The 288,358-nt window shown below is 38.1% G+C and overlaps 1 protein-coding gene and 1 non-coding gene across 2 annotated transcripts; both read right to left on the reverse strand.

Moving 5' to 3' along the window:
• Positions 1-37,207: 37,207 nt before the first annotated feature.
• Positions 37,208-201,496, reverse strand: PLCXD3 (phosphatidylinositol specific phospholipase C X domain containing 3). The gene is made up of 3 exons (XM_036848071.1): positions 201,343-201,496; positions 89,692-90,400; positions 37,208-38,174 (listed from the first exon to the last, which is right to left on the reverse strand). Exons 1-3 carry the CDS (start codon positions 201,443-201,445, stop codon positions 38,021-38,023), a joined length of 966 nt encoding a protein of 321 aa, XP_036703966.1. The 5' UTR covers positions 201,446-201,496; the 3' UTR covers positions 37,208-38,020.
• Positions 201,497-210,159: 8,663 nt separating this feature from the next.
• Positions 210,160-210,248, reverse strand: TRNAY-GUA. Its single transcript is given in 2 exon segments — positions 210,160-210,195; positions 210,212-210,248. It is a non-coding gene; the product is annotated as a tRNA-Tyr (tRNA).
• Between the last annotated feature and the right edge of the window lie 78,110 nt (positions 210,249-288,358).

Consider the following 288,358-nt stretch of genomic DNA (forward strand, 5'->3'; position numbering starts at 1 on the left):
CTGACATTTGAGAGCTGATATTATTGTCTGCAATTTAAAATTCAGAATTTATAAAGTGCCATCGTATAATACAGCCCAGCAAACAAAGGGTCTTGCTGAAATGTCTGTACTTATCTGGGAAAGCAACATAATCACAAAAAGTTGATGGTTTTGAATTTGAATATTTATTCCTCCCCACCTCACTCCCCAATTTTAGAAAATAACAAACTTCTACCTTCTGCAAACAACAAACTTCTATGTACAAGAGACTAATTTTATATAGGGAAATTTAAACATCTACTACATGGTCTCTGTTATTATGGCTAAGAAACTTTTCTTGAATATGCATCATGTGACGTTTGTTGATCATCATTTGCTTTATCTCTGCTCAAACTATGAAGCACATGAAAATATGTTCAAAGCTACTCTGGGAATTCTGCTTAGAATACCAATGGTAGTTGTGCTGCTGCTGTGTGATTATCAGTAAGATTTCCTAGTCCAGAGATTACTATCCGGTAACATCAGAAGGTATTTTCAGTAATGTCTGCATCAGAATACATCCAGTTGGATATATTCAGATCAGCTTTGGAAACCATAGTCTCAAAGTCACAAAAGGTGCCCCTCAGAGTTCTGGGGCCCAGATAATCTTCTTGGCCTTGAACCTGATCATCTAGTTTCCTTTTCATCAAGGGAAACAGCATTAGGATTGAGAGAAGGACATGAACCATTTTATGCTCACTCCTTTCCTTGTCTGGCATTGACAGTCTTGCTGCTCTCTCTCCTTAAGACTGGTTTGCTCTGTGTACTGTGCTCGGCTTTCCTGCAGTTACGCTTACATCAACAGAGCAAAATATTCCCCTTCTTCTTTCCTTACAAATACTTCAAGAAAAAGCACCCGGTGATTTGTGCAATTGACAACTGCAACCACTGCTTCAGGGCAGATTGAGAAAAAGTCATATTCTCTCTAACATAACCCAGAAGTGCCTGTTCATCTACCTTATGGCGGAGGCACGTGTTTCCTTGCTGCTCTGTGATCTAATTCAGAGGAGAGATAGCTGCTGCATTTTCAGTTAATATATAAAAATAGCTGGTTGCACTAGACACCATTTGACGTCAGTGGAATCATTAAAAAGCAGTGACCAGTCTGAAGAACCCCTCCACGGAAGCCACTGCAGCTCGATGTGCAGATACTTAAGCCATATCATTTTTTCTTTTGACAGACAGTCATCCTCTGTTGTAAGGTAATTTTCATCAATCACTTAGCTAAATATGTGGTCAAAGCTCAAGTTCTTTCCACTACACCATGGTGCATAATCCTGTGTTAGAGTTCAGCTACATTTGAGAAGAGTTCATATCCTGTGGAGATGGAGAGAATGGATAGTGAGAACCTCAGGAAATATCTTTTTAGACTCCTAAATAAACTTGAGCCCACAGCCAAGCTCTTTTTGTATTGGTTTCCAGCTGTAGGCTGTTGTACTAAAACTTAAAGGTGACTGATGCAGGAGGCCACTGGTCAATAACCAGTATGGTGCTGAGGCCCACTTACAAATTCTTTCCTAGAGATGGAGCTCATATCAGGAACCAGATATGAATATCAAAATGCCGGCTGGGGTCAGGCTTGAGTCTGCCAAATCTGCTCTTCTGGAAAAAGTTCTGCTGCCCTTCCCTCCTGTATGGAGTCCCTTCTCCATTCTTCACTGTCAAGCTAAAGTCTACCCATCCTGCAAATGACCTTGAACTTTGAGCAACCACCCTGGCATCACATTATCTTTCCCTTTCCTGATCAAACTACTCCTGCTCATGGACATTGCCCAAGCTCAGACCTTCATCACACTCTCTTTCACTGTCACGAAAGAATGCTTTGCTGACCCCCGTTTACTATATCTCCACTCTGTCTTTCACCATGCCCCAGTGCCATCCTTCTAAAATACCTTCTGATTATGCTAGGCCCTTGCTCAACAGCCATCAGTGTCTCCCTGTGTGAGAGCTCCATCATCGGGATTCCTTTTAACCAAGGCACCTCATCCATGTCCTAGCCAGAAACCAATTAAACAAATGGTTGGTTCTCCAGGCCTTGGGACCCTTGATTTTACCGTACCCCTGCTTTTTGTTATTCACCTGTTCCTGCAACCACTTGACTTATGATACTCTTGACTTCATTTAGAGTACTTACCCCTCACACTTGACAGATTTGCCTTTGTTAATGTTGAGCAGTTGTGTTCTCTTTTGAACATAATTTGTTATACTCCTATGACTACTCAGGTAACATTCTGTTCAACCAGTATCCAGACCTAGGTCTCCTGATGGAATATGGCTCATCTCCCTCTTGGTAATAGGTTATATCCTCCCTCATTACCTGCAAGATAAACCCCATGGCACAGTACACAAAACTCCAATGCATCATTCCAGACTCTTCTACCAGTTTCCACCATACACCTGTATATCAGTCACTGAACCCACCACAGTCTTTCCTTCTTCTATTCTTCCATTCTTTTGTCACGCTATGTCTTACATTTGTCAAACCTCTCCACCATTTTCCATTTGGCATATTTACCTTTTAATATTAACCTCAATCGATATCCCTTCCCCTACTAATTTGATTCTATCTACATGTTCCCATGGAAATGTGTATTTATTATGCTTGTAATTATTTGCTATTCATCTGTTTTCCTCCCCAAACTTGACTTTCCATAATGAAACTAATATTTTATTCATCTTTGTATCCTCAGATATAGATACAATACAGAGTCTGTCAAATGGTTCCTCAGCAAGTGTTAATTGAACAAATAAAATACACCGTATGTTTGAGCATAGCCTGATTTTTAAATCTATACCATTTAATACTTAAATATCCTTCATCTATGTATAATTACCTTTGATTAATAATAAACATGATGTATAGCAAGCATTTTAAAAATACCCTATATACTTCTAGGTCAGTGTTGAGAATTTATACTTGAGGAACTATGTTCTCTTTCTTGATATTAGCCTCTGGTTTCTGTTTAATCTATATTGTGAAATTTTCATCTATGAATATATTCTTTTATACTTGAAATTTTAGCCTTTACCATTTCTTAGGGGAATAAAGTTCTTGACAATGTTCCTTTCACTTCTTCACTCCCATTTGTTGATGGCTCAAATCCTATCCCAATAGAACTGAAACACAAGGAAGCCACTTACATGAGGGTGGATTAAAGTTGGCTAGGAAAGTTAACTTGAGGTCCCACATAGGAGGAGAATACTTGTCGCAAAGGATATCCATTAATGGTATCTCCTTTGCTCATGTCTGTGTCCTGCTGTCATCATCCTATATAGCCTTAATAATTGAGAGGGGATCTTGTTTCAATCCAGGTTCTCTTCCTAAATACATCTAGAGAAGGTCACTTTGTTCTTCAATTTTTGTCTTCAGCCAGTTCACCCAGCTGCCTACTCAAGAGCTACCCACCCCATCACAGAGTATCTAAAATTCATTATGTAAATAGTGCTGCAATGAACATTGTGGTACATGTCTCTTTTTGAATTATGGTTTTCTCAGGGTACAGTAGCCAGGACATGGAAGAAACTGAAGTGTCCATCGACAGATGAATGGATAAAGAAGATGTGACACATATATACAATGGAATATTACTCAGCCATAAAAAGAAACGAAATTGAGTTATTTGTAGTGAGATGGATGGACCTAGAGTGTGCCATACAGAGTGAAGTAAGTCAGAAAGAGAAAAACAAATACCGTGTGCTAACACATATATATAGAATCTTAAAAAAAAAAAAGGTTCTGATTAACCTAGGGGCATGACAGGAATAAAGATGCCAACGTAGAGTATGGACTTGAGGACATGGGGGAGGGGAAGGGGAAGCTGGGACGAAGTGAGAGAGTAGCATTGACATATATACACTACCAAATGTAAAATAGATATCTAGTGGGAAGCAGCTGCATAGCACAGGGAGATCAGCTCCGTGTTTTGTGACCACCTAGAGGGGTGAGATAGGGAGGGTGGGAGGGAGGCGCAAGAGGGAGGAAAAATGGGGATATATGTATATGTATAGCTGATTCACTTTGTTATAAAGCAGAAAATAACACAACACTGTAAAGCAATTATACTCCAATAAAGATGTAAAAAAAATAAAATTCATTATGCCCAAAGTTTGAACCAATGATCCATCTTTCCAAACGTGTGCATCTTGGAATCTCTTCCATTTTCATAGTTAGCACAACAATTTCTTGATTTTCTCAGGTTACAAACAAACATGTGAGTAATCTTAGACTCCTTTCTTCCTGACCCTCCTATTGAGTCAAAGACTAAATTCTGTGTTTTAAACCCACCTACTTATCTCCACCTCCACTGCCTTTATTCTAGTCCAAACCATCATCATCTCTTTCCTGAATTCTTGCAAAGTATTTTATTTGGATCTTCCAATATATTCTCCATATGGCATCCAGGGAAATCTTTTAACAAAAAATTATGATTACTTGCCTCTGGTGCTTAAAATCCTTTAATGGCATGAGATTGCCTTTAAAATACAGTCTGGAATGCTTCTCACAGTCCACAAGACCTTGTATAACCTCTTCAGCTCCATCTCAACCGCCTCCCTCCTCAGTCTTCATGAGCCTCACTGGAATTCTTTCTGATACCCAAGCATTCCATGATTCCACTTAATGCCGCTCCCCAAGCTCTCCCTGAACCTTCCTCCCTCTTTACCTAGCCACCACCTACTTATCCTTTAGAACTCAATTAAAGCATCACATCTTCTAGGAGCCTGCTATGATGCCCAGATTAAGTCAGGTAATTCTTTTGTATGTACATTCACTTAAAATCATGACCTTCACTTCGTATATCATATCACATTTGTGAGTATGTAACTATTTGTGTAATAATTAGTTTTAGTTTTCCTTGCTATAATGTAAGTTTTTTTCTGGGAGGACAAGCATGGTTATATCTGGTTCACCTCTATATCTATAGGATATAGGGGAGTACCTGGAAAAGAGGGGTGTTCAATTAAAAGATTAATTCCATGAATGCATGACTGTTTCTTCTCTTTGAGAGTTCAGCTATTTCTTGAGATTCTGAATTTTTAATTTAGGCTTGGGTGTATGATTGACATCTCTATGGCTAAACTGATGAAAACAGGTGAAACATTGAACTACACATTTTTCTTTGCATTGGACTACACATTATTCTTTTTGGCAAAACTACCTTCCTTTTAACTACCTTGGTAAGAAGTTCTCCACACTTAAAAACAGCACATACAGGAAGACAGCAGTCTCTACTGGGCTTTTCTCAAGACAAGAAGACATCTTGTGATTCTGAACTTGTGTTCGTTAGTTGTCTAGGTTGGCACATCACTGGCAAGTCAGACCTTGTCCTTTTGTTTGAGTGCTTCAATAAATATGTGTTTATAACTTGTTGGGCAGACACGGGTTGTAGCTAATCACAGAGACACCACTAGGCAGCTGCCAATGGAAACTGCAGGACAATCAAATCAATTCAATAAGGATGGCTAAGAGTAATTGCATGAAGAGGTGCCATAGTTAGACTTCATATTGTCTGGTCTGTTTCAGGGCACATGGAATGTGTTTTTAACTTAAATATATTTATTGTAACCATGTTGTTATTAGTAAGTATTTCAGAACTCTTCGGAATAGAATACACTTTCTACTTTCTCTCTTACGCCTTCTATTTTACTGTAAAGAACACGAACTTTGGTGTCAGGCAGCCCTGGGTTGAAATCCAATTTACGAATTTTGCAACGCTTTCAACATTATTATCCTTTGAGAGGTCCTGATTCTTCAACTTCACAGCTGCCAAGGTTAAAAATAACATGTATAAAAAGGCTGGCAGATAATAGAAGTTGGATAAATGTTAATTTTCTCTTCCCACACTCCATCCCTTATTTCTCTTTCTTTTTCTTTACTTCAATTCCCTTGTCTTGGTCTTCCTGGTCTGTGAGGCCCTGGGCGACTGTCTTTAATTCCTAGGATGTTGGCTGGCTAGTATATTGACTTGCAGATTCTCCAGAATTCTATACCTTAGGAAAATTTAAGCCTTCCTTAAGCACATTAGTAATTAGTGAAAAATTCTTCTTCTCTGTTTTTAACCGATGAAGGGTCTGTTTCCATTGACTGAAGAGTTTAAGATCTTTCTTCTGTGTGCTATATGTCTGCAGTTAATCAGTTTAAAATTTCCTGGGGCATAGCCATTCTAACTCATACTTCTCTGGTAGATGCCCTGGAGGGAAGGAAGAAAACTTAGGATTAATCCTGCATCATCAAAATATCCAGTATCCCCTGAATGTCTACCAGAGAAAAATTGCTTCATCTTTTTCTCAGGCAGGCATTCCAAGCAAGGAATAAAGGTCTGCCCGACCCCTAACCCACAGAATTGATCTGATATCTATTGGTCCACTGGAATTGGACATGAAGATGGATGAGTTGTTGCTAAAAACATTTTAAGTGATAGAAACAGAACCCACTTTTAGCCCCATCCCAGTGGGCCATAGAAAATAGAGGAATTGATTGGGCAGAGTTGTTTACCTCACCAGGTTCTGCTCTCTATGATACCCCTCCCTGAATACTTCTCTGGTTTATTCTGGTTACCATTCAGCATTGGTGATTGGGGTAGGTGAGATGGGAAACGATGTCTTAGAATAAAAGAAATCTAGAATTTTAAACAGAAAGGATGATTGATGACTATTTCATGCCCTCTCCTTTCTCTCTTTACCTTCAACACCTCCCCACCTATCCTTACTCTCAGCTGATGAATTTGCTTTCAGACTCAGTGAGTATACTATGGCAATCATAGAAGGTCCACAAGTTCCAACACTACATCTACCCACTGACTAGCACCTGCACCCTTATTATATTCTGTCTTCCCTCTTGCTATTATAGACGTAGCGTCTGTGCTCCTAGTAAGAACAACATCTTCAATTATCCATCAGATTCCATTCTCCTCACATTCTCAGGGATACTGCCCCAGGAATACTCCTCTCCTACATCATCAATTTCCCTTCCCATCAGATTATTCCCATTATCTACTTATACGCTATTATTTTGCAATCTTAAATAAACTTTCTTTACCTCACTTTTCTCTCTAGTAATCAGTCCATTTTTTTGCTCTCCTCTACAGCAAAACCCCCCAAAAGTGTGGTCTCTACTCACTACCTCTAGTTTCTCTTCTCCCATTCTCTCTTAAACCCACTCAAGCCATGCTTTTGTCTCTATTATTCCAATAAAAGTATTGTTTTCAGCAGTAAGCTCCAGTTCCTAAATCCAAAGGTCAATTCTCAGTACTCATCCTATTTGTCCTTTCAGCATTATATGGCACAATAAATCATGTTTATTTCTTTCATTTTATCCTCTTTTCTTCTTCTTTTTTTTTTATTCATTTATTTTATTTGTTTATTTTTGGCTGCATTGGGTCTTCGTTGCTGCACGCGGGCTTTCTCTAGTTGTGGCGAGCGGGGGCTACTCTTCATTGCGGTGCGCAGGCTTCTCATTGCGGTGGCTTCTCTTGTTGCGGGGCACGGGCTCTAGGCCCGTGGGCTCAGTAGTTGTGGCTCCCGGGCTCTAGAGCTCAGGCTCAGTAGTTGTGGTGCACGGGCTTAGCTGCTCCGTGGCATGTGGGATCCTCCCGGACCAGGTCTCGAACCCGTGTCGCCTGCATTGGCAGGCGGACTCTTAACCACTGTGCCACCAGGGAAGCCTCTCTTTTCTTCTTGACGTGCTGTCTTCACTGGATTTCTGGGACACCACTCTCTCCTGGTTGTCATCATCCTCACCTACTACACCTCAGGCTTTGTTGCTGATTCCTCTCTATCTCCCTCACTTTGATGGCAAAGTGTCCTGAGACTCAGTACTGTACCTCTTCTTTTCTCTAGTTACACTTACTTCTTTGGTAATTTCATTCAGTCTCGTGGTTTTAAATCCTAACAACACTTTGATAAGTGCCATCCTGGAACTTTCCCTAGAAATCCAGGCATAGATATGCCACTGCTTCCTTGATATCTCCACTGGGAGTTTATGGTTTATTGACTAAGTCCAAAACTGAATCCTTGAGCTTCCCCCCATACCTAATCTTTCCTCATTTTCCTCCTTTCGACTCATGTCAAATCAAATATACCTTGGAGTCATCCTTGCTTCTTCTTTCCTTCTTACTCCATAAAGTCCTGATCTATATATATCATCAAAATAGAACCAGAAACCCACACATCTCCTTCAACTCTGCTGCTACTCGCAAAAACCACCATCATCTCTTAACAGAATTGTGTCAGAAAACTCCTAACTGGGTTTTCACTTTCACCTTCACTCCTCTTCAGTCTCTCGTTAACAGTGTGCCCACAGGAATCCTGTTAAATCATAAGTCAGCATGTCAATAACTTTCTACCTCAATCGGAACCAAAGCCTAAGTTCATCAACATCTATAAAGCCTTACATGGTGGAACCTTCATTACCTCTCTGACTTAATTTCCTTTTATTCTTCCCATTTCCCCATCTAGTCTTACCTCAATGGCCTTCTTGCTGTTCTTTAGCTTGCCAATTGGATTTCTATCTCAGGATTTTGTCCTTCTTTTCCCATTTGTGTCTTAGCTTCAGCCACCCAGAAACAGAGGCGTAGAGCTTATGTGATAATCAGGGAATCCAGTTCCAGAGACAAGAAGAGACATGTGGGAAAGGAAGGAGAACCAAGGCAAGGACACACTGAACTGGTTTCCATTTAGTGCTATTAGTTGTTCAGTTCTCTGGTCTGCACTTTGAGCAGCTGTATTCCTGGGGAACCTAAAGAGCGAAGAATTTATCCACAGAATTCTCTTTTGCACTAGTTTAAGTTTATCCCCTTGGGTAACAATCCCCCAGTACTTCCAACTGGCACATGTGTGGGTTTAGGGCCCCAGGTTCTGCAGTAGTAAAAACAGGAAGCCCTGGGGCAGCAGGAAAGAAATTAAATGAGTTAGAGTCCCCACAGTAGTGGAACAAGACACAAATGAGGCCAAGAGCATCTCAGGGATGCATAAGAGATGTCTGATAAACTCTGCCTAGAGTGTTCTCTTCTCCAGATGTTGGTATGACTTGCTTTACCTTTAGGCAAAAGTGGGTTTTGTTCAAACACTACCTTCTCAGTGACACTTTTCCCAATTTCCCCTTTAAAATTATAGTCACCTACATGTTCCAAATCCTCCTTCCCAGATTTATTTTTGTATTTTTTTATTTTCACTAATATACTATAAAATTACTTATTAATTTTGTTTATTGTCAGTCTCCTTACAAGACTTTAAGCTCTAGGACAGCTGTGTTGTTTGTCTGTTTTTTTCACTATTGTATCTCCCGCCTAAAACATAGTATATATTCAATAAATATTTGGTGAATGAATTATTTATAAAAATTCTTGAAACTGGAATTGTGAGCTTTCACAATACACTTGAATAAAATATATACAACATTCTAATCAAAGCATAGGTCATGTGTTTATTTTGTCAAATAATCAAATATTCTAAACATTAAAAGATAGGATGGGGTGTTTCCTAGGTGGGTCCTAAAGCAAATTACTGAATTACTGAGAAGACTCATTAATGTCCACTGATCAACAGGATATTTATTTGCACAGCTTCTTTATTCTTCCAGTTGCCTTTTAATACTTTCCCTTATTGATCTGTTCCATTAAATCTCTATGGAAATAGCTCCTTGGGTTCAAGATGGCAGAGTAGAAGGACATGCGCTCACTCCCTCTTGTGAAGCATCAGAATCACAACTAACTGCTGAACAATTATCAACAGGAAGACAATGGAACTCAACAAGAAAGATACCCCACATCCAAAGACAAAGGAAAAGCCACAATGAGACGGTAAGAGGGACGCAATCACAATAAAATCAAATCCCATAACTGCTGGGTGGGTGACTCACAAACTGGAGAACACTTATACCACAGAAGTCCACCCACTGGAGTGAAGGTTCTGAGCCCAACGTCAGACTTCCCAATCTGGGGGTCTGGCAATGGGAGGAGGAGTTCCTAGAGAATCAGACTTTGAAGACTAGTGGGATTTGACTGGAGGATTTTGACAGGACTGGGGGAAACAGAGACTCCACTCTTGGAGGGCACACACAAAGTAATGAGCACATCGGGACCCAGGAGAAGGAACAGTGACCCCATAGGAAACTGAACCAGACCTACCTGCTAGTGTTGGAGGGTCTCCTGTGGTGGGGGTGGGGGTGGTGGCTGTGGCTGACCGTGAGGACAAGGACACTGGCAGCAAAAGTTCTGGGAAGTACTCTTCAGTGTGAGCCCTGCCAGAGTCCACCATTATCCCCACCAAAGAGCAGGGTAGGCTCCAGTGTTGGGTGGCCTCAGGCCAAACAACCAACAGGGAGGGAACCCAGCCACACCCATCAGCAGACAAGCAGATAAAAGTTTTACTGAGCTCTGCCTACCAGAGCAACATCCAGCTCTACCCACCACCAGTCCCGCCCATCAGGAAACTTGCAAAGCCTCTTAGATAGCCTCATCTGCCAGGGGGCAGACAGAAGAAGCAAGAACTACAATCCTGCAGCCTGTGGAACAAAAAACGTTCACAGGAAGATAGACAAGATGAAAAGGCAGAGGGCTATGTACCAGATGAAGGAACAAGATAAAACCCGAGAAAAACAACTAAATGAAGTGGAGATAGGAAACCTTCCAGAAAAAGAATTCAGAATAATGATAGTGAATATCATTCATGGAGCAGATGCAAGAAATGTTTAACAAACACCTAGAAGAATTAAAGAGCAAACACCTAGAAGAATTAAAGAACAAACAAACAGAGATGAACAATACAATAACTGAATTGAAAAATACACTAGAAGGAATCAATAGCAGAATAACTGAGGCAGAAGAACGGATAAGTGACCTGGAAGACAGAATGGTGGAATTCATTGCCATGGAACAGAATAAAGAAAAAAGAATGAAAAGAAATGAAGACTGCCTAAGAGACCTCTGGGACAACATTAAATGCACCAACATTTGCATTATAGGGGTCCCAGAAGGAGAAGAGAGAGAGAAAGGACCTGAGAAAATGTTTGAAGTGATTATGGTAAAAAACTTCCCTAACACAGGTAAGGAAATAGCCACCCAAGTCCAGGAAGTGCAGAGAGTCCAAGACAGGGTAAACACAAGGAGAAACACACCAAGACACATAGTAATCAAACTGACAAAAATTAAAGACAAAGAAAAGTTATTGAAAGCAACAAGGGTTAAATGACAAATAACATACAAGGGAACTCCCATAAGGTTAACAGCTGATTTCTCAGCAGAAACTCTACAATCCAGAAGGGAGTGACATGATATATTTGAAGTGATGAAAAGGAAGAAACTACAACCAAGATTACCCTACCCAGCAAGGATCTCATTCAGATTCAACAGAGAAATCAAAAGCTTTACAGACAAGCAAAAGCTAAGAGAATTCAGCACCACCAAACTAGCTATACAACAAATGGTAAAGGAACTTCTCTAAGTGAGAAACACAAGAGAAGAAAAGGACCTACAAAAACAAACCCATAACAATTAAGAAAATGGTAATAGGAACATACATATCGATAATTACCTTAAATGTGAATAGATTAAATACTCCAACCAAAAGACACAAGCTTGCTGAATGGATACAAAAACAAGACCCATATATATGCTGTCTACAAGAGACCCACTTCAGACCCAGAGACATACAGACTGAAAGTGAGGGGATGGAAAAAGATATTCCATGCAAATGTAAATCAAAAGAAAGCTGAGTAACAATACTCATATCAGATAAAATAGACTTTAAAATAAAGAATGTTACAAGAGACAAGGAAGGACACTACATAATGATCAAGGGATCAATCAAAGAAAAAGATATAACAATTATAAATATATATACACCCAACATAGGAGCACTTCAGCTATAAAGGGAACAGCTAACAGCTATAAAAGAGGAAATTGACAGTAACACAATAATAGTGGGGGACTTTAACATCTCACTTACACCAATGGATGGATCATCCAGACTGAAAATTCATAAGGAAACACAAGCTTTAAATGACACAATAGACCAGATGAATTTAATTGATATTTATAGGACATTCCACCAAAAACAGCAGACTATACTTTCTTCTCAAGTGCACACAGAACATTCTCCAGGATAGATCACATCTTGGGTCACAAATCAAGCTTCAGTAAATTTAAGAATATTGAAATCATATCAAGCACCTTTTCTGACCACAACGCTATGAGATTAGATCAATTACAGGGAAAAAAAACGTAAAAAACACAAACACATGGAGGCTAAACAATACGTTACTAAATAACCAAGGGATCACTGAAGAAATCAAAGAGGAAATCAAAAAATACCTAGAGACAAATTACAACGAAAACACGGCCATCCAAAACCTATGGGATGCAGCAAAAGCAGTTCTAAGAGGGAAGTTTATAGCAATACAAGCCTACCTCAAGAAACAAGAAAAATCTCAAAAAAACAATCTAACCTTACACCCAAAGGAACTAGAGAAAGAAGAACAAACAAAACCCAAAGTTAGCAGAGGGAAAGAAATCATAAAGATCAGAGCAGAAATAAATGAAATAGAAACAAAGAAACAATAGCAAAGATCAATAAAACTAAAAGTTGGTTCTTTGAGAAGATAAACAAAATTGAGACACAATTAGCCAGGCTCATCAAGAAAAAGAGGGAGGGGACTCAAATCAATAAAATTAGAAATGGAATAGGAGAAGTTACCACAGACACCGCAGAAATAGAAAGCATCCTAATTGACTACTACAAGCAACTCTATGCCAATAAAATGGACCACCTGGAAGAAATGGACAAATTCTTAGAAAGGTATAACCTTCCAAGACTGAACTGGAAGAAATAGAAAATATGAACAGACCAATCACAAGTAATGAAATTCAAACTGTGATTAAAAGTCTTCCAACAAACAAAAGTCCAGGACCAGATGGCTTCACAGTTGAATTCTACCAAACATTTAGAGAAGAGCTAACATCCATCCTTCTCAAACTCTTCCAAAAAATTGCAGAGGAAGGAACACTCCCAAACTCATTCTCTGAGGCCACAACGACCCTGATACCAAAACCAGACAAAGATACTACAAAAAAGACAATTACAGATCAATATCACTGATGAATGCAGATGCAAAAATCCTCAACAAAATACTAGCAAACAGAATCCAACAACACATTAAAAGGATCATACACCATGATCAAGTGGGATTTATCCCAGGGATGCAAGAATTTTTCAATATAGGCAAATCAATCAATGTGATACACCATATTAACAAATTAAAGAATAAAAACCATATGATCATCTCAATAGATGCAGAAAAAGCTTCTGACAAAATTCAACACCTGTTTATGATAAAAACTCTCCAGAAAGTGGGCATAGAGGGAAACTTCCTCAACATACTAAAGGCCATATATGACAAACCTACAGCAAACATCATTCTCAATGGTGAAAAACTGAAAGCATGTCCTCTAAGATCAGGAACAAGACAAGGATGTCCACTCTTGCCCCTATTATTCAACATAGTTTTGGAAGTCCTAGCCACAGCAATCAGAGAAGAAAAAGAAATAAAAGAATACAAACTGGAAAAGAAGAAGTAAAACTGTCACTGTTTGCATGATATAACATGATATTATACTAGAGAATTGCAAAGATGCCACCAGAAAACTACTAGAACTAATCAATGAATTTGGTAGAGTAGCAGGATACAAATTTAATGCACAGAAATTTCTTGCATTCCTATACACTAGTGTTGAAAAATCGGAAAGAGAAATTAAGGAAACACTCCCATTTCCCATTGCAACAAAAAGAATAAAATACCTAGGAATAAACCTACCTAGGGAGACAAAAGACCTGTATGCAGAAAACTATAAGACACTGATGAAAGAAATTAAAGATGATACAAACAGATGGAGAGGTATACCATGTTCTTGGATTGGAAGAATCAATATAGTGAACATGAATATACTACCCAAAGCAATCTACAGATTCAATGCAATCCTTATCAAATTACCAATGGCAATTTTTACAAAACTAGAACAAAAAATCTTAAAATTTTTATGGAGACACAGAAGACCCCAAATAGCCAAAGCAGTCTTGAGGGAAAAAAACGGAGCTGGAGGAATCCAACTCCCAGACTTCAGACTATACTACAAAGCTACAGTAATCAAGGCAATATGGTACTGACACAAAAACAGAAATATAGATCAGCGGAACAGTGCAGAAAGCCCAGAGATAAACCCACAAACCTATGGTCAACTAATGTATGACAAAGGAAATAAGGATATACAGTGGAGAAAAGACAGTCTCTTCAATAAGTGGTGCTGGGAAAACTGGACAGCTACATGTAAAAGAATGAAATTAGAACACTCCCTAACACCATACATAAAAATAAACTTAAAATGGATTAGAGGCCTAAATGTAAAATTGGACACTATAAAACTCTTAGAGGAAAACATAGGAAGAACACTCTTTGACATAAATCACTGCAAGATCTTTTTTGATCCATCTCCTTGAGTAATAGAAATAAAAACAAAAATAATCAAATGGAACCTAATGAAACTTAAAAGCTTTGACAAAGCAAAGGAAACTACAAACAAGACGAAAAGACACCCCTCAGAATGGGAGAAAATATTTGCAAACGAATCAACGGACAAAGGATTAATCTCCAAAATACATAAACAGCTCATGCAGCTCAATATTAAAAAAACAAACAACCCAATCTAAAAATGGGCAGAAGATCTAAATAGACATTTCTCCAAAGAAGACATACAGATGACCAAGAAGCACATGAAAAGCTGCTCAACATCACTAATTATTAGAGAAATGAAAATCAAAACTACAATGAGGTATCACCTCACACCAGTTAGAATGGGCATCATCGTTAAACCTACAAACAGCAAATGCTGGAGCAGGTGTGGAGAAAAGAGAACTCTCTTGCACTGTTGGTGGGAATGTAAATTGGTACAGCCACTATCAAGAACAGTATGGATGTTCCTTAAAAAACTAAAAATAGAATTACCATATGACCCAGCAATCCCACTACTGGGCATATACCCAGAGAAAACCATAATTCCTAAAGACACGTGCACCCCAATGTTCATTGCAGCACTATTTACAATAGCCAGGTCATGGAAGCAACCTAAATGCCCATCGACAGACGAATGGATAAGGAAGATGTGGTACATACATACAATGGAATATTACTCAGACATAAAAAGGAACGAAGTTGGGTCATTTGTAGAGACGTGGATTTATCTAGAGACTGTCATACAGAGTGAAGTAAGTCAGAAAGAGAAAAACAAATGTCGTATATTAATGCATATATGTGGAGCCTAGAAAAATGGTACAGATGAACTGGTTTGCAGGGCAGAAATAGAGACACAGATGTAGAGAACAAACATATGGACACCAAGGGGGGAAAGTGGCCGGGGCGGGTGGTGGTGTGATAAATTGGGAGATTGGGATTGACATATATACACTAATATTTATAAAATGGATAACCTATAAGAACCTGCTGTATAAAAAAAAAATCTCTATGAAAATAATTTCAAGGATTAGTGGCAAGCTTATTAATTGTTCTGCCCTCTCCCGCAGGTTAACAGGGATCCCTGTGAGTCAAACAGTGATAACAGAAGAAGACTTACGAACATCAGATTCTGAACAAAATCGAGTGTGGAAACACGAAGGTGAAGGGGAAAAAAATAATTCCAGTTAGTTCCTATAAGCATACATTATTAACATCATAAGTTATTATGTATGCTATTAAACTATAACCATTATTGATCTTCTTTCTCTAGTCTAACTCTCCAAGAAGCATTAATGTTCTCTGCCATTATTGTTGCAGGGAAGGGGAGGTAAATAATCAGTAGCAATGACACAATGATTTTATATATTTTTTATCATTAGTATTATTTTCTCAGGGGGCTTTACCAGGACCTGATGAGTCATTGATCCAGAAATGCCTGCATTACATTCTGGTTCAGCCATCTTTTAGTTTGTGCAAACCTGGGCAAGTTATTAAAGTCTTGGTTTCTTTAAATAAAGAAAATAGAGATGATCGTATTTAAATTCCAAGTTAGATATTTGACAATTAAACAAGATGATATAAAGAAAATAATAGTAAATAAAAAAATTTTAATACAGGCTAGATCCTCCTAGTGTTAATATTTATGAAGAAACAACAATGTAGTCATAAAGATCAAAAGAAACATGAGGTGAGAAAAAAATAAAGTAGATATAATACCAATTAGACTTCTAAATTAAAATAATAAATTTACATAATGATTTCAATTTTATTCATATTCAAGATAAAAAGTATTATAATAGCCTAAGCATTTCAGGTCACTATGTTGAAGTGTTACACAAATAGCACACATCAGACATGAACGTTTTTGGCCTCCAGGGTTATAGTGTTCCCTTAGCACTTGTATAGTTTAGGGAACCTCTCTCTTTTCTCTAAAAGTTAGTTAGCAGCTAGAATATATCATTAAAGAATGAGAATCTGCTAAACGTTGTTAGTCTAGAACATTTCGTTAAGCAATAGAGAGATTCAGTTTGCAAGCTAGGAAATTGATGTCCAGATATGCCAGTTATCAATTTACTGTTCCAAATCCATACTTCATTGCCTGTCTTGTGAATATATATCTGGGCTCTTTAAATATATTTTCTTTGTCAGCTGGCAACATGTCAAGCTTTAGGAGTAAAGAACATGGCGGGGATGGGACTGGAGCAAGAAAGTGTTATTTGTTTCCTAGGTCCTATTTGTTCTTCTTGCCAGGCTTCTGCAGCATGGTTCCTCTAGTGCTGGGTCCCTGCCGTACACCTCTTCTCCAGTGAGTGGTATCCCAAAGCACCCATGGAGTAGCAGCTTCCCCCAGGAACCCCCGGGATTGCTATACAGCAAACAGTTTCTGGAGGGCCACATCCCTGCCCATGGTTTCCCCCACATCCACTTGTGCATCATGCAATGAGTTCTGAGACTTGACACCTCCCTCTGGCTGGCTTTCTTCAGAGGGCAGATTGCCATCAAGTTCCAGTGACACTGTACCTCAGCAACTCCCCAGGGAGCTATGAATCTCACCCTGGGAAGACCTCTTTTGTTGATGCTCTATTCCAGCCTTAGGGGTAGAGACTGCTCTTTATTTCTGCTCTTTCTCTATTCTTTAGAGTTCTAGTTCTCCTTACTTCATTCTAGCCAATACTCCATTACTTCAATCCCCTGTGTTAGTTAATTATTTCCCTGTTCAAATTATTGTGTGGTTTCTGTCCCCTTGTTTGATCCTGATGGATGCACCAGGGTTTATTATTATCTATATGGGACCACAATACAATAAACCTGTTCTATTTGGATATCATTCTATAAGCCTGTTAATGCAGGGCTCAGTCTATTATATCTCTTGAAGTGAAACATTTCAAAAAATGGTAGATAAAAAAGGAAAACAGGATTATTGATCATGTAATCATTCTACTTGAGAAGAAGCCTACAGAGACCTGTAATAGGAGAGTTATAGGAAAAAGACACACTGGTTGAGCAGAGCATGCTAAAACATTTTTCTAGTTACATAACAATGTAAAATGGTTGTTTTTTGGTGTCCAGGTCATGTAGTTCTTTGTTATATTGTCAGTATATGAGAAAAAAGGTGTTCCAAATGGGTTTTTACATACTAGTAGTTTGAATTTTATTTTATACTGTTTTGATATAAATTATATTTACTGAACAACTAGCCTACTGAATTATAGAGGAATCTTTCAAAAGAAAGATGGATGATATGCTAATATTATTTCTTAACACACAGTGGCTAATCCAGCATTTCTTTAAGATATGTACTGATTGGTAGCGGGTTGAATAGTGTCTGCTAGAATCTCAGAATGTGATCTAGTTTGGAAATAGGGTCTTTGCAATTGTAATTATTTAAGATGAAGTCATACTGGATTAAGGTGGGACCTATATCTAATGATTGGTGTCCTTACAAGAAGAGGATGACACAGACATAAATATAGAGAAGGCAAGGTGAGCTAGGAAGCAGAGATTGGAATGATTCACCCATTAGCCAAGGAATGCCAGAGAATTTCCTACAACTACCATGATCTAAGAGAGAAGCATGAAACGTTTTTTCCTTGGAGCCTCCAGGAATTAACCAGCCCTGCCGACACCTTCATTTCAGACTTACAGCCTCTGGAAGAACTGTGAGAGGATAAACTTCTGTTGTTTTAAGCCATTGTGTTTGTAACGGCAGGTGTTGGTAATTCACTGGTAATAAGACAAAAATCACTTTTGTCCCCACGGGCTGCTAATTATTTTTGATATTTTCAGGGTTAGCTTAAAAACTTATTTTTACATGGTATTTTCAACTTGGAAGGGCTTTTTCTTCTTACAGCGTCATAAGAAATTGCACCTGCTAAAATGGCAGCTAAAGTTTGGAAATATGGCCTTGTGGAGGATCTTATTACAGGTGGATATCTAATAAGTTTTCAACTCAATTATTAATAAAAGTTTTTAAGATGATATTCTGCAGAAAATCCAATGGAGCACCTAAATATTAACACACACACACACCACTTTATCCAATTCCTTAATTCAGAAATGCTTTATCTCAGGAATCAGGTAGATTAGGTTTAGCTAATGGGTTTAACTGTTACCCCAGGAATGAGCTGATGACTTCCAGATCTCCTGTGATTAGCATTGATTAGGGAGAAATGATTTGGTGCTACCAAGGCTATAAATTTCTCTCAATATTGAATTAATTTGACTATGTTGCCCCCTTGTTCTGAAAATAGTCTCTTTCAGAAGAATTGCCTGTCACTTCCCCCACAGTAAAAACTCCACATCTTATCCAGACAAAACAGCATACTTAACATCCTGCAATATATTATACATTTTAGGGATGTACAATTTATACATTTTCACATTTTCCTTCCTCTTCTTTTTATATGAGCCATTGGCTTTATTTTTATATTCCGTGTGGTGCTTTGGAATATCGTGCATTTTGAATGAAGACCTACTTTATTATATGAATGTTTTCAAGGATACAGCTTTTTTAAAAAAATCTTTATTGGAGTATAATTGCTTTACAATGTTGTGTTAGTTTCTGCTGTATAAAAAAGTGAATCAGCTATACGTATACATATATCCCATATCTCCTCCCTCTTACATCTCCCTCCCACCCTCCCTATCCCACCCCTCTAGGTGGTCACAAAGCGTTGAGCTGATCTCCCTGTGCTATGCAGCTGCTTCCCACTAGCTAGCTATTTTACATTTGGTAGTGTATATATGTCTATGCCACTCTCTTACTTCATCCCAGCTTACCCTTCCCCTTTCCTGAGTCCTCAAGTCCATTCTCTACATCTGCATCTTTATTCCTGTCCTGTCCCTAGGTTCGTCAGAACCATTTTTCTTTTTTTTTAGATTCCATATATATGTGTTAGCATACAGTATTTGTTTTTCTCTTTCTGACTTACTTCACTCTGTATGACAGACTCTAGGTCTTCACTACAAATAACTCAATTCCATTTCTTTCTATGGCTGAGTAATATTCCATTGTATATACATGCCACGTCTTTTTTATCCATTCTTCTGTCGATGGATGCTTAGGTTGCTTCCATGTCCTGGCTATTCTAAATAATGCTGCAATGAACATTGTGGTACATGACTCTTTTTGAATTATGGTTTTCTCTGGGTATATGCCCAGTAATGGGATTGCTGGGTCGTATGGTAGTTCTATTTTTAGTTTTTTAAGGAACCTCCAATACTGTTCTCCATAGTGGTTGTATCAATTTATATTCCCACCAACAGTGCAAGAGGGTTCCCTTTTCTCCACACCTTCTCCAGCATTTGTTGTTTGTAGATTTTTTAATGATGGCTATTCTGAGCAGTGAGAAGTGATACGTCTTTGTAGTTTTGATTTGCATTTCTCTAATGATTAACAACGTTGAGCATCCTTTCATGTGTTTGTTGGCAATCTGTATATCTTCTTTGAAGAAATGTCTGTTTAGGTCTTCTGCCCATTTTTGGATTGGGTTGTTTGTTTTTTTGATATTGAGCTACATGAGCTGCTTCTATATTTTGGAGATGAATCCTTTCTCAGTTTGCTTCCTTTGCAAATATTTTCTACCATTCTTTTTTTCTTTTTTTTGAATTTTATTTTATTTATTTATTTTTATACAGCAGGTACTTATTAGTCATCCATTTTATACATACTAGTGTATATATGTCAATCCCAATCTCCCAATTCATCACACCACCCCCTTCCCACCACTTTCCCCCCTTGGTGTCCATACGTTTGTTCTTTACATCTGTGTCTCTATTTCTGCCCTGCAAACCAGTTCATCTGTACCATTTTTCTAGGTTCCACATATGTTTGTCAATATATGATATTTTTTTTCTCTTTCTGACTTACTTCACTCTGTATGACAGTCTCTAGATTCATCCATGTCTCTAAAAATGACCCAATTTCATTCCTTTTTATGGCTGAGTAATATTCCATTGTATATATGTACCACATCTTTATCCATTCATCTGTCGATGGGCATTTAGGTTGCTTCCATGACCTGGCTCTTGTAAATAGTGCTGCAATGAACATTGGGGTGCATGTGTCTTTTTGTATTATGGTTTTCTCTGGGTATATGCCCAGTAGTGGGATTGCTGGGTCATATGGTAATTCTTTTTTCAGTTTTTTAAGGAACATCCATATTGTTCTCCATAGTGGTTGTATCAATTTACATTCCCACTAACAGTGCAAGATGGTTCCCTTTTCTCCAAACCCTCTCCAGCATTTGCTGTTTGTAGATTTAACGATGATGCCCATTCTAACTGGTGTGAGGTGATACCTCATTGTAGTTTTGATTTGCATTTCTCTAATAATTAGAGATGTTGAGCAGCTTTTCATGTGCTTCTTGGCCATCAGTATGTCTTCTTTGGAGAAATGTCTGTTTAGGTCTTCTGCCCATTTTTCGATTGGCTTGTTTGTTTCTTTGAGGTTGGGCTGCATGAGCTGCTTGTTTATTTTGGAGATTAATCCCTTGTCAGTTGCTTCACTTGCAAATAGTTTCTCCCATTCTGAGGGTTGTCTTTTCGTCTTGTTTATGGTTTCCTTTGCTGTGCAAAAGCTTTGAAGTTTCATTAGGTCTCATTTGTTTATTTTTGTTTTTATTACCATTTCTCTAGGAGGTGGGTCAAAAAGAATCTTGCTGTGATTTATGTCATAGAGTGTTCTGCCTATGTTTTCCTCTAAGAGTTTCATGATGTCTGGCCTTACATTTAGGTCTCTAATCCATTTTGAGTTTATTTTTGTGTATGGTGTTAGGGAGTGTTCTAATTTCATTCTTTTACATGTAGCTGTCCAGTTTTCCCAACACCACTTATTGAAGAGACTGTCTTTTCTCCATTGTATATTCTTGCCTCCTTTGTCATAGATTAGTTGACCATAGATGTGTGGGTTTATCTCTGCACTTTCTAATCTGTTCCATTGATTGATATTTCTGTTTTTGTGCCAGTACCATATTGTCTTGATTACTGTAGCTTTATTGTATAGTCTGAAGTCAGGAAGTCTGATTCCTCCAGTTCCATTTTTTCCCTCAAGACTGCTTTGGCTATTTGGGGTCTTCTGTGTCTCCATAAAAATTTTAAGATTTTTTGTTCTAGTTTTGTAAAAATTGCCATTGGTAATTTGATAAGGATTGCATTGAATCTGTAGATTGCTTTGGGTAGTATATTCATGTTCACTATATTGATTCTTCCATTCCAAGAACATGGTATACCTCTCCATCTGTTTGTATCATCTTTAATTTCTTTCATCAGTGTCTTATAGTTTTCTGCATACAGGTCTTTTGTCTCCCTAGGTAGGTTTATTCCTAGGTATTTTATTCTTTTTGTTGCAGTGGGAAATGGGAGTGTTTCCATAATTTCTCTTTCTGATTTTTCAACACTAGTGTATAGGAATGCAAGAAATTTCTGTGCATTAATTTTGTATCCTGCAACTTTACCAATTTCATTGATTAGCTCTAGTAGTTTTCTGTTGGCATCTTTAGGATTCTCTATGTATAGTATCATGTCATCTGCAAACAGTGACAGCTTTACTTCTTCTTCTCCAATTTGTATTCCTTTTATTTCTTTTTCTTCTCTGATTGCCGTGGCTAGGACTTCCAAAACTATGTTGAATAATAGGGGCAAGAGTGGACATCCTTGTCTTGTTCCTGATCTTAGAGGAAATGCTTTCAGTTTTTCACCATTGAGAATTATGTGTGCTATAGGTTTGTCATATATGGCCTTTATTATGTTGAGAAAGTTTCCCTCTATGCCAGTTTTTATCATTAATGGGTGTTGAACATTGTGAAAAGCTTTTTCTGCATCTATTGAGATGATCATATGGTTTTTATCCTTCAATTTGTTAATATAGTTTATCACAGTGATTGATTTGCGTATATTGAAGAATCCTTGCATTCCTGGGATAAATCCCACTGGATCACGGTGTATGATCCTTTTAATGTGCTGTTGGATTCTGTTTGCTAGTATTTTGTTGAGGATTGTTGCATCTATGTCCATCAGTGATATTGGTCTGTATTTTTTTTGTGTGTGACATGTTTGTCTGGTTTTGGTATCAGGGTGATGGTGGCCTTGTAGAATGAGTTTGAGAGTTTTCCTCCCTCTGCTATATTTTGGAAGAGTTTGAGAAGCATAGGTGTTAGCTCTTCTCTAAATATTTGATAGAATTAGCCTGTGAAGCCATCTCATCCTGGGCTTTTGTTTGTTGGAAGATTTTTAATCACAGTTTCAATTTCAGTGCTTGTGATTGGTCTGTTTAAAATTTCTATTTCTTCCTGGTTCAGTCTCGGAAGGTTGTACTTTTCAAAGAATTTGTCCATTTCTTCCATGTTGTCCATTTTATGGGCATAGAGTTTCTTGTTGTAATCTCTCATGATCCTTTGTATTTCTGCAGTATCAGTTGTTACTTCTCCTTTTTCATGTCTAATTCTGTTGATTTGAGTCTTTTCCCTTTTTTTCTTGATGGGTCTGTCTATTGGTTTATCACTTTTGTTTATCTTCTCGAAGAACCTGCTTTTGGTTTTATTGATCTTTGCTATTGTTTCCTTCATTTCTTTTTCATTTATTTCTGATCTGATTTTTATGATTTCTTTCTTTCTGCTAATTTTGGGGGTTTTTTTGTTCTTCTTTCTGTGGTTGCTTTAGGTGTAATGTTAGGTTGTTTATTTGAGATTTTTCTTGTTTCTTGAGGTAGGATTGTATTGCTATAAAGTTCCCTCTTAGAACTGCTTTTTCTGCATCCCATAGGTTTTGGGTCATTGTGTTTTCATTGTCATTTGTTTCTAGGTATTTTTTGATCTCCTCTTTGATTTCTTCAGTGATCTCTTGGTTATTTAGTAGTGTATTGTTTGGCCTCCATGTGTTTGTATTTTTTACAGTTTTTTTCCTGTAATTGATATCTAGTCTCATAGCGTTGTGGTCAGAAAAGATGCTTGATATGAGTTGAATTTCCTTAAACTTACCAAGCTTTGATTTGTGACCCAAGATATGATCTATCCTGGAAAATGTTCCATGAGCACTTGAGAAGAAATTGTATTCTGTTTTTTTTTTGAATGGAATGTCTTATAAATATCAATTAAGTCCATCTTGTTTAATGTGTCATTTAAAGCTTTGTATCCATTCAGCCAGTCTATGTATTTGGTTGGAACATTTAATCCATTTACATTTGAGGTAATCATCAATATGTATGTTCCTATTACCATTTTCTTAATTGTTTTGGGTTTGTTACTTCTCTTGTGTTTCCTGCTTCAGAAGTTCCTTTAGCATTTGTTGTAAAGCTGGTTTGGTGGTGCTGAATTCCCTTGTCTGTAAAGGTTTTAATTTCTCCATCCTATCTGAATGAGATCCTTGCTGGGTAGAGTAATCTTGGTTGTAGTGTTCTCCCTTTTATCACTTTAAACATGTCCTGCCACTCCCTTCTGGCTTGCAGAGTTTCTGCTGAAAGGTCAGCTGTTAACCTTATGGGGATTCCCTTGTATGTTGCTTTTCCCTTGATGCTTTAATATTTTTTCTTTGTACTTAATTTTTGATAGATTGATTAATATGTGTCTTGGCTGGTTTCTCCTTGGATTTATCATCTATGGGACTCTCTTTACTTCGTGGACTTCATTGACTATTCCTTTCCCATATTAGGGAAGGCTTCATCTATAATCTCTTCAAATATTTTCTCAGTCCATTTCTTTTTCTCTTCTTCTTCTGGGACCCCTATAATTCAAATGTGGGTGCATTTAATGTTGCCCCAGAGGTCTCTAAGACTGTCCTCAATTCTTTTCATTCTTTTTTCTTTATTTTGCTCTGTGGTAGTTATTTCCACTATTTTATCTTCCAGGTCACTTATCCGTTCTTCTGCCGCAGTTATTTTGCTATTGATTCCTTCTAGAGAATTTTTAATTTATTTATTGTGTTTCTCATCATTTTTTGTTTTCTCTTTAGTTCTTCTGGTCCTTGTTAAACGTTTCTTGTATCTTCTCCATTCCATTTCCAAGATTTTGGATCATCTCTACTATCATTACTCTGAATTCTTTTTCAGGTAGACTGCCTATTTTTTTCTTCTTCTGTTTGGTGTGGTGGATTTTTACTTTGCTCCTTCATCTGCTGCATATTTCTCTGTGTTCTCATTTTGCTTAACTTACTGTGTTTGGGGTCTCCTTTTAGCAGGCTCCAGTTCTGTAGTTCCTGTTGTTTTTGGTGTCTGCCCCCAGTGGCTAAGGTTGGTTCAGTGGCTTGTGTAGGCATCGTGGTGGAGGGGACTGGTGCCTGTGTTTTAGTGGATGAGGCTGGGTCTTTTCAGTGGGGTGTCCAGCACTGGAGCTTGCTGGTTCTTGCATGGAGCTGGGTCTTAGCGTTGAGCTGGAGATCTCTGGGAGAGCTCTTGCCCTTTGATATTACATGGGGCCAGGAGGTTCTGGTGGTGCAGTGTCCTGAACTCAGCTGTCCAACCTCAGAGGCTCAGGCCTGACAGTCGGCTGGAGCACCAAGTCCTTGTCAGCCACATGGCTCAGAAGAAATGGGAGAATAAAAAGAAAGAAAAAATAAAATAAAACAAATTAAAAAGCTATTAAAGTAAAAAATTAAGAAAATATTATTAAAACAAAAAAATAAAGTGATAAAAATAAAAGAAGTGAGCAACCAAACCAATAAATAAATCCACAAATAATAACAAGTGCTGAAAACTATACTAAGATACACATAAAAATCAGAAACTAGTCAGTCACATACAGCAAACCCCAAGTCTACAGTTGCTCCCAAAGTCCACCGCCTCAATTTTGAGTTGATTTGTTGTCTATTCAGGTATTTCACAGATGCAGGTACATCAAGTTGACTGTGGAGATTTAATCCACTGCTCCTGAGGCTCTGGGAGAGATTTCCCTTTCTCTTCTTTGTTCGCACAGCTCTCAGGGTTCAGCTTTAGTTTTGGCCCCACCTCTTCATGTAGGTCACCCTCTTGCGTCTGTTCTTCCCCCCAACAGGACAGGGTTAAAGGAGTCACTGATTAGGGGGCTCTGGTTCACCCAGTCTGGGGGGCGGGAGGGTATGGATTGTGGGGTGAGCCTGTGGAGGCAGAGGCTGGCGTGATGTTGCAACAGCCTGAGGTGCGCCATGTGTTTTCCCAGGGAAGTTGTCCCTCAATCATGGGACGCTGGCAGTGGCGGGCTGCATAGGTTCCAGGAGGGGAGGTGTGGATAGTGACCTGTGCTTGCACACAGGCTTCTTGGCGGCTGCAACAGCAGCCTTAGCATTTCATGCCCGTCTCTGGTGTTCGCACTGGTAGCCGTGGCTTGCGCCCATATCTGAAGCTCATTTAGGCTGTGTTCTGAATCCCCTCTCCTTGTGTACCCCAAAACAATGGTCTCTTGCCTCTCACACAGGTCCAGACTTTTTCCTGGACTCCCTCCTGGCTAGCTGTGGTGCACTAGCCCCCTTCAGACTGTGTTCACGCAGCCAACCCCAGTCCTCTCCCTGGGATCTGACCTCTGAAGCCCGAGCCTCAGCTCCCAGCCCCCGCCCACCCTGGCGGGTGAGCAGACAAGCCTCTTGGGCTGGTGAGTGCTGGTTGGCACCGACCCTCTGTGTGGGAATCTCTCCACTTTACCCTCCGCACCCTTGTTGTTGTGCTCTCCTCCGTGGCTCCAAAGCTTCCTCTCCACCTAATCCCCCTTTCCACCAGTGAAGGGGCTTCCTAGTGTGTGGAAACTTTTCCTCCTTCACAGCTCCCTCTCAGAGGTGCAGGTCCCATCCCTATTCTTTTGCCTCTGTTTTTTCTTTTTTCTTTTGCCCTACCCAGGTATGTGGGGAGTTTCTTGCCTTTTAGGAGGTCTGAGGTATTCTGCCAGTGTTCAGTAGGTGTTCTGTAGGAGTTGTTGCACATGTAGGTGTATTTTTGATATATTTGTGGGGAGAAAGGTGATCTCCACGTCTTACTTCTCCTCCATCTTGAAGGTCCTCCCAAGGATATAGATTTTTAAAGTTTTCAGTTATGACATCTTCATTGCTTCTGGAATGTGAATAATACTTTAAAACACACTATTTTTAGAACATTGAAAAAATATTAATCGACAAATGACTCCAAGGAAAGTATATGTGGAAGTTTTCTCCATTATTTTGGCAATTTTTCTGTAAGTTTGAAATTATTTACCATAAAAAAGATTTTTAAAAAGACCCCAAAACATAAAAGTTAAAAATCTACTTAGCATTAATTTTTACTCTCTCATCTCTGGAATTCAGACTGAATTCAAAGCAATAAAGGCCAACATTTTGAATAAAGGAAAGCAGTGCCCCCTACAGGACATGATTTCAGGGTATTGGGAAAGTCTGTAAAGGACATCTGTATTTGTACTTGGCTAGAGCAACTTCTCACATCTTCTAGTCCAGAACTTCAATTTTCCTTGTAAGCCACCGTTTCCCCATTCTCCATCCATTCTCATGATTGGGAACTTGATGTGAAGCCCAGCTCAGACCAATGAGACTCAAAATTTTCTTTCAGTTCAAATTATTGAGAAAAAGAAATTCTTTTTGATCATCTTGCTTTAGTGTGAAAAAACCCTACTTAAATATAGTCAATGCAGAGGCAAGTAAAACTGAGAGATGGAGAAAAATCAAGCCCTAATGATATTGTGTGAGAGCACAGATACAGTTATCCCCAAAGCTACTTCTTTTTCAGGTTCAATTAGCCTGAAAAGTACCCTCTTTTTTTTTTCCTTTGGCTTAAATTAATTTGGGTTGTATTTCTATCACTTACGAACTGAGAAAATAAAAAAAATAGCTTGGACTAAGAAAGTAAAATCTGCCTGGCCATTCATTAGGCTGGAATAACAGGCATAGATAAAGTCAGCTCTGCAAAGTTAGCAGGAAATACTTCTCTCAAGGAAACACTGCATCTCTAAAGTGTCATAATAACTCCCTTCTTGAGTAATGAAGGCTATTGGAAATTCTATCAGTAAGAATGAAACATCCCACTCATGCATGCAGGATCTAAGTCACTTTGATACAGGAAATCAGCTTCAATTCACAACCTGGGAGCAGAAATTCAGATCCAGGGTTTCTGCACACAGCCTTCCTCAGCTATCTTAACTTTGAAGGGCCAAGACATTAGGCTCGTTTTGCAGCCCAGACCCTTTACACAGCCTTACTTTGCTTTGAGCCTATCATAATAGACTTAAATGTCATCTAAAGTCCACCCCTGCACAGAACTCTGTAACAACTCTGTTTTTCTTAGTTTGGTGAGATAATCCATGTTTCATCTTCCGCGTGGTCTCTCTTACTGCGATGGGTAAATAAACCTGACTTCATCAGACCACAAGTAGTTACTGGTGGCTTTAGGTTGACGAGGCTTGGTTTTCTTCTTTCCTGTAATAATTCCTCCACTCAAACTGTTTGTTTTATAGTTAAAGATTTGGTCATTTATCCTCCCCCCCCCCCCCCAAGTAAATCTCATGGAAAAGTCAAGACTTAGCACTTGTTCTAAAGTTAGGCTCCATAGCCTGGCTACTCAAAGTGGGATGCCTGCCATAGCAAGATCAGCATCATTTGGGAGCTTGTTTGAAAGTCAGAATCTGGGGCTCCATCCTAGTTTTCCTGAATCAGAATCTGCATTTTATTAAGATTCTGGTAATTGTAGACATAATAAAGTTTGAGAAGTGCAGCTCAAGGGAGCCCTAGGAATTTCTGTAGGAATACCCAGGAGAACTCATAGAAGGGGGACACAGAACCATTGGCCTTTCCCTTATGAAAGCCATCTGTAATATGTTGTTTTGTGAGTTTAACCTTTCTGTAAATGTGTCTTTAATGTAAAAAATGTTTGAAAACCACTATTTTAAGCCCCGTTAATATCAATACTTCATTGTGAATAAGTTCATCAGATTGTTTGTGAGGGAATAAGTTTTCTTTGTGGTGGACAGGGGAAGGAGGAATCCCAGTAAGGAGAAGCTAGGTACCTGTACACAAAGTCCCTTACCCAATTTGCTCATTTGCCCATCTTGTGGAGATGGCTATGGGCAGGAGCTGCTGGTCCTTTTAGGCCACATGCATCTGGGGTCCTAGAATGAAACTAAATAACAGAATTGGGAGGGTGGGTCTATCAGAGGCCTACTGTATAAGAACTAAGGAAATCCCTAGGATAATTTCTTGAGAGAAGGAAAAACCAGGAAGATAAATTTGACCAGCAAAAAAGCCTTGGTCCTCAGAGGGGAGCAGTGATTTTCAGAATGGCATGGTGGCAGTCCCTGGAATTGATTTCTGTCCCAAGCCCATAGTGGGGAGAGAGAGAGAGAGGGAAGGAGTTGAATAAACTCTTTGCCTCTGATCTTGGTTAATTAATTATTTTGGGACACAAGAGTATAACATAAAGAGAGAAGTATTTCCTCACCTCTATTCACTTAGCAGTAGACCACTCATCCCTTTGGCACCCGAGGACTTTACCTCTGGGGTGATGCTCAGCTGGGGGTAAGCAGTGCCAACTGGGCAGGTTGCTGGTTCTGGTGGAGAAAGGGCAATGACTGGAGACTGCAGGGGGCATTGAGATGAGAGTGCAGCAGCAGCCAGTAGCCAGAGGCCATGGAGTTTTACTCGGCACAGAAAACATCTTCTGGGGATGCAGGAAAGTGTGGTGAAGGGGACAGTCTTCCCAAAGGGTGTGTGAGCAGAGCTCTTGTGTGGAAACAGGAGCCTGTGGAATTTTAGTTAATGTATTCACGCAACCCCACTTGTATCTGCAAGAGGATGAGGGATGGGAAAATTTAACAAGAGATTTGTTGAAGCTCAAAATGGAATCCCCTCTCGTACCCTTTCTCAGATCCTTTTAAATCGATGCATCTTAACTCAAGTTCCCCTGGGTGCATCTTCTTCATAAAGATTTAGAGTTGACTCTACAGCTAAGAGAAGAGGTCTTAGTGTTTGAAGAGAACACCACGCAGTGTATTTTCCCCTAAATTCTCCCAATATTGTCAATATTTCTCCAAGGAATGCGAGAGGTGGAGGACACTGCTGGTACTTTTCTGCACACTCATCACCATCCGACTGTGCTCCGTACGTGCACAGCCCTGATCAGGCACTTGTCTACCACTCGACTGGGTCATAACCCGTCACAATTTCATTTCATTGTTTCCAAACTGTTTTAATAACTGCTATGCCCTGGGAATACAAAAACAGCGAAGATGTGCCTCTAACTTTAAAGCTTAAATCAAAGATCCATAACCTTTTAGTCCAATGAGAAAAGAATTATTGGTTTGAAATTAATATTTTCTGCCTTTTCCCCATGCCAAAATAGAAACCAGTCTGCAGGCACATTTTTCTTTTTCCATAATGAAAGAGTACAATTTAATAATAGCTGAGCAGTCGTGTTGAGGCAAGAGATTTTTTTCTTCATTATTTCTCAGTAAAACCCCAAGGGGTCGAGCTTACATGTTCCTCTGAGGGAAAAAGTGTGAGTAGAGGATAAGCGTTCTGCCAAGGGAAGCTTGGAGCTGCCAGCACTAGAGTTCTCTGCCACCCTTCTCTGCTTCTCACTCAGGGCACTAAATCCACTTTCTAGAATTTAATGTGGTTCACCGTTGCCTAAAGCTCCAGATGCTCCCAGGAATATTTCTATCCACAGGACTGAAAGATGAATATGGTAGAAGATGCCCAGTTACATTTAGGTTCATGTCTTGCCACTTAACTCAGGGCAGTCATTATGACGGACAAATATTAAACCACCTGTTGACATCCAATGTTGAAATGCTCCATTGTACCACAATATTACTTTCCACTAAGAAAGAAATATTTCTTCAAAAGCCAGCTGATATGTGGACTCCTTTGATCTAGGAGGTATCACCATCTTTACCCCATGGGAGGGAGACACTTCTTTATGGGGTCTGCTTTACTTTAGGAGGTCAGCCTCTGCTGGCGAGAAAAAGCAGCTTCATCTGAAGCTCTGGAAGTGAGGGGAGCAAAGAAAAGGGATGGAGCCTCTGTTTTTGCTGTTTTGGAGCTATGGATAGAATATGGCACCCAAGCTCATATACAGCATCCTATGCATGGTGACAGGGATCGTGGCAGTGGAGAGGGGGGATCCACTCTTCATGATATGACCAACCTATTTCCCATTATACTTACTGTAGAAATTGTCCCTTTCTTCTCAGGCTTTCAGGAACAAATGTGTTCAAACAGTTTTACTATCAGTTTTACTTTGAAAAGGTCATGGAGAATGAATTTATATTTGTTTGTTTAGATGACAAAATGATGCCACCTGCTATTTCTAATGATAAACTACCTAAGATGTACTTATCCATTGTCCTAAAGAACATCTTAGAAATGCTTTGTAGTGCTTAGCAGGGGACCTGCTGTATAGTAGGCATTTGGCAAATAATTGCTGAATTACTGAATAAATAAATAATGGCTGTGATTAAACTATAGCAGTGTTATGTTAAGGTCAAAGATATACTTACATAGAGTATTATTTGCAGATATATATTATTTCATAAATGTAGAAATCATTACAGCTTTATAAATAGAAATCCTCTAATGTCATGAACCTACTAGTGTATATAACAAGCAGAGCCTTTTGGGGGATTTATGTCCAAATTCAACCTCAAAAATAATCTTGGACCACAATTTTTTGCTGGATTTTTATAATACTATTACAATGCTTAAGTTTTAAGACTGATTTGAACCCAACAAGTAGGGTTTATTTCATGAAATACAATTTCACTTCTGACATAATGTTTCACGCATTGGACATAGTGGAGGTTCAGCAAAAGTAGATTTCACATTAAGCTTTTAACCTCAAGACGCTGTTTTATAATATTAATATACTATATTAACATAGTATTGCTATACTGATATTGGCCTTTGTGGCAATATCAGAAGCTAAAAGCATCAGACTTCGGAGATACCTAACTTTGATGTAATGGAAGCACTCATGGCATTGCCTTTATTGGTGGAGAATACTATATTCTTTCACAGAGGAAATCCTAATATGGTGATTTATATTTTTAAAAAAGAATGATATTTCCTGCTGCTCTGAGTCGTGTCCTATTTAAGAGATCCACTTTGGGGTTATCATGAAGCGCTGATGAATATGAAATAAAAAAATTAAGACAACTGGTATCAGGACTTTATTAAGCTTTTCACTGGATACAAAGAAACTTTTTTAAACATTAAGAACACGATCTTATCAAAAAAATTTCACATTTGCTAAACAGAACTGTAGGCATGTATTTTCTTTACACCACATTTATTAAAGTATCAATGACCAGATCCTAAAAAGAGAAGGCACAGATCTGTCTCCTTCTGGTGAATTTCTAGTGTCTAACGAAGGAAATGTCACCAGCTCTGCAAATTCCCATCCTATAGACATGAAGCAAATCAACACAAATGTGTGACAGCAGGGGCTATGAGATGGAAATGTTACATTAAGGGATATAGATTTTCTTATCACTTACACAAATTTCAAGAGAGGAGATAGCTATCCAAATGTTCTGAAACTCCATCCACATTCGGGCTCTGCCAAGGATTCACCATTGGATACAACAGTATTTGAGAACTCTATTTTAGGAATGCCAACATGGTTCTACTCTCTGAAAAGTGTTCTAGAAACTGGCCTTAGCTCCCACTGTTCTTACTCTGGGATGTGTTGGGTTTCCTCAGAAAAAGTGCTGGTTGTTATAATCTGTTTTGGTGAGCGTCTCTGTCAGGTGCTGGCTTCCTTGTCAGGCACTACATTCTATCTCCCACCTGCTGCCTGAGTAGGCACCGACAGAGCTGTGTTCATACCTCAGACTCTTCTCTCTTCCTCAGGCAGTCAAGAGAGTTCGTTTCTATGTCAAATTTTCTACAGTTCCATAGAAGACCAGTTCTAATCTGATAAAAATAATTTGTGGTAAGATGTTAATGAGAAAAGTAATGGATTAGTTTGTTACTTCTCTGAAAGAAAAAGATAATAAATTTTAAAAGAGGTCCTGGTATGGGTTGGATGGTGCTACTATACTCCAGGGTCATTTTAAATGTCTGGGTGTGTTACTGGTTGTCCCAATTATTGGGGAATGTTACTTAAGGGATTAAGGGGGCAGGCGGAGCAAGACTTGGATCTCACAACAGGCCAGTGAATGTGGCATTAATCTTATAAAAGTTCTTATCTGATTATTCCTCCTATATTTGAGTTAGTCCTTCATAATGCATTTGTAGGACTTGGCATGGGCCAATATTTTCCTTCATGAAGGGTATTAGGACTATTGATTTTCATGAAGTATCTTAACACAGGAGTGTAGAAAGAGGTAGGATTTTACCCCCTATAGGTAGCCCTGATGAAAAAAGTAGAAAGTCAGGATGGATAGGGATGCCAGATTAGAAAAAAATACAGACACAACCAGTTAAATGTGAATTTCAGATAAACAATGAATAATTTTTTTGTATAAGTACATCTCATGAAATATTGGGAAAATACTTATACTAAAAATATTCATATGTATCTGAAATTTGAATTTCACTGGGTGTCCTGTATTCTATCTAGCAACCTTAAATATGGGACAAAAATAATTGAAGATGGAGAAAGAGAGGAAAGAAGATTGATTAATATTCCATACCAAGATCCCAGGCCCAAAGATTACCGAGTTTTGCTTTGAACATGACCACCTGTGTAGATCCTCAAATTAGTACTTAGTTTTTTATTGCTAGACTGCACATAGGCAGATAGCAAAAATTTAAGAGTGTTGCATCCTGTTTTTTTGCAAAGGGTACCACCTAATGTTGATGGGTCTTTAGTGACTCTCACAGGGCCAAGGCAGTTAATCTCACTTGAGAAGATCCGATTTTTTAAAAAGTAATGGTTTGGAGAAACAATTTTTTATGGAAAACTTATCCTTATAAGCAAAATGGGTTTCATATTTGGAAGAACAGCTTTAGGAATGCACTGGTTCTGTTGTTGATGGAAATGAATCTGAATTTAGTTTCTTTGCATGTTAATGAAGTTAATAAATTAATTGATGTTTGAAACTTAAAGAGCATTGGGTGTTCCACAAGTTGGACTATTTGCTTGTGGGAACTCAAATAAGTGCTAAAGCACATTTCTCATGTGATTAAAAAAAAAAGGTCATTTTTAACAAAAATATAATTTCTTTTTAAATTTTAATCCCAAATTGCAACAATAACAAAAATGTCAATGAATTAAGGCTGGTCATAATGTGCCCTTTTTCTTTAGGATAAGTTTGATTTTGTATAAGATACAGTATACTTACACACACATACCACATACAAGCACACACTTCTGACTCATACAAATACACATTTAGAACTAATACCTACAAAGGAGTATCACAAATGAAATAAAAATTGCACAATTTTCAACTGACTTAATCAACACGTTTTACAAATTCTACAGAACATTTTATCTCTGTCATTGGGAAAACGAATAATTTAGAGCATTATTTAAAACTGTATGTAACACAGGAGCCACCAATAAGTTATGGCAAATACAGCATTTACACCATTGTGTCACTGAAATCTAGTTGAAGAGACTAAAGTGCTATAAAATAAAATACTTTTAAAAACCTTGTTTAGCATATCCTGAGGGACACTGTGCATTATTTTCTATTAGCAATTCAAAAAGCGAGCACTCTATCTGTGGAGCTCTCATTTGGACTAGCAACCAAAGGTCAGAAGATTGTGTCATTGGATCATTAAAATTGTAGAACTGAAAAACTCACGAAAACATACATTTCCTGAGACTTCCAAACTTCCATTTGGAATCCTAACAGGGGAGATCCTGAATGGGTAACCTTGGCTAAAACATGTTAGAACTCAAAGAACTTAAAGCAACATTAAGCGAAGATGCATGTCTGTCTGTTTGTGATTTATATTTAAGTCCATCTTTGATTCTCCAGCTTGAAGTGTAATTGACAGTGCAGTTAGACTATTACTGCTAGGCATTTCTTATTTATGACGGTCTCATTTTTCATTGGTTTTCTAGTGATTTTTCTCCTCTTAAATATTTAAATATTTGAATTATGTTTGTTCCTACTTATGTAGGAGATATTAATTTTAAGAGTTAAAATGACAATAGAATCAGGTTGAGTGATTAGAGTGCAGTTTCAGCTTGCATAATATGTGAGATGTGCATGCTGTGTGTGTGTGTGTGTGTGTGTACGTGTGTACACACACAGGTGCATACATACCAAATATTTTATGCTCTAATACATTCATTGTTAGGTGGCACTCCATGAAAAGTGAGTTTTCCCAGTGTGGCTGAAAGTGAATATTAAGGTCATCATATAGAATATTCTAAGGCTTTTAAAAGATGCCTCCTCATTCTCTGCATTCATATGATTGTGTAGTAATAAGGGAGACATAAAGAATAATGGCAGGAGTATCTACAATATTGGTCCTTCGAAATTACAGACAGGAAAGCAAACCAAAAAATGATACTCTTTGTATATTTTCCCTCATCTCAGCCACTCACTCCTTTGATTTCCTGCTGTTGATTGGGTAAAAGTTGGATTTTGATTCTGTTTTCTTTGCCTTGCAGGAATTGTGATGGAAAAGTCTTAAGAAATAAGCAAAACAAAAAATGCACCAAGATGTATCTCCTACCATTTGGGGGTCTATTTGTAGCCCTTGTGCTCTAACTCTCTGGAAACTCAATGCCCAGCTAAGACAAAGGAGCTTAGGCTGATGGTAAACTCTGATTGCATACCACTAGTCCTCACCCCCTACCTCTTTATTTAAGGCCCACAGCCTGCTCCCTAAGTGTGTCCCAGAGCAGGGCCAATGGGCAGAAGACAGCCAAAGGCATTTTCTCTCCATTCCCCTTGCAAAGGAATCCCTCCTAGTGAACTCTTCCTCTAGTGGAGGATGCATGGTTCACTTCTACCTGTTCCCTCCTTTAGAAATTAAGGCAAGTCCATTTACTCCCAGTGCCTGTTACATAGATACTGTATATCCACATGGACGCCAAACGTTGGCTTGGAAGTATCTTTTGTCAAACAAGGTCTCTATGTGCATATCATTAATAGCAATTAAAAGCTTTCTCCAACTGAGAAACTGCACAATTAATCTAATGCTTCAGCATGTTTGTTTTTTTCCAGCACCCAAATGACAGATATGACAAAGCTAATTCTAAGCAAACATAAGAAAGCATCTAAGTTCAAGAAAATACAACATAGTTACCTCTATATTTTATTCATTTTTCATTAGTATTGAATATGTTGAAAGATCTATTTTCTCATACATTTATAAGTTAAATCCTTGTGTCATTGCAAGTGTGCTTGGCTAAAGATCCTCCTGAGGGATGAATAATGAATAGTCAGAGAAAACCTCCTCCAAAAACAACTTCACAGAACATAAATTTCAATAAGCTATAGTCCTTTAGAAAGGATTCATATTCAATTGCATATAAAGAGCAGGTGAGAGAGATAGAAAGACAATAAAACTGCAAGGGGAGGGAAAGCAGAAAGAAAATTATATTTGAAGATAATTAATATCTATTTTTACAAAAATATTTGAATATGATCAGCTACTCTACTTTCAAAAATCTCATCAACTCTTTTTCATACATTGTTAAGGGTTTTGGTCCTAAAATTAAATTATTTAATATTACCTAAATTTTCACTTGAAAAGAAGAATTGTCACTGTGTCTGTCCATGACTGTGTGTGTTTGTGTGTATTTGTATCTGTCTGCCTGCACAAGAGTGGGTATATATTGATATATTTTGTCTGTTGAGACATACACACAATTGGAATGGAGATCATATCTGTTATGTGTATATACATGCTACTTGGTCAACCACACACACATGCACACTTTTCATAAACGTTCTCTTCAGTATAAACAGTTTCTCTTCCTTCCCCACAGTTGCTAATAAGCACTATTTTCTGATAGTGAGTATTTATAATCTTTTAATCAACTCTTGATTATTTATAATTTTGATGTACGTAACCTTGGAATCAAATCCCTTACCTAGGACTCAGAGATTAAACCGCATGTCATACATCTAAATTAATTGAAAGCTGAGAGCATGCTTTTATTTCTCTATGGCCCCACTTTACATGGACTGTGTTTTCCCAGGAAACTATTGAGGTAAGATTATTTCTAAACATGAAGATAAAATAATTCAGAATTGTATGAATTCAGCAAATTTTATAGATTCTTATAAATGCCTCACAATATTCCTGTGAGGCATATTGGTAAGGGTTATCATGCTCTTTTAAGATTGTTTAGAGCTGTCAAATATCACAAAGACACCAAGGAGGAAGCAATGCTCAAAGTTGCATTACCATTTTTCTTCCTCATACACCTGGACTATCAAATGGTGGATGGCAGAAACTTTCTGTGAAACTTTGGCCTCTGCCTCAAACTTGACCCTGGGGTGGGACACAGAAGTGATTTTTCAATAAGTCTGCCCAAATCACATGTATTTAAGAATCTCCTAAAAATGTTTCACGGATCCTTGAGAGTTCACGGTCATAGTTTCAAAAACATTGCTCTAATTCACTCTGACACCCTTCCATTTTCCTCAACTTCAAGTAAAAAAACTCAGATTGAAGCTTCTCAGAATATATTCCTCAAAATCTGGGATTTAGAATGACATATTTGGAAATCTCAATTTGTTAGGAAAGCTTGCTCAATCTTTCATTTCTTTCTTTTCTTCTTTTTATTTTTTCAGTCAAGATAATTGTTAGAAGAACTTTTGTAAGAGTTCTTTTCAGAGTTTTCTGATTTTAACAACACTTGTCATAATTTTTCATTTACTAAGCATTTGTAGGACAATATTATTTAAGAGATTTCTGAATTAAAATGACACCCATCTCTTCCCCCACCCCCATTTTTCACTATGGAGTTGGCACTAATAGTTCTTCCACAAAAGTTTTTACTCTATATTTATAGCTGCCTTAAATAGAAATACTGTGAAACACTATTGTTTTTATATAACACAAAAATTACTGATTATGGCCACCAATATTACTTTTGCAGGGAAACTGATTTGATGCATACTGTTTATGACCCAAAGTTAGTGAGATTGCAGACTGCAGAATATTATACCAGGTCCCACAAAACAAGTACGTTTCAGTACAACAATGTATTGATAATCACGTTATTTTGGGCATTTAGTTATTTTTAAGTCCCATATAGCATCTGATTAAAAAGAGCGAGCGAGAGAGGGAGTAGAAAGGTTCATTTAGAGGATACACAGTGTAGGAGCCCTAGGTTGAAATCAGAAACACAATCAAGTAAACACTCATAAGTTACAAAAACTAATTCTGAGAAACGAAATTTACTAGTCTTTTTTTATTCCTAACACTAGAAGTAGGTTTTGCTCATCAAATGGGAAATGAAATATTTATAGTAATGAAGAGTATGATAATAATCACTGAAGAAATGGTTTCCCCCTTTTCCCACCCACTTTCAGCCCTTATTCCCTCAGAGACTCAGTGGAATAGGAAGATCAGAGTGTTTATACATAATATGCCTAATACAGTGAGTTTTCTCTATCTTATTCACTGGCACTCTAAATGGTACTATCAAGTGTTGGCTTCCCCTTCATCAAAGACATAGTTGAGCTTTATGACAGTGCTGATGAAATCACCAAGCTCTACGAAATCGGCAGTGACAATATTGATGCCACTCTCTCCTGGCTTCTGCGTGCGGACCCACTGCATCATGGCAGGAAGGGCTCTGAGAAAGGAAAAAAAAAAAGAGAAGTCACAGAAGGAAAGATATTATTTTTCGAGCTCACAATTCCCAGGACTTCTTTTAGTTTTCTAACTTATTAAAATAAATGCCCCGATTACAGATACAGAATGGAGAAAAAAGCCAAATGGACAATGGTAAATTCTTAACCTCTGAAGTGACTCTGCAGGAGAAGTACAGCCATCCCTGGAATCCACGAGGGATTGGTTCCAGGAATCCCCACAGATACCAAAGTCTGCGGATGCTCAAGTGTCTTATATAAAATTAAGTAGTAAAGTCATCCCTTCTCATCCGTGGTTTCTGCATCCGTGAATTCAACCAACCCGGGATCAATTTTATGGATACGGAACCCTAGAATATGGAAGGATGACTGTAGTCACTACCTTGGTCCACATTGGACTCCATCTTTGGAGATCTCAGATGCCTTGAAAATTTATGGAGAAGCTTCTCCACTAAGAAAACAACATTCTTGCACTCATATTCTAGTTTGGTATGGTGTGATTGCAAACCCTGCAAAGCTATGGGGTAGTGAGGTCAGAGATGCATACATGCACTTAGCAAACGTTTATTATGAGCCCACTATTTTCAGCAAATATGCTGGATATTGTAAATAGATGTAAGGGCAAAACTCCCTGCATTTGACAAGTGCATGGTTTGGTGGTGGGCAGGTGGACAAGGAAGAAAATTTTAATATTGTATAGCACAATCAATGCTCATCCTCTAAACATATTTACTGATCACCTCTTCTATTCCAGACACCCTTGAAGGCACTTGGAAAACTTGAGTGAACAAAGCAGATAAAAATATCCACCTGTGTGGAGCTTACAGTCTAATAAGGAAAGACAAACGATGACTAATAATCATAAATTAATTATATCATTTGATAGGAAGGAATAAGTGCTATTAAAACGCAGCCAAAAAAGGAGGATTTGGAGTGCATAGATAGAGAGGTGTGGAGCAAATTGCAACTTACAATAGGTGCTTACACAGGTCCATTGACAAGCGGACATTTGTGCGAGGGTTTGAAGGAGACAAGGGAGTTGTCATGTAGAAAGCTAGGGAAAGCGTTTCAGTTCCTGCCATGGCCCTGAAGGGGTAGCATGCCTAAATGTGGCAAAAGAAAGAAGAAAGTATTAAATGGTGAAGTTAGAGAAATAATAAGGAAAGGGAGGCAGATGCTGTAGAGCACTGTAGGCTATTATAAGGGTTTTGAGGTTTACTCTGAGTGAAATGGGGAGTCTTTGGAAGATCTTTAGCAGAAGAGTGTTATGATCTGACTTAATTATAAAAGATGATTCATTACCATGACAGCATAGTGGAGAGTCACCTAGCCTAGCTTACAAAGTCAGGAAAAACTTTTCAGAAGAGTGCTCCCTGAATGTTGAGGGATTAGGAAGATTTAGCTGGGGAAAGGTGGGAACAGGGTGATGCAGTGCATTTTCAGGCAGAAGAAATAGCATTCCTTCATTCACTGACAGGAATAGGGTGTGCTTAGGAGTAGGGCATGCAGACAGATCCAGGAGATGTTAGTAAAGATGCAATATCCTACGACAGCACCTTGAAGAGAAACCACTACGACCTAAGGGAGCAGGAAGGGAGGTTGACATGAAAAAGGGATAAATGAACTGAGGTCTGAGGGATGATAGTGCAATAACAATGAAAGAGTGAGGAAATACATGTGGACATTAATTTCCTGGATGAGATGGAGGAAGAGAGAGAAGTGAGTGGGTAGAGAGACAATGATGAAATTAAGAATCTCAGAGAAGTTACAAAATTTAAGGAAGTCTTAAAAATGTTGGAGAAATAAGAAGGAACCAGATGATAGAGGGCTTTCAGAAATGTAGACCAGCTGAAAGCTGTTAACCAGGGAAATAATATGCTTAGACTTGTGATTCAGAGAGAATGGTCTGCCTTCATTGTGAACAAATGAATGGAAGAAAGCAAGACTGGGACCAGGGCTAACAATTAGGGAGCTGTGGAAGGAAGCCAGACCAGAGGTAATGGTAGCTTACATCTCAGTGGCCACAATAGATATATTTGAAAGGAACTGAGGAGATAAAATGACAACATTTGACTGGTGTGGGATTGGATGTAGATGGAGAGGGAGAAAGAAGCCATGAATGATGCCTAGATTTCTAGCGGTATTCTGGCAGGTGAGCATCATTCGCTAATCTTGGAAAGATAGCACTGAAGGCTTTCCAGTGGATGTGCTAAGTTCAGTCTGAGACATGTTGACTTCGAGGTGACTTTGGGACACATGAGTTGAGATCTTAATTCACAGTTAAGTACAGTTCTGATATTCAGGACATAGAGCTGGTCAAGAGTCATCACATAGAAAGAATAGTTAGAGCTATGAGAGTGGATAAAATTACCTGGGAGGATAGTATAAAGAAGGACGAGAAGAGAAAATTTGAAAATCAACAACATGGGCAGAAAAGTTGATTCAATTAAAAAAAAGAGAGAAGTAGGCATAGAAGTAAGATGAAAATTAGGAGCATGTAGTGTCATGAAAATAAAGGAGAAAAGAAAGCCATGCTTCTTTTGGTTTGTGAGGTTGAAGCATAGAATGTAATATGTGTGTCTTTCTCCAGACCTCAGAAAGTGTATCTAGTCAAACCTGACCCATCCAGGCAAAACTGAACCAACTGCCTTGGACTACATTCATCCTGTGGGTAATACCTTAAAAATTCTGATCCACATTTTTCAGCATACAGATAGAGGAGGATCCAAGTGCTTCTAAAAGAGCATAACATCGATTTAAAAGGTCCATTGCCTTCAGAAAATAGACTGGCAGTGGAGAAATTTGGTCTTCACAACAACAGCTTCAGAAGAGAATTCTATCTTGAAATGAAAAATCTGGATCCCTAGAGCACAGACACAAGTGTATTCAAGTTCATTAGAAAGACAGATGCCGTGGCAATGTGTGTGCAGCCACTTGGGTTTGAATTCCATTACTTTCTCTTCTGGACTTGCTAGGGCAGATGGTTATATCTCTGTTGTGAATATAGTATCACCTTGGCATTTTAGAAAAAGCAGACACTTTGGAAAAAGTATCAGAACGAGTGCATTTCCTGGGAAGAATAGTTCTCTAGCAGATATACTCACCTTGAGAGGTGAGAGGTGGGGTAGAGAAGAGTGATGCTGAGGCCAGTGCTGACTCTGTATTAAGTTTAACCAAGTAGCTGGCCTACCAGATCCCTAGGGGACTAGGTTTTGGGAGGCTCCTGAGCAACAGAACCCCCATTTTAGAGCCATGACCATCACAGAAAGAGATACTCCAATGCCCACTACTGCTCTAAGACTGAAATTCCTGGGCCTGAATTTAGAACAACTAATTGTTATCCCCATGGAGAGATGTTAGGAGAATATAAGAGTGCTCTTCTCTGTTTCTCTATAAAGCAGATTGCTTTGAGGATTGATGAAATATCATTTTGGAATAGCTTTTAGGCCTCAGGTGAAATAGGAGTTTTACATTTAAATGCCGTTTCTCTGAGTCATGGGAATATTTCTCTTTTTCTGTTCAGATATAGTTTTGTAAAGTCAGTATGATACCAAAGACAAAAGAAGCAATAACACCAAGTTGAATATGAAATACTCAGACAGACTTAAGTAGAATTATGTTAAACAAAAAGACTCAGTGTAGTGGATTAAAATTAGCAAATGCTACTGAAGTTATGATGATTATTTAGAGTGGCATTTCTTAAACTTTTAAAATTATTTCCCCCTTATGGAGCCTTTTAAAATACTTTTTCCCTCCTCACCCTCCTTCTCAATAAAATTTTTATACCACAGATAGACTCTAAATATGTTTATAAGTTGTTTGTATATACCTGTGCTTTTTATGTAAAAAGAGTACATTTTTTATTTGCCCTCCTGAGAATCAATTTTTATATTAGGTAATTAGAGTACATTGAAAAGCCTACTCTGGTGGTAATAAAGTATTGTCTCAGTGTAATAATTTTCATGGTATAAGACAAACTGGTTAACAAAGACCTACTGTATAGCACAGGGAGCTCTACTCAATATTCTGTAATGACCGATATGGGAAAAGAATGTAAAAATGAGTGGATATATGTACACATATAACTGAATCACTTTTCTGTACACCTGAAACTAGCACAACATTGTTAATCAACCATACTCCAGTATAAAATTTTTTTTTAGTTTTTAAAAAATTAAAAAGAAAAACTGGTTTAACTTTAATTTTTAAAAATCACCCATTCACTCATTCAACAAAGATATCCTGTATCTGTGGAAGACAGCATTCTAGGTGTAGCTCCTTAAAGCCATTTTGGGGTTCAGACCTTCCCCACCTCTCTCCAAGAAACATTGCCACAGCCCTGCCACCAAACCGTTTTTTTGTGCCTTTTCTACTCTACAGTCACAACACTCTTTCTCTCAACCGAATGCATTATTCTTCTACATGAACACTGCAAAGTCTTCTCTCACCTACAAGATACATAGGCTCTTGATCAGTATATATGAGTCTCTCCATCCTCCCTCACGCATCTACCACACACACCTCTCTTCAGGTGCATTTGTTCCTATTTCCTACATGCTAATATTTTCTCTAGTAATACTGAAATGCTTACGTTTTCTCCCAAACATACCCTGTGGTTTCATGCCTCATTTTTTTTTTTTTTTCAGGACTTCTCTCTATATGAAATACCATTCATTCTTTCAGTACCCGTCTTGGTCTAGTTTCTGCTTGCCCTTCAAGACTTGGCTCAGGCAGCATCTCCATCCCTCAAGTCCAAATCTGGGTGAAGAACTCTGTTTTTGATGCTTTAGCTCCTTAAGCACAGTTCTGTAACTACACACTGCACATGGCATTCAGATTTTCCACTTCCATGCCTATTTCTATCAGCACCTGAACACTTTTCAGAAAACAAAAATCATATCATAGTCATCAAAATATCCCCTGTACTTACCACAATCCCTGGGACCCAAAAGGAAAATAACACATTTATTGAACTCAAATGTTACCTAGAAATCCTGGTCTCAGCTGTCTCAAAGTCTAACAAGTAAAATGGATGTGAACCAACCATGACAATACAATATGGCACAACAGGCATGGGCATAGGATTCTATGGGAGCATGTAGGTAAAATAATTTATTTCACTTGGGAGAAATTATGGAGAAATTTAAGGAGCATGTCACAAAATAGGTGACATATGAGCTTGGTCAAGACTTTTTAGATAAAAAAGAAGAAAGCATTTCAAGAAAAGGGAACAGCACATCCAATAGAATATGGGCTGCATAGTAGATCTCCAGAACTTATTTATCTCGCATAACAGAAACTTTGTACACGTTAATCATCACCTCCCCATTTCTCCCTCTCTCCAGCCCCTGTGAACACCATTCTATTCTCTGCTTCTATGAGTTTGACTGTTTTTGATTCCACATATAACTGAGATCACATAGTATTTGTCTTTCTCTGTCTGGCTTATTTCACTTAGCATAATGCCCTCCTAACAAAACTGTACTGTATACTAAGATTTGCTAAGAGGGTAGATCCTATGTTAAGTGCTCTTACCACACACACACATAAAAAAATAATAAAGGGGGCAGGAGGAAACTTTGGGAGGTGATGGATATATTTATAGCCATGATGGTGATGGTTTCATGGGTATATATACCTATCTCCAAACTCATCGAGTTGTATACATTAAAAATGTACAGCATTTTATATGTCAGACCTCAATAAAGCGTTTTTTTAAAAATGCATATGGTCATGAAAGAGAGGACATGATTAGGAAAGACAAGGTGACCAGAGAGTAGGCGCCATGGAGGTGTGGGGACACTAGGGGGACTGACTGGAGTAGGGGAGGAACAGCAATGTGTTTGGGCCAGATTGTTAATGCCTCCTTTGACAACCTGTGAAGTCAGAGCTTCCCTTTATATGCACTTAGGTTTGCTGTTGATTTCGTCCAAAGAAGAGTTCTTCGATTTTCTCATGTAATGAAGAATCTAATATTAATTCCATACAAAGTCTATCATCTAATGACACTGAAACTTGTATTCTCTTCACTTATAAGTAAAGAGCTTAGGAAGTTCCCTTTGGAAGTTCTCAGATTGCTACGAGATCCTAAAAAGGCCTCATTTTTTCATTCACTCATTCATTTTTTCATATTAGTTCCACCTTTATAACCAAAAAGTTGTTAGCAGAAATTTGAAGAGCATTCACTAATATTATGAAGGAAAATATTTCTTAGTGAAATTATGTAGTCTGAAGAGATTACTAAATTCTCTTTGAATTTGTATATTAATATTTTAGTATCTATTTATGGAATGGTCTCCTTTGGTCTCCTATAGTCACGTAGAAAGATGTGACTAAATAGATACTGCAATGTTGTCTTTTAAATGCCCCTCTTTTTCTTAATCTCTCATTTTCATTAGATGCTGGATTTACAGTGTGGATTTAGACTGTTTATTCACAAGACCTCACTGACTACCAGGAGAATCATTTCAAGATAAAGAAAAATTTAAATAAAATCCTAGCACTAGTGTCAAATCTGGAGCCAGACTGTTTCTGCTCAAGTCTCAGCACCAGCATTAATTATGAGCAAGTTAGTTAACACTCTAAGCCTCAGTTTTACCATCTATCACATTAGCATATTAATGAGGATTAAAGTGCTTAGATGAGTGCCTGGCTCTCTGTGAGTGGTAATGTACTGAATATCCGCTGAGTGACAGCCCAGGCAATGCCCTGCTCCAGAGACTCAAAGAAGGAAGGCAGCAGGGAATTCTGAGGGGAACACCCAGCCATAATACAGTTGTGATGTAAAAATGAGCCTGCGGGATTTCTTTCCAACCTTCACAATTTCCAATCAATGATAGAAAGTGGGTGGGGGAGGTGTCCTTGTGTATAAGGGCAAGACTGGCAATGAAGCTTTAGGGAAATATCCTTGGAAGGGTTTTCTTTGGGGGCACATAATTGGGGCAAACGTCCAAATATGCTTTTCCCATCATAGATTCTAACTTAAGTTAGCAAAAGAGCAGGTCCAGAACCAAAATTTGGTACATGAAACCTCAAAGCCCTTCTCCGGAATATGGAGCTCTCCTGAGGAAAGGCATCTTCAAACAGTTTGCAGGCTTCTTAGAGGAGAAACAGGCAAATCTACAGGAATCAGAAAACCTTCCTCCAAGGAAGCAACAGGAGGGCAGCGATGTGGAAGCCAGAGGTCTTCTGATGTTCTAGTTTTGAGAAACAATTTTGAAAAGATTTAAAGGAAAAGATTTAGGAATTGGAAGTGCTGAGTTCAGTAACCCTCAGTGTGCTGACCCTGACTTATTAATTCATGTCAGTCTCCTACTTAGGATGCTTCAATCACCCCTCACTGCTTTTAGCATAAAGATTAAAATTCTTAACTGGTCTATAGGCTCTGAACAGCAGCCACTAGCTGCTCCTCCAGTTTCATCTCTGGTCACTCTCTCCCTCACTGAATTCTAGCCACAGCCACAGTCTTGCTCATCTGGACCAGCCTAATTTTCCTCAGGGAACCATTGTAAGGGCCGTTGTTTGTTTGCTGGTTTTTGTTTTTTTTTTCATCAAGAATACCTCATCTTCCCTGCCCCTTCACTTGACGAACTCACTCACTTTTCTTTCAGGTGATAGTTTAAATGTCACTTCTTCAAAACACTAGTCAGAATTGTAATTATATTTTTACATGTTTGATCAGCACCTGCCCCCTATCTAGACAGCAGTGGCTTTGAGGACAAAGACTGTCTGTTTTCTCATTGTTGGAGCCCAAAGGCTCAGCATAGCACTTGGCATAGACTGAGTACTCAATAAATTTGTATTGAATAACTAGATTTTATTTTTAGAAACAAAAGGTTGATTTTTAGAATAAAAGTGCATGCAATAACATAATTCATGGAAAGACTGCTCAGTTTTCCTCACTGTGGCTATTGCCACAGATTTTAGTTTGTGAATTCACTGCTATTTTGCTGAACAAAAGTCTTTTAAAAATTAACTTGAAGGATTTTAACTTTTCTGTACTTGGCAGGTCTTACTGGCAAATTTCCAAATTGAACAGTCAATTTGCAAAATGACTTTTCCTTCATTATACGTAAAGTGTCCTGAGAGTCTGTGTTAATAACGACAATAGTAGTCATCATCTTTCTAAGAATAAAGTTTATTAGCATTAAACTTAATTAAACAGATTTCTTTATTTACTATCAATTTATTATTAATTATAATTACCTATCATTTAATTAGAATTAAATTTATTAGGAACCCATGTCAAATTCATATTCAAGTGTGTGTGTGTATACATAATACTTTTACAACAAATGCATTTTATATATGCTACTTCTCTAAATTCTCTAAACTGTTGTATTTTGTGGTTATGAATGAACAATGTGGATAATAAAACACTTGAATCTTTCAGTGAATTTTATTTGAATATATTTAATTTTCAATGAAATGTTTCTTTTGTTGAACGAAATAGAATCTTTAAATTAAATTAATTTTTACAGAACTCTCTGATGCCCTTGGAAATAAAGATTACAATGAAAATGTCAGAGCCTTGTTACTGCCTTTCTCAAACCCAGCCTCTCCTGAGAAACGGAGTCTTCACTGGTCTGTAAAATTTAAAATAATGATCACAGGTCTTTCTTCCCTTGGGCAACTGAGTCACTCAGGACCAACTAATTCAACTCAAGTCTGACATATTTAAAATGTGATTTCCTGTCAATCTGGTCATTTCTGAAGGCTTAGAAATTTCACTTGAAAATGTAAAGGAGAGAAAGATGAAACAAAAAGAAACTTTCCCAAAAGGTTGGCATTTCATGCACTGAATCATATAGTGATAAAAGGCAGGCCTTTGCATCTGTAGGTTTAAACCCCAGAAAGGGCTTCAAAATAACTTCAGGCAGACAGATGGATGTATCTCAGAGATTGTAACTTGCATGAAGACAAGGCTTACCATTTTTTGCTAAACCTGTTTCTGCTTAGAAAGGAGCATATCTGATTTATGCCTGATAAAAATAACTCATTTTTCGAAAAAAAACCTTTTCCCCCTAAAATTGCACTCAGAGAAAGAATGAAGTCATGTGAATGATCTGCAAAACAAATGGCCTAAAATCAACTCTAGAGATTTTAAAGGACTTGGGTTTTCTTGAATAAGAGACTAAAGTCCTCCCAAGTCTTCCTATGACAAGCGCTATGTACTTTCAGAACTAAATCACCACAACTATTTAGATGTAAAACAGATAATAATGAAAGTTACAACTAAACATATAGCTGATTTGAATTTTTCCCTCTGTGGCCATGAAAGGAAGAAATCCCTCTCTCCTTAACCTTCCCAGATTCTCTGCTCAAATCAAGTTCAAACTCCATCTGCAGCTTGATAAAGACATCTGTTCAATGCATATTTATAAAGCACCTCTTATGTGCTACATATTATTCTGTGTGCTGAGGACACCAGGGTGCTCAGAAAGAGACCCAGCCCTTGCCCTCTTGGTCCATACCCTCTAGTTGGGGAGAGAGAGATTTATTAAAAACAAACAACAAGCACCACTTATTGACGAGGCTGTCTTTTCTCCACTGTATATTCTTGCCCCCTTTATCAAAGATAAGGTGACCATACGTGCATGGGTTTATTTCTGGGCTTTCTATCCTGTTCCATTGATCTATATTTCTGTTTTTGTACTGGTACCATACTGTCTTGATTACTGTAGCTTTGTAGTATAGTCTGAAGTCAGGGAGTCTGATTCCTCCAGCTCCGTTTTTCTTTCTCAAGATTGCTTTGGCTACTTGGGGTCTTTTGTGTTTCCATACAAATACCCTGAGAAAACCATAATTCAAAAAGAGTCCTGTACCACAATGTTTATTGCAGTACTATTTACAATAGCCAGAACATGGAAGCACCCTAAGTGTCCATTGACAGAGGAATGGATAAAGAAGATGTGGCACAATATACAATGGAATATTACTCAGCCATAAAAAGAAACAAAATTGAGTTATTTGTAGTGAGGTGGATGGACTTAGAGTCTGTCATACAGAGTGAAGTAAGTCAGAAAGAGAAAAACAAATATGGTATGCTAACACATATATATGGGATCTAAAAAAGAAAAAATGGTTCTGAAGAACCTAGGGCCAGGACAGGAATAAAGATGCAGACATAGAGAATGGACTTGAGGACACAGGGAGGGGGAAGGGTAAGCTGGGACAAAGTGAGAGAGTGGCATTGACATATATACACTACCAAATGTAAAATAGATAGCTAGTGGGAAGCAGCCACATAGCACAGGGAGATCAGCTCAGTGCTTTGTGACCACCTAGCAGGGTGGGATAGGGAGGGTTGGGGGGAGACGCAAGAGGGAGAGGATATGGGGATATATGTATACATATAGCTGATTCACTTTGTTATACAGCAGAAACTAGCACAACATTGTAAAGCAATTATACTCAAATAAAGATGTTAAAAAAAAAAAGACTATGTAAAGTAAAAACAAAAAGAAACAACAAATAAACAAAAACTACCAAGTCAAATGGATTGGTGTTGAGAGAAATTTCAGTTCTGGTCCTGACTATAGTAATGCCTTTTATTGTGTTTTATAATCTTGCATAAATTATATTAACCCTGTGAGTCCCAATTTTTCCTAGTTGGAAAATTAGGTGTGACAACACTTGGGGTAGACACCCCCGCACAAGGTGATGATCTCTATGTGGGTACTATTCAGATATGTAAGGTCGGGGTTGTTCATAACAACTCGGCCACAGCCATGAGGGCTGACATGCTCCAGGGGCCGCAAGATAAGGACACAAGAGCCAGTGTCACACCAGGAATATCGGGGGACTGACTGACCCTCGCCTTCACCCTAACTATCCTAGCCACCTTCAGTTTTCAAAGGGACAGATTCCAAGTTCTCAAGAAGACATGGGAACGATCCCACCTCCCTCTCATGCCTGGAAGTTTGTTAGTTTAGTTTAGCTTTGTGTTTGTTTAACAAAAAGTAATGCAGTCAAATCAAAGCAAAAGACACCATCTGTTTCCTTTGATGATGGCAAAAGTAGCCCTTTTCATTGTGGCATGGAAGAAGACCATCAAAAATCCATTTTCAATTAAAATAAGATCATATAAACTGCAAGAAGAATGGTGTTTAGAGTTCATAAAATGTGCTGTGTCCTCAGGCCCATCATTCCCTTCAGCCCCTGTTTCAGAATAAGCCATAAACCCTGCCACGAGACAGAATATGAGCAGTCAGCCCTCGATGGGGCCTCCGGCTGTGCAGGGACTATTCTGTCTGCTGATTTTCTAAGGGAGAGAAGGAAGAAAGAAAGCTTCGTACATTCTAAACAAAGAGACCCTTCAGTGTATTAATAAGATTTAGACTGCCAAAGAGGCAGACAGTGGGTTTTCTTTCAAGGGTAGAGTCTCAAAATAATGAACACTTCTGTATGGGATCAAGTGTTCTCGCCTCACAGTCTCTTCCTCAGTACCAAGTAGCCCCTCACTCAGGACAAATGCTCTGGGAATCTGGGGACTCAAAGCTCAGAAGCAATTTACTTTACTCAAAGCGTACAGTTTCTATCTGCTGACACCTGCCTGTCCTTTCTCCTCTTTGGAAAGATTTCCATTTGCAGAGAAAGAGCTGCTGCTCACCTGTGCAGAAAGGAAGTTTTAACATTTCTGGTTTTGCCTGGAACAAACATGTCAAGGACTATCTAGGTTTATCCCTTCACTCTCAATTGTTCCTGACTTGGGGATCCTGGATCTTGGGATAGCAGAGGTAATAATGTTGAAAGTCACAAAAGAAATCAGTCACCCATGAACTGTGGTCACACAATGTAACTGAAATGCTGCTCTTCTTTACCATGGGCAGAATCATTTTATCACTTCAGGTTTAGTATTGACCATCTGTTGCTTATTGGAAGTTCTAGTGGAAATCTGCATGCTTTTAATTTTAACAATGGAGAGATAAATTATTACCTATAAAATATACATGTATTAAGAGAAGATGGTCTCTGTGAGGAAAAATGGTGTAAGAGATTCTTTGTTTAAACTGAATTATAGTTTCTGTACAATATTATATAAGTTACAGGTGTACAATAAAGTGATTCACAGTTTTTAAAGGTTATACTCTACTTATAGTTATTATAAAATATTGGCTACATTCCCTGTGTTGTACTATATATCCTTGTACTTATTTTATACACAGTAGTTTGTACCTCTTACTCCCCTAACCCTATATTTCCCTTCTCCCCTTACCTCTCCCCACTGGTAACCACTAGTTTGTTCTCTACATCTGTGAATCTGCTTCTTTTTTGTTTTATTCACTAGTTTGTTGTATTTTTTATGTTCCACATGTAAGTGAAATCATACAGTATTTGTCACTCTCTGTCTGACTTATCTCACTTAGCACAATACCCTCCAAGACCATCCATGTTGTTGCAAATGGCAAAAATTTCATTCTTTTTTATGGCTTAGTAGTATTCCATTGTATATATACCACATCTTCTTTATCCATCCATCTGTAGAGATTCTTGATGGTGAAATCCTGGGAACTATTGGTCCCCATCATGTTCATATATTCTCTCTCACTTTCAATAGATTTTATTGAGTACTTATCATGTAGCAATTGTTGGGGTGGGTACAGGGATGAGTCAGACATGGTCCTTGCCTTAATTATAGGACTAATTCTGGAAATACCTGAATTGGTACAAATAGAAATTGTTTAATTGCTCTGAATAGAGTTGCATGAAAACATTGGACAATGATGTCCATGAAGCGTCTTTTGGCCTCATGAACTAGCTGCTGGCCTCCTTCTTGGCACACATTCCAATTCCAAATGGAAATATTCCATGGAATCTTATATATTTATGAGGCTAAATAAAGACTACTCTCTAAGTACTCATAAGTTAAGTGAGTATTTATTGAGTTTTAATGGACTGCCTATAATTGATACAGGGGCAGTAGAAAGAATAAGAGCTTTAGAATTAGACAGAGCCCTATTTGAGTTACTAATAATGTGTGACTTTGGGGAAGGTTGTTTTTCACTGTAAAATGGGGATAATAATGATATGTAAATCCTAGGGTTTTTGCAAGACTAAAACAAAATAATATAAGATGGGTAGGTGGTGTAACATAGAGGTTAAGAAAGAGGACTTTGCAGCAGACTGAGTTCAAATCCTGGCACTCTCACTAATACTCGTGTAACTTTAGGCAAGTCACTTAAACTTTTCTAGCTTCAGTTTCCTCACTTGTGAAAGAGAATAAAAAGAGTGAATTAATGTGGAGATTAAATGAAATAGCATGCATAAAATTTTAACATAACACTTGTGTGGTGATAACTCAGTAAATGATAGCTGCTACTCCATTCTTAGTGTCCATGCTTGAAGTGCCTAGTACATAGTAGACAGTAAATAAATGTTAGCTACCTTCATTTTTCCTACCTTTAGATTACTTGAAGGCAAGTAACTCTATGAAAAAGTTTCTCTCTATATTGATGTGTAGTGCCTGCTGTGAAGAGCTGCCCAGATTTTCCCTTCCAGATTGAGAGCACTCATCTCAATGAGTGCTAGGAATGTTGTTGGCTGTCAGCTCTCAGCTGAGTTTCTATCTATCTGAGAATTGCCCTCAGCTAAAAAGTTAGTCATGCCACTCAAGGTCACACACCCTCTCTGGGGACAACCTGCATCCAATGACTGATCTTTGGGAAGGAGTGTATGCAGGCACTTGTCTCAAGGTGGGACAACTTGGAAGGTTCATCCCAGCTCTAGAGCTTCCTGTAGGCTTGGCTAAGACCTTTGTTGTGACTGCATCACAGCCGATTCCTCCCTCTACTCAATCCTGTTCCTGTCACTCGCCCATAGCATGGATCCCAAGGGAACTCTGGAATAAAACTGCACACAAATCTCAGAGCCTTAGAGTCTATTTCTTGGGAAACCCAACCTACAGGTCTTCAATTTAGATGGCAAGAAATTCTGTGATCAGTGGACTTTCACCCACGTAGGAATCAAGGGTAGCCTTTGGTAACCTTAATGAGATGGAGAAATTAAAACTACATTTCCATTTCTTAAATGCAAACAGGGTAGGTCCTACGGTGGTTTGAGGGTTTTTTTTTAAAGAGGGAGAGTGGGAGAAGATCACCTGAGAAAAACTTCCTTTATGCTTAGTGCCGTGCACTATGCAGAATCATGTGGGTACCTCCACTTACTCTGGCAAAGTAGAAAGGCCACCAAGTCTAGACTACTTAGAAATAGTGACCACATAGTCTTACATTGGTCATCTGTTAGGATTCCCCTCTGGATACCATTATGCTATGAATAATGTATCAGAAGCTCAGAACATCTAAACCTACTTCTAAAGGAAACAATTGTCATGGTCACTCTAATGGGAGACATTTCCAGTCCAAATTGCCCAGCAGAAGCTGGGGGTGGCGTGGTGGCAGCGAGGTGGTATTTATTCCATCATCACAGCTTTTTCTGTATAGTACTTTGTGCAACTCCATGTCCCTGACATGCTCTTTCAAAGCTAAATGTTGTTATAGCATCCATTTCAGATGTTCAATTTTTTTAAAAAAGTCAAATTCAGAGATTCCCCATTCCTTAGAGAAAATGTTAACATGCAGAATGAATACAAACAGAATTTAATTTGATCATAATTTCCCAGGTGCTAATGTGTCTGTGCGCCTCTGGGCCCCTGCAATCATGCATAATTATTAGGGGGTGATTTCTTTGGCCTTTTCCCCTTTAATCAGTGACAACTGCAGGTGCAAAGGGCAGAGGAACATGTCATTTGTTCTGCAAGAGAATAAGATTCATTATGCTGTTAATTCTATAATTTCCTCCTGACAGCCGTCTTACAAAGTCAGAGTCTTTTAATAGTACCAAAAGAGTGCAAAATTTTAAGTCAGTTAGTATGAGAAGAGTGCTTTCCATTGTGTTGTCTGTTGGTTATATTTTTGGGAAATCGTGTTACCTGACACTTTAAAAATATTCCACTTTAGCATTCTTTGACAACATGGAAAATTCCTAGGAACTTGATAACATACAGTAAATATTGCCAAACCATATTGGTGCCATATATGTGTCTTATTTGCTAATGCATCCTCCCTCTTCCTTGTATATTTCCTCCTTGCCACATTTAGAAAAGCATCAGAGGATATCAGGTTTGAAAATGTCTCTAAGATATTTATAATCTGTGACCACATTCTCTAAAAAATGTTACCTAAACAGAGTTCCATGTTACAATGTTTCATGAGCTATTGAAAGATATTCCTAAAACAAATAAATATTCCTTTGGTTGAATAAATTTAGGTAATAGTGAAGCCTCTTTGATGTTCACAATACACATAATAGCATATTAAGCACATTGTCATATTAAGGACATTGAGATAAGTCAAGAACTTATTCCCCTGTCCTCAAACTGGTGTTTTCCAAACTTATTTGACTCAAGAATAGTCCCAAAACTATTAACACATGGGCATGCACACACAATTACACCTTTTAAATTTCTTCCTACAAACAACCAACAGACATCTAGTGGACCTAATGTTCTACAGAACACTGTTCTGGAATTATTGTTGGAAAGCATCCTTTTCAAAGACTCAACTCTGCCATGTGTTTCAAGGACTGAAAATTCTCACAGCCTCCTGAGTCAGGCCCTCCCATCTTAAGACTGCTTCTACTATTAGAAGGTTCTTAGGTTCCCCCAGAACAAGTTTGCTCCTCTTCAACAAGATATCCCTTTAAATATTTGAAAATGATTGGGATTCTCCTACCCCGCCATCTGTACCTGCCCTTCTCCATCTTAAACATCCCATTTTCTTTCCTTAGATGATTCCATTTGGAACATTTTTATTGTCCTTGTCACTCCCTTCTGAACACTCCACTTTGTGTATATTCCCTACAAAAGAGGTACCTTTGGAAAATCATGCAATTTTCTAACTTGGGTATACAGTATAACAGAGTATCTCCACCCTCATTCTGGGTACTATGCTTCTCTTATTATGGTCAAAGATTCTTTTGACTATTTCTCTATTCATGTTTCCCAGCCATTCCATTGTCATCTTTTCCCTGGAATTTTTTAACATCTTCTTCTGAAGGAAGGAGGAAGGTATTAGGTGGTACCAATGGAGGGGAAGCAGCTCTCCTTCTAGAAGAGTCAACACTAGCTTGTTACCTTACACATTCTTCTTCCTCTTGAGTTCAGGGAATCTCCTCTCTGTCACCAAAAAAGGTACCAAGCATGCAGGAGGCGAGGTCCCACCAGAAATTTAAGAAGAGCCTTCAAGAGTGATCTGAGGCTGGATAGTTGCTGGAGACTAAGGAGCAGCGCAGATGAGAAATATGGAAGTTTGGATCCTCTAGGAAGTAGCCCCAGCTGGCAGCAGCAACGGTATTGTCAGGGGATGTTAAACATCCAGGTGAGTCTCCACTGGGTTGTTTTAGAGTAAAGATAGCAATGAATACAGAGAAATCTAATTTTTTTCAAAACTTGGAATCATATATGCATGTGAATAGTTGGCCATGTAAATTATCTGCCTGCCTGATTGAGTCTGCACTTAGTGACTACAGAAGCAGGGTTTGGCAAAGTGACATGATGACAGTAATGCTGCCCTTCCTCAGGGCTGGTGCTCACTGTAGTTTTAACTAAGTCATTAATTAACTAGCTATTGATTCTAAGAGTCATTGAGCATAGAATGTGCCCTATGAAGGAGGAGCATTATTTGCGACTGTGTCTGGTTATGTTTTAGGGCAGTGTTTGAAAATGTGGTCCTAAAAAGACACTTGCTACCCTTTTTTTTCTTGATTAAAATCTCCCTCACATTCATCTAGAATGCAATAAAAATGACTCTTAGAAAGGTGAAATAAAATGCTCCCTCATGGCAGACCCTATCCAGTCCTGGATTATCTCAGGGGAGGTTTGCAGGGATAGGTCTTTAAAAGTTGTTATAGGATTGATTCTGGCTGGAATAGAAGAAAAATCACTGGCCATAAAGAAGGTCAGAGGAGTCTTCAGGTGGGCACATGAAGACCTGTTGAAAATTCAGAAAAGAGGCTCTGGGGTGTGTGTGTGTGTGTGTGTGTGTGTGTGTTTTCTGGGATCTCAATTAACTTCCAAAATTCTACAGAGTCACACCTACAGTTGCATTAACTGCATGTTTTTATATAGATGCTGCTCTCTTGACATCTGTTAGCAGTACCTCTGTAGATACTAAGAAGCAGTCTCATTCAGGAACGCAATGGCCAGCAGGCACCACAGTCAGCCTTATATCAGGGTATTTGCCTACAACTGAATTTTGAAATTGGCTGCACACAGTGTCCTGAAAACAGATAACATGATCTTATAAAACAATTTAATTAAATAACTAATATACTAAAATATCAAAATTACCCTAGAGGCAACAAAACATATGGTATATAATTGATATTTAATATCAATTACCTGAAAGTCATAAAATAATGTGAATGCCAAGAGTTCTCAGTTTCTCTGTTCTAGACTGGAAGTACAATGATAAAAGAAATGCCATGTATTCTTTTTCACTCTAGACTGGAAACTTTTCTTTCAAACAACTCGAGTCCAAATTTGAAAAGGAACCCACAAAGGGAAGTCGGTGGAGAACTAGATGGCAGCCCCTGTGATGGGCACTGTTTCTGACGGCTGTATGGGCCAGCTTCTCAACAGCTTTACGAGGGAGAGGCAAGGACACAGTAGAATCTTCTCCCAAGGTGTAAAATTCTCTCTGGTAGGGAACTGTTTCAGAGGGTCAGCGCTATTTTCAAGAGAAAAAAATTAATGAATACTTTTCAACTAAAAGCTGAAATCAGCAGGAAAGAACCTAAAGAACGTTGCTTCTAATTTTATTAGGAACTCATGTCCCACTGGAAGTCATTAAGTAGAAATCAGTTGAAAATATCTTCAAATGTGTGGCTTTTGTAGCTACTAATAATAGAATATATTTTATAACAGGTTTTATTCCTGGTATTCAGTTCTATTTTAGGGGATGAAAAGGGTCTGATATTTAAAAAACAAATGGAAACCTTTGATAATATCCTACCGAAGTACGGCATTTCACATAAATGTAAAAGATGCTGCTCCTAAAATACTTTCTATTTTTGAATGACACTCATTACTATTTCCATAATGGTCCATAATGATGATTTACTTTTCTCAGCTACATTATGTTATTATATCTAGTAGAACTGAGTGGAAAAGAAAATCAGTAAGATTGACTTGAGAATTGTGAATCTTTGATTCTAAACCTGGGTCTGCTACTACGGGCTACCCATGGAAGACAACAGCATCAATTTCACATCTCTAGACTGCTACATCAGTGTCCATATGGACATCATTCTTCCTGACTACGAAAAAGTCATTCTTGAAACCAAGACTGCAACCCTACTTAAACCATGTGTGCAAGTCACTGACCCTCTCTGTGCAATATACAGAATGGAAATATATCACTCCGACTCAGGGTTATTGGGAAGCTCAGATATAATTATGACTGTGAACACCCTTGAAAATTGCAACGTGCCTTACAAATTTAATTTGTTCCAATTAAACGAATTATATGGAATTATGTAAACTGGAAATCCTCCTGCCCTCAGCTGAATTTTTCACTTGTAAAAGGGTTGGATTGCCATTGGGTTTTCCATGTTTATTCATCCAACCTGCCTTGGCTATACATCATTCTTTTTACGTTATTAGAGGTCATAAAGAGTGGTGGAAAATAGTCAAGGTCATGGCAGAAAGTGAGTTTCTATCACTCTGTATTTTTACATTTCTTGGAGTCTTCCCCATGTTGCTATTCTCAAATGACTTGAATCTAAAACAAAGTTGGAGTCATCTAGTACTAGTACCTATAGGTTATAAACTGATATTCCAGCTTGCTGCTTTGGGACCAAACAACTCAACTGGGTGGCAAAGGAGTACATTTTTAGTCATGTTTTCTTGCTCAAGATAGTCCACAGCTCCTCTCAATTGGAGTTTCTACCATCCACAAGAAGGCTTTCTTCCAATTGTAATAAATGAGACGATTATGGGGCTGAGGTCTCCTGTCTTCTCATCTATCTACTCAAGAATAAATCTAGGTAGTCTGGAAGGGATCTGTCCATTTTGTAAATGAGCACAGCAGCAAGCAGATGTGATTTTGAGGGCACCATCCCTTACAGGGTAATCCATATATCCTCCAGTTGATCAAGCCATGGTAACATCAGCTTGAGCAGAGTATTTCACTTTGGGATCATTCTGGCTAATGATGCCATAGTTTTCTATTTGCTCCTGTGAAACCAAATACTACTGCCCTTCAGGCACTGTGCTAGGCAATGGAGGCACTGCTCCAGGTGTTGAAGAGTGAGCTCAGAAGAGTATGTGAAGATGAGACCTTAAAGTTTCTAGTTTAAACCAAACACTAGAACATAAACTCAGGAAATGGCCCTAGTTTCACCATCTGTGCAGTAGTTAGGTGTTATTAACTCTGTCCACCAAACTCCTTAATGGTGGCACAAAAAGTTTGGTAAAAGATTTGGTAAAACTCAAAGAGTTTGAGCCAAAAGGCAGCTTGATGATTTAAGACAAAGGTTCACAAACTATATTTTATTGAACATACAAAATAAAATGTCCAGAATGCTTTGTAAATTTAATGTCAATATTCTATTATCAACTTCAGCATCTCATTCTTGTCTCTGTTTAATATATCAATAGTCACCAGCAACTGTGATAGGAAAAATTTCAAAACAGAAGCAAAACACCCTAGTGCAGGAAAAATGTAAAACAACAGGAAAGAAGGAGCTGATTCAGTCCAAAATTCACATATATAAGATTTTGTAATCTACTTAGTTATTTCAATAAGCTGATATCCTTGCTTCAAATACAGAAAAATATGAGCAATGGTGTTCCCCACTTCTGGCGTTTTTTGCATTTCACCTAAGAAGGATAACATCTGGACAAAGCTAAGGATAGTGGTGGATGACTGGGTGGGTCCTAGAAGTCGTCATGTCCTTAGAACTGAACATATGACAGCTTCAAAGACCTATACTTACCTGAATGTGAGTATAGAGTGAAAATGGATATTCTTTTCATTAGAAGCATGTAAAAGTTTAATGGTAACTCATTACCATCAACACGCTTGTGCTATCAAAGTTGCTTCAACTTCACACAAGCTGTAGGCTCCTTAGAGTTAAACCAGGTAGCTCTATCTTTTTCTGCCCTGGGTCCTTCACATACTGAGCTTCTAAGGGTATGGTACGTGGAGACTACTCAATACACCACAATGATACAGGGAAATTGGACTAAAGATATTAAAAACATGTTTTTTCCTTCAAACAGAGGGACTATCTTTTATTATGCAATCTGAAGACTTTAAGTTTATTTGAAAACTATTGCTTTGCTTCAAAAATCTTTTATATAAACAGAAAAAACATCCAAAGCCAAAACAAAATATCTCCAAGTATCCAAATGAATATTTTGAAAATGAATTACCATTAGGCAAAGGAAAATTAACTTTGTTTATATACAAAGTGCCTTCCTTTTGGCTAAAATAAATGGTCAATTCAGTTCCAAAGTCAAAATATCTAACCCCAGTAGGTGGTTCTATGTTGGACTACCACAAACATCACTAAACTCAGTGTGTAGCTACAGCCTGATCATTGGATTGACATAATTTAAAACCATAACACATGTCTAGACTGAATATATTTTTATTCACAATGAAAATCCAATATGCTTAAACCTGGAGAAAATAATGACTTCAGCTAATAGTGTATTCTGACATTTTTCTTAATGAAAATCTTAATGAAAATGATCTTAATGAAAATGTTCTTAATGAAAATGATCTTAATGAAAACGTTTTTCAAGGTCAAGTCACAGTCATATTAAAGCATTTTTCCCTAAAGCCCAAGCTTATATATGTTATACACAAGGCAAACATTTTAATTGTGTTATTTACTTGCTCGAGCTGAACTGGATGATTCTTCTGTTTGAAAAATTCTTTTTTACACCTCAGGCATCTATTTCAATTTCAGATGAGTAACAAAAAACTGTATTGCTTTTTTACTATCTTGTATTTGTTCTAAGTTTTAAATGGCGTCTATGGTTCTCCATGTGCCATAGAACATTATCTTGGAGTGAAGAAATAATCTTTCTAAATTGATATTTTGAATTAATGGGCATGTTGAAAAGGAATGATTTCAGACGGACTTCTAAAACATGAATAATAAATTGGTCATAAAGGGTAAGAATTAAGCTGGCATTTAGAATCATCTCCATGAACACAGGATAGAAGAAGGCAAAAGGTAGTCTGTCCAATAGCTTACTGACATATTTGACTGAAAGAAAGAATAAGTGCCAAGTCAACCATCCAGAAGTGCAACTTATTTTTAGAAAGGGTAGAATTAAATCTGAAATTAAGATTTCAGATTTCTTCAGCTCTTATTCAAGAAAAAGTAGGACTTTTTATATTTGTCAGTTTCTTTTTCTACAGCAAAATGAAAATATAAACTCCAAATGACCAAATCATCCATTGAAGAAATATTTGAATCTAAAATGAAAAATCTATTTCCATTTTGTCACTTAAAATATTTTTGTTTTAAGTTTTATACTCAGCATACCTCTCATTAATTTTCTCTTATGACTTAATTTTAACTCATCAGTTTGCCTAGAAATTATTTTAGATGAAAAATATATAAATGTAACTGATGCCCATGACTCACATCAATTAACAGTAAATCATTAATGTAAAAGAAATTACTATCGATTCCTAAAAATTAAAATTCTTAAGTTCCTGTTGGAAAATTTTCAGCTTAAAATTGCAACCTATGTTACATACCATTTAGGAAAAGCTTCCTAATTCATTCAGAGTAAGGCATGTGTTAAAAATCATAATTTTATTTTACTTCACATAATTGAAAATTATATTTGTATTGCATTAAACTAATATATTTATCCATTCATTCATTTACTTACATATGTATTGCCTACCTACTCTGGGCTCCAGGGACTGGGGAATTAATGGTGAAAAAAAAAATTCATTCTCTACTCTCACATAACTCACAATTTAGTGGTGGGTGTGTGTGTGTGCAGGCATTAACAAGGTAATCATAAAAATAAGGATGTAATTACAAACTGTGGTAAGAGATATGTAAGGAGGTTAAATGGCTCTATAAGTGCATATAACAGGGTGACTTTGACCCAGTCAGGGTAGTCAGGATACTGACTTGGATATTTTTTTTTTTTTCAAAGTCCAAATAGTAATTGATGAAGTAAGTCAACATTTGATTTGCCTCAAAATGAAATTATCTCTGCAGACATGGCTTTTCTTTGAGATTCTCCAAATTATGTCTTGGCTAAATTTAACCAGACAAGACAAAAGAACCTGAGAGCAAAATATGTAGTTCAGAGAGCATGTAGTCCAACCCTCTTATTGGATACATGTGGAAATTATGCATGAGGAAGAGTGAGTAGCTTGCTTTGCATTGTTTCCACTCAGTGGTAGAGATGAAATTAGAAACCCATTATGCTAAAATCCTGTCCAGAGTGAATCCCTCTCATCCGTACCACTCTATGTCTGGTTTATCTAATGTTATCTAATGCACTAAGGCAATAACTGAAATAGCAATGTGGTAAGAAAGCCAAGAAAATGAGAATATTCATGAAGGAACAATTGCTTTCTGAACACAACCTATCACTCAGCTCAAGTTTACTTTAGAATTCATTCTTTGTGCTGTCAGTTCTATAAGTTTTGACAAATGAAAAATGTCCTGAATCCACCATTACTGTGTCATACAGTTTCACTGCCCTAAAAATCCTCTGTGCTCCACCTATTCAACCTATCCTCCCTTCCCCTAAACCCTTGGCAACCACTGATCTTTTACTGTCCATATAGTTTTGTGTATGTGTGCATAACATAAAATTTACAATTTTAACCATTTTTAAGTGTACAGTTCAGTGAGCACTAAATACATTCACATTGTGCAACCATCACCACTATCCAACTGTCTCTATAGTTTTTCCTTTCCCAAAATGTCATGTTGTTGGAATTGGACAACATGTAGCCTTTTCAGACTGGCTTCTTTCACTTATCAAAATCATTTAAGTTTCCTCCATGCCTTTTTGTGGCTCATTTCTTTTCATATTGATATTATTCTGTTGTATGGATGTATCACAGTTTGTTTATCCATTCACCTATTGTAGGACATCTTGGTTGCTACCAAGTTGTGGCAATTATGAATAAAGCTGCCGTAAACATCCATGTGCAGGTTTTTGTGTAGACATATTTTCAACTCATTTTGATAGATACCTAGGTATGAGATTTCTGGATCATATGGTAAAACTAGGTTTAGCTTTTTAAGAAACTGCCAAACTGTCTTTCAAATAGCTGCTCCATTTTGTATTCCCACCAGGAAAGAATGAGAGTTCCTGTTGCTCCACATTTGGTGGAGCATTTGGTATTGTCAGCATTTTGGATCTTAGCCATTCTAATAGATGTATAGTGATATCTCATTGTTTTAATAAATGGACATTTTAGAACTTTCCAAATTACAATGTTGAAGAGAGTCCTCAGCACAGTAAAAGAAAATGCTTCACCTATTTAAATGACCTCTGGTCCATTATTGGCAAAGCTTGCCACTCTGTAGAGTTGGTCCGCTCTGGATATTTACTAGATCAGTTTCTAGGTCTTTAGCAACCTTTCACTCCAAGATGAAATGATTGATCTTTTTTCTGAGCTCTCATAGCACTTTGTTCATACTTATATTACTTGCTTATCACACTGCACCGTAACCGTCTACTGCAATGCCAGACTTTCTCACTGAACTCTGAGTTTCTAAAGGCAGAAAGTTTCACGTATGTGAGACTGTGGCCCTGTGCTGAGCACAATGTCTATATGTGATGGTCATCATCGTAGAGTTGTTCCTGATTATGACAGATATTAGTAGAGGACATGTGAGCCCGGCTCAAATTCATCCTGGCCTCAGTCTCACCATCTTCTCTCTAACACTTTTGCCCTAAGTTGCAGTTTTGGTCTTTCCCTCTTCTAAAACTAGATCAAGTAGAGGCACTGTTACTCAGAAAATCAACAAGTAGGGACAAGAAAGAAAAGACTGAGAGAGAAAAAACAAAATAGTCCCCAAGGGGTAACTAGTCCATTAACAATGAAAGTTGATGGCTTTATCAGTCTTTCCCTTTGCTTCCCCACCTCTCCAGGTACAATGTCAATATCTACTACTCTAGCTTAACTAGTTAATTAACAAGACAAAGTGTCTTTTGCAAATATAATAACAAAACGTCTTCCAACTCTGAAACAGATTTTTTTTCCAGAAATGTCATAACCATCATATAAAACGATGACTTGCAAATAGAGCAAATTACCAGGGGGTTTTGCTTTGATTTGGTTAGATCCCAACGCCATTGGGCCAGAGATGATGTTGAATACAGTAGGTGATTGGCAGTGTCTACAACGCAGGCTCACTAACTAGAAAGGCATTGGGATCGAGACCTGCAGTTTCTCCATGAGTAATAGGTAAGGAAAATGAGAGACTTTTTTTTTTAGTGTTCTTGTGGAAATCTTTACTCAAAATTACACTTGTAAAATGACAAATTACAAGATTCTTTTGTAATTTTGTATAATTCTTTTGTGATTATAAATTATGTAACAAATTATTAATTTGCTGTTTGACCACGTGATTCCCAAGCACTTTTGGACTCTTTTTTCCAAGAATCTGATTGGTTCTTTTTTTTTTTTTTTAACTTTTATTGGAGCATAATTGATTTACAATGTTGTGTTAGTTGCAGGTGTACAGCAAAGTGAATCAGGTATACATATACATATATTCACTCTTTTTTAAGATTCTTTTCTCATATAGGTCATTACAGAGTATTGAGTAGAGTTCCCTGTGCTATACAGTAGGTCCTTACTAGTTATTTATTTTATATATAGTAGTGTGTCTATGTCGATCCCAATCTCCCACTTTATCCCTCCCTCTCTTTCCCCCCGGTAACCATAAGATTGTTTCTTACATCTCTAACTCTACTTCTGTTTTGTAAATAAGTTCATTTGTACCATTTTTTAGGGTTACAAAAATGGTACAGAAGAGAGGCTTTAAACTGCCTGAGAATGAGAACAAGCCTTCACTTTCAGAGAAAACATAGAAACACTGAGCTTTGAAAAGTCTGCCAAGGGGAGTGAAAAGTGGTAGGGTTTAACAAGGTCAAATAGTAATCACACGTCCAAGTACTTGCTCCAATTATCCGGTAACTGGATCTAAAACATATAACTCAAAATCCTTAGATGACTGTAATGTGATTTCCTAATCTTTCCCATGATTTATTGACAATATGCATCAACAGATAGTGACTATCAATGCAAAAGTATTAGAAAGAGTCTCGATACTTATATTTGACCAGTTCTGCATCTGCAAGAAGACTCCTAATTTTATCCAGTAGTTGTTTAATTGGCCAGTGTTTCCAAAACAAGATTTATTTTTTAAAAGGATAGCGGGGCTCCTTCGAGGCTGCTAGAACACTTAACATGACTTTAGGAAAAAAAGAGCAATCAGAAGTTCAAAGTGTTATGTCTGGATGAAAGAATGTCATTTTGAGAATCAAACAGCTCCTAAGGAGGACTGTCATTCTCAGGGAAATAACTTTTCGCACATTCAGAAATGTCAAGTCCCCTTGTTAGGAAAAGTGTATGGAATTCTTTAACATTGTGTTGTACTAAATTCTGCCACACAGTGTGATAAAAGGACATTGTCCTGGAGAAATCAATACTCCCTTAAGCGGCAGCAAGCAGGGCATATCCCACTCCATGGTGGGTGTGGAGTTGGAGGTGAGGGGTTGTCAAAAACATCTCATACTTTTCCCACATGAAATGGTCCAAGGGTTTAAAGCAGTGGTTCTTGTCCTTTGGAGATTTAAATGACACTTTAAAATGCTAGAATTTTTTTGCTGCACACTTGAGAAGATTAAAAGACAAAAAAGCAATAAGCAGGTGAGTAATTATTACAACACAATCACATGTAACACAGTGCCTATAAATCACCTAGGGTTATGCAGCACTAGTCCCTTGGTGGTCCTTTAGTACTGTGCTTATTCTTTTTACAGCCCTGACTGTACCCGTGAACTCCCAAAGCAAAGTTGGAACGTCCTCGTAAACACACAGGTTTTATTTTTTTCTTACTGCTCTGCACCATCTTGTTGCAGAGAACTGTATCCAGCTCTACCCTGTGCTGCCTAAGCTGTGCAGTTGAGCTAATATCTGTTTTCAGATGACTCCACGATGGCTTGAGGTTGATGAAGACCCCACTCACTTCCCATGCCAGAAGTTTCCACTGTCCCTTGTGTCACAAGATACCATAATCCTCACACATCTCCCGTTTGCTCAAGTTTTTAAGTAGTTCTGCATAGAACATTTTTAACTTCAAGGTACCGAGGAGCTTGGAAAGCCAAATCATTCTCCTCTGTGCTGAGTATCTGCTAAGTCTCTTCTTCATGTACTAAACATCAGGAGCAGTTTGCAGTCTGCTTTATTTTCACAACAAAGTCTAAATAAATTCTACACGTTGATCAAAATTTGACAGCTCAGCATGCAGTTTTGCAACATGCTGCTTGAGTACCCTTGCTTTAAAATATTCAAGGTCATTTCCACAGTGAGAATCCTAGAAATGACTGAGCTTGAAACACCTTACTCCTGGCTTCGTCTCTTCTCCACTTCCCTCTGTTTAGGAGCCTAATTCTCTTATTCTTTAGTTTCTCCTCTCTGTTTACTCATTGAAGATGCATGAGGCATATTTGATTTTAGGCAATTCTACAGCAGACCCCATAAGGGAGGTCCTGGGAGAGCTCTTTTTGCTACAGTTCTCACCACCTGACCCCATGTCTGCTGCACACCCCAGCTCTTTTTAAAACTCTCTCCACTTGCTCTTTTTCTCCATTTTTTCCTTTCTCTCCACCTGAAGCTCAAGTGTGGGAATTAATCTTAGGATATTAGGTCCTATCTCCATTATGCAGAGGATACTATGAATTTTCATGGGATTCTATCTTTCTTCTTAGGGTTTAGATACATTCCATTAGAAAAACTATTAAGGCAATGGAGAACTGGGTAACTAAATAGAAATTTCATCTTTCCTGAACCACACTTAAAGGAATACAGTAAGAGTTACCTGAGCACATAACATTGTATCAGAAAAATCAGGTGCAATCCTGTCCAAAGAGGAGGTCAATAAAATTTTTCTGGGTAGCCATTCTAGAAGACTCAATATGGAAAAGTCCCAGAAATCCATGAAGTAGGGCAATTATAAACAATAGAATTTTTCCCAGAAAACTACCTCTTAAAGTATGATGAAAAACAAAAAAATTTGCATAAACTAATAAAAATCTCATGAGTTGAATTTCTTTTTAGATCTTGTCTTTTTTTAAATTGTGGAATATGGGACTAGTATCTAGTTTTGGCAACTTTATTTATGCCTTTACCACCATCTTGAAATGAAAAGCTCTGCAAAGAACTGATTCCTACTCTTACAGTGGGCAAAATTCACCAAACCGTACTTTATGATATTGTTTGTGGCAAGGATTGGAAAAACTTTAAATTAGGTGATGATATGTTTCATAAACTATCAAAGAAATCCCAAGAAATCAGAGCAGATACTTTTTTTGAAGCAAACTTGCTCTAATCTTCAGATGGCTTGGACTTCTAAGAAAACAACAACAACAACAAAATTGGGTAAATAATCTGACTTACTAGGTCCCTCTGACAAGTGTTTTCATTGGGCCATACATCTTTCCATGTAGCACCCCTTGCAGCTTGCCATTTCACTTCAATGAGACTTCATTAGTACCATGCTAATATCTATTCCTGTTGAAGGCTAGTAGGGATGCTGTTTCCTTTTTCCATCATTGTATCCCCAGAACCTGGCAGGAGGTCTGAGCACACAGTAGGCTTCAATGAATACAAGGGAAATGAGGATCTCCCCCCAACTTCCTATTTGGGCTTCTTGCAGAACAGAGGCAGTTCAAACATTATCTCAGTGATGAGAGGAGACATATGGTGGAAAGAAGCCCCTGGAACAGGAGTCCAAAGGCCTGAATTTTAGGACCAACTCTGCTAAATTTCTCTTTGATTTGTGATCATCAGTTTTCATATATTTAAAATGAAGTTGCAATAAGGTGAACAGTTAAGATGCCTTCTGGTTTTCAAATTCCAGGGTTCTTTCTGCTGCCAGTGTAGTAAATTGTTTCTTCATTCATTCAGTGAATAAGCAATGTTAATGATATTACTACTGCCCATTACACTTTAAGGACCAAGCAGATCTTGGTTTCAAGATGTTGAGTCTATATTATTATTCAATTAAATCGTATCACTTAACTTCCATGCATCACTTTGCTGCTTTGAAACATGTCAGAAATATGTCATTTATTTTTTTTTTGAGGAGACATTTGGGAAAAAAAAGCAAAATAATTGCAGTGTTCTGGCATGGTGAATATTAAATTTCATGGTGACTATTAGATTTCAGAACTAAGGCATTTTTACCTAATTTATCTACTGCAACATTAAGTTATGTGGGCTTAATGAGGCCAGAAATGGCCTCTTCCCAAAATGTCCAGATCTTGAGAATTTTAATCAATGAACTTGACTGATGATAAAACTGGTCACAGTATGGACTGTAGGCACAGATACATTCTCCCTATGCATATATGTATTTAAAATTATAAAATACAGAACCGCGTCTTCTTGTCAATTAAAAGGCTCGGCACACAAGGGAAACACCCCATTGTCTGACCTCTTTTAAACTTCTTGTTACTTCATCTGGTCCCTCCCCCATGAACTTGGGTTCAAGACCCATTAAACACCTGTGTGTCTTGAATATGAACATTCTTGCCTATTTCACACCTCCTACAATTTATATATAGTAGTCCTTCTGCCTCAAAAATTCTTTTTCCTCAGATTCATCTGGGAAACTCTCAGATCAAAAATCACTTTCTCTGTGAAGTTTTCCTGAAAACCTCTGGGTTCATGAAGGCAGAGACAGTGTCTTATTTAACTTTAAATGGACAACATCTAGCAAATTCTGGAAAAGCAGGTGCTTGAGATATGAATGAATGATAATTAGCCCAGTATTAAATATCTGCCTATTTTTCTTAATTTTCTTAATGTACTTGATTAGAATAAAGGTGTAATCCATTATACAAGCCACCTTTTCTATTCAGAATTCTGTACTAGTAAGTCTGAAATGTTTAAGACCCAGCTAGCTGTCTTTGATTTATTCAAGCAAATAACAAACATACCTCTGAACAATTCTTGACAGCTGAAAAATGCTTTGTTTAGAGAGCTTAAAATGAGACAAATGTTTTTTAACAAGTCATTCTTTTGGAGTTGTGGATTTTTTTTTTAAGTTTCAGGTAATTTTCTAGGAGAGTTCTACACGAGTGGAATTAACTTGAAAAAAAACCCATAGTGTCATCACTGGCTACGGAATACTTCCCAGAGTTGAACCTATCTGAAGGAGAATCCTCTTAGTGAACATTTTAAAGAGCAAGATAATATGAAGATTTTCTCATATGATTTAAAGACGGTGCCCATCATGCTAAGAAGTTTTACTAGAGGCACTGAATAATCCTCATGACACAGTGAACTCTTGCTTAACTAAAGTCAGCACACCAGAAACTTCAGTCAAAACCAATATTTTGAGCATTCAGATTTCAAGAGAAGAAGCCAAACACAAGAAAATGAATTCATATTAGTAGTTTTATACAAGCAGGCTTTCCTAGATATGGTTTGAGGTTAGTACACAACCAGTCCAGATGTATGATTGACATTTTATTCATACAACAAATGTTTTTTGAGCATCTGCTATATGCCAGGCACCATGCTAGGCACTGGGGACCCAAATGTGATCAAAAGAGACAAAAATCTATGCCTTTGTGGAGTTTCAATTTTATCAAGGGGAGACAGATAGTAAACAAACTATCAGGTAAAATACAGAGTTATGCTGTGCTATGAAACCACTCCTTAAGTAAGCAATTGCTCAGGATTCTTCTACTTCTGAGTTTTAGTTGGAAACTTAGGCGTAGAGGGACTGGTAGAAGCACTTTTCCTCTGGGCTCCAGCAATACTTCATTTCTCTACTGTGAGTGTTGGTGGCTCTGTATTATCCACTTATCTCCCATCTCATCAGACTTTGAACTTCTCCATGGATGAACAATGTTTCTTTTATCTTTATATCTTCAGTGTATAAAATATGGGCCCCTTCTTGAAGTCTTCTCCTTTGGCTTCTAGGAAGCCATACTCCTTGAGGTACTTTCTTCCAACCTTTGGCCCCTTCTCAGTTTTTCTGCAACCACGTTTCTTCTGCCCCAAACTAAAATGTTGGTGATTGTCAGAGTTCAGTCTACTTCTTTGGGATTTTCATTCCCTCTCTCAACGATCTCATGATTCCCATAGTTTAATTCCCATCTGTGTGATGTAACCCCTCCAAATACTTTTGCAGCCCAGACCTCTCTCCAGAACTCTAGACCTTTCTATCCAGGTTGCCTTATGCTCCTCAGGATATGGATGTCCTACATACCACTCAAAATCCACATAGCTGAAACAAAGTATCATCTTCCCTCCCTCAACCTGCTCTACATCCAATGTTTCCAACCTCAGCGAATGGCATCATGAGTGATCCAAGCCAGAAAACTCTGTTTTTATTTTGATTCCACCAAATCCTCCCCTCTCCCTGTAACAAGTCAGTTGTTCAACTCCTATAGATTCTACCTCATAACATCTTTAGAATCTCTGTCTGCCTCTCCTCTTTCAATCCCTACTGCCATCGCATTAGCTTAGGCCATCATCATATGATATCTAAATTACTATCACAGCCTCACTCAACAACAAACATTTATTGACTATCTGTTAGGTACCTAGATCCTGAGGAGCAAAAATAGACAAAGTCCCTGCTTCATTGGGGATTTTGGTCTGGTAATTCCTCTCTGGTCTCCAGGGCTGTAGTATTATCCCACTCAAATTCATTCCCTCCACTAAATCTAAATCTGATACTATTACTTCCCTGAATAAAACACTTCAATTAGTTCTCAAGAAAATCCTCAAATTTCTTAGCATGAAATAAAAGGAAAGCCCTTCATAATGTGCACTGTTTTTTCCTCTAGACTTATCTCTTGCTTTAATCTCAAGTGCTATATTACAGTACACAGAACCCCTCGTTATTTCCCTAATGCACTGTGTGCTTTCTCTTACCTCCAGATACATTGCAGGTCTATATATCTAAAGAAAAAACTCCCAGCAGAGTACAGACAGATACACACCAAGCTTCTGATACCCCAATTGTGTCCATGCTTACTCCAAGACAGACCTGACTGTACCCCCATCTCTTCCTTCCCCTAACACTGGCCTGATTCCAGGTATCAGTCTACTAAGAGTACAGAAGTAGGCAGTCTCTTAGACCTATGACAGACAGAAAATACCCTTAGAGTTCTAGATATCACAACTCCTAACCCAACATTTGATTGTGTGATGTAAATGATTCTTCTGTCTTTGGAGACTGTATTTTAAAATACACAGAGCTACAAAGAGCCACACAGCACCTGGGGAAACACCTTTCCAGCCAGAACAGGGATGATGTGCTCTAGAACACTTTTCAGCTTGCAAAAGTATCTTTCTAGGCAATAACGCACTTATCTGAAATAATAACATCACAATCCACATCTACTGCAACCTCCATGCTCCTGCTTCAGCCTGAAGCTCCAGCTTTTTTTGAACTCTTAACAGAGTCATGCCATGGACTGGCAATGTTCATTGACACTCTGTCCAAACTCTCCCTGCGTGCGATGCCTGGAGAGGATGTCAATGTCAGCTAGGGGAGCTGGAAGACTGCCTAGGGATTTTTCTTGAATCCCTTTGACACATTGAAAGGCAATGAGTATCTTTGCATCGTTTTTATTCACCAAATGATGTCTTCCTTCCCATCCACACTGCCCTACTCACAAGAGTGGGCTGCATATAAGACATGGAGAGTCAGCCTGGGGGAGTGTTGGTCAGGCTTGAGCTTGGATTGGGACAGGTGATGATGTCAGGAGAAGAAAATAACTTCTGCTCACCCTACCTCAGGGCTTTTTTATTTTCCAACTACTGTATCTTTTTTCTTTGGACATAAAATGGTTTCCTTTGGCTTCAATTTTTAACTTATATGAAATGATTGTTTGCAAAACTGGTCGTTTATCGTTATTACCCAATCACTTCTCCAAAAAACTGAGCATCTTGATGTCCTTGACAGATTTACTACAATAATGGGCATTATTACCAAAAGATGGTCTTGTGGTAGTGGGGAGAAAACTAGGCATGATTATAGAAGACGTTGATCTAGGCAAAAATTAGTAAATGTCTTTGGGTAAGTCTTTTCATGTGTGTGGATCTAAAAGCATAGGCATCAGCAATTATTGAGATACTATTGCTATTGACTGACTTTGGGGTCACTCTTTTTAACTGTCCCTTCATTAACATAAGTGTTAAGTTTCTTATTATTGGGCATGTCAATAATTGCCAAATTATGTGGATCCCTGTTTTTAAGAATGAAAATGGCATCTCACTTTAACCCAGTTTACATATAACCTAGTTTACAGAGTATCATATCTGGACAAAGCTTTCTGCTATTAATGTATTTTGAAACACATGCTATGAAACTTTATCAAAACCTCTTGGGGACACGCCTCCAGTGACAGGAGGAATCATCCCCCCTTCTCATCTTTCTGCTGATGGGGTCAAAATGGGAAAGGCTCAGTAGGCCATGCCATCTGGAGGGTCATATGGTGTTACTGTAAGCTACATGGCAAACAGGGAGAGCTGCATGGGAGCGTGGAAAATTCATACATCCCAAGCCTCCACATGAGCTCCCAGAATTAGCTGCACAATTACCCCAGTCACACCAAGTTGTCACCAAGGGCAACAGAGATCCTAGAATCAACTTAATGAACCATTTTCAGTTTTACTATCACAACACTGTGTATGCAGACATGCTTGACCTCACCCCGAGATGGACATAGGCTTACTTGCAACAGAATCTGCTGGGTTGGTTTATGTATTTAAATAATGGCAATGTGATTAATGACAACAACATGTCTTTCTCAGAACAGTGCTTTGTCAACATTATCCAGCCAGCCCAACCTGTCAACAGATCACAGAAGAACAGGTATTTAAACTATTCATTCATTGTGGCTAGTCTTTGCTCCTTGGTATAAATTGATATAGCAATAGATGTCAGAAAAATACTAGAGACTGAATTTTAGAAAACAATGTTGTCAATTAAAAAATTATTATTGTCATAATTTAAGGTAGCATTGGCCAATTATGAATTTGTCAGATATTAATTCATTTCTTAAAACATGAAAATTTTGATTTTGTTTGGAATACGTAACTCAGGTTCTCTTTTATTATCTTCTATGGTATCTGACTTCCAAAACTACTCACAAAATACATTATATATATATATATTTTTGTTTTTAATTTTTATTAATTAATTAATTTATTTTTGGCTGTGTTGGGTCTTCGTTTCTGTGCGAGGGCTTTCTCTAGTTGTGGTAAGTGGGGGCCACTCTTCATCGTGGTGTGCGGGCCTCTCACTATCGCAGCCTCTCTTGTGGTGGAGCACAGGCTCCAGACGCGCAGGCTCAGTAGTTGCGGCTCACGGGCCTAGTTGCTCCGCGGCATGTGGGATCTTCCCAGACCAGGGCTCCAACCCGTGTCCCCTGCATTGGCAGGCAGATTCTCAACCACTGCACCACCAGGGAAGCCCCATAATATATATTTTAAGCCATTTTAGGGGTACAAAACTGAAGAGGTGGTGGTCCATTTCTTCAAGGACACGTGTAGATTGTAAAGTCCCATTGGTAATTCTGATGCACAAAATCACTGTAACACACTTCAGCTTATTTCTCAAAATGATTATAGCAAAATAAAAATAATGATAAATATAATAGAAATCTATAATATTAGTATTAGAAACAAAACCCCAAGATATCTGTCTCAAGACGGCCACAAAACATCTGACAATTAGTGTATGGAATTGTTATGTGTGCCCACATGTATTGAAAAATCCAAATCATCATGATAAACTGTACTACAATACAGTTCTATTTAAAGTAAACTTAATTAGTCTCAATAACGAAATCTCTTCCTAGGAAATCAGGTTCTCAAAGAGGAGTATTTACTCTTTTAATTTAGCAGAGCACCATTGAGTGTCCTTACAAAACACTAATTGTTAATAATAATAATGAAAGTCAACATTTATTGATCACTCACGGTGTGCCAGGCACTGAGGTAAACACCTTGGGTGATTGTCTCCTGTATGCTTCACAATAGCCCTATGAGACGGGTGTATTTTTTTTCCATTTTCTGGAGAAGGAACTGGGCTCAGAGAGTTTAAGGAACTTGCCATAGGTCACACAATGGCCAAGTGGCAGAGTCAGGACAAGCCCAGCACTGTGTCCAGAGTGAACGCTCTGAGCTACTTCATCTCTACTGGAAACATGAATGAGATGCCCTAATGGAATGAACGCGAGACTCTGCCTCACTCATTCCCAGGAGGGAGAACAAATAAAGGAATGAAGAAATGAATGGACAGATGTTTGCTCTTTACTGGCAGCCATATCTCAAGGCTGTCAGTTAATTTCTTGCCTTATAATTCTCTACAATTTTACATACTACAATATGACCCAGATGTAATATGGTTAAAATGGATATTTCACTTAATTGACTATTTTAATCTTGAATTATCACAATTTTAATATATATAGGTCTCTCACAGACAGAAGCTAAAAGCTAGAGCTAGACGTGGCTGCTCTTTGGGCAAGCCACCAAACAGAACAGCACACTTGTTTTCATGTTAGCGTGTCTGGTGGTACACCGACCGAAGGGGTAACCTGCAGATTGGATTGCCTTTTCCCCTCTCCCTGAAGCATTGGGATTTTAAAATATTCTGGATAAGAACTAATGACACTCCTTGGAAGTCATTTTCACATGTTGGGGAAAGCTACTCTCCTCACAGGACTTTTAAGTTGTTGGTCATTTGAAATCCGTGAATTTGGAAGTAGATATAAACATTTTCTTCTCTTTTATTTTGCAGTTGTTAGTAAATATGGGATACTTTCACACTATCACTTTGGGTTACTTGTGAAAAGAATTATATAATTTCAGAACTTAATCAGAGACAACTCCAAAGGTGGAGGGATGTATGGGGGTAAAAATAAGAAACACAGACCCTGAAATCAGACAGACATAGGTTTGACTCCCAGCTCTGCCACAGACACTGTATAAGGCTAGGTGAGTTGGTTTACTTTGCTGAGCCTCATTTTTTCCCCTGCATATAAAATAGAAGCCAAAATATCTGCATCATTCATTTGTTAGGAGGTCTAAAATGAGAACATATATTATGTGTCTAGAGTAGTCACTTAGAATATATTATTTCTCATTCCAAGCTGTTCATTTTACAGTTGAGAATGGAGAATTCTGTTGAGGTCAGAAACCGATGGCCTGAAAGTCATACAAACTTGAACCTAGGTTGATGGATGTAACTTACATTTTTTTTCCAATAATACATTAATTTAACAAAGAATTTGTGAATTATTTTAAATATAGACATTTTATTGTTTATATACTTCACTTCCCACTGCTTGCCATTTTCCTCAGATACAGCAATTTCTGGTCCACCAAGGCTACATATAGCTCATTATAACCCTGCCTAGTCCAGGAAGAAGAAAGTCAGGATAATTCATTTGGTTTATGATCATTCTTTAATAATGAACTATCAGTAACAGGTCACATCTCTCAACAGTTGCTCAAGAACATCTAATGGGGCATTTCGTCCTGTTTTGGTAATGATTCAAATGGAACTAATGGTTAATATTTAGATACTATATGATTAGATTTCCCTTACAAAACACTGTAATACATATGCACTTGGGAATTGTCACTGTTGCCATAGGCTCAGAATATTGATGCTAGAAGAGAGGACAAAGGTTAGCAATGCCTTCTCTGTACAAGATCAGGAAACTGAAGGCAAGTAAAATTAACTGACTTCCTCCAGTTTACTCAGTCACTTAGTAAGAGGCAGTGCTGGGTTGAGAAACCAGGTAAACACCTGCTTCTGATTTATCTTAGCACTTACTACACTGTTGGAATAAACTGTTCATGAATATGTCTCCCTACTAGAAAGTAACCTCCTTGAGAACCAGGGTCTGCGTCATAGTCAATCTGAAGTGCAGGAACTTAGCACAGACTCAGTAAAAGTTCTGTAAATATCTATCATTTTATCTAAGTAACACAAATAATAATAAATATATTTAAGGAAAGATTTTTTTTTTCAAAAACCAAGAACATTGTCTCTTAATCTTATTCTATGAAGTATGACTCCAATGTAGTGAGATTTTCTTTTTATAACAAACACCCCCAAACTCACAAGCTGAAAGTGAGCTATTATTCAGAATTGTTGCCTGTGGAGATGATTGTTCACTCAACCCATCAATGGTAGGAGACTCAAAATCTTTTTATGACTCCTCTATTGAACTTGCCTTCAGAATATATTCACAAGGCACATAAGAAAAATCAACCTCATTATTGTTCCACTTGGATTTGTCTTAAAACAGCATTCATCAGCTTTGCTCACCCACCTTATTTACTTGGCTCTGAATGAGTTTAGGCTGTTTCAAAAACCAATTCACCTTGAAAGGATCAAGATTTGCCCCTCGCTAAAATTATTCTTAAATTTCTTCAGTATCACTTGGATGGATGAATAAATTCCCAGGGTGACTAATCTGAAGGCAGCAGACGCTGAAAACGGATACATTTTGGCATATTCATTTACACAAAAAACAAGCTATATAACTAAATATTTTATGTTTCCTTAATCCCTGGGCAGTTGGTACCATCTATCTAACAAGTAAAGAAACTGAGCTTCAGGAAAAGTGATTATCACAAGACCTTTTGTATGGGTGGGTGGCTGCCCGAGGCCAGTGGTTTTCAACCAGGGGAAGGGGGGGATTTTTTTTTTCTCACATACACCCCTGAAGGGTGAATATTTGGCAATGTCTGGAGACGTTTTTGACTGTCATGACTGGGGGGAGGGGAGGAAGTGCTACTGGCATCCAGCAGATGAGGCCAGTGATGGTGCCGAGCATTCTACAGTGTACAGAACAGCCCCCCACCACAAAGACTTACCCTCTCCAAAATGTCAGTTCTGCTGAGGCTGAGAAAAACCCTGCTCTAGGCTGAGAATTCTGACTCTCAGCCTCTTTGGTAGCCTTCACTAGTATCAGTGTTAATATCCCCACGTCCCCGTGTTTCCATAAGTGAAAGGATGCACATGAATTCTTCTTCGGTGATGAAAGAGTAAATTTGTTCCATGCTGTTTTGCCACTTGAACATTTCCCTCTGCCTTAGGCTCCTTTACCAAAGAGTACTAAATTGTCACAGAGGTTGCCTGGAGATGTATTTGGCATCCTAAAACTCTAATTGGCAGGAAAATTAAAGCAACTTAGAATGTGTGTGCTCTTTAGAGAGATGTGCTATTCCCACCCTATATTATTAGCTCTCAGAGACAGCTGGAGCAAGAACAGCTGGGACTTCCTGCTCTGCTGTTTCGTCGAGTTGCTATAAAATTGTCCCCTCTCACTGCAAAACTGAGAAGAGAGGAAAAAAACATGGCAAAGGCCAACCACACGTGTCAAAAGTTTGCTTCTCAACTGTCTTTCAGGTGTCCCAAAGGTGGCTCCCCTGTTGTTAATTCAATAAGTGAAGGAATGTACTTGGTTTGGTATGTAACTTTGAAAATAAAGCATATATCTTGGCATATACATTGTATAGGACAGAATGTCAAGCCTAAAAGCATTTTTTTCCACCTCAGGTTTGTAAATTAAAACATGTAACATGTAGTTACCAAACTTTCTCAGAGGATTTGCTGAATTTTGTGGTCAAAAGAGAACACTTTCACATCATGCTTTTGCTTTCCCCCTCTCTCTCATAAACAGTTGTCACTAACACCAGTGAGGACACAAAGTGTTGAATGTCTGTGGCTGGGTCTTTCAAACTCCATGAAACTCTCACTCGGCCTAATCTGAACCTTATTGTCTGGAAATAGTCCCCAAACCAAGCATAATTTTCCACCTTAGAAAGGATGCTTTTTACTATTTTCAATGGTCAATGATTGGACAACCACAAAAGTAGATCACATTTAAGGAGAGAAAATAGACGTGCTCTTGATATTTGAGCAAAACATTACAATCGTTCAAGGAAAGGTAAAGGGCAGGAAAGGTCAGGGTATTATTGTCCTGAGATATTAGAGAAGTCACTTTTGTCATCTTTCCTTTCCTTGAGCCCCTCCGGCATATGAAATCTACAGGTCAAAATGTTAGTATGCAGCTGCACTCTGTCTTATACCATTCTGGAATTGTGTCTCATGTAAATCTCACATGCCAAGGAGATTGCCCTGCAAACCAAGGGCAAAGATCATGAGGCAAAATTTTATGACTCTACACCATGCCTCTCTTGTCCCCATGCCCAGCGCACTGCAGGGTCTTATTATGTTGTTGTCGAGGAACTGGCTGACTCAATAAATGGATGGATTCTTATGCTGGGACCCTGGGAAAAAAAGCTTTGGTTCATTTTGAAAAAGAGAAATTAAAATTCTTTAAAGACATAGAATAAATAACATTCTAGTCACCAACTGGTGATATTACTTTCTTTCCCCTCTCCACCTCACCATATCTAAGTTCTGTCTGAATTTTTAACAAGGATTAGAGAAGGAAAAGCCCCCCAAATATCACAGAGATAAGTCATGCACTGTTGGGGAAGAAAAAAAGTTTTCCCAAGTACAACCACCAAAGAAATCCCTCAAGAAAAACACTAAAGAAGAAATGAGGTCTAGAGCAAGCTTAAAGAATGTAAATGCTCGTTCCAGGACAATCATGAAACTAGGTGAGAAAGTTCCATGTTGGGTATTTGAGCATTTTTTCCTCTACCCTCAATTGGAAGATAAGGAAACACTGGATGTAAAACTCTTCCTTCCTGAGATGTCATACATATATACAATGGAATACTACTCAGCCATAAAAAAGAACGAAATAATGCCATTTGCAGCAACATGGATAGAACTAGAGATTATCATACTAAGTGAAGTAAGTCACAAAGAAAAAGACAAATACCATATCACTTATATGTGGAATCTAAAATATGACACAAATGAACATATCTATAAAACAGAAACAGACTCACAGACATAGAGAACAGACTTGTGGTTGCCAAGGGGGAGAGGGCTGGAGGAGGTGTGGATAGGGAGTTTGGGATTAGCAGGTGCAAGCTATTATATATAGAATGGATAAACAACAAGGTCCTACTGAATAGCACAGGGAACTTTATTCAATATCCTCTGATAAACCATAATGGAAAAGAATATTTAAAAAAAGAATGTATGTATACGTATAACTGAATCACTTTTCTGTACAGCAGAAATTAACACAACATTGTAAATCAACTATACTTCAATAAAAATAAAAACTCTTCCTTCCTGCATGAGCAGGAGTAAAGCAATGTACTCTCACAGGTGTTGAGAGAAGACTAGATTTCTACTTATTTTAATTACTTCTCTCACGCTTTTCAACACACACACACACACACACACATTTTAAGCCTAAAACTGCCTACCTCATGCTAGTTGGAGCAGAAAATGGTGGCTCACTGAAACAGCCTTTGTATGTGCAGCCCATGGCATGGAAACATCAAAATGTCCCTGCCCATGGTTCACAGCTTTAAGGAGCCTTTCTTTATGATACAAGAGTCATTGGACATATCCGGTTTGGAGGCTGCCTGGACACATGGGAGAAGTGCAAACACACAGTGGCAATGAGTTGTGTGTGCCTGAAAGGTGTGAAATTCTCCTCTGTCTCGTAGAAGCATGTAGGTATGCACATGGCAGCTTGCTCTGCTTGTGAATGGCAGTAAGAGTCAAGTTCATTAGATAACCCCCTTAACTGCTAACCAATACATTGAAAACTGAGGTGGGAATGCAACTAATTTTCCTGGCTATTTTCTAGCAACAGATCCATCATGACTTCCCTGAATCCACATATGGTCTCTGTTAACAGATTTAACTTAGACTGAACCTTGCACTCAACCAAGTTTCCCTACAATCTATTCATGACAAGCTACTTATTACAAGTATTTTTTTGGAGAAACAGGCAATATAAATTAACCCTTTCAAAATGAATCTAAAAAAATCTGAAAGATGTACTTTCATGAATAACTGTTTATAACATTATGGTGTTATTTATTTTCATGACTGGTTCATTTTTTTTTTTTAAACCTCTTTATTGAAGTATAATTGCTTTACAATGGTGTGTTAGTTTCTGCTTTATAACAAAGTGAATCAGTTATACATATGTTCCCATATCTCTTCCCTCTTGCATCTCCCTCCCTCCCACCCTCCCCATCCCACCCCTCTAGGTGGTCACAAAGCACTGAGCTGATCTCCCTGTGCTATGCGGCTGCTTCCCACTAGCTATCTATTTTACATTTGGTAGTGTATATATGTCCATGACACTCTCTCACCCTGTAACATCTCACCCCTCCCCCTCCCCATATCCTCAAGTCCATTCTCTGGTAGGTCTGTGTCTTTAGTCCCGTCTTGCCACTAGGTTCTTCATGGCCTTTTTTTTTTTTTCCTTAGATTCCATATATATGTGTTAGCATACTGTATTTTTCTCTTTCTGACTTACTTCACTCTGTATGACAGACTCTAACTCCATCCACCTCATTCAAATCAAAACTACAATGAGATATCATCTCACACCGGTCAGAATGGCCATCATCAAAAAATCTAGAAACAATAAATGCTGGAGAGGGTGTGGAGGAAAGGGAACACTCTTGCACTGTTGGTGGGAATGTAAATTGATACAGCCACTATGGAGAACAGTATGGAGGTTCCTTAAAAAACTACAAATAGAACTACCATACGACCCAGCAATCCCACTACTGGGCATATACCCTGAGAAAACCATAGTTCAAAAAGAGTCATGTACCAAAATGTTCATTGCAGCTCTATTTACAATAGCCAGGACATGGAAGCAACCTAAGTGTCCATAACTGGTGCATTTTTGAACCTGAGCTAAATCATATAGGCAACAGCTTTTCTGTTTAGTATTCTAGATAAGCAGCAGCTACATGGTGAATTCGCTCAGTTTTACATCGGCCAAATCTCACATACATTTCCAAAGGGCAGCCTGTGCTTTTAGCATTCACTAATGAAATCACACGTTACAATCTCACTGCCACATACCGCTCCTTCAAGACAGGATGTCACAGCTCCAGAAACAACTTGTAAGCTTCTTCTCTTTTAATAGCTGAGGCCACAGGGAAATAAGTGATCAGGGGGTAGGAGGAAGGAATATTTTAAAGCCAAAATTCAAACTGTACTTGTGATTTCTGAAAAAAAAAGTCAATTATGACAAGCAAGTATCTAACTATTCTTGTCAAATTACTTTTAGTACTTTGAAATAAGTTAATTCGCAATAGGCTACAATCCCAGACATACAGAGCAAGAGCCAGAAGATTTGTGCTTCATATAATAAAGCCAAATATTAGTGTCTTCAGTTGATACATGCAGTATTTTCTTCTGAAGTCCTCCAAGGCCAGATATTCTGAGAAAATTTCATATACCCAGCTTTTTTTAAATTGTTGTTATTGCATTGAAAAGATTATGAAAGAAAACATTTTATCAACTGAACGTGATACGTTAGAAGTTGAAATGTCATTGCGTAGAGTGGTGTTAGAAAGTTATTTGAGATTTATGCAACAATTTTGTTAGGTGGGGCACACTTTTGACAGAGAAATGTTGGCTTATATCACCTCACTTAAATAAGCACTTATACTTATTGGAATCACCCTTGGTAATTAATAGATCAGTCACCCAAAGCTGTGTTTTGCAAGTACACCCAGCACAAACAAGTTTTCAGGGACACTCATTCAAACAAGACCAAGAAAAATATGTCTCCTGCTGCCAAAAAGGGCAAGAAAAAAAAATTGGTTGAAAATATGATAGCTGGCCATCTCACCTTTTGCTCCTTTCTGCCTGGAATGAATTGTAAAACCTTGGGAAGGAAGTTGGAATGTTCACCAATATTAAAGAGTCAGCAATTCCCTTTACAAAATGCTTTGTTTTCACGTTTTTTTCCCTGTCTCAACTCCTTTGGTCTCCACCACCCAGGATTCCTGATACTTGTCAATCAATTCCAACCTTGCCCAATGAGATGGGCAGAAACTTAAGACCACAGAGAAAGCTGATTGTCTATATGACTCAATCTGAAGAGTTTGCATTTTAGTAGATAAGCCCTGGGCTAGGTTTTCACCAACTCTTTGATTTGCCTCATTGTCAACATGATCTGGGCTTCTGCATAGATACAGCCTCAATTGTTTTAATGAGAAAAAGAACAACAAAGAAAAAGAACATGTAAAGCCTAATTCACATCAGAAATTTTCAAACCAAATGGAAATAAGTGCACTAAAAAGGGGTGAATGAAAAGAAATTTAAAAGGAAGTCCTGACGTCTGGAAGCTGGCCGAACTCTCACAACTAAACCAAGTTCTTCTCTTGTTGGACATGATCTCCCAGAATACCAGCCTCAGACAAGATTACTTGAGATCATGAGAAAGTGAGATAAAAAAGGATATTTTGTAATTTTGTCTGAGCACAGAAACCATATCACCTACAAAATACAAAACACTGACCTCTCTAGACTAAACTGAACAACTTTGATTTCTTTGCCAATTAGTTTATCATCGCTCTAGTCCTATAGATAAGACATATTGAGATACCCAATTATAGACTTGCCCTGACAGCATCCAATCTAAAGAGGACCTCTGCTTCCTTTAAACCTTCCCCCAAGTCACCAGCCTAAACCTTGATTCTATAAGAAGTCCTTTCTACCCTCTCTCACTGGGATATCTCGTGGTTCCCATTGTGTGTGTCCTCCTGAAGGCCTCCTCTCACAGCCTCAGGATGTGGTCTGGGCTGTCCAGATCTAGTCCATTTTACTTCTTGAATCAGAAAACTCTTACTTGTTCATCTACTTGACAGTTCATGTCACAGTTCTTTTCAAGCCAAACAAACCCCTCATTCCCTAAGTTGCTGGCTGAAGTCCCCACACTATTGTGTCATGACCTGGTTGACTAAATATCCCTGCTGCCTAGACACTTCATCTTTATTCCCTCTACCCCCATCGCCAGCTACATACTAGGTTAGTTCCTCTTCAGATATTAAACTCCAGCAATTCCATATAAGAAAACTGAGATCCAGAGAGATTTACTAAAGTGAGTAAACCTCTATCCTAAACCATGCTTCCATGCTTTTTAGAAAAGTATATGTATTCTCTCTCTCTCTCTCACACACACACACACACACACACACACACTCACCAGGCACTGAATGGGAATCTGACCTCTCAATAGCTTGGCAATTCTCTCTAGTCTTTGACTTTCTTGCTACAGATAATTAAAGGTACCTATCTGCATCTGCCTGTACTTTAATCTTACAACATCAGCAGAATGAAGGAGAGCAAGAGCTTTTATGTGCATGTCTGCTTCAAAAATTCTTAGGTCTACAGTTGTTAAGAGAGAGTTACAAGACAACCCTCCCTCCTTCCATACCCCAGCATGACCCAGGCTAAAATCACTCTTCTGTCACACAGCCTCAGGGTTGGAAGCTGTTACAGAATCTTTTTTTTTTACTGCTTAAAATCAGGGCTGGGGAGGCCATTGGGTTGCAAAGAGCTGTGATGTTAATTGGTGCTGAAATGTTTATTGGTTTTGGTGGAAGACACTGAGTCTGGAAGTTACTAAGCCTTCTTCCATGGGGTGTGCTTTAGAGCCCAGGGAAACAAAGAATCCCTCCCAGGAGCCTTTCCCTGTGCTTCTGAAGCACAGTAATCCAAGGATCAAGCTATGTGACATGGGAGAGAAGATACATGGGAGAGAATAGCAGAGGACCATTATTTGGAAATCGATGATGCGCAGCTCTACCTTAGTGATAGGACAAGCAAATTTGAACTTAAATCTGGCAGGGCCTGTGGGTAGAGGAGTCATGGTTTAGATTTAAGGAAGAACTATCTGAACCTGGGGTGGGGAGGGGACTGATAAATGTTGGGGTTGACTCTCTTTCCAGATTTTTTAAAACCAACTTCATCTGTTGGTGGGGGCGATTCAGGTACAGCTTGTTGGCAGACAAGAGCAGGGCTACTCAAAGTGAGGCTCACCTGGGGTGCGTTAGAAATGAAACTCTTTGAGCATCGATTCATGAATCATAACCTCTGAGGGTGGCATAAGCACTTCCCAGTTCGCCAAGCCCTGAGCTAGGGAAAAGAATGCTTTCTGGAGCTTCCTTCTGATTTACAAGTGAGACTCCTTGTTCTAGTGGTTCAAAAGACCTAGATTCTTTTTTCTTAATTGAAGTATAGTTGATTTACAATATTGTGTTAGCTTCAGGTGTACAGGAAAGGGATTCAGTTATATATATACACTGTTTTCAGATTATTTTCCATTATAGGTTATTATAAGATATTGAATATAGTTCCCTGTGCTATACAGTAAATCCTTGTTGCTTATCTGTTTTATATATAGTAGTTTGTATCTATTAATCCCATACTCCCAATTTATCCCTCTTTCCCTCCATTTCTCCTTTGGTAACCATAAGTTTGTTTTCCATGTCTGTGAGTCTGTTTTGTATATAGATTCATTTGTATTACTTTTTAGATTCCACATGTAAGTAATGTCATACAATATTTGTCTTTCTCTGTCGGACTTTCCTCAGTTAGTATGATAATCTCTAGGTCCATCCATGTTGCTGCAAATGGCAATATCAATATTTCATTCTTTTTTATGGTTGAGTAATATTCCAGTGTGTGTGTGTGTGTGTGTGTGTGTGTGTGTGTGTGTATCATAGTGTATCATATCTTCCTAAATCAATCGTCTGTTGATGAGCACTTGGGTGTTTCCATGTCTTGGCTATTGTAAATAGTGCTACTATGAACATGTATGTATCTTTTCCAATTAGAGTTTTCGCAAAAGATCTAGATTCTGATTTGATACCAGCACTGGCTCACACCACCACCTGAACAAATTATTTAGCCTTTTTGACCTTTGATTTTCTAAATTGCAAATTGGGAATAACATCTGTTGAACAAATGAAGCCTCTAATAAATATATGTTGAAAAAAATGGATCTTACAATGAAAGCATCTTGTAAACGATGATTATTCTAATGCTGGTTTTCCATAATGTCCTTGATATTCTTTCTCCTTAGGCATATGTAGCCCAAGGAAGCAGCTTTCCCTTTTACTGAATAGAATGATAGCAGACCAGCTCTACTAATGCGCTGACCTATTTGGGGGCGTAGTCTAGGGGGCGGAGCCAGAAAGCTGTCCATCATGAAGATTGATGTCACCTGTAGCTGTCTTTGAACCATTCTGAGTCTCAGTCCCTCAGTGTGGTGTTTCTTGGCTCCCCAAAGCTGCTAGGATGACTGGTGCTGCAGGGGAACAACTTCCCAGAGCCCAGCCCCACCCCAGCTGGGTCAGTGCACTGACAGGGTAAATCGGCAGCACAAGTGTTGTTTGGAGAGTTGCTGTGAGCTGGGATGTGTCCCCACTGAAAGGAAGAAATAGTCTATTGTGCTTGTGAAGCAGAAAGAGATAGGACCCAGGGAAGTCTGCCCTGAACAAAATCTGTGGTCCATCCCCAGGCCCAACTTCTGACCACTCTAGTCAAGGTTCCAGGGCACCATGTTATGCGGTGCACAGCGCAGTCTGACAGCTGGTTCGCCCTCCCACATGGTTCCCTGCAGCCTGATGCTCCCTGGCCCCCCTGATCTTCCTGCCCATTTTCTGTCCTTACCCCTCCCTGAAGTTCGGAGGGCAGAATTCTGCCTGCAAGCCGGGAGACCTGATTATGATTCCACCTTTGCTGCCAGTTAGCTCTGTGACCTTGGGCGACATTTTAGCAGTCCTCTGGCCTCAGTTTCCTTACTAAATGGAAAACAGTGACATGGGCAATAGGCACAAGGCAAGGAGGATTGAGTCAGGTCACCTCTAAGTTCCCTTCCTTTTTATTATTCAACAGCAGTGCTTCCCTAGGGGAACCCTGCCAGCGTGCTATCTTGAGGCAAAGCCATACACTTCAGATCTGCTCTTTCATAGCCTTCTGCACCCCACCTCCAGTATACTTTACCTTCCCAATGCCTAGACCTGACTTTGCCCTCCAAGATGACAAATAATGCATTATATGCACCCACTGCTAAGAAAGGTGAATTTCACTTAATTTGCAGGAGTAAGCACGGGACTTGGAGTCAGACCCAAATAACAATCCTGCCTTTGCTAAACTGATCTGGGACTTTTGAGCAAGGTACTAGACATTTCTCAGGCTCCATTTTCCATCTCTAATGGATGTAATCCCTACTTTGCAAGGCTGCAGGGAGGATTAAATGGATACAATTCATGTCAAGCACTTAGCACAGGGCCTGGCACAGAAAGTGGGCTCAACAAATGTAGTTGCCTCCCTTTCCCCAGTTGGATAAAAGTGATGCTTATTAAAAACCAACCACATCCTTCTTCCTTACCCTCAAGGCAATGACTGTGATCATGAGAATAAATGGGCAGGGCAGTTAGCATAGTATTAAACAGATAGAGAGCACTTAATAAATCATCATTACTATTACCATTATCATCATCATCATGATATAAATTGTTGACTTGTATAAACATTTTCTAAATTAATTCGGCATCAATTTACTTACAAAGATGCACTGCTCCTTAAATATTCTGACAGGTGGTCTAGCTGAATTTTTTTTAACTAAAAAAAACCCTATAATTTAATAAACTTCCGCAAATTAGGGAAGGACTTGACTCAAGTTACACACCTTCTTTTTAAGAACGTGTGAATTCCGTGGGGGTGAAGTGCAAAAGCTGGTGTTTGAAAAATAAATTAAAAATAGGTCTTTAAGAAATTAAAATCTGTGTCTTTTGGCATTGCTAAAATGTAGAGAACTCATCTGCAGTATTTGGAACCTGTGGCCAGATTGAAAGTCACGGTACCTAAATCCAGGCTGGATTTAGTTCCCTGAAAGCCACCCACATCTTCAAACACTGTTTTCTAAATTCATGTGCTCAGAGTTTTGTTAACCCAAATATAGACATAATGAAAAATTATAGAGAAACTAGTCAAATCCAGATTGTAGGATTTTAGAACTGGAAAGGATCTTGGAGATAATTGAATTCAAACTCCAAATTTTGCAAATGAAAATATACTAAAGGCCCAGAGAAGTCTTAACATTGCCTAGTGACTTCTCCTTTGGTGGCAAAGGACTTTCTCAGTGAGCAGCTTTGGTACAACAGCAAAAGGAATGTGACAGTAAAAGTCTTTTTTGTGGGCTTTATCACTTGGTGAGAAGAGAAAAGAAATATATTTTGGGGGAGTCAAGTGTTTTTTCACTACCTGTATCAGGAGTAGTAAGTTACCTTTGCAAGGCATTATCCAAGGATTGACAATGACCTTTCCCTATAGGCCTCACCCAGAAAGCTGAAATATGTTCAAACCAAACCAAACCAAACCTCTGGATTTCACATTAACACCATACACAGCATACATGTTTTGTAATTGGTTTAAAAAGAGGCTTTCTAGTACTGAGACAAACTCCATTGAGAATGCTTACAGCACAAATATCATGGCCAGGTTCAGATATATTTGCAAGTCATTTGCATAATCCTAGAGAGAAAATAGTTGACTCTACCTATAGGGTCTTCATTTCTACTTTTTAAATTCTTTTCCCACTCTCTCTTTTCACTGGTAAAACTCTACTATTCCAGATATATAAGCCAGAGGCAAGTGAAAGGTTCTGAATTAGAGTAGATGGCTGAGGACATTTTGTCAAAATTAATTCCATGGGCTGTTAATAAGTGTTATCTGAAAAAAAAAAATCAAGTGCTTGGAAAACATTGTATTAGTTAAAATTAAATAGGATTCTTCACTTAAATACTTGTTAGTGCCTTTTATATGCTAATGTGCATTGTGAATCTTTTGGGAGAGTTGTGTAGATAGATATTATCATTTTCAACACTCTCCTAACTTACCTGATCTTTATTCTACAAATCCTACTTTGGTAATGCTGTACTAAAGCATAAGTAAACAAAAAGCAGTTCAACGTATAACTTGCAAAGTCCTATTGCATGAAATTCCATAAGAGAGAAAAATGAAAGTCATTTATTCCTTGAGTAGATTTTCCTTCTTGACTTCCCAAAGGCTATTCCCTACACAGGTATGGAGTCAGGATATGGTTCTTGGCCAAATACAAAGTAGGCAAATTGTACAGAAAAGTGTTTTCCTAAGCATAGAACTATACAACAGAAGGTAAAGCTGAAAGGGAAGACTCCTTTCATGCCCAATATGTAAATGTTAGAAGTAAAGCTTTTTAAATGAAAGGTGTAGCAAGAATGAACAGAATTAGAGTCAACCATTCCCCAGGCCCCTCCTGTCCCCTCCCCACCTCTACTGGGGTTTCCTCAAAATCTGGAGGCTCTATGGGGTAGGTCAGAAAACAACACATTCTCATGTGTATATAACTCCCTCATTTTTTAAGTATGTAAGGTAAGTTGTTATTTATGAGAACAATTAATTTTTATAGAAAGTGGTTCTATTAAAGAAAAAGTCTTCTTGTTCTGATGAATACGTTGATGGGACTAACTGAATGTAGGCTTAGGGCCAGGGAGAGAGGTGAATAGTTTGGTGCAATAATCTAGAGGAGAGTGTAGCGTCTCCACCGCAATATGGGGTTGGGGGAAGAAAACAGATGAGAAAAGGACAGGAAGGGAGTAGAGGAGAGGATTCAGTCAGAGGACTAGAGTCTAGGGTGAAAAGTGGTACAGATGTCATCAGAAGATATTCCAGGTCAGGAGATTTGTAATTCCAGATGAGTCTAAAATTCAACTTTAAGTCATCTACATTATTATGATTATAAAACCTCCCTTTTATGCTCAGATCTTCAGTAAAGTCTAAATAAACCACTATATAGAAATTGAGCAAGAAGCAAGTTTCATGTCTCAGGTTATAGAGGGTGGGACATGGATAGGCCACATGGAACAATCAGTCCATAAAATTATGTAATCCGGAAGCAACAAGGCCTCGTTCCATAAGAATGTAAGAAATCTAGACATCAGCAGAAATCTTAGGGAAGGCTTTACACTTGCATAGAGTGTACAGTGAGGATCCCCAGTAAGGGTTGGGTATCTTACTTGAATGGAAAGAACAGGGAGATCCCAGCAAATACCTGAATAACAGAAGGAGGTTATAATTTTGCATGGAGGAATACTTCCTCTTCAAGGACCTGTGGCTTTCATTGCCAAAAAATGCAGTATCCCCCAAACGAGTTAACCTATATTCCTAATGATCAACTGGATCTAATTGGATGCCTTTCTAGCACTTTAAATTTAGCATAATCCTGATTGTATCTTCCCCCTGTCCTCCCCAAGTCCCTGTATCTTTGTTTCTTGCTTCTGTGAATGCATCCATCACTCATTCTACTTCTCAAGAAGAAACTTTATTCTCCCCTCTTTTCTTTCATTCACACCACATAGCTAAATAGTCATCCAACTTTTGCTGTCGCATACTGTCCCCTTCTACATTTTCTCACTTCCTCAGTTTAGCTTGCATATCCTTGCTAAAACAGTTCCAAGCACCTCTTAACTGCTTACTTTCTCCACTCCATCTACCCTCCATGCTTCACCAATTATCTACCCAAAATGCAGATCTGGTCAAGTCACTCCACCACTAAATATCATTTTCTAGCTCCCCATTGCTCATAGGATGGTGTTCCCTGTAGCCTGGCTTTTAGCTACCCTCAGTGCCAGTTCCTAAGCTCTGGCCAGTGCCGGCTACAACCCCAGACCCCTCCTCCACCTCACCTGTGATGGCGACATTTTTTTCTCTTTTATATGTTATGATTTATTATATTTAATATGGTAAAATTTAGATTCATTATAATTTAATCTCTCATCACTTTAAGTTGTACAATTCATTAACTATATCCTCTAGACTGTGCAAGAAGGCTTTTAGCCTTCTTGCAAATGTGTTCCTGCCCCACTACAAATTTCATCTGCCATTCTCCACCATATAGCATTTCCACCTCTAAAGGCCACCCACAGCATTTTCACCTCTGAATCTTTTCTCCTCATTTTCTTGTCTTTCCCTACAAGACCTTGTTCAAAACATTCATTCTCTGCCTCTTTACCATAATTCAAAATTATCAATTAAAGTTAAAAATAAAAGGTGTGATAGGAATTGTGTTTGTTCTTCAGTGTTTGCCTTGTTTAATACTTTAACTCAAAAGAATAAATAATATGTACAATGCTACATGTTGTATCAGGGGAATGAGTTACAAAGGTCTTTGGTGATTGCTAATTACACCTCACAGGTGACCACTACCCTACATGGATGTCTGGGCTTGACCAACGGAATGCCTACTCTCTGGAGATTGATTCTTGCTAACAATGTAGTGTAAAGGCATAGAATACAGCTTGAGAAAAATGGTGCTTGAGTCTTTGTTTCATCATTCATTGTCCAAGTGGCTTTAGGCAAAACATTTCACTTCTCTGAACTTTAATTTTTATCTGTTATACAGTATCTACTTCCCAGGATTGTTATGCAGATCAAATGGAATCAAGTATGTGAAAATACTCTGAAAACAGTAGAGAAAGGGCTTTGTAATCCATAAAATGCTATGCAAATGTGAAAAGGAGTGCTATGAAAAGATAACTGGACATGGGGTCAAAATGCATGGTGCAGGAATTCCCTGGCAGTCCAGTGGTTAGGACTTCATCTGTGCTTCCACTGCAGGGGGCCCAGGTTCGACCCCTGGTTGGGGAACTAAGATCCCGCAAGTTGCATGGTGTGGTAAAAACAAAACAAAAACAAAAACAAACAAATAAACAAAAACCATGGTGCTGTGGGTTGACCTGTGTCCTACAAAATGACATATTGAAGTCCTAATCCCCAGTACCTGTAAGTGTGACCTTATTTGGAAACAGGGCATTTGCAGATGTAATTAAATTAAGATGAGATCACTAGGGTGGGCCCTAATCCAATATGACTAGTGTCCTTATAAGACGAGAAAACAGAGAAACAGGGAAGAATGCCATGTAAAGGTGGGTGCAGAGACTGGAGTGATGCATCTGTAAGCTAAGAACCACAATGGATGCCAACCATCATCAGAAATTAATGCAGAGGCATGGAAAAGATTCTCCCTCAAAGCCCTCAGAAGGAGCCAGTCCTGCTGACACCTTGATTTCGGACTCCTAGCCTCTGGAACTGAGGGATGGTTCATTTCTTTTGTTTTAAGCTACCCAGCATGTGATACTTTGTTGTGGCAGCCCTAGGAAACTAACTCACATGGGTGTGAATTAGCTCCATCACTTATTAACTATTTGAATTTGGGTTTAATTACTTAAAAATTTCCCCTGATAACTTAAGGACACTTACCTTTCTGTGATCGTTTCTCTGAGACCACTGGCCACTCCTTTGACCACGGTGCTAGCTTTGGGGGTCAGCACCACCTGAGATATAAAAAATGATCCCTTCTTCCTTCTCTCAGTGATGGATGCCTGAAGAAACTGGATCAGTTTTTCCGGGTCTGTGGTGTTGGCCCAGGGTGCTGGCATCATCTGCCCAGGCCAGAGAAAGGGTACTTCCAGAGCCACTGGACTGTGGTAGAAGACCAGCACTTGGTAGTCCTTCTCCCACAGGTACTTTAGACTCACTTCCTGGGCAAAAATCGCTGGGCACATTTTATTTCCATAGATGTCTTTCAGCATTTGGACGAGTTTTTCATGGTGATACTTCTGCATCCCATAAAAGTGGTTGAAGTCCAAGAATACTACCTCCTTATGGTGATCTGTGAGGAATGCATTGATCTCCTCAAGGCCTTCATTGACTTTGGCACTGAACAAACCATGAGCAAAGTAGAGTTCATTGTCGGGGTCTCTGGGCTTGGTGGAAATTCGAAGATCAAAATAACGGATCCCAGCTCCTAGCTGACCAGTAAAGTTCATAGTTTGAGTGGCTAGCCATTTCCGCATCAGCTTTTTGGCCACAGTTCCAAACACAGAGACAAAATTCTGGACAGTTTCTGGCTGTTCAGGCCCCACTGGAGAGGCTTCGTCAATGTAGAAGCTGAAGGAATCATGAGATCCTAGAAGAATAACAAGGCACAATGTGGTTACATTTCAGTCCTTTGTCCTTCCCACCTTCTTTCCCTCTTGCCATGTCCATATCTCTCCCTCAAATGAGCCAAAGGAAATATGAAGGAATATTTACCTAGTACATTCAAATGTCTTAGAAGGGTCTTTTCTTATAACCTAGTATAGTACACGGAGGACTTCAACTGACCAAATGGTTTGTAAAATGATAAGAAAAAAATCCCAACTAATCAATTTTTTAAAATTCAAAAGATCATCTTCTACTTCTGTAAACCAAGAATTTAATATATTCATTAGGATTGGTTTTCCATATAGGTGGCATAAGTGACCATTCATAAAGTAGAATTTATAGGAACTCACAAGTTCCCAAATACTTTGTCTACAATCTTGCCCTTTCCCTCTATTTTGGGTTGACTGTAAGCCTAGAGGGCTTGTTTCAATGAATAAAGAAGACCTTTTCACAGGTAGATGATCAGTGTTACTTCCTGCACATTGGAAAGCACAAGAGGTCATGGGAATAAAGGAGGGGAGAAATAAGGCAAGAGGACGGTACAATTGCTGATATTTTATCATCATTCTTGACCCTGCATTTGGGCAATTGTGAATGTAGATGAAGTCAGGTACTTTTTACATATTGAATAAACAATTATTTTTTTCTTGCAAGTTAACACAACTGACAGTATTTAAAAATTAACTAGTAGACTATTTTCTTCACAGATATTTCCTCTCTACAGTGAATGCTCTCTTTGGAGTTGCTTCCAAATTTAGAAGAATTTCTTCCTAGGGAAAACCTATTTAATTATTTATTTTTGGCAGTTACAAATATCAAACCTCCAGAAATGTAGCAATGAACATGTGTATGATTTGCCTGTAAGTACAGAGTGCCATTTAAAATATGATTGGACCCAATAAAGGAAAATTATTTCATTTTAATTTTAGAGACACAGATGTAGAGAACAAACGTATGGACACCAAGGGGGGAAAGTGGCGGGGGGTGGTGGTTGTGTGATGAATTGGGAGATTGGGATTGACATATATACACTAATATGTATAAAATGGATAACTAATAAGAACGTGCTGTATAAAAAAATAAATAAAATAAAATTCAAAATTTAAAAGAAATATTCAGAAACATTACAGAGAATCTTCACCTAAAAGTTCTTTTAAATAATTTTTAAAGGTAAATGTAAGATTACCAGATCAAAATAAAGTTCTTCTGACTTTGAAAAAAAAAAAAAGCCTCCTTTATGTCTTGGTAAAATTAAATTAATATATTCTGGATTTTTCACACATTAGAAAAGGCAGATGTCATTATTCCCCATCAGTTACTCAGGCTTCCTTACACCTTGTTGCTCACTCCTGATTTACATCCATTGAGGTACAGCTTTTTCTAGATTTTTCACTCTTCCAACCCAAGATGTGTACTTGCGCACATGCGCTCACACACACACACACACACACACACACACACACACACCTGTAAGTTTATTATCATCACCTCAGGGCCTTTAACTGTTAAGCTATTTGAAGCAAATTTTTTTAGTGATGCAATATTTATCTTTGTCTATATTCCATATCTATGTCAATCTATATCTCTGTGCCTGTATGTATATCTATTTATCTATGTCTAGCAGTAAACAGCCTACAGTAATCACAAGAGTATGGATTTTAGACACCATGGTGGGTTGTTAGAAAAAATAGTTTGAAAAATACTTTGATACCTTGCAAATCATAACCTTTTAAGACTTGGAACAGATAATTCCTCAGAATTATTGGAATTTTTCAAACAATGAAAGGTAACCCCAAAATATAGAAATGCCACATATAATTTCATCCAGAACTTTCTGATCTATTTATCTTTAGTAGATGGTATGGGAAGAAAATGTCAGCACTTTCTGGATAAGGAAAACTGTCAGTTTGGATCTGGCATTGGCAAATTTTAATAGGGATTTAAATTGCTGCATGTTGATTTATTAGTTGCTGTTCAGTGAATGGCTAATATAAATGAAGAAACTAAACTGTACTATGGTTTAATATACAGTAAGATTATGTTTTAAGAAAGAAATAAAAAAGTGAGCTTAAGAAGAGTTATAATGAAATGATCTAGGATTGGATTAAAATAAGTATAAATAAATAAATAAACCCTCAAAATAAGGGTTAATTTATAAAATTTTAAATTAATTTACAGGCACGTGAAGAAAAGGTGGATGAAAGTAATTAGTTACTTCTGTAATCTAATAGAAGACATAATTGGAAGCACGCAGAAAGGGAATTAAATATGACTAGATTTCTTCTTTCAGAAATGAGTTGCTCCTGGTTTTTGACATGTTACTAGAAATATTAATTTGCTATTAAGGCCAAAATAAGGTAATATTAAAAATAAAAATTAAAAACAGATAACAGGCAGAAGGAGAAACCACTGATACCCCCACCAGTATTTGTTCTAAGCTAGATGACTCTGATGTGCAGAATTATTCACCAGATACAAATATTATTTGAAGAGGAGAATTAAATTATCAATCAACATAAAACACTATCTATGCATTTTGGGAGAAAATACATAATCTAACATCGGCCAAGAAAGAATATTTTCAAGACTTTTAATTTCATTTGGAATAGTAGTTCCTCCCCAATTTCAAAATTTCCTCTAAACCATGAAGCTTTCTATTTGTTTGAACTTAAAACAAAAATACAGCAGTACTACTTTATGACTTTCAATAACAGAGAAAGCCTCTGGCCCAGCCCTGTGTCTTTAAAATCAGGGAGCCTGCCCATGAGCAAAACAGTGCTAAACACTATTTCTTTGTTCTAAGTCCACAACCTGTGTGCCTTCTCTGGTCTAATATTTTGCTTCTACACTGGTTCAGTATTCCTGTCCTCTTATCTGCTTGTCCTCTTATTCTTTTTTTATCTACCGCCCAAACTCATACCTTGGACATGATACTTAAAGTTGCTCCTTTGATTCTGAACTTAGCCTTTCAATTTTGGGTTTGATTTGTCCTCTTTACTCAGACAAGAGCTGGCCACTCCCATTATGAACCCAGGCCAGTCAAGTTCCTTTGCTCTGGCTCTGAATAAGTGAATGGAATGGAAGAGGTTATTTTCTTTCATTTCTTAGAAACAGCCACTTTTATTAGTTTCTCCTCAGTCGGCTACATCATTCCCTCATTCAGACAGTAGGCATACTTCTAAGACAGACCCTAACATTCCCTGCCATCCTGACATTTACATCTCTCTGTTGATTGTGGGCCCAATCTAGTGACTTTTTCCTAATAAATTAAATAGCACAACCATGATGGGATACCACTTTTGAGATTATGCTGCAAAAGACTGTGACCTCCATCATGCTACTCTCTCTCTTGCTGGTTTTGCTGAAGCAAACTGCTGTGTTGCAGAGGTCCATGTGACAAAGACCTGGGAATGGCCTCCAGCCAGCAGCAAGTTAGGAACAAAGCCCCTCAGTCCAACAGCCCTCAAAGATCTGAATCCTTCAATAGCCACTGAGTAACCTTGGAAGTACATCCTGCCCCAGTGGGATCTCGACTGTAGCCTTGTGAGAGATCTTGAAGCAGAGGATTCAGTTAATATTTGCCTAGACTCCTGACCCACAGAAACTGTGTGTTGTTTTAAGTGACTAAGTTTGGGGATAATTTGTTACATAGCAATAGTTAACTAATGAAAGCTATAACAACCCTTTGGGGTTAATGAGGGCATTTGAGGTCTACAAACCCAACTGCCTAATATAAGAACTTGAAATGTTAATGAAGAGAAATTAAATTTAAAATGTTCATATGCATCTCTCTATGCTTGTACACTACGTATCAGCTAAGAGAAAGAGTGAAAGAAATCAAGTTGGTTTGAAAAGTTTTCCTGAATGGAGGAGTTACTCCATTCTGCATTCTGGTATGGATGATCTTAGATGTCATCTAGTCTAATCAGCTAGAATGCAGCATCCATTTTATTAACTCAACAGTGTAAGGGATCTGTGTGATCATCTCATTTTTATGGTCTCTTGTAGTACTGAACTTAACATCTCATCTTATCATTTGCTGTGGTAGGATCGCCCCCCCAAACTTCCATCCCCTGTTATAGATGTCCTGTATAATCCCCTCCACTTGAACATGGTAAATATGAGGGATATCATTCTCATGATTATGTTCCAGTATATGGAAGAGTTTTTTTTTTTTTCAGATGTAATTAAGGTCCCTAATCAGTTGGCTTTGAGTTAACCAAAGAGAGATAATCTTGAGTGGACCTAACCTAAGCAGGTTAAGCCCATCAAACAGAGACAACAAACAGCAGCAGATGTTCTGTTGTCCTTAAGAAACAAAATGCAATGTGGTAGAGAGGACCATGTGGCAGTTGAAGCGATTAATAGCCCACCAAAGTGATATGAAAATTACTTTGAGCTGAATATATCTGAACAATCAGCAGCCACAGAAAGAAACATTATCTAAATTTAAATAGAGCCTCTGAAAATATAGTTAGCATTGACTTCCCTCCCAGGGAGTTACTTTATTGGGGAAAAACAAAAACAAACAAACAAAAAAAAACAAAAAACGACACTTAGCACCAGAAGTGTGAGTTTAGCTGCTTGTTAGAATTAAAAAAAAAAGAAAAAGAACATTCCATACTCTCCCATTGAAGCCCTATCTACCTCTCTTTTGTTAAGTTTAGTATATAAGCCTTTTCTTTCTGGTTATTCCAGTGAGTTACTAGTCTCTGAGTGCTTCTGCATGTACACCGTGCATGCATAAATAAACATTGTCTTTTCTCCTGTTAATCTATCTACTGTTGATTAATTTGCAGACCACCAATCACTGGACCCAAGTTGGAAGAGGAAAAGATTTCCTTCTTATAAATTGAAGAGCTGGCAGCTTCTAGGAGCTGAGGCCCACAGTCCTACAACTCAAAGAACTAGATTCTGCCAACAATCAGCAAGCTTGCAAGAAGATCCTTAGCCTCAAATGCAATTACAGCCTTGGCCAATACTTTGATTTCAGACTGATGCAGCCTAGTCTTCATATGAAATTAGGCAATGCAGTACTTTGAAAACAGCATTGAATGTGTTGGAAGACTAGGCTCGAATTCAAGCTCAGTTACTAACTCAAAGTTTAACACTGGAGGGTCATCAGATTGTTAACTCTTCTGGTTTTGGATTTTCCAATTTGTTCCATTAAGATACTCTCCACACCTACTTCATATGATTCTTACCAGGAAGAAACGAACCCATGTTCATGAAGGTTCCATAAAAGAACTATAAAACTTAAATTACAATTATTTTCATATGGTGATATACCTAGTCACAAAACATCTATTCACTTGTGGCTAGGAAAAACATTACCTAGACAAACACACATTGGGACATCTGTGCAAGCAGGAATGGAAATGATTTAAGTTGCAGGATTTAGATTTATGTAAATGTTTTTTGAAAATAAGATTCTTATCCATCACTTGTCTAAGATTTAGAAAATGTAGGACAATCAACATTACCACATTTCTTGTTGCTTTGAACAGCAGCTAAATATTTACATTCTGCCATGTTAAGAAAATTGATCTGTTATGTATATTAAGTACTACCTCTCTTCCATTCAGTATCTTTCCAGTATTATTTATAAAAGCTCTTTGAGATGGAGTTCTGGTTGGTCTCTCAGTTTGGCCACAGTTCCATTTCAAATTCTGCAAAATTATGGGTTTAATAAACATCAAAGAAAATGCATCAAGTTCATTTCATCTGTGAACCTTCAGAACAAGAAGGCCCAGGAGGCTAAGGTTTGACATGTTCATGAGTGTGCAATTCTGGTATCTATATCCTGATCTTAGAATTCAGGCTCTGACTCCATCAGTATAAGAACTGCTCCTCTCCTGGTCTCTGCAGGGCACTAAGCTTGCTTGCAAAAGTTTATGCATAGGACTCTATATTTCCCTTTCCTTGCCTGTTTTATTTAGCACAGCGCCACGGTTTTTAAGATTCCTGCTTTCTGGGAACAGGTTTCCTGTGTATTTGATATCTTGGTACCTTTTGGGATTATAAGGCCACCACCACAGGAGTAGGGAAGCATACGTACCTGCAATCTGTGAACCGAAAGAAGACTGCTGGATGAAGGGGTGAAAGAGTGTATTTAGCTTTTGACGCCCTTTTCTAAGGTAGAAGATAAGCAGGTGGTAGTATCTCCACTTTCCATGGGAAGAGACAGAGTTCTGGAGTGAAGTTTACCCATTGATCTTCCCTTCATGAAAGTCTCAGTCCTAGTCTTCTTTTGCAACTTACATGTATTCCCTTCTCTGTGGCAAAGCCTTTGTTCACTCATGGTGGTCTTCCTTTCCCCTGAATTCACAGTTCGTCCAGTCTGCAGCTCCTTCTCATCAACCAGTAACAGTTATTAGATGTTGTAACTAATGCTCATTATGCTCATTGAATTTTTATTCAGTCTTTATATCTTGCTCTCCACCTGCAATCCCCCAACGTACATATTGATTTTAATCTAGATTGTAAGCTTCCCCAAAAGAAAAAACTATGCCTTATAATCTCCTGTGCCCACTACTCTATCCAGCTTTATAAATATAAAAACATTTGGTTCAAGTCAATGGGTCAAAAATTGTTCACATGGGATATGCTATAAAAGTAAAATCACTACTTCTACTAATAACCATTTTTACAGATCAGGCCATTATTGACCCCCTTTTTCTTTACTATTTCCTTTTAGATTTCTCAGAAAATTAGTCTACACAGCCTGGCTCTCTCTCCCTAACTTTGGTTCCATCTTTAACTGCTGTAATCAGACTATCATGATTGTAACTCATATAAAACCTCTGTGAAATATCCTCAGTGACTACTAAAGAAACTCACCAGCCTTCTGTGATCTCATTCCTAAATCCTAGCTCAGAGCTTAGCAGGCATTTAAGTTAACATTGTTGAATAAAGGAATGAGTGAATCCTGCTCAGCCTTGCTGGAACATTTGATACTGCTGTACTTCCTTCTTGAAATATTTTCCTCCTTTGGCTTTTTAGCCATGACTCTTCCCTAGTTTTTCTACTTTCTTGTAACTGTCCTTTCTCAGTCTCCTTTGCTGCCTCTTGCTGCTCTTCCAACTCCTAAATGAGAGTGTTACCCAAAGTTCTATTCAAGACTTCAACTTGCTCCATGCTTCTTCCTAGGGTGATCTCATTCAATTCTTTGGCCTCATGCCTTGTAATAGATGCATAATAAATTGATACCATCCAGTCTGACCTACATTACAGATTCCCTGTCTGCCTATCAGGTAACTAAATTTCATTGCTCCATGGGAAACTTAAACTTAAAATGTTTTAGATGAAACATAGTATCTTCCCCTTCAAACCTGCTCCTTTATATGTGTCTCTATCATACTTATCTCATATTCCTTCCATCTCATCCTTGGATTCATCTTGAATTCTTACCTGCCCCTCAAACCTCACATTCAGTCAGCCTTAAAGTCCCATTGCACTGACCTCCAAATCCTCTCTCAGATATGGCCTCTTCTTTTCCATTCCATTGCCAATGGCCTGGTTTCTGGTTGGGACCACTGACATAGCTTTTAGGTAATGTTCCCTTTATCCTAGCTACTACCATTTAACCTTCCTCTTCAGGCATTATCCTGCCTCAGCCTCTAGAATGGATTTAATCTTAGAAAAAAAGCTATAGAATTGATTCCAGACAATAGAGTGGCATGTCTCATCAAATTCCTCTTGCTTTCTGTCTCACTTTCATTAACAGGAATCTTGTCTTGGTAACTTATCCAGTATTCAAGTCTTCTAAGGAAATTATTTTCTCTTATGACCCCCTCCCACCCTTAGGATACTGAAATTTCACCACTAAATGTTAGGCTGGTAAGTAGAACTTAGTTATGTGTTGAGTCTCTCTGCCTGTTGGTGTTCCTTCAATATCATTGACTCCAGAGTACTAATTAGTCAGCTCCATTCCCTGTTACCTTGTACTAAAATCCCTAAACACAACTCTGTGTGGACTCTGGCCTTGAGAGGGTACAAACCTGATTGATGGCATATAAGACTCTGACCTCAGCACATGATCATCTCTGCAGGTAGATCTGTACTGCCCCATTCCCGGTAGTACTTAAACAAAACCTAGTATTGGTTTCTGACTGTAATAGAGTAGGGAAAATACACAGATTATGAAAAAGTATTAATTCTCAAATCACTTTTACTTGATTTGGAAGTCAGTCAATTCTCTCCAATTGTAACTACACAATGCTCAATCTGACAGAAAAAAATGTCAAAATTAATTATTTGGTTATTATTTGACAACCTACAATTAATCTCATTAATTTTTTTTCCCCATTGATTAAAGTGATCGGTTATTTGGATTTTTTAGAGACAAAGTCCAAACCTTGAGGAATAAGGATCACTCCTTATTCCTGTCATGTAATCTTGCTTCAGTCCTCCAGCACACGATCAGGGCTTTGTGGACAATACAAGCGATTTTGTGTCATCAGAGATAATGCACAATATGTAACACAAACCAAAACACTTCTAAAACTGAACAGATAATTAAAAACTACATGCTTGTAATTTAATATTTGTACTTCACTTGACATAAGTGTATAGGAAATATAATTTTTAATATTAAATTAAACCCGACACATCTTGTAGAACACTGAGATTAATCCTTTTGTAAGGAAAAATCAAAATGATCATGCTGTGTTTTCTCCTTGGATAAATCTGTATCTTTCATATTGTGTAAAGCCTCACTCAGCACGACTCAGAGACAGTAAGCTGAAGTAAAGGAGGTTGGTTTCTTTACTTTTAAGTCTTTTGATCCAGGATCCCAGATGCTAAATTTGAGAAGCCTTATTACATTAATGCCTCCCAGTAGAGAAGCTCAATATTCATCACAATTTCTTTAAACTTGCTGGGTTGTTTCTTTAAACCAATAGATGAGCTGACAGTGAATAGTTTAGAGCAGCAGAGTTTCAGTCAAGGGGCAGAAAAGAAAGCCTGCTCCAACTGCCACCCTTGGTGAAACTTATTAAACCTCTTTTTCATATAGATTTCCTTTTAAGGACTATCAATAGGGCTGTCTGAAAAATAATTAAAAGACACCCCAAGGAATAAAGAATCCCTAAATTACTGCTAACTTCCCGTAAACCAGCTCAGCTATACATTCTCCCCCTCCACTACAGCATCTGCCTGCACCATTCTCAGCCGAGAGTCAAATGGAATCATTCCCTGAGGTTCTGCTGTGTACAGGAGCTGCTAAACCAGGGATAACAGTATCCCAAACTTCTAAATCTGCCAACACAGCATTGGTGAGGGCAGCTTCCTAAATGGGAAGGTCCTGAGACCAGGAAGAATCTATACATGAAATACAAAGATTTAAGAGGAAAATCAATAGAGCAGCAATACTGTTAGGTAATCAGAAAGACCAATAGACCCATCTGTTTCCCTAGATAAGTGGTACTTAACCAGGGTTGATTTTGATCCAGGAAATATTTGACAACACCTGGAGATGTTCTGTGTTGTTATAAGTGAAGGGGGCAGTGCTACTGGCATTGAGTGGGTAGACGGCCAGAGATGCAGCTGACCATCCTGCAATGCACTGGACAGCTTCCACAACAAAGAATCAACCAGCCCAAAATGTCTGTACAGTAGTCCCCCTCATCTGCAGGGAATATGTTCCAAGACACCCAGTGGATGCCTGAAACCATGAATAGTACCAAATCCTATATATACTATGTTTTTTCCTATACGGACATACATATGATAAAGTTTAACTTAAAAATTAGGCACAGTAAGAGACTATCTGAATTGCCAGCATCACTACTCTTGTACTTTCCGGCCATTATTAAGTAAAATAAGTGTTACTTGAACACAAGCACTGAGATACCATGGCAGTCTATCTGATAACCAAGATGGCTAAGTGACCCATGGGCGGGATATGCCGCTCAAAGGGATGATTCACTGCCAAGGTGGGACAGAGCAGTCAGCATGAGATTTCATCACACTACTTAAACACTGAGCAACTTAAAACTTATGAATTGTTCATTTCTGGAATTTTCCATGTAATATTTTTGGGCCACAGATGACCTGGATAACTGAAACCTCAAAAAGCAGAACATCGAATAAGGGGGGACTACTGTACTAACAAGGTTGAGAAAGCTTGCTCTAGTTGAAACTGTACAGGCAGATAAACTAATTTCCAGAAGTAGAAACCAAACATGGAATTGTCTCCCTCTACCCACACACACATTTTCCCACAGTAAAACTCATCTCTCACATGCTTCTCATTGTGCCATTTTACTTTGAAGATATTCTGAATACTTACAGCAACTAAAACTATCACACATGAAGCACTGCTTTTTTTTTTAACATCTTTATTGGAGTATAATTACAATCTTGTGTTAGTTTCTGCTGTATGATAAAGTGAATCAGCTATATGCATACATATATCCCTATATACCCTCCCTCTTGTGTCTCCCTATCCACCCCTCTAGGTGGTCACAAAGCACAGAGCTGATCTCCCTGTGTTATGCAGCTACTTCCCACTAGCTATCTATTTTACATTTGGTAGTGTATATATGTACATGCCACTCTCTCACTTCTTCCCAGCTTGCCCTTCCCCCTCCCTGTGCCCTCAAGTTCATTCTCTACATTTGTGTCTTTATTCTTATCCTGTCACAAGGTTCTTCAGAACCAGTTTTTTTTTTTAGATTCCATATATATGTGTTAGCATATGGTATTTGTTTTTCTCTTTCTGACTTACTTTACTCTGTATGACAGACTCTAGGTCCATCCACCTCACTACGAATAACTCAATTTCATTTCTTTTTATGGCTGAGTAATATTCCATTGTATATATGTGCCACATCTTCTTTATCTATTCATCTGTCGATGGACACTTAGGTTGCTTCCATGTCCTGGCTATTATAAATAGAGCTGCAATGAACATTGTGGTATATGACACTTTTTGAATTATGGTTTTCTCAGGCTATATGCACAGTAGTGGGATTGCTGGGTCATATGGTAGTTCTATTTTTAGTTTTTTAAGGAACTTTCATACTGTTCTCCATAGTGGCTGTATCAATTTACATTCCCACCAAGAGTGCAAGAGGGTTCCACCCTCTCCAGCATTTATTGTTTGTGGATTCTTTGATGATGGCCATTCTGACTGGTGTGAGGTGATACCTCATTGTAGTTTTGATTTGCATATCTCTAATGATTAGTGATGTTGAGCATCCTTTCATGTGTTTGTTGGCAATCTGTATATCTTCTTTGGAGAAATGTCTCCTTAGGTTTTCTACCCATTTTGGGATTGGGTTTTTTGCTTTTTTGATATTGAGCTGCATGAACTGCTTGTATATTTTGGAGATTAATCCTTTGTCAGTTGCTTCATTTGCAAATATTTTCTCCCATTCTGATGGTTGTCTTTTCATCTTGTTTATGGTTTCCTTTGCTGTGCAAAAGCTTTGAAGTTTCATTAAGTCCCATTTGTTTATTTTTGTTTTTATTTCCATTTCTCTAGGAGGTGGGTCAAAAAGGATCTTGCTGTGATTTATGTCATACAGTGTTCTGCCTAGGTTTTCCTCTAAGAATTTGATGGTGTCTGGCCTTACATTTAGGTCTTTAGTCCATTTTGAGTTTATTTTTGTGTATGGTGTTAGGGAGGGTTCTAATTTCATTCTTTTACATGTAGCTATCCAGTTTTCCCAGCACCACTTATTGAAGAGGCTGTCTTTTATCCATTATATATTCTTGCCTCCTTTATCAAAGATAAGGTGACCATATGTGCGTGGGTCTATCTCTGGGCTTTCTATCCTGTTCCACTGACCGATATTTCTGTTTTTGTGCCAGTACCATACTGTCTTGATTACTGTAGCTTTGTAGTATAGTCTGAAGTCAGGGAGCCTGATTCCTCCACCTCCGTTTTTCTTCTCAAGATTGCTTTGGCTATTCGGGGTCTTTTGGGTTTCCATACACATTGTGAAGTTTTTTGTTCTAGTTCTGTGAAAAATGCCATTGGTAGTTTGATAGGGAGTGCATTGAACCTGTAGATTGCTTTGGGTAGTAGAGTCATTTTCACAATGTTGATTCTTCCAATCCAAGAACATATATCTCTCCATCTGTTTGTATAATCTTTCATTTCTTTCATCAGTGTCTTATAGTTTTCTGCATACAGGTCTTTTATCTCCTTAGGTAGGTTTATTCCTAGGTACTTTATTCTTTTTGTTGCAATGGTAATTGGGAGTGTTTCCTTAATTTCTCTCTCAGATTTTTCATCATTAGTCTATAGGAATGCAAGACATTGCTGTGCATTAATTTTGTATCCTGCTACTTTACGAAATTCATTGATTACCTCTAGTAGATTTCTGGTAGCATCTTTAGGATTCTCTATGTATAGTATCATGTCATCTGCAAACAGTGACAGTTTTATTTCTTCCTTTCCGATTTGGATTCTTTTTACTTCTTTTTCTTCTCTGTTTGCTGTGGCTAAAACTTCCAAAACTATGTTGAATAATAGTGGTGAGAGTGGGCAACCTTGTCTTGTTCCTGATATTAGTGGAAATGGTTTCAGTTTTTCACCATTGAGAATGATGTTGGCTGTGAGTTTGTCATATATGGCCTTTATTTTGTTGATGTAGGTTCCCTCAATGCCTACTTTCTGGAGGGTTTTTATCATAAGTGGGTGTTGAATTTTGTCAAAAGCTTTTTCTGTGTCAATTGAGATGATCATATGGTTTTTCTCCTTCAATTTGTTAATATGGTGTATCACGTTGATTGATTTGCATATACTGAAGAATCCTTGCATTCCTGGAATAAACCCCACTTGATCATGGTGTATGATCCTTTTAATGTGCTGTTGGATTCTGTTTGCTAGTATTTTGTTGAGGATTTTTGCATCTATGTTCATCACTGATATTGGCCTGTAGTTTTCTTTCCTTGTGACATCTTTGTCTGGTTTTGATATCAGGGTGATGGTGGCCTCGTAGAATGAATTTGGGAGTGTTCCTCCCTCTGCTATATTTTGGAAGAGTTTGAGAAGGATAGATGTTAGCTCTTCTCCAAATGTTTGATAGAATTCACCTGTGAAGCCATCTTGTCCTGGGCTTTTGTTTCTTGGAAGATTTTTAATCACAGTCTCAATTTCAGTGCTTGTGATTGGTCTGTTTATATTTTCTATTTCTTCCTGGTTCAGTCTCGGAAGGTTGTGCTTTACTAAGAATTTGTCCATTTCTTCCAGGTTGTCCGTTTTATTGGCATAGTGTTGCTTGTAGTAATCTCTCATGATCCTTTGTATTTCTGCAGTATCAGTTGTTACTTCTCCTTTTTCATTTCTAATTCTGTTGATTTGAGTCTTTTCCCTTTTTTTCTTGATGAGTCTGGCTAATGGTTTATCAATTTTTTAAATCTTCTTGAAGAACCTGCTTTTGGTTTTATTGATCTTTGCTATTGTTTCCTTCATTTCTTTTTCATTTATTTCCAATCTGATTTTTATTATTTCCTTTCTTCTGGTAACTTTGGGCTTTTTATGTTCTTCTTTCTGTAATTGCTTTAGCTGTAAGGTTAGGTTGTTTATTTGAGATGTTTATTGTTTCTTGAGGTAGGATTGTATTGCTATAAACTTCCCTCTTAGAACTGCTTTTGCTGCATCCCATAGGGTTTGGGTCATTGTGTTTTCATTTTCATTTGTTTCTAGGTATTTTTTTATTTCCTTTTTGATTTCTTCATTGATCTCTTGGTTATTTAGTGGTGTATAGTTTAGCCTCCATGTTTTTGTATATTTTACATTTTTTCCCCTGTAATTGATATATAGTAATTGATATCTAGTCTCATAGTGTTGTAGTTGGAAAAGATACTTGATATGATTTCAATTTTCTTAAATTTACCAAGGCTTGATTTGTGACCCACGATAAGATCTATCCTGGAGAATGTTCCATGAGTACTTGAGAAGAAAGTGTGTTCTGTTGTTTGATGGAATGTCCTATAAATATCAATTAAGTCCATCTTGTTTAATGTGTCATTTAAAGCTTGTATTTCCTTATTAATTTTCATTTTGGATGATCTGTCCATTGGTGAAATTGGGGTGTTAAAGTCCCCTATTCTTATTGTGTTACTCTCGGTTTCTCCCTTTATGGCTGTTAGCATTTGCCTTATGTATTGAGGTGCATAAATATTACAATTGTTATATCTTTTTCTTGGATTGATCCCTTGATCATTATGTAGTGTCCTTCTTTGTCTCTTGTAATAGTCTTTGTTTTAAAGTCTATTTTTTCTGATATGAGAATTGCTACTCCAGCTTTCTTTTGATTTCCATTTGCATGGAATATCTTTTTCCATCTCCTCACTTTCAGTCTGTATGTGTCCTTAGGTCTGAAGTGGGTCTCTTGTAGACAGCATATATGTGTGTCTTGTTTTGTATCCATTCAGCCAGTCTATGTCTTTTGGTTGGAACATTTAATCCATTTACATTTAAGGTAATTATCGATATGTATGTTCCTATTCCCATTTTCTTAATTGTTTTGGGTTTGTAATTGTAGGTCTTTTCCTTCTCTTGTGTTTCCTGCCTAGAGAAATTCCTTTAGCATTTGTTGTAAAGCTGCTTTGGTGGTGTGGCATTCTCTTCGATTTTGCTTGCCTGTAAAGTTTTTAATTACCCCATCGAATCTGACTGCGATCCTTGCTGGGTAGAGTAATGTTGGTTGTAGGTTTTTCCCTTTCATCACTTTAAATACATCCTGCTACTTCCTTCTGGCTTGCAGTGTTTCTGCTGAAAGGTCAACTGTTAACCTTATGGGGATTCCCTTGTATGTTGCTTTTCCCTTGCTGCTTTAATATTTTTTCGTTGTATTTAATTTTTGATAGTTTGATTAATATGTGTCTTGGCTGGTTTCTGCTTGGATTTATCCTCTATGGGACTCTCTGTGCTTCCTGGACTTGATTCACTATTGATTGACTTGTGATTGGCTTGATTGACTGTGTTTGTGTTCTCCTTTTTGCAGGCTCCAGGTTCGTAGTTCCTGTTGTTTTTGGTGTCTGCCCTCAGTGAGTAAAGCTGGTTCAGTGGCTTGTGTAGGCTTCCTGGTGGAGAGGACTGGTGCCTGTGTTCTAGTGTCTGAGGCTGGATCTTGTCCTTCTGGTGGCCAGGACCACGTCTGGTGGTGTGTTTTGGGGTGTCTATGAACTTATTAAGATTTTAGGCAGCCTCTCTGCTAATGGGTGGTGTTGTGTTCCTGTCTTGCTAGTTGTTTGGCGTGGGTGTCCAGCACTGGACCTTGCTCGTCATTGAGTGGAGTTGGGTCTTAACGTTGAGATGGAGATCTCTGGGAGAGCTCTTGCTGAGTGATATTACGTGGGGCCAGGAGGTCTGTGGTGGTCCAATGTCCTGAACTTGGCTCTCCCACCTCAGAGGCACAGGCCTGACACCTGGCCGGAGTACCAAGACCCTGTCAGCCACACAGCTCAGAAAAGAAGGGAGAAAAGAAAGAAAAAAATAATAAAATAAAATAAAATGTTATTAAAATAAAAAATGTTTAAAAATTATTAAAATAAAAAAGTTCTTAATAAAAAATAAGGAAGAAGCAGCCAAACCAGTAAATAAATCCACCAGTGATAACAAGCGCTAAAAGCTATACTAATATACACATACAAATCAGTAACTAGTCTGTCACATACAGCAAACTGCAAGTCTACAGTTGCTCCCAAAGTCCACTGCCTCAATTTTGGGGTGATACGTTGTCTATTCAGGTATTCCACAAATGCAGGGTATATCAAGTTGATTGTGGAGATTTAATCCGCTGCTCCTGAAGCTGCATAGAGAAATTTCCCTTTGTCTTCTTTGTTTGCACAGCTTCTGGGGTTCAGCTTTGGATTTGGCCCTGTCTCTGCATGTAGGTCACCCTCTGGCATCTGTTCTTCACCCAGACAGGAGGCGATTAAAGGAACGGCTGATTAAGGGGCTCTGGCTCACTCAGGCCGGGGGGAGGGAGGCGTATGGATGTGGGGCGAGCCTGTGGCGGCAGAGGCTGGCATGACATTGCAACAGCCTGTGGTGCACCGTGTGTTCTCCCGAGTAAGTTGTCCCTGGATCCCGGGACCCTGGCAGTGGCAGGCTGCACAGGCTCCCAGGAGGGGCGGTGTGGAAAGTGACCTGTGCTTGCACACAGGCTTCTTGGTGGCGGCAGCAGCCTTAGTGTTTCATGCCCGTCTCTGGGGTCCGCGCTGATAGCCGAGGTTCGCGCCCGTCTCTGGAGCTCGTTTAGGCGGTGCTCTGCCTTCTGTGGGCAGACGGGGAAGGAACCCCCTCTCCTTGTGCACCTCGAAACAATGGTGTCTTGCCTCTTAGGCAGGTCCAGACTATTTCCCGGACTCCCTCCCGGCTAGCTGTGGCGCACTAGCCCCTTCAGGCTGTGTTCACGCAGCCAGCCCCAGTCCTCTCCCTGCGATCCGACCTCCGAAGCCCGAGCCTCAGCTCCCAGCCCCGCCTGCCCCGGCGGGTGAGCAGACAAGCCTCTCGGGCTGGTGAGTGCTGCTCGGCGCCGAGCCTCTGTGCGGGAGTCTCTCCGCTTTGCCCTCCGCACCCCTGTGGCTGCGCTCTCCTCCGTGGCCCCGAAGCTTCCCGCCTCCGCCACCCGCAGTCTCTGCCCGCGAAGGGGCTCCTAGTGTGTGGAAACCTTTCCTCCTTCACAGCTCCCTCCCACTGGTGCAGGTCCCGTCCTTATTCTTTTGTCTCTGTTTTTTCTTTTTTCTTTTGCCCTACCCAGGTACGTGGGGAGTTTCTTGCCTTTTGGGAGGTCTGAAGTCTTCTGCCAGCGATCAGTAGGTGTTCTGTAGGAGTTGTTCCACTTGTAGATGTATTTTTGATTTATCTGTGGGGAGGAAGGTGATCTCCGTGTCTTACTCCTCCGCCATCTTGAAGGTCCAGCCAAAGCATTGTTTTTGAGTTTGTTTGAAACCCAGCAGAATATGTGGCTTAGGCACTTATTTCTACCAATCTCTTGATTTTTACCTCAAAATTTCTTTCAATTGTTCTGACAATTCTCAAGATAATCAGTAAAGTTTTCAGGCTAAAATTAAACCATGCAGATAAGTACCTTTTGTTCATTGATCTCCATCTCCACTCCAGGAACTTCTGTGTGGCAGGAGTTTTGCAGAGACTAGATTTGTCTAGTTCTTATTTAACTTACTTAATAAATTAAGTGCCTGTTTTGTGCAAGACACTGTGATAGGAGTTGTGTGTGGCTGAGAAGAGGTGGGCAGTTGGGAGATGAAAAGAACGGCACTTATCAAGTAAAGGAAGGGAAGGTGGTTCCTTCTATTAAGTATTCCTTATGCCTCATGTCCTGCTCTGGACTATCGAGCATTTGGTAGACATTTATTGAGTATCTACTACATGCCATGCATTGGGTCAGGGATATGGAAATCAAAGAGTACACAGTTGATCCTTGAACAATGCACACGGGCTAGGGGTGCCCACCCTCTGTGCAGCCAAAAATCTGCGTATAATTTATAGCTGGCTCCCTGTACACTTGGTTCCTCTATATTCGTGGTTCTGCATCTGCCTACTCAATCAACCATGAATCACGCTATGCTGTAGTATTTACTATTGAAAAAATTTACATATAAGTGGACCCAAGTAGTTCAAACCCATGTTGTTCATCCTTGTGGAATTCATATCATAGTGGGGTGAATTAGGCAAGAAAAAATCACCATTATTACAAAGTATGATAAATGCTGTAATAAACTATATGTGATACTTTTTGATAAAATAGTTGTTCAGTCCTGAGCTGGACATGATCTCCTAGAGATCCTTGATAACCAAAGATAAAGGGTGAGAATAATACCCAAGCATACGCAATCATTAAAGTTATACTTTTTCAATGTTAATGTGCATATGGATCACTTGAGGATCTTGTTAAAATTTGGGATGGGGCATGAGATTCTGCATTTCCAATAAGCTCCCAGGTATTATCAATGCTGTTGTTTGAAGGACCACACTTTGAATAGCGAGGAATTAAGGTAATATTGGCATCTCTTGCTCATCAACTACATACCCATTACACCATCTTCTCTCCTCAGTTTCCTATGCTTCTCCACTCCCAGTTCCCATCTTTTCACACACACACACACACGCACGCATAGACACACACATGAATACATACATACACATTGATGCACACACTTCTGCTTGTGTGATTTCCAAGTTTGGAGAGATGTCATAAACACTGTGTTGTGGGTTATGAAAGAAATGTGGCAAAGATCAGGGAGAAAATGGCATACTTTGTTGATAATGTTGGCCTTGGCTATTTTAGCAGAGCCTAGAGAAGAACTCCAAAGGGATCTTTGTTGGTAAATAATGTGGGAAAGAACCAGAAGAAAACCACACTTTCTCTGGTATTCTGCTCTGCTTCAACTCCCAAAGGTCCTGGACAGCCCAAGAAAGACAAGACAGTCTGTACCTAAGAGAGAGATGTACTTTACCTAAGAGGAAACAAGAAAATCTGTTTTGCACAGCACTGTCGGGTTCTTCCTCCATTCACTGCCCCCAAAGATGCTCCATGAAGTCGAAAGAAATCAGACTCCCAGGAGCCTTTAGTAACATGTAGCTCAGGGTCCTAAGGCCCCTCAAGATGGGACTCCCTTTGCTTGCTGCACCCCAGCTACACCAGCCTTCTTTCTGCTAACCAAATGCCTAAGCTCATTCCAATTTAGCCCCTGTGCGCACTCTTCCTTCAGCTCTGCCCCTAGTTGTTCGCATGGCTGACACCTTTTCATTCAAGTCTTACTTAAATGTCATCTTCTTCAGTAGACCTTCCTGTATCTAAAGTATCTAACTCAACCCATCCTCCCTGTTAGTCTTCAGCACATGATCAAGTTTTATTTTCTTCATAGTATTATGTTTATCACCAACTTCAAGTCTCATATTATTTAATTGCTTATTTGTTTATTGTCTACCTCCCCCCCACTAGAATCTAAATTCCATGAGAGTAAGTATCTAATCTGTCTTGCTCACTATTGTATCTCTAGCAAAAGGCACAGCAATTGGCACATAAAAGATACTCAAATATTTGTTGTATAAAATAATATCTTTCCATCTCTGTAAACCTCAATATCTTAATCTATAAATGGACAGATGATGGCATCTACATACAAAAGTATAAAGTAAAATAAATGATAAGCACTAGACATGGATCACATAAAATACTTCACAAATATTAGCCTTTATCTTCACTATTAATTATTATTTCTGCATTATTAACTCTGAACACTAAGTGCCTGGCACATAGTAGGTTCTCACCAAATACTGGCTGAGCAAACAAATGAATGAGAACTGCACCAAAAAGTTAGAAATACTGTGGCTGCCAAAAATTCTTAGTACTACTCAATGGAAATATTGTCACAGCATCCAGGAGTGCCTAAGATAGATAAATGTGTTTTAAAGTCCTCTCCCTTATTGAGTCCCTGGACCAGGAGTTCCCTTTCCTGTACCAGATGCAGCAATGCCAAGAGCCACCATCTCTGGAAGCCTCTGTTCCTAACCGACATGCCATTCCAGATTCTTACCACAAGTATAGGTTCTCCTGAAATCCAGAGCCAGAACCCACGTGTAGGGGGCTCAACTGTAGGGTAACTTACTCCATGACCATCTCTTCTCCCCGTAGTTTTATCCTTGGGACAGGTACCTAAATCTAACTGTGCACGGCAGGCATTGAAAGAGATGCAAAGAAGATTCAGTCATATTCAGGGAATATGCATCATAAGGGAAAGGAGAAAAGTTGGGAAGGCAGATGTGGTTGCCACACAGTCAGCCCTGTCTTCCCACTGCTCTTTAGGAGCTGATTGTTTAAGACACTGATGTCTTTTAATGCCACTTCCTTCCCTGTATTCTACCGCCTTCCTGGGATTCTCCACTAAAACCTCCCTGTAGTGTCAGACTCCAGAATTTGGGGCAGCTTTGAATATCTGTAAGCACAGGAGCAGCTCTGGTTACCTGGACAGACAGAAGAAATGTACTGGGGAAAGGGAGGGGCCAGAGTAGATAAAACCAAATCCCCATCACTAAAAGCAACTATTCTGAATGAAGAATCTCTACTGTGTTTTTCCCTCTAAGAAAGCAAATATGAAACATGGCAAATAAACAGTCCAATTATTATATTCTCTTAGATTTGAGAGCCAGAAGGCCTCTGAAGCCTATTTAGCTTTGTTCTTGCACGTCTGACACTATTGGTTTTCCTTTTATGAATAACGAAAATCGGAAATAACACAACATTACCCTTAATCATGTTTGTGCCACAGAAATAACATCTCCTTGAAATACAAGCCTTTGATTCTACGATGCCCTCACAAAACACCACTTGCCAACAGCTGGATCTTTTTTTCTTTTATCAAAGAAGTGTTTGAGGCATTGGGATTATTTATTCCTCCTGTCTTCCTTCCAATCTCCCTTCCTCTCCCTCCAGACTTGAGATCTGAGATCTGTATGTGTAGAGAAAAGCATACCTCATTTTACTTTCCAAACTCATGGCAAAACTAAAATAATAAGCAATGTCTGTAGATCTGGTGCACACATACACACTGGTTTATAAAAACTAGAACAGAGGTACCATTATTAGACCTAAGAAGATTCTGAATAGCATCACCTTAATGTTACATGATATTTTGTTCCATAAATCCAAGAACACACATATGTATTACATGCTATATAAACATTCCCAAACCACTTACCCCAAAGTACATATTTGTTATAAAGCATTATTTCTTGCAATAGTATTGGTTATATAGAGTATTGATCAGGGATATACAGTATTGTCTTACTTTCAAATGAAAAACCCATGACTCTACATTGTATCTAAAATGGGTAATGGATGTTACTATTTGTGAAATGAAAATATTGCAATGACACTCAAAATGTATTAACTGAAAACTAACTTAGTATTTCACAAGCACCTAGTATGTGTCCTGTACCAGGCTAGCAGTCAACAGAAAAATAGACAGCCATTCTCTGCCATCAAGATCTTTCTTAATCTCTCATGGTAAAAAATAAGACAACAATGGAAACTTGGGAACAATGACACCAACAGTCTCATCTAGGGCCTGGTGATCCTGTTGTCCACCAGCTTCACCCTCCTGCCTCTTCCACATCCCAACATACATATGTTGATTTTATTAGCTGCAAAGCAAATGTGGTAACATTAAGGGATAGATTAAAAAATAAAGAAGATATGCAATTTTCCTACCTTAAGAAAGCTACCCTAGAGAAAACTATCCATTCACCCATATATCCTTTTAGTCTGTGTTCATATGCATTCATATTTTACATAGTTTGATTGGTGTGTACCAAGCACATTGGATTATATCATCAATGTTTTTCGATAGTATTACATAGTCTTCAAATATTGTTTAAATGATTGCATCATATTGCACATGCTAATACATACTTTAACAATTCCTCTATTAGTATGCATTTTTGAGTTTCCTCTCATATAAATTATATAAAGAAAAGTTCTTCCTTTTTTTCTTTTTTACAATAAATTGTCAGAAATTCAGTAGACACATTTTTGGGATGATTTAACAATCTTTCTTCCTCTACTTTATCACTTCTTCCTGCATCCTCTCAGAGTTGTGTAACTACCTTAAGAGAAGTAAAGGACACTAAAAGCTGGCTGTGGAAGTCATGGCAGTTATGAGTGGGGAAAATTACAGTGGTAATGAACTCCTTTTCCACTCGCTTCTGACAATGACCCTCTTCTAATCCCATACCTTTCTCAGTCAGCTCCCCCCTAGGACACAGGCATTTCTTGTTTCAGTTTTGATGCCTCACACCTCTATTTCCTCATGTATATTCTTTTTTGCCAGTCCTTAAAGTGTCTACCACTCAAGACCATACCTCAAAGGCTTCCCCATGCCCAAAAGCCGTGATATTATCTGCACCTGTAGGCACACTATTTAGAGCACACACAGAAACAAACACATCCCAAACAGCTGTTTTACTTCTTAAGGAAATTCTTTTATTTGAAAAATCTTTTTTATTGTGCCAGACTATTTGTATTGTCTTCTGATAGGAACTGTTCGGATTGGATTTAAATTGTGGTCAAGTATGTACTCCATGTTCTTATTCACTTTTGGTGAATGAAAGTTGGAATGATCTCCCATGGTAACCAGTCATTTTCTAGTGATCCCAGGTTGATATAAAAACAAAACAAAACAAAAAGTAACAATAATAAACCCTGTTATTTACTGTATTACACTTGTTAGAGTTTAAATTTACTTAGGGAGTTAACACTCGATCACACAAGATTGCAAATAATTAAAAAAACAACTCCCTAATTAAAAGTTATTTATTTTATACAAGCCGAGCAAATACTTTGTAAGTGAATAAGCCCAAGATTAGATCATGAAAGTCACAAATTCTGTGCAAACATAAGAAAGGGATCGCTGTGAGCTGGCTCTATTTCTGTGTCGGAACAGGCAGAACAAGAGCAACAATTACGGCCACTTTTTTTTGCATTGGACTTGGAAGAGTCAATTCAAATCAGCAAATATATTTTGAACACCTGCAATGTAAAAGGAAACAAGCTAAACACCATGAAGGATATGAAAATAAATAAGACAAGTTCTAGCTCCAATAAACTCAAATGAATGTCTTTAAAAGAATAGTCCTTACCTTTAAGGAATTTTAAATTAAAAATTCTATAGAATGCTGCCAAGAAGGCTATTATTTTACTTTCCACTATTCATTTCTCACTGCCAATGTACTTGAATTGCAGCATATTTGAATTCGCTGAATTAGCTTCTTGATCATAAAAATTTTTCTCAATACATTTGAGGTTACTAGTCCTATGAAGTGACTTGCCCCAAATCACACAGTGTATCTGTCAGAGTATCAACAGAAAACATATGGAAAAATCCAATTAGGATAATTCAAGGAGAGTTTATTTATAAAGGGATCATGTGGACGGGGTAATGTATAGTCTCAGGGCTAGTAACAGCTGAAGAACTGTTGCCACTTCTAGGTTGCAAAGAATAGGAATAAGGAGTGTTACCAGAAACTGGTAGAAGAGGGCTGTAATGAAGGCTGCCTTGACAGGGACAAGGAACTTCAGTGAAGGGACTCACCAGTCTCAAAGCAAGCTCAGAGAGGGATGCAGAGCAATAAATGCCCCAACATCACTTTCTTATAGCCACTTGAGGTACCTCCACTGGTTAAACCAAATTGTAAACCTGAGAACACAGAAACCCATTAATTAATTCCATAGTAGTAAGCCTTCTGAAACCAAAGGCAAGGTGAAGAACAGTGGAGAGATCTGGAGGGAAAAAGAAACACGATCTGGGCATATAGCTTTGGTTGTAGTAGAGTTCTCCTAACTCTAAGTCCACTGTCAACTAGAACATAATTCTTCTCATATTACTCAAGATGCTTAATGAATTGAGTTGAGTTACTGAATTGAACGATAACTTCCCAACAAGAAGGAAGCACTGGGCATGTAATGTTGAGTCAGGGCCCAATGAGGGTGGGTCTCAGACCATCTCCTACTTTTAGAATTGGAATCAGATCAAAGAGCTGTACTCAGAAGCAGATGGGAAGGCAGTGTAGTGCCCAGGGCCAAGTGAGTAGAATGTTCCAAATGACCAGATCCATTCAGCATCCTCTTTTGCTAAACAGTGACACAACCCAGCATATGACAGGCCAGACACTTTGTGAAGTGTGGGACCATAGCCAAAGACAGATCTGGTTTGGCTTAAAAGAGACATGGTAGTTTTCAGAATTTGAGAGTTAACTCTGTGAAGTGTCTTTCCACGTGAAAAGAGATCTGGCAGGGTGAAAAAGTTTAAGAACCATTGGTCCTTTGCACACACCTAAGACCCCCGCTCTAGTCAGAGGTGGAACTGAACTCCAGAAGACAGGAGTAGATGCACATCTCTTTGTGGGTTTAAAGGCAGCTCTCTTAGAAAAAAGAACCCTCCTACACTGTTGGTGGGAATGTAAATTGGTGCAGCCACTGTGGAAAACAGTATGGAGGTTCTTCAGAAAAACTAAAAATAGAATTATCATATGACCCAGCAATTCCACTCCTAGGAATATATCCAGACAAAACTATAATTCAAAAAGATGCATGCACTTCTATGTTCATAGCAGCACTATTCACAATAGCCAAGACACAGAAACAACTTAATGTCCATTGACAGGTAAATGGATAAAGAAGATGTGGTACATATATACAATGGAATACTACTCAACCATAAAAAAAGAATGAAATAATGGCATTTGCAGCAACATGGATGCAATTAGAGATTATAATACTAAGTTAAGTAAGTCAGAAAGAGAAAAACAAATACCATATGATATCACTTATATGTGGAATCTAAACTGTGACACAAATGAACCTATCTATGAAACAGAAACAGAGTCAGGGACATAGAGAATAGACTGCTGGTTGCCAAGGGGGAAGGATGTGGAAGAGGGTTGGATTGGGAGTTTGGAATTAGCGGATGCAAACTGGTATATATAGAATAGATAAAGAACAAAGTCTTACTGTACAGCACAGGGAACTATATTCAACATCCTGTGATAAACCATAATGAAAGAGAATATACCAAAGTGACTGAGTCACTTTGCTGTACAGCAGTAATTAACACAACATTGTAATTCAACTATACTTCAATAAAAAATAAATAAAATAATAAAGGCAGCTCTCCTAAACCTCCACTACAGCAGAATTCCAGAAATAACAATTAATCTTATATGAATAAAAGACACTTCCCAGGACCAGTCATCAGACTGGGAACACTGACATGTGTGGGCATGACAAGAACAATGTTGGGGCCATTTTAGGATGATATACTAGATATCTTACTAGACCTCTCTCTTTCCTTCTTGAATCTGTATTTAATAATAATGGTGCCCGTTATTCCTTTGTACACATATCTCATTGGGGTATTATGATAATCAAGGGAAAGAGTGAAATAGCACTTTGTAAATTATAGAGCTTTATACATATAACCATTGTTATTATTACCCATTGTGGGCTGTCTAAGCATCCCAGGAAGGAATACCTATTTCTACAACTTACGATGGCTATTATCCTGAAAGATGGTTCCATTGCTGATACCTGCATTACAAAGAGAGTTTTCCCATTGTAGTTGGATGGATAAGGTGATGAAATCTGCCTTCTCAGGGGCCCCAGCTGAATTCCTGGGTCAGCTTCCTCCTTCCCACCGCAGGAACTAGTAGCTAGAAGCAGATGATAAGTCTTAGCTCAATACCAAGAGGGGGCTCAGGGTGCTGTTTGATGAGACCATGAGAAAGTATTCCCTTGCTTCTTGTTCTAACTAGCAAGGCAAAAAGACAGCTGGTGACTGAAGACTCAACAGAGCAGGGGCAATCAGGCCTCTGAGAAATCCTTGGAGAAATCCCAAGGGAAGAAAAAAAAATCCTGGAACAGAATAATACAGTCATATTAACTACTCCCTGATTAGTAGTTAATTGTTGCAAATGAGTTTACCAACCTTTTCCCTGACTATTAGGAAAGTGTGACCACCACAAAGCTGTCAAGCTATGGCACAGATCTGTATTGTACAAACCTGTGATGACTGGACTTCTGTGAGGAGGCCACAGATATTTGGGCAAGGTGACTCTGGTTACTAGGGGAGGGTGGCCAGGGAAATTTGCCTACAGTGGAGGCTGATCTGGTGCACATCAGACCGGCTGAACAGACTGGGAAGGTGTTTGGAGATTAGGATATATGGGATAGAGAAAAGAAAATAGCCTTATATGTTGTTTCATCTCACTATTTACTAATAGTTTGGAATTATCTATGTATTGTTTTTCAGAATTCAAATGGCACATTAAGGTGTCCAAACTTAAGCTCTATCAAACAATCAAACAACAAATGTAATTGCCTCTTCATTATTAGGGGGAAAATTTTGTCCAGGATGGCTTGGGATAGTCTTTTCAAACTGTAATATAGGCACATAGCAGCATAGTGTTCTAGAAGCCAATGCATAAGCATGGTATCTATTTCTAAGCCATCATTTTTACCTGATATTTGAAGAAGGAATAGATTATTTTCATCAAACACATACACCCATACATACGCATGAAGGAGAAGAGGACTTTCTTCTTTGTGGCAAGCTATTCTGAATAACACACAGCCCCATACACCCCTGTCTGGGGGCTGCTGTTCATATACAGCCATTAGAAGTATTTGGATGGAAAAATTCCAAGGAATTCTACTGACGTAAAGCCCTACATGGTAGCAGAGGGACAGGCAGTAGAAAAAGCCCTTAAAGTCTTTTATAAACCTAGAAGTTGAAGACAAAAAATGAGTTATATTAAATTTTTGGTAAACAATATTTAACATGTGCCTGGTGATATCCTAGGCAATATACTGAAGTCCTCCAGGTTATGACTTAAACTAGATCAAGGGCTCCTAAAGTGGACGTAATATCTTCTTGTTCCCTCTCTTCTTCCTGCCACACCCCCTCCCCACATCTTCCGCCCCAGTTCCCAGCTGAAAACACATTCACTCATAAACTATCTGAACCATTTGTTATTCCAACAGTGACACTGAATCATTCACCATTTTTTGGAAGACTATGACCCTCAAATATTTTGTTATTTCCTATGATTCACAATGAAATGATAAATGATTACACCCCAAAAGGTTACATTGTTCATTATAAAAATCACCTTGTGAGTGGAAAGCAGTAGAGTCAGAGAGGGGCCAAGACTGAGCTGCAGGCAACAGAGTTCTGGGTTCTGCCATCTTGAAGGACTGACTGAGGCCACAGCCCTTGACTGATGGAAGTGGGTCTGGCTTTACGTCAATATTAGTTCCCTCTTCTCCTTCTGTGTAATTGGAAACATGAAAGTTGGAAGTTTGGAAGGATAGGCGTTGGGGAGTAAGCATTTTGAAAGAAAATTCCCTCTAATGGGGTTTCCAGTGAGAAGGAAATTGGAAAATGCAACCAGTAGCAAGAGTCCCTCCCTTCCCAGTTCAATCCTGTGGCTCAAGATTTTACAGTCACAAGTCTCCCCCAAATCACATAATACTCTCTACCCTCAGGTTTCATGATAATAAAGATGACCTCACAAAAAAAAGAGGGCCTATGTCCTACACAATGCATTCATTATCTAGAATAATTTCCCAGAATATTAGAATCAGAGCTAGGGGAAGATTTAAGAGATTTCCTAGGATATGATATTTTCTTTCCAATAGACAACAACATATACGGCAAGTCAGACAAATCTCCATGATGCTAAGACATAGTTGGAGTTTTGGGAAAATAGTAGGTAGCATTTTGCTCTACGTTCACTGTGAAGTAATTTTAAAAAATCAGATGGAACCCCCAAAGGTCTAGGACAAAATCTTATTATTTCTTTGAATAGTATAATCTTATTGTCCAGTAAATCATTCTACATCAATGGACATACTGGAGAGAATGACATGGATTCTATAATTAGATTGCCCAGTTCCACTTCTTCTTAGCTACCTGGCTACAGGTTAGATGAGGTTATCTCATTGTGCTTCAGTTTCCTTAGCTGTGAAATGGGGAAAATACCACAGACTAACCTCACTCAGTGGGCTGTTATGAGAATTAAGTGAGGTAATGCATGTAAAGCACTTAGCATAGTGCTTAAATGGCAAAGAATTAACTGTTATAATTATGATTACTGTCAGAAAATTATTTCTCTGAGCTTCCTTCATAAGCTCCTTTAGTAGCTAGATAATTCCATGTTAGAGGTACATGGTACTTCCTTTTCTCTCTTTATCTAAATTGCTAAGTCCCTTTATTTTTATTTTAATTCCTCTGTGTCAGATGTGTTATTGCTATAATACACTCGAATATTTTCAAAAAGTATGTGGGGTATAAATTATAAATAAAAAAATGAAGACCATGCCAGGCAAAGATACCACAAAAAAAGAAAATTACAGACCAATATCACTGATGAACATAGATGCAAAAATCCTCAACAAATTACTAGTAAACCAAATCCAACAACACTTTAAAAGGATCATACACCATGGTCAAGTGGGATTTATGCTAGGGATGTAAGGATTTTTCAATATCTAGAAATCAATGTGATACACCACATTAAAAAACTGAAGAATAAAAATCATATGATCATCTCAATAGATGCAGAAAAAGCTTTTGATAAAATTCAACATCCATTTATGGTAAAAAAAATAAAAATAAAAAAATAAAAAAAAAAAACAACTCTCCAGAAAATGGGCATAGAGGGAACCCACCTCAACATAATAAAGGCCGTATATGACAAACCCACAGCTAACATCATACTCAATGGTGAAAAGCTGAAAGCATTTCTTCAGGAACAAGACACGGATATCCACTCTCGCCACTTTTATTCAACATAGTTTTGGAAGTCCTAGCCACGGCAATGAGAGAAGAAAAAAAATAAAAGGAATCCAAACTGGAAAAGAAGAAGTAAAACTGTCACTGTTTGCAGATGACATGATACTATATGTAGAAAATCCTAAAGATGCTACCAGAAAACTACTAGAGCTCTGCAATGGATTCAGTAAAGTTGCAGGATACAAACTTAATACACAGAAATCTGTGGAATTTCTCTGCACTAACAATGAAATATCAGAAAGAGAAATTAAGGAAATAATCCCATTTACCATCACATCAAAAAGAATAAAATACTTAGGAGTAATTCTGTCTAAGGAGGCAAAAGACTTACACTCTGGAAACTATAAGATGCTGATGAAAGAAATTGAAGATGACACAAACAAATGGAAAGATATACCATGTTCTTGGATTGGAAGAATCAATATTGTCAGAATGACTATACTACCCAAGGCAATTTACAGATTCAATGCAATCCCTATCAAATTACCAATGGCATTTTTCACAGAACAAGAACAAAAAAATTTTAAATGTGTATGGAAACACAAAAGACCCTGAATAGCCAAAGCAATCTTGAGAAACAAAAACGGATCTGGAGGAATCAGGCTCCCTGACTTCAGACTATACTACACAGCTACAGTAACCAAAACAGTATGGTATTGGCACAAAGACAGAAATATAGATCAATAGAATAGGATAGAAAGCCCAGAAATAAACCCACACACCTACAGTCAATTAATCTATGGCAAAGGAGGCAAGAATATACAATGGAGAAAAGACAGTCTCTTCAATAAGTGGTGCTGGAAAACTGGACAGCTACATGTAAAAGATTGAAATTAGAACATTCTCTAACACCATACACAAAAATAAACTCAAAATGGATTAAAACCTTTTCAGATTGAATTATTTCAGTAATATGCATCTAAACTTCTTTCATGTCTCTTTATGGCTTGATAGCTCATTTCTTTATGGTACTGAATAATATTCCACTGTCTGGATATATTACAGTATATTTATCTATTCACCTGAAAGTAAAATTTTGGTTGCCTCCAAGTTTGGGAAATTATAAATGAAGCTGCTATAAATATCCATGTGCAGGTTTTTTGTACGGACATAAGTTTTAAATTCCTTTGGGTAAATACTAAGGAGCACAATTACTGGATCACTTGGTAAGAGTATATTTAGTTTTATAAGAAACTGCCAAACTGTTTTCCAAAGTGGATGTGCCATTTTGCATTCCCACCACCAATGAATGAGAGTTCCTGTTGCTCCACATCTTCACCAACATTCAGGATTTTGGCCATCCTAATAGATATCTCATTGTTGTTTTAATTGCATTTCCCTATTGACATATGATGTGGAGCATCTTTTCATATGCTTACTTGTTATGTGTATATCTTCTTTGGTAAGGTGTCTGTTAAGGTCTTTGATGTACTTTCTAATAGAGTTGTTTCTTAATTATCTTTTGTTTCTATCTGTTGTTTCAATGGATCTGGGTTTGTTCTTGCCATCATATTTGTGCCTTCTATATGCTAAACTTTTTCTTTCTGTCTTATTTTATTGTTTTCTGTCTTCTTTTGTATTAATCAAATTTGCTTTATTTCCCTCTTTTTCCTCTACTGGTTTGGAAGTTATGCATTCGATTTCTATTTTATTCTTTATCCTTAAAATTTTAACAAACATACTTACTCTACAGTCTAGCATTGATGTTTCTATCCTTCTCTTGAAAAACATAATAATATTAGAAAACTGAGTATTCCTTCCCACGTTATATGTTATTATTGTCAAAAATCTTATTTCTACCTTGATTTTAATCCTCTGCCCAAATTAATAATCATTGTTATTATTGTTTTGCATTTAATGTTCATTTAGATTTACTTCTGGCATCCTTGTCCTTAAAGTTTCTTTCTTTTTAAGGTAGTTCACCGATGAGGGTCTTTGAGTAATCAGGTGTGGGTGGGAGGGAGCGAGTGAGCCGCAGGGGTACAATGAGCTGGGCAGCTCGGTGCTGCAGCCACTTTTAGGTGGGCACCTCTGCGACTCCACCTGCGAGGAGAAGGCAGGATGCCAGAGCCAGGTGTCCGGTGCTCTAGGGCCCTTCACAGTCAGAAGTCCCCGAACTGGTTCTCGTCTTGACAGCAGGCTACCTGTAGCTTTTGGCGGGACGTGTTTTGTGAGAGAACTGAGAGAACTCTCAGTTTTTGCTTTTCTGAGAATGTCTTTAATTTTGTTCTCATTTAAATAATTTATCTGAAAAGAGAATTCTAGAATGACTATTTTGGTACCAGTATTTTGAAGGTATTACTTCACTCTTTTCTGATCACTAATGATATTATTGAGAATTCTCCTAATAGATTTTATTCTTTGTAACATATTAATCTTTCCTGTCTTTTTGCTATTAAGAACTTTGTTGTTTTGCAATTATACTACATATGTTTGCATGTAGATTTCTGTTTTTGTTTGTTTTCCTATTCAGGATGTATGGGTTTTTTTAAATATGAGGATTCATGTTGCTAATCAAATCTGGAAATTCTTAGCCCTGATTTCTTTAAATATTGCCCATTCTCTACTCTCTTTACTTCTTTCAGAAATTCTATTAGTTTTTGTTTTTTCTTTCTTTAAACAGCTTTAGTGAGATTCACTTAATACCATACAATTCACCCAGTTTAAAGTGTATGATTCAATGGTGTTTAGTATATCCACAAAATTGTGCAGCCATCACAATATTAAAGCAATTGCATCCCTCATAAAAGAAACACCATAGCTGTTAGCTGTCATCTGCCATTTTCCCCCACAATCCTTCTTCCCCTATCTTCAGCTCTAAGCAGCTACTGATCTCTTTTCTGTCTCTACGGATTTGCCTCTTCTGGATATTTCATATAAATGCAGTCTTGCAATATGTGGTCTTTTGTAACTGGCTTATTTCAGTTAGCATAATGTTTTCAAGGTTCATCCTTGTTGTAGCTTGTATCAGTACTTCATTACTGTCAGATAATATTTTATTACATGGATAGATATACCAATTTTGTTTACTCACTCACCAGTTGATGAACATTTGGGCTATTTCCACCTTTTGGCTATTATGAATAATGCTGCTATGAACAATCACATACAAATTCTTGTGTGGACATATGTTTCATTTCTATTGAATATACCTAGGAGTGAAATTTTTGGTTTATATGGAACTTTATGTTTAGCTTTTTGAAGAACTACCAAACTATTTTCCAAGGCAGCTGAACCTTTCTCCTTACCAACCCTTGTTGTTTTCCATCTTTGGATTTTCTTGTTCTATCCTCCATGACTCTTACCCTATCATTCATATTTCCATTTCTTTCCCGTGGTGTTGAAATCTTGTTAATTTTCTCAGGTCTGTTTTCTAGTTCATCAAATTTCTTCAGCTGTTCATAATCTGCTATTATCCAATATCTTGTGCTCTAAATTAAGTGAAGAATCATATATACACAGAAGTTTTGTTATATTTTTCATATTTCTCTTATTCTTATAAATGACACCTTCCACTTTCCTTTTGGCTTCCAAATCTTATTTTAATAATCCAAATAATTATTCCAAATCTTATCTTTAATAATTTTAGCTATACTTACATGAATTTCTTTCAGATGATTTGTCTATTATCTCAAGTTTTGTGGATGTCAATCCTCCAGCCAGCCTTACAAATTAAATATTTGCTGTCTCCTGTTTATGGTAGATAATTTACAGGTGTGTTTAGGAACTTTTTTGGGAGGTCATTTTAAGCAAGTATTGTTTTTCCTAAGGGGATCTTGACTCCCTTTCCTCAGGGAGTCTGGCTTGTTGAAGTGTTGCTCCCAAACAGTTTGGCGTTTTCTTCCTCCATTCACCCCACGAGTACAATTCACATGGGAACAACTTTTATGCCAATTTCCTCAGCCTACGGTTTGAAGTAGCACTTAGGTAGGATAAAATTGGGCTCCAATCCCATTAAGGGAATATGGGAAACATTTTTTGATCCACTCAAAACCAGAAAAGAAACAAACATCTTGCACTTTTCCCAAACCAAGTAGTGAATCCACTTAGTCCCGTTTCCTTGGGGTAGTAGTCCTTCGATGTTTTCATCTCTCATCAGAAGCCTCAGTATCTATTTTCCCCTTCTATGGAATCTCTTTGGATCATATATTTAGTCTTCTATCTCTGGGAAGACGTTCAAACCTAAGATTTATCTCTCCTCCCAACACCTTGTACCCCAATCTGTCATGGCTTAAATGGAAGATAGTTCCTCTAGCCTTTATCTCCCTCTCCATCTCTGGCTCACAGGAATTTCTATATCTTTCTTCTAAGCTTAGACATATATTTAAAAAATTATATTTCAACCAGCATTCCTAGATGTTTGTTATGGACTGAATTTTGTCCCCCACAAAATGCATGTGTTGAAGCTCGAACCCCCTAAACTCTAACCTTAGAATGTGACTGTTTGGAGACAGAGCCTTTAAAGAGGTGATTAAGTTAAAATGAGGCTAACAGGGCCATTAATTCAATCTGATTGGTGTCCTTATAAGAAGAGGAAATTTGGATTAACAAAAAGAGACACCAGGGGTGTGAACACACAGAGAAAAGGTCAAGTGAGGACACAGTGAGAAGGTGGCCATCTGTAAGCCAAGGAGAGAGGCCTCTGAAGGAACCAAATCTGATGAAACCTCGATCTTACACTCCCAGCCTTCGGAACTGTGAGAAAATTAATTTCTGTTCTTTAAGCCCTCAGTCTGAGGTAGTTTGTTATGACAGCTAACAAACTAATATAGTGTCTTAGCACAACAGTCTTCATCCTTGTCTACTCTGATATTTTTTTCAGAAGTTGTTTAATTTTTAAAATCATTACCACCACCTTCCCTACTTCCACCTCATAAAAGTTAGTGCACTTTTCTACACAAGGAAAATGCTTTATAGAGGTTTCTTATATTATTTAAAAACAAACAGTTGATGAGGAAAGGTAGTTTTTAAAAATTGGTGTCACAGTTAGATAAATAGGATGGGGTAAAACAAATGCTGGTTTTATTGATACAATATTTCAAAGACTCCCTGAGTTCAGGCTATTTCCAGAAACTGGAATAGACAGACTATGGACAGACTTGGGAGAGCTGGAAGACAGTGTTTCTCCCTTGGGGAAGTACAGAATTATTCCAGCTTCCTAGAAAGTCTCTCTATATCCATATTACTCAGGCTACCCAAGCAGCCCAAACTTTGGGATTTCATTCAAAAGGAAAATGACTCATTCTATCTATCGTGCTAGGCATACTGTCAAACACCAAAACACATATGCAATATTACCTAATGAAAACTTTCACCACTCTAAGAAGCCAGTGGACTCATGATCCGTTTTCTACTATGGCTTGCTTAGGAAAGACCAAGTGATCCTTGAGTGAAGTTAGAAATGGATAAGACTGAAAACTAAATGAAATAGGACAAAGAAGACACCACTACTGTGGGTGGGGGGATGGACACATTGAATATCTGGAGATAATCCACTGCAGGGGTTTGCAGGGAAGCATGGAGGGATGGAGGGAGGAAAGGAGGAAGGGGGAAAGAGAGAGAACACTAATGATGTTATCTCTTGTTACCTTATCATTTACCTGGTCAAACTGAATTGCAAAGATTGATTAAACAGGAGTATATACCAAATGATTTAAGGAAAATTTTGTGGATTCGTGTCTTACAGGACTGGGATTTCTAATATCACTGAATTTGGGCTCCCAATCATCTTGAACATGAATATGTTTATATGATTTCAAATAATAAAAAAGTCACAGTCAGGTTTATTGGGAATGGATGCTGTGAATATGTGGGTGCTTTGGGAAATAAATGCCCATGAAAAAGAGAAACAAGGAAATATGATAAGGAAGGAAGATGAGAAAAAAAAGAGAAAAAGGAATGAGGAAGGAAGTCAGATCTGAGACTTTTCTGTAAGAGTTAACATCTGTTCACATCCAAATTGATCCAAAATTCATTTGAGGAGTCAGATAAGTTAAAGTTTTAACTTATGTTTAATGTTCTTATTTAGCACCAATTAATTACAAGTATCATAAAGGTAGAAAAATATGCAGTGTCTCATCAACCTTGATGCCAATATCAGAGGAAAGCAAATGTCAAAGATGGGGCCCAATGCCAAGTTGGTAAGGCATCTCCCAGTGATCTAAATCAAGAGAGAAGACTCTACAGCAAGACTATCAGAGTTTGAATCCTAGTTTGCCACTGTGCAGCCTTGAGCAAGTTACTTAACCTCTCTGTGCCTTAGTTGCCTCACTTATATCATATGACTAATAATAGTATTTACCTCATAAGGTTGTTATAAATTAAATCAGTTAACGTTTGTAAAGCACCTTTAACAGTTCCTGGAATATAGTGAATGCTATAGAAATGTTTGTCAATAAAGTAAATACACACATTTAATTAATTTGCTTTCCATGAGAGAGCAATGAACCCAAAAAAGGTTTGCTGAATTGAAATGAATAGTTGCTTAGAACTCTGATAGTTTTAGATTACAGAACCAAAATAGTGAACTCATAAAGAATTGGCCTGTCTATAGTTTTCCAAAGTTAAATATGGAAACAGCATGAATTCAGTTTGTTGAAAATGCTGTATCTTGAAGCAGCAAAAATTTCTACATCTTCCTTCAGTAATGGGGTTTCATGAGGCAAGAAAATATAGGAAAGACATAAAATGCTTCACAAGCATGGTTGGGTTTTCACTTGCCTTCTCTGCTCAGCCTTTCCCTGTCCAAAATTAACTCAGCAAGCCTGCAAGAGAATCCTCTGACCTGGCTGCTGTGTGCCGTATGCTGAGGGACAGTACTCACTTATCTGTTCAGTGACCTTCGCTGGTTTCTCTCCAGGGCACCTTCAAGGGGGCCAGAGAAGTCCCTGGGGCTAACATAATTTGAAGATATAAATTACCCAAAGTCTTTGTGAGGGAGAATGAAATACTTAAATTATAAAATCATCCTTAAAAACGTACTATCAAGTGTAAAGAAAATAGAAATGTTTCCATGAAAGAGAGGGGAAAATTTTGGCACATCGGATATCTGTCCCCACAGCCTATCACAAAGCACATCTTCTGCTTATCCAAGCTGGCTCTAAGAACAACTATTTTCCCCCAGCTTTGGCTGACCAATTGGTTGTCCTCTGATGGATATTTGACCAAATTGCCTTCACTTGGAAATATGCCAGAAAGGAATTCTCTACTGAGGAGCTCATTGTACCGTGGGCAAGAGTCACGGAACAGATGCACGAAACATCAGAATTAGAGGAGATTCATGCCAATACCCTGGACTGGAAACCATCTATTTCCATGTAGGGATTTAATCTCTCATTGATAATGTCCTGAATTTCAAGCACGAGATTTGGGGTTATTACCTAAAATTTTATTTAATTAAAGAATGGTCATAGATAGAACTCCTGGCCTATTCTCTGGTTTGAATAGGAATGAGAAAAATATTAAGTATATTCTTCTCAGTATACAAGAGACTGTGCTAAGAGTTTGTAAAGGTAAAAAGAACACCAAGTATATAAAATATACTTCTTTTATATGATCTTTCTTTTTTAAACCACTCTACTGAGGTATGATTGACATACAAAAAGCTATACATATTTAATGTCTACATATTGCTGAGTTTAGAGATTAGCATACATCTGTGAAACCATCACCACAATCTATGTCATAAATGTATCCATAAAATTCTTGATATTTAGACTTATAAATGTTTGCACATTACTTGGTGGTGACATTTGTATTAGGTTATAGATTTATTCATGTAATATAATCACTTTAGTAATAAATGTATCCAAATTTTCTCGCCAAGGTAGATAATTTCATAGAGATGTTCTAGAAATTATACAACATGAATTGGGAGGGAAATACTCACTAGATTTTACATTAAAGGTCTGGTTGCCTGTCTGTGTATTTCACTTTTCTGTTCTGCACTTAAAAGGAAAACTAGCAGAACAAAATCTAATCATCCTTTTTGTTTGATTGTTTTCTGACTAAATGGGAGTATTCTACATTAAAGCCCACAGAGGGAGGTCTCATTGACCTGGCTGTCTTGCTGACCCATTATTAACAGATCTCTAATAGAAACAAGATTTTTGAAGGTAAGAAGCAGATAATTTCAGATTTCAGATGACACTTTGCTTTTAGAAATTTAGGAGGGGAATAGTAATGTGATTACCTCCAATTTCAAGTCACTCTCTTACAAATGGTCCATGATGGGTGCCAGGCCCATGAGGCTTGTTTTATGCCAAGAGCCCAGGGCAGCCGCATGGGACCTCAAACAAGATGAGCAAGAGAGAAGCCAGAAAGATGGAGCACGTAAGATGAAGCAGAGGTGAGAGATCCCTCTGTCTGCAACACGAGAGGGACTTCCAACTACCCAGTGTCCACCCAAAAAAGACACAGCTTTCCCTGGTTTCCTGCCCTCGGATGCTGTGAAATTGTTTAAATTGACTTTAGAATCCAGAGAGGATATGAATACCTGCTGAATATAATCCAGACTGAATATTACAAGGCCCCCTTCCCTTACTTTGTAATTTAAAGTAAAAACAATTTTAACAATTGAATGCAGTAAGTGCAATTCTCATACTGGTAATAAAAGTAGAGGAGTTTCTTTCTAAACGTCCCAATTGTGAAATTTGGGTAAGTTTATCAAAGCTGAAAAACTCTCATTTCTTTGGCTACCACTGCTTTTCTTGTGGCCAGTATCAGTTAATTCAAAAGGTAAAGGAAAGTAAGAAGGGAAGAGAAGGAAAGGGGAAGGAATGAAGGAAAGAAGAGGGAGAAGTTGTACTGAAATGAGGTCATTAATTCCTTATTATAATAATTAATTCCTTATTTATCTTATAAGGTCTTAAAATTTTCAGGGGTAAACTGCATGTCATGTTTTCAATGTCTACTCCTCCAGTAATTACTTTAAAACTGCCCTTTCCAAAGCACAACTTGCCAGAGAAAAGCAAGTGAGAGAACCAAGTTCCAAGAGGAAAGAGATGCTGTCAGTGGTGCCTGAGCACCCAGCACAATCTGCCACAGTCAGTGCATGAAGGGTGTTTGTTGAGCAAATAAATGGGAGCAAGAAGATGCTGCTTATTTTCATATAATAACTCAACTCACCGATGAAAAGAAAAAAATGTAATCAACCAGTTGTCGTGTCTTAAATAAATAGCCGTGCTCCAGTGGCACTCTTGACATTTTTGTTGAAGTGACCTGCTTATAGGTTGAATTGACTGCTGTATCTTTTCCCATAAAAGGACAAAAAGGGCTGTCTACTCTGTCCACATCTCACTCTGTAGTTTTCTTTTGGGCCAGAACCATTTTCTGATGTCACATGGAACTTGACCTTATTTTCAAGGTCCTGGAGCAGCAAGCTAGTGCTGACGCTGAGGTCAGAAAATCGCACCTCTGAAGCTCTGTGCAATCACCCTTGCAGAACGCAGCCTGCTCTATTCAATCAGCCGGCGAGCAGCGCTCTCACCATTTTATGAAAGAGGAACTCGGAGGTCACCTGCACAACACCAGCCTGCTCTCTGCCTCCGTGGCCGCTCTCCTCTGCTGGAGTCAGACTGGGGTGAGAATTTGGACTCTGCTACGTACCAACCAGGTAACCTTGGGTAAATCTTTGCTTCTCTGAGCCTCAGAATCCACACCCTAAGTGAAAATAATCAAACCAATCTCATTGCCCTGTTTGAAGATTATATGATAGTAAATCCCTAATGCTCATAACCTGGAATATGCCCAGTGTTTGTTAAGTGATACTTATCTCTTTCCTTTTGGCCCCCTTTCCCACCTATTATGTACCTAAGTGATGCTAAAGAGAAAGTCAGAAAAATGGCCTGAGTTTGGCTCCCCCAAACCTCCCTATTGTAAAAAATCCCGCTCAATCATTTGCCGAAACACCTTTCCTCAGTCTCAAGGTGGAGGTGGCTAGATTAATTGCTCAGTGACCTCTGAGAGCAGTTTTATAGATTTTTCCATGTTTGCTCAGGCACAGGAGAAACAAGACCTGAGCTCTTGGTGCCAAAGTGTTTTTTCTATTACTGACACGAAAAGATGACAGTAAAAATTAGCAAATAAAATGCTCATCCTAGGAATGATTAAAGTGATGTGAACACAGCCCTGCGTTCTAATCAGCACCGTCACAGTAGGGAGAGAAAATTGTTGCAATATTAAGTTAAAACTTCGTGAATCAATTCTTAATGCACAGCAACAAAAACATAAAATGACTCCTCTCCATTGAGGTGATATGATTTTTCCCCCTCCTCTAATCTTCCATCAAAAGCCTGGAGGTGGAAAGGGAAAATGAATGCATCACTTGAGGAGCTGCGATGTGATATGATCTGATTGGAGCCAATGGGATGCAGCGTTTCAGCACGGGTGATGTACGCACGCGTGGCAAACACATTCAGCAGCAGCGCCTGAGCCATTCACTCCTCTCCTTCTGCACAGGAAAACAGCAGGAGATGCTCTCACAGCCACTGCAGAAAAATCCCAGGGCTGCTTGCCCAAAACGGTGAACCCTATGGTTCTTCCACGTGACTTTGCTTACCTCCATTTGCCCTGGTAGCTGCTACCCACATTGCTATAGTACAAAGCACACCCGGTTTGATTTCTGTGTGTGATTTTGGCCAAGTCACTTGACCTTTCGTTCATTTATTAATTCATCCGATGAATATTTATTGAGTACCTTCTGTGTGCCAGACACTGTGTAGGGGCTGGGGATACAATGGTAAGCAAAAGCAGATCCGGACCCTCTCCTCATTGGGTTATGAAGAGATGGGTATGGATAATGGATGATTATCCAGTGGTACATTATCCATATGCAACTGGGAGAATGACTAATAACAGAAGGACGTGACCTAGTTAAGGAGGTCAGGGAGCCCAGCTTGGCGACCAGATTGCAGCCTGGATTTTATTCTGCTTTCAGTCCCACAGTCGCATGCCTTTATGCAGGGTACAGTGAGCACAGAGGTCCTGTGTCCAGTCCCATGATAGTAAGTCTTGTAAAAGCAGAATAAGAACACAACCGATAGGATGATTTCAAAGGCATCAAGAGTCTGAGTTATTCAGGATGAATCTTGGAATGGGCCTTGAAAGATGGATAGAATTTTGGTGGATGGAGGTAATATGGTGAAAAGAGAAGAGGTGGCATCGTGTTGAAAAGTAGGAAAGTGATTACTAAGGACCTGGGTGAAGGTGAGGCTGGTAAGAGTGTGGGCAGGAGTAGCTGTCCCTAGAGATCCCTTAGGGTTGTGCCTATAGCTGGTGTTACAGGTATTTTGGAGGACTCGGAGAAAGTAGGTAGGATTAGAATTGGTAAACAGGGGAAAAAGGGGTCTAATGTTTTGTTTTTCTAAATGAAAACAGCTTCATAGCTTTTTCCTCTTTATTTTAATTGTAGTACACACACCTTGCAAAAGATTTCCAACAGTATAAAAAAGTACTGTATGTGAAAAAAATAGAATTTATATATAATGCCTCTATTCAAAGAATTGTCTATTAGTATTTTGGCATATAGGATTTTAGATATTTTTCTTTACATACACACATGCATCCACACGCACAAGGGCACATATGGTTTTAAATGATGCCGTACTGAGAATATTACTTTGTAAGCTGCCTTTATCACTTTTTGATATTCCCTGGACATTTCTCCAATTCAACAAGTATACGACTTTGTCATCATTTTTATAAAAATGGTAGATGCCACTATATGGTTGCACCACGACTTATATAATTAGCCCCGTGGTGATGGATATTATTTTCCAAGTTTGGGCTATTGTAAGTCACCTTCTGATAAACATCCTTCGAGAAGCCAGAGTATGCAAAAAAAATGTCAGCCTGCCTTTGAAACCCAAGATTACCGTCTAGCTTTATCATCTGACAGAGAGGAATGTTGTGGAAAGTGCACTGGGCTAGATGGTAAAGATGTTGAAAACTTAACATCTCAGCTCTTGCCTGAGAAATCTTAGAAGAGTCACCTGGCCTCTCTGAATCTGAATTTCCTCATATGTAAATGAGACAGGGGGGTTGGTTGGGGTGGGGGTGAGGGGTTGGGGGAGATGAGGGCACGTTAGATCACAAAGCACTTCCCAAAACTCTAATTCCGAGCAAAATTAATAGCTGTTCTTTGGTAAACATAATGGTTCTGCTGCAGAATATGTTTCAAAACACTGGGTAATGTGTTGTTTCAGAGAATGGGACCTGTTATATTACTAAATTGGGTTCAAATCCTGGCTTTGTCTCTTACCAGCTGTATACCATTTGTAAGTTACTTAATGTCTCTAAGCCTTGGTTGACTCAGCTCCAACCAGAGGCTTGGTTAAATAGTTAAATTACACCCACAAGTACAGAGTTTTCTACTTAACATGTTCAATAAATGTTAGCTATTACTCTTGCTGAAATATTTGAAAAGTTATTAGGCATCTCCTTGTAATAGCATCAGCAAGCATTCTACTAAGAAATCCCAAAAGTAGAAGGTTGTGACCGTCCAATACTACCTAGCATAACACGCAGCCATGAAATCTTTCAATTCAATACTACAGCCCCTTACTAAGCACTTTCTTAGCAGGTGCACAATAAGAGGGTACAGAGGGCCAAATCAGAGCTTGCAGAAAACAGACAGCTACTTCATATTTCTGTGGGCTGTGTTGGACAAAGGATAGAAACCTACCTGAGAATAGATTTTTTAAAACCAAACTTAGTGTATTAAAATCCAAAATAATTTATTTATAGAATTCAACTAAAGTTCTGTTATTTGATTTCATGGATTCTGTACTTTGGGGTATTTAGTATAGTCAAGGAAAAAGTATGAGCTTAAAGGGTCACCTTAATTCTTCCTGGAAGCTCTTTTACTTAAGCAGCATATGGAAAAGTCTTGTCATAGAATCTCATGAGGTTAGAAAGGGGAGTGGTGTAAAAATCTGACCTTCTGATTTTGTCCTTAGAAACCTTCTGTATTTTTTCCCTTTTATCTTTCATTCAATAGACTCACCCTAGTGGGAATGTAAAGATACAATTAAATTAGAAGACATCACCCCTGTCTTTGTGGAGCTTGTAATCTAAACACGGTGACAACGTACATAAAATTCATGGAAATATGAAATATTGAGACATTGGGCCCACTGGAAAGAATTATGAGCCAGTCTGATAGAGGCTCTGGCCACAATAAACCTTCATTCTATTAAGTGGTGATAAACACTTAGAAAATAAACCACCGCTGTAAATAAGTAAATGCATAAAGAAACTATTTATTAAAGGAGACCATAATGACAGCCTTGTGATAGTAACTGGTGGCAATGGGAAGTGGTTGGGGAAAGCCTGCTTGCAGAGGTGATGTTTGAGGAGAAAGTGGGCTGATGAAAAGGAAGCAGAAATGTGAACATTTCAGGGTGCTCCTTCCAGACCCAGGACACAGCACATTCACACACTTGAGAGTAGGAACGAGCTCGGTGAGGTCAATAAATAGAAAGGAGCCACTGTGGCTGAACCCAACTGATGCAAAAATGGAGGGGGTGGTGTCAACAAGAGTCATTAGCCAGATAATGTCATGTCTGGTAGATACTGGCAAAAACTTGGGACTTATTCAAGTGTTATGGGCGGCCATTGGGGAGATTGGATCAGAAGAGTAGTATGATATAATTTACTTTTTAAAAAGACTTCTTTGGCATTAGTGAAGACTAGATTATGAGGTACAGAGCGTGATAGAAGGGAGACTTAACTATTGTCCATTAATGTGTGATAAATGCTGCTAGCTGGTCATCCAAATCCAATTTTTCCTTCTTCCTGGACACAAGGCTATAGGATATTTCCCAGTTTCTCTTGTAGCCATGTGTAAGGCTTATCACTGGAATGTGAGGAAAGTAATGTGTGAAATTTCATTCTCATTTGTTTGGAAAGAAACCCCTAACCCTGGGCCTCTTATTTCAGCAACTTAATCATTTTACCTTAATTAATGCACAAGGCAATAAGAGCAGCTTGCTAACACATGTGAAAGTCTCTCCATTAGAAACGTCCAAGGTTTCAATCTGGGCAGTGTCCTTCGGAACTTATTTAGTATTGAGACTATGGTTAGAAAAGCAACTTTACAAACTATTTATATCAACTAAAATCAGAGCATAAAAAAAATCTAAGTGATCAGTCAAGTGCTTTTCTCCTTGGAAAAGAGCCAAGGAAAGCAAAGCTTTATATGTGTTTTTTTCTGTACCCATAAAAGTACATTTATCCAGGTAAATTTCAAGGCTTTTTGTTTGTTTTGATGCAGGAGAGCCCCCATTTTTAACAATCTAAGCAAAGGATAACAGCATCATTTATGATTTACAATGGTGCTCAAGGATGTGTGCTGATATACTAGTTTCATAAAAAGGAGACCAGGCTGTTCTCCAGGGGTCCTGCACCTCCCAGGAGCCACCCAGAGCACATTTTAATTTCTTGCATGGATAATGAATGGAAAATTTGTCCATGAAAAATTAAAGGTAGTGAGAAGAAACTAATAGATTATTTCCATTCTTTATGTGGCAAAACTTACTAGCTGCTTATCTAACATGTCATCTTCCCTTCCAACTTACTACTAAAACCTTGATTTTTTAGGTGGGTACATTGATGTGCTAAATAAAGGACTACATTCCTCAGCCACCCTTGCAGCTAGGAGTAGCCGTATGAAAAGTTCCATCCAATGAAATGTAAGCTAAGGTATTATTTGAGAACTCCAGGAATTCTCCTTAAAAGAAGGTTTCCCATTGAGGAGTGCACTTCCTCTTCTCTGCTGACTGTAATGCAGATATAGTATCTGACTGAGATGACCTTAAGGGTGGATGCTGAGAACTAAGGATGTCAGAGTACAAAGATAAGTGCCTTCATCTTTATGATGAATATATCATAAAACTACCATTTCAGCCCTGGACTAACGTCTTCCAAAATTCCTTCAGGTGAGAGGAAAAAAAAATCACCTTATTTAAGCTACTATTATTTGTATTCTGTTATATACAATGAAGCTCACTTTTTTTTTTAACATTTTTTTAAAACATCTTTATTGGAGTATAATTGCTTTACAATGGTGTGTTAGTTTCTCCTTTAGAACAAAGTGAATCAGTTATACATACACATATGTTACCATATCTCTTCCCTCTTGCATCTCCCTCCTTCCCACCCTCCCTATCCCACCCCTCTAGGTGGTCACAAAGCACAAGCTGATCTCCCTGTGCTATGCAGCTGCTTCCCACTAGCTATCTATTTTACATTTGGTACTGTATATATGTCCATGCCACTCTCTCACTTTGTCCCAGCTTACCCTTCCCCCTCCCCGTATCCTCAAGTCCATTCTCTAGTAGGTCTGCATCTTTATTCCCATCTTGCCCCTAGGTTCTTTTGACCATTTTTTTTTCTTTCATTTTTTAGCTTCCACATATACGTGATAGCATATGGTATTTGTTTTTCTCTTTCTGGCTTACTTCACTCTGTATGACAGACTGTAGCTCCATCCACCTCATTACAAATAACTCAATTTCATTTCTTTTTATGGCTGAGTAATATTCCATTGTATATATGTGCCACATCTTCTTTATCCATTCATCTGTCGATGGACACTTAGGTTGCTTCCATGTCCTGGCTATTGTAAATAGTACTGCAATGAACATTTTGGTACACGACTCTTTTTGAATTATGGTTTTCTCAGGGTATATGCCCAGTAGTGGGATTGCTGGGTCGTATGGTAGTTCTATTTTTAGTTTTTTAAGGAACCTCCATGCTGTTCTCCATAGTGGCTGTATCAATTTACATTCCCACCAACAGTGCAAGAGGGTTTCCTTTTCTCCACATCCTCTCCAGCATTTACTGTTTGTAGATTTTTTGATGGTGGCCATTCTGACTGGTGTGAGGTGATACCACATTGTAGAAACTCACTTCTAAATTGACAGTATCTCATATACTTAAACCTAATATCTAAAACCTTCAATATCTCAAGTTTCCATTGACTTGTATATTGGTCCCTTATCAAGTACTAGATTCTCCAGAGACACAGAAGAACCATAAAACATTGTCTCTCTTTAAACATTTTCTTAGGCTAGTTGGGCAGGCAGAATAAAAAGTGAAAACAATAGCAACTGTGTTAAATTGGATAGAAGTGACTGTGAATTTTAAAAAGTGGAAAGAAGTCTACAGCAGGTGTAGAAGGGGAAGGATTCATAGACAGGTGGTATGTGGGCTTGGTTTATATGATGGCCATTTATAGAGTAGTAGAGGATAGTGATTAAGTCTATGGATTCAGGAACCAGACCATCTGGGTTCAGATCCTCTTTCCACTGCTGTTAACTCTGTGTCCTTGAGCATATTATATAATCTCTCATGCCTCAGTTTTATAATCCATAAAGTATAGGAAATAATATCTACTTTATACAGTTATTGCAATGAGTCTATTAGTTGATATATATGTAAGTACACAGCGGAGTGTGTGGCATATAATAAGTTCTCTCTAGAATTTAGCTGTTATGTTTATGATTCTGATTCAGACTCTTTCTGGTAACACACTCTCTTCACTTTGGGAACTCTTGCTCATACTTCATGATAATCATGGCACTCCTCTCCCCCACCACCTCACAGGTGAATAAAAGGGCCCAAATTACGCCAAAGAGTAACTCACCCACGGGCCACTTTGATTATTCCAGGAAGTTGACATGTGCCCTAATATAAGGCAGGCAGAATGTTCCCTAGAATCTTTAGAACCAAAGCTGAGGAAGAGGGATTCTCCCCTTTAGGGAGACTGGAAAGAGATGGACATACAAACTATGGGTCCAAACTCACAGAAGAAACTGGTTTAAGAAGAAATCACTAGTCCTGAGCGAGCAGGGCCCTACACTTTGAAGGGCCTCCCTTGATTATGTTAAAGCCCCTCTGGTGTCTGGGACAAGCTGGGTTTGGCAGTGACATCTGTGTGGGCTCTGAGCCTAGATGAGGACCTCTGTGTCCCTAGTCCCTGTTTCTTCCCTTTGGCGTGCTCTCAGGCCCACTATTCCTGCACATAGGGTTGACCAGATGCTCTGAGGAACTCAGGGATTTTTGCCTATATGGTCATCGCAAGGCCCCATGCCCAAACCCTGATTTTATATTCCTTCTGCCCAGTGTGGTATATCTTTCACAGGATATTGGCTGAGGAGGAGACTGGGCTGTCAGAACAGGATGCCTAGGGGTGACCCTGAAAGCCAGTGTATAGGGAGATGCAGGAAAAAAAAACGGAGACAGTTCTGATGGTATTCCAGGTCCAGAGAATCAGAGCTGTCTGATTACTGCAGCCCTTACTTTAATTTTGTGAACTACCCAAATATGATGCCACTAAATTCTGTCCATTTGTCTACTCATTCATTCATTCATTTATTTAATTTTTGCTTAAAATAGTTCAAGCTGGGATTTGGGTACCTGAAAAGATGACAGACCCCAAAAATACAGTCTTAATACAGTCTTCTTCTTAAGAGAAGTACAGTGAAAGAGGAGTGGATACCTGGCAAAAAGGAACAGCACTAGCCAAGACACAGAAGAGAACTGGATTAGAAAACTCACTTATGCCATGTCAGTGTCATTACTCACTAAATGTGCTGCAACTCTAGCAGAGACAAGGCATCCCTTCTGCCACCATTTGCAAGATCGTTACTTCTCACAGGGAAGAGTACAAATGCATCCAAACCCATAAGTATTGCTCTGATTTTCACCCTTCTCCTCATTCTCATGAGAAGTCAGTTTCTCTCTTTATGGCCAATAGAAGTTCCTCACCTGCGATAGCTCCTCTAAGCATCCTCTTGGAGAAACCTCTCTCCAGGGAGGAGTGCAAGGTGGACCCAAGAGATTTCTCCAGAGCATCCCATTTGTCCACATGCACCACCACTTCTTTAGGTAGATTTACATATTCTGGACCTCATCATGCACTTTTAAGGTAATTTCTTGATTCTTTTGTCTCCCTGGGTGTCTTTCATATCACCTGCAGGAGAAGTCCAGGCCAAGTCTTAGGGATAATCTCAATTTGTCAAATGAACATGAAGCGATCATCTCACCTCCTTATATTTCAAGTTCCCTGCCTGTAGATGAAAATGATAACATGGTCCATGCTATAAATGCAAATATCTAGAGTGTCTCCACACATAGGTCACAGATGCTTGCTTTGATCACCTCTAAACACTCAGAAAAAAAGTTTAAATCTATATGAGGGCTAATTTTTGTGGAAGTCTCCATGTCTGGATTTAAATCATTCTTTTTAAAAGTATTACTATGTTTGGAAAGCAAAATTTAGATTTTGAGTAAAAGACCATTTTAGATTCTCCCCTAAGTCGACTCAAGTGTTGCTGTCCATTAAAGAACAGTATGTAGATCAGCAAAGGATTCCAGAGTCTTATTATATGATCATACTGAAATTTTAATCATCCCATGGAAAGAAATCATTCCATCCTATGGAAAGAAAATAATTACTATTAAAAAGAGCAAGCAGGGCTTCCCTGGTGGCGCAGTGGTTAAGAATCTGCCTGCCAATGCAGGGGACATGGGTTCGAGCCCTGGTCTGGGAAGATCCCACATGCCGCGGAGCAACTAAGCCCATGAGCCACAACTACTGAGCTTGCGCGTCTGGAGCCTGTGCTCCGCAACGGGAGAGGCCGCGACAGTGAGAGGCCCGCGCACCGCGATGAACAGTGGCCCCCACTCACCGCAACTGGAGAAAGCTCTCGCACAGAAACGAAGACCCAACACAGCCAAAAATAAATAAATAAATAAATTTATAAAAAAAAAAAAAGAGCAAACATTTCATATTCCAGGATAATAATGAATTTCTTTTCTAAATCCATATGTAATAATGAATAAAAAACTCAAGACAGGTGTTAACTGACAGGTAAGTGAGTGTACAAAGTAGGCATGCTGTATGACTTAGCTGACAATATTCTACACTCTTCCAAGTTCACTGGAAAGTTTCCAGTGCCAAAGAGCTTCTTTAATATGTTCTGGTATGTTGGTGCATCCCAACCCTTTACATGTCATGGCACACCTTAAAATAATGGTAAATATATATGAGGACTAGGCCACTGCCATCTTGCCCAAATCACCTTGTTTCTAAACCACAGTTTTCTTATTTATGAGTGGAAGAAAAACAAAAGTCACCACTGTGAGGATTAAATGAGACCACGAATGTGTTAAACCACACATAATATATCATGGAGATATTTTATGGTTTGCCTGAGCAGAGTCAGACTGAGCAGTGACACTTTTCCAACATCCAAAAATAATTAAACTAAGCAAGCTCAAATAAATTGTGTTGCAGTGGCAGAACAATGCCAAAGGAGAGTTGCACTCACTACACAGGAGAAATTTCACAGTCTGCTTTCCCCACCTCATGAGCGGCTCCTAATCCACCTTCCCTTACACAAACACCTCAGATCAAACCTGATTGGATGACTCTTGTCTTCCTTGTCCTTCCTCTCACCTTCTCTATCTGTATTTTCTAATGTGACTCAGTCAACTTGTCATGGTTTGTTTTAGTCCTTCCCTTCACCCTTCACTCCAACCCACACAAGTCACAAAAATGAAGACAGCAAATTCAAAATTCTCCTTATTGTGAGGAGGAAGAGAAGGAGTAGATCCAGGGATCCCCACACATTAATATTTGTCCAGTAGAGAGATGATACATAGATAAGTAGATAGATAAAATTAGTCATTACAGGACCTAGGGTTTAGTAAACATTCAAGATATTGTCATTACGATGATGATGATGATGATGATGAGAGGCACAGCATAGAGCATGGAAGAAACGGGCCGATCGTTGGTAAGAATGCCGAGAAGGGTAACAGTCTAAGGGAAGAAATCTGAACTGAGTCTCCCCTTTAGGAAACTTGGGATGCGTTGTTAAAACAAAATGATTACCATTTTTGACAAGCATTTCAGGACAGGCTGGGTGAAGTACAGACAGACCAGACTTAGGTATAAGTATAAGGACAACCTATGAGTTGCTAAAAAATAAGAAATTCATCTGAGAATGCATGTATACTATTCCTCAGCTATTGGGTTTTTTTTTTTTTTTAACCTTCTTCTGTCTTGATACAGAGCTATTTTTTTGGTAAGAAGTTGTAGTCTGCTTTTTTTCTAGTTAAATTATTGTGGTCATTTTTTTTTTTCATACAGCAGGTTCTTATTAGTCATAAATTTTATACACATCAGTGTATACATGTCAATCCCAATCTCCCAATTCATCTCACCATCACCACCCCCTGCCACTTACCCCCCTTGGTGTCTATGCGTTTGTTCTCTATCTGTGTCTCTATTTCTGCCCTGCAAACCAGTTCATCTGTACCATTTTTCTAGGTTCCACATATATGCGTTAATATATGATATTTGTTTTTCTCTTTCTGACTTACTTCACTCTGTATGACAGTCTCTAGATCCATCCATGTCTCTACAAAAGACCCAACTTCAGTCATTTTTTTTGGCTGAGTAATATTCCATTGTATATATGTACCACATCTTCCCTATCCATTCGTCTGTCGATGGACACTTAGGTTGCTTCCATGACCTGGCTATTGTAAATAGTGCTGCAATGAACATTGGGGTGCATGTGTCTTTTTGAATTATGGTTTTCTCTGGGTATATGCCCAGTAGTGGGATTGCTGGGTCATATGGTAATTCTGTTTTTAGTTTTTTAAGGAACCTCCATGCAGTTCTCCATAGTGGCTTTATCAATTTGTATTCCCACCAACAGTGCAAGAGGGTTCCCTTTGCTCCACACCCTCTCCAGCATTTGTTGTTTGTAGATTTTCTAATGATGCGCATTCTAACTGGTGTGAGGTGATACCTCATTGTAGTTTTAATTTGCATTTCTCTAATAATTAGTGATGTTGAGCAGCTTTTCATGTGCTTCTTGGCCATATGTATGTCTTCTTTGGAGAAATGTCTATGTAGGTCTTCTTCCCATTTTTTGATTGGGTTGTTGTTTTTTTTTAATATTGAGCTTCATGAGCTGTTTATATATTTTGGAGATTAATCCTTTGCCTGTTGATTCGTTTGCAAATATTTTCTCCCATTCTGAGGGTTGTCTTTTTGTCTTGTTTATGGTTTCCTTTGCTGTGCAAAAGCTTTTAAGTTTCATTAGGTTCCATTTGATTATTTTTGTTTTTATTTCTATTACTCTAGGAGGTGGATCAAAAAAGATTTTGCTGTGATTTATGTCAAAGAGTGTTCTTCCTATGTTTTCCTCTAAGAGTTTTACAGTGTCCGGTTTTACATTTAGGCCTCTAATCCATTTTTAAGTTTATTTTTGTGTATGGTGTTAGGGAGTGTTCTACTTTCATTCTTTTACATGTAGCTGTACAGTTTTCCCAGCACCACTTATTGAAGAGACTGTCTTTTCTCCACTGTATATCCTTGCTTCCTTTGTCATACATTAGTTGACCATAGGTTTGTGGGTTTATCTCTGGGCTTTCTACCCTGTTTCACTGATCTATATTTCTGTTTTTGTGTCAGTACCATATTGCCTTGATTACTGTAGCTTTGTAGTATAGTCTGAAGTCTGGGAGTTGGATTCCTCCAGCTCCGTTTTTTTCCCTGAAGACTGCTTTGGCTATTTGGGGTCTTCTGTGTCTCCATACAAATTTTAAGATTTTTTGTTCTAATTTTGTAAAAATTGCCATTGGTAATTTGATAAGGATTGCATTGAATCTGTAGATTGCTTTGGGTAGTATATTCATGTTCACTATATTGATTCTTCCAATCCAAGAACATGGTATACCTCTCCATCTGTTTGTAGCATCTTTAATTTCTTTCATCAGTGTCTTATAGTTTTCTGCATACAGGTTTTTTGTCTCACTAAGTAGGTTTATTCCTAGGTATTTTATTCTTTTTGTTGCAATGGTAAATGGGAGTGTTTCCTTAATTTCTCTTTCTGATTTTTCATTAGTGCATAGGAATGCAAGAGATTTCTGTGCATTAATTTTGTATCCTGCAACTTTACCAAATTCATTGATTAGCTCTAGTAATTATCTGGTGGCATCTTTAGGATTCTCTATGTATAGTATCATGTCATCTGCAAACAGTGACAGTTTTACTTCTTCTTTTCCAATTTGTATTCCTTTTATTTCTTTTTCTTTTCTGATTGCCGTGGCTAGGACTTCCTAAACTATGTTGAATAATAGTGGCGAGAGTGGACATCCTTGTCTTGTTCCTGATCTTAGAGGAAATGCTTTCAGTTTTTCACCATTGAGAATGATGTTTGCTGAGGGTTTGTCATAAATGGCCTTTATTATGTTGAGGTAGGTTCCCTCTATGCCCACTTTCTGGAGAGTTTTTATCATAAATTGGTGTTGAATTTTGTCGAAAGCTTTTTCTGCATCTATTGAGATGATCATACGGTTTTTCTTCTTCAATTTGTTAATATGGTGTATCACATTGATTGATTTGCATATATTGAAAAATCCTTGCATCCCTGGGATAAATCCCACTTGATCATGGTGTATGATCCTTTTAACGTGTTGTTGGATTCTGTTTGCTAGTATTTTGTTGAGGGTTTTTGCATCTATATTCATCAGTGATATTGGTCTGTAATTTTCTTTTCTTGTAGTACGTTTGTCTGGTTTTGGTATCAGGGTGATGGTGGCCTCATAGAATGAGTTTGGGAGTGTTCCTTCCTCTGCAATTTTTTGGAAGAGTTTGAGAAGGATGGGTGTTATCTCTTTTCTAAATGTTTGATAGAATTCACCTGTGAAGCCATCTGGTCCTGGACTTTTGTTTGTTGGAAGATTTTTAATCACAGTCTCACTTTCAGTGTTTGTGATTGGTCTGTTCATATTTTCTATTTCTTCCTGCTTCAGTTTTGGAAGGTTATACCTTTCAAAGAATTTGTCCATTTCTTCCAGGTTGTCCACTTTATTAGCATAGAGTTGCTTGTAGTAGTCTCTTAGGATGCTTTGTATTTCTGGGGTGTCTGTTGTAACTTCTCCTTTTACATTTCTAATTTTATTGACCTGAGTCCTCTCCCTCTTTTTCTTGATGAGCCTGGCTAATTATTTCTCAATTTTGTTTATCTTCTCAAAGAACCAGCTTTTAGTTTTATTGATCTTTGCTATTGTTTTCTTTGTTTCTATTTCATTTATTTCTGCTCTGGTCTTTATGATTTCTTTCCTTCTACTAACTTTGGTGTTTTGTTTGTTCTTCTTTCTCTAGTTCCTTTAGGTGTAAAGTTAGATAGTTTATTTGAGATTTTTCTTGTTTCTTGAGATAGGCTTGCACTGCTATAAACTTCCCTCTTAGAACTGCTTTTGCTGCATCCCATAGGTTTTGGATTGTCGTGTTTTCGTTGTCATTTGTCTCTAGGTATTTTTCGATTTCCTCTTTGATTTCTTCAGTGATCTCTTGGTTATTTAGTAATGTATTGTTTAGCCTCCATGTGTTTGTGTTTTTTACTTTTTTTCCCCTGTAATTCGTTTCTAATCTCATAGCATTGTGGTCAGAAAAGATGCTTGATATGATTTCAATTTTCTTAAATTTACTGAGGCTTGATTTGTGACCCAAGATGTGATCTATCCTGGAGAATGTTCTGTGTGCACTTGAGAAGAAAGTGTAATCTGCTGTTTTTGGATGGAATGTCCTATAAATATCAGTTAAATCTAGCTGGTCTGTTGTGTCATTTAAAGCTTGTGTTTCCTTATTAATTTTCTGTTTGGATGATCTATCCATTGGTGTCAGTGAGCTGTTAAAATCCCCCACTACTACTGTGTTACTGTCGATTTCCTCTTTTATAGCTGTTAGCAGTTGCCTTATGTATTGAGGTGCTCCTATGTTGGGTGCATATATATTCATAATTGTTATATCTTCTTCTTGGATTGGTCCCTTGATCATTATGTAGTGTCCTTCCTTGTGTCTTGTAACATTCTTTATTTTAAAGCCTATTTTATCTGATATGAGTATTGCTACTCCAGGTTTCTTTTGATTTCCATTTGCATGGAATATCTTTTTCCATCCTCTCACTTTCAGTCTGTATGTGTCCCTAGGTCTGAAGTGGGTCTCTTGTAGACAGCATATATATGGGTCTTGTTTTTGTATCCATTTAGCCAGCCTGTGTCTTTTGGTTGGAGCATTTAATCCATTCACGTTTAAGGTAATTATCGATATGTATGTTCCTATTACCATTTTCTTAATTGTTATGGGTTTGTTTTTGTAGGTCCTTCTCTTCTCTTGTGTTTCCCACTTAGAGAAGTTCCTTTAGCATTTGTTCTATAGCTGGTTTTGTGGTGCTGAATTCTGTTAGCTTTTGCTTGTCTGTAAAGCTTTTGATTTCTCTGTCGAATCTGAATGAGATCCTTGCTGGCTAGAGTAATCTTGATTGTAGGTTCTTCCCTTTCATCACTTTAAATATCTCATGTCACTCCCTTCTGGCTTGTAAAGTTTCTGCTGAGAAATCAGCTGTTAACCTTATGGGAGTTCCCTTGTATGTTATTTGTCATTTTTCCCTTGTTGCTTTCACTAATTTTTCTTTGTCTTTAATTTTTGCCAATTTGATTACTATGTGTCGCAGCATGTTTCTCCTTGGGTTTATCCTGCCTGGGACTCTCTGCGTTTCCTGGACTTGGGTGGCTATTTCCTTTCCTATGTTAGGGAACTTTTTGACTCTAATCTCTTCAAATATTTTCTCGGGTCCTATCTCTCTCTCTTCTCCTTCTGGGACCTCTATAATGCGAATGTTGGTGCATTTAATGTTGTCCCAGAGGTCCCCTAGGCTGTCTTCATTTCTTTTCATTCTTTTTTCTTTACTCTGCTCTGCGGCAGTGAATTCCACCATTCTGTCTTCCAGCTCACTTCTCCGTTCTTCTGACTCAGTTATTCTGCTATTGATTCCTTCTAGTGTGTTTTTCATTTCAGTTATTGTATTGTTCATCTCTGTTTGTTTGTTCTTTAATTCTTCTAGGTCTTTGTAAAACATTTCTTGCATCTTCTCGATCTTTGCCTCCATTCTTTTTCCGAATTCCTGGATCACCTTCACTATCATTATTCTGAATTCTTTTTCTGGAAGGTTTCCTATCTCCACTTCATTTAGTTGTTTTTCTGGGGTTTTATCTTGTTCCTTCATCTGGTACATAGCCTTCTGCCTTTTCATCTTGTCTATCTTTCTGTGAATGTGATTTTTGTTCCACAGGCTGCAGGATTGTAGTTCTTCTTGCTTCTGCTGTCTGCCCTCTGGTGGATGAGGCTATCTAAGAAGCTTGTGCCTGCGGTCATTCTTTTAAATGAGAAGATTAGTGAAGTACAAATTAGTCTGTAGATATATTTTCTTCTCAGGTTTTATTACTCATCTCTAGGCTTGTATCTTTAATTAAGTTTTGCCCTATAATCAGTGGCCTTAAGTTGAAGTGAACAGTGATGATGACCGAATTTCTCACATAAGAGTTATTTGGTGATTTGGTATTTTAATGTTATATCCTCAAGTCTACCCATGGGTATCACCCTCAGGTTAGGGTTTCTTCCTACAAACCCCCATGATTCCTCAAGGTTTTTTAGCAATATCAATATTGTACCCATTCTCTCTGAGGATGGCAAAGTTAGAGTCAAAGGGAAGAAATCCTAAGGATAGCACTTCAGGTGCCAGGAGAAACAGATAGAGTCACAATTTTGGTTCGGTTAGAGGAGCTCATTCAATGCTTCTCAGAGAGCATCAGCCAATATCTCCCACCTGAGCAGTAGTGTCAACTTTGCCAAGAATAGCCTGTTTGTCTATAATTGAACTAAATTCCTGCTGCTGAAATGTAAGCCCAATTCTTGTTCTGTCCTAATTACTTAAACAAATAACTCAGGTCCTATAATATCAGTTAAGCTGCAATACATGCTGGTAGGTTAGCAATACATGAATTAATAAAAGAGGACACATTTTAAGCAGCGATTTCATAGCTGCAGATAATGATATTAATAAAAATGAATAATCAAATGTCCAGTTCCATTTTAAATAGGTATCATAGGCTGAAGCCCACTAACTATGCATCAAAGCAAACAGACACAAGCAAATTACTCATAGCAAAGGTGTGCCAAAGTTATTTTATTAGCACCTGGTAGGCTTTTTTATTATGGTAGCATATATAAGGGTTTGCTATTAATATGGATATTAATTTTGGCATTAATTAATGAATAAAATTAGTAGAGTACTTTGGGATATTATATTTTTTAAAAAAAGGGAGAGAGGGAAGTAAAAATTGGTTCATATTCTTGAAGTGAACAGAAGAGAAAGAGCTTGTTCAATAAGCTTCTGTCACATAGACAGCTTGTAACAACGTGTAAATATGTAATATGCTCTCCCTGGATGTAGCTCCAGAAATAATTCTCCACTGATGAGACTCCCATGGCCCTGAAGAGAAACCTGTTTCTTTAATGTGCTGAGCATAGTCGACAAGGCGGAAGGTCAATTTTGATTTGTGACTTTGAGGCTCCTGCCAACTGAATTCATAACAAGGCTGGTTTATTACATCGTGGGGAGTAATTCCTGGTGACAGACTATTTTCAAGTACCAATTCATTTATATCCAGCGTTCAGGGTCTCTCATTAAGGAAGGGCATATCATGGCTCCCAACCTAGGAATTATGCTGATTGGGACATCCCTATTATGCCACCTTTTACCCAGTGAGTCAAAGAAAAACTAATATCACACCTCAAATGCATGACAGAGTTTCAGCAAGCAAGTCATTCAGATGGGAAGAATTATTAAAGTCTTCAAGTCTCCTATAGGAATATGGCAATGATGCCACAAATTCTCACTAGGAAATGAGGCTTCAATTCAATGAGGTAAGACTTCCTTGAATCCCTCTCTGAAACTGATTAGCAGAGTCTTCTCTGGGGAAAAGATCAATGAAATAATTTCTCCAAAAAGTTAAATGCAAGACAAAGTATATTTTGGGGGAGAGGGAGGAAGGTGAAACTATTTTTCAGAACAGTCAGAGAATAGTGTATGGCAGGGAGGACAGTACTATTGTTTGGTTCCTTCCTACCAGTGAATTAGCACCTACAAGCTATTTTAAGGTCTCCTTGGCTTTAGAGGCTGGATTAGCCAATCACATTCATACCAAAGCAATTAACCAGTAATGGAAAGTATGGTTTCTATCCAGCTGGCTGTTCATTCTAAAATTGATTGGCCTGTGATCTGACTCAACTAGTCAATTCTGAAAAAGAACTTCACATGGGTGTTCCATACTGGAAAATGGAGCCTGCATAAAAATCCCCATGGAATGAATAAATGCTAGTTTCAACTGAACAAGCTTTTTAATTTGAAAGCCAGTCTTCCAAATAAATGCTAAATTAACTATAAAATTACTCTGAACCTAGCTGAAGCTACATGTAGGGGTGCTCTAATAATTGCTCAATAGTTGAAAAAGCTATTAATGTTCATAAATAACTTCCACCTACATGCCACCCATGCCAAAAGGTCTTATACAATGGTTGTATGTGTGGGGTGGAGGTCAGAAAACCTCATGAAGTTTGGTTTCGAAAATGGGCTGGAGAATGATTTTATTAACCTTTAGTGCTTGTAAAACTCTTACCCAGTTCCTCGTTCATGATTGATTATGAATCAATTTGGTTGTGTTAATAGACCTGTTGCCCTTTTCTTCTCATTGCTAAGCATTAATCAGTTACCAGAAAGGCAGACTGGGAAAGAGGTGGTTGTTAGCCAGGGTTAAAGATTCAGTGGTAATTGAAGTGAATGGAGAAAAAGAATTTGAGAGAAAAAGGACAAGGCCAAAGTATTTGAAAAGCTAAAGCATCATGTTAATTTCTCTTTCTTTGCGAGGTTTAGGTTTTCATGTCATATTATTTCCAGGATCCTAAATCCTGCTGGATTAAAAGAGAGAGGAAAGAAGGAAACAAAGAGGACAAGGAGGAAAGAGAGAGACAGAGCCAGTACACTTGCAGACCCTGTTTGGTAACAGTATATCAGAATGAAGATGCAACTCCACGGATTATGTGACTTGAGTAGCCTCTTCATCTAACACATGGGTGAGCACCAGGGAAGGTTGTATTTAATTGCCAAGAATAGAGAAGGAGAAAAGTCGAAATGGCCCAAAGAACATAGCAGCAGGAGGAGGCCATAACATCTGTCTTTCTCTGCAAATGGACCTGACAATACGTCAGCATAAAGCTACAATTTTTTCTTCTACCCACTTAGGTAAGACTGACAAATAAAACTAGCATAAACCTTCAAAACTGGGCGGCAAACAGTTATCTAATTAAGGCAAAGCCCGTTAACTTGCTATCATCATCTGGCTGAACACTGTGCTGTGAATAAATTAAACATGGATTCAGAAACATTCTGGCTGTTGCTGGTTGACATGCAATATAACAGTACGAACACAACCGATCATTCACATGCAGAAATGATGGGGCAGAAAGGAGGAGGAAAGAGAAAAACTACCCTCAGACACTCAGACACTGGTGCAGCTGTAACTGAAAGCCTCATAAACAGTTCTTAAAATGCCATAAAGAGTTGGAACATCAACTCTATAGATCATATTTCTCTGGATCTCCAGGACCAAAACAGACATCAAAGGCTTCATGAAATCAATGCATCTGACAAGGTGCTCTTGGCTGGCACCTGGAGCCCATTTCTCCCATCACTCCTGGATCCTGCAGAGCTGGTCCAAGCCAGGAACCCTTTTGACTTCTATGAGCCAAGAAGGATGAAAAGACCACCTGCCCTTGAATAGAGGAGGTCTGGGGCCAAGCCTGGGGCACATTTACCAACTGGGCTGGAGTCTTCTTACTTCCCACATCCCAAACTGGCCACTGGTCAGTACAGTAATCTTTTGAAAAATGCCTTGAGAATTGGTACCAATTAGATTTTCCAAAAGTAACTGAGAAAATGGTTAGAATCAGAGAGCAAGATAAAATCTGTAACATGTCTCACATTGTAAAGCCATTCAGGGCTGGTATATGGGTTCTGTGTGTGTCCTGCCTTAAATCTTTCTGGAAAAGTTAGTGAATAACAAAATAAATACATAATTTGTCTAAAACCAAACTCATTCTCCCTTAATTTTCCTAACTTTTCAATCATCCAAGGTCTGAGTCATCCTCTTCTCCTTTTGTCTTCTTTTCACCAGGTAACAAAATCCAGTGTATACCTTTAAATAGAGCAGAATCTCAGTATGTGTTTAATGAAACAGATAAATGAAAGAATGAATGAATGCTAGTACTTTGTTCAAAAACAGAAAAAGAAAAATTATATTTACCTTCCAAACTCCTTAGCCTGACATTCAGATTCTTCTTAACCTCATATTTTTAACTTTAATGCTTCCCTAAAAGAATCTTCCATTTCAGCCAGATCCAGAATGCCACACATACACACTTTATCCTCTCTGTTCCTGTAAAACTCCTCTAGCACATCAGGGATCCTATTTCATGAGATTTTCCAGGACATTTTCCAAACACGTCTTCCTCTCTGAACTCCTCCAATATGTATTGTCTCCACTTTCATGTTATATTTTGACATTGACTCCTTGGCATCCTGCATATTATTTTATCTATTATCTTTGAACTCTTTATGTTTTCCCCTATTCTCCTCAAATGTGCTAATATTCTTATAAATAGAAAAAGATATTACATTTACTGATATCCTCATAGCAATTTGCATTAATGCCTTACATATCAGAGCTCAGAAAAAAATTTTTAAATGAGTGACTAAACAAGATTGTACTGAGATTATAAAGCAGAAATCTTAGAGCATAGGCCCTGGTCTAATTTCAAGATAACTTTCTAATTTTCTAAACTATATGCAGATTTTTCTATTATTATCAGTGACACCATAGAGTTTCATGTTCAAAGAATAAAATATATTATTTCTGTTTGTGGCTTAGTTTGGCTTGCCCAAAAGCAGATGCTGAGCCTAAGATTTTAATGCAAGTAGTTTATTTGAGAGGTGATCCCAGAAGCACCAGTAGGATATTGGGCAAGTGACACAGGGAAGGGAAAGAAGCCTATGCAAGGCTTAATGAGCAGGATATCATTGTGAGACTTGGGGCTCTATCCCACTGAGAACATCTGGGATATAATATTGAATATGTCTCAGAGCTGTTTCACCAGGGGTTTAGGAGGCTGGGATATTTATTTACCAACTTCTTTTTGTTACTGGTTAAGCCTCTGCCTGCACTTCACCCTTCAATCAACCTTTTATTAAAAAGCCTTGCATTTAGAAGCCATTGGTAGGCACAGGAATGGGGAGTGCCAAGGACACCAACGGTGTCTGCTATACCATATATCTCAAAGCATAATTATAAGCCTTACCAGAGGAATGGTATTGACACCAAATACTTTTATAAATTTAATCCTAAAAGAGATGTCATTGGCATTCTTTGGAGAACTACACAAGAGAGCAACAATGTAGTAAGTATGTCTACATACAGAAATGGTACCCTGAAAACAAACTGAAAGAAAAGAAAATGATTCTGCCCTATGGCACCCCATCCTTTCTTCCAACTTCAAATCTGCCCTTGGTCTTAGCTTGATTGCCACAGGATCAAGATGTTGAGGAGCCTGGTGAAAGCAGGGACAAAGGACAGCCTGGGAAGACTCCGTATAAAAAAACTGATGCAAGGAGAGCAGAAAACCTGCTGATTTTCTTTGCAAGTTGCAATTGATAGGAAATTAACATTTATAGCATCTTAGGCACAAAAGCTTCAAGCCAGGTGGTAGTCATGTTATCTCTAGACAAGCTTCTACACTCCATTTTTCAAAGGTCTCTAAGATAAAAGAACGTGGAATTGTAATTAGCAAGTTTCAATTGACAGAGAATTAAAATTTAACCTTCTATTCATCAATAATTTAAAGATGAAGTTCCCTTGGGCAGTGCTTAGGAAAGGTGGCCGTCAGGAGAGGGGCTGCTAGTTTACACATACCTCACCGACAACACTGTCAAAGCAGGATGCAAGTTTCTTGCAAAGAAAGAAACTTCGGGTCTCTCCAGCAGTAAAGAGAGAGGCTAATTTACCGTTTTCCCATTTAACTCTCGTCTTCCTAAGAATGCTTTACTTGCTAAGATTTTCTATAGAAGTTCCTTATCAGTGACACATTTTCTATATGCAGGTCTCTTGAATCTTTGGGCTGCCTCTAATGCCTACACACAGATCCTCCTCCATGAGAAAAGTAGAGAGGGGTAGCCACAGTTGATTCCCTCCTCTTTGTTCATGGGATTCACCAGATGGAGAAGAAGAGAGAGAAGAGGGGCAGTAGGAAGAGGGGAAAGGAGATGGGTTGCAGCACAGACTGTGGGGAGGATGCAAGCAGAAAAATGGAGGAAGAGGAATAGGAGGTCAACTAGCAAAGCTGGAGCTGAAGTCTCCTGCTGCCTCTATGCCAAATTAATGAGACCCTGGAGTCAACTCTGTGTCCTCATCTCTGGTCTAGAGGAGGCCTCCACATCAGGAGAAGATTCTCTGTGTGCACACTTCTGATGAAATAAATGGAATCTGGAAAAACACCATTCTTTTGGTACATTTTGAACAAAGAGTCCTCCTCTAGGGGGGACTTCATAAGATACTGAAGGCTCAAGGATTCCAAACACCTTAAGGTATCCTGAGACATCTCAGTTAAAAGCAGAAATGTAAATCTAAATTTGTTTTAATATTTTTTGGCTCCTGAGATACCCATGTGGAATATTTTGAAAGCTAGTGAATTGCTTGACAGAAGAAAGGTATGTATAGAATATTTGCCCTATGATGATCTTTGGAGAATGTTATAAAGATCTCTGCTTGAGGGGGAAAATGGCGGGATTGTATTTACAACTCAGTTTGATAGACCTCCACGTACCTATTATTGCAAAAGTAAGCACAAACATCACTGATGCCAGCAAGATCAGAGTCTAGCAGAAAAGATGAGTATAGACTACTGAGATAATAAAGGTGGCATGCCCCAAATGCTTATGCAGGGAGGAAAAAGCACTGCTTTGCCAAAGACATTTGAGAGAAATACCTCAGAAGAATAGAGTGATTATTTTGTCAGGTAGTCCTGGGCTCTGCTTATTTTCCACTGGGTGTCAACCCCAAATCCTTGTTATCAACAAAGGACCAGATGAACTCACCTAACGAAAGACATTGGAGGGAGTCTGTGCCCTAGGAACTGGCTCTCCATGGGGGTTCTTCCTTTTTTCACATTTGTCACTTTACTCTAGAGCCTTCAGATAGCAATTTTCCTTAAACAATATAATCAATTGATTCACTGAACAGTGAGATAAAATATCATCTTGTAGGTTTGGAGGCTTCCCAACACCTGCCTGACACTTGGACACTTGGAGTATAATATTTACCCAGTTTTCCAATGAAGACAATTTTGTGGCTATGTTGAGCAACAGTGATATCTTGATTGCTACACTGTCAGCCAAATCCTGCTTACCTCTCACAGGGATTATGTTCCTTATTGAAATATAACCAATACCCCAGGTACTGTTGCCTGAAGGAGGAGTTTGATGGGAAGATCAAACTGAGCTGCCCTGATTTTATCGCCCAAGTTTGTCCTTCCCTTGGTGTTCTCTTCTTTCTAATTTCGCAGCTGTTGTCTCCTGTTAAATCGTTTGTACGAGTTTGGACATGACCACCTTCCTTTGGTTCTCTTTAGCACTGTACCATCAAGATTTCAAAAGTGCAGAATTTTACTAAATACTAAGGAAGAGAAAATGGGAAATGATTTAAGAAAAAATCTGTATACATAAAATGTAGCTGATTAGAGTTTCACCAAATTTAGAAGGCATGCTTGCAATGGTCTAAACTTTATAAATAGAGGCTATAAGGTTTTCATCAAGGGCAGCACCTAAAATAAGTAGGCAATGATGTCTCAGATGAGGTGAAACCAAGTCCAAGAGTCCTGTGTAACTGCTGATAAGGAGACATGCCATAGATTACAGAGCAAACAGAACAAACAACAACAAAAATAGTGTCAAATATGACCTCCAAATGAAAACTCTCAAGAGCAGACATACAAGCCAGTGATACACACTCAAGCTGCTTCCCACACACAGCATCTCTGTGCAGTCTACTTCAAGGTCAGTGTGGGCAGAGGCATATTTATTTAAACAATGGTTAATGATTTTCTTGAACAATGCTGGCCAGCCCAGCTAGTAACAGAAATTTAAAAGCATTTGCACTTAAAGGAACATACTTCTCAGGCTCCCATAGCTAACTCCAGTCTCAAAAACCCTGGGCCATTCCATTCTTTTTTGCTAGAGAGTCTATCAATATTCTTATGCCAAAGAACCGATACAAGTGTCACAGACTCTTGGCTGGATATTTTGCTACTATGCTCACTATTTTCTATTTTCTTTTCTCTGCCACATGGGAACTAGTCTACTAGATATCCTTATTCTTTCATAAGCATGTCCCCTCATCCAGCCACTCACCTGGGGTATGTCCATTTGGTTTTGCTTCTGTTGTATGACATAAGCATAGACAATTCAAATTCTGGCTCAATGACTCATTAGAACTATGTATCTTGGGCAGATTTTTTAACTTTCTTAATATCTTTGCCTCGTCTTTAAAATGGGGCTAATAAGTATCTTACACTGCAGTTTTGAGAAATAAATGAGTTACTTATGTTTAACAGAGAATCCATCATAGCACCCAGCATGTGGTAGGTGCTAAATATATTTCTTCAATGGAACACAGATGCTTTTCTGCACAGAATTGTATAACCCCAGGTTCTAAGGACAGGAAAATAAGTTCACGTGTAGGAAATTTTTGTCTCAGTCACTTTTCCTCAGAGAGGCACATCCACTGAATTGCCCAGAGTCATTCAGCTGGTCTCTGGTTTCTAGAGACCAGCATCACATTTCCTGACTCACTCTATGTGCTGATGTTGGCAATGGGAAAACTCAGTTATAACACGCAGGGCTTGGTTTGATTATGTGTCCTTTTAGATTTTATCCAAAACAATGATCATGACTTCTAGGCTTCTATGTTCCATATTCCAAATAACTAAATCTGCACAAGTTATTTCCATTGACAAGAGAAAAATATCTTTATTGGAATGGGTTTAGACTTTCCAGGCATCTGCTCAATCACATACAAGAACACCTCATAATACCAGCACTCCTTTGAAAGCTAGAAACAGATCACAAGGTATACTGGGTTAGATAATGTACTCTCCCAAATTCATGTTTACTCTGAACCTCAGAATGTGACCTTATTTGAAAATAGGGTGTTTGCAGATGTAAATCATTAAGTTAAGGTGACATCACACTGGATTAGAGTGAACTTAAATCCATGACTGGTGTCCTTATAAGAAGACCATGTGAAGACACAGAGACACACGCAAAGGGAAGAAGTTTATGAGGTGATGGACTCAGAGATTTGAGTGATGTGTCTACAAGTCAAGGAACACCAAGGTTCTTCAACAACCACCAGAATATAGGAGAAAGATATGGAAAAGATTCTCCCTCAGAACCTCCAGAAGGAACCAAACCTACCCACAACTTGGTTTTAGGTTTCTAGCCTACAGAACTGGGAAAGAATAAATTTCTGTTGTTTTAAGCCACTCAGTTTGTGGTAATTTTTTACAGCAGCCCTAGGAATCTAATATATGAAGGATTTCATCTTTCTTCATTTTTCCATTGACTTGACTCCCTCTTTCCCAATATCCACAGCCTAAACCATCATTTTCTCAGTTTGAATATGACTGAAAACTGCAAGGGACATCAAATAAGGATGCCCAGTCAGGCTCTTCCAGAAGGACAATGAGATCAGATGTCAGGCAGGAGTAAAGGGACAAGCCTTAACCACAAAGGCAATGGCTGAACAGCACTGGAGAAGCTGAAAACAGAAGAGAAAAGAAATAGAACTCTGATGGAAAGAGGAAATGAGAAGGAGAAAAGTTAGATGTAGAGCCATGTGGATTGAAGTACAGGAACACAGACTCCAGAAAATAAAGCAAAGTATAAAAGGACATAATCCTGCCATATGAGAGTTCATGCATTCTAAAAAGATACAATGCCTATCTTAAAATATCTGCTCATATTTTTAGAATATTTGTTTTTAGCAGATTCTCAAAAACCTTTTGAATCATTATCAATCCTGTAATAAGCTCACAAGGGGAATTTCAGGAACTATATTGCCTCTACCACATTTTCAAGTATGGCAATGCAGGTCCTGAGAGAAAGAGAAACATAAGGTTACTGTTCCATATCATCATTTTTTTAAATAGTACATGTGAAAATTTGTTGCAAACTATAAAAACATTTAAAATATAAGATATTACTACTGCTACTGCCTAGTCCTTTATTCCTAGGTAACTAGGCAGCATGGTACATGGTACATGGAGTCTAGAGTCAGGGAAATAGAGATTCAAATCCTACTGTACACTTATTAAGCTATGTAGAGTGGCATAAATAGAATTGGTAAGTGCCGAGGGAGAGTGGTTCGATTTTATATGGGATGGTCGGGGAAAGCCTCACAAGGAAAGCAATATTTGAGTAGAGATCTGAAGGAACTATAGGATTTATCCCTGTAGCTAGATAATAGGCAGTTGTTTATTATTCTCAATAATTCTAGAATTCTCCTGGCATCCTAGGTTCTGTCTAGTTTTGTGGAAGCTGTCTGAATTCTGTGTATGATCTTTGTACATAGCTATATAGCAAACAAAAACATAGCTATCCATTAAAACCTATTGTTCCAAAAACATTCTATGTTTTCTAAGTATGAAATACAGTATGCAATTGCTGATTTTTTTCTAAAAGAGATAAGTTCAGGATGGAAAGACCCTCATAAGGATAAATGAAAAATAAAATGCCCATTCATGTTGAAAAAAGAAGTCCTCAAACTCTGCAGTTATCCATTTTATTAAGGAAGATCACTTTTCTGTTGTCTTCTTACACTTTTTAGAGTGGATGGTGTATTATGAGAGCACATTAGCACTAATGAGAAAATGCACATACCCAGCACATACAAATCAATAGGACACAAGAACTTTCTGCAAAAATACATTTGGGGAATGCTTTTGCCATTTCAGAAGCATGAATGTAAGTCAAGCCAATATAAATACTTGAAATATATAATTCAATTTCATTGGATTACCAACTTAAGGGCCTACTGACAATTGTACAGCCTGGTAACCACCCTTGTCTGCCCATCAGACAGCCATTAGAAAGTGAATGGCATGAAACTCTGTCTGAGAACACTAGGCTTTTTTTAATGATAAGAAAATTAAATGCAACTATGACAGTAGCCTACTAATAATAGAGGGAGATATTTATACATTTAAGTGACTATGGTGGATGTAGTCAGCTATCTACGTGAAGCTCATGCACCTGGGAGTTGGCAAGTCACTCAGAGAAACAGACACGAGGGTTTTGGTCAAGGGAGTGCCCAGTCTCCTCTCAGATGACTGGAAACCAGGAGGGTGCCTTCTCTGGTACAGACTATTCCTGGGGAACTTGTATTTGTTCCTGAGTATAGTACAGGCAGGACATTGATACCCAAGCTGACTGTGTTCAAGTAACCTTTGATCCCAGAAAAGTATGACTATATTCAAAGTGGTGTCCTTTAAAGTAAGTCACATAAATTCCTTTTGCTTATTTTTGTTTCAGAACACTCTCATGGAACTAGGTCTCTTAGGAGGCACATGAAAGCTCATAATATAACAGGTTACACCTTGGGACAGTGCAATGGAGGGAAAGGAAATGCAAGAAGACTGGGTCTCCCCCATCCTCTGTGGACCATTGTGTTTCAGCTCCCTCTCCCTGCCTGCCATGATGTTCTGTAGTTCTAAGAAAGAAAACAGTTCATAAACCACAGAAATGTAAGGCTCTTTGTATATGGATGCGAAGAAAAACTGTGTAGCTATATGAGTGGAAAGAACCAAGAGAAGCAGCAAATTTAACTTAGGAAAGAATCAACCATCATTATATACAATGTGTTTGAGACACAACAATGATTTTAAAAGGGAGAGAACAAATGTGAATTGTCACTGGAATGATGTTTAACCAGCATGCATAAATTGTTTTTCCTCCTGCCTCTCCCCATTCTACATAACATCCATGGTGGTAAAGATGAGCTTTGTCAGAGGTGACAGGGTAGAGGGTGGTCAGTGTCATATTTTAGAAAACAGATTCAGATATGACCCAAGTAGATGAAGCTTTAGGGATTTAATCTTTAAAGAACTGAATATAGAAGGATAAAAAACACAGTGAACAGCCTGAGAATCTCCAGTGGAAATTACAGGTTAGAAACTGAAACTATAAAGTTGAAAATAAAACCGGAAGTAATAAAAATGTAATTCTGGGTAGTAAGAGAGAGGAAGCAATGTGATCAGGATGAATAAGAAATATAAACAGTCATTTACCTCGAAGAGTAAAAGTTTTTCAGTGACAAGGAAAGTTGGAGCAAATATTATGAGGTCTAATAATTTTCACTTAGTAAATATTAATTGAATGCCAATCCTGTGCCAGGCACTGAGCTAATTTCTGGGAATAAGTGGTGGACAAAACAGTGGATTTAAAGCAAATAGTCAGGGCCGAGGGTCGGGTCATTTCAGAGCAATGCTGAACTCCCCCGAAAATCAGAATGCTTTTCTTTGTACTGTGAGGCCAGAAAAAGCTAAAGCTGGAAGAATGGGCTCAAGTGAAAACCCAGGGTTCCGAGGAAGAACATCCAAAGGCATCTACATAAATTGCATTTATTTCAGGAGCTATACACACATTTCACAGGGAAAGTACCCCATAAGACCCTGTAAGATAATTTACACAGAAACATTGGGTGGTATTATGCAGACATATGCAACATACACCACATTTTAGCTGCTCACAAAAAAAGGTATATTTATATTTTTTCAGTGTCTGTCCTACAACTTATTTCCTTATGAAAAGCATCGTTTGTTTAGACGTTTCCATAGAGTATTGCTTGATTTTTTTCTTTCTTTTATATTATTTTTTCCTAAGAAAAATATTTCCCTTAAATGCCAAGTACTTTTTCAAATGGTTAAATAGAAGAACAGTAAAGTTATTGATTAAATGTTCTCTTCTCTTTCTGAGTCTCTTCACTTAGGTTCAAGGCTATAAAGAAAATATGGCTTAAGAAGACAAATGACAAAAATACATTTGCAGCCACTTTCATGTTTGAACAGGTTAGGAGGATTTTGTGTCTTGATTCTTCCAAATGTAAATGGCATTCAGACTAGACAAAAGCAAAAAAAAATAGTCTCCAGGATTTCAGAAATGCTGTAAAAAGATCACCCACATCAATGTGGCAGAGTAGCTTGCTTAAAAACCCTTCCATTAGATTCCACTGCTATAAATGGAGGTGAGAAATCAATCACCACAACCTGGGACCAGAAATAATGTCACAATGAATAAATACTATAAGTCTAGCTTGATCTCGATAATTTTGAAAGAATGGTAAATTCATTTAAATGAATGGAGCATGTCCAATTAGCATCACAACTCAAGCCCTTTTAACACACCAATGTCAAGTTAATATTCCTAAAATACCACCTTTGTAAGGTCAATAACAAAATCTCATAGCCCTGTCTTCAAGACTGCCAACTGGTTAGATGGCCTTGTCTCTTACTGCTTCCTAATACATTCCACTGCATTCAATCAGATACTCCCCACTACAGTTTCTCAGTCTACCATTATTTTTTTCTCTGCCAACATCTTCAGTCAGCACTCTCAATCCACCTGTCAGATCCGGACCTCTTCCTAGCGACTTCTTTTGTTCCCAACTTAAGGCTTACCTCCAAGTATACAATCAAGCAAGTGGCAAGTATTGACTGAGCATCTTTTCTGTGCCTATCATCGGGCTAAAGTGTCATGGAGGAGAAAGGAAGGAGGAATGATTAGATACATAAACATGAATCTTTGTAAGGTGCTAATGCTGAAGGTCAAGGCATAGTTTGAAGAAACAATCCCAGGTCAAGGTCATATGTAAGAAAGAGCTTAATTGTGCAATGCAAAGAGAAAAGGAACTACAATTTTCAAGACTTAATTAGCGTATATTTTCCAACAAGATATGTCTATATAAAATATATCATAATGGTCCCCAGTCTCCTCTAAATGGTGCTTTTATGGGTGCTTTATCTTCCCATTTGTGTTGTAAAATTTTCAGAGATAAAATTTTCATTTTTAGCACGCCAATGCCTACCACAGTGATGACCACGTTGTTAGTTCTCAATACTGTTGGCTGAATTTTAATATACTTCATATTTGCTCCTGCTGAACTGTACTTAAAACATTGAAAATGTGGGCAAATGTGTCAGGTGCACAGGTAGTACACATGTGTCTTTCATCTTCTGTTAGTATATATGCTATAGACTGAGTGTTTGTATCCCCACAAAATTTGTATGTTGAAAACTAATCCCCAATATGATTGGAGGTGGAGTTTTAGGGGGTGATTAGATCATGAGGACAGAGCCCTCATGAGTGGAATTAGTTCCCTTATAAAGAGGCCCCAGAGAGTTCCACTGTGAGGACACAGTGAAAAAACAACCATCATGTAAGAACCAGGAAGCAGCTTCTCACCAGACATCAGATCAACACCTTAATCTTGGACTTCTGAGCCTCCAGAATTGTAAGAAATAAATTTCTATTGTTCTAATCCACCCAGCCTACAATATTTTGTTATAGTGTCCCTAATGGACTAAGACACATAGATCATTAGATTTACTTTTTTTTTTAACTTAAAGAAACTTTGGAGTGAGGGCTATGAAATCCCAGCATGGAAATTCCAGGGTTTATTCCAACTCATCAACATTTAGAACAAAGTGCCTCCTGGCACATATGAAAAAAACCAAGCAGTTTATGTATGCTTCTACTTTAATGCCGTTGTACTCTGGGTAACCAAGAAATTAAATGTGTTTCCACACAAATAATTCTACCTAGTGAGTCCTCATTACTCTGCAACAATTGAAAGATTCATTGCTATATATATGACAGATTTATAAGATAAAATTTTTATAATGTATTTATAAAATTTTATGTATTTATGTATTTATAAAATATGTATTTTATGTATTTATAAAGTAAAGTTTCATTTGAAATCTTTGATAATTAGATTTTATGTATTATCTTTAACAAGTGGCTTACAGCGCTGACATCCGAAATAAAGCAAATTTTCCTTTCCACCAACTTGCCTCTTTATTGGCTTTTGAGCGGCGAGCAGCCGGACCCCACTTTCAGCTACAGCAGGAGCATGCTTGTCATATTCAAGGAGTGGCAAGTAGGCCACGGTGGTCTAGTGGAGTAAGCAAGGGGCAGAATGATACAGAATCGAAGAATAAGAAATGAGGTTAAAGGGGTGTGGGATGGGAGGAGACAAGCATGAAAGGCCTTGTAAGCATTAGAAGGACTTGGGCTTTTACTCTAAGTGAGATGGGGAGCCATTGTAGGATGTCAAGCAGAGCAGTGACCTGCTCAAACTTAAATCCTTAAATCCTATAAAGCGTTCTGCATTCTGTAAGTAATTTAGATTTCTTGCTTATGAATGTGTAAAATTATTATTTTTTAATAAATTTATTTATTTATTTATTTTTGGCTGTGTTGGGTCTTTGTTGCTGTGCACGGGCTTTTCTCTAGTTGCGGCCAGTGGGTTTCTCATTGCGTGGCTTCTCTTGTTGCGGAGCACGGGCTCTAGGCACGCGGGCTTCAGTAACTGTGGCTCACGGACTCTAGAGTGCAGGCTCAGTAGTTGTGGCGCACAGGCTTAGTTGCTCCTCAGCACGTGGGATCTTCCCGGACCAGGGCTCAAACCCGTGTCCCCTGCATTGGCAGGCAGATTCTCAACCACTGAGCCACCAGGGAAGCCCTGTGTAAAATTATTGAAACTATTCTTTGATTGTTTAGGAATTGTCAAGTTTTTTCCTTGTTGCTGTTGTCATTTTGCCTAAATATTTTGTCTTTGATCAAAGGGATTATAACAAGTTCTGGGTTCCATTTTCAGTATATGATTAATTTTTTTATATTTTATCAGCAAATGCACTCAAAATATTCTCAGTAGTATCAAATCTTTGTCCCCTAACAATTGGTTTGTTATTTTCTGAAAGAACCAAAAGTTGTCTGGACTACACCTACATTATCCATTTGAAATGGAAAGTCAAATTATATAATACAGTTTGGTATTATATTGGTTTATTGGTAAATAAACTAAGCAAAATATTCCTTCCAGATATTGGAACAGACTTTGCTATATAATCCATAAATTGACTCAACAGACAAAACCAGAAAGGATACATTAGTGTGTTATGCATTGAGAATGAAGAGATTAGGATTCTGTTAGAGAAGCCTGGAGGAACTGTGTAACACACGACTGAAATAATTTCCTTTTTTTCTGTATCCTACAAAAGATCAGGAAATTATCACTCCTACCTCAAAAACCTGTAAAAGAGGAGGAGGAATAATGTGATTTTTTAAAAAGTAATAACTCTCCATTAAATCATTGCAATCTGTTTCACATACATTTGTGGATTAATTTTCTCTCCTCCATAAAATGTGCAGCAAAACCATGGTAGTTTCTTTCTAAGACACTGGGTTACAGGAGCATTTTTCATCACTGCCTCACTTGTTAACCTACACTGATATTTCTACTTTTATGCTTATTTTTACAGTATTTCAGGGGTGTCTGATCATCTTTCAAATGATTAAGTGATAAGATAATCGAGAGAGAGAGAAAGGGAAGGTGACACCAGTCACAGCGGTTGCTTGAATGTGGGAGAACGAAGCAGCTTCTGCTCCCAAATCATGGCAGCTGACCAATTCAGTGTCATGGTCAGAACCCAACTGGCTTCACACCAACACCCAATTAGGTTCACACCAACACGTCAGCGTCCCACTCCCATCACAGGGACAACTCTTTAGAAGTTGAGTCGTGATAATTTAGTCTCCCATATTTCTGTTTTCCATTAACAGAATCAATTTTAATTTAGGTATCAAATCCACTGGAGAAGTAGGTACCTCATATTCGATAACTTTGTTCTATCCACAGCCCTGAGAAACTCCCAGGAGCCTAAGAGAGCCTCAGGGTCACATATGGTGACTCCAGCCAGTAGGTGTCACACCCCTGCAGGAGACACATCCAGTTACAAGAATCACCATATTCAGGAAAGCCCAAAGATGTGATGTCCACATCAGGTATGTAGAGTTTCCCCTAGCAAGATCCAGTTTAGAAATCCAGGGTCATTTTATCATAAGCAATTCTGCTTAAAAACATGGTTGACATTTTACCCTGATCAGGTTTGCGGGGGAACAAAGTGGGCAAGTTAACCAAAGGGCAGATCCTGACATGGCAAAGGAAATGGGGTATGAGCAGAAGTGCGGTTTTGAACACATTTGCAATACCTGTGAGACAATCTAATGGCATATTTTAAGTTGGATAGTCCTGGAACTCAGATGAAAGATCTTGACTGGAAATATAAATTTGGGAGTTATTTGCATATAGGTAGTATCTCGTCTAGAGTGAGCATATAGAGTGAAAGGAGAAGAGGGTACAAGACAAAGCCTAAATCTAATATTTAGAAATCAGAGTAGAGGAGGGCTGAGGAAGAATGGCTCAAGAGGTAGGAGGAAAATCCACGATAGTATCATGTAGCAGAAGCCTGCAGAATAAACTGTCTCCTTAAAGAAAGATGATGTGCTCAACTTTGTGAAATAATGCTGAGATGCTGATTTTAAAAGTTATGGTGAATTAGAGTGAGCATTTTTAGCAGAATGGTGAGGGCAGCAGCCAACTGATCTGAGTAGGAAAAAGAATGGCAAGTGAGAAACTGGAAACAACATGCATAGAGCTCTGAGCAAACTTGGCTTTGAGGAAGGTTTATATATTGTGTATCTTATAACCAATTGTATAAAACAGTTGTGGTCTCATCTAAACACCAGTCCCACCTAAAAAAGAACTTGTCATATTGTACTTGCTTCTGCTGCTACGAGATTCACATTTCTGGTATTTGTCTTAATGTTACCTTTCTATCTCTAATACGTGTTTGCAACTTCTTAGGGATCTTTCCAGGGCTTGCTTTCTGGATGCCAAGGCTCCATGTTTTCCCCAGAATTTAAGTAACCATAACACAAGGCTTATATTCCTGACCATGGCAGGTGTCCCTGTACGGCTGTGGCACTATTAGCTCTAAGCTTCTCCGAATTGTGCATTGGCATTAACCACTATTAGGCTTGGTTTTCCTTGGGCTCCCTTCTTTTCCACCCATCATAGCATTCACCTTCAGAGCTACCTTCCTCTGTGGATACTTGTCCTGTCAAAGAGAATTAAGCTTTCTAAATCCTTGGGAATGCAAGAAAATCAGCAACAACACTTTTTAATGTAAATTTTTTATTAGCAATTTTGCTACAGGCCTTGCTCTAGACACATGCTAAAAATAGCAGTGAGATGATGAAATAAAATGTTTGGGTAAAAATTATATTTACTTCCAGTCTCCACTTTCAAAAATTTATCCTTTAGCTTCCACTGATCATCATTTTTCTAGCTCAGTACCCAGAAGGTGTTCCCAGTCTTAGATTTATGTCTTATGTTTGGGGGAATTCTCAACCATAATCTTTTTAAACTCTGTTCCTCTTCCATTCTCTGTATTTCCTCCTTTCTGAACTTGTAGCACATGTATGTTGGACTTTCTGAATCTTCTATGTCTCCTAATTCTTTTTTAACATTTTTCTTTTCTATATCTTTGGGCTATGTTCTTCTAGTTCATTAGTCTCTCCTCAACTATTTCCAGTCTTCTATTCAATGCATGTAATTGTGTTTCTCTTTATTTCAATAACTACTAAGTTCTAAGAATACTAATGGTAATTTTCAATATATCTGCTTTTTTGTTTCATTATCTCTTATTCTTGTTTGATTATCCCCTGTACTTTTCTGGTGTTCCCATTCAATTCTTTATGTTTTAAAAGATATTAAAAGTATTTATTTTATTTTTTTTTCAGATTCTTCAATGTTTCCTATATTGGGGGATGTAAATAGATTCCCAAGCCTGCTAAACTTATTGCATGTTTTTCATCATATTGACATTCTCAGGAACCCAGGGAGGTCATCTTTTGTGTAAATCCAAAGTAGTTTCATGGAGGCCCCAGCATTGGTGGTGTAGTGCTCAGCATTCAGGCCCTGTTAGGGAAACTCAGACGATGTAATGTTCCTAAACTTCAGTTCCTACTTATTCCCGTGGGTTTCTCTCTTTTTTCAAAAAAGGATTTCTACTTGTGGTCTCCAGAGACTTTCCTTTCCCAGAGTTTGAAATATTTATGTGTTTTCTAAATTTTTATAAGTATTTATCCAGTATTTTTTTATGAGTTTGGACCAGATAGGAGAGGATTTGACATGTGCTCAATTCTCAATTCACCCTTTGAATCAGAAACCTTGTCCTTGGTCTTTGCCTCAGCTTTGCTTTCAACCCAATAATCAACAAGGGGAATAAAAAAAAATTGAGGTTGAGTAGGGAAGTGACTCACAGTCTCTTTAGAGATATTCAACCACTGCATATTCTAAAATGATGCTCTAAGCAGGCGTGGGGACCAGGGAGCATTTGTCTGTGGTCTGAAAACTGGACTGGCCATTATGAACCTCTATTCTTAGCTCTGTTCTTGATTTTTGGAATAGCTTGGGGTAAAAGCTGCTGTCTCAGCTCCCTTATTGATGCTTCTTACTAACCTCAAGAGAACGTTCCCCTCAATTCAATTTGAAAATATATCTCTGCTATGAAATTGGCTAAGAGTTTTTAAGCCCCAAATTTTCTTATCTCACAAAAACAAGATCTTGAATTTTAAAAAGAAAACTACCCAGTTAAGTTTTTCCTTCCTTTTCTCCCCTTATCCTTCTATAGACACAAAAGGAAACCCATTTCTTTCATGTTTCTCCTTCGATCTCATTAACTGACACTTAAAACAAGTATTGCTCTCTTTCATGCCCTCTTTTTCTAATCTTCTAAAGTGTTGTAGTCTCCAAATAGAATGAAAATTCTAAAAAGAATATGATCTTAAAATACTATGTATAGAATTTAAGGATCAGAAAATTGTTTTAAAAAATTTCACAGAAAAGTATTTTCAAATGTGTGAGAAATTTGAGCACTGGACAGAAAAAGCACATCTAAAAAATGTTTATAAAGTTCATAATTAAATCTAGCAATGTGGGGGAAAAAATTACAGGTACTAGAAAAAAATTATTATAGTTTCATTTTTATAAAACTGCAATAATAATTTTTTTTAAAAACTTACTATCGATTAAATAACAAGTGAGAAGAAATTAGGGTATATTTTCATCTGTGCCATACTAATATATCACTTTGGTAGGAAAATGTTCTTTCTTTATCAGAACATATGTTGTTTTCATTACTTTTCTTGCTAATGTGAGTCATACATTCACCTACCATATTCTTTTACTCAGTTGAAAGGTCTTAGATGCCAACAGAGTTTATCCACAGTTTCTATTTTTTAAACACCTTGCTTCTCTTGGGTGGGATGAAGAATGAGAATGGTAGGACAAAAAGTGATAATGGGCTGACAAGAGCTAGTTTGGAAAGATCTCAACAATGGCCTCTTTGGTGTGATCAAGACCAGCAGCTCTGTCCAATGATATCGCTAGCCAAGGCATTTAAAAATACATGATGAGGAATGAATTTAGATTAAATATGTGTGTTTATCTCTATTCCCATCCCAAACTAAAAAAAAAAAAAAAAAAGAGAGAGAGAGAGATGTAAAAATTATAAGAATAATGAGAATATGAAAGGAAACAGATATTAACAAATATCTGGAAGATTAAAAGTAGATGAATTAATTAATTATAAATAATTTAGAAGATCAGAGGGAGCCGAAACCCAAAGGCCTGAAGAGAAGATACTGATAAAAAGAAAGACAATCATTCCACAGAACCCTGAAAAAGCATAGGATTTAGAAGCACAAGTATCATGGAAGATGCAATGAGGAGACGAGCTGGAAATGAAGGTAACATTAGTCAAAAGTCTATGAATCAGAGTAGTTAGGTCTCTTCCTTCCTCCCATACAGTTGGGCAAGGATTCCACCCCCCAGTGGAGGAAGAACAAAGACTGCTCTGGAGGAACGGATCTAGGAGGGACATGTGTATGGTGGAAACTGAAGATGGGAAAATGTCACTCAACAGTGGGAATCCCAGCTCCCTTACTGGTCTAGTTCCCCTAATGTTAGAAGCCTAAACAGACAAAAGACTAGAATATTCTTTTCTGGATAACCTGCAGAGCTTCTGAGAAAAAAACCAATAAATTCTTCCACAAAACGAGCAGGGAAGATGTCTACCTCGGTGAACAGACATGCTACCATCTGATCACCTTGGAGTGAATCCTAAGAGTCGATAAATGAACTTCATCCCTAAGCCTCTTCCAACACATATCATCATCATCATCATTATCATCATCGAACTTACAATAAATCTCTCTGCTCTTTCACTCTTAAATATGAGTGGACATCCAAGATCACCAGATATTTGAATGAAGCCTCCAGCATGAAAGAGAGGGACTCAAAACAAATGAGAAAAGGAATCTCTAAGGACACAGACTAATAAGACTTTATATTGTAAAGAAACAGATAAACAAACAAAAAAACAGGAAGGAAACTAGTAAAAAAGCAAAAAGGAAAATTCTGGAGACCTAAAAACATAAAGTTTATAGATTGAAAGGGCCACCAATTACCCAGCAAAATGAATGAATAAAAGGAAATCATCATCAGAGGTCAAAACTCTAGAGATAAACAGGAGTTCCTAAGAGGTTACAGAGGTTATTTACAAACAGGTCATACACAGGGAGTCAAATGGCATTTTATTTCTTAAAAGTAACATTGATGCTAAAAGATAATGCTTCCAAAATTCTGAGTTAAGACAAAATTCCATACCTAGCTAATATATCAATCAATCATGAGCATAATATAATGACATTTTCTGACATGCAAGGATTCAAAGCTTTACCCTCTAAATTACTCTTTAATATGTAATGAAGACATATCTTGAGAACAAGAGGCAGTATATTAAAATGATTAAGGCACAGATCCTGGAATCAGAATCCTGGGTTTGAATATTGACTTCTTCCACTTTCTAGCTGTGTGCCATTAAGAAAACTAACTGCTACGTACCTCAATTTCCTCATCTGTAAAATGGAGATAATAATAATACCTAACTCATGAGCATTCAGTGAGTCTATGCATGTAAACAGTGCCTGGCACAAAATAAATGCTACATAGTAACATTATTATCTTTATAATATCATGGAAGATATGGACTTAATACCTAGGATATAGGAAGTTATCTATCTATCTATCTATCTATATTATATATATATATATTCTACACAGGGTCAGAAATGGTAAGTCCAGATAACAGCTGCACATCAAATCCACAGAGTAATCCATACTAGGGCAGGAGATTGGAGGGCTCAGGAGTGAGGTATCCAGGAAAAACTGGACCTGATGCACTGTTTGGAACTGTGAGCATCTAGAAAAAATATTATCAGCAAGTGACAGATCTTTGTATTTGGAACACAATAGCCATAAGCATAAAGAAAACAAAAACTTTAAAAAATGCAACCTTTAACTTTAGTAAAACAAAAAAAACTGCATGAAATATAATCATATCATTACTTGGCTTAGTAGTAAAAAATGGTTACCTAGTCATAGGAATGTAAATAGCAGCTAATCGATTTAACCAAAAATGGTAATATAATTATAATGAGAGAATAAGGGGTGGAGATGGGAGTCAGTAGGAGTCAGTAGTAAGTAAGTAGAGTAAGAGTAAGTAGTCCTCAAGTATACTATACCAAAAAAGTCAAAAGATGGTGACTAAAACTGACAAATCAGTAAGTATCAATATAAGGTTATTATTTAGAGATAAGGAGGTAAATATCATAAGGTGTAGCTTAAAAGAAGTTAAGAGTGTTTTTTCTCTACAAAAAGGGACAGGATGGGGACAGGAGACTTCCACTTTTCAGTATAGGCTTTTATACTATATAATTTTTAGCTATTACTTTGTTTACAAAATTATCATAAAACAATAAAGTAAAAATTGAAAACAGTAACTGAAGAGAATCATGGCATATAAAAATGCATACATTCATTCAAACATTATTGAACCCCTACCACATGCCAGACATTTTAGATCCCGAGTGTGTTAAAATGCATAAAATGATCCTAGGCTTAAGAAGCTCACACACTAGCAAGGGGATTCAACAGAAAATCCTTAACAGGAGACAGTTTGATAAATGTGATGATAGGAAATGAATAAAGTATTCCAGAGAATAGGTGACAAGTCCATTTGCTCTTCCCAGGCAGGTGAATTTTTTAAAACAATATTTTGAGTAGATAATACACACACATTACAAAAGTCAAAAGATCTAAAATGACATAAATGGTAAAATTTAAATCTCCCTCTCATCCTTGGTCTCCAACAAATTTTCACCTACCAAGGGCTAATGATTGTTACCAATTACTGTGTATTTTTCCAAAGATAACTATGCATTCTGAGCATAAATATAAATATGTATTCATACATAAGCATTAAAAATATTCTTGAACACAAATGGCTGCACATAATACAGATTTCTTCATGATCGTTTTCATTTAAAATACTGTGAAGATCATTCCACACTGGACATATAGAGCTGTCTTAGTATTTTTTTAATGCTTGCAGAGTATTTCATTGTAACATAAACTATTTAAACAGACCCCTCCTGATAGATATTTAAGTCGTTTCCAATGTTTTACTACTGCAAACAATGCTGTAACATCTTAGTATCAATACATATATCACTTTGCAAATGTACAAGCATATCAGTAGGATACATTCCTAGAAGTGGACTTCCTAGGTAAAAGCAAGTCTCAAAGTGAGTTCATACTGAGAGTGACAGTTAACCTAATGTCAGATTTTAATTGGATAACTTAAGTGAACACCTGCAACAAACCTACATGGACTTCAATAAAATGAGTTTGATCTTCAATCTAGTTGAATCAATAAGGTAGGAACATTTTGTAAAGCACATCTTTGAAGATAAATGAAACCCATCTCTATTTCACTAACCAAGGTTTTGATATTGAGATTGACCTTCAACTTGCCCACAGGATTTAATCTCTCAGTTATAACCCAGGTTAAATACCAATATGATTATTTGTCAGATCTAAACATGGTCTTTCCTATTACTACATATAGAAATATTTGTCAGCAAAACCAAAATGTAGTAGGGCACTTCCCTTTCACATTGCTTTACTTCTTGTTGCCCTCTCTATATAGCTGTGTTTGAATGATTATCCCATCTCCTTCACTATTCACTTGACAACCAAGACTCCAAGCCCCCGGGCTAATCTCAGAACAATGTCACAAAATTAAAACCTGGATCTACTTCCCACTTAAAATGTAAGTTGCTAAATATAATGAGTTCACAACTGGAAGTTTCAAATCAAATGATATACTTAAGCAGGCCTCTGCATAAAGGATGCCTTATCTGGTTACAAAATATTTATTGTTGAAGCAGTTTGTTTCTTAATTTTTCAAACTCAATGCTTCTGCCATTCTGTACATTTTAGGAACAAGCAGTTAGTTCTGTAAGCACCACTGGCTGCATCCAAGCTGCCCTGACTGGTTTCTGAACCATTTGGCAAGTAGAGTGTGGTCTAAAATTGAATAAAGCATTTATTCTCTTCATTGTCTAATTAAATACCATTTTTCTTATGACCTAAGATTTCCTTACCTACAAAACTGAGTAAGAGATTTAAGATGATGAAGAAGCATATAAACTATGTTAAATTGTACATGATAGAATTGGAAATGGCTATATTACTGAGTTTTCACCCAAGTGGATTTCTTTAAAGTCCTCAAGTAATTAAAGCAGATTCTTAAAAAGAAAATAATTAAACAATCTAGACCATAATTGCTATATAGTAAAATAACATGAATCTCATTCCAGGATAGGCAGGCCATGTCACTCTCTTTCTGAGAGATGACATTGCAATGGCCTAAAGCTCTGCCTTCTAAGAAGCAGTGAAGGTTTACAGGTTATAGTTTTGTCAGAAAAGCACCGCATTATTAGAGAGTTGATGATCTTTAACTTGGTACCAATTTCTCAATACTCAGGAGATTCATTAGCTGACCAAAGAAGGAAAAACTGTTCATTGCAGATACTAATGTACTCATAAGTTACATCTCTATTATTAAGAGATAATTGGTTTATTAAGTGTAAAGAACAGAATAATTTTTTTGTTTTCCTTTAAGAACACATGTGTTTAGAAAAAACTCATGATTCACCCAAATATCAGCATCAAGATTGTGGATAATCCAAAAAAATAAATGAAACTATAAGCCTCTTCTACCTCCTTAACGATTTGTATGGTATTTTATGCCAAAAATTTATTTTTAAATGTTTTACTTTCTAAAGCATTTTCTATTGTCTAAAAAAATCTACTCATGAAAGAAAATATTCCGGATGGCCGGAGAAAATCTGCCTGGTATTAAGAATTAGCATGTAAAGTAGCCATAAAGTGAAAAATGCATTGGCGGTAATTGAGGATTAACAATATTGCAACAGAATAAAAGAGGAACTTTGACATCTTGGGTCTTTAATGAATCAATTTAGAATCACTGGGATTTCTACAGCACAAAACAAAGTAATGACTTCCTCCCTCATACAAAGCACAATAAATGTGTGATAGCAAATTTATCATCCTTTCTTGGTGCCAGTTGTGAGCAATATAATGACGGAACTGGTAGTAGAACCATTCCATATTCAGCTTTCCTTAGTAGGGAGAAAGGCACATAATGAAAGAGTCCACAGAAGTAAACTTGTCAATTACTACTGTACAATAATTTGGATGTCAGCTTCAGTGGAAACTTGGAGCAAAAGGTCCCTTCTTTGTTAATTTCAAACAAATCTGCAAAGTTTTAGAAGTACTTGAGTATAAGTATCCTCCACTATCATGGGAATTCTGTACATCAGGATGACATTGTCTCTTGTGTGTGGACCTCTCTAAGTATCTCTTTGGCCAATAAGGCATAACACTCAAGAGATTCCTGGGAAGATCATATTCTTAATTGCTACAGCTTGACAGATGGAATTAATGACATTTTCCCATGTGGTTATATGGGTGTGTAATGATTCATAACACACAAATATATCCACAAAAGATCATGCCATATCTGCAACCCTCTGAAACTTTCTCTTTATCCCTCCTTGCCTCCTGGTTAATCTGCTGAGAGTAAAATATACTGTTTTGTGGGCTCATTCTCTGCCAAGCATTATGTAAGCCTAATACATTATCTCATTTAATCCTCCCCACTTTGGGAGAGTATGCAGAAAAGTGTTAACTAGGCATCTTGAGTTTTATTCTTTGAAAGGCCTACCTACAAGTTTCACACTTGACTGGCATCTAGGAACTTGGATTCCAGGAGGGTTCCCACCATTTCCAGAATTGATAAGAGTAGCTCCCTGTGCCTAAATTGTTTGTATAAACAATACGGTTTATGTTGAACACCTGCTTTCCTTCTGGGTGTCTAGAGCTTGATACATGCCAGGCAGAGGACACTTACATGATCAGTCTCTAATTAAAACCCTAGGTACTGAGTCTCTTATATACTTCCCCGACTGGCAACATCTCACACGTGTTGTCGTGACTAGCTGAGAGAATTAAGCGTGTCCTGCCTGTGTGACTCCAGTAGGAGAGGACTATTGGAAGCTTGTGCCTGGTTTTCCTAGACTTTGCTCTATGTGCCTTTTCCCTTTATGATTTTTAGTTTGTATCCTTTCACTGTAGTAAATCATAGCTGTGAGTATCACCGTATCCTGAGTCCTGTGATTCTTCCTAGTGAGGCATTGAACCTGGGGTTAGTCTCAGGACACTGACACAGAGAATAAGTATTCTTATTACCCACATTATACAGAGGAGAAAACTAAAGTACAGAAAGGTTAAGGAAATCTCAAAGTTCTCATCAAGGCTTTCAGTAAAGATCTGCAGGACATAACAATGCATAATACCTCAATCTTCCACTGATTCTGACATGGATACAAAATGTAGTTTCTATAGATTTTCCTGTTTAACCAGTATTCAGTGACAATGCTCTTCTCATTTCCTGCTACAAAAATTTAATTAATTCATTAAACATATGCATATGTATACAAATGTACTGCTAGACACTAGACCAGGAATCAGCAAACTACAAACCACAAGACAAATTTATCCTGCCACCTGTTTTTGTGCATCCTGCATCCTAAGAATGGCTTTGTATTTTTAAATAGTTTAAAAAGACAAAATAACAATATTTTGTGATATTCAAATTTTGAGAAATTCAAATTTGGGTGTCCATATATGATATTTTAATATAACACATCCATGTCCATTTGATTACATATTTTTGTGGCTGCTTTTGTGCTACGTGGCAGAGTTAAGTAGTTGCATCGGAGATCATATGGCCCTCAAAGCCCTTTACAGAAAAAGTTTGAGATCCCTCCTCTAGATCTGTCATGTTCAAGGCCTCCCTCTCCTAGCCAAACTCATGCCACTTGTACTGTTCTCATCTCCCACATATCACTTTTCTATCCCTGTCATCCTGAGAAAACTCCCTTTTCTAAAAGCCAGAGCCCATGTTTTATATTTCTGGTCCTGTGAACTTGGAGAAAAATCACTTTTTTTCTCTGGGATTCAATTTCCTCATCTGAAAAATGGGAATAATATTATTATCCTTACAGTAAAATTATGAAAATTAAATGAAATAGTATAGGTTAAAAAATCATTTAGCTCAAAGTAAGAACTCAAGAAATGGTACTTATTACTAGTATTAGTTGGAGTTTCTATAATAGCCAATAATCCTTTTAACTCTTAGTACAGTACAGTGCTTGTTATAGCTGATTAATAAAAAAACAACAACATACTTCATTAGCACGGCATTATAGAAAGTAACAAGGATGCACTGGGTAGTAGAGAGAATTTGGGCCAGTTATCTACTCCGAGTTTCGGCATCCTTGTTGCTAAATACACTTGTGACATTACCCGATTCTTTCTGAAGCACACTTCAAAGAATCAGGTACATCTTTTCTCAGATCCTTGGCCTGAAATAGTACTCAGGATCAAGATGTCTCTTCCATGATCCCTAAGATCCAGCCTCCTTGTACCACAGCAACTTCCAAATTCTGGATTTCTCAGCATTGCCACTTGCTCAAAAAAAAAACTCACATAGGATGGGACTGAGTGAACTGATGAGGATGATTATAATTTTTGTGACTTTCTGTTTGAATTAAAAACAAAAAACTCATGTAGGTATTAGAAGTCATTTTGAAGAGGCTGTCCTATATCTCAGTGCAGTTTCCTAATTATCCACTACAGACTATCCCTTGCTTTTATCAGATTGTAACTGACCTAATTTATAAAGACTCCAGTGAAAAGAGTCTCATTAAAAGCCTTCCTCTCTTCAGCAGCCTCTCTTTTCTCCCCCAAATGATCTAGGACAAAATGGCCCAATACAACCAGCTGGGAAAATTACCAAGTCACTTGAGAACCTTCTGAAGGGAGCTTGCAAGGAGTGGGGTCTCTAAGGATTGGTGACAGACATGCACTGGCTAGGAGTGGGGTTGGGTGTAGTTGCAGGATTAACAGCACTTTAAGAAATGTCTGGCAAAATATAGCACTGGGTCACTACTACTCCACTTTCCCTTACAGAAAAGTTTTAAGAATCCCTGGCCCCTGCACTCTGGATTGATTACACCTGTGATTCAGAAGACATTTTATTTTGAGACTTGTGCTTCATGCAAAACAGGTACAATAAAACAATTCTCAATAACAGCATCATTCAATCAATATTTATCAAGGCTGCTATGTGCAAAACATTGCAACCATGGAGGCTGAATCAGTTAGGTATTCCCATAATAATGCTGCATAACAAATGACTTCAAAATCTCCGTGACACACAACAATGAGCATTTACTTCTTCTTCACAAATTTCAAGTGGCTGAGAAGGCTTGACTTCAGACAGCAATGGCTTGTGTGGTTCTACTCCACGTATCTCTTGGCTTCCCGTTGGGGCTGGCAGGCTACCTAGAGAAAGCTACTATCACAACAATGGCAGAAGTAAAAGAGGGAGACCTCTTTAAGACTCAGAACTGGCATACTGTAACTTCTGTCCCTATTCTCAGCAAGTCATATGGCCAATTCTGAAATCAAGAGGTAGGGAAATATCCTCAGCTCATAATGAGGCTATGCCAAGTGGATACAGGAGGGGTGAAGGTATTTCCACATTTCAAGCTGCTACAGAGTCATAAGATAAACAGTCTCCAGGATCCTGGGGACCATCTAGTCTAACCCTGAAATTTCAAAGACAAGAACTCTGAATATCAGAAAAGTTAAATTACAGCTAGCCCAAGGAAACCATTTTTTTTGTACCATGGTGAATCATACATATCACGATCTGTCCTCTAAAGGAATAAGAGCTTAGGAAGATTGATTGAAATCACCCATCATAAACAATACTTGGCTGTTAGGCTTTGTTGGCAGGTTAGGTAGCTGAGACAAACCCAGAAGGCAATTGGGGGAAGTTTAAATAGAAAACAAGAAAAGAAAGCTGAGACTGGGGCAGTGTCCTGGTGTCCAATTGGATAGCAGGATGGATCGTAGGAACTATGATTCAAGGCATAACTTAAGTCCTTTGGAGGATTATGGGGAAAGATAAAAGCTCAAGTCCTATAGACACTTGAGCAGAGAGTATTTGAGGGGAGAGAACTTCCTCCTTCACTTATGATGTTTCTGGCCTATCTCCACATACTTCTGCAGTCCTCCCCATGAAGGGTGCAGGAAGGACTATCACATTTAGCTTGCCCATCTCTCAGTAGACACCCTGCCCTACCAGAGAATGTGTTATGTTTTCCTCTCTGCCAGGTGGTGGCAGTTAGGGTCCCTGAGGTTAAGCCAGTTTAATTCTGGGATTTTGTATTAAGAAGCTCATTTGTACCTCATATAAAAAGTTGGAGTGAGACCACCAATTGGATTGAGAAGCTAATCCAAAGCCACTCTTACATTAAAAATTTAGTACACAAGAAAATGAAGCTAAATTAATACTAAGTAACTAAGCCATTGCTCAGAGTCAACCTTTTATGAAGTGCCTGGAGCTGGGTTCCCTATAAAGGGAAACCTGAGAGGTCCCAGTTCCAAAGATCAAGGAATGCAGTGATATGGGATTCCCCAGACTTAATGCTACTCCAATATGAAGTCTTACTTGGCAGTTCTTCTCACCATGTGATATTTTACATATTACCTTATCATTGTTCACTAGGCATAGGTGAAAAGATGGCTTCAGCTGAAGCTCTCATTCTCCTAGAGCTCTTATTCACTGCTCTATCTCATCTCCAAATATGTTGCTTTGTGTCAAACAACTAATGATTCCTTGACTGTGCCATATTACTTGACAATGTGATGCTTTTTGCATGTATTGACCCTTCTGCCTGGAATTGCCCTGAACTTCCTTTCCTGATAAGAAAACTAATTCTTTGAGACTCAATTTCAGCATTACCTCTTATGGTAAATCTTCCCTGTCTACTCCCCTCACTACTTATACATTCCAGAGAAGCTAAGCATATCTCTACTTTGCTTTTGTTCATACTGTATTATTATTATTTTAAATATTTGTGCTTTCTCCAGGAAACTATGAACTACTTAAGGATAGAGACTATCTTATTTTTTTGTGGGCACAGAACCTAGCAGTGTCTAGTAAATTCTATAAGGTAAATGGTCATTGAATGAGTATAAGGAGGGAGGACACACTGATTTCTTATGACTAATCTTCAAAAACAGTAGCTTCTCCATTTCAGGAGAAGGAAGTCTTTTCCATTTTGGTTTTGCTTTCTGTGAAGTTTCTAATGAAGATAATTCTTCCTATTTTAGTTTGCAGAGGTCTATTTTTCTCTCTGTCATCAAGTATGAGAGGCAAGTGGAAATGGGAGATAAAGCCAAATGGGTCAAAATCCAAGTAGACTTTGGATAGAAACATGGACCCAGAGCACAAGTGGGAGTGAAGGAAAATAACCAGGAGCCAAGATAAATGTCCTTACCTGAGCTGGAACATGAGGGACCTAGTGTTGGCTGGGTGGTTTGGCTAGCCTAGAAAAGGCAAGGATTCAGGGAAGATAATCTGCTGAAATGCTGCAGTGGTTAGAAATGGTAATCCCTCAAAAGTCTGAGGATAATGTTATAAGTCATAATTCTAGTTATTACTTTAAAATGTATATCTCAGAAATAACTAAATTTCCTTGTCAATTGCATTATTATGAACTTTCATCAAATCTTTAACCATGGTCATTTTTAAGTCTTTTGTCATTTACAGACAGTTCTGGGTATACCCTGATGCTTTTGCAAAAATGTTCCTGTAAGAGGGCTTCATCTTCAAGGAATTCATGGAAAAGACTCTGACAAGTACAGGTTTCTGGTAACTGACTATACTGCTGAACTGAATGAATAAGCATTTTCAGAACTCTAATGGAAAACTGATGAATTCATAAAAGTGCTAACAAAAGATCAAGATGATAAAAAATTAATTACATGGGACTGAGTGAACTGATGAGGATGATTATAATTTTTGTGACTTTCTGTTTGAATAAAAAAAAAATGTTAAAAAAAATGCATTCCAATATGCATCAGGTGCAGACAAATACTGGTTGATTCCACTTATACGAGGTACCTAGAATAGTCAAATTTATAGAGTCAAAAAGTACAGTGGTAGATGCCAAGGGGTGGGGAGGGGGTGGGGTGGGGAAGAGGAATGGGGAGTTAGTGTTTAAAAGGGACAGAGTTTCAGTTTGGGAAGGTGAAAAATTCAGGTGATGGATGATGGTGAGCATTGCACAACAATGTGAATGTACCTAATGCCACTGAACTGTACAGTTAAATATGGGTAAATGGTATGTTTTATATTATGTGACTTTTACCACAATAAAAAAAATTAAAAAAAAAAAAAAAAAGAAGTGGCCAAAGCAGGCAGCTTTTATACTTTTTAGACAAAGAAACAATAAATTTGAGAGGAACTGACAGGACAAAGAAATTGAGGTTTGGGTGCTTAATTAGGTGCTTAATTAGTAAAGAATTTAAGCAAAGTTTGGGCTTGGGTAATAAATTAGTGAAGAATCAACAAGGTTTGTTTGTAACAAGGATGTCTTTCTACCTCCTAGTACAGGGAGGGCAGTTTTCACATGGGAGAAATATATGCCATTGAGGCATATTTTGGGGGCACCTGCCCTGGGCCCTAACAGTAAAATCTATCAACTACTTAGCACAGCGTCTAGTACATAATAGGGGCTCAATAAATGTTAATTGTTATTACTAAAAAAAAAAAAAAAAAAAAAGACCACACCATTGAGAAATTATCTTAGGATGACTTGCATATATCATGGCTAAAGACAATATTTAATAATCGTGACAAACTGATTATTATACCCCCTTTCCATGTGGCCATGTCATTTATTGGTATTTATTTATTTTGAGTGAGATCACTGGCTATTATTAAGGCCATTTGTACCACCAGTCAATGATGTTTTGTTCTGGTTTTTGGCAGGTGCACAAAGGCTTATATTTGCATTTTATACTCAACATCTAGACTAAGTATTTCCTCACACTAATCCAGACTTGTGCTTAGGGACTGACACAGATAGATAATAAGCATTCATAACTAATAATAATTCATGAATTTCCAAAAAATAGTTCTGCTATGAATATCATCCAATGTTTGGTCCATTACCAGAACATAATCACACATAGTTAATATCTAGATTAAGAAATCTGAATTGAAATAACTATAATATTTTACTTATCTAGAAGTCACTACTCCTATGAACTTAATTATCTAAAACACCATCAATAACACTTTCAATTATATACCCTGAAAGTACATAAAAGAACATTTCAGTGATAAAATAAATATAAAATTTATATACTAAAGCTGATGAACTTTATTTAATTAAATGTCCATCAGAGTCTATTTACTTCTATTCTAAACACAACTGTAATCAAATTAGCTAAATCCCTCTTCAGCTAAGAGAAAATAAACAGCAAAGTAGAAAGAGGTATAACTAGGTAGGGTAAGTTTCTTGAAAATAGGCATAATGAAAAGGCAGCAAGGGAGATCAAAACTACAAGAATAAGATTCCTCAAAAAATTAAACATAGAACTAACCATATAAACTAGCAATTCCACTTCTGTGAATAGACTCAAAAGAAGTAAAAGCAGGGACATGAACAGATATTTGTGCAACAATATTCATAGCAACATTATTTACAATAGCCAAAGGTGGAAGCAACACAGGTATCCATCAACAAATGAATGGATAAACAAAATGTGATATATACATCCAATGCAATACGATTCAGCCTTAAAAAGGAAAGAAATTCTGACATGTACTACAACACGGATGAACCTTTAAAACATCATGCTAAGTGAAATAAGCCATTCAAAAGAGGAAAAATATTATATGAGTCCACCTATATGAAATACCTAGAGTGGTCAAATTCATAGAGACGGTAAGATGAATGGTGGTTGCCAGGGGATGGGAGGAGGGAGGAAGGGAGAGTTAGTGTTTAATGGGTTTCACTAGAGGAAGATAGAAAAGTTCTGGAGATGAATGGTGGCGATAGTTTGCAGAACAATGTGAATATACTTAATGCAACAGACTATATACTTAAAAATGGTTAAAATGGTAAAATTTATGTTGTATGTATTTTACCGCATTAAAAAAAACTAACAACAAAACACAAGAACTTAGAAACATAGATATCTGGTCCAGCAAGTATATGTACAAACAGCTGTGAACATACCAATGCTTTTCCAAATATCCCTGTATGATATATAGTTTAATAATTCATGCTACTAATAATTATAATCCTGTATCATAAAATAGTTAAATTATATTGGTCATTAGTACTCTGAAAAAGGAGAGAGAGAGAGAGAGAGAGGGAGGGGGGGAGAGAGAAAATATGGTCCTTAAAAAATTATGCAAAATACTTGAAATTAATCATGGTATTATCATTTTTTTTAACATCTTTATTGGAGTATAATTGCGTTACAATTGTGTGTTAGTTTCCACTTTATAACAAAGTGAATCAGCTATACATATACATATATCTCCTCCCTCTTGCATCTCCCTCCCACCCTCTGTATCCCACCCCTCTAGGTGGTCACAAAGCACAGACATGATCTCCCTGTGCTATAGGTCCATACACCTCACTACAAATAACTCAATTTCATTTCTTTTTATGGCTGAGTAATATTCCATTGTATATATGTGTCACATCTTCTTTATCCATTCATCTGTCGATGGACACTTAGGTTGCTTCCATGTCCTGGTTATTAAAGCTGCAATGAACATTGTGGTACATGACTCTTTCTGAATTATGGTTTTCTCAGGGTATATGCCCAGTAGTGGGATTGCTGGGTCGTATGGTAGTTCTATTTTTAGTTTTTTAAGGAACCTCCACACTGTTCTCCATAGTGGATGTATCAATTTACATTCCCACCAACAGTGCAAGAGGGTTCCCATTCTCCACACCCTCTCCAGCATTTGTTGTTTGTAGATATTTTTTTAACATATTTATTGGAGTATAATCGCTTTACAATGGTGTGTTAGTTTCTGCTTTATAACAAAATGAATCCACTATACATATACATATATCCCCATATCTCTTCCCTCTCACATCTTCCTTCCCACCCTCCCTATCCCACCCCTCTAGGTGGTCACAAAGCACGGAGCTGGTCTCCCTGTGCTATGCAGCTGCTTCCCACTAGCTCTCTATTTTACATTTGGTGGTATATACAAGTCCATGCCACTCTCTCACTTCGTCCCAGCTTACCCTTCTCCCTTCCCGTGTCCTCAAGTCCATACTCTACGTCTGTGTCTTTATTCCTGTTCTGCCCCTAGCTTCTTCATAACCATTTTTTGTTTTTTATAGATTCCACATGTATGTGCTAGCATACGGTATTTGTTTTTCTCTTTCTGACTTACTTTACTCTGTATGACAGAATCTGAATGAGATCCTTGCTGGGTAGAGTAATCTTGCTTGTAGGGTTTTCCTTTTCATCACTTTAAATATGTCCTGCCACTCCCTTCTGGCTTGCAGAGTTTCTGCTAAAACATCAGCTGTTAACCTTATGGGGATTCCCTTGTATGTTATTTGTTGTTCTTCCCTTGCTTTTTCTAATATTTTTTCTTTGTATTAAATTTTTGATAGTTTGATTAATATGTGTCTCAGCGTGTTTCTCCTTGGATTTATCCTGTATGGGACTCTCTGCACTTCCTGTACTTGATTAACTATTTCCTTTCCCATATTAGGGAAGTTTTCAACTATAATCTCTTCAAATATTTTCTCAGTCCCTTTCTTTTTCTCTTCTTCTTCTGGGACCCCTGTAATTAGAATATTGGTGCATTTAATGTTGTCCCAGAGGCCTCTGAGACTGTCCTCAATTCTTTTCATTCTTTCTTCTTTATTCTGCTCTGTGGTAGTTATTTCCACTATTTTATCTTCCAGGTCACTTATCCATTCTTCTCCCTCAGTTATTCTGCTATTGATTCCTTCTAGAAAATTTTAAATTTCATTTATTGTGTTATTCATCATTGTTTGTTTGCTCTTTAGTTTTTTTAGGTCTTTGTTACACGTTTCTTGTATTTTCTCCATTCTATTTCCAAGATTTTGGATCATCTTTACTATCATTATTCTGAATTCTTTTTCAGGTAGACTGCCTATTTCCTCTTCATTTGTTTGGGCTTGTGGGTTTTTACCTTGCTCCTTCATCTGTTGTGTCTTTCTCTGTCTTCTCATTTTGCTTAACTGACTGTGTTTGGGGTCTCCTTTTCACAGGCTGCAGGTTCGTAGTTCCCATTGTTTTTGGTGTGTGCCCGCAGTGGCGAAGGTTGGTTCAGTGGCTTGTGTAGGCTTCCTGGCAGAGCGGACTGGTGCCTGTGTTCTGGGGGATGAGGCTGGATCTTGTCTTTCTGGTGGGAAAGACCACAACCGGTGGTGTGTTTTGGGATGTCTGTGACCTTATTATGATTTTGGGCAGCCTCTCTGCTAATGCGTGGGGTTGCGTTCCTGTCTTGCTAGTTTTTTAGCATAGGGTGTCCAGCACTGTAGCTTGCTGGTCGTTGAGTGGAGCTGGGTCTTAGCGTTGAGATGGAGATATCTCGGAGAGCTTTCGCTGTTTGATATTACGTGGAGCCGGGAGGTGCCTGGTGGACCAATGTCCTGAACTTGGCTCTCCCACCTCAGAGGAATAGGCCTGACACCTGGCCGGAGCACCAAGACCCTGTCAGTCACACGGCTTTTCCTCCTGGCATCTCCTGGGTCATCAGGAACCCCAGCTCCTGTCAGCATGGACACAGCCCCGTGTTGTCCTGAAGCCCAAACCCCGGCGAGTCCAAAGAAGGCTCCGCTCCTCTCAGCAGAGAGGCTGACCCTGGCATCCCAGCCCAAGTTCTGGCGGCGCCTGAGACAGAACTTCTCTCAGTGGCGCACAGAGCCAAGCATGGTATTATCTTTAAAGGTGCAAATTCCATAACCTAAAAAAGTGACCCTATGAGTGCATTACATATAAATGTTAGCCAATATCTGCCAAAATATCTAACACACTCCCTAGAATTATAGAAAGCAATTGTTAAAGTTGTTTCCACATGCTACTTTTTTTAATGAAGAAAAAAATCTAGTAAAATGTATTTCTTTCATTTAATTTCCTATTAAAATATTGCCAAAGTTTAGGAAAGTGCATATGTTATGACTGTCAGCAAATGTCACAATGAAATCAAATCATTTTAGAGAGACTGGAGCCAAAGCTTTGTCATATTCTATTCTGAATTTTGGTGGAAAAGAGGTTTTCAGCAGGCATAAAAATGATTTTTGCCCAGACATTAGCCAGGAAAAATCCCTTGAAAACAATATTCTGGGAATGGCTCTAAATTCTTGATAGAAAAGCAATCAAAATCAAAATGCCATCTCCCAGGGTCAAAGACCAATGTGTCAGCCATTGGAAGGCTCTCAGTAGTGTCCTTTTGAATACAACACTGGGATTCAAAGTTCCATTTAGGCCCTTGTGAGGCTAATGTAGCTGCACTGAACATTTTTTTCATTTATAGCATTTGCTTTTTTCTCATCATAGAAGACGGTATGATGACATTTTGCAGGGGTAGGGTGTGAAGGGAAAACACAACTTGGGGTTTAAGGCATAAAGCAAACTTTTAATCTCACTCTTGCTGAATTTAATTCCATTAGTTTTGGTGTTTTACTTGTTTAAGTATTTAAGAAGCTATCTGAGTACATTTTTAAAGTTATAGCATAATGGAAAAGTAGGTTAAAACATTAAAATACATAAATACTGATTGCTTTTGAAAGGGCTCAAATAAATATGCACTTAAAACAACACAGAAAAAGATCATTTATAATTGTCAATGAAGAGAATCCTGGAAAAATGGTGAAGACTGCTACTCAAGACCTAGGAGCTTTATTCTGGATATAAGACCTAATTTAAAAAAAAAAAAAACTTAGACTTTGAAACTTGACAGCTCTCTGTCTTCATCACCTGATACCTCTTTGAGTACGAGTATTCAGTCTCTCTGTTTGCACATCTGTAAAATGGTAATAGTATTGACTGCACAGGGTTATTACAAGGGTTAGAGTTAATATGTGTAAGTGATTGTCAGAAGGCAGGCCCTTGATAAATGGCAGTTATTACTGTGATCTTTTCCTATGATATTGCTGCAATAGTACTTTTAGCTGGATCTCCTGAAACTGTACTTCTGCCTGTGGGAGAGCTTTCCAGCCTACTGAAAATGATTCAGATTATACTTTTGGAATCACATATAAGAAGCAAAACCAACAACTGTCTTTAACCTCTGAAACAACTTCCTTCAGACTCTTGGGATGCAGGGTGACCCTAAAACTCAGCAAATGCTCTCCAACTAGAACAACAGCTTCCAAAAGGGCCAGGCAAAAGGAGAGATAGTACCTTATTACTACCCTGGTCAGCGCCTGAAATTGAGGATGCAGGCAAATAGTGTAATATGATGATCACAAGCAAATGTGACTGGAAGGAGGCTGTAAAAGAAACTGAGATTGTGCATGTGGGACAAAGTTAAAGAAACAGAGAAAGGCTTCTAGGATGAGCACCTCAGTCACAGCCTGCCCTTCTCCTGAGTTCTGGCATGAAGAGAAAGGAATGAGCCCACAAAAACATCCCTGTGAAAGATGGACAGGTCAAGCCTTCATCTAGATATTGGAACTATCTAAAATAAAGCCTGAAATTTTCACTATTTAATTGGCTATGCAGGGCCAAGCCATGTGAACAATAATCTAAGAGTACTCATGGGAGCATATGACGGGTCCCAACCATTGTGCTCATTTTCTTCATTTTAAAGTGAAAACAAATAGTGAAGTCCTCCAAAAGAAATTGTTAGGACCTGGAGCTCATATATTTTAACAAAAATCAACGTGATTCCTCTGGTTTAGGTGAATTCTTCCAAAGAGTCTTTTTCTCCGTAGTTGTTTACGGTCTCCTTCCTACTACTAGAATGGAATTACCTAATCTAGCTTGTCTACCTCCATTTCCAGCCCCTAGAACAGCCTGGAACATATTCAGTGTTTAGTATGTAATTTCTGAATGAATGAATACTGATCTTGTCCAAGTTATAATATGGTGCCACCAACTTCATCCAAGAAGAGAAATTGTCTTTGGGAGGTAACTCTGGGTGATGTGAATCCTAAATGTTCACAAACCCAGGAATATGTTTCCAATACAAGGAATTTGAAAGCATCCATATATTATTTCATTAACCCTTACCAGCAGGGTAATTAAGAGGACAAAGGACATTAGTCTGATATCACACTAAAGAAACAGAGACCTAAGAAGGTAATGTAATTTGGCCATCTTCAATCAGTGAAATCATGAATGAAATAAGAAGAGGGAAAAACAAGATTATTAGCCTCATAGCCAGAAGCAACACTGAAAAAGATGCCTTTTCTTGGTGTTAGAGCCTCAAAGAATTATAAACGCTGCAGAAAACTGTATAGCAAGCCTCCAGGAGCTTATGTCAAAACACATAAAACTTGATCTGACTGAGCAAATTTTTTCTTCCCATTTGTGGTTAAAAAAAAAACAACTATAACATAAAACTTACCATCTTAACCACTTTTAAGTGTATATTTCAATAGTGTTAAGCATATTCACATTGTCGTACAAGAGATCTCCAGTAAAACTGAGGAGATCTTCAGCAAAACTGAAATTCTAATCACACTAAACAACTCTCCAGTTCCCCCTTCTCTCCACCACCTCCAGGCAACCATCATTCTACTCCTGGATATTTATTGTTGCCAAATTCTATAGTGTACCCCCATTAAATTGTTGAAATGGTCCTTAGATGAACTGCGCATTAACATAATGAGATGTCTGGAGAGTAAGCTGGCTTTAAGGAGAAAAACATTCTTCAAAATATTTTGAACTCAAAGTTGTTGTTTTCTCCTTCAAGAACTTTGCTGAAGTCAGGTCCTTAGGGTCATTCTGGCATCTTGACTTCAGGAAAGGCCCAGGGGATCCCAATTTGTGTATGGGTAATGGAATGATTGCAGCTGGGAAGCTGCATATCTTCTATCACAGGAGGTCAGTTTCAATAACTACATTGACACAGAGAGAAATAAGTTCTACCTACTGATACACCAAAATATTATTCTTAATCTAATAGCCTTGGAAATAATATTCAGGTCTTAAATTAAAATGGGTTTTGTTCCTGGGGTACTCAATTTTCTGTTCATATCCTGCCTGCTAGAAGAGATTGCTAAATTCTTCCAGGCAATGAAACAATAAGTAAAACTTTATAAAAATGAAGGGAAAAGAACAAAAACATGCTACAGATGGAGGACAGGTTAAGGCAGAAGGAGTGATCAGCGAGTTGATTTATACAACAATCATATGAAGATGGGTACTATTTCTACCCCCATTTTCATATAAGAAACTGATGTTATAAGACAATAAGTAACCTATCCAAAATCACAGTGTCTTAGAAGCAGAAAAGGCCTTAGAGGTCATCTGGATCAAATTCTGTGTAAATGCAGATGTTTCGAAGATGACCAGCTCTCTTTACACACTTCTACTAGAGAGGGTAAAAATCACATTGATAAAAGGTTCTTCCTTGCTTTCAGCTTGCCAAAATCTTCATCCCTTTAAATTCTTTTTTTTTTATTGCTTTAATTTAGAACTTCATAGACCTCTCCTTCATGTGTCTGAAGAGAGGTAGCTATATTCCCATGCAAGTTGGCTTCCAGAAACTTCAGAGTCAATGACTCGGTAAAGCCATCTCCACAATCCACAATCCCTTGTTCCCCCTACACCCTGCAGCTTTCCAAAGTCTCCGTGAAAGTTTGAAGCCCAGAACAGAGCACCACGCTGCAGATGGCTCTGCCCAGCACAGGGTCAGCCAGGCTATTATACCCGTTGCTCTGCTAACTATATCTGGCATTGCAGCCCACGCGTGCATACACATTATTGCTGCCATGTCACCCTACTGACTTACAACCAGCTCCCAGTTGGCTATGTGCCCTAGATCCTTTTCTCACAAACCACAGTTAAATCAAGTTTCTGCCGACCTGCTTTTACATATTTTATATTTTGATTTTTTTTGTTTGACTCTTGTTAAAGCTTGTCAAAATAGCTCCAATTAATCTTCAAGTTTATTTTAAAATTTAGCCTCTGTTACCTAATGTATCAACTTGTAACAATCAGGAGTTTTCTCATAAATCACAGTGAAAGAGACTTCAGGCAGGCACAAGGTATTCTGGGATGGGTGGGACTGGGAAGAGTCATACAGAACTTTTCTCATCCTAGGATATGGGTACAGCCTGGGGCTGAAGAACTTAAAGAGAAAAGTCTAATCATCTAAGGTGGTGTCCAAAGCTCAGAGTTGGACAAGTAAACTTCATGTGAGCAAGTTCAACCTGGCTGAAGTTTCCCTGTGTTTCTGGGAAATCCGCTTGTAGGTTTCTTATTATCTCTGTCTATATATTGGACCCTGTTCTCTGTGCTGGACCAGAACTATTGCTGGACCCTGTCCTCTCTGGATATGGATATTCTTCTAATCACTTGACACTGGGTCTACCTGGCCAATATCTTCTTCACCAATGGGAAGTTCCATTCCCCTCTCTGGGCTACTCATGTGTGCCCCTCCTACAACAGTTCATTGTTCTCTACGCAGCTGCATTAGAAGCTGAGTACTAGATGCAGTAAGGAAACTGGTGAAATGGCCCTCTTTACATTCCCTTGTTTATGGTGGGACGGGTTCTGGAGCCTACGGCAGGGCTGAGCCTGCAAAGGGAAAAGAGAAAAGTCAACAGGCTTTGACTGAGGGGAGACAAGGGAAAAGGAGCTACGAAAGCAAAGAGCCAGGTACGTCCCACCAGGGACCCTGTTAGCAAAGTAAATGAGCTTACTTAGACATGATGGAATGAGAAAAAGAGATATTTTATTTTATTGAATCCTCACCATAAAGGATGTGAGTTTGGTACTGCCATTATCTCCATTTGGGAGCTGAGGAAATTGTAACTCAGAGGGTTTTTAGTGGCTCCCCAAGTCAGCTGGTAAATAGCAGAGTCATGGTTTGAACCAAGTTTGTCCACAACATTAACTGCTAAGCAGTTTTACAGATGTAACACCACAGACCTAGTAGACTTAAGTGAGTTGCCCAACACTTGGTTGCAGATCCAGGACTGCCATCAGGGTCCCAAGTCAACCAACTGATTCACTTTTCACAGTACAAGGTGATCCCTTATCATCACTTCCTTTTTTAATCACTTACAAATCATTCAGGTATTACCATATGAAGTCGCTGGGATTTATTTTTCCTCTTTTGGACATTGTGACATTTGCATACCTTTACACCTCAGTTTTCACAATCTCTAAAAATGATTCCTTGATTCTATAGTATTTTATTATTTTTTCCCCTTAGTACCCAGAGATATACGTTGCCTTGGCACAAAAGCTTGAACACATTTGAAAACATTTTTTCTTACAATCCTCTCACTTTTCTTCTGAAGATTATTCATCCTCATTGAAAATCACAAGTGAAACATGAGTAGGTAATATCATGTACACCAGACCTTCTTAGCCACTTTACACGCATCCTCATTTAATCCTTACAACAACCTAAGAAGTATTATACCTATGAAGTACTCATAACAGTCTATGAAGTACTATTATTATCCCCAGTTTTTAGTTGAGAAAACTGAAGCACAGAGCTAATAAATGGCAAAGCCACGCTACAAAGCCCAGGTGTTTGAAACTAGAGCCTGCATTTTTAAACTATACCTCCTCTGCCTGAATTACATAGTCCTTATTTCTCTTTATCATTTGTTCATTTCACACCATCTGCCCTAAACAATGTTCTGACCTTTCCTTATACTACTTCTAGTTCCAAGTATAGTGAAGAGAGATCTTAGTATTGTCTTCATTGTTTTAATCTCAACCCTTTCTTGACTTCACCCATGTTAACACATTTCTCCAGTTAAGTGCCAGCTCTTACATCTTTTGTACATGACATTTGAAATACATTATATTGGTTTTGTAGATGTATCCTCTTTTTTTGCCTTGTGGCTATCATGTATACTTTTGTTGTATTTTAATAGAATTCCTCATATTCCTTTACAGAGGCTAATAAAAGCATTATTCAAAATAATTGTGGAGTTGAATATTATTACTATATTTTGGTTCAATAAGTCACTATACAGATCATACTTGAATTACCAACTTATAGATAACTGGAATACAAAACTTTAAAATCAAAGCAGTATTAAAGATAGCAAAGTTTTTTTTTTTCCTTGAAGGCACAGAGCAATCTAATATTTCTTCAAAGTCTTTATTATAACAATTATTAAGTATATAAACATATAAATTATAAGAAATTGGTTGAACATGCAGTGCCATAATGGCTAAAAACTGCTGTATAAAACAAATTTCTATTTCATTTTGTTCAATTATCATGTGTCTCATTCAAAAAACATTGAGCCCAGCATAGTCTTTATTAAAGTTCACTGAGATCATCACTTTACTGAAATTAACCCATTATTGATCCGGACTTGTTAAAAATTTTGAATAATGGAGCTGACTTGAATAATTTCTTTGGGTTGGCTTGTTCTCAGATCAACAGGACAGAATCTTTTGTGAAAGATCAGAGTCCCTCTATACTGGCTTTGTCATTTGTCAACATATATATATCACACAACTATAGGCCAGACATATTCTGGGCACTAGAAAAGATTCAAATAAGGTCCTGCCCTCAAGGTGCTTATATTCTACCCAGTTGACAGACAATGAGATATAAATAAAGTAATTAATTATTGTTACCCAAGCACTATGAAGAAGATAAGCCAATCAATTGTTAGAAAAAATGATGAGGGTGGAGGTGAACTGCATTGGCTAACACAGTCAGGGAATATCTCCTGAGGAGAAGGCATCATACTTGAGGCCACAAGGAGAAGAAAGCAGGCTGTTGATAATCTGGAGGAAGATTCCAAGCAAAGCTCTAAGACAGGGAGAAATCTGAAGGGTATGAGGGCCAGAAAGAATAGCTGGGATTAGTGAGTAAGGAAAGGGTAGAAAGAGTCAAGGTCAGAGAGATAGGGACCAGTAATTTTAGTAAGTAAATGCAGAGGGTTTTAAACAAGTTAATGATGTACCTGACTTATACTTTTAAAAGATACTCTGTGTAGAAAGGCAAAAAGAGGTCAGGGAACCTGGTTAGGAGGCCTTTGGAGTAATTCATGTGGGAGATGACAGTAACTAGATGACTAGTAACTAATAATGATTAGTGATTTTGCACATCTTTTAATGTACCTGTTGGTCATTTGTATGTCTTCTTTGGAAAATGTCTATTCAGGTCCTCTGCCAGTTTTTTATCAGATTATTTGTTTTTTGCTATTGAGTTGTAGGAATTTCTTACATATTTTGAAAATTAACCCATTATTAAATATATGGTTTCCAAATATTTCCTACCATTCTTTAGGATGCCTCTTCATTTTGTTGATTATTTCTTCTGCTGTGCAGAAGCTTTTTAGTTTGTTGTAGTCCTACCTATTCATTCTCATTTTTGTTGCTTGTGCTTTTTGTGTCATATCCAAAAAATCATTGCCAAGACCAATGTCAAGGAGCTTTTCCCTATGTTTTCTTTGAGAAGTTTTATAGTTTCAGGTCTTATGTTTAAGTTTTTAATCCATTTTGCGATAATTTTTGTGTATGGTATAAGAAAGGGGCCCAATTTCATTCTCTTGCCAGTTTTCCCAACACCATTTATTGAAAAGATTATCTTTTTCCCATTGAGTATTATTGACTCCCTTGTCAAATAATAGTTGACCACATACGCATGGGTTTATTTCTGGGCTCTTGATTCTATTCCATGTCTGTTTTTATGCCAGTAGCAAACTGTTTTGATTACTATAGCTTTGTAGTATAGTTTGAAATCAGGAAGTGTGATGCTTCAGCTTTGTTCTTCTTTCTCAAGATTGCTCTGGCTATTCAAGTCTTTTCTAGTTCCATATGACTTTTAAGATTTTTTTTTCTATTTCTGTGAAAAATGCCATTGGAATTTTTATAGGGATTGCATTGAATTTATAGATGGCTTTGGGTAGTATGGGCATTTTAACAATATTAATTATTCTTATCCCACAACATTGAATATCTTTCATTAATTTCTGTCTTCTTCAGTTTCTTTCATCAACTTCTCATAGTTTTCAGTGTATAGAGCTTTCACCTCCTTGGTTAAGTTTACAGGTTTCCCTCACTCTCTGAAAGTAGAGTGTTCCTATGAAACCTTTTGTAAGCAGAAATGGCATAAATCAAAGAAGCAATTAGGATACATGTTGTTAATGGATGTACAAAATAAATAAAGATAATGCAAAGATGCTCACAGACACAGTTCAAAGTATGGTGGCTTGATGCTGAGACACTGAGCATAGCTCCCAGGGATGGAGCTTAGCAGTGCCACTCTGGCAGCTCGGGGTGAGTGCTGCCTTTGTAATGGCTCACTGCGAAACAAATTTGAACACTTTTTGCCTTTTGCTTTTTTTTGTAAAAGTGAAAATCTTCTTCAGATTTCTTTTGGTTAGAAAAATAAGTACTAATGTAGATCTTTCATAAAAGCAAAATGGTATAAAGTGAACTTTCAAAAAGTGAAGGGTACCTATAGTCCTAAGTATTTTATTGTTTCAATTTACTATTGTAAATCGGATTGTTTTCCTTTTTTCTCTTTCAGGTATTTTGTTGTTAGTGTATAGAAAGGCAACTAATTTTTGTATATTGATTTTGCACCTAGCAACTTTACTGAATTTGTTTATTAGTTCTAGCAGTGTTTTTGGTGGAGCCTTTAGGGTTTTCTATATATAACATCATGTCATCTGTAAACTGAGAAAATTTACTTCTTCCTTTCTGATTTGGATGACTTTTATTTCTTTCCTTATCAAATTGTAATGGCTAGGTCTTCCAGTACTAGGTTGAATAGGAGTGGTGAGAGTGGGCACCCTTGTCTTGTTCCTGTTTTTAGAGGAAAATCTTTCAGCTTTTTACATATGAGTATGATGTTAGCTGTGAGTTTGTCCTATATGGCCTTTATTACATTGAGATATATTCCCTCTATACTTAATTTGTTGAAAGATTTAATTATGAAATGGCATTGAATTTTGTCAAATGTTTTCTCTGCATCTATTGAGAAATCATGTGATTTTTCTTTTTTACTGTATTAATGCTGTGCATAACATTTATTAATTTGTGTATGTTGAACAATCTTTGCATCCTAAGGATAAAACCCACTTGATCATGGTTCATGATTTTTTAATGTGCTGTTGAAATAGGATACTCACTTTAGATTTAAGGACACACATAGACTGAAAATGAAAGGATAGAAAAATATATTCCATGCAAATGGAAACTAAAAGCTAGTAGGAGCAGTTATATTTATATCAGACACAATAGACTTTAAGCCAAAAACTGTCACAAGAGTCAAAAACTGTCACAAAACTGTCACAAAAGGGTCACATAACAATGAAGATATATAAATTATAAATAAATATATACACCCAACATCAGAGTATCTAAATATATAAAGCATACATTGACAAAAATGAAGGGATAAATAGACAGTAACACTATAATAATAGGAGATTTCAATACTCCACTTTTCATAATGGATAGAATGTTCAAACAGAAGATCAAGGAAACAGAGAACTCGAACAACATTATAGACCAAATTATACAGAACATTCCATCCAACAGCAGCAGAATACACATTCTTATCCAGCACACACAGAACATTCTCCTGGATAGATCACATGTTAGGTCACAAAACGAAAGGATTAAATAAATTTAAAAGATTGAAATCATACCAAGTGTCTTTTCTGACCACAATAAAATTGAACTAGAAATCAATAGAAGAATAAAGCTGAAAATTTCTTTAATATATGGATATTAAACAATATACTCTTTAATAACAAATAGGTCAAGTAAGAAATCAAAATGGAAATTAGATAATATCTTGAGACAAAGGAAATGAAAACATACCATACCAAAACTTATGGGCTGCATCAAATGCATTAGTAAGAATAAAGTGTATAGCAATAAACAGCTTCATTAAAAAAGAAGAAAGATCTCTTTTTTAAGGCAAAAAATTTCAAACAAGAAGTACAGTATGTCTTTTCTGATTTAAAACATTAAAAAAAATCCCAAATGAACAACCTAATTCTACACCTCAAGAAGTTAGAAAAAAAAGAACAAATTAAGCCCAATGTTAATAGAAGAAAGGAAATAATAAAGATTAGAGAGGAAATACATAAAACTGAGAATAGAAAAATAGCTTTAAAAAATCATCAAAACTAAGAGTTGGTATTTTGAAAAGATAGACACAATTGACAAACCTATAGTAAGACTAAGAAAAAAAGAGAAGACTCAAATAAATGAAATCAGAAATGAAAAATGAGACATTACAACTGAGGCCACATAAACAAAAAGGATTAATAGAGACTACTATGAACAATTTTATGCCAATGAACTGTATAGCCTGGAATAAATGGATAAATTTCTTGAAACATACAATCTACCAAGACTGAATCATGAAGAAATAGAAAATCTGAACAGACCTATAACTAATAAGGCGATTGAATCAGTAATTAAAAATCTCTAAGCAAAGCAAAGCCCAGGACCAGACAGCTTTAGTGCTAAATTCTAACAAATGTTTAAAGGGTTAATGCCAATCTTTCTTAAACTCTTCTAAAATATTAAAGAGGAGGGAACACTTCCAAACTCATTTTTGAGGCCAGCATTATGCTGATACCAAAGCTAGCCAAAGACACTACAAGAAAACTACAGTCCAATATCCCTGATGAATATAAAGGCAAAATTCCTCAACAAAATACTAGCAAACCAAATTCAATAGCACATTAAAAGAATCATACACTATGACGAAGTGGGATTTAATCCAAGAGTGCAAGAATGGTTCAACATATGAAAATCAATCAATGTGATACACCATTAACAGAATGAAGGGTAAAAATCACATGATCATCTTTATAGATGCAGAAAAAGCATTTGACAAAATTCAACACCCTTATATGATAAAAATACTCAACAAACTGGGAATAGAAGGATATTTACCTTAACATAAAAAATGAAATGCCCACAGCTAACATCGTAGTTAAAGCTGAAAATGATTCTGCTAAGATCAGGACAAAGCAAGTATACCCACTGTTACCACTTCTATTCAGCATAGTACTGGAAATCTAGCCAGAGCAATTAAGCAAGAAAAAGATATGAAGGACATCCAAATAGGAAAGAAAAAACTAATATTATTTCTGTTTATAGATGACATGATTCTATATGTAGAAAACCCTAAAGATTACACACATACACACAACAACAACAACAACAAAATCAACAGAAACCTGTTAGAATAAATGCTTTTAGTAAAGTTGCAGGATCAAAATCAGTTTTATTTCTATATATTAAAAATCAACAATCCCAAAGGGAATTTAAGAAAACAATCTTATATATAACAGCATCAAAAAGAATAGGGCTTCCCTGGTGGTGCAGTGGTTGAGAGTCTGTCTGCTAATGCAGGGGACATGGGTTCGAGCCCTGGTCTGGGAGGATCCCGCATGCTGCGGAGCGACTGGGCCCGTGAGCCACAGGTGCTGAGCCTGCGCGGCTGGAGCCTGTGCTCCACAACGGGAGGGGCTGCAATAGTGGGAGGCCTGCGCACCACGGTGAAGAGTGGCCCCCGCTTGCCGCAGCTGGAGAGAGCCCTTGCACGGAGGCGAGGACCCAGCACAGCCAAAAGTAAATGGATAGATAAGTAAATTAAAAAAAAAAAAAAGAATAAAATATTTAAGAATAAACTTGACCAAGGGGGACTTCCCTGGTGGTCCAATGGTTAAGACTCCATACTTCCACAGCAGGGGACAAATCTACAAATTTACAATTCATATATCTGTAAGGAATTAATTTCCAAAATATATCATCTCCTACAACCAAATACCAAATAACCTGACTAAAAAATGTCAAAAGACTTAAATAGGCATTTTTCCTAAAAAGACATGCAAATGGCCAACAGGTACATGAATGGAAGTTCAGCATCACTAATCATCAAGGAAATTAAAATCAAAACCACAATGAGATATCAACCCACACCTGTTAGGATAGTAATTATCAAAAAAACCCAGAAATAACAAATGTTGGTGAAGATATGGAGAAATTGGAACCCTTGTTCACTGTTGGTAGGAATGTAAAATGATGCAGCTGCTACAGAAAACAATATGGCATTTCCTCAAAAAGTTAAAAATACAACTACTATATGACCCAGCAATCCCACTTCTAAGTATTTAATCAAAATAATTGAAAAAGGCTATTAAAGAGATATTAGCACTCCCATGTTCATTGCACCATTATTCCCAATAGTCAAGATACAGAAACAACATAAATGTCCACTGACAGATGAATATATAAACGAAATTGGTATATACATGCAATGGAATATTACTCAGCTGTGAAGAAGGAAGGAAATCCTGACATATGCTACAACATGAATGAAACTTGAGTACATTATGCTAAGTGAAATAATCCAGTCACAAAAGAACAAATACTACATTATTCTACTTACATGAAGTAGGTATCTACTTCATCAAAGTAGAACGTAGAATGGTGGTTGCAGGGCCTAGTGGGAAGGGAAAATGATGAGTTGTTATTTAATGGGTATAAAGTTTCAGTCATGCAAGATGAAAAAGTTATAGGCATCTTCTATACACCTTTGTGCTTATAATTAAGAATACTGAACACTTAAAGAACCATTAAGAGGGTAAATCTTATGTCATGTGTTTTTTAACCACACACACACACAAGAAGTGTCTTAAGAAGCCAAAGGAAGAACATGTTTCAAGAAGAGGAGTGTGGTCAGTCACATCAAACGATCAAACGATGCTGAAAAGTCAAATAAGATGATAGAGAATTATCCATTAGCTTTAGCAAAAAAAAAAAAAAAAAATCATTGGCAACCTAGATAAAAACAATTTTAGTGCAGTGGTGGGGAAATAATGAGATTAGTATGTGGTAGGCAGAGGAAAGGAAATAACCTGAAGACAGAGGGGATATTTTTACAAATATCAGAGAAATAGTGCAGTGGATAGAGACACAGGTGTGGAGTCAAGGGGGATTTTTATTTCTTTAAGAGAGGTAATATTGATAGTAATATATGTTTGTGTAGCGACTGAAATGATCTGGTAGTGGCAGGAAAGAGAGGGGATAAATTTGAGATCAAAGGTAGGAGATTTGAGTGAATGGGATCCAGACCATGAGTAGAGAAGCTGGACTTAGGTAGGATCAAGTCATGACTTCTTCTTACCTAAAGAAAATACAGAATATGCAGAAATAGATGCAGGGGGGTGATGAGTTAATTGTGGGAAACTGAGAAAGTTCATATCTGTTTGTATCTATTTTTTTCCTGTAAAATAAGAGGTGAGGCCATAAGTTTAGAGTGAGGTGGGAAGGAGATATTGATTTGAGAAGCAAGAAGAGTATGAAGTTATTATCTCAGAGAATAGGAAAATGAATTTACTAGGGATGTGCAGTAAGATTACTAGGGATATGCAGTAAGATTACTAGGGATGTGCAGTAAGATTCACGGTCAAAAATGTCTAGTTAGTGGAGCCATCCAGGCTGTGTTCTCTTTCTTCAAAAATATTTAGCCACTGAAGTTTTCTGGGATTGGAATAGGTAGAAAAATGAGTTTAACTGAGTTGGAGTTTCTTCCAAGTAAGCAGAACAAGAATGAGTAAGATGAGAATTAAGGACATTTTCAAAAGTGAAACTCTATTGCTAGACCCAAGGAATTTGAACTGATGCAAGGAGAAACGAGGACATGAGGGGTGACAGTTCTGCAGCCTTCCTTTCTAGCAACTTTCAAGGTGATATCTTTATATCCCCTTGACCAATTTTTTTTTTTCCTGAGAAAAGCCCAAAGCAGGTCATGGCAGGAGTGTGTTTAGGGCTAATTCTGTGCTGAGACAGCCCTGTTCCTCCTTCTCCTCATCTTCCTCCTCCTCCTCCACATGGCAACAGAGGGGTATATTCAGAGTTGTGTATTGAAATAGGTTCCCATTTGCCCATGAGGACCCCTTCAAGTACATCTTCCTCTTCACCAGCCAACAAGACAGAGGGGACCTCCAGGGAAGCCTACGAGGCAACTAAGATTGTCATTCATTCATCAGAGTCCACTTACCTTCATGAAGAACAATTCTCCAAGTGAATCAAGGAACACAACCATCATTTATAATGTTGACCAAGGATAAACATGGCTGCTTCATAAAAATTAATTCACAAGAAGAATTCTTCTATGTGAAATGTAATATTAGTGGACATTTAAGATAGAGTGGTGTAAGAGTTGTCCACTCCCAGGATCCATAATGAAATATAGGAACATAACAAGAGCACATCTAACAAATCAATGGACCATCTGTTTCAGTACCTGATCTCCGGAGGTGACTAATCCTGGCAGCTTCTCAAGCATGTTTAACCGTCTCCTCCTGACCCTCTTTCTGACCCATCTTCCTCTCTTAATAGAGCATAATAAAAGCATATGGTGCTGTAGAAAGCTTCTGATTGCCGAATTTCATTTGAACTATGGTAATTTTCTCTCTCACTTTCCCCTGTCTTCTAGAATATACGATTTTTATAATTTTCTGGTCCCCAATCTTCTGAGACTGATCCTAACCCTACACAGAGAAAGAGAACTAAGAGAATCTGTAAGCTTCTTGAGAATAACAAATTCCATGATAGTACCTAGAAGTTCCTTGAGTGCCCATGGGTAATGGTTATGGATAAACCTCATTGGTGGTAATAGGTAAAATTTCCAGATTAACAGAGCTGACCCCTTTAACCAACAATAGTTAAAATGTGTGCATATGTGTGTATGAGATTTAATCTTCTCTTGAAGGCTCAGAGCACATCAATTACTCTATTAATGTGCTTTAAAGCAATGAAGGTGTTAATAATTACCTTAGGTCTATCAGATTATTTGGTTCTATTTACATTGTCCCAGGCTGTTCACTGGGAACAGTATGGACCCCAGCTTCTGTTCCTACTCTGGACCTGTCTGGAGGAATGATTAATTAGGTAGCACCTGAGGTCTACTTATAGGAAATATCAAGAAGCTTCTTGGAAAAGAAGTTATCTTAAGAGAAAGTTGATACACCTATGGGCATGCACACACACATATGCACATGCACATGTACATGCAGAGAGTGAATTAACATTGAGAATGATGCAGAGTACAGAATAAAACCTATTGTCCTCTGTCCGGCCCTCATAAACTCATTATTGCTGATGTATGTCACTCAACAGTTTTACTCCTCCTCTTTGTAACTTATTCTATTTTGATTAGGTAGGGTTGGACTTAAATAGGATACAATAAACTCTAAGTAATGATATGAGAAATCTTCATATGAGTAAAGTGTGTGAGCCTTAACATATAAACGTATCTATTTTAACAACTTGAAGGTTCTTTTTAAAATTTTAACTCTTTTAGAGCACTGATTATGCTAAAATTACTAAAATTCAAGCAAGGAAGTTATAACCACATTTATGCATGTTTCTATTCCATATAAACCATGATTTAAATAAATGAGGTATGGTTTGCAAATACAAAGATTGATCATCTTCTTTCCATCAAAACTCAAGTTACTGTTTACCTTTGTGTTTGAGATCTTTCTGATGCTGATTATTACTACAGTTTGCATTTATGACGCCACTATTACTTCAGAGCAATATTGAAAAGTTTTAGTTTATAGATAAGGTGGACAAATCTGTGACCTGTAAATATAACAAAAGTAGCTGGTCCTGTAACACACACAAAAAAGTGGGATTAAATAGACAAGAACCAATATGGAGTGTCTCCTAAATTGTCATTAGTGACCACTAGCACCACCAGATGGTCTGATTTTAAGTGCTGTTGACAGCTGGTATCAATGAGCATCAGGACTTTAAGGAAATGAGGGGGAAGATTTTACATTTATCACAGTGACCTAATTTGAACACTTAGGTAGCAATTAAATCACTTTTATTGTGATTTTATTGAACTGTAATGTCAGTTATCAGAAATGTTCCCAACCTGGGCCATTAGCCTTGAGTCAGATATGGGGCTCTGGCTCTAAGCCTGATTGTAAATTTTAACACTCACAGATAGACTGCATGGTCCGTTAGAAAGAACTTAGTCAAAGATGTATATTTAAATTTGGTTCTGCCACTTACATAAAGGTTCCTCTTAGAGATACCCTAAGCAGTGTTTCTCAAACTAAATGGGTATATAAATCACCTGGGGATCTTGTTAAAATGCAGATTGTGATTAAATCGGTCTGAGGGCTGGGGTCCAAGATGCTGCATTTCTACCAAGAACCCATGTATGCCGATGCTGTTGGTCCCTGGATCAACGTTGAGTAGCAAGGCCTGAGGAGACTATTGATAGAACATGTGAAAAGCATGTGTGTTCGTGAGAAAACACTTTGTAAACTGTAAGATGATGGAAGTATCATTTTATATTGATTAGTAAAAGTTGGTGATTCAGTTCAACTCATCAAGAAAGAGCCCCAGTATGATAAATTATGTTCCAGATATTCAATGTGTTTCTTTTTAGCAAAATCAAAAACAAAACTGGGAATTGGAAAGGCAACACAAGAAAGATAGTCATTCTAAACAATTTTGTTGTTTTTTGATTGCTTTGAAAAATTAACTTCCATATCACTATCAGAACTAAAATGATGAAAAGAAATGTCCTGTTTTTTAAAAGAAACTTGTACAATTAGACCCAGTCCCAGATTTGCTCTGTAGATTGTCTCATCCCAATCAAAATAGAAATAGTAAATTACAAGGAAAAGGAAGATAGTTGGCTCCAGGAACAACAAGAAGAGATCACTGTGAGGGAAGAAATTTAAAACTAATAAAAGCCAACACAAGAACACAGAAACTGGAGCTATATAAACATCTAGTTTCCCTAAGTAAGACTGTTCTTTTTCATTGGTGTTAGCATTTTCTGGAAGAGTGTACAAAATCTACAAGAACAATGATCGATTTCTAAAGCATTTCTGTGTTCCTTATCTAAAGTACAGTCAACAATTCCTGTTCAAGTTTTGATTTGAAAACTGGCAAGGAAGAGACCAAAGAAAGGCATATCACTTCCAGATTGGCAGGTGGCAAGTTTAATAAGCAGGGAACTTACCTAAGAAGCTTGTTTTAAGGCAGCTGCAAGATGACTGGATCTCCGCACCTACCCGCCAGAATCTTAAAAGTTTATGTAGAGGTCTTAAAGAGGTTCAGCCACATACACTGTCCAGATGGTCTCAGTAACACATTGCTTTCTCAAGGCTGCATCCTTGAAAATGGTTCCCACTGTGTGAACAGTGGGCAGAAAGTACATTCCAAGGACAGGGGATGGGGTAAGCAAACTCTGCCCGGGTCCAGCTCGAAGGCCAACTGGTGGTCAACTCAGTAATCAACTCTGACACCAAGGAAACATACACTCTTTCTGAGATTCTAGTCCCACAACATTTTAGCCAGTCTTTCATTATTACATGGTCAATTTACTGTATTATGTGAAGAAGACTTTCATCACATATCAGAAAATACATAACGGACCCCTCCCATGGAGTAAAAACCCTTCCTGATCTTTTAGATTTTGGACAGAATGACTCCCTGTCATAGATCCAGATCACCAACAAATTACCCAGATCAAGCAACAGCTTGCTTGCTCCCATGATGGATCTTTTTACAATGGTTCTGGCAGCACTATGATTATAGAGTTAGAACTCGGCTTCAAAGATGCCAGAAATTCATCAGACTCACCTTCACCTGAATTTGATACTTTGTCTCCCTGCTTCCATCCCTGTTTATCCTCTCTCAACTGTTTGTGGTGAGAGGACACATTATTTATAAGCCAAAATGCCAGGATATTGTTAAGCAAACATGTATGAATGAAAACTTAGCTTGGTGTCATCAGAGATAGGAAGAAAAGACAAATGAGACCGAAATCCGAGTAACTGTCAGTGTGTTACGACACTACCATTCCTCTGAAAAATAAAGTGAAAGTAAAACTACTAATACCGATTACTAATTTAATTCCTTAGGCCAGTCAATACCAAATAATGAGGCCATTTAAACGCAGAACAGCCACTGAGAAATTTGGCTATGAAAGCATTCAAGATGCAGACACTTAGGAAACATTTAAAGATGCCAGAACTGCACACCTGGTGGGGAATATCACACACCTGCAGATTGTTCTTTGCACTAGCTCTGGGTAATCCAGATCAGCTGCCCCAGGTGGATGGCTTCATAATTAGACAGCTCTTCACTCTCCAGTTGCTCCACCTAAGAAAACCTGAAGCTTTGAGGATGACCGAGCAGCCGTTCCCTTCTACAGAAAAACACTTGTGTGGTACATCAGGAGTGGTTTTAAATGGTGGAGATAATTACTTAATTCAAGCTGTAGCAACTGGCCAAGTAAACAAGCAGCAGCCAGGAAGCTATTAGCATGATTTTAAGGCAATTATTCCATTAGTGTTTAATAGTCTCCAATTAGTCTTCCCTGACTATCGAAGTTTGAACGTCTTTTTTCCTCCAAAAATTCTCACAAGTTGAGTAACGCAGAAAGGTACCAAGCCCATTTTTAAACCTGGATTTATATGTGCGGATCTGCCAAACGTACATTACAGAATCATGGAGGAATTCAGGCATGTAGATTGGTGAAATAGGGGTTTTTTTTTTTTTCTCAGAAGTATTGAGGGTGAGAATGGAAGGCTTTGCAGGGGATCCACTTTGAGTATAAAACTAAGAGGAATTGGGAAAGCAGTGGAAATTCCCACTGCATCCAATGCCATCATCATTATGTCTCTGCTGTAGGACTATCAGAATATCAAAGCCTCTGACCTCAGGTTTTCACTTTGTCCTGTGGAAAGAAAAGAAAATTCATCCTGTTCCTGCTAATGCCTATTTCCTTGTCCTCTCACCCTGATTAGTACTTGTTGTTGCTGAATCATCCAGATACAAACCCCAAAGCATTTCCCTCCAAAATTTCTAGGAGGTTTTTCCTAAGGACCATTTTAAGGGTTATATCACTGAACTGATTGTAGGTCATTTCCCTTCACTGAGGTGCAATTTTCACATCTGTGAAATGGAGTTAATACTTATCAGCACCGACTGCTTCACAAGGTTTGGGGAAGGATTATGTGATCTGGGTTACATACTAGGGCTTTGAAAAGTGAAGTACTATAAAAAAGTAAGTTCGATTCAGACATGGTATCATACCATCCCTCAGAACTTGCAGTGTGAACTTGGGCTTTTAACCTCCCTGTGTCTCTGGAGAGTCACCTATCAGGAGGCTGGCAACAGAGTTCTTGCCCTTCTTACCTTTTATGTGAGCACAAATTCTCAGGTGAGACCATGTAAAAGTAACCTTCTACAAACCAAAAAATAAAAAGGAAGGAAGAAAAGAGGATAGGAATGCCTGTGGAAGTGAGAGTGGAATTTTGCCAACACAGTTCTGTGCTTTCTACTGTCTCCTTCAAAAGAGCAATCCCCAGGCTCTCCCAAGGAGCAGGGTAAGTGCAGAGTGGAGAAGCTGTCTTTTTCTTTTCCTTGGAGACACCTGGGCTCTTGGGAAGCTACCTCTTGAAGAAGGACAAAAGTAGACGAACCTTTCCCTTCCAGGGTTGGCTCTCAGAGTGTAGCCTGTGCCTATCATAACCGCCAAACATCCACTTGATGAACGACCATTGATTTAAGTTACTGATCAATTCCAGGGCTACTGGTTAGCGACTCTTGGGATTTTCGAGAAAACCCATCTTTCCCTTTTTTTTTTTTTTTTTTTAAGTATGATTTCCCCCAGTGGCTGAGAGGGGGCGCCGGCTAGGGCAGATCTAGAGAAGGCAGACCAGAAGGTTGAACTTGATAACACGGCACAGCCTGGGGCAGGGGGTGGACAGCCTGTCGGTATTTTGCCCTCTAGCCGAGTCCTGGAAGGGTCAGGCATCTGCACCCTCAGCCCAAGCGAAAAGTCAACGAAGTATGGCTGTGTCCCCAGCTGTCACCGTGGTACACCGACCTGAAACGACCCTTCCTCCTGCACATCCGAACTAGGGTCTGCTGCGCTCCCGTCCCAAAAACCTGCCCGGTCCTCTGATCCAAGTCGTGCGCGCTATGCTGAAGCCTCTGGATGCCTCCAGTCTCTTCCTCGCTTTGCCCAAGCTTCCGTCCTGCTAGCCTGTCCGGACACCGCCGCAATCATCTTTTTCCTAAGATTTGCCTATTAATCCCACCCCTCCGCCGCAGCTCACGCAGGTTCCCCGGCCCAGCTTCTGTCCCGAACAACAAATGCACGGTCCACGAGGGTTTGCTTTCCTGACCCGCGCGCTGTAGGCTGCTAACAGCCCGTGGACCAAAATGCAGACAGTAGCCACCCGGCCAGGCCCTCTGGGTCCACGCAGGTCAGGAAACTGCCCCCTCCGCTCCTCTCCCCCTCCAGCTCCCGGTCAAGGGCAGCGATCACGCCGCCGCCGCCGGTCCCTGAACTTTCATCACTCTTCGGGAAGCGCTTTGTCTCTTTAAAGGAGACTAGGGACGAATATTAATGACTCGGGTAGGTTCTAACAGAGAAATCCACCAGATCCACTTGATTCCGTGACAGGGATGGAGTGGGAGGTCCACGGGCCGGAGCCGAGCCCTTAGGACCGCAGCTCGCTCTCACCGGTCACTATCACCCCACAGCCCCAGAAATCGCCCCCAGCCCAAAGTCTTCGGGGAAAACGTGGCAGGGGGACACGAGGGGCCGTCCTGGAGCCAAGCCTCTCCCCTGCCCCAGCCCTCTCACACAACCTGCTTCAAAAGCCCATGGAAAATCAGTCACCTTGACTCCCCGCGCCACGGTCCCCAGACGTTTGGAAAGCGCCAGGAGCCCGGAGGCTCCCAGGCACGCACTCGCCTGGCCGAGACCCACCCCTGGAGACGAGTTTCCCTCCCGCGGGCATCGTGGCCAGTTACCACTTCGTGGCGGATAAAGCAGGGCGGGGCAGGGGGAGCGGACGCCGGGCGCCCCGTCGGCAGCCTCAGCGCGCCTACCTGGGAGGGCTAAATTGGTGAGGGGGACGCTGTGGATGCTCTCGGGCAGAGTTGCCATCCAGTCGGCGAATTTCAGCTCGTTCTTCCCCTGAGACGAGGCCATCGTGCGGTCGCTGCGCCGCGCGCTGGTCCTCGCGCTCCTCGGGCAGGCTGGCAGGCTGCTGCCGCTAATGGAGGGTTTGCTCCGGCCCCGCTGGAGTTTACACTCGGCTGTGCGCCACACCCACAGGATGGCGCAGACACATGCTAATTTGAATAATTATTCAAAACACCCCATGCTCCCTTAGTGCCTCCGCCAGACTCCGCTGGAGCTTTTGTTCCTGACGTCCGCGCTCAGCTTTCTCCTCTCTCCCCGCCCTCCCCGACTCCCTCCTCCTGTCTTATCCCTCCTATGCGTCTCTGTCTTTTCTCGCCATTTCTGCAGCGTTCCTTGGCTTCTTACTAAAAAATTTTTTTCCCTTTTTCTTTTTTCTTTTTTAACTTGGTTCACACAGCTGCTTTGCCCATGATCTTGCTCGGTCCTTCGATGAGACTTCCTAGTCCTGTTTGTATAAAAGACAATCTTGGGGTTGACCCTAAAATCCTAGTAGACTTTGGGATGCTATCACCTCCTGGGGAGTCGACTCTCATACTGGCTTTCAGGACTTCCCATTCTTACAGAAGAGCTTTGCTTTTTGTAAGCGACAACAGGTTATTTTCTTTCCTCAGTCGGGGCCCAGAGCCCTGCTTATAACAAAATGGTGGTCTTTCTTCACCACTTTGCCTAATTTTTGGAGTAGTTGACAAGTGTGCTGTCAGCAAAGAGCAGTAAGTTCCAGGTGGTTCCTACTTAACCCCTGGCACCCTGTTCTAGACATTTCAAGGTAAAGAAGCACATCAACCCCTTCATTTCCCTGATTATGAGAAATGTATGCTCTATCTATGGAGAAAGCTGTTTATGTCCTCTCTGTGTCATTTTCGTGGCACTCAGGACAAGGCTGAAGCCTGATGCTAGAAGAAAATCACCACATTTCCCAGTGACAGGTTGTAATTATTGCCAGTAGCATTTGGTGGAATTTATTTGGCAGCATTCAAAATGATCTGTGTGATTGTCTGAATTTTCATTCCTTGGCAGACTGGAGAGGTGCGCCTCTCTCAAGAGAAATCACTTGTCGAGCCTCCAAAGAACTGTCTTGGTCCACCTGCTCTCAGACGAGAAAGAGGAGAAAAATCAAATCTCACAAACGTGATGAGTCCAGGGATGGCCTGAATAGGAATGATAAGCAACGGACTGAAAATGTGCGGGGTCTTTGCAGCCCAGTGAATGTAAATGCAATAAAGGTGCCTCTGTTCTTTGATCCAGTGATGTAAAATCCTTTTCCTAAAGTAAATGCTGTTAAGTTAGGAAAATGAAAACCAAGGTAGGAGAGAGAGCTGTAAAATATGGGAACAATTTTTTCAATTCAGTAAACCATATAGCATTTTTTAAAAAACAACCACAACTGAAGCCTGCTTATTATACAAGGATGCAGAACTCAAAGAATATTCACTCCAAATAGGGAGCACTGTGGGAAAGGTGGAGAGAGGAGAGAGAATACCTTATCCATGTGATCAAATTTTCTGTTCTCCCACAGAATCAATTCATAATTGCAAAAGGACATGGTAGGGTTATCTTTAAGAATGAGAAAGAGATGTACTGGGATTTTTTTCCCAAGGTAAACCTTAATATTCCTGTTAGCACAGTAGAACTCACATATCCTTTTGATTAGGGTGAGAATTCAGCTCACTATAGGATTGTTGGTCAAGAGACCTACAAACACCACCCTAATGCTAATGCTGGCTAATGCTGGTGCTCTGTGGGCATCATTGCAGGGCAATGAGGAGAGCTCAGATCTGGGAATTGGCTGCTCTGTCTCTGAGTCATTTAAGCAAGTCCTCTAGTCTCTGTCAGCCCTGGTTGTCTCCATCATAAAATGGTGAGAGTAACTCAGAGATTTGTGGTGAAGCTTCCAGAAAAGAGTGTAATGAAAGAGCTTTGTTATCAGCAAAGTATCACACAAAATGTGAGACCTATGTTTATTAAGATAACAATGTGTATTTCCCTCTCTTTGTCGCTTCTATCTTTATAAAATATTCATTTTCAAGAGGATGAAATAATTATTGAATCTTGGGATTTTTTTTTTTTTTTTAGTAAGATGCACTTTAAAAACATGCCCTGTTCAATTGTGTTGAACCTATGTGTCCCTGAAAGTTTACAAAGCGTTCCAAAAAAATGAAACCACCTTAAATGTTGAGGAAATTTGCCTCTCTAAAGAATAGTACACTTTATCTTTTGGTAAAGCAAACAATCCCTCCCCTGTTTTATCTGCTTTGAACTTCAGATTTTTTACTGTAATGGTTTTTCATGAAACTTTACATTTCTCTGCATGCGATCCACTAAAAAGGACGGTGCTGAAAGTGGATAGTTTACGAATTTCTTTCCCAGAATTATAATCAATATTTTAGGCAATTTATGACCCGGTTTCCCTGTCTTTCTATTATAGCTTAGTCACCATTTACTAAATGATATTAGAAAAATCATACAATTTCTCTGGGCTTTAGTTTGCCCACTGTATTAGTCAGGGTTTCCCAGAGACACAGAAATATGGATATAAATATAGACATATAGAGAGATTTATTTTAAGGAATTGGCTCATATAATCGTGAAAGCAGGCAAATCTGAAAGACAGGCCAGCAGGCTGGGAACCCAGGTAGGATTTCTGTGTTGCAGCCTTGAAACAAAATTCTTCTTCGGGAAACCTCAGTCTCTGCTCTTAAGACCTTCAACTGATTGGATGAGACCCACCCACATTATAGAAAGTAATATCTGCTTTATTCAAAGTCACATAATTACATATGCTAATCACATCCACAAATACCCTCACAGCAACATCTAGACTAGTGTTTGACAAAACTATTAGGTATCATAGCCTAGCCAAGTTGACACATAAAATTAACCATCACACTCAGTGGCAAACTAAACTAGAAGTTGTTACTAATCTCCCCTTTTGACTCTATTATTCTATCTTTCTGTTTCCTTTATGATTATTTCTTAACATATAGCTGCTGGCAATAGCAGGAGGAGGAATGAAAATATTTAGTTTTTTTACTCTATTCAGAGAATTCAAGGTATGGATTAACATTTTTATCATTACAACAAAGATGAAAAAATACTAATGATTTTTAATTGTGGTGTTGAGAAAAACTTAAAAAAACTTACCCTTAAAAAATTTTTAAGCATGAATAGAAAGAGGAGAATGACTTATTGCAGTGGTTTCCTGCTCCTATTAAAACTTATTCATGTAATCCTCTGCTGTCGATCAAAACCACACTATACACAGTTTATAAACATGCTACTCATTTGGAACATTTCCTTTCTTCATATCCTCCTCCACTCAAAAATACATGGCTCTTTACTACATGTTTTCTTTCATTAGTTCATAATATTTCTCAATTGTTGGAGATATATACTTTTTTTAATATATTTTTATTTTTATTTTTTTAATTTTTTCAATTAAATTGATGTTGAATTATGTTCCAAAAAACCAGGATTCTTGTAGCTCAGAAAACTTTAGAACACATTTCAGCTGAATAATATTTTTAAAGTGGAGCTCTGTTTAAAACAACTCAGCCAAATCATTAAAAATCATGGTGTTCATAAATACGTATTTATAGAGTCAAACTTAAAGAAAACACAAACAAAAGGGGAATAAAGAATCTTTGCAAAAACTAACTACTAATAATCAATGCTTTCTGATCATTCTCTGCAACCTCTACCCAGATATTCCATGATAAGATGGAATTATTGTATTTTAAGCATATAAAAATGCTTTTTACACTTAAATTCAAAGTAGAAAAAAGTGACAACTTCCACTTCCCTCCACCATTTTAACCCTGCAGAGTTTTTGGTTGTACCCCTCTCTCTTCCCCTACATCTACATCTTATATACAAGTCCAAAATAAGCTAATTAATACTCACTAAATACAATCTAGTGGTCGGAATCATAAACTATGGAATCTGAAGGCCTGGATTCAAATTCAGGTTTCCCCAGTTAACTACTATGTGTTTTTTGATTTCCTTAACTGAAGCATGAAGAATGATTATTCCCTCCTGAGGGGTAGGAAAACGGAAGGTGCTATGAAGCTTAAGTCAAGTGAAGACTTTAAAGTTTATTGAACAGAATGGAAGCTCTATAAACTATAGTTCATCCTTATGCTTCTTGCAACCACCACGCCTTTGCTCATGCTATTAACTCCACATGGAATACACTTTCATGCTTTCACCTGTAAAAATCCTTTCCATTCTAATTCATCTTTGCAACTTCTGTCACTATTCATAAGCAGAAGTAATTTTTCCTTTTTCTGCACACCCATTACAGTTTGTTTACAGCTATCTTGTAGTGTGTTTCTAATTCCCTAGTTAGCCTTAAAGCATTATGTGGACAGCGATGGTGATATTTGATACCCAATCATGCCTCTCACAGTGCCTAAGACATAATAAGGACTCATTATAATCATTCATTTACTTACTTCATAAATATTTATTGAGTGTCTATTATGTGCTCTGTCCTAGAGAGGGAAGATAGAGCACAAGTCCCTGAACTCACTGAGCTTATGTTTCAGGCAGAAAGTGGCAAATGATAGCTTAATGGCTGAATAAATAAATGACTTGGCTGTATCTCTCTCCTCAATGTCAAAAGCCCTCCTTTAGCATGCTTGTTTTTTAGTACTTCACTATGTAGCAAACAACTTATAACTTAATTTTGAAAATATATTTTGAAAGAAAACTTGTTTCAGAATTGTTTTGCCTGTCTATACTGGCTCTTCTAATTCTTTCCATCCTATTGTTATCTTGGTAAAGTCAGTGATCACACTTGGAAATAACATGGTGTACTCTTCCAGATTTCCAGAGGTCATCACTAGCAAACTGTTTGATTTCTCAGAGCATGGGGATTCCTGGGGGTGGAGGTTAACCAGGGAAGGAAGAAGGAGAATGTTTTAGGTTTACTTGTAGAATCAGAAAAATCCTGGAACTATTCTACTTCTCATTGCTAAAAAAATTATGACCATAATTATACCAGTGCTCATAGGAGCATTATTCACAATGGCAAAAAGGTGGAAACAACCCAAATATCCATTGACAGAAAAATGGATAAATATAATGTGGTATAATCATACAATGGAATATTATTCAGCCTTAAAAAGGAAGGAAATTCTGATACCTGCTACAACATGGATAAACTCTGAAGACATTGTGCTAAATGAAATGAGCCAGACATAAAAGGACAAATATTCTTTGATTCCACTTATGTAAAGTACCAAAAATAATGAAATTCATAGAGACAGAAAATAGAACAGTGTTATGAAGGGTTGGGAGAGTGAAGAACGACATTTTAATTGACGCAGAGTTTCAGTTTAGGATCATGAAAGGTTCTGAAGATGGATAGATAGTAGTAGTAGTTGCACAATAATGTAAACATTATTCAGTGTCACTGAACTGTACACTCAAAAATAATTAAGATGGTAAATTTTATGTTATGTGTATTTTGTCACAATTTTAAAAACTAATGACTCTATTGGACAAAAGAATCATACTTGTTTTATCAATTATAAGGCTCCCATTGTAACCCTTTAGTACCAGTTTATCCTCCAGCCAGTGATTGCCAGGAACACACCTGAAATTATACAAATTGGATTTATCACCTTTTGTAGCAAGAGAGAATGCAAATCATGGGAACCCTGGGCCATATAAGTAAGAAGATGTTAGCAAGAACTTATTATAGGATTTGCCCTTATGTTTGGTGATTTGGGGAGGATTTAAGGAAGTGGGGCTTTGCTCTGATTTGGATGCTGTTAGGAAGTGGTGTAGGGGGTAATTCAATGAGTATCTTCATAAATCTTACCTAGAAGGAGGAGAGACTATACTAACGCTAGAGCTATAAGAAGTAAAGAAGCAGGAGTCACTCATTAGAGTGGGGTATATAAGATCATTTTTGTGGCATGGACAATACTAATGTTTTGTCCATTTTCAGCCATGATTACAGAGGGCTCATGTTCTTTTTTGTTGTTGTTGCTCAAGGTCTTGTGGTGACCTTGTATAATGTTGATGTTCCATGAATGTGTTTACGTTCAACAGGTGAACACCAAGGCCTGGCTGATAATACCAGAATCCTAGACGTCAGGGGCTATTTTTCTTTTTCCCACCAATAAGTAGAAGGACACAGCCCAACCTAATTTTTCTAGAGCTCCAAGAGTCCTAGCCTTGTAGACCTTTGCAAATGATAAATGTGATTGGCAACTTTGATATGTACTCCCCATCAATAAAATTTTCACTTACATTTTATGGCATGAACAGATTGATGCAATAAAGCAAATGATATGCCTGCATGTGCAAGCTCATGAGTGTTCATGCACAGTTATGCCCTGAAAAACCATTTGTATCCTCCTGCCATTCTCGAATAGTTACCAAGGTACACAGAAGCAATGATAATCCTTGCTGCAGAATAACTCACTCAATTTGCATTTCTTTTCAGTCTCTTCTTGCAAACCCCAAAGACAATCTTCTGTATCTAGGGCTGTCTGACAGGCACAGATAATGCTGTGGTGCACCACTAACACCTTAGAGAAAGAGATTCTGAGAAGAAAAGTCAAATAATGAGCTCTCAGTCTAGCCCTAGCCCTAGAACTGCAGATCAGCTGTGGAAGATAGTGTCAGAAATCTGGACACAGTGTGTGAGGCAGGACAAGTATCTGACTGTTCAGGGAGCTCTGAGCAATGCTCAGCACAGAAAAATGAAGAATTAGATACAATGACTATTTGTGCTTATTCATCTTTCTGACTACCATTCTAGCATCATTTAAGACTACACCTTTGTCCAAATCCTGCATTTGTCTTAGTAAATGCATAAACTTAGGGGATCCTGCATCTAAGCCATAAACTACGCTCGCTCAGAGTAGCTGTCCATAACTCTAGTGCTGAACATGAACAGATTCATAATTTGCTCTGAGTGTATGTTTATGATGGTTAGCTGTTGCAAACCTGTGACTATACTGTTCTGGTGGTAAATGACAAACATGTTTTGGTAGTTCACAGCCACAGCTATCTTCTCACTTGATTTCTTTTGAAACATTTCATCATAAAAAATTTCACACACTTGCAAAATTGGAGAGAACAATTAATAAACCTTCACATACTCATCCCTCAGACTCAATAATTATCTGCTAATGGGCAACTTTTATTTTTTATGCACTGCTCCTTCAAATGGAATGATTTTAAGTAAATTCCATGTGTGATAATATTTAATCCATAATATTTTGATATGTTATTATCTAATATAGTCAATCAACCAACCAATTCAGATTTTAAAAGTCACCAATTAATGAACGAATTAACTGAGATTTTTCTCAACTCACTGATTAGTAGCCTAGATACAATATAAATTGGATACTTTAAATTCTGTTATTTAACTCAAGTTGTATGTAGGGAAATATATATATATATATTTGTTTATACAACTTGTAGGGAAATTGTAAAAAGTAAAATTAAAACTTTACAAACATAGACTACCTTAAGTTAAAGGTAACCACACCCTCTGGTTGTATAATTACTATGTGAATACACTGTTGAAGAGAGAATTAATTTCCTTGAAATTATATGTGCTGTAATCACTGCATTTATTCTTTATAGTCTAAAGACTTTATCTTTTAAAATGATTGAAGTTTGTGTATTTTTTTATCAAAATGTTAGTCTTTTATTTTGAAAAACTAAAGAAAATGCATACATCTCTAATAAAAAAGTCAAGCCTAAGACCTAGGCCTCATTTTGTCCACTACACACAAAGTAACCCAAATGACTACTAAATTATTTTATTATGTACCACATTTATATAAGACATATTTTTTTACCTTCCCATAGAGGCAATACAGTAATATAATTTCATTTAATTATTACATATAGTTTGAAAATACCATTTGACAAAAATACTAAGAACACTTTCAGATGTCTCTGCAAATACATATAAAAACTTTTTTACAGATACTATTGAGAAATAACATAATTCTAAGATATAAGAATTCATTCTATTTAATAATTATCTAATATTTGTACTGAGTGCTAAATGGCTATGTATGGAGTCAGAGTATCTTTGAAAGCTTGTATAGAGTGCTTGTAAATAAACTTGTCTTTACAAGCACTGGAGAAAGTGTTACAAAATTTACACTACATAAAATAAGGACAAATTATCATTAATACAAAATGGCTAAGGAGCAGCTTTCCTGGCCCAGCAAAGACAATTGTGGACCTGGAAGAGATGAATGCCAAAATCTATAATAAGTCACATAACAACTGATAAAAATTTCTGGAAGGAGACTGCAAATGCCTAAATGCCTTATTTCCCAGGCTGAGTGATTCTAATTTGTAAAGCACATGGAAGAGAATAGGAGCTAAGGAAATATAATCCAAGAGTACACCCACACATAAATATCACTGGGGAATGAGAAATTATGGTGCTAGCTTCCTAAAATAGAAAAATTAGTAAGCATGCAACCTCCAAATTAATGGGTTTGGCAGAAAACCTATGTGGTCAGGACACTGAAAAATGGCCCAGGTCTCAAAGTAAATAATGCTGGTTTGCAGACACAAAGAGTCACAAGACTAATTTTGATTTTGTGTGGAAATTCAAAAATGCAATATTAAAAGTTATGGCTCCATTGTATATTCTTGCCTCCTTTGTCAAAGATTAATTGACCGGCGCTGTGTGGGTTCTCTATTCTGTTCCACTGATAAATATAAAACCTCTCTCCTTTGAGCCAGAATCAAACCAGCGACCCAAGGATGGCCACAGACAGGCATCTACAGTCCTCCGCTCTACCAGCTGAGCTACCAAAGGGAACACACATTTGATTGAATATATAATGAATATGCTATAGAGAAAAGACAGTCTCTTCAGCAAGTTGTATTGGGAAAGCAGGACAGCCATATGTAAATCAATGAAGTTAGAACACTCCCTCACACCATATACAAAAAATAAACTCAAAATGGCTTAAAGACTTAAATATAAGACATGGCACCATAAAACTCCTAGAAGAGAACATAGGTGAAACATTCTCTGAAATCATAGCAATGTTTTCTTAGGTCAGTCTCTGAAGACAATTGAAATAAAAACAAAAATAAACAAATGGGACCTAATCAAACTTATAAGCTTTTGCACAGCAAAGGAAATCATAAATGAAACGAACAGACAACCTAGGGACTGGAGGAAAATATTTGCAAACAGTGTGACCGACAAGGAATTAATTTTCAAAATATAAAAACAGCTATACTACTCAATAACAAAAAAACTAAATAAATAAATAAATAAATAAATAGCCCAATAAAAAAATGGGCAGAAGACCTAAATAGACATTTCTACAAAGAAGACATACAAATGGCCAAAAGGCACATGAAAATATGCTCAACATTGTTAATTATTAGAGAAATATAAATAAAGACTACAATGAGGTATCACCTCACACCAGTCAGAATGGCCATCATCAAAAAGTCTACAAATAATAAATGCTGAAGAGGGTGTGGAGAAAAGGGAACCCTCCTGCATTGTTGGTGGGAATGTAAACTGGCACAGCTACCCTGGAAAACAGTATGGATGTTCCTTAAAAAACTAAAAATAGAGTTACCACACTCCTGGGCATATATGTGGAAAAAACTCTAATTCAAAAAGATACATGCGCCCCAATGTTCATTGCAGCACTATTTATAATAGCCAAGACATGGAAGCAACCTAAATGTCCATCAACCCATGAATGGATAAAGAAGATGTTGTACTCATATACAATGGAATATCACTCATTCATAAAAAAGAAAGAATGCCATTTGCAGCAACGTGGGTGGACCTAGAGATTGTCATACAAGTGAAGTAAGTCAGACAGAGAAACACTAATATCATATGATATCACTTATATGAAGAATCTAAAAAATGATACAAATGAACTTATTTACAAAACAGAAACAGACTCATAGACATAGAAAACAAATGTATGGTTACCAAAGAGGAAAGAAAGATGGGGGAAGGATAAATTAGGAGTTTGGGATTATCAGATATAAACTACTATATATAAAATAAACAACAAGGTTTTACTGTATAGCACAGGGAAGTATATTCAGTATCTTGTAATAAACTATAATGGAAAAAAGTATGAAAAAGAGTATATATATAACTGAATCACTTTGCTGTATACCAGAAACTAACACAACATTGTAAATCAACTATACTTCAATAAAAATAAATAAATAAAGTTATGGCTAAGTAATGTGGCCACCTGCAGGCTATTAAGGAAGAATGTCCCAGTATGCACTGGCTAATAACAGGGAAGTAAGTTACTTTCGATTTAAAATTATTTATAGCAAGGAAATTATTACCCAGCATAATCTTATACTCGGTATAGTTATAAAACTTAAATCCTTCATAGATGACAATTGTTGGTATAATTTTCCATAAGATATTACTCATTATTCCTCATTATTAAATTTGATTAATGAGATTAAAAAGAATACATCCATTATGATTATTCATGCCATTCTTATTTTGTTTCACCAATATTTTAAAAGGCTGAGATGTGGCTCCTGGCTTATGCCTAAGAGACACAGGATTTGGCAAATTCAGCATTTGAAAAGAATGGGTTTGAACTGACTGAAGTTTATTACAATGGCTCTAAAGGAGATTGGGAGGCCTTCACCTAGTTAAAAATGATTTTAAAATAAACTATACAAAATAGCTGTTGGCAAGGATAGTAAGGCAATGGGAAATAAACACATTTCCACCTGTAATGTATTTAGTGGTTTGATTTGATGGTAAGACATTTGCTGAAGTTAATAGTTATAGGAGTAATTGAAATATAAACAATTTAAAAATTATGCAGACAGATTCCATGTGAAGCAAATATTGGCAGGTCAGCTAATTGGTAACATGGAGAAATGGTTTCAGACTAACAAAGGATAATTTTAAGTATCCGTCACTGATAAGTATTAACCATTTGAAGATTAGGCTATAGACAAGTCTGTATAATCTATTCTGCAAGCAATGAACAAAGAAGGAGAAGAAAAGCGGAAACCATCATGGGCTGAAAGTAGGGAAAGCTAAGAAGAGAAACAAAAACAAAAGTTAGATGAAATTTGGAAAGTATCCAGTTAATACAATTACTGTAGAAAATTTGACTGATTAATTTGGATGAAGATACCAAATTTGGTACCTCTAGACTCTTGTTTATTTGACAACACTAATTAGTTTGTTCCTCCTCACTTCACTTTCTATTGTGTAGTTGTGCCTAAAGCTACCCTCTACTACAACACCAGATGAAAACGGGGTGATTTATTCAATTATTCAAATGTTTTGTCTATATTAGTAAGGTTTGATTTTTTTTCTTTTTTCATTTAGCTATTTTTGCAGTGTATATCATTTCAATAGAAATTACACCCAAGTGGTAAATTTTTTGTTTAATCCCCAGGGACATAGCCAGACCAAAAGATAATGAAAAATAACATTTAAAAAATAATTTAAAAATTTTTAAAAATAGTGTTGGAAAATACACCTTCATCTGACAATAATTAAAAGAGAAATTCATAAGCCACATTTCTCTCAGTGACTCAGACTCTCTACCACCTATTCCCTGAAAATCACTCCCAGAGAAGAGGGCAGGCACAGTAATAATATTAGGTACAGTTGCTGAGTCGTTAGTACATACTGTAGGCACTGGGATAAGCAACACATTATGTATATGATTCTATTAGATCCTCACATGAGGAGTAAGGTGTATTAACCCATTAATGCCCAAGGACTCCTCTTTAGGTTTGAACTTTCAGTTGAGTCATCAGAGAAATGCAAAAGTTCCAATGAATAAATATATATCCATTCAAATTGATTTGTCATTTGGCTCACTGTAGCCATATTCTATGTCTTTCTTTTGCTGATGTATTAAGTATCCTCAGATCTTCCCTCCACAACCATAGCCTTTTTATACCCCTTAATATATGTTATTCCAATAATTCCACTTTTCCCATGCTCACTGTCTTCTGACATTAAGGTGAAGGACTTATTGGAGTCTGGGCCCAGCACCAAGGTTGCCAGTTAGACCTTTGTCCATAAATTTGAATCGTGAATCTGGTTTATAAACTTAAAATTAATTTCTAATGGGTTTTCCTCCTCTGTCATTTGATTCCTCCTTTTAATCCAGATATCTTTAAGTTTGATATCATTCCTCCAGAATTTAAACTCCAAGGACAATTCCTGTTCTTACTTCTATATTTTCAAGTTAAAATTAATTTTTTTCATAGAATTTCTCTTTTCTAACTAGCATATATTATGAATCTCTTATATTGCACGATAATTCAGACTGTTAAAATCATTTCTATGGGGGGGTCAACGTATTAGATAATGGCATAACTAATTTTATCATAAGAGCCCATTAAGTTCTCAGTAAACAAGCCTTTCTCAGGGTAAAGAAAGCTCTCTGTTAACCGTGAGGCTCTGTGCTTTAAGAAGGAGGGTGCAGGGGCTTCCCTGGTGGTGCAGTGGTTGAGAATTTGCCTGCTAATGCAGGGCACACGGGTTCGAGCCCTGGTCTGGGAAGATCCCACATGCCGTGGAGCAACTAGGCCCGTGAGCCACAACTACTGAGCCTGCGCGTCTGGAGCCTGTGCTCCGCAACAAGAGAGGCCGCGATAGTGAAGAGGCCCGCGCACCGCGATGAAGAGTGGCCCCTGCTCGCCGCAACTAGAGAAAGCCCTCGCACAGAAACGAAGACCCAACACAGCCAAAAATAAATATAAAAATAAATAAATAAATAAAAGATGACTATTAAAAACAAAACAAAACAAAACAAAACTTCCATGAGTATGAACAGCGTACTGTAATGAATTGTTTAAAAAAAAAAAAAAAAAGAAGGAGGGTGCAGCAGAAGGATGGGCAATGACTCACTCAGCAGCCAGCGGGCAAGAATCTATACATCTGAGCCTCTATTACAGTCCCTGGGTTTCTTACTACCAGCACTAGACATCAGATTGGAAATGCAAGAATATTATCCACCTTCTACGCCACATACACACACACACACACATCACTTCAGTTTTTCCTTCTGGGAAATATTTTTCCCTTTAAACTCCATTGTTCATGTAACCCATCTTTAGATATATGGTAACTTTCAGTGTGACTTGCTCTAGGTTCCAAACTCCTTCTACCCAACCCCCAAGGTGTTGTCTTTTTATTGCATGTACACTTGATTGTTTTGACTTCTGGTAGACTGATATCACATCACCTCCTCCCAGTGTCTCGATGACCTTAAAGAGCTCTACAGGCCATTGAGGGTGAGCAGGGAGTGGGAGAGAAGGAGGTTGTGGTCAGGATCTGGACATTTGTAAAATAATTATATTAAGTCCACTAAGAGAAGTGCACTCCTAAACAAACATCATTCCTATCTGATGAATAATCTCTTCAAAGACTGGGTGTGGAGGTTTAGAAGGGGCTCTGGGTTGCTAATTAATGTCAGAGTATAAAAAGTAGATTTAAACAGGATTAAGATCACATTTCCATGATTGAAACATTACTATTTTATGTCAAGTGCATTTACTCTCTGGCAAGAGTGTAATCGAAAGGATATTCAAACATGTAACAAATGAGGTCATAAATTGTGAGTGTGGTTTTACTATAGCACACACATCCAGAAATTCAAATGGATTGCTTCTCTTGGCAGCTTATTTGAAGACTGTAAGGTTTTATAACATAAATCTCCCTCTCTCTCTCTCATACACGTGTGCACACGCACACATGTGCCTATGAAATTTTATTAAGATCTTCACTGAGATGGACTATTAAACTACTGGTATTAAAAATTACATAAATATTGAATTAAATCTGGCCAAACTAAACTACTTTTTGCATATTTTTAACTTTAAGATGGATTAAGATTTTCTAGTAATCCAGTATCTTATTCCTTTAAATGATTTTTCTGTTTCAAAAAAAAAATCAAAACCAGTGTGAATGTCTTTTGGGTTTTGGTTGCTTCACATTAAGAAGAAAATTTTAACCTTATAATCCTGTGAAATGATTTTGTTGGGAAGATAGATTTTTCTTTCCATACCATAATGTTTCCTACAAAACAGCCAGCATCAGACAGGCTTGAGATCATTTGTCTTCCCTCACAGCTATTCTTATTCATTTCTTCAAAGGCTATTATCACTCTTTAATTTCACACCCATTTGTTAGGAGATTTGAAAAACTGATCACAGTACAAATATGTCAGGGAACCAGAAGTGTACTGGGTATTCCAACCAAGAGATTTTAATGTAGGGAAATGGTTAAACAGATGTTGGAGAACTGAAAAGTCTAAAAATGAACACTGTAGTAATTATTGCAAGAAGTGCTGTCATCTCTAGGGTTGGAGAAACAAAGAAAATAATTTGAGGTTATCAGAGAACCCAGATGCTTGGAGCAGTGGCTCTGATGAGTTGAGATTTGAATCTCTGAAGAGGTCCATTGCCCAGCTTCTGTGGGTAGTCTGAGGGTAATGAGACTGATTCTGAAAGTGTGGCCATTCTGGGAATGTGGAAAAAGGCTGTGATCTGCACCATCTGCTGCTGCCTGTAAGGACCATTGCTGGAGCAATGCCAGTAAGAGCATCAAGCTATACAGAAAGAATTCAGTCCCTTCTTCTTCTTGCCTTCTGATATCTTTTAATGCCCCCTATTGGCATAACCTAACAGAGAACCAGCTACTAAAGCAGAAATATAGTGTGCAAAGTCCATTATCTCAAATCGGTGAAATAGAAAAGTGGGTTTGTCACCAAGGAAAAAGCTTAGCAACTGGCATATCGGGTAGACAGACTAATGGCTCCCCCGAGGTTATCCACATCCTAATCCCTGAAACCTGTTTGTATACTACCTTATATGGCAAAAGGGACTTTGCAGATGTAAGTATGTTAAGGACATTGAGATGAGGAGATTACCTTGATTTATCTGAGTGGGCTCAATGGAATTATGAGGGTCCTTACAAGAGGGAGGCAGGAGTACAGGAGCTTCAGAGTCAGAGAAGGAGATAGGAAGACAGAAACAGAAGACAGAGAGAGCTACTTAAATACGATGTACGGGAATAGATATAGTGTTGGGTTTTTTTTTTAAGTTTTTTTTTCTGATGTGGACCATTTTTAAAGTCTTTATTGCATTTGTTACAATATTACTTCTGTTTTATGTTTTGGTTTTTTGGCCGCAAGGCATGTGGGATCCTAGCTCCCGGACCAGGGATCGAACCCGCATCCCCTGCATTGGAAGGCGAAGTCTTAACCACTGGACCGCCAAGGAAGTCCCTAGTGTTGGATTTTAAGTATACACTTATGAGTAGTGAATAAAGTTTTCATTCTTTTAAAAGCATATTTGCTCTACTAACAATTTCTCTAATATTTTGTAATCGATCAGAGTTTTAACCCAAGACAATTTAGAAAATAATACTTTCCATTCTCCCCTTCAAAGACAGGCAGGATGAAGCTTAGAGAAAATTGTACAGACACTGTCCATCAAGTGCTCAGTAAATATTGGCAACTAAATAATACCACTTTTTACCTTGCCATTACTTCCTCTAAGAAGTTTGAGTTTAACGGATTTTTTTTTCAGGAGAGTTCTGCTCACTAAACTCAGCAACGTTGTTCCCTGCTGTTGGGAGGACAGAAACATGTCCATCACAATCCTTCAGTTCTGTCGCTTGTGTGGGCTGATCCTTGAACCAACTCTAGAGTCAGTTCTTAAAGAGAAAGGAGTAAACAGTCATGCGATGGCTTTTAACTTTGAAAAACTGTGCCTGTACAGGAAGTGGGAGAAATGCAAGAGAAGTTACAAAAAAAAAAAAAGTTACATTGAATTAATTCTAAGTGAGGACTTGACTGGTTTGCCAGCAGTCTATGTCTTTTACAGGAGATGTTATTTCCTGTTGTTGGCCCTATGTTACTTTCAGCCAAGATGGTAAAAAGAAAACAGGATACTCTAGATTCCTCCACCCAAAGAAAACAAAAGGAAGGAATCTTGCTCTGTTTTCCTTTTCTCTCTTTTCGTCCTGTTCCCACTGAAGTCCCAAGTAAAGCTCCCCATGAATATTGGGTCAATTTTCACAATCTGATATGGACCATCTGGAGTCTGAGAGAGATTGGGCTTTACTGCATTCACGTAGGTCTCCTTTAATATTTTAAATTAGTTTTATAATTATCAATATAAATATTACATTCACAAAGCAACAGCAGGGGACTGTACCCTGTGGAGTTAATTAAATACCTATAAATTAGCTCAGCTCATCTGCTAAGGCTGCATAACCTCATACTTAAGTGTGTGCTTTAATTGCAAATGGAATGAGTTTGAATTCCTTTGAGTTTTACTTTCACTATAAATTTCTATCTCCTTTTTCTTCTGATATCCAATGGATAACTATAATTTTCATTTCATCATTGTTCTCATGAAACTCTATCTTGGATCTAATGGAAATATTTATTTAATACTTACATATCCAATATGTAAATATCCTATGGTTCCAAGGAGGGAAAAAAATGACATTAAATCTAACTTTCAGAAAAATTTACTGTATTTTTACTGGACAAGGGACGGTGCCTCTTGGGTACTTTATTAGCACTTTATTAAGTATTGTGCGGTATGCTTCTCTTTGAATTCTCAGCGTGTCTCTTTAGATTCAGGAAACAAGAAAGGACCCCACAGCATCATCCCTTTAAAAGGGAATTTTTATTGACTAACGTTCAATCAAGACGAGTGTTCCCAGCATGTTAAAATATAATGATGCTTGCTCTACACACAGTTGGAGGATGCCATAAGCAGCAAATTTTTACTTGTCTGATGAATCATCCCTTCTTCCTCTGCGGGGTTTCCGTCCAGGATAGCTTGCTCATTGATAAAGTTCGCATCCCTTACTTTATGGCCAAGTTGCAGCTAGAATCATAGAATTGTGGAATTAAGCATTTCTACAAGTACAGCACAGTTCTGTAAATTCTGTTCTCTAATAGATTTTTCCTGTAAAATCAGAGCAGTATTCATACAGGGGAGAAAAATCTCATACTGGGCTAAGTCAAAAATTATTAAAAAAAAAAAATTATTGATGAAGGGTTTGTGTTGTTGTCAAAGAAAAGAAGAGCAACATATTTCTTTATAGCCAGGGAGCTGGAATCCACCTCCAGCAGGTTCCACTTTCCTGACAAAGGGTCTTTCTTAGTTCTCTGTGTATAGGTTAGGGTATTCCTTAGCTTTATAGCTCCAGACCTCAACCGTGTGTATCCTGAAATAATGGTAAGAGTTGCAGAGTCTGACAGACAAAGCTCCACCACTTAGGGAAATTATTTACATATTTAGCATATGCATACATAGCTTAACTTCTATGTTACAGGATTTCATGGTTTGTCAACACATTTTAGGTAATTGTAGAAAGTCATAAAACATACATGATATAGGACTTTAGGGGGTGATAGGATTCTTCTATATCTTGATCGGGTGGTTGTTATAAATTGCGTGTGTTAGCCAAAATTTGCAGAACTGAACACAAAAAAAGGAGGAATTTTGCTAAATATAAAATTATACCTTACTAAAACAATGGAGAAAAATAACGTGGATAGTGTAGGAAATAGTGACAGTTCATGAATTGTATTTTTAGTCATTTCACATGCTGAATGAACTTACAGAGAACGTAATTTTTCTAATTAGCCTTCTTCTTAGAGCTAAGTCCTATATGTTACACTTTGTAAAAGAAATCAGGGACACTTAGGTGTTTGAGATGGCAGCTCTGCATTTGTCTCCCTACTCTAATGATTTAATAAATGTTTGTTTGACACTCCCTAAACCTAAAGCAAAATGTGAAGCTTTGTTTATCTTTTTTTACAAGCTCCCTACTTTCATCACAGGTGTCTATTTGTTTGGGAAAATATAACAAGATCTCCGTGTGGTCCATGCTCCTTGCATGACCTACTTCAGAGAATGGTGTGTTGAACATCTCCTGCATAAATGTCAAGAATTGAAAAGTTTTGTGCTAATAGGAGAAAAAAAAAAAAAAGGGAAAAGAACACTTGCTAAATCAACCTCTCAAATTTGAGAGCTCAAAAGCGAAAGACTTCACTTGTGAAAGTCCAGCCTTACCAATCACAGAAATTTCAGTAGAGCAACTAAAATATATGCATTCTAATTTCATCTCCTCCACTTACTTGGTGACCTTGAGTGGATCCCCAGTGGATATGGCACCTATTTTATAGAAATTTGTGAGGATCAAATGAGACAATGTGTATAGAAGATGTTGAAATTTTAATGTCTTATATAAATATAAAGATAATATTAGTAAGCATGAATGTGTGCTGGGCAAAAGAGTGACCTATTACAATGCTATATCACTCTTTCCAGTACCTCACCTCTAAAAATCATTTTTTACTTGCTTTTGAAAACAATCTATGAGATTTCAGTTGGTCAACATATGACCACAAATACTAATGTGCCTCCCTTTACAGCTTGAGATGAATAAAAGGCTGAGATGGCCACTATCAAACAGAGCTCTTACTTTAGTCATTATAGTTTATGACACCAAAGACTAGAAGTTCTTGGTGCAGCTCAGCATCTGGACCAGCATCTACACAGAGCAAGCTTAGCGCAACAGAAAGCAATGATTTAGACAGAGCTCTTTGTTAATCTCAACCATTTCACACAGAAAAGTTTGAGAATGTGATAAGAATTCCAAACATCAGGATTGAAATAGTCTTTCAGTTATTGAACAAATTTTTCCATCAGAATGGATTACAAGTAATTTTCCAATGTCCTAAAATAGATTGCCTAGTGGTAGTCTACTGACAATGCCTAAAAACCCATCATGAGAAACAAGGATGGAACTGCTTTTTTGTGGATAATGGACAAAAGGCAAAGGATGGTGGCTGTGTCAGTCCAGGCCAGAGGCATACTCCAGGGGTCTGCTGGTGAGAAAAAGAAGGTCTAAATGCCACAAATTCTCTTCTGGTTGCTACAGGCTACTGGACTGCAGACAGTTCAGCTGGGTGCCTGAGGCTGCTTAGAGCCCTGCTCTCTTTGAGGTGTTAATGCCTCTTTGGTACCAGTTGACCCATCCACAGGAGCCAAAGGGCTGCTATCTCTGAAGCCTGATGCTCAGGGAATTAGCTGACCTCTAGTGAACCTAAATTCTGCACAGACCTCAGTATACACTGCCTGCTGTCTCACTGCAGGGAGCTGTAACCTGGTGGTCTGCTCCAGAGATGTGAGAATCTGGGACCTGTGTTCTTCTAGCTGTTGCCTTATCTCTTATTATTTTATCCTATCTGATTATGTTCTTTTAACTGATGCCTTTTACTTTCACTAAAATCTAATTTTTAATTTTGCTTACTTTTGAATTGGTACTATAACATACATAGAGTGCATTCATCTTAACAATACAGCCGGATGTGTTTTTACATGTGTATCCACCTCGGTAACCACTACTGAATCAAGGCATAGAATAGTACCAGCATTGGAGGAATTTCCCTCATGGACTCCCAATAATTGCACTCCCCCAAGATAAACACTATTCTGACTTCTGTCACAAGTACATTGGTTTTACCTGTTTTGAACCAAATGTAAATAAAATCAAAACTATGTACTTTTTTGGTCTGGTTTCTTAGAGCATAATTATTTTGATTTTCACCTCTGCTATTCACCAGTAGTTGATTGCTTTTTATTGCCTGTATTAATTCCATTGTATGAATGCACAATGGTTTTTTATCCATTCTCCTGACATTTTGTGATTTCTTGATTTTAGCTATTATGAATAGTAATTCTGTTAACATTCTTGTAGAGGTTTTGGTGAACGTATGTATACATTTCTATTTCTTATGTAACTAAGAGAAAAATTCCTGAATTATAGGTATGCAGATTTCATAGAAACTGTAAGTTTTCCAAAATGTTTGTTTACCCTCCCACCAGCAGTATTTGACAATAAGACTTCATACCATAAATCCTTTAACTTTTTGCTATGTTAGTGGATGTAAAGTGTTATTTTATTGTGGTTTGAATTCACATTTTTCTGGTGAATAATAATATCGACTAGATTTTGATATGCTTATTGGTTATTTGGATATACTACTTCATGAAATGCCTGAAATTTTTTAAAATTTGTATGGTTTGTTTATGTCATATTAATTTACATGAACTCTCAATATATTCAGGATACCAGTCCTTTGTCAGATATATAAATTACAAATATCTTCTTCCAGTACGTGACTTGTCATTTTATTCTTCTAACGACTGATATCTTTCAATGAATCTGCAGTTGAGATTTTATTAAAGTCCAAAGTATCAGGGTTTGAGGGGTTTTTATTGAAGTATAGTTGCTGTACAATACTATATAAGTTACAGGTGTACAATATAATGATTCACAATTTTGAACGGTTATATTCCATTTATAGTTATTATAAAATATTGGCTATATTCCCCATGTTGTACAATATATCCTTGTAGCTTATTTTATACCTAATAGTTTGTACCCTTTACTCTCCTACCCCCATATTGCCCCTCCCTGCTTCCCTCTCCCCACTGGTAACCACTAGCTTGTTCTCTATGTCTGTGAGTCTGCTTCTTTTTTGTTATATTCATTAGTTGGTTGTATTTTTTAGATTCCACATATAAGTGATATCCTACAGTATATGTCTTTCTCTGTCTGACCTATTTCACTTAGCATAATGCCCTCCAAGTCCATCCATGTTGCAGCAAATGGCAAAATTTCATTCTTTCTTATGACTAAGTAGTATTCCATTGTGTGTGTGCATGTGTATATATACATATGTATATATATATACACACACACACACCACATCTTCCTTTTTTAATTTTAATAATACATTTTATTTAATGTACATATAAAACATGGTATTTCAACATGTATCAACATAAAAAATTATTAACAGTATATTTTATATTCTTTTTCTCATTTGAAGTCTTCAAAATCTGGTGTGTATCTTACACTTTCAGCATCTCTCAGTTAATTCTGGCCACAGTTCAAGTGATCAATAGCCACATGTGCTAGTACCACATCTTCTTTATCCATTCATCTGTTGATGGACACTTAGGTTGCTTCTATATGTTGGCAATTGTAAATAATGCTGCTATGAACATTGGGGTGCAGGTATCTTTTCGAATTAGTGTTTTTGGTTTTTGCAGATATATACTCAAGAGTGGAACTGCTGGGTCATGTGGCAGTTCTATTTATGTTTTTTGGAAAAAACTCCATACTGTTTTCCATAGTTGCTGAACCAATTTACATTCCCACCAGCAGTGTACAAGGGTTCCCTTTTCTCCACATCCTTGCCAACATTTGTTATTTGTGTTCTTTTTGATGATAGCCATTCTAACAGGTATGAGGTGAGATCTGATTGTAGTTTTGATTTGCATTTCCCTGATGATTACTGATATTGAGCCTCTTTTCATGTACCTGTTGGCCGTCTGCCCTTCTTCTTAGGAAAAATGTCTATTCAGTTCCTCTGCCCATTTTTAAATCAGGTTGTTTGTTTTGGGGTGTAATTTGGTTTGATTTTGGTTTTGGGTTTTTGGTGAGTGTTTTATGTATCTTGTTTAAGAAATCTATGCCTACCTTAAGGTCAAAAACATATCTTCTATTTTCTTCATGAAGCTTCATTTTTATATCTTTCACATATAGACCTATACTCCATCTTAAGTTACTTTTATTGTATGCTGTAATATAGGAGGCAAGGTTCATTTTCCATATGGATATTTAAAACTATAGCACCATTTAATGCAAAGACCACCCTTCTCTCACTGAACTGCAGTGGCACCTTTGTGATAAATCGAGAGACTGTATACATGTAAGTCTATTTCTGGACTCTTAATTCTGTCCAATTGGTCTATTTGTCTCTCCTTGCATAATCCCATACTGTCTTAATTACTGGAGCTTTATAGTAAGTCTTGAAATCTGAGAGTGTCAGCCCTCCAGCTTTGTTCTTCTTCAATATAATCTAAGTTTTTTAAGGTCCTTTCATTTCCATATAAATTTTAGAATCAGCTTGTCAATTTCTACACAAAAATGTGCTAGAATTTTGATTGGGGTCACATTGAATTTATAGATCAATTTAGGACAAATAATACCTTAAAAATATTAACTCTTCCAGTCCACAAAATTGATATGTCTTTTTATTTCCTTGTCTTCTTTAATTTCTTTTAGCAACACTTTGTAGTTTTAATTATAGATGTCTATACATCTTTCATTAAACTTAATCCATAAATATAGTTTTAAGGTGCTATTTTTAGTGACATTGTTTTTCTAATTTTTTTCTTTTCTTTTTCAGCTGATGTATAGAAATAAAGTACTTTTTCTCTACTGATTTCCCATCCAGCAAATTTGCTAAATTACTCATTAATTCTATAGTTCATAACTTCTTTCGGAATTATCAAGTGGCTAATTATGTCATTTGTATATACAGGAAATTTTATTTCTTTTGTTCTTTAATATCTTTATAATTTTCATTCCTTTTTTCCCTATTGACTGAACATTCAAAACTACATTGAGTAGACATGGTAGCAGTGGACATTCCCAGACTTAGGGGGAAAGAGTTCAATATTACACCATTAAATATGTCAGCTCCAGATTTTTGAAGATGTCTTTTATCACATTAAGTTCTCTATTTTCCCAATTTATTCATATTTTTTAAAATCATGAATGGGACTGAATTTTGTCCAATACCTTTTTTGTATCCATTGAGATATGATTTTCTCTGTTTTACAGTTAGTTTTGAAATTATATCGACTAATTGATTTTTAAAGATTAAAACATCATTGTATTCATGAAATAAACCTTACTTGGTCATGAGGTATTATGCTATTTCTATATTGTTGTATTCTATTTATTAATATTATGTTTAGGAATTGTGAGCCTATGTTCATGGAAGATAAAGGAATATAATTTTTACCTATAATGTCCTTATCATGTTTCAGTGTCAGGGTTATACTGATGTCACAATGTGAATTGGAAGTATTCCCTTTCTTTATTCTCTGAAAGAATGTGTGTAAACACAGCATTATTTCCTCCTTAAATTTTGGAGAGATTAGCCAGTGAAGCCATTTAGGCCTGAAGTTTTCTTCATAGGATTTTCATCATGGATTCAATTTCTTTGGAAGATATAGACCTATTCAGATCTTCTATTTTGTGTCAGCTTTGATAAGTTGTGCTTTTAAAGAATTTTTCTATTTCATCTAAATTGTCAGCTTCTTCACATAAATTTATTTACAATATTCTTATTATCATTTTATTGTCTGTAGGGAAAATCTTTAGGGCTACATAGGGATGTGGATTTCCTCACCTTGGGAGTAGATATCAGAGTTGAGTCCCCTAAGACCACAGCAACCATGCACAGCAAGTGCAACATCTTAGACTGGAAGAATGGGGAGAAAGAGAAGGAGGAAAGAAGAGAGGAAAGGATAAAAGGAGAGAAAACTAACAAAAAACATAGCACAAAACCATAGAAACAAGTTTATGGGGGGCCAACACCTGAGGCTATATTTAACTGAAACAAAGATTGACTTAGCAGGCACAACTTACCTAATGTATATATATTTTTGTATTTTATTGCCAGCTTTATAAACTTTTTCACACTATATATATATATATATATATATATATATATATATATTTCTTTTTTAACATCTTTATTGGAGTATAATTGCTTTACAATGGTGTGTCAGTTTCTGCTTTATAAGGAACTGAATCAGTTATACATATACATATGTTCCCATATCTCTTCCCTCTTGCGTCTCCCTCCTTCCCACTCTCCCTATCCCACCACTCTAGGTGGTCACAAAGCACAAGCTGATCTCCCTGTGCTATGCGGCTGCTTCCCACTAGCTATCTATTTTACATTTGGTAGTGTATACATGTCCATGCCACTCTCTCACTTCATCCCAGCTTACCCTTCCCCCTCCCCGTATCCACAAGTCCATTCTCTAGTAGGTCTGTATCTTTATTCCTGTCTTGCCCCTAGGTTCTTCATGACCATTTTTTTTTCTTTTTTCTTTTTAGATTCCATATATATGTGTTAGCATACGGTATTTGTTTTTCCCTTTCTGACTTACTTCATTCTGCATGACAGACTCTAGGTCAATCCACCTCACTACAAAAACCTCAATTTCGTTTCTTTTCATGGCTGAGCAATATTCCATTGTATATATGTGCCACATCTTCTTTATCCATTCATCTGTTGATGGACACTTAGGTTGTTTCCATGTCCTGGCTATTGTAAATAGAGCTGAAATGAATATTTTGGTACATGACTCTATTTGAATTATGGTTTTCTCAGGGTATATGCCCAGTAGTGGGGTTGCTGGGTCGTATGGTAGTTGTATTTTTAGGTTTTTAAGGAACCTCCATACTGCTCTCCATAGTGGACATATCAATTTACATTCCCACCAACGGTGCAGGAGGGTTCCCTTTTCTCCACACCCTCTCCAGCATTTATTGTTTGTAGATTTTCGATGATGGCCATTCTGACTGCTGTGAGATGATATCTCATTGTAGTTTTGATTTGCATTTCTCTAATGATTAATGATGTTGAGCATTCTTTCATGTGTTTGTTGGCAATCTGTATATCTTCTTTGGAGAAATGTCTATTTAGGTCTTCTGCACATTTTTGCATTGGGTTGTTTGTTTTTTTAATACTGAGCTGCATGAGCTGCTTGTAAATTTTGCAGATTAATCCTTTGTCAGTTGCTTCATTTGAAAATATTTTCTCCCATTCTGAAGGTTGTCTTTTCGTCCTGTTTATGGTTTCCTTTGCTGTGCAAAGGCTTTTAAGTTTCATTAGGTCCCATTTGTTTATTTTTGTTTTTATTTCCATTTCTCTAGGAGGTGGGTTAAAAAGGATCTTGCTGTGATTTATGTCATAGAGTGTTCTGCCTATGTTTTCCTTTAAGAGTTTGATGGTGTCCGGCCTTATATTTAGGTCTTTAATCCATTTTGAGTTTATTTTTGTGTATGGTGTTAGGGAGTGTTCTAATTTCATTCTTTTACATGTAGCTGTCCAGTTTTCCCAGCACCACTTATTGAAGAGGCTGTCTTCTCTCCACTGTATAGTCTTGCCTCCTTTATCCAAGATAAGGTGACCATATGTGTGTGGGTTTATCTCTGGGCTTTCTATCCTGTTCCATTGATCTATATTTTTGTTTTTGTGCCATTACCGTACTGTCTTGATTACTGTACCTTTGCAGTATAGTGTGAAGTCTGGGAGTCTGATTCCTCCAGCTCCGTTTTTCTTTCTCAAGATTGCTTTGGCTATTCAGGGTCTTCTGTGTTTCCATACAAATTGTGAAATTTTTTGTTCTAGTTCTGTGAAAAATGCCAGTGGTAGTTTGATAGGGATTGCATTGAATCTGTAGATTGCTTTGGGTAGTAGAGTCATTTTCACAATGTTGATTCTTCCAATCCAAGAATATGGTATATCTCTCCATCTGTTTGTATCATCTTTAATTTCTTTCATCAGTGTCTTATAATTTTCTGCATACAGGTCTTTTGTCTCCTTAGCTAGGTTTATTCCTAAATATTTTATTCTTTTTCTTGTAATGGTAAATGGCAGTGTTTTCTTAATTTCACTTTTAGATTTTTCATCATTAGTGTATACGAATGCAGAGATTTCTGTGCATTAATTTTGCATCCTGCTACTTTACCAAATTCATTGATTAGCTCTAGGAGTTTTCTGGTAACATCTTTAGGATTCTCTATATATAGTATCATGTCATCTGCAAACAGTGACAGCTTTACTTCTTTTCCAATTTGTATTCCTTTTATTTCTTTTTCTTCTCTGATTGCTGTGGCTAAAACTTCCAAAACTATGTTGAATAATAGTGTTGAGAGTGGGCAACCTTGTCTTGTTCCTGATCTTAGTGGAAATGGTTTCAGTTTTTTTTCACCATTGAGGACGACGTTGGCTGTGGGTTTGCCATATATGGCCTTTATTATGTTGAGGAAAGTTCCCTCTATGCCTACTTTCTAGAGGGTTTTTATAATAAATGGGTGTTGAATTTTGTCAAAAGCTTTCTCTGCATCTATTGAGATGGTCATATGGTTTTTATCCTTCAATTTGTTAATATGGTGTATCACATTGATTAACTTGCGTATATTGAAGAATCCTTGCATCCCTGTGATAAACCCCACTTGGTCATGGTGTATGATCCTTTTAATGTGCTGTTGGACTCTGTTTGCTAGCAATTTGTTGAGGATTTTTGCATCTATGTTCATCAGTGTCATTGGCCTGCAGTTTTCTTTCTTTGTGACATCTTTGTCTGGGTTTGGTATCAGGGTGATGGTGGCCTCGTAGAATGAGCTGGGGAGTGTTCCTCCCTCTGCTATATTTTGGAAGAGTTTGAGAAGGATAGGTGTTAGCTCGTCTCTAAGTGTTTGATAGAATTCGCCTGTGAAGCCATCTTGTCTTGGGCTTTGGTTTGTTGGAAAATTTTTAATCACAGTCTCAATTTCAGTGCTTGTGATTGGTCTGTTCATATTTTCTATTTCTTCCTGGTTCAGTCATGGAAGGTTGTGCATTTCTCAGAATTTGTCCATTTCTTCCAGGTTGTCCATTTTATTGGCATATAGTTGCCTTGTAGTAATCTCTCATGATCCTTTGTATTTCTGCAGTGTCAGTTGTTACTTCCCCTTTTTAATTTCGAATTCTATTGGTTTGAGTCTTCTCCCTTTTTTTCTTGATAAGTCTGGCAAATGGTTTATCAATTTTGTTTATCTTCTCAAAGAACCAGCTTTAGTTTTATTGATCTTTGCTGTCATTTCCTTCATTTCTTTTTCATTTATTTCTGATCTGATCTTTATGATTTCTTTCGTTCTGCTGACTTCGGGGTTTTTTGTTCTTGCTTCTCTAATTCCTTTAGGTGTAAGGTTAGGTTGTTTATTTGAGATATTTCTTGTTTCTTAAGGTAGGATTGTATTGCTATAAACTTCCCTCTTAGAACTGCTTTTGCTGCATCCCATAGGTTTTGGGTCGTCGTGTTTTCATTGTCATTTGTTTCTTGGTATTTTTTGATTTCCCCTTCAGTGATCTCTTGGTTATTAAGTAGTGTGTTGTTTAGCCTCCATGTGTTTGTATTTCTTACAGATTTTTTCCCATAATTCATATCTAGTCTCATAGCGTTTTGGTTGGAAAAGATACTTTATACAATTTCAATTTTCCTAAATCTCCCAAGGTTTGATTTGTGACCCAAGATATGATCTATCCTGGAGAATGTTCCATGAACACTTGAGAAGAAAGTGTATTCTGTTGTTTTTGGATGGAATGTCCTATAAATATCAATTTAGTCCATCTTGTTTAATGTATAATTTAAAGCTTGTGTTTCCTTATTGAGTTTCATTTGGGATGATCTGTCCATTGGTGAAAGTGGAGTGTTAAAGTCCCCTCCTATTATTGTGTTACTGTCGATTTCCCCTTTTATGACTGTAAGTATTTGCCTTATGTATTGAGGTGCTCCTATGTTGAGTACATAAATATTTACAATTGTTATATCTTCTTCATGGATTGATCCCTTGATCATTATGCAGTGTCCTTCCTTGTCTCTTGCAATAGTCTTTGTTTTAGAGTCCATTTTGTCTGATATGAGAGTTGCTACTCCAGCTTTCTTTTGATTTCCATTTGCATGGAATATCTTTTTCCATCCCCTCGCTTTCAGTCTGTATGTGTCCCTAGGTCTGAAGTGGGTCTCTTGTAGACAGCATAGATATGGGTCTTGTTTTTGTTTCCATTCAGCCAGTCTATGTCTTTTGGTTGGAGCATTTAATCCATTTTCATTTAAGGTAATTATCGATATGTATGTTCCTATTCCCATTTTCTTAATTGTTTTGGGTTTCTTATTGTAGGTCTTTTCCTTCTCTTGTGTTTCCTGCCTAGAGAAGTTCCTTTAGCATTTGTTGTAAAGCTGGTTTGGTGGTGCTGAATTCTCTTAGCTTTTGCTTGTCTGTAAATGTTTTAATTTCTCTGTCAAATCTGAATGAGATCTTTGCTGGGTAGAGTCATCTTGGTTGTAGATTTTTCTCCTTCATCACTTTAAATATGTCATTCCACTCCCTTCTGGCTTGCAGAGTTTCTGCTGAAAGATCAGCTGTTAACCTTATGGGGATTCCCTTTTGTGTTATTTGTTCTTTTTCCCTTGCTGCTTTTAGTATTTGTCCTTTGTATTTAATTTTTGATAGTTTGATTAATATGTGTCTTGGCGTGTTTCTCCTTGGATTTATGCTGTATGGGACACTCTGTGCCTCCTGGACTTGATTAAATATTTCCTTTCCCAAATTAAGAAAGTTTTCAACTGTAATCTCTTCAAATATTTTCTCAGTCCCTTTCTTTTTCTCTTCTTTTTCTGGGACCCCTATAATTTGAATGTTGGTGCATTTAATGTTGTCCCAGAGGTCTCTGAGACTGTCCTCAGTTCTTTTCATTCTTTTTTCTTTATTCTGCTCTGCAGTAGTTATTTCCACTATTTTATCTTCCAGGTCACTTATCCGTTCTTCTGCCTAAGTTATTCTGCTATTGATCCCTTCTAGAGAATTTTAAATTTCATTTATTGTGTTGTTCATCACCGTTTGTTTGCTCTTTAGTTCTTCTAGGTCCTTGTTAAACATTTCTTGTATTTCCTCCATTCTATTTCCAAGATTTTGGATCATCTTTACTATCATTATTCTGAATTCTTTTTCAGGTAGACTGCCTATTTCTTCTTCATTTGTTAGGTCTGGTGGGTTTTTGCCTTGCTCCTTCATCTGCTGTGTATTTCTCTGTCTTCTCATCTTGCTTAACTAGTGTGTTTGGGATCTCCTTTTTGCAGACTGCAGGTTCGTATTTCCTGTTGTTGGTGGTGTCTGCCCCTAGTAGCTAAGGTTGGTTCAGTGGGTTGTGTAGGCTTCCTGGTGGAGGGGACTAGTGCCTGTGTTCTTGTCTAGGAGATAAGGAGAGGGGACTAGGCTGGATCTTGTTTTTCTGGTGGGCAGGCCCATGTCTGGTGGTGTGTTTTGGGGTGTCTATGGCCTTGTTATGATTTTAGGCAGCCTCTCTGCTAATGAGTGGCATTGTGTTCCTGTGTTGCTAGTTGTTTGGCATAGGGTGTCCTGCACTGTAGTTGGGTGGTTGTTGAGTGGAGGTGGGTCTTGGCATTGAGATGGAGATCTCTGGGAGATTTTTGCCATTTGATATTACGTGGAGCTGGGAGATCTCTTGGGGACCAGTGTCCTGAACTTGGCTCTCCCACCTCAGAGGCACAGCCCTGACACCTGGCTGGAGCACCAAGGGCCTGTCATCCACAGGGCTCAGAATAGAAGGGAGGAAAGAAAGAAATTAAGATAGAAGAAGATAAAGTTAAATAAAATAATATAAAGTAAAATAAAATAAAGTTACTAAAATAAAAAATAAAAAATAAATATTAAGAAAAAAAATTTTTAAGTGAGAAAAAAAAAAAAGAACAGACAGAACCCTAGAACAAATGGAAAAAGCAAAGCTATAAAGACAAAATCACACACAGAAGCATACACATACACACTCACAAAAAGAGAAAAAGGGAAAAAAATATATATATCGTTGCTCCCAAAGTCCACCTCCTCAATTTGGGATGATTCGGTGTCTATTCAGGTATTCCACAGATGCAGGGTACATCAAGTTGATTGTGGAGATTTAATCCGCTGCTCCTGAGGCTGCTGGGAGAGATTTCCCTTTCTCTTCTTTGTTCGCACAGCTGCCAGGCTCAGCTTTGGATTTGGACCCGCCTCTGCGTGCAGGTCGCCTGAGGGCGTCTGTTCTTCACTCACACAGGACGGGGTTAAAGGAGCCACTGATTCGGGGGCTCTGGCTCACCCAGGCCGCGGGGAGGGAGGGGTACGGAGGAGGCGGGGCGAGCCTGCGGAGGCAGAGGCCGGCGTGACGTTGCAGCAGCCTGAGGCGCGCAGTGCGTTCTCCCGGGGAAGTTGTCCCTGGATCACGGGACCCCGGCAGTGGCGGCTGCACAGGCTCCCGGGAGGGGCGGCGTGGAGAGTGACCTGTGCTCGCACACAGGCTTCTTGGTGGCGGCAGCAGCAGCCTTAGCGTCTCGCGCCCGTCTCTGGAGCTCCTTTAAGCGGCGCTCTGAATCCCCTCTCCTCGCGCACCAGGAAACAAAGAGGCAAGAAAAAGTCTCTTGCCTCTTCGGCAGCTTTTCCCGGACTCCCTCCCAGCCAGCTGTGGTGCACTAACCCCTTCAGGCTGTGTTCACGCCGCCAGCCCCAGTCCTCTCCCTGCGATCCGACCGAAGCCCGAGCCTCAGCTCCCAGCCCCGCCCGCCCCGGCGGGGGAGCAGACAAGCCTCTCGGGCTGGTGAGTGCTGCTCGGCACCGCTCCTCTGTGCAGGAATCTCTCTGCTTTGCCCTCCGCACCCCTGTGGCTGCGCTCTCCTCCGTGGCTCCGAAGCTTCTCCCCTCCGCCACCCGCAGTCTCTGTCCACGAAGGGGCTTCCTAGTGTGTGGAGACCTTTCCTCCTTCACGGCTCCCTCCCACTGGTGCAGGTCCCGCCCCTATTCTTTTGTTTCTGTTTTTTCTTTCTTCTTTTGCCCTACCCAGGTACGTGGGGGAGTTTCTTGCCTTTTGGGAGGTCTGAGGTCTTCTGCCAGCGTTCAGTAGGTGTTCTGTAGGAGGTGTTCCACGTGTAGATGTATTTCTGATGTATTTGTGGGGAGGAAGGTGATCTCCGCGTCTTACTCTTCCGCCATCTTGAAGCTCTATTTTACCTAATATTTAGTACTCAGTTATTTTCCTGAGTCTTAGCACTGTCTAGAGTGGGTATAAATAAAGATCTTCAATCTTCTTACCCCATGAAAATACAAGATGGTACAACTTCCTGTCCTGGAGGGACTATACCCATGACTGCGACCTAGTCTGGTGGGACCTCAATCTCCAGTCTCCTGTCTGACACCCACTTAACAGACAAGCAAACCAATTTCAGTGACGTTAATGACTAGTCCAAAGTCGTACAGTTAACAAAGTGTTGCTAATCTAAAAATATCTACGTTCCCTTCCAAGAATCTGATTGCATGATAATGATGACATGCTTCATTGAGACCTTTGCTTGTTTTAAATTATATGGCATTCCAAAATAGGGCTCCAACCCCTGAATTTCTACAGTTAAGGAATAAGACAAGGTATGCTCAGAACTTTGGCATCAGGGAAATTTTCCTAGACCTGTGTTTGATAAAATTGCTTTCTTCACATTCATTACAGCATTTGAAATTTCTTCCATCCTTCATACTGCCTGGAAAAAAATCAAACTGGAAAAAAAATTTGTAACCAACCCTTCAACCACAGATTATGGGCAGCTCAACCAGTAACTAAAAGAACAAACTATATTTTAATGTCCCTGTCCCTTAGCTCCAAATCTTATATTTCACTTCTACCAGAGGGAGTCATCTGCTATCCCACTAAGAAAGGCAAAGGGAAAGAAAGATACTAATATGGAAGAAAAGCAACAAAGGAAGGCTCGAATGAGGTTTAGGAGTGAGAAAGGAAAGTAGGAGTCATGGAGAACAGGGGAGCAGGTCAGTCGCCAATGCATCAGGCTATTGTCACCAGCCACCTGAGAAAAAGCCTCGACACTGCCACTCACACCTAGCCTTCGCCAGCCCCAGCACAGCCTTCCCTCACTCTCTGATGCTCATCTAGCTCAACTCTTCTCTCTCCTGCCTGGGGTCAGGGAAAAGGATGCACTAAGCTCTTACAAGTAGAATTAGGTTTTCATAAAAATTCTTTGCGATTAGGACCAATAGCTCCCAGCTGGGAGTTGTGTTCATTTCATCATTTTACACCACGAGTCTTTAACTCCATTTTCCGACCATGTCTTTCAACTCATTCAACTTTCATTCAGCCATTATTGACTAGAGGTGAAGCAGTGATCATCTCAAGTACCTGCTCTTGTAGAATTCATGTTCTAGTTGAGGAAACAGACTATAAATAACCCTACACAAATATAAAATGCAATGAGAAGGTTGGAATATGTGCTATAAAGAAAGATAAAGGAGGGGGCATTTGAAGAGAGACCTAAGCCAAGTGAAGATAATACCACACATTGACGTGTGAATTCCCTGCTGAGGGCACAGCAATGATCTCACACTCCTTTTCTAAAATATTTCTGAAGAGGGGTAATTTTTCTGTAATTTCAAAGAATCTAGTTATTTTCTTAACCACTGTACAAGCCAAGGAAGATAGCGCATTTTCTTTCTCATCATCTTCCAGAATGGCAAAAGTCAAATTCTGATGAAAGTCTCATAGCAGGAGAGCCTCCTTAAGCGTCGAAAATACAATCTACAGAGCCACAATGTCTTTACTCTCTGTGATGATGTAACAAAAACTCTTAATTAAAACATGCCTCATTTGTTGACAGCCAAGCTCCCTGCTCAGATTGCCAGCCAAAGCTCAGCTCCAGTCAAGTTCCTGGCTCATTTTCAAATTGATGTTTCTCTTTAGCCTGGTAGTTCTAAATTCAGAGTTATCCAATAACCAGTTCCACCTACTTAAGAGGAAAATGAAACACTCAGCTAGATCATTATTTCCATGGTATGAAATAAGAAAAGTGAAGGTAATGCTGGGGAACCAGAACCCCCACGATACCAGGCCTTAAAGAGGAAGATAATTGAAATAGGGAGGCAAAGTTTCCAAGAGGGTCCAATTGTCATGCTATGTACTGTGGTCAATTCATGCATTTGAGAAAAGTTTTTCATGGGAACTTGCAAAGAAACATTAATAAGGCAATAGTAATAAAGTTAACTCGTCATGGAAGAATTTTTCTCCTCCTCTATGTGATGCTTTGAAATTTGTGAGGCTGTCTCTCTGTCTTCTCTGGAAAAATCAGGGGGAATTTCCTATTCCCCAAAGTTCTTCAAGTGTCTCAGTGATAGGCTTTACAAAAATGGGTGGATTTGTCTAATTAATGAGTGGTTAAAAAGTACTTTGAAAATCCCATCATCAAAGGAGTGATTTAAGTGAAAGGATCATTTGATTATATATTTACACTCAAGTAAGATGAAAAGGATAATGATGGGAAGTGATACAGTAATTAATCAGGAAGACTGTGAATGATTCCTTTTCCAGAGTAATAGTTATTGTCAACAAGCACATTCAGATCATTTCCTGAAAGGAGATTCTGAGCAGCTCTACAGCAGCGAGCTGAGTCTCTCTCTCAATAGATGTTCTTTCATAATGTGTTAAAATAAATCTCACCTACAAGTAGTAATTGCATTGGGAGACACAACAACAATAGGTACCATTTTCTGAGGACTGAACTAAGTATCTTCCATGTGTATTTCATTTATAACCCACAACAACACTCTAAGGCAGTTATTATCCTGGGAAATTTAGGACTAGTAGTGACCATCCACAGCTATTGAGTCTTGGAAACAGAATTTAAATCCAGCTCTAACTCCACAGTCTATTCCCCCGAACATTGTACTATATTGCCCTAAGAGTCCTCATTTTCTTTTTCAATTCCTTACTTTTTGTCCCCATAACATTTTCTATTTATATTTACAGACCAGGGACAAGATATAGGGCATATCCTGGGTGATGGACAACATTTCTCTTTGGTGTCGTTCTAAATGACCTAAAACATTCTAGAGAAGGCTTTGTACATTGTGCATTGCTTTTCTAACATGCTTGTTTCAGGATTCAATAATGCATATAATATTGTGTTACAAAGATAATACATTTTCCTTTGGGGCATAGTGTTATTGAGACACTTTGTTGTGAAAAAAAAATAAAAGCTATTAAAACTAACAAAATGAGGAGAAAATAGAGGCAAGTAAATTTTTGGTAAGATATTTTCATAACTGTCAGGAATTCTCTGTGATATGTGCCCTTCTATGTTCAACAAACTGGTCAGCATTTTATTCACCTAGTATGCAGGCACTTATGTAACCCCTTTCACCACTCAGTCTGGGCTCATGATCAGTATTAGATGCGAGTCCAAATGGATGATTTCCTATGTGGTAGCACCACAGTTCATAGAGTCTCCAAGTTCTATCTAGTGCCAGATTACTCTTTTACTATCTTTAGCTGGGAACTAGAGTGTCACTTCTTGTTTTGAGTTTAGTTCTTATTTTCATGAGATTCCTTTGCAGGTTCCCACATGAAGCATTAGGACCAATCAATCTTTAGACATAAGTCAGATTGGGTAGAACCCAGCAGAGATCAGAGCAGTGTGGAACAGAGTCAGAACGGCTCTATCCTCCCTGGAGCTTGCATTACAGCGTTGGGGAAACAAACAATAAACACAAAAACTATGTAGAATATGTAGTATATCAGATGGCATGAAATATTCTGTATTCATTTTCTAGGGCTGTCATAATAACATTCCACAAACTGCGTGGCTTTTAAGAACCACCAGAAATTTGTTCTCTCATAGTCTAGAGGTTGAAAGTCTAAAATCAAGGTGTTCTTTGGCTTGCAGCTGCATCACTCCAATCTCTGCTTCTGTCATCACAAAACATTCTTCCTCTGTGTCTCTGTCTTCCTATGCTGCCTTCCACTTCTCACAAAGACACAAGTCATATTGGATTGGGTTAGGGCCCATTCTAATGAATTCATCTTAATTTGATGAAATCTACAAGGACACTATTTCCAAATAAAATCACATTCATAGGTACTGTGGGCTTTCAATATATCCTTTTAGGGACACAATTCAACGCATAACAGATGCTAGGAGAAAAATTAAGCAGAGAAACTCAATATGACATGTGTGTAGGTGGGGAATAGGGAATAGATGCATTATTAAATAGAGTAGCCAAAAGAAGTCTCAGTGAAATGGAGATTTTTGCATAAAGATCTGAAGATGAGGGAACCAGCTAATGGATGATTGAACAAGAACACATGCAAAGGCTCTGTGGAATGTAGCAGACATGTTCAAAGAGCAGCAAGGAGGCCAGAGTGGCTGAAGCAGAGTGAACAAGGGGTAAAGTCATAAGAGAGGAGTTTTGAAAAGTAACAGGGGAGCCAGATTGTAAAGACTTTGGCTTTTATTCCAAGTGAGATGGAAGCTCTCGAAAAATTTTGATCAAAAGATAACATAATTTCACTTGTGTCTTAACAGGACTTTTCTGACCACGGTTAAAAGTAGACTCTAGGGGAGCAGGTGGAAGCAGGGATCCAGTTTAAAATGCTATTGAGAGATGATGGTGGTTTGACAGTGGAGATGGTCAGTTTCTGAATATTTTTTGAAGGTGGAGCTAACAAAATTTGCTGACAGATTGGTTGTGGGGTGTGAAAGAAGGAGAAGAGTCAAGGATAACACAAGATTTTTGGCTAGAGTAACTGAAAGAAGACAGTTGCAAATAACTTAGATGTCCAAAATTTAAAAAGAGCTAGTACTAGAGGGAAAATCAAGAAATCATTGAACATACCAAGTTTCAAATTTTGGGGGTGGGGGTTGGTACCCAAATGGAAATGTCCAGTGGAGAGTTGACTATGAGTCTGTATGTGTGAGAAAAAACCTCCCTGTTCCACATTTCACCTTGGCAGGTGCTGCGGCAAGGCTGGCCGATGCTATAGTGTGAGCAGGAGCCTGAACAGAAAGCTCTGTGGTTTGTTTGGGAAAATATCCCAAAGGAAAAGTGGAGGAACTATAGTGTTTTCTCATGATACAACTTCTGAGTTTATTCATTTATGTAATAAACAGATATTCATTATATAGCTTGGCAGTTTTTAGAACTATATATTACAAGGACTTCCAAAAGGTGAGAGACCAAATTTGCAGATCTAACATAAAATAGGTTGCTCTCTTATTAGTAAAAGATCCCATAGATAAGAGAAATGATCTAGCCAGAAGACAGAAGCAGACAAGCCCAAACATTCATGGAGGAGGGAGGATGTATGGTTCTTCATTATGTGGTGTCAGGAGGCTCACCTTTAACCCTTCCAAAGAAGAGGACTACCATGGGGTCTGGGAGGGAAGGATCCACAAAGCACCCAACCCAGGCCCCATGTGGGACCCATCCTCAGTTTGGGACAGAGTGAAAGTGTTCTCTCCAACTTTGCCTGGGAAGCAGCTCTTTTGACAAGAGGAGATGCACCTGCCAATTCATGCTCTCCAGGAAGTGCATTCCAGGAACTCCAGGAAGTTCTCCAGGCAGCACTGATGATCACATGCCTCATTCTGCCAGGAAATGGGGCTAAAAGTGTGTTTTTGTTGGTTTGTAAGGTGGAGCTGAAATTCAAGTACTGACCCCAGGAACAAGCTTCAATTTGCAGCTTTCTTCCCATACTTTCATTTTTTCTCTTCCAGGCTAAGATGCCACTATAGAAATGCATCATGACCTTGAGGTCCAAAGCTGGGATCCAGAGGTATTTTCAACCATGGCTGTGTTCCTTTTCTCTCTATTCAACCTCTGGTTCTACACCACAGACACAGCGAAGTCATTTGGTGTGGACACACAGCTCCTCCAGAACACATTCTGGGTTGTTAAGAGACGCTGTGAAGCTCTAAGTGGTGCAGGAAAATGTAAATTGTTACACAAATCTCAGTTAACTTCTTAATTAATGCCACAGGTTATAGTTAACTTCTTAATTAATGCCACAGATGAATGGAAGGCTTTTACTTCTTTAGAAGAAGTCATGTAATCAGTCTATAAAAATTTACTAATTTTACAGAGGAGGAATAGGAGGGCAAACTGGCTCGTGGCTTGCTCAAAGCCTTACACTTTGTTACCCATGGAAATAAGGGTAGAATACAAGTCTCTCTTGACTGCTTGACCACTTTTTCATACACTACTCAATATTTAACTGTAAATAGTATGGCTGCCAGGATCTCTAATATTTGGCAGACATACAGCATCAACTTACATCTCTGCAAGGATCTTCAATGGTCCTTTCACTCCAGGCAAATTACAGTCAAATCTTCTTAAGATCTTAAAAATCTTTCCAGACACTCTGAGGGAAAAGGTTGCTTGATATAATGGAATGGCCACAAATTTTGAAATCAGGCAGCTGCCTCTGAACCCAGGCTGTCATTCACTAACTCTGTGACTTAGAGCTTCTAGGAGCTTCAGTTTCTTCACTATACAATGAAGACAATAACATTCATGCCAAAGATTTGTCTTAATGATTAATTGTGATACTGTATTTAAAGGTTGTAACAGGCACAGAATAGTAATAACTGCTGAATAATAATTATTATTGTTATTAAAGGAAAGCTGCAAAGTAAAGTGCACTCAAGTTGACAGACAGGTAGGATGCAGTTATGAACTGCTAGGTAAAAAAAAACAAAGGAACAGACAATATACACAAATGGGTAAGTAAATATGATAGTGAATAAATAACTAGAGGCATCTGTGATTAAAACAGTTGGCAGAACCAGTGATATTACACAGCCTGGAACCTTTTCATATCTTATTTTCATGAGTATCTTTAGCGCATAGTACCAAGAATTTTGAAAATTTATCATTAACAGGAATAAGTTAGAAGAAGAAGGTGAGGAGGAGGAAGAGAAAGGAGGGATAGGAGGTGATGGAAGATACACAGTATATAGAGACATATGTGCCCCTCAGAACTACTTGTACAATACATAAGGGAGCCTTTTGTAATTGAAAAGGAAATACAGACACACTACCTTGTTGGTGTCTGTAAAATCACCCATTGGTCTTCTCATCCCTGCAGAAAAAAATATCTGAACATCAGTGCTTTTGCATAGAGGAGGATCTTAGGGGGATGGAAAGAAGAGCCTGGAGAACACTCAGGCCAGACACACCCCCTCCGCATGTCCCACACACCCAGCCCCATTCCACCTATGGAGAAACTGAAGCAAAGTATGACTTCCCACCACCATTATGGTCAGTGCTAGGAGCAGCCAAGTAGCAAACCTTTTGATCCTTTGTAGTCAGAAAGCTCATCAATATTATTTCCAAATACATGAAGACACTTATCATAAAGGGGCCACTCGGGCAGTGGTTTTCTTCTAGACTCTTTTTGAAGCTTTCTTTCCTTCCAATTAATGTTCCTTCCAGCCAAAGAAAATCTAGGGTTCTCTCTGAAAGGTTTCCATCTCCCTCAAGTTTTCCTCCGTGGTGGCACAGTTGGCCTTGCTAATGAGGACCTTGGGGGAGAGTTCAAGGTTGCCAGTGCCTCCCTCGCCCTGGCTGCTCATTACAACCTGGCATCAAAGCTTCCGAGAGTTTATTACCATATGTTCCATTTCCCTTTTTAGCACTGTTTGGGCTCTGTGTTCAAAGACAAGGTACTTCCTACAGTCGGGCTACAGCAGTTTTTAGAAGATGATTTGAGCTATAACAAGAACACTGTGCTTTGTTGAAGACTCATCTGGAAGAGAACATTCTCCCTTTCGTGAGTAGCTGTGTTTCAGCACACAATTACACATACATATTAAAAGGCTCTATCAGCTAGCCTGGGCAGGCAGGATTTTTCCTGCTATTCTAAACTTACCTTTCACACTGTCAGGCTCAATAATATTAAGGATGCCTGTCAGGGTTGGAATGGAAGGAAATCTCAGACAGGCATAAAGTTTCCTTGTAGCTAGAGGATCAAAATAGATTCCTCAAATTAACTTCTTGTTTATTTTTCTTTGAGATGATTTTCCAGGAGGGTTGACATAAGCAAAGACTTTCTCCTGCAAATCCCGTGCTCTGATTGTGAAAGAGGGTTTGTAGAACTAAAATCCTGTAAGTGATGTCCTTTAAAGCTCCAAAGATTTTATTTTTAGCCTGTTCTATGGAATGTTTTACAAGTGTGGTTTGTGTTTATATTTAAATACCATGGCCACCCCCACATTCCATATAATGTGATCAAACTTACTGAAAAAGACTTATGTAGCAATATTTATACCACAGGCAGAAAAAGGCTATGGAAACATACATATTACTTGTCAGTGTAGAAATACAATTAAACCATGTCTTACATATTTTCCTTCTTCTAAAATTCTTAATAGCTTTCTTTCCAGTTTGTGGTCATGATTCCCAAAGGAAAATTCCAAAGTTGCCCTGGTTACCCTAGTAATAGAATCAGGTATAAATTGCGCTCCTATATTTTCAAACACCTGTATCCAAGCAACATATGAAAGTGTGCTGCCAGATGATGTATGTATAGTCAGTAGGTAAGCTTGACTTTATAGAAAAAAGTTGAGAGAAGAAAGAAAGGAATAAAAAACAAAAACAAAAGCAAAATAAAATCACAAGGAAAAGTAATACTGTATTTCTTTTTTTTTTTTTAATTTTCTCTGTTAAATCTGAAAAAAAAAAAGATAGGCTATTATTGTTTAATAAATTACTAATTTCCGGGGGAATTCATAGTTTTGGATTAAATGATGTACCTTACTGGATTCTTCTATAGCTAGCCATTCTAGCCTGAAAAATAATTCAAGAAAGTTTCCTGGTGGTCATCAAAAGGCCTTCTTACGTGGCAAGTAGAAGAGACTCATAAAGTCCCAAAGCATTGATCGTGATTAAAAGAGACTGTGGAGTAGGAAACTCATCAGCCAGGACTCTAAGAGTAATATGTTAACATTTTACTGGTCTCTTGTATTCCAGAGCGCAGACTTACTTATATTCCTAGCACAATCCTTCTTACCTCAGTGAATCCAGAAACTTAAGTCATAGACTGGCATTTCTGCCTGGACATCCATATTCACTCCAGATTAAACTCTTCTAGACACTTCTATGCCAGACTCTAAAATTAAAGACACGTACCAGCTCTATGCCCTTGGGAAATATTTTTCACCTTCTTTAAGCCTATGTTGACTCATCTTCAAAGCATAAATAATAAGGGGAGGGGGAATAGGGAGTTATTGTTTATTGGGTACAGAGTTTCAGTTTGGGAAAATGAAAAATATCTAGAGATGGTTGGTGCTGATGGTTGTACAACAATGTTAATGTACCTAATGTAACTTAAAAATGCTTAAAATAGACCAGGAAGATAAAATAGTGAAAATAACAACTGCAGAGCAGAATAAAGAAAAAAGAATGAAAAGAATTGAGGACAGTCTCAGAGACCTCTTGGACAACATTAAATGCACCAACATTCGAATTATAGGGGTCCCAGAACAAGAAGAGAAAAAGAAAGGGACTGAGAAAATATTTGAAGAGATTATAGTTGAAAACTTCCCTAATATGGGAAAGGAAATAGTTAATCAAGTCCAGGAAACACAGAGACTCCTAGACAGGACAAATCCAAGGAGAAACACTCCAAGACACATATTAATCAAACTATCAAAAATTAAATACAAAGAACAAATATTAAAAGCAGCAAGGGAAAAATAACAAATAACACATAAGGGAATCCCCATAAGGTTAACAGCTGATGTTTCAGCAGAAACTCTGCAAGCCAGAAGGGAGTGGCAAGACATATTTAAAGGGATGAAGGAGAAAAACCTACAACCAAGATTACTCTACCCAGCAAGGATCTCATTCAGATTTGACAGAGAAATTAAAAGCTTAACAGACAAGCAAAAGCTAACAGAATTCAGCACCACCAATCCAGCTTTACAAGACATGCTAAAGGAACTTCTCTAGGGAGGAAACACAACAGAAGGAAAAGACCTACATAATAAACCCAAAACAATTAAGAAAATGATAATAGGAACATGCATATCGATAATTACCTTAAATGTAAATAGATTACATGCTCCAACCAAAAAACATAGACTGGCTGAATGGATACAAAAGCAAGACCCGTATATATGCTGTCTACAAGAGACCCACTTCAGACCTAGGGACACATACAGACTGAAAGTGAGGGGATGCAAAAAGATATTCCATGCAAATGGAAATCAAAAGAAAGCTGGAGTAGCAATTCTCATATCACACAAAATAGACTTTAAAACAAAGACTATTACAAGAGACAAAGAAGGACACTACATAATGATCAAAGGATTGATCCAAGAAGAAGATATAACAATTGTAAATATTTATGCACCCAACATAGGAGCACCTCAATACATAAGGCAAATACTAACAGCCATAAAAGGGGAAATCAACAGGAACACAATCATAGCAGGTGACTCTAACACCCCACTTTCACCAGTGGACAGATCATCCAAAATGAAAATAAATAACAAAACACAAGCTTTAAATGATACATTAAACAAGATGGACTTAATTGATATTTATAGGACATTCCATCCAAAAACAACAGAATACACATTCCTCTCAAGTGCTCATGGAACATTCTCCAGGATAGATCATATCTTGGGTCACAAATCAAGTCTTGGTAAATTTAAGAAAATTGAAATCGTATCAAGTATCTTTTCTGACCACAATGTTATGAGACTAGATATCAATTACAGGAAAATATCTGTAAGAAATACAAACACATGGAAGCTAAACAACACACTACTTAATAACCAAGAGATGACTGAAGAAATCAAAGAGGAAATCAAAAAATACCTAGAAACAAATGACAATGAAAACACAACGACCCTAAGCTTATGGGATGCAACAAAGCAGTTCTAAGAGGGAAGTTTATAGCTACACAAGCCTACCTTAAGAAACAAGAAATATCTCAAATAAACAACCTAACCTTACACCTAAAGGAATTAGAGAAACAAGAACAAAAAACCCCAAAGTCAGCAGAACGAAAGAAATCATAAAGATCAGATCAGAAATAAATGAAAAAGAAATGAAGGAAATGATCACAAAGATCAATAAAACTAAAAGTTGGTTCTTTGAGAAGATAAACAAAACTGATAAACCATTAGCCAGACTTATCAAGAAAAAAAGGGAGAAGACTCAAATCAATAGAATTAGAAATGAAAAAGAAGTAACAACTGACACTGCAGAAATACAAAGGATCATGAGAGATTACTACAAGCAACTATATGCCAATAAAATGGACAACCTGGAAGAAATGGACAAATTCTGAGAAATGCACAACCTTCCGAGACTGAACCAGGAAGAAATAGAAAATATGAACAGACCAATCACAAGCACTGAAATTGAGACTGTGTCCAAAGCCCAGGACAAGATGGCTTCACAGGCGAATTCTATCAAACATTTAGAGAAAAGCTAACACCTATCCTTCTCAAACTCTTCCAATATATAGCAAAGGGAGGAACACTCCCCAACTCATTCTACGAGGCCACCATCACTCTGATACCAAAACCAGACAAAGATGTCACAAAGAAAGAAAACTACAGGCCAATATCACTGATGAGTATAGATGCAAAAATCCTCAACAAAATACTAGCAAACAGAATCCAACAGCACATTAAAAGGATCATCCACTATGATCAAGTGGGGTTTATCCCAGGAATGCAAGGATTCTTCAATATATGCAAATCATTCAACGAGATATACCATATTAACAAATTGAAGGAGAAAAACCATATGATCATCTAAATAGATGTAGAGAAAGCTTTCAACAAAATTCAACACCCATTTATGATAAAAACCCTCCAGAAAGTAGGCATAGAAGGAACTTTCCTCAACATAGTAAAGGCCATATATGACAAACCCACAGCCATCATCGTCCTCAATGGTGAAAAACTGAAACCATTTCAGCTAAGATCAGGAACAAGACAAGGTTGCCCACTCTCACCACTATTATTCAACATAGTTTTGGAAGTTTTAGCCACAGCAATCAGAGAAGAAAAAGAAATAAAATGAATACAAATTGGAAAAGAAGAAGTAAAGCTGTCACTGTTTGCAGATGACATGATACTATGCATAGAGAATCTTAAAGATGCCACCAGATAACTCCTAGAGCTAATCAATGAATTTGGTAAAGTAGCAGGATACAAAATTAATGCACAGAAATCTCTTGCATTCCTATACACTAATGATGAAAAATCTGAAAGTGAAATTAAGAAAACACTCCCATTTACCATTGCAACAAAAAGAATAAAATATCTAGGAATATACCTACCTAAAGAGACAAAAGACCTGTATGCAGAAAATTATAAGACACTGATGAAAGAAATTAAAGATGATACAAATAGATGGAGAGATATACCATGTTCTTGGATTGGAAGAATCAATATTGTGAAAATGACTATACGACCCAAAGCAATCTACAGATTCAATGCAATCCATATCAAATTACCAGTGGCATTTTTTACAGAACTAGAACAAAAAATCTTAAAATTTGTATGGAGACACAAAAGACCCTGAATAGCCAAAGCAGTCTTGAGGGGAAAAAATGGAGCTGGAGGGATCAGAATCCATGAATTCAGACTATACTGCAAAGCTACAGTAATCAAGACAGTATGGTACTGGTACAAAAACAAAAATATAGATCAATGGAACAGGATAGAAAGTCCAGAGATAAACCCACGCACCTATAGTCAACTAATCTATGAGAAAGGAGGCAAGGATATACAATGGAGAGAAGACAGTCTCTTCAATAAGTGGTGCTGGGAAAACTGGACAGCTACATTTAAAAGAATGAAATTAGAACACTCCCTAACACCATACACAAAAATAAACTCAAAATGGATTAAAGACCTAAATGTAAGGCCAGACACCATCAAATTCTTAGAGGAAAACCTAGGCAGAACACTGTATGACATAAATCACAGCAAGATCCTTTTTGACCCACCTCCTAGAGAAATGGACATAAAAACAAAAATAAACAAATGGGACCTAATGAAACTTAAAAGCCTTTGCACAGCAAAGGAAACCATAAACAAGACCAAAAGACAACCCTCAGAATGGGAGAAAATATTTGCAAATGAAGCAACTGACAAAGGATTAACCTCCAAAACATACAAGCAACTCATGCAGCTCAATATCAAAAAAAACAAAAAACCCAATCCAAAAATGGGCAGAAGACCTAAATAGACATTTCTCCAAAGAAGATATACAGATTGCCAACAAACACATGTAATAATGCTCAACATCATTAATCATTAGAGAAATGCAAATCAAAACTACAATGAGATATCATAGTCAGAATGGCCATCATTAAAAAATCTACAAACAATAAATTCTGGAGAGGGTGTGGAGAAAAAGGAAACCTCTTGCACTGTTGGTGGGAATGTAAATTGATACAGCCACTATGGAGAACAGTATGGATATTCCTTAAAAATCTAAAAATAGAACTACCATATGACCCAGCAATCCCACTACTGGGCATATACCCTGAGAAAACCATAATTCAAAAAGAGTCATGTACCACAATGGTCATTGCAGCTCTATTTACAATAGCCAGGACATGGAAGCAACCTAAGTATCCATCAACAAATGAATGGATAAAGAAGATGTTGTATATGTGTAGCTGATTCACTTTGTTATAAAGCAGAAACTAACACACCATTGTGAAGCAATTATACTTCAATAAAGATGTTAAAAAAAAAAAGATGTGGCACATATACACAATGGAATATTACTCAGTCATAAAAAGAAATGAAATTGAGTTATTTGCAGTCAGGTGGATGGACCTAGAGACTGTCCTACAGAATGAAGTAAGTCAGAAAGAGAAAAACAAATACCATATGCTAACACATATATATGGAATCTTAAAAAAAATTAAAAAAAATGGTCAGAAGAACCTAAGGGCAAGACAGGAATAAAGATGCAGACCTACTAGAGAATGGACTTGAGGATATGGGGAGGGGGAAGGGTAAGCTGGGATAAAGTGGGAGAGTGGCATGGACATATACACACTACCAAACGTAAAATAGATAGCTAGTGGGAAGCAGCCGCATAGCACAGGGAGATCAGCTCGGTGCTTTGTGACCACCTAGAGTGGTGGGATAGGGAGGGTGGGAGGGAGGGAGGTGCAAGAGGGAAGAGATATGGGGACATATGTATATGTATAACTGATTCACTTTGTTATAAAGCAGAAACTAACACACCATTGTAAAGCTATTATACTCCAATAAAGATGTTTAAAAAAATCTTTTTAAATGCTTAAAATGGTAAATAGTAAATTTTATGTGATGTATATTTTACCACAATAAAAAACAATAACAGGAATAATGAGTACCCCATAGGATTGTTTTGAGAATTCCATGAGATAATAAACAGTCTACACGGTGTGTGGCACATAGTAAGTGCTCAATAAATGTTCCTTATTAGTGTTGTGATTCACAGTAACATTAATAAAAATTGACTCGAACTCCTGCAGGAGTCACAACCAGTATCTGTGCTTATCATTCCCTGTCTCATCACTTTTCTCCTCCCCACTGCACTGGCCCACCTTCACCCATTGGTCTCTAGTCCCTCTCTTCGCTATTTCCCTTTTCCAGGTCTGCATTCTCTCCAACCTCCTTAAATCATCAGAGCTAGTCATCACAAAAGCCCAAAAAATGTTTGGGAGGGTCAAGCTCTTTTACTAAAGTTGCATATAAAAACAATTTTAAAAAGAAACTATTTTAAATTCAGCTTCCAGCTGATAAAAAGATCTTCAAAGTGACTCTAAAGCTTTGACAGTTGCAAGACTAACCCTGGGTAAAATTACACAATAAATTTTGATTTCCATTTCCTCCTACTCCTTCTTAGATGGGAATAGAACCAATGACCAGCACTTCAGGATTTAGAGCAATTTTCACAGGTTTCCATTCATTCATTTCATCCCCCTACAGTTGACATCCCAGGAACACAGTTACCCCAAAACTATCATTCTTGACCCTACAGTTTGATGGTGTCCTGCAGCCTTTATACACCCATGATGCCTAATAGGATCTATCCTCCAAATCCTGTCCCTTCCTCCAGACACTCCAAAACATAAATGGTTAGAGCTAGAAAGAACCCTGGGAATCTTCAGTCAATGCCCTTCATCTTACCAATAAAAACTTGAAGCCCAACATGGTCAGATAATGAGAACTACCTTACATATCTGCTCTGGATCCCACTGTCTTCAGTCTTCTTACAGACCTTGCACTATCAAGGATTCCCTCTCTTCTGTAACTGCCATTTTGCCTCACAATTTGTTCTTTCCAATTGGCATTTATATATGCACAGATGTTTCCCACCTTTTTAAAAAATCCCTTTCTCCATCTCTACCTCCCTCCAATTCCTAGTCTATGTCTCTTCTCTCACAGTCCAGGGTCTCAAAGGCACGAGCTGCACTCACTCTTCTCACTTCCTCACCTCTCACTCGACTTCACAACCCAATGTGGTCTGGTGTCTATCCTTACCACGTTTCCAAAACTGCTCTATCAGGTCAACACCTGAAGTCTTCTAGGTCTTTATATTCATCTTTCAAACATCTTGCCTGATCTTTCAATAGCATTTGACACTGTTCAAATACTTCCCTCTTAAAATACTCCTCCCTGACTTCCTTGCTGTCACTCTGTCTTGGTTTTGCTGCAAATTCTCTGGTCACTCCATCTCAGTATTTTTGGCTAGCTGCCCATCTCTGCCCATACATTCAATGTTAGAGTGCCTCAGGGCTTTATCCTGGACCTTCTTCTTTAGCTTTTTCTCTATAAACTCTTCCTGGGCAATATTTTCTGCTTTGGTAACTTTAGTGGCCAATAGTTCTGAAATCATTTGCTTCTGAGCTCTATATGAGTACCAACCCGATGGCTTCATTTTTATGATCTTTAAGAAACCTCAAATTCAACCTGCTCATATCATTTTCCTTCCAAAATGTGCTCTTTCTCTTATTTTTTATTTTAATTAATGGTCTTATTATGCACCCAGTGGCTAAGGAAAAAAAATCTAGAAGGCACCCTTATTCCTCCCTCTTCTTTAATCCCATTTTATACATTCATTCTTTTATTCATTGAGACATTTGAGTTCCTACTAGGTACCAGGCTCGATTTCAGTCATCTCTAATCCATTCTGTTTAATTCATTCTGTTATCTAAATAGTGATCTAGTTTGCCAAATTATCTTCTCCACGACACCCTTAGTTTATGCTCCATGTCTTACCTGAACTACTGCAATAACCTCTTAACTGCCCCACATTCACTCTTTCTTTCTTCATTTATCCTTATGTTATAATATTTAATCCTCTCTATTACCACTTTTAATCATCAAAACCTTCAAAGAAGTTTTACAGTGAACAACAAGCATGCATATATGTGCTCTCCACTTATATTCCACAATTGTTAACACTGTACTATATTTGCTTTAATTTACTCTTTCTATATCATGCTTTTGTGAACATAAAAATATTCATATTTTTATCTGTATTATTTGAAAGTAAGTTGTAAATAACACGATACTTCACCCCATGACTTCAATGTACATATCTTAAGAACATGGAGAAAGTCCTATATAACCACAATACCATATCTAAGAGAATTAACAATGATATCCCATAATATCCAGTCCATATTCCCAATTTCCCAATTGCCCCAAGAATCTCTTCTCTTGTTGCTCCCTCCACCCTCAATCAGGATTCATTCCATTGTTATATATCTCTTTTACGTTTTAGTTTAGAATTGCCCCCAATCATTTTTTTTAATGACATGAACTTTTTGTTAAGTTCAAGATAGTTGCATTGTAGAGTGTTGCATATTCCGAGTATGTTGGTCTATTTCCTCCTTATACAGAGATGTTACATCTTAACATTTGGTGAAGGTGCTAACAGCTCTCTGCTCTCTTCATCACAACCATATATTTTTCCCTTTTCAATTAGAAAGTGATTTGTCAGGTGACCCTCTGGCACCGTGCTAATATCTTGTTCCCCAACAAGGTTTCACTCAATGTTTTAGCAACCATTGATGATCATTGGCTGCATCAATTACTAAGTTGGGGTAATCTTTTCAAACTGTAAATCTGATTATCATTTCTTGTCAGTCGTTTTCTATTACTACACAATAAAGTCCAAAACACTTCGAATGCCTTCCAAGTCCCTTCAAGGTCTGTTTACCCCTCCAAACTGTTATCTAGTTTCTCTCATCTTCACTCTACACGTTCTATCCAAATTGGTTTTCTATTGGAAATATGCAAGTTAGATTGAAAGTTCACATATTCTGCCTTTAGCGATGCATTTGACCTTCTAAAAATCTGCTTTCCTGCCTTTTGTGTTTATTTTTTTCGGGGGAAAAAAACATATGACTTGAAGCAAAGCTGAAAGTCTCTGTGAAGCCAGATAATAATGTTTTCTTTTAAGCTAATCTCTTTTGCAAAGCTGTGGATTTCAAAGGCTCTTAGCAGGCAGTAGAGGGTCTGATTCTTGGAAGGGATAAAATGTCTCAAACAGTTTCACCCTGATTTTCACTTAAGGGAAAGGAAAAGTCATCTGATGCACTTTCTGTGTAACTACTGTTGACAAAAATGTTCGGCCTGAAATTTCTGCCCCTCTGTTTCCTCCAGAGAAGGATTAAAGGGGAGACAAATGATAATGTGCTTAATTTTTCTTCCAGCAGTTTCAACTTCCACTAAATTTCACTTTTCAAGTTCTTTAGCTTTCTGAGGTTATTGCTGTTAACAGAAACAATAATTGCTATTATTATTATGATGGTAATATAGCATCTGTACTTTTATTCTGCCATCTGGAGAACATCAAAACTTGAATAACCCATTATCATCTTTTTAGGTGAGAGAACACATCTGTAGACTAACTGTTCTGGCCAACAGTCAGGGTGTGTCCCTTGGAGGTCAGTACTTTGGACCACTCAATCCTGCATGCCAATGGGTAGCCCTCATCCATGTTAATAACAGAGTGGCATGCAACCTAGGAAGTGTTTGTTAAAGAAGAGAGTACAGTCTGAAGCAAACTTACAACTTTTCTAATAGGAGACCACGTCTATACTGTGTACATTAACAACAAACGACAATTTTGGTCAGGATTATCAGGACGTTCTTCTACAGAGTTCTCACTTTTCCCAGGTTCCTATGAGTCTTGAAGATGGTGTTCCAGTTTCAAAGTTTGCTTATCCTCCCACTTCATCAGGTTCACAAAGAAGACTTTCTCAGTTCCTGTCACTCCTACTTCAGTATTGTCTTCCTCTGCCTCATGGTCTTCTAGGGCAAAAATCTCAGCCAATTTTAATTGTGTACTTTATACAAAGCCAACCTGTGGGGTAAAAAAGAACTTTGGAGGGCCAACCAAAATAAGCTCTTGGTCCAAAACAACTGGTCTCAGTCTAGATGAGCATGATCCTTGAGAAGAAAAAGGTGGAGGCCTGAGGGTAAAGGGGCCAGAGGTTGTTGGCTTTTTCTAGTGGCCACATTTCAGGTTTATTGTCATGGTCTCTTATTGAACTCATGCTCCCTGCAGACTCCTTATCTCCTCTGAGCTCCTCTTGTCTCCTAGGAGAAGTCACTCATTTACAGCTGGCAAGTACTAGGATATCCCTACTAAAATAATAAAGCTCTGGTCATTTGGACCATGATATTAAACAGTCACACAAAGGATACTTCCTTCATCATACTATTTAATCAAAAGCCACATGTCAGGGCCTCTCTGGTGGTGCAGTGGTTGAGAATCTGCCTGCCAATGCAGAGGACACGGGTTCGAGCCCTGGTCTGGGAAGATCCCACATGCCGCGGAGCAACTGGGCCCGTGAGCCACAATTACTGAGCCTGCGCGTCTGGAGCCTGTGCTCCGTAACAAGAGAGGCCGCGATAGTGAGAGGCGCGGCGCACGCACCGCGATGAAGAGTGGCCCCCACTTGCCACAACTAGAGAAAGCCCTCGCACAGAAACGAAGACCCAACACAGCCATAAATAAATAAATAAATAGATTAAAAGAAAAAAAGCCACATATCAAAACCCACTGAAGACAAAATCTATAATCAGTGAGCTAAGATATTACCCTTATGGGAATCAGGTAAGCCCAGTTGCCTTCGTTATAAAAGGTTGAAAGTATATGGGGAAGTATAGATGAACTGAGTATAGAAATATTCTAACTATATTCATTATTTAGAGAATACCTACTAGGTGTGTGCTTGACTCTAAGGATAACGATCCTCATTCATAAAGGACCAACAGTCTTGTGGGGACTCAGATACATCAACAATTTACCAAGTATCAACACAGAAATAACTGTGTAATAACTGATACAGGGTCACAATGATACGGCAGCTATCTCTCTGGGAGCCAGAAAATAATCCACAGCAGAAGTACAATATCAAAAGTGACCTTAAAGAATCACTACGAGGTGATTAGGTATAGCAAGAACAATGGTATTTCAGGGCAGAGGGAAATGTAGCAACACATCCAATTTTCTCTTGGTGATACTTCCCTGGGAAAATTTTTCATTTCAATCTTGTTTCCCTAACCACAGCATATGTCACCTCCCACACACCATCAGGTAATTTTTGCCACTAGATTGAGAATGAAGTTTTCATACTCATTTAAATGACATGAAACGGAGACAGAAGGGTGTTACTTAGGAAAGTAAAATACAGATAGTTTTACCAGATGGCATATAACTGAACAAAATAATTTATTGTTATGAGGTTTGCAGTCTTTTCCTGACTTCTTTTGCCTGATTATTTACTTCCTCTTTTCCTCTTCTTCAAGGAGAGAAAGGATGAAATTTTGCCCATGGATCGTTTCTTGAGAACACAGTGCAGAAGGAAGATTTCTATACTCCCAGTATACATGCTATACTGGGAGATTTCTATAGTCCCAGAAATCTGACTACATCTGGGGAAACTGAAGTATCAGGAACATGTCCTGGGGTCATAAATGGCATCCACAAAAGAGCTGGTCTTAGAACTAAGATGATAGGGACTGGATAGCGTGGATGGCAATGTTCTTTTAAGTCAAAGAATAAGAGATTCCTAGTTTTAAGGTAGAGGGGCATAGAAGCAGATAGGAGAATTTAAAGTAGCTGTTTGGGCTTGACTTGTTTACATATGACCCTCCTTTGACCTTGAGTCAGATGGGGCATAGCTCCAAAAGTATTTCATTTATAACATATATAATTCTGCAGGGTTGATCTATGCTTAGCAATATGAGAAGGGGACCGGGACGGGAATTTATGTTTATTAAATACCTATCACATTTATCTTGTTTCAGGCATTTTATTGGATATTTTACATGTGTTTCTCAATACTCATATTGGGTTTCTTCACCTTTCTTTCGAAACTGCCCACCCTTGGGAACCTCCAGCTGCAATTAGCTGCACGTGCTGCACCAGGTTTGTACAGGGAGACTCCCAATGCCAGCATTACCCTCCACTCAACACTCAGGCCATCAGACATATTGCATATTCTTTTAATCTCCATCAAAATTTACCTGTGTGCTAGAGAATTGATACACAGTTCATGTATTAATGTTTTCCATATACCACTCCTCACACACATGCAATTTTTCTTAATGTGGCTGCATATAATGAGATTTTCACTTGGCTAGGTTTGCCCCGCCCATGCAGTAGTTATCTGCTCTCGATCCCTCTCTACTAACAAATACAGTGTTTTCAATGACTGAGAAAGTCCGTCTGTATGTAGTCAGATGCAGTGGCCTCATGGGGATTTGCCTCTGTCTCAGACAGTTTTACAGAGTTGTTTGCTCTTTGTATTTGTTTCCTAGAGCTGCCATACAAATTAGTACAAACTTGGTGCTTAAAACAACAAAAATTTATTTTTCTCCCAGTTCTGGAAGACAGAAGTGTGATATCAAGGTGTCAGGAGGGTCACACTTGCTGAAAGCTCTTGGGGAAGATCCTTCCTTGCCGCTTCTGACTTTGGTGCTCCCACACATCCCTTGGTGTGTGGCAGCATGACTCCACTCTCTGTCCTTGTCTTCACATGGCTTTCTTCCCTGTATCTATGTGTATCCTCTCTTCTTCTTATAAGGACACTAGTCATTGAATCCCCAAATCCAGGATGATTTTATCTCGACACCCTTAACTAATTACATCAGCAAAGACCATATTTCTAAATAAGTTCACATTCTGAGGTTCTGGTTGGACATGAATTGGGAGTGAAATGGGGACATTATTCAACCCACTACATTCTTTTACCTGGTCAAAGCAAGGGAGAAGGAAGTGCAAAGGAAAGCAAATTCTTCCCTGACCCTCCAGGGAAATGTTTCTTAGTTTTTCATCTACCTATCTCAGGAGGTGGCTTTGCATCACAGCAGTTACCTCTCACCTGGTTGTTACCCCTTGACAGCTGGAGAAGAGGCTGCCTCCTTACATGCAGCCCAAACACTTTGCCATCTTATTGCCTTTCATCACCTGTTTCCATGAGTCTATTTTTGAGATGGCCAGCATACTCATGGATAATTTAATTATCTTTCAACTTGTGCCCCTTTCAGGATGACTGATGTGTGTGTTTCTCACCCATTGAGAATTGCTGTTTACAATTATTTCTCCCTAGTCCAATCTTCATTTTAATCAATTGAATTCTAGATGTGGCTCCAGTACTAACTGTTGTATCCATTTTAAACATGTTCCTGGTGTTCTTTAAGTCACTTTTCACTGTATGACAGTTTTCCCATTCCGGCCAATTTGAACTAAGCTTTCCAAGTGAGAATTGGAAAATTGGTAAAATCTACACCATTCTTGCTGTCTGCATGTAATGTCCATGTTTTCTGAACACTAAGCCCAGACACGTGGTCTAACCTGGATGAGTGCACTCACTGGAACTACAGATTTGAAATCCAAACTTCTCTGGAAAGTCAGCTTGTCATAAATATAGACCTCAATGAATACTAAGCCAGGTTTTCTGAAAAACATACAACAATAATGCCCTTGCCTGCTGTGAAGACAAAAATACTTCCACAAAAGAATATTTTCTCATGTCAAATCTCAAACTTTGTTTACATGATTTAGAATAAAAATTAAGACAGGAAATAGGAAAGGCACTTAAGTTTTAGAATAATCTGTCAGCAAAGCAAGATTTGTCTTAATATGTGCAAACATAGCACTATTCCAAGATTGTATAGATGAGTTCCAAACTCAATCATCTTACCAATGAAGGCCTATATGATTCTTAAGCTTTAGTGGTAAGGATAGTCTAGACAATCAATTTAGTAATGCAATATGCAAATTATCCAACAAAGCAGATAGAAGTATTCTAATTCATTGCAAAATTAAATAGTTTGGGGTTGTTTTTTTTTTGTTTTTTTAAACCATTTTGCAACTTCTCAACTCCTAATTCATTTAAACATGTTCATTTTATTTTCTTAGTAAAAACGATATTCTTGATTAAGGTAATTAGGCTATCAATTAAAAATATTTAATTTCTTTCTTGTAAAAAGAAATTTTTTAAATGTTTGCTTTCCCTTCATTATTTCACAGTTATTTAATTTATTTTTAATCAATTTTTTTTAATTGAAGTATAGTTGATTTACAATGTGTTAATTTCTGCTGTACAGCAAGGTGATTCAGTTATAAATATATACACATTTTAAAAAAATCTTTATTGGAGTATAATTGCTTTACAATGGTGTGTTAGTTTCTGCTTTATAACAAAGTGAATCAGCTATACATATACATATATCCCCACATCTCCTCCCTCTTGGGTCTCCCTCCCACCCTCCCTATACCACACCTCTAGGTGGTCACAAAGCACCAAGCTGATCTCCCTGTGCTATGCGGCTGCTTCCCCACTAGCTATCTATTTTACATTTGGTGATATATATAAGTCCATGTCACTTTCTCACTTCGTCCCAGCTTACCCTTCCCCCTCCCCATATCCTCAAGTCCATTCTCTATGTCTGCATCTTTATTCTTGTCCTGCCCCTAAGTTCTTCAGACCCCCCTTTTTTTTTTAGATTCCATATATATGTGTTAGCATATGGTATTTGTTTTTCTCTTTCAGATTTACTTCACTCTGTATGACAGACTCTAAGTCCATCCACCTCACTACAAATAACTCAGTTTCGTTTCCTTTTATGTTTGAGTAATATTACATTGTATATATGTGCCACATCTTCTTTATCCATTCATCTATCAATGGATACTTAGGTTGCTTCCATGTCCTGGCTATTGTAAATAGAGCTGCAATGAACTTTGTGGTACATGCTTCTTTTTGAATTATGGTTTTCTCAAGGTATATGCCCAGTAGTGGGATTGCTGGGTCATATGGTAGTTCTATGTTTAGTTTTTTAAGGAACCTCCATACTGTTCTCCATAGTGGCTGTATCAATTTACATTCCCACCAACAGTGTATGAGGGTTCCCTTTTCTCCATACCCTCTCCAGCATTTATTGTTTGTAGATATTTTGATGATGGCCATTCTGACTGGTGTGAGGTGATACCTCATTGTAGTTTTGATTTGCATTTCTCTAATGATTAATGATGTTGAGCATCCTTTCATGTGTTTGTTGGCAATCTGTATATCTTCTTTGGAGAAATGTCTATTTAGGTCTTCTGCCCATTTTTGGATTGGGTTGTTTGTTTTTTTGATATTGAGCTGCATGAGCTGCTTGTATATTTTAGAGATTAATCCTTTGTCTGTTGTTTCATTTGCAAATATTTTCTCCCATTCTGAGGGCTGTCTTTTCATCTTGTTTATGGTTTCCTTTGCTGTGCAAAAGTTTTAAGTTTCATTAGGTCTCATTTGTTTATTTTTGTTTTTATTTCCATTTTTCTAGGAGGTGGATCAAAAAGGATCTTGCTGTGATTTATGTCATAGAGTGTTCTCCCTATGTTTTCCTCTAAGAGTTTGATAGTGTCTGGCCTTACATTTAGGTCTTTAATCCATTTTGAGTTATTTTTGTGGATGGTGTTAAGGAATGTTCTAATTTCATTCTTTTACATGTAGCTGTCCAGTTTTCCCAGCACCACTTATTGAAGAGGCTATCTTTTCTCCATTGTATATTCTTGCCTCCTTTATCAAAAATAAGGTGACCATATGTGCGTGGGTTTATCTCTGGGCTTTCTATCCTGTTCCATTGATCTATATTTCTGTTTTTGTGCCAGTACCATACTCTCTTGATTACTGTAGCTTTGTAGTATAGTCTGAAATCCGGGAGCCTGATTCCTTCAGCTCCAATTTTCTTTCTCAAGATTGCTTTGGCTATTCGGGGTCTTTTGTGTTTCCATACAAATTGTGAAATTTCTTGTTCTAGTTCTGTGAAAAATGCCAGTGGTAGTTTGATAGGGATTGCATTGAATCTGTAGATTGCTTTGGGTAGTATAGTCATTTTCACAATGTTGATTCTTTCAAGCCAAGAACATGGTATATCTCTCCATCTATTTGTATCATCTTTAATTTCTTTCATCAGTGTCTTATAGTTTTCTTCACAGTTATTTTAAAACCACTTCTCATCTCTCTAACTGCTTTTGGTGTAAAAAACAGAAAACATATTCTCCTGCATTTATACTCTATTTCCAGTCAGAGCTCTCCTTCCTGGGCCTGCTAACAACTTGAATCAAGTCGCGCTATTATCCTTGGGGTACAATATAAGTAAACAAACACAATACAAATAAAACAGAATTACCTGCAGTAAATAACTGTTCTAATACCAGCAATAAACAACTCAATTTCAAGTTTGTGCCGTCTTCAAATGCTTATTTTTTATATTTTGTTCTTAACAGATCTCTATAAATGGCCATATGGTCAAGATATGGGCCTGTCTGAGAAGAGTCCATATTGCTCTTCCCATCTGCCCCATTTTCTCTGAACTTGGGCATGTGTCCAGATGGGCAAACTCCTGCCTTGCTCTATTCCCGATCTCCCATGTGCATTCCTCAGCACTTCACAGTCTCTCTCATGTGTACCTCCTCAAGGTCACTCGTAAATGGATAATCTCTGTTGACTCAGAGAATCAGGGAAGAGTTGCAGATGCAACTTTGGGTGTCTCCTTAGTTCAAACCCATTGCCTCAGAGACGTTGCACATGTCTAAACTCTGCTTGGTAACAGGCCCCTCTCTCATCACAGGGCTGGGCAGTGAGCCCAAGCTGAGGCAGCCATAGCCCTTTACCCTGCAATGATTGCTTCAGCTGGGCACATGCAATGATACTAGTAAGGAAACTCTTTTTCCTTCTCTGGTTTCCTGCTAAAAGGATATAAGCCCTGAACTCTGTAGCTTTATTTCCTGACACACATTTATAGCAACAGGAAATGAGAAAAGCAGATGTCAGGATCAGAAGATAATCTTGTGGATCACTCCCATGATCCAGTTCCCCTAGAGGATGGTCCCCTTCCTTCTGTTGAGTAAAAAAGTAATAATAAATTCCCCCTTTTAGACTAAATGGGATTTAGTTGTATGTGTATCTCTTACAACTGAAATAATCTTGACTAATATAAAAAGGGTGAGATTCTGGGAACAAAGTTGAGCATAAGCCTTAGGCACACTGTCAAGTGGGACCAACCGGAGATTTACCTTTTCGGAGGGTTGGGGAGGCAGTGGTAATAACTGGAGAGGGAAAGAGAGTGCAAGGATGAGAGGGGGCCAGTCCAAAATTCGGGATGTTGTTGTAAGTAAAAGTAGGTCAAGCAGTCTCCAAATCAGAGGAACTGCAGAGGCCCCAGGCAGGTAAGAGACATGTGGCAGCAGGTGTCTCGGATTTGATCACTGGAAACTGGGCTACCAGGTTATGATTTGGCACAGGAAAATGAGCCATGAGTAATTAGGAGTTGGTACACAAGAATCCTAGTAGGCTCAAGCAAAATAGCAAATGATACAGATTCCTTTAGCCATTATATCCACCCTACCTAGGGTTTGATTGCCCCCAGAATCTGGGCTGGAACAAAACAAGTTGCAAGGACAGGTATCTATAGCCTCCACCACTCTCCTCCACAGAACCACTTCAATTGTCAATATCTTTTTGCAGGCTTAATTTTAAGTCATACCCCCTGAGTGTAATTTTTGCCACTTCTTCACAGATATGAGACTCTTTCTCTCCAGGCACTTTCCAGATTCCAAATAGGTCAGATTCCAAATATTTGTTTGTGTGAGCTGGAAAAGTAATTCTTCAGAATGTACATGAGCTTTAGTAGGTTTTTGAGGGCTGAAACCCAACCACAAAGGAAATTGATGTTATGGGTAAAAGGACTTTGAGCTGAGACTCTAGACTCCAAGCATACATCTCCCCACCCCAGCTTCAAGCCTAAAGCCACAGCTACTGCAGAGAGAACATGGCAAGATCCAGAATAATCCCTTCCCTACTTGGCATCTAGTAGTATGAAAATAATGAAAAGCATTGAATGTTCTGGTTAACAGAACATTCTGTATAACAGAATGTTACACAGTGGCTGTATAACAAGCCACTCCCAAAATTAGTGACCATAAGTTGAATAGGAATAAAGACCACTCTACTGTACCTCATGATTCTGGAGGTCAGAATTAGGGTAAGGTTCTACTGTGCAATTCTTCTGTTCACTTGAAGTCTACTGGGATGACTTGTGGCTGGTAGCTTGGTTCCTTACATTCTGGAAGATCCCGAGGGCTTCACTCACATGCCTGAAACCTCAGCAAGAATAGCTGCTAGGCTGGACTCAGCTGGGTCCCTCTCCCTCTCCATGGAGTCTCTGAGCCCCTCGTTATAGTCCTTCCAATAGGGTAGTTGGACTTCTTACATGGCATCTCAGGACTCCAAGAGAATAAAGTAGGAGCTGCCTATCATTTCAAATGCTAAGTCCAAACTGGCAAAGCATCTCTTCTATCATATTCTATTTGCCAAATTGACGCAGGCCAGCCCAGACTCAAAGGGAGAGGAAACAGACTTTCATCTTTTCATGGGAAGAATGTCAAAGAATTTTCAGCCATTCTTAATCCACCAGAGTGTTCTTCTAGGACTCTAAAAAAGGGCTACACCCTCAACTTTTGGGGTCTTTTGTTGTTTTCATCTTCAAACTACTTTTAAAATCCACTGCTATAGATTTCTTCAGGTGAGTTCAATAAGGCTTTATTCATGCATTACTCACTGGGAGAGAATAATGTGCCAGGAACAGTGCCATGCCCTGGGAATATAATGATAAGCAAGGCAGATGGATCATTTCTGCCCTTATGCATATTACATTCTGATAGATAATATAAGAAAGTAAAAGGCAATCACCATATCCTTTGACAAGTTCTATGATAGGGTATTTGAGCATGGAACCTGTTCTAGAAGAGGTGATATTAAAGGGTGACCTAAAAGATGAGTAGGAGCTAGCCAGACCAAGAAGGGAAGAGTATTCAAGGCAGAGAGAAAAATTTGCAAAGGACTGAAGTTTTTATAGACAGCCTGGTGTCAATCTGCTTCTACAATAAAGTTGAAAAGGGGTAAAGGGATAGAGAGTATATAAAGAAAGAAGTAGCGAAAAGAGAAGGTTGGAGAACTAATCAGGAGCCAAATCAAGGAGAGCCTTATAATCACTTCAAGAAATCAGGACTTTATTCTTAATGTGGGAACCCAAGACTGATGGAGAACTGAAGGATTTAAGCAGAGAAAAGGCATAATTAGATTTCTGTTTCCAGTAGATTGCCTGGCTGCAGTTAGAGGAAGGCATTGGATGACAGAAAAGCTGGAGGCAAGGAGACTATTTAGCAGATTGTGAAATAATATTGGTAAAAGGTCATGTGGCCTGAATAGGGAAATAGCAGTCATATAGAAAAAAGTGGACAGTAATTTTAAAAGCTATTCAAAAAGTCATATCAACTGGACTTTGTGATTGGTTGTAGATTGTGAAGGAGATGAAAGAGGAAAGGCTGCCATCCAACTAGTGATTAAAGTTTTGGGGTAGACTGATGGTGCCAATTCACCAAGGCAGAGAACACAGGAGAAGGCTCAGGTTTAGAGACGGGAGTGAGTATATTTTGGATGCATTGAATTTGAGGTACCAATGAGACATCCACATAGAGATGTCCCATATGTGGTGAGAAGAAACACTTCAAAGGAGACTAAAAGGGCATGGCCAGAGTTAAAGAAAAGGGTAATGACACAGAAACCAACAAGAGTCAATGTTCAAGAAAGAGTGAGTGGAGTGACCAGTAGTTTCAAATGCAATCCCCATGCACCAGGCACTGAGCTAGAAAAAGGAACCCAAAAGACATTCTTCCTGCCCTTGGAAACATTATTGCGTTATTTCACTGTGTCTAATCCCTAACTCGACTCTCTTGGTACTGAGATTTTTATCTTCCTCTCCACAATTCTCCTGGAATCTGGAGTTCTGTCCCAAATGCCAGTTTATATTGCATGGTACCTAGTCATGCTAACTCATTACTTCTTACAAAATATCATTGATGTGGTACTTGACTTCCCACTGCTAAAAATTGTCTATATTCCTTTCTGTATTTGATTGGGGTCTGTTGTGTCCATGCCCCTGTTATGAGCTGGTTCATTTTGTTTCTAATTGAGTGCCAAGACCAATTCTCCTTCCCCTTGTCCCTATCCAACATGAGCTACATGTTCTAATACATATATGGAATGACACTAAACTAGATGTTCATAAGACAGAGATGATCTGTATTCTTAAAGATAAGAGTCCAAGAGGCCTTTCAAGACTTGACTTCAGCAGAGAGTTTTCACTTCCCTATAACGCTGGCAGTTCTTTTGTGTGTTCCCTTAAGAGAGGTACTGTGAAATTTTTTACTTCTTTCAGAGGACATTTATCAGCAGGGTATTGACCCTGCAGTATCTTTGTGGATATGCAGGTTTTATTCAGTACAGGAGTCCTCATCCTTCCCTCCTGTTATATCCTATATGTTAGACTCCCCGTGGGGTGGGGAAATCAGGGCAGACCATGGAATCATCTGTTCCTTGGTACTGCAATATCACCTGGCAGATGGAACTTTATGGCTGAGCTTTGGAGGAAGGCATTCTTTCCTGCCATTGGCAGGAATTTAGGGCAGCTTCTTTCTGGCTCATAAAGTTGTCCTTTGTAAACACTATCATTTTGGCTGTCTAGTCCTTTCTCAATTTTCCATGCTAAAAGGAGCCGAGCCTTGGCATAGATAATGCACACTATACTACTTGGATAATAATTGGCGAACGTATTATAATGGATGATTATTTTTGTAATAGATGTAATTTTTTCCATCTATGCTTTGCCTAGACTGGTATTAAATGGGCACACAGTCACTGCCAGCAGTTTTATGGGGAGAGGAGAGGACGTTGAGTAAAAGCCAGGCTACGATTTTTCAAATTTGTGGTGAAAAATTCACATATAGTTTATAAAGTGCTGATTGTGCATTTAACCCAACAATACACAAGGGAATTGAAGTGTGATTCAGCGTACATCAAATGTTTCAGAAGAGTAGAGTCACATCATACAGGAAGGTTACCTTCAAAAGAGTATCCTATAAACACAAATTTGCATATAGTCAGAATTATTCTTAAAATTTCTTAAATCTTGGCAATGTTTCACACTTTTGATTTGAATGTACTCTTAGTAAGTTCAGAACAGGTACTTTTTTTTGCAGAGTTAACATAGATTACTATCCTTCTGGTAATCTAAATTATATTCCAACACTCGAATTCTCAGAGTTGGCTTGAATTTCCAGGTGTTGAACAAAAACAGAAACTTTTCTTAAGATTTAAATCTTAGGATAAAATTAGCCAGGCAACAAATTGTACAACTTCAGATACACATAAGCTAGCAATCAGTGGAAAAGCATGAAGACCCCAAATATGCCTCCTTTCCAGGAGACATACACAGGATTTTCTTCTACCCTGAGAATACAGCTCAAGGATGTCACCAAGTCCTGGCTTAGAGTTTCTCACTGGATAGAGGAATAATCATAGTTATGCCTATGCTGCTTCCATCTGACTTGCTGGTCAAGGAATGGCCTTTATCAAGGAGTTAGCACAGAAGTCCTAGTTCAAAGTGCTGGTAGCACACAGTTGGAAACAATTGGCAGTTAAGTGAACCTCATTTGAACCGAAACATGGTCTACATAATACACATAATTTTGTGAAATAATGGAATGACGTACATAGTTGCACTAAATATGTCGCATTCCAATAAAATGTAACATGACCATAGAAGGAGCCAATCTGGATCTCATTCACAGTTTGAGTGCATTTTAGTTTATCAACTGACAAAGCAAAAGGAGCTTGCTTCAAATTGATCCTAGCAAGAACCACAGAAAATATCTCTCGTATATCTCTTTTGGGCTAGGTCGTTGAAAAGAAAAATATGCTACATTTCTGAAAACCTCCTTCTTATTCCAAATTCACCATAGATCCCCGTGACTACAGCAGTATCATATGACTGCTTCTCCTTAACACATAGTTCTTAAGTTTCAGTGCAAAAATATTCAATTCTAAGATATTTCATTTTCCAGTTGAACCTCAGTAGTATTTTAGATCTTTTCACAGATGATGCCAACTAGATAATGCACTAGAAGAATTTAATCCATATTTTTGTTTTGCTGTTGATGTTTGAGGCAGAATAGCATAGTGCGGAAGTGTGGGCTTTAACGCAGACAAATGGGGGTGTGAAACGTCATACTTTCATTTATGATCTATGTGACTTTGGGCAATTCTCTTTGCCTCTCTAAGCTCCAGTATCTCTATCTGTAAAATGGAATTAATAATATCTATTTCAAAGGTTGTTGTGAAGAAAACATAATGTATTTTAAGTTGCTGATGTCAGCTAAGCCAGTAATTCTCAAAATAAATTTGCATAAGAATCACTTTAGGATCTTGATAAAAATAGCAATCCATTCAGATGTTCTGATTCAAAAGGTCTGGGGAGGAGTCTGAGAATCCACATCTATTAACAAACAACTCAGGTAATTCTGTTTCAAATTTCCAAAGAGCATTCCTTGAGAAACACTACACTGGACTCTTTTTTTTTTTAATTGAAGTATAGTTGATTTACAATGTTGTGTTAGTTTCATGTGTACAGAATACAGTTGCAAAAATCCTCAACAACATATTAGCAAACCAAATCCAACAGCACATAAAAAGGATCGTACACCATGATCAAGTTGGATTCATCCCAAGGTCACAAGGATGGTCCAACATATGCGAATCAATTAATGTGATACACCACATCAGCAAAAGAAAAGACAAAAACCACGTGATCATCTCAATAGTTGCAGAAAAAGCATTTGATAAAATTCAACATCCATTCACGGTAAAAGCTCTCACCAAAGTGGGTGAGAGTGGAATATACTTGGCCTTCAAAATTCTAATCATTGTTTGCCGCTGTCTATTAAGGACTCCAAGCTCGCTGAAGACAGAGGCCATGTATGCTTAGTTGATCATTGTCTGACCAGCACCCAGTAGTGTACCTCACACATAGTAGGTATTTCACAAATATTTGTGGAGTGAATGGATGAATATTTTAGAAAGATCATTGACAGCAAAGTAGAAAATGTATTGGGGTAGGGTTGGGTGTGGCAAGGCATGAAACACAGAGCCAAGCTGGGAAAGTGTTGTAATAGCCCCAGTGAATGATGATTTTGATCTGAACAGGGGCAGTGAAAGAGAGTATGGAGAGATGGGGACACATCTAAGAAATAGTAAAAAGATAGAATCAGCAAAAACTGCAGAATTTGCACTAGCTGTATTTGTCTATCTTTTGAATCCTGTACTTCCTTCACTCCATCCCTTCTAGATGCCTATAGTCCCTTCTCTTCGATCGCTTATGCTTTGATTACTCCTATTCCTAACAGTCTGTTTTTGGCCTCTCCTATTTTTTTTTAATGGATGCATTTCCTCAGATGCTCAGGGCCATTCACCATAGGGATCTTCAGTGAAATTTCCTCACTGGCTCTTTCTTAATCTATAAGCTACAGTTTGATTTTTCTGTCAAGAAGAAGAAGAATGAAACTCAACAGGAAGCTCATTTGTCCAAAAGCAGAGCATCTGACAAACTCTGGCCTTGCTTTTTCTGAAAATGTCAGATTTCTGAAGATAGAGAACGCTTTAAAAGTTTGTTCCAAATACTTATCTCCTTTTCACCTACTCCTAATTCCACTACAACGCAGCAGCCTGAAATGAGGTAATGTCATTTATAATTGCATGTTTTTATAATGTCTTTTATATTATATGTTTTCTATTTATTTTACCCTGCTTTATCACTCAGGATCTGCATAATCAACCAACCACATCAATCACTCCTCTCTCTACAATTCGATGGTCACCATAGATGAACCATACAATCTCACATTTTGTTAAACTACCCTCTATTACCCTTGCAGTACTCCCTGTGTGCTTCTGTCTGAACTTACCGTCTAATCAAGTGCTAGAAGTACCTGCCTCTGCTGTCTCCCTGCCCTCACTCCAAGTGCTTATGTAAGCAAGCAGGCTCAGTAGGTCAGTCTCTGACGTTAACACATTGACTTGCTTTGTTTTCTTCAGAACACTTCCTAATTACCTAACCTCCCTGCAATAGATAGGATAGCTGTTCTCTGAAAGAGCTACCCTATGAGCCCACTTAGATTTACTCTTTAACTTGAATATCCAGCCTCTTCACCATCTGCAAAAACCCTTCACATTTTGTTCATTTTGATACCCACAAACATACTTCATTCACTCCTCCTTATTCACCCACCTTGTACTCTTTCTTTAAGATGGAGCTTCTTGGGGTTTCCATTCAAGATGGCAACATAGGAGGATCCTGGGCTCACCTCTTCGCATGGACACACAGAACCTATGGCTAAATATGCAACAACTTCTACTGAAAAAACCTAAAAAACTGTCTGACCTACATATCAGGCAAATGACAGAAGGTCCATATCGAAGTGGGTAGGAGAAGCTGGGACACAATATCGCCATAAACCCCATCCCAGTACTGCGACCCACAATCAGGAGGGAACTCAAAACCCAGAGCTTCTCCCGGAGGAGCAAAGGGTTTGAACCCCACATCAGGCATTTCAACTTTTAAGACCTGCACCTAAGAGATGAGCCCCCCAAACATCTAGCTTTGAGAATCAATGAGGCTCATGTTCATGAGACCCAAGAGTGTAGTGATCTGAGAAACAGCTCTTAGAGGCCTACACACTTGGATTCACACCCCCCAGGGCCCAGTGCAGAGGCACCCAGACTTTGAGTGAAAGGGGCTCATTTGCAATCTTAAAGCATCAGTCTGAGGGGTAGGCATCTAACTCAGCACACATCTAGGGTCCTGCTGGCTGGCAGGTAGATGCTTCCTCTGCCTTGTTCTAGCTAGCAGGTGCCATATTTTTTTTTCACACTGGGTTTTTTTTTTCATTTTTCCTTCAGGTGACGTCTACACGCTCTCCTTCTGCCTGATTCCAGCTGGTGGTTGCCAACTTTGCACCCTCTCTCTGCCCATTCCGAAGTACCATTGTCTCCTAGAGGGGAGCTTTTATGCATGTCTTATGCCCAGGGGTCACCTCTTAATCTCCTGGCTCTGGAAGCCAGGGGAGCTTGTGATCCTGGGTCCCATGGGACTGTAAAAATTGGAGAGTCAGTCCTTGGCAGGCTACCGCCCCATGGTGCTGCAGAGATAGCAGACAAACACACCTCTGGTCTGTCTGTGAAAGATGCCTATTTGCTTGCCTTGGAGCTTCAGCCCAAGGGGTAGACTTCTGGTTTGACACACAACTGCAGGTCTACAGAGGTGCTCTCAGGAACAGAGGTTCTGCCTTTGGTACCTCATTGTCAGTCATTGGCCACTGGCTCTGGTGGGGGAGAGGTGGTTAGGGAGAGTAAAACCTCCACTGGGGTAGTTTCTTTTGACATAGAGCAATCCTCTAGAGAATTCTCCTATGGCAATCCTCGCAGGAGCTGGGGGGTAGGTACACCACCAGTGAAGGAGATCTGGTGGGGGACCAACAGTCTCCACTATAACATGAATTCTCAATGGGGCAATGTTCCCTCAAGGGGGTGATATTAGTTCTTAGAGGGTGTGGGAAGGGGAAATCTTAGACATTACAATGGTTTATGTCTCTCAAAAGGACCACAGTATATAAACAAAGGTACAGTGTTAACTAGTATTTCAAACCTGAAAACTGGTTCTGCAAACTTGCATTTCCCGATTATTAAGTTACTTCTCCCAGCTCCAAACCCACCTTTGTGCACTCCGCTTTGAGATGCTGCCACTGGGACTCTGAACACATCTCACCTTTGCTAGATGGCTCCCAGTTTGGTTCTGGCAAAAGGGGCTCCCCTAACTAAAGGGACGCTGATGACAGGCAGAGGGAAAAGGGACGTGCTCCTTCCTGAGTACTTGCTGTCCTGTCACTCTCCCCTTAGCAACAGCCCACCACCTGGGCAGTGGCAAGTGATTCTGGTTTCCTGTATTTTTTCACACTCACATAACTGGCCTCATTGTGCCCTTCAGAGATACCGGAAGACTGCCCAGCACCATCTCCACAGCAGTGTGGGTCCCAGCTCTGTGACACTCCTTTGCCAGGGACAAGTTCCAACCACTTCCCTGTGTCCCTCCTGTAGTTACTAGATCTATGTCATCTCAGTGCTTCTTTCTTGCTCTTTCAGTTCTCCAATTCCTTATATTAAATCCTCTCTATTCAAAAAGCTGGAGTGATTTCTGTTTTCCTGACCAGATTCTGGGTTCCAAATGTTAACATGTTGCCCTTGGCCTATCACTTCTCTGATTCTTTATTTTTGCTTTATTAAAACTGGGGAAAGATGGGAAACCTGCTTTAAGAGTATCTCAGAGAGAAAGCTGCTGAGAAGGGAAATACACAGCAAAGGAATAGAATCATACTTTGAGTTCTGGATCACAGAATGATGTGCAAGTCCCACCCCCGCCTCCAGCCAGTACCTGTGAATGTGACATCGCTTGGAAATAGGGTCTTTACCAATGTAATCAAGTTAATATTGATGTCATACTAGATTAGGGTGGGCCCTAGTATAATGATGTATCCTTACAACAAGAGGGAAACAGGGTCACAGAGACAGACACACGTAGAAATGACCATGTGATAACCAAAGCAGAGACTGGAATGATTGCTCTACAAGCCAAGGAGTGCAAAGGATTGCTGGTAACCACCAGAAGCTAGGAAGGAGGTGAGGAAGAATTTTCCCTTAGAGGCTTCAGAGAGAGCATGGCCTTGACGACATCTTGATTTCAGAATTCTAGCCTTCAGAACTGTGAAAGTATACATTTGTGCTATTTTAAACTGCCAGGTTTGTGGTAATTTGTTACATCAGCTCTAGGAAACTAATACAATTTTTTTAAGCATTAAATCATTTATTTCTTATTTATGTGTGTGGTTTCAACATATCTATGCAAATAAGCCCTTTCTCTAATTTAGGAAAAAATTTTCACTTAAACAGAAATGACAGTGAAACTAATATTAACCCCTGCCTGTCTCCTGGTTCTGAATGAATGATTCCTAACCATTATAACACTTAACTATAGGCCTTTTTGGCCTAAGTTTTTTATATCCTGACATCAGGCTCTTAGGTAATTCCTTAAGCGTAAATATTGAAAATGCACTTCACTAGTGTTTCTCTACTTACAGCCCAAAAGGACAATACAATATTTTACTTACACAGGCAAATAGACACAAATAAGCCATTTTTAGACTTTGCTGATTACTTACATTTCTTTTTTAATGACTTATTAAAAATCATAATTAATATGCCAATGACCTCCTGTTAAGTTGTTACTCTTCCTTATATAATGGACCCTTTTGGCAATAATAAGACAAGAAGAATTTTGACCTTAAATGACAGAGAGAAACATGTTCCCAAAGTAATTTGCCATTGCTAATTAAAGGCAAAACTTTGGGAATTTTCTTCCATTTCAGTTGAACTTCAAATAGCTAAAAGCCAATGACTGCAGTCAGATCCTCAATTACACCAAGGCAAAAATGTATTCCACTCAGGATTCTGAGTCCTTTAGGAGGTCACACCCCCCACCCCCCGCCCCAGACCAGATTTTCCCAGTTGTAATTCCATGGACTCTGGTTTCCAGCCCTCGTTATGAGCTGAATTGCTGAAGCATCACTGCCTTTTTTCTTCCACCAGATCTGTGGACAAGTCTGCCAGAATGACAGACTAACAACTCCGTACATGAGGACCATGGCAAACCCTCTTTGTCCTGGGAAACATCCTAGGAATGGTTGTCTTTTAAATAGCTGTTTTTCTTCCCATATTCTCTTTATCACTTTCATTAAGGCCATGGCTAAAATTTGCCAAAACATTCAAGTAGAAGTTAAAAGTGTTTCAACTCTTTGTCACCTCAGCCCTCCCCTGCCCTCACCCTATGTGTCCTCCGTGCCTGCTGGAGAGGAAGGCAGCTCATCTTTCTTTATGCTTCTTCATGTCACTCCTTTGTTTTATTCTTTCCCTTTTTGTGATGGAGAAGCACCACAGTATAGTAACTAAGCACATAGGCTTTGAAGTAAAATGAAAAGACTTGGGTTCACATTCTGGCTTTGCCACTTATTAGTTGTGTGTCCTCAAGCGTATTATTTAAACTTTTATGAAACCTATTGTCCTCATCTATAAAACAGGAACAGTAATATTTACTTAGGGTTATTTTTGAAAATTAGTGAAATTATATATATAAAGTGTTTAGCTCTCTTAATATAATAAGTAACCAAATAAATTGGCACTTGTCTTCCTCTGCTTGCTATTTAGCCATAATCACATTTAGATTAGACCCAATTAAAGTGTGATACATGCTACATTCCAGTGGGGCTTAGCTACTAAATCTCAGGGCAAATGAATACTCCAATTTTGTTCTATTGACTATAGCATATCAGTGCAAAGGCACTGTCAGTACATGGCAAATGAATGATCATCAAACGCATGGAACAATGAATAATTATAGTAGGTTGAATATCAGCTTTTAAAAGACACTGTATCTGTACAAAAGACAAATGAGAGGGAAATTTTAAATAAATATATATCGCCATTTTCTGTTCATCTGAGTTGTCAGCGGGTTTTGCTTTTAGTTTTTTGTTTTTGTTTTTTTTTCCTGTAGAACAGTAAGGCTGTTGAAATTTGCTCTGGAAATTGAACAAAGAGAGGCAGAATTTTCTTCCTTTTCCTCTGAGAAATATTGTGGATTATTGTGTTCCATGAATAGTATAATTACTTCCACAATAACAGAAGACTGAACAGTCACAGGTGTTGGGTTTTGCATTGCACCTTGTGGGTGAGAGCATCATTAAAAGCTTTGTTCTCAGTGTCACCAAGAACAGGCATCACCGTGTCTCACAGTTGCCAACACTTGAGAACATTCAGAGAGTCATACTCTCCCAAACTTTGTCCTTTCCTGGAGGAGGCTATCCATTTTAGAATATAACTTTCCTTATGCTTTTCTCTCCCTCATCCACAGACCTGATGAGAGAAGCAGGTGTCCGGAACTACAGTACTCTTCTGGAAAGGCACACCCAGTGCTGAATCTTCACTGTCAAACATCTCCCCCGAACATGCTTTTGAAGGCTTCTTCGGGCTTGCTGGGATGAGACTGGCTTCTACTTGATCTATGTGTGCCCTCCATCTTCCTCCTACACATCTGTCAGGCATTATGTCCCCTTTGCAATGATCAGAGAGAAGCATGACTCCAATAGTTTGGCCCTAAGCAAATGAAGGAGGAAATTGTCACTAACTTAGATGGGGAAGAATGCCTACGCAGCAGGCTTCAGGAGAAAAGGAAATGAGGGCAATCAGGGTAGGAATTCAGTTTTGACCACCTTATGTTTGAAACGTCTATCATTCATCCACGTAGAGATGTCAAGTAAATAGTTCAATGTAAGACTAGAGTTCCCGGAAGTGGTCAGGACTAGAGATATACATGTGGTTAGCTGTCAGCATGTAGATGGTATTTAAGCCATAAGACCAGATACAATGACCAGGGGAGTTAGGATAGATGAAAAAGAAAGAAGGACAAAAACCTAAATTTTTGTGGCAATTCGACAAGAATAGGATGTAGGAGAGACAAGGAGGGATAAGTAATTAGTATGTTTTTATTAAGTTCATTTGCTTCTCCAGGTAAAATATTCTCAGATTGTCTAAGTCACTTTTGTGGGACATGTTTGCCAAACCCTAGTACCATGTTTCACTTTCCTGGTGAGAAGTAAATGAACTTAGTACACCAAATGGAATAGAGCAAGTCATGGCATGAACTGTACAGAGGAAAGACGGACCAGTACATCTTATAATTTGAATCCCAGAATTTTATTATTGCAGACCATGTTTCATGTTTTCTTCATACCTGAATCACCATAGGTTCAGTTCTCCTAAAAACAATACGTAGCAGGCTGAATTCTTGAAACCAGATGCAGTAATTTACACATTTTGCCTACAGATTTCATATTGTTGTACTTGCTCCTCATTAGTCAAATCAGATATTTTTGAACCCAGGGCAAAATACTGACTGCATCACATTTGCTTGGCTTTGATTACTTGAAAACCATGCCTTCTGTATCTACCTATATCCCTTTCTCCAGGCAACATTAAATTTGTCATTAGAAATTTTCAGGATCTCAAAAAATTTTACAATATGAATCAACACTATTACTCTCAACCAAAACTTTCTTATTTAAAGACATTACACTTTGTTCTGTCCTCAGCAGAAAAATGAGAATTATTGAGACTGAATACACTTGCTTGCCAATGAAATGTTTGTAGCTGTCAGAAATGCCAGATGAACAACTTTGATTAAAATATCAGAAATTTTAGTTACTCAGTAGTAAGTTTATTATCTTCTTCTTTATTAATTTTTCTCTTATTAAACTTATACATGAACAATGTAAATTTTTTAACATCTTTATTGGAGTATAATTGCTTTAAAATGTTGTGTTAGTTTCTGCTTTATAACAAAGTGAATCAGCTATACATATACATATATCCCCATATCTCCTCCCTCTTGCATCTCCCTCCCACCCTCCCTGTCCCACCCCTCTAGATGGCCACAAAGCACCGAGCTGATCTCCCTGTGCTATGCGGCTGCTTCCCACTAGCTATCTATTTTACATTTGGTAGTGTATATATGTCCAGGCCACTCTCTCACTTCATCCCAGCTTATCCTTCCCCCTGCCCGTGTCCTCAAGTCCATTCTCTATGTCTGGGTCTTTATTCCTGTCCTGCCCCCAGGTTCTTCGGAACCATTTTCTTTTTTTTTTTAGATTACATATATATGTGTTAACATACAGTGTTTGTTTTTCTCTTTCTGACTTACTTCACTCTGTATGACACACTCTAAGTCCATCCACCTCCCTACAAATAACTCAATTTCATTTCTTTTAATGGCTGAGTAATATTCCATTGTATATATGGGCTACATCTTCTTTATCCATTCATCTGTTGATGGACACTTAGGTTGCTTCCATGTCCTGGCTATTGTAAATAGTACTGCAATGAACATGGGGGTGCATGACTCTTTTTGAATTATGGTTTTCTCAGGGTATATGCCCAGTAGTGAGATTGCTGGGTCATATGGTAGTTCTATTTTTAGTTTTTTAAGGACCCTCTATACTGTTCTCCATAGTGGCTGTATCAATTTACATTCCCACCAACAGTGCAAGAGGGTTCCCTTTTCTCCACAGGCTCTCCGGCATTTACGGTTTGTAGATATTTTGATGATGGCCATTCTGACTGGTGTGAGATGATACCTCATTGTAGTTTTTTTTTTATTGAAGTATAATTGCCTTACAATGGTGTGTTACCTTCTGCTCTACAAGAAAGTGAATCAGTTATACACATACAATATGTTCCCATATCTCTTCCCTCTTGCATCTCCCTCCCTCCCACCCTCCCCATCCCGCCCCTCTAGGTGGTCACAAAGCACCGAGCTGATCTCCCTGTGCTATGTGGCTGCTTCCCACTAGCTATCTATTTTACATTTGGTAGTGTATATATGTCCATGACACTCTCTTACCCTGTCACATCTCACCCCATCCCCTCCCCATATCCTCAAGTCCATTCTCTAGTAGGTCTGTGTCTTTATTCCCGTCTTGCCACTAGGTTCTTCATGGCCTTTTTTTTTTTTTTTCCCTTAGATTCCGTATATATGTGTTAGCATACTGTATTTGTTTTTCTCTTTCTGACTTACTTCACTCTGTATGACAGACTCTAACTCCATCCACCTCATTACAAATACCTCCATTTCATTTCTTTTTATGGCTGAGTAATATTCCATTGTATATATGTGCCACATCTTCTTTATCCATTCATCTGTCGATGGACATTTAGGTTGCTTCCATGTCCTGGCTATTGTAAATAGAGCTGCAATGAACATTTTGGTACATGACTCTTTTTGAACTATGGTTTTCTCAGGGTATATGCCCAGTAGTGGGATTGCTGGGTCGTATGGTAGTTCTATTTGTAGTTTTTTAAGGAACCTCCATACTGTTCTCCATAGTGGCTATATCAATTTACATTCCCACCAACAGTGCAAGAGGGCTCCCTTTTCTCCACAGGCTCTCCAGCATTTACGGTTTGTAGATATTTTGATGATGGCCATTCTGACTGGTGTGAGATGATACCTCATTGTAGTTTTGATTTGCATTTCTCTAATGAATAGTGATGTTGAGCATCCTGTCGTGTGTTTGTTGACAATCTGTATATCTTCTTTGGAGAAATGTCTATTTAGGTCCTCTGCCCATTTTTGGATTGGGTTGTTTGTTTTTTTGATATTGAGCTGCATGAGCTACTTGTAAATTTTGGAGATTAATCGTTTGTCAGTTCCTTCATTTGCAAGTAGTTTCTCCCATTCTGAGGGTTGTCTTTTTGTCTTGTTTAAGGTCTCCTTTGCTGTGCAAAAGCTTTTAAGTTTCATTAGGTCCCATTTCTTTATTTTTGGTTTTATTTCCATTTCTCTAGGAGGTGGGTCAAAAAGGATCTTGCTCTGATTTATGTCATAGAGTGTTCTGCCAATGTTTTCCTCTAAGAGTTTTATAGTGTCTGGCCTTATATTTAGGCCTTCAATCCATTTTAAGTTTATTTTTGTGTATGGTGTTAGGAAGTGTTTTAATTTCATTCTTTTACATGTAGCTATCCAGTTTTCCCAGCATCACTTATTGAAGAGGCTGTCTTTTCTCCATTGTATATTCTTGCCTCCTTTATCAAAAATAAGGTGACCATATGTGCGTGGGTTTATCTCTGGGTTTTCTATCCCATTCCATTGATCTATATTTCAGTTTTTGTGCCAGTACCATACTGTCTTGATGACTGTAGCTTTGTAGTACAGTCTGAAGTCCAGGAGCCTGATTCCTCCAGCTCCGTTTTTCTTTCTCAAGATTGCTTTGGCTATTTGGGATCTTTTGTGTTTCCATACAAATTGTGAAATTTTTTGTTCTAGTTCTGTAAAAAATGCCATGGGTGGTTTCATAGGGATTGCATTGAATCTGTAGATTGCTTTGGGTAGTATAGTCATTTTCACAATGTTGATTCTTCCAAGCCAAGAACATGGTATATCTCTCCATATGTTTGTATCATCTTTAATTTCTTTCATCAGTGTCTTATAGTTTACTGCATATAGGTCTTTTGTGTCCTTAGGTAGGTTTATTCCTAGGTATTTTATTCTTTTGGTTGCAATGGTAAATGGGAGTGTTTCCTTAATTTCTCTTTCAGATTTTTCATCACCAGTGTATAGCAATGCAAGAGATTTCTGGGCATTAATTTTGTATCCTTCTACCTTACCAAATTCATTGATTAGCTCTAGTAGGTTTCTGGTAACATCTTTAGGATTCTCTATGTATAGTATAATGTCATCTGCAAACAGTGACAGCTTTTCTTCTTCTTTTCCAATACGGATTCCTTTTATTTCTTTTTCTTCTCTGATTGCTGTGGCTCAAGCTTCCAAAACTATGTTGAATAATAGTGGTGAGAGTGGACCACCTTGTCTTGTTCCTGATCTTAGCTGAAATGGTTTCAGTTTTTCACCATTGAGAACAATGTTGGCTGTGGGTTTGTCATATATGGACTTTATTATGTTGAGGTAAGTTCCCTCTATGCCTACTTTCTGGAGGGTTTTTATCATAAGTTGGTGTTGAATTTTGTCGAAAGCTTTTTCTGCATCTATTGAGATGATCATACGGTTTTTATCCTTCAGTTTGTTCATATGGTGTATCACATTGATTAACTTGCGTATATTGAAGAATCCTTGCATTCCTGGGATAAATCCCACTTGATCATGGTGTATGATCCTTTTAATGTGCTGTTGGATTCTGTTTGCTAGTATTTTGTTGAGGATTTTTGCATCTATATTCATCAGTGATATTGGCCTCTAGTTTTCTTTCTTTGTGACTTCTTTGTCTGGTTTTGGTATCAGGGTGATGTTGGTCTCATAGAATGAGTTTGGGAGTGTTCCTCTCTCTGCTATATTTTGGAAGAGTTTGAGAATGATAGGTGTTAGCTCTTCTCTAAATGTTTGATAGAATTCACCTGTGAATCCATCTGGTCCTGGTCTTCTGTTTGTTGGAAGATTTTTAATCACAGTCTCAATTTCAGTGCTTGTAATTGGTCTGTTTATACTTTCTATTTCTTCCTGGTTCAGTCTCAGAATATTGTGCATTTCTAAATTTGTCCATTACTTCCAGGTTGTCCATTTTATTGGCATAGAGTTGCTTGTAGTAATCTCTCATGATCCTTTGTATTTCTGCCGTGTCAGTTGTTACTTCTCCTTTTTCATTTCTAATTCTATGGATTTGAGTCTTCTCCCTTTTTTTCTTGATGAGTCTGGCTAATGGTTAATCAATTTTGTTTATCTTCTCAAAGAACCACCTTTTAGTTTTACTGATCTTTGCTTTTGTTTCCTTCATTTCTTTTTCATTTATTTCTGATCTGAGCTTTATGATTTCTTTTGTTCTGCTAACTTTGGGGTTTTTTTGTTTTCTTTCTCTAATTGCTTTAGGCTTAAGGTTAGGTTGTTTATTTGAGATGTTTCTTGTTTCTTGAGGTAGGATTATATTGCTATAAACTTCCCTCTTAGAACTGCTTTTGTTGCATCCCATAGGTTTTGGATCATCGTGTTTTCATTGTCATTTGTCTCTAGGTATTTTTTGATTTCCTCTTTGATTTCTTCAGTGATCTCTTGGTTATTTAGTAATGTATTGTTTAGCCTCCATGTGCTTGTATTTTTTACATGTTTTTTCCTGTAATTAGTATCTAGTCTCATAGCATTATGGTCGGAAAAGATACTTCATATGATTTCAATATTCTTAAATTTCCCAAGGCTTGATTTGTGACCCAAGATATGTCTACCCTGGAGAATATTCCATGAGCACTTGAGAAGAAAGTGTATTCTGTTGTTTTGGGATGGAATGACCTATAAATATCAATTAACTCCATCTTGTTTAATGTATCATTTAAAGCTTGTATTTCGTTATTTATTTTCATTTCAGATGATCTGTCCATTGGTGAAAGTGGGGTGTTAAAGCCCCCTACTCTAATTGTGTTACTGTCGATTTTCCCTTTTATGTCTGTTAGCTTTTGCCTTATGTATTGAGGTGCTCCTATGTTGGGTGCATAAATATTTACAATTGTTCTATCTTCTTCATGGATTGATCCCTTGATCATTATGTAGTGTCCTTCTTTGTCTCTTGTAATAGTCTTTATTTTAAAGTCTCTTTGTCTAATATGAGAATTGCTGCTCCAGCTTTCTTTTGATTTCCATTTGCATGGTATATCTTTTTCCATCCCCTCACTTTCAGTTTGTATGTGTCCTTAGGTCTGAAGTGGGTCTCTTGCAGAGAGCATATATACGGGTCTTGTTTTTGTCTCCATTCATCCAGTCTATGTCTTTCGCTTGGAGCATTTAATCTATTTACATTTATGGTAATTATCAGTATATATGTTCCTATTACCATTTTCTTAATTGTTTGGGGTTTGTTATTGTAGGTCTTTTCCTTCTCTTGTGTTTCCTGCCTAGAGAAGTTCCTTTAGCATTTGTTGTAAAACTGGTTTGGTGGTGCTGAATTCTCTTAGCTTTTGCTTGTCTGTTAAGATTTTAATTTCACCATCAAATCTGAATGAGATCGTTGCTGGGTAGAGTAATCTTGGTTGTAGGTTTTTCCCTTTCATCACTTTAAATATGTCCTGCCACTCCCTTCTGGCTTGTAGAGTTTCTGCTGAAAGATCAACTGTTAACCTTATGGGGATTCCTGGTATGCTATTTGTTGTTTTTCCCTGGCTGCTTTTAATGTTTTTTCGTTGTATTAAATTTTTGATAGTTTGATTAATATGTGTCCTGCCATGTTTCTTCTTGGATTTATCCTGTATGCTACTCTCTGCACTTCCTGGACTTGACTATTTCCTTTCCCATATTAGGGAAGTTTTCAACTATAATCTCTTCAAATATTTTCTCAGTCCCTTTCTTTTTCTATTCTTCTTCTGGGACCCCTATAATTCGAATGTTGGTGCGTTTAGTGTTGTCCCAGAGGTCTCTAAGACTGTCCTCAATTCTTTTCATTCTTTTTCTTTATTCTGCTCCGTGTAGTTATTTCCATTATTTTTTCTTCCAGGTTACTTATCCATTCTTCTGCCTCAGTTATTCTGCTATTGATTCTTTCTAGAGAATTTTTAATTTCATTTATTGTGCTGTTCATCATTGTTTGTTTGCCCTTTAGTTCTTCTAGTTCCTTGTTAAACATTTCTGGTATTTTCTCCATTCTATTTCCAAGATTTTGGATCATCTTTACTATCAGTACTCTGAATTCTTTTTTCAGCTACCCTGTCTATTTCCTCTTCATTTGTTTGCTCTGGTGGGTTTTTGCCTTACCCCTTCATCTGCTGTGTGTTTCTCTGTCTTCTCATTTAGCTTAACTGACTGTGTTTGGGGTCTCCTTTTCACAGACTGCAGGTTTGTAGTTCCTGTTGCTTTTGGTATCTGCCCCCAGTGGCTTAGGTTGGTTCAGTGGGTTGTGTAGGCTTCCTGGTTGATGGGACTGTTGCCTGTGTTCTGGTGGATGAGGCTGGTTCTTGTCTTTCTGGTGGGCAGGACCATGTCTGGTGGTGTGTTTTGGTGTGTCTGTGACCTTATCATGATTTTAGGCAGCCTCTCTGCTAATAGGTGAAGTTGTGTTCCTGTCTTGCTAGTTGTTTGGCATAGGGTGTCCAGCACTATAGCTTTCTGGTAATTGAGTGAAGCTGGGTCTTAGCGTTGAGATGAAGATCTCTGGGAGTGCTTTCGCTGTTTGATATTACATGGAGCCAGGAGGTCTCTGGTAGACCAATGTCCTGAACTCAGCTCTCCCACCTCAGCAGCACAGGCCTGACACCCGGCCGGAGCACCAAGACCCTGTCAACCACACACCAGGTACATGGGAGTTTCTTGCCTTTTGGGAAGTCTGAGGTCTTCTGCCAGATTTCAGTAGGTGTTATGTAGGAGTTGTTCCACATGTAGATGTATTTCTGATATATTTGTGGGGAGGAAGCTGATCTCCATGTCTTACTCCTCCGCCATCTTGAAGGTCTCCCCCACTTCATCGGAGATCTCACAACTGGTGCGGGAGAGAACTCAGAGCACCAACAATGTAATTTTAAATGTGATTGAAACTTTTTTGTATCTTTATTGTGGTACAGTTGGCAAATAAAACTGTATGTATGTTTAAGGTGTACAGCATGATGATTTGCTATACATATACATTGTGAAATGATTACCACACCGAAGCAAATTAACATATCCAACTTTTTTTGTGTTTGTGTGTGGTGAAAACAGGTAGATCTACTCTCTTAGCAAATGTCAGGTATATAATATAGTATTGTTAACTATAGCTACCATGCTGTATGTTAGATTTTTTTAAATTAATTAATTAATATATTTATTTTTGGTTGTGTTGTGTCTTCATGGCTGCACGCCGGCTTTCTCTACTTGCGGCGAGCGGGGGCTACTCTTCGTTGCGACGCGCGGGCTTCTCATTGCGGTGGCTTCTCGTTGCAGAGCACAGGCTGTAGGTGTGTGGGCTTTAGTAGTTTTGGCACGCTGGCTCAGTAGTTGTGGCACTTGGGCTTAGTTGCTCTGCAGCATGTAGGATCTTCCTGGACCAGGGCTCAAACCCATGTCCCCTGCATTGGCAGGTGGATTCTTAACAACAGTGCCACCAGGGAAGTCCTAGATCTTTAGAACTTATTTATCCAACATAACTGAACTTTGTACTCTGACCAGTATCTCCGCATTTATCCCACCCCCAGCCCCTGGAAACCACTTTTCTACTCTCTGCTCTTATGAGTTCAGTTTTTTAGATTCCACATATAAGGGAGATCACGTACTTTTATTCCTGTGGAAAACATAATCTCTTAGAAGAAAAACGTAGTGATAATGTTTACTATCTACTCTCAGCAACTTTCACAAATACTATATTTAACCATAGTCACCATGCTACACACTAGCTCCTCAGTGCTTTTTCTTCTTATACCTGAAAGTCTCTATCCTTTGACCTACATCTCCCCCTTTATTGTTCTCCCCAGTATCTGGCAACCATCTTTCTACTTTCTGTTTATATAAAATTGGAATTTTTTGTTTGTTTGTTTCACATGTAAGTAACACCATACAGTATTTGTCTTTCTCTTGTCTGGTTTATTTAACTTAGTATAATGTGCTCTAGGTTCATCCACGCCATTACAAGTACAAGGTATATACCTGAAAGAATTGAAATCATGGTCTTGAAAAGATATCTGTACTCCCATGTTATTGAAGCATTTTCTCATTCTTTTAAGCTATTTGAAATCTTCTCTTTTTTTTTCATGAAATGGGCAGTACTAAACATGATTACAAAAATCCTTTTAAAAAAGGGAGATATCATACTAATAATTTAAACAACTCTGATCAGATGAATTTAATTGTCTCTAGTTTAACAAGAACCACTAAAACCTTTTCAATTTATAGTAAGAAAGTCATCAAATTATATCAAATAGAAACTGGGGCCTCTCTGGAAAGAAAAACTTTAAGAAATGTCTAATATCTCATCTTAGCACAATTATAAAGATTGAGAAGTTATTTTCATACACTATTTTCATTGAATTATCCTGAAAAAGCTCTTCCATTAGCATTTTATTTCTTCTGATATAAATTACATAATAATGCTCCATTAATGCTCTGGTGTCCAGAAGGTACTACACATATACCCTTAGATGCATGAGGAGAAGGAGCATGTGTATGTGCATCTTTGTTTCTAGAAAGTCTTACTTTTGACTCACCTTAGTAATTTTCAAGTAAAAGCCCCTTATTTCCAATCCATTTTCCCATGGATGTTTACAATGGCAATCAAAAGCTTGGAAAGTCTTCACTCTTCCTAAGTGAGATATTCTGTGAAAAATGTCTCTAATTGAAGTATTTTGGTAAAGACAATCATATTCTCATTGTCCAAAGAACACTGAGATGAATCTTTTCTTAAAGTGAAGAGTTCTTTTAGAATGAAAGAGTAGAAATATTTCCCAGGCCACTTCAACCTTGGAGGGAAAGCAGGTGCCTAAGTGCACTCACAGGATGGTCTTTCTTCCTCCTACAGTTGTGTCAATGTAATACCCCACCTATTTATGAACACTCTGGGTGTTTTCTGTGCTTTCGATGATCGGATTCTAACATACACATTTTGAGCCTAACCATTTTCCTCCTCTCATCTCCCATCCAGACTCCAGATGTTTGTGATGAGATCTTTCAACTAACTGGCACAATGCCACTTTTGTTTGCTGAAGGTTCAAAAGTGAATACCTGCCAATGCACTGCCTCAACCCACGGAAGCCTCCAATGCAACTGAGACACAACTGATAGCTTCTGAAAGGGGAGCCCTTGTCTATCTCCTTTGCTCCAGATGGAAGCTGGTTCACTCAATAATTCAACCTACTATGTCTATTCTATATTTGAATGTTCAACAGCAGTAATCCCTGTCAAAGTCTCCTCCCATTTGGGCTAAATTCTTAACATAAGCTACAAAGCAACACTGCCTTGGGTTCATGAGCTCTCGATAATTCACTGAGATCATTATAAAATAGCTTTAAAAAAATTCAAAGTCATCCTGACTTTAAGACTGGGGTCCAAACACTTGCAAGGGAGTCATTGCTGAGTGGGAGGACAATTTTCATGAGACACCCTGTGTTGTATTCAAATTACCCTTCACCTCCAATCTTGTGGTATGGTTCTTTCTATAACCTTTGAGTCTCTAGCAGTTTCATTTAGATGTATGCTTTCCCAGGAGACCACAGTATCATTCACAGAAATGGCTACCCAACAAGCCCTTTCCTATAGAAGTCTATATGAGGTCAGACATGCCTAAGATCTAGAGAAAACACTGCTGAAGCTCAAGGCGGGGTCCCTGTTATACATGAAATTATCTCCTAATTTATTTGTTTAAACAATATGAAGTATTTACCACCCTAAAGCTATACATGTAGGGGTGTGTGTGTGTGTGTGTGTGTCATTAGAGTCATTTAAATACTTACTAAATGTTGAGGGACTAGTTTTTAAGACATTACTTAGTCAACTGGATTTTGTATTTCAAATGTTGCATTACAGCTTTATTCTTGCCCTGAACTGGATTATTAAATATAAGAAATAACCTTGAGCTTTCAACTGAGAATGTCTCATTGCCCACAGACAAAGGATAAATCAGGACAGTTATAATCATGCTAAGATGTACTCTTTGAATTCTCTGCAATTCTGTGTGACTCCATTGACAGTGACAAATGAAAGTGGTCTTCACACACCAGTGGACTGTGTACCACCCTAATTGGGACACATTTAGTACTAAGCAGGTAAGGAAGTAGAGTGTCCTCATGATTCTATATCAGCAAGTTTTTTATTTGTGGGTTTTTTGGGGTTTGTTTTTTTTTTTACTCTTAAGCTACAAATGATAACAAAGAAAAAGAAGCACATAACTGACTACAAGTTCTCTGGATTTGAGTGCCAATTGTTCTTTGTTATTTCTTTCTCCTAAAATTGAGTTTCATGTTAATACTAAAGAAAGTTAGACATGGTGGCTCAGAGGGGGTTTCAGGTTATTAGGGAAAATTGTTTCATGGAAGAAAACTGATACCAAAATGGTATTTATGCAGTATTCTGAAATGATTGTGACATTTGAAAAAAGCAGTTAAACATGACCTTCACCAGGAGTCAAAAGATTATACCATTTTCAAGAGAAGTAAGAGGACATTAATTATATCAAGATTTCTTTTGGACTGCACTTTCAAATTTTATCTACTGACTAGCATTTCAATTTATGTGATAGTTGGACATTGTATGCTGAAATGTTGGTCAGTGTTCAGTCCAGGTACAGAAATTGTTACAGTGGTTTCTTCTACAGACACTAAAATGATGGCATCTGGTAGTCCAAGGAAATGAAAAGCTATTTAGCTGATGAATAGCAAGACAATAGGTGAACTAGGATGTGCAATTCTACTTTTCTCTTAAGTGGCTCTTGGGATCTATAGTATGAGACTAAGTTAAAACTGAATGTGCCTCCTAATCAGGTCCTTCCAGCATTTCAGGAGCTAAACATTCAAGAAAGAACTAGAGGCAGTGAGGTAGGTAATATTATAACATTCTCATTATTCTTTGCAACAAAAACCTGATTTCTTCGAAATTACTTTGGGAAATAAAGTGATTCCTCATCTTGTGACAACATGAAGTCTAGCACTTTAGTTCCAAAACAATTAATAATATAACCTTATGAAACTGGTTATGTTATTAATGGTTAGGAAAAGTCATGAAGAGGAGCAATCTAAGAAACGTGCCAACACAGACATATGTTTAGATGAATACGTCTAGCCTATGTCATATTTTAAACCTGAGTTCAGAACATAATGTTCTAGTCAATTACTTCTAGGATTCTCAATCCCAAATAGCTCTTTTCAACTAAGGACATTTGCTCCTTAACCCCTGGGCATGTTAACATGGTCTAAATAGAAGATGAGCAGTCTAAGCATGTTTAGGGGTCACCAGAGACCATAATCTCATAGAGAATCAATTTTCTTCCTATTTTGATCTCATTCTATTTTCTTGTCTCCTTGCCATGCATGGGAGCCAGATTCTGAGAATGTACATTTCCTGAGCCGGTTTGGCAAAAAGGCTACCTGAAAGGGTGAAATCACACGACCAGAGTGAGGAGAGTATCTAGAAAGTGGGAGACCCTCAGCATCACTGTAGACTAGACTCCAACCTCTAGGTGTCAACTCTTCAGTTGCAAGTGACAGAAAACCCAACTCAGATTACCTGAGCAAATGAGAAATATAGGCTCGTGTAATACAAAATCAGAATGGCTCAATCCAATAAGCATTGTCAGCAGGACAAGCATCTGTCTGTATGTTGCCTCCACTCTCCTCTGTGTTACTCCCTTTTCAGAGATGCTTTCTTCATGTTGGCAAGATACCTGTCAGCAGCTCCGTGCTTACAGCCTCCCAGATCTGGACCCATGGTTGAGAGAATGACTCAACAAGTGACACAAAAGGCCTGGAATTAGCTCTGATTGGAAAAAAATTACCTTGGCTTTGGTCCTAAACCAAATCTCTATAGAAAAAGAAATGTGATGGGACTTTCCTGGCGGTCCAGTGGTTAAGACTCACTGCAGGGGACGCGGGTTCAATCCCTGGTTGGGGAAATAAGATCCCACAAGCCATGCGGCACAGCCAAAAAAAAAAAAGAAGAAGAAATGTGATTCCCCAATCACCCAGTCTTGGATAACCTGCTGTTCCTGGAGCCAGAGTAGTCTCAGTTCTGCCCACAGCACATAGACCAAGAGTGAGTTAGGAATGGTGTCCCAGGGTAAAGGCACATCACCATGACCAGGAAAAGAGCCCATGAATATAGAGAGGCAAAAGCAATAACTATCCACTAAGTACTATTCTGATGATTTTATCCTGGCTATATATAATCCACGGAGCTTTGTATAAATATGTAAATATACATAGGCTTCATTAGTTCCAGGGTGGGGACTGGACACATGTATTTCAGAAAACCTCTGTAGATGATTCTGTAATCAGCCGGGTAAATCACTACTATGGTGGTCTCAGTTAATTCATTTTTTAAGTAAGTGTAGTAAAATAATTTAGCAGTTCTCAGACTTTCCAGCTCTGAGCCACTTAAACAATGCTAAAAACACTAGAGCCCACCTTCCTACTCACCAACTCATACTTGACTAGCACCAAACACACCTCCCTCATCGAGGTTGTTTCAATAGGATACCACTCAAGAAAATCTTCTTTTTAAAGCATTCTAAGCAGGACTCTGAGCTCTGCCCTACTTAACAGTAATGTGCTTGTCAAGGTTTCCAGGGCTCCTTAGAACATTTTTTAAGTGTATGGCTAACGGAAAAATTCAGCTTAAGCTAAATATCAAAATATATTAATATATTAAATTCAACAAGCACTTAGCCTCTCCCTTCCTTGACCTTCTCACTTAGTCACTGTCTCCCACAGTTACACCAAGGATCTTGGCATTGCACGAAGCTCTACTATCCTTAAACTTACAAAATCATGCACGCCTCTCTGACCAGTCTCCTTTCCTTCTCACTCATTTGTTTGACCATTCTTTACCCTCATGGAGCCTCAAGTTCATTGATAATTCTGTTCTTGCCCTATCCATTGGCTTCTACCTGCCTTTATGTCCTTCCTTAGATTCTAGACCCAACTTAGATTCTAGAGTCAACAAGTTCAGTAACTCTATGCTTAATACCTCTCTGTCTTTTCTTTGTACTTGCCAACCCAAGTCCAGGACTTCCTCCAAGTTTGCACTCAGGCAGCTGAGATTTTTTAGGAAAAAATCCCAGCATGCAAGATCTATCATGTCACTCCTCTGCTCAGAACCCGCTGATGACATCTCAGCTCACTCTGATTAAAATCCAAATTCTATCACTTTTATATGGAATCTAAAAAATAATACAAAAGAATCTATATATAAAACAGAAACAGATTCACAGGCATAGAAAATAAACTTATCATTACCAAAGGGGAAAGGGTGGGGATAAATTAAGAATATGGGGTTAACAGATACAAACTACTATATGTAAAATAAATAAGCAACAAGGATTTATTGTATAACACATGGAACTATGTTCAATATCTTGTAATAACCTATAATGGAAAATAAACTGAAAATATATATATATACATAACTGAATCATTTTGCTGTACACCTGAAACTAACACAATATTGTAAATCAACTATACTTCAATAAAAAAAAATCCAAATTCCTTTCCTTGTTCTAAAACACTCTGTGATTTGGCCCACATTTTCCATTCTGGTCCGTCTCCTCTTCATATCACTCCAGCCCCTCTGTCCTCATTGCTGAGTCTTCTTCCTGCCTCAGGGCATTTGCATTTACTTTTACCAGGTATTTCCTGATATGAAATACTCTTCTTCCAGATCAATAAGTATCACTCCTTCATTTCATTCATATCTCTGCTTAAATGTCTCATTCCCTGACTTCCCTATATGGAAGAACTATAACAGATGTCCTTCCATAACTGTGATTTTTCTGCACAGCATCTATCACCACCTAACATGTCTATGATACACTTATTTATTTAACCTTTGACTGTCTTCCTCTCTAGGAATGTAAGTTCTATAATGAAACTGATTTTGTTTTGTTTGAGTCTATATCCTCAGTACCTAGAACAATGGTAACATTCAATAAATATTTGTTGAATGAATAAGTAAATGAAGCAAGTATATTTGTACTATTATAAATTCATGGTCACTTACTTCATCTAACCTCTCTTCACAGCAGACAATCTTACTTGCAACTTTACTGAGAAATAGATTATCACAGACAAGAAGCTCCTATACGCCCTGTTACAAAACCTTACTCTCTCTTATATATACACATACTTTTCTAATTCCTCTTGTTATAAAAGAAAGGGTGCACTTCCTCCTACCTAAGTCAGTTGCTCTTTTTGTTAGACCCTATTTCCTCCTACCTTCTCAGGAACTCTCCCTATCTGAGTCTTCCAATAGCCTCAAGTCAATCCCATCTTAAAACACGAAATCAGGACTTCCCTGGTGGTCCAGTGGTTAAGAATCCACCTGCCAATGCAGGTGACACAGGTTCAATCCCTGGTCCGGGAAGATCCCACATGCCATGGAGCAAGTAAGCCCATGTGCCACAACTACAGAGCCTGCACTCTAGAGGCCACGAGCCTCAACTACTGAGCCCACATGCTGCAACTACTGAAGCCCACGTGCTCTAGGGCCTGTGAGCCACAACTACTGAGCCTGCATGCTGCAGCTACTGAAGCCCGCACACCTAGAGCCCGTGCTCTGCAACAAGAGAAGCCACCACAATGAGAAGCCCATGCACCACAACGAAGAGTAGCCCCCATTTGCTGCAACTAGAGAAAGCCTGCGCACAGCAATGAAGACCCAGCACAGCCAAAAATAAATAAATAAATAAATAAAATACAATTTTTAAAAAAATAAAATACAAAATCAAAATACCCCCTTCAGCCACGTAACCCTCTATAATCACTCAAACTCTCTCCTCCCCTTCACTGTCAAACTTTTAAAAGTAATTTTCTATCCTTGTTGGCTTTCTTCTCACTTCTCACCCACTCCTCAGGCCACTCGAATCTGATTACACACCCATCCCTCACCAGAATGGCTTTTACGAAGGTTACCATTGACCTACTTCCACATTGCTAAAAGACACAGTCATTTTTCTGTTCTCATCCTTAGGTGAATCACCAGCAGAATTTTGCACTATTAAGTCCTTCTTTTAAAAGTCCATACTGTGTTCTTGAAACTTCCTTGACATCACACCCTCCTAACTTTCCTCTTACCTGTCAGCCAGTCCTCCTCAGTTTCCTTTGTGAACTCAGCCTCCTCCGTCTGGCTTTAAGCATTAGCAATCGTCAAGACTCAGCCCTGGCCTCTTCTCTTCTAACTCTACTCTTTCTCCTCTGAAAATCTCACTGCCACCCAAGGCTTTAATTACCACTCACAAACCAGTAATGTTCAGCGTTAGACCTCTAGCCCTAACCTCCCTTCTGAGCTCCCAGCTTGACTCTCCAAATTTGTAATGTATTTTCTCCATTTGATCATCTTAAGGACACCTCAAAATCAACCTGTTCAAAACTGAATTCATCTTCTTTCCTTCCAATCTAGTCATTCATCTTTTTTCCAGTCTTAGGAAACAGAGCGTCCTGTATCCAATAATGAAAGCCAAAAAATGAGGAGTTAGCATGGATACCACTCTCCTCCTTAATTCTTTCATACAATCCTTCACCAAATTTTGCCAAGTCTACCTCTTGAATATCTAATCTGTTCTCTTCTCCTCTGCCTTTTCTCTCTAATTCCCTTGCCACCATCTCAGTCTAAGGTGTTATCCATCAATTTTTATTCTACTTGGTCTCCCCATTTTCCTCATGCCCACTCTGATCTATTCTCCACAAGGCAAACAAAGAGATCTTCTCAAAACACAACTCTGATTGTTCCACGTCTCTGCCTAAAATCCTTTAGTGGTTTCCCAATGCACTTAAAATAAGACGAAAATCTTCAGCATGCATTGCAATGTCTGGAGGAGTGGGTCTCCGCATTCCTCTACAGACTCCCTACACTTCAAACACCTTGGTCTTTAGCGATAGAAACAGCTATGCCCCTCACTACCCCGTGGCCTTTTGCCATGCTGTTACCTTTTTATCTGAGGGCTTTTCTCACCTACCTTTGCCTAATTCATTCCTATTCTTTCCTTATTCTGCATATCTCAGTTCTCAACTCAAATTTTTTAGAGAAAATCATTCTGAGTGCTAGACTGAAAGAGGTTCTCCTACTATGTGTTCTAATAACTCCCTATATTTTCCTTTCTGGCACTTGTCATGGTAAATTATTATAAACTTATGCAATTATATGATCAACACTGGCTTAATAAGAAAGACCTTCAGAGAATGAATATACTTATACTTCACTTAATCATTACTTTGCTAATTGATATCTTGGAGGTTCACATTTTTTTGCTATTATTTTCTAGATTTTATACAATGCAGATACATTACTTTTACATTGGGGGGGGAGGGAAAAATTACTTTTAAAATAAACACTCACTAATTAAGCAGTTGAATGATAGTATTTGTTTTCCAGAAACAAAATTATAGACACTGTCATTATCTAAGACATCACATTTTAAAATACCAGCTAATGCCTAGGTCCCACCTCTAGAATTTTCTGATGTAATTGGTCTGGAATGAGATTTAGGCATTGATTTTTTTTTTTTAAACTCCCCAGGTGATTCTCATATGCAATCAAATTTGAAAACCACCACAGAGAAAGATGCTTATGAAATACTTATCAGTACCATTTTCATAAATTGAGTACTTTGGCAATGAATGTACCATTGAGTATAAATACAGCAAAGATCATGTCAGTTAATAGCCTTGTGTAGCACTGGACAGAGCACCATGTAATCATAGGCTCATGGTGATTAATAAGACTAAGTGGGGAATCATTTGAGTGAAATGATTCAAGGAGCATTCCTTGCTCCTACTGATTTGGAATGTGACTTACATCTGAAAGAGAAGTTGTACAAATGTTCATCTCAAGCAACAGTGCTGCGTCCCTCCAGTTAAGGAGCCAGCAGCTCCATAGCTGGTAAGTCAGGACAATAGACACTTTCATACTACAGCAGTTCCAAGAACCTGGCTCTGGGCTCAGGATGGCTGGGTTTCAGTCTTGGCTCTAACACTTGCTAGGTTGTGATCTTGGTCAAGCCCTTCAACTTTTTTAATCCTCAGTCTCTGTTTTTAATACTGGGGAAAGGATAAATGCATAATAAATGTATTTAATAGTAGCTATCTCAAACTCTTGGTTTGAAGGTTAAGTATTAAAATAATGCATGTAAAGCATTGAGCAGAGTGCTGGCCCATAGTTAACACAGAATACACATCAGTTATTAGTACTTTCTCAAGTTAAAGCTGGAAATTCCTACCCAAGGATTAGAAATTGTCCATTTTGTTATTTTAAAGCCTATTTGTAGATCAAAGAAAATCAAAACAAATTGCAGAATACATAGAACGTAATAGTATTATAAACAGAACTAAAGAATAACAGTAAAGCTATAGTCATATTCCTATATCTTTATTCCCATAATGAGAAAAGATTCCAATTGGTGAAATAAATATTTAACAACAAAACAAACTTAAAGAAAGCAAAAAAAAATGAGTTAATAGAGATAGTAGCAAAAATTAACAAATTACATAATAGAGAATTACAGAACTAAATGAATAAATTCAAGATCTAGTTCTTAAAAAAGTACAAAACAGGTAAAACCTTAGGTAATCTAATTTTAAAAAGGTCAGTGGGAGAAAGCAAACTTATGGAGAGTCCTTTAAAAACTAAAACAGAACTGCCATATTATCCAGCAATCCCACTCCTGGGCATATATCCAGAGAAAACCATAAT

The sequence above is a fragment of the Balaenoptera musculus genome, chromosome 3 (genome assembly GCF_009873245.2).
Source record: "Balaenoptera musculus isolate JJ_BM4_2016_0621 chromosome 3, mBalMus1.pri.v3, whole genome shotgun sequence".
Taxonomy (NCBI): Eukaryota; Metazoa; Chordata; class Mammalia; order Artiodactyla; family Balaenopteridae; genus Balaenoptera; species Balaenoptera musculus.

What these genes read in the sequence shown, in the direction of transcription:
- PLCXD3 (XM_036848071.1), bottom strand. Translation starts at nt 201,445, where the DNA reads ATGGCCTCGTCTCAGGGGAAGAACGAGCTGAAATTCGCCGACTGGATG. An exon ending in CACCAATTTAGCCCTCCCAG is followed by an intron (nt 90,401 to 201,342) that starts GTAGGCGCGCTG and finishes TTATTCTTCTAG; the next exon opens with GATCTCATGATTCCTTCAGC. An exon ending in AGAGAAACGATCACAGAAAG is followed by an intron (nt 38,175 to 89,691) that starts GTAAGTGTCCTT and finishes TTCCTTTCTCAG; the next exon opens with AGCCCTTCCTGCCATGATGC.